Source organism: Ambystoma mexicanum, chromosome 2p (assembly GCF_040938575.1).
Source record: "Ambystoma mexicanum isolate Mex_15411 chromosome 2p, UKY_AmexF1_1, whole genome shotgun sequence".
Classification (NCBI taxonomy): domain Eukaryota; kingdom Metazoa; phylum Chordata; class Amphibia; order Caudata; family Ambystomatidae; genus Ambystoma; species Ambystoma mexicanum.
Window position 1 is genome coordinate 640,477,113 of NC_090923.1, and position 273,776 is coordinate 640,750,888.

A 273,776-nucleotide genomic window follows, 5' to 3' on the forward strand; every position below is an offset into this window, starting at 1 on the left:
TAAAGTGCAAAGAACCATGCACAGCGATCACAATCTCCTGACATGAGCATGGCAAGGAAGACAAATACAGAGACAGGAATACAAATACAATGTTGAGTCGAACAACCAACAATCAAGGCTACGTCTGTCGGAAGAAGATGTACTAAGGATAACGGAAAAATACATACTTCCAGACGCAACAACGTCTCAAGCGCCCGCAAAGCGACCAAATTACCTACCGCTACTTATCCCGTACAGAAAACCTGTGGGAGACCATCCGCCAAAAAACGCGGGTCCTAAACATGTTTACGATAGCCTGGTTGTGGAAAAAAGAAAAGTTGTCAGGAGATGGAGGAAAATCGCAAACAAAACAAATAACAAGGAAGCGTGGGAAAAATGGCGCAGGGAATCGAAGGCATATAATCAGTGGCTAAAACAACATAGGCTACAGTTGTACCAACAAGACACTGAAAAAATGTTAAGAAGTCTTAGCTCAAAAAAATCGAGCGACTTTTGGGCAACAATAAAAACAGCAAACCCGCCTAGACCAATAGAAATGGTAAATGCGGTCTCTGAGACAAAATGGAAAACATATTTAACGGCACAATTTGAGCTTCCAAAAACACAAGCGACCAAAGAAAAACCTGAAACTACAACATCTTGGGTGGACGTTGCCAACGTGGATGATATTGAAATAGCCATCAACAAATTGAAATCATCTGCCTGACTAATGTGGATTTGAAGCAGTCATCGAAAGCATGGGTCGAAATTATCAGTAAAATCTTCACCCATTGTGGCCAAACAAAAATGGTTCCTGAAACATGGTTAAACGCCATATTTGTGCCGGTGTACAAAAAAGGCGGAAGAGAAGATCCAGAAAGTTACAGGCCGGTTGCCCTCTTGGACATTGTGGGAAAAATATACGCAACGCAGCTGTTGAACCACTTTAGAATTTGGGCAAAAAATGCCCCATGTTTTGACATCTTTCAGACAGGTTTTCAGAAAAACGGAACACGGCAATAAACATATTGATGATAAATATCCTCAAAGCGAAAGTAAGAGAAGGAGCACCCAGAGTCTATTTGGCGTTTGTAGATCTATCGAAAGCATTCAATAAAATAGACAGAGCAAAACTGTGGCCCAAACTAAGCAATTGGAAATGCCCAACGTCAATCATGGGCCCGCTAAAAGCACTACACGCCCAAACGAAGATCAGGGTGAAATTGAGTAAACAAGGGTTACTGTCGGAGGAGATTCTAGTTAAGCGGGGTGTCAAACAAGGGTGCCCTTTAGCCCCAGCCCTGTTTATCGCTTTTCCTGGGGACTACCAGAATGACGAGGGGAAAATAAGAGCTTTCCCACCAAAAATTGGGACGTCTACCATCTCGCGACTTCTCTACGCAGACAACGCCATCATCATTGATCAAACCCAAATTGGCTTGCAACGGAAACTGACAAATTTGGCAAGATATACAAAAAATAATAATTTGGAAATCAATACAGCAAAAACAAAAGTTCTTGTTTTAGACAAAACTACGAAGAGGTTGTCTAAGCAGCATAAGTGGTATCTGGAGGAAACCAAGCTTGAAGTAGTCACCCAGTTTAAATATCTAGGGGTGACCATGGACGGATCTTCAGTTGACAAAGCAATGCAAGATCAGCTATGGGACAAAGTAAAAAGACTAACAGCGCAAACAAGACTGGTAGACAAGAAATTTGGGAAATTCTCCATCCTGCCGGCGATAAATTATTACAAGGCCAAAGTCGTACCATCCATTATTTATGGTATGGAAGCATCGCTCAACATGCCGAGTGTGATATGGCCGAAACTTGAAGGACATGTGTGGAAATCGGTTTTGGGCCTCCCAAAGTCGACATCCATGGCAGCAATCAGACGGGAGCTGGGCCTGGTCTCCCTTGCATCGCTGGTAGAACAGAGCAAGATGAGACTCTACAGAAAGATTGTAATGGCAGACTCTTTGCCAATCTACGCTATTATTGCAGAAGAGCTCAAAAGTGGCACCTGTAAGGCTCTCAACAAGTGGGCGAGAACAGTACAAGACAGTCTTAGCGAAGTATCGTGCTGGGAAGAAGATCTAAAATCCAACCCAGACCGAGTGAAAAGAAAAATGGAACTTATGGACTGGATTAGGACGATTGATACTGCAAGTACAAATAAGCTACTTTCGCACCTCCCACCGACCTTTAATAAAGTGAAAACGCCACTGAATTACTGCACAAAATTTCCAAACAAAAATATGCAAGGAACTTTTTGAAAGCCAGATTAAATCTGCTGAGGACTCATGAAATTCTGGCAATTAGAACTCCAAAGATGGACAATAGATGCCGTCTGTGTAAAGACAAAGAGGAAGTGGAAACACTAAAACATCTAGTGCTAAGATGTTCAAAGACAAGACAAAACAGAAATAAATACCTGCAGTCCTGCCTCCAAGGGGCGGCCACTCTAGACGAAGAGGCTGTGTGGAATAGGCTAATCTCAGGAGAAACAACGAGATGGACAATTACAATGGTGAAGTTAATAGAACTAGCCTTGGAAACAATCACCAACTCATTGAGTGAACAGGCTGAACTAAGAATAACAGCAGTGGAGGGGGTTGAGCCATCGATACCTCATTAATCAGCCTAGTAATAGATGTACGTCTACGTGATCCAAACCTGAGACCAAAGTTCGAGCTTCATCTTTTGTCCACAAAGCTAAAGAAATACGGAATTCGCGCTGATGGGTCTGAAAAGAAAAAAAAGTCCTTGTAAAAATCGTTAAAATCTTTTCGATTAAAGTCAAGTAAATAATAAAAAAATTAAAAAAAATTACCACATCAGATGCAACAGGGGGGAGCCTAGAGAATAACTAGGGGATCAACTGATTCCCTGTGATATCCTGGATCCCATGATTGTATTCAAACATAGCTAGCCAATCTAATACATCCAATTTAGGTTCATACATACCCACAATCTCTTTAGGCATCTGGGGGCTTTTTGGACTGGAAGATGTAGAGGATTCGGGGAGAGAAGCATTTTCCAAAGACAATTTCTTCATCTCAAGCTCATGATTGAGCTCCATTTCTTTGAGCCTTAGTTCTTGATGTCTCTGTTCAGTTTGGGCACTAATTCCTTTGAATTCTAGTTCAAGTCTCATTTTTTCTAGAGAGATAAATTTAGGAATTAATGTGGGACCTGTTAAAGGTCCAGTAGCCACAGGTTAAGGCATTTGAGCAAGTAGAGGGCCAGAGGGGGTGGCACTGTTATCATCCTTCCTCATCTGTTTCAACAATAAGATTTTCAACATTATCATCCTCAATGTTTGCTACATTTGCTGGAGTAGTGGGCCCTACAGCACCACTATCCAGACTTTGTTTCTCTAACAGTCTATCAATCATTTCTAATTTCCTGCCTTTGATTGGAAGACCTTTCTGACTACACAGATCCCTTAAATAATCAGCAGTATTAGTAAGGAGGGTCTCCTGGCTGTAACTTTCCATATTTTTGACTTTGTTTAAAATAAACTTTTTGTGATAGTTAGCCTTGTGGTTATTTGAACCAAGGTACTAGCAGAACTCTACAATGTAAATCCAATACTTTTATCCTCACCGCTGTACACCAGTGTTATGCAGAATCCTGTGCAGTTCCCTTAGGCAGCACTCAAGAAGATTAGGACTACAGGTGAGAGCAATAAATCCCCTTTGGTATCAGTCTGTACCACAAAGATTTAGTTGGTAACTGTGGCTGAGCAGTCAGACTTATCTCAAGAGGGAGATGAGCAGTATTCAGGGTTTACACAATAGGCCTCCAGTACTATGGCGCAAGGAAACACTGACCAAAGCTTTGTAGTAAAAAGAATATATATATTTATTTTATACACTTCTAGTTAAACACATTCATCACACTTATTAAGCAAGTTAAATTCGGTAAAAGAAAGTATACACAACTCCCTAGTTAAATTGTAGACAAGTTTGAGCAAGGGTGAAAACTGAGCAAAATGGCACAGTGAAAACCAAACACAAATGGCACTCTAGCAATTTCTCACAAGGGAGGGAAAGCACAGGTTATACAGAAATATCTTCCTACTAACCCTAGCAACACTTCCCATAAGTTTGTGAACCAGTTTAGGCAAGGCAATACATCAGTATAGGCAATACTTAAATGAAGACTGAGCAAAATGGCACTTCACAAGGTTTAAAAGTGGGAAGAGAGAGGTGGTTATAAGAAGTAGGCGCACCTACACAGTTCTAGTACAGAAGCAATCTAGTGAAAGCAGTTCTAACTAATTTAGCCAGGGTCAGTAGGCCTGTGCCAGAGTCAGTGGTACAGGACAAGGGCCCAGGAGCAAAATGTTCTTGTAGCTGCAGTCAAGTCTTTGGTTAACGATTTTGAAAAGGTGGATGCAGAAGGTGAAAGACAATGTTAAAAGAAAGGGGCGGCCAACCCAACAGGTAAATAAAGGATTTAAAACACCTTTAGCTCTACCGCGCAGAAAGGCGGCCTAGCGGAACAATGTACCTTTAAAATGAAGAAGTGGCTCCTGCGGTGGCGTTTGTTCCTGGTAGTTCCTGCAGCTCAAGGGATCCAACAGAGGAAGAGAGGCTCTCGTCGTGGAGGAAGGTTCGAGTTACTGCACTACCCAGGGATGAAACCAGCCGTGGTGCTGCCCGACGAATAAAAGGTACGCTCCTTTAAATCGCGGTCCGGGTGGCTGGTGCCTGGCTATCCGGCCTCTGAGTACAGGGTACTGGCCATTCAACCAAGGCAGGTCCGGGACAGTGATTGGCAAACTGGTTGGCCCCACCAGCTCAAGGGAAGAAGGCTCTTGCAGATGAAGATCTTCTCTCGTCGTGTGGAGAAAAGTGGTGAGACGCTGCAGCAGGGCTTCACCGGTGGTTCAGTCGTTGCAGATGTCTTTGGCTTCTCTCCTCTTCGTCTTCTTAGTTCCAGTGGCGACGTCTTGCTCTTCCAGTACTCAGGACCCTGCTTTTATGCAAAAAGATCCCCATTCATACAGCCTAGCTGTCACTCACACAGTGGAGTGGTCATCTTGGCGGGAGATCCTCCAGCCTATCAGGATAAAGTGTGACATAGGTTGCCGAGGCAACCCTGTCCAGGGGTCCTACTCCCCCTCTCACACAATGGACCCACCCCAGACTCGGTGGTGCTGAAAGGAGGGCTTCTTGGTAGAAGCCCGCCAAAAAGACGAACAAAGGATCCCCGACCTGGGTTAGGAGTTTAGGGAAAAACACAAGAAAGAATTTATATTAAACTTCTGGCAAATAAAACCTACCGGAGTAAAGTTAATATTAAAATAAACCGGCGGTATGTTAGAGGCTGTCAGAAAATGTGGTAGCCTCGAACAATGGGAAAATCCCATATGGAAATATTTGCGGTCAAATATTTACGGTAGTAACCACTGCCACCAGCCAGAAACTTTTGAGAGAGGGACTGTACGGTACCCTCCATAGTAAGATGGGTTGTACTGGTTTAGTTCATAGAAATTGACTAGTAAAGTCAATGGGGACTTTACATGCCCTGGGAGACAGTAGTCAGTCCCAGGATATGGAGTCTATGTTTGGGGGTCGATACGACACCCCTGGGTCACTGCACGTGCTGGGTGCTGTGTAACCCAGGTGAATAAAGATGGTTCCTATGGAGGTGTGAAAAACCCCATAGACATTAAACACAAAAATAGCCTACAACACATATCGCAAATATGCCTAAGAGTGGGAAAAAGAGTCTCACTCTTAGCAGGAGAAAAAAACAAACCCTTCAAATCCAGCAAAGCTGCTGGGGGACTCTATAGGTAAGGGAAATTAGCCATATAATGAGAATTCTCCCTAACACTGCATACATATACACAGACAGTTGGGCCACATATCAAGGCCTGACGCATTGGGCACCGGCATGGAGAAGAGACGGCTGGCAGATCAAAAAGACTCACATCTGGGGAGGGCCGGACATCTGGGAAGAGATGTGGCGCAAAGGTGAGAGGTGCAAAATCTGCATTGGGCATGTCGATGCACACATGCCACCTGACACCTCACTGGCTGCACTGTTTAACAACGAAGTGGATCAAAGGGCAAAGATTCGCCCAGTGACCAACACTTGAAGAAGCTGAGGTATTGCAAGGAATGGCGGACTGGGCACACCAAACTTCAGGGCATCTAGGGCAAATAGGAACCTATGAATGGGCTAAGAGGAGACAATTGCCCATTATCATGGATCATGCCAAGCAAGCTGCCTCCCAATGTTCCGTGTGCTGCGAAGTGAAGCACTATCAGCTGGAGAGGAAGCCTCAAGTCCCTTTGAGAAGAGGTGAAAGAGCTGCTAGCATATGGCAAGTTGACTACATTGGCCCTTTGCTGCCCGAAAATGGGAAGCATTATGTGTTGACCATGGTAGACACATATTCTGGACTGCTGTTAGCCTATTCAGTCCCCCATGCAGATCAACGGACTACCTTGCAAGGAATGGAATACCTCATCAGGCACTATGTCATTCCAGATGAAATCCAATCAGATCAAGACAGCCATTTTGCCGGACATAATGTGCAGAACTGGGCGCTAGAGCAAGGCATCAAATGGACACTGCACATCAGTCGATATCCCGAAGCTTCTGCTCTGGTGGAATGTAGCAACGGCTACTCAAGCAACACATTAAGAAACTGACTAAGACTCACACCCTCAAGGGGTGGTCCAAACACCTGGCACAAGCACTGTTTGAACTGAACAATCGTCCTTTGGGAAACCGGCAGACACCCTTTGTGAGACTGACAAGTGAGAAGGTGGAATCCACAAAGACTCTTATTGTGTGGAAAACAGACAAAGAAGCAAAGCTGCCTGAACAAGCTACTGCGGGCAGCATTGGACTTGATTTATCTAACTATGAAGATGATGTGATACAAGCGGGGCAAATCAAATCCATATTGCTGGGTATTGGCATCAAATTGCTGGCTGGCACTTATGGACGCATTGCAGCACGATCCAGCCTGGCGAAAAAAGGCATTGACATTTTTCGAGGTGTGATTGATCCTGATTATCGAGGGACTGTTTTGGTACTTTTACATAAAGCTGGTGCATCTGAGGTACCATTAACCAAATATGACCGAATTGCACAATTGGTTTGCGAGCAAGCAGTTGTTCCCCAAGAGATTGAAAGTAAACAAGCCCCAGACACCACGCAGAGGGGTGAGGGAGGTTTTGGTAGCACAGGGAAAAAGGTGTGGGTCCACCATCCAGACAAAAAGCCTGAGGCTGGGGAAGTGTTGAGTCAAGGTGTTGGAAGTACTTATGTTGTACTATTGCAGAATTCTGACATGCCTGTTTATATCCCTGCTACTAGGCTCACACCACGAACGTAGTGCTATATCACGGGGATGGGACTTGCCTTGCTGTGGGTACTCCTGACCTGCCAAGCAAACACTTTCTCTGTAAAGAATGGGTTGATGCAAGACGCTACATGGACTCTGAGAATCGCATGCACTACACCTGATGCTCCAGTTCTGCGTGATGATAACAATTGCACCACAACCTGTGAGAAAAGCACTACAAATGAGTATCCATATGGAACTGATAAAGTACTGGCTTGGCACATTGTTGGACGCCTTTTGTCACTGACCCATATGACTGGTGCTTATGAAATCTTAGGCCCAAATGTTTCAGTGAATGGATCCAACAATTTTTTTGATGTTTCATATTTTTTCTGCCCCAAGAACTGCAGCGAGTGTACTCGCCAAGATTTTGTGGACTATAATTTGACTAAATGCATTTCATACAATTGTGCAACTAAACAGCCACTGCCGGATGGTAGTATGGTGTTTGTATCTAAAACAAATATTGTATATGGCAGGCATGCCACTTGGAGAATGGTGTTCTTTGAATCACAAAAGGTAGAAACTGTGCAAATGCTAGATTTTCCAGTAGTAACACAACATTTAAATTGTAGGCCCGTAATGCACGCCTCTATTATTACAGAAGTACACTTAGATATAGACTTGTCACGAGGCAATGTTTCATTATTACAACCAAGCTGCTACAAATGGAGTCAAATTTTTATGGCCCATCACCAAATTGCGCGTAGCTAGGGGGCTAGATTCATTGATTGCGGGAGCAGTGAGGGTGGGAACGGGAGCTTTAAACGCCTTTGACATAGAAACTGTGCGCAATAAGTTAGCCACCATGGGTTCTGATGCCAGTGCTGCCATAAAACTTCTGGCCCAGTGGGACCCTACCTATACCTACCTATAAGCCCTACCCTGCGAAACACTGCTACAAGTATTGGCAACCATTGGAGATGGCAGAATTTTAGCTATGAAGACATCTTTTCTGGCAAAGGGCAGGTCACTAAGACTGCAAAAGACACCCGATGCATTTTATGGCAAACATTGTTAAATCAGCAGGTGTTGGCTTTTCGCTCCGAGTGGGGGCAACTATCCTCAACCCACTGGCACACAGAGCTACAGTTACCAGCAAACATATGGATTAAACCGCTTGCTTTTGATTGCATAAAAAACACATGCCACGCTTTAATGCAAGTTAGTAGAACTGCTTATGCTTTGGAAATATGGTACCCTTTCATAGTTTTACCTATGAAAATAAATGGCTCCTGGTGGGTTCAGCAAATACGCGAGGAATGCTTAGACAGTCAAAACTACACCATCCAGTGTCATACCTGCATGCCCTGGGATCAGGGGTGGGTGTGTCCCCAAACTGGGAGGATCCCGGGCCCATGCATGCATCCCATAGCAGGGGAGTGCACCTGGATGCAATGCCACGTTAATGGGACTGACATTTTCCAGATAGATCAGCATAAGGCCTGTATAGTTACTAATCATTCCTTGCTTATTATTATTATAAGTTGCTGGGGAACCCTCAAGTGTTTTGTGCAGATCAAGTTGTGACTATCTTTGGACATTGTTACTCATACCTTAAATTAATTGACCCGGTGGTCTCACACCACTCTGCATGCCGAACTCACGCAACTGCTTAACTGGACTCTACCCTATGGGGTAATTACTTCCAGGCTTCAAGCTATAAGACAATTTGCTCAAACCGCTTGGAAAGATTTCCAAACGTTAGCTACCTCAGAGTGCAAAATGATGATAGACAGGAATCAATTAATTAAAACTGCTGATCATCTGCAATCAGTTACTACTCACCACTGGTAGGATGTATTCACTGGATGGTCACCCTCCTCCACCAAGCTGCTTAATATAATGTTGCATCCCTTGCTGTGGCTGATGATTTCCCTAATGCTAATTGCTATAGTTTTCATTGGGCTCTTGCGCAGAATGACTTTCCTCTATAATAGAATGACTGCGCTACAAAAACGTTTGATCGGCCTACAGCACACCGTATATGCTTCTAGATCATGGAACAGAGTCAGCATTTTCAAGCCTCACTTTGAAAGGTGTGGAATGTCGTGAAAAGCATCTAGGCACTTGTGTTAACCTGAACTTGCGTTAACCTACTGAGCTATCTTGCATATATTTAGAGCTTATTCGAAGCATGGAGGAAAATGCTGACCAGCCAGGCCTCTCGAACTGAGTGAGCCAGCATGCTTGCGAGGGGTTAATTGTGAAAGCCCTTCTTGAAACATAAACATCTAGTTTTTCAAGAAGCCCTGCACTGCCTTTGGGAGCCAGGCACAGCCTTTCTCTTCTGCGCTCTGCGTGTCAGGTGCACTGATAACACAGGAATGTAGAAGGCGCTTCCCAAAACAACGTACACAGAGCCTGAGAGCCAAGACTGGCAGTTTCTAGTTGTAACTTTCCAGGCAAAAACATGTTTTGCTGCATAGAAGGTTGGGCCTAGAAGATTCTCGAAGAGCTGGTACGTCATAGTGATTGACATGCAGCCCCTAATAAGAGATCTTTACCTGGGCCAGTTTGAGATAAGCGTGCACGTAGAGACACAGTGCCTGGACAACCAGCCAGCACTAGAGGGCAGGGGCTCCTGCCATCACATTCCCGCTCGTGTGCAGGCTTTCGGGGTCTAGGCCAGTCCCTGAGCAGTGCCGGGCACTGAGTGGCATGGGTCCTGAGTGTGATTCTATCGTATCGGCATCAACGATTCCTAGGAACATAAGAATGATTGCATATAATTGCATATTCATCTGTGACTGATAATTTGTATTACTCAGCTTGCACTTTAATTCCCATACTATTGAAAACTGCTGCTTGATTCTAATTAGTATATGTAGTAAATAAATGTAAGCATAAAATCTTCTGAGTGAGTGGCTTTCTTCTAGACTGAGTTCATTGTGTCTCGCATAGCTTCTTACTTGTGAGGGAAGGTGATTAGGAGTTATATTGCACTAAGGGCTGGCCCCAGGGGGGTGCGGTTCCCCTTTTCAATACACGCGCCCATACACAAGTGTTTCAAGGTGTGACGGAGCAAGGAGGGGTACAAAGGGAGGACAGACTACGATCCTACTAGGCGAGGTGTCATTCAGATCGCGCAAGTGCGTGGGAAGGGGGCAGGGACAGTGCAGTACATGGGAATAGATAAAACAACTAAGAATGGATAAACCAGTAAGTAACGGCCAGCATGTGGCAAGTGCATGGTTAAGTGCAGACATCAGGTGTCAAGGGCTGGTAGGCCGACTGTAGGGATAAAGAAACAGTCCCCAAGTACGGGGGTAGCCAGGTGGGCTGTGCAGGTGTGTGACCCTGGTGGGGGAGCGACCAGGGCCTGAGATCAGAGGTTGTCCAAGTAGCCAGTGCAGTTCCGGTTACAGCCAGGGGGTCAGCAGAGCAGAGGAGGATAAAAAGCAGAAGCAAAGAGAAAGGTTTTGAGGTGCTTCCGGAACCGGAGATGGTTCTCCTCAAGTTTAAGGGAGGCAGAGAGGCTGTTCCAGAGGGAGGCATCAGCCGAAGAAAGAGATCTACCAACAACTCGTTGCTTGGAGAAGCAACTGACTCTGAGGGAGTTGGTGGCGGATGAGCAGAGAGCTCGAGAAGGAAGATATTTAGGGAGAGAGAGTTGAAGGTATTGAGATCCCAGGCCCCAGAAGGCCTTGTGGACGATGCAGATGGTTTTGAACTTAATCCTTGCAGCCACTGGGACCCAGTGCAGAGATCTCAGTCCTGGAGAGATACGATCCCTGGGCTTGAGGCCAAGGACAAGTCTCGCAGTCCTGTTCTGGATAAGTTGCAGAGGGCGGAGAGTAAAAGCAGGCAGATTTAGAAAGAGGCTGTTGCAATTGTCTAGCCTAGAGAGAACCAGAGCTCTGGAGACAGTGAGCTTCTGGGGGAAGGAGAGGAAGGGAAGGATACCTCTGAGGAGGTGCAGCTGGTAGTGTGACTTCTTAGAGACATCAGAGATGTGAGGAGAGAAGGAGAGTGTGGAGTCGAAGATGACCCCGGGGTTTTTAGCCTCACAGGTGGGAGCAGGAAGAGGGCCAAGAGAGGCCAGCCAGAGAGTGAAAGGAAAGGAGGGAGCGGGAGTGCCGATGAGGAGAACCTCAGTCTTACTGGCATTAAGGCAGAGATCATTGGCGGCACACCATTCCTGGATGGCGGACAGGCAGTCAGAGATGAGAGAGGGAGAAGAGGTGGCTGATGGTAGTCGGAAAATTAGCTGAGTGTCATCCACATAGCACTGGTAGTTAGGGCAGAGCGCGGCAATGCGGTGGGCAAGAAGTGCCAGGTATTGTTTGAAAAGCCAGGGAGAAAGGTTAGACCCCTGGGGAACACCACAGGTAGAGATAGAGATAGAGGAGAGGAAGAACCCAAGTTGAACCTGGGAGGGTCGATCAGAGAGGAAAGAAGTCAGCCACGCCAAGGCCTGACCGGTGATATCCAGGTTATCACAGAGACGGTTGAGCAGGATGGTGTGGTTGACCGTGTCGAAGGCAGAAGAGAGATCAAGTAAGATGAGGACACAGGGGGTGTTGGTATCAAGGTTGGAGAGCAGGTCTTCACAGATGTTCAGGAGAGCAGTTTCAGTGCTTCTGGCAGCTCTGAAACCAGACTGATGATCATGGAGACAGCCAACAGATTCAGTGTGGAGATTGAGCTGGGAGATGGCCAGCTTTTCCAAGAGTTTGCCCGGGAAAGGAGTGATGGAGATTGGGCGATAGTTAGCCGGGCAGGAATGGTCGGCAGACGGTTTCTTGAGAAGAGGGTGCACAAGGGAGTGCTTTAGGGGTGAAGGGAAGACTCCAGTGGCGAAGGAGTCTTTGCAGAAGTCGGCCAGGGAAGGAGCCAGGGAGCCAATGTGGTCCTTGATGGCTTTGTAGGAGCCGGGATGAACCTGTTTTGACGAGACTTTAATAGATCGGACATGTCTAGAAACCTCCTCTGGGGAGAACAAGGGAAAGGAAGAGAAGAGGACAGGATGTCCTGAGTTTTAGAGATGAAATAAAAAGCCAGAGCCGTGCAGAGGGCCTGGAAAGGGACAGCAGAGGTGGAGACTGCAGCAGGATTGGCCAGTTCCTTGCGGATTTGAAAGAGTTCAGCCGAGTTGCCCAGAGATAACCGCTGCAAGCCCACAAGGCACCATCACCCGGAACTGAACGTTCTTATGGACTTTTGAAGGCAACCGAGACCCAGCAAGTACAGAGTTGACAAGGGCAGAAGAATCATCTGACATAGACTCTGAATACAGAGAAGATACAGATGCTGATGACAGTGACTGTACAAACACAAGCGAGCATCCAGACCCAGCAAGTACAGAGTTGACAAGGGCAGAAGAATCATCTGACATAGACTCTGAATACAGAGAAGATACAGATGCTGATGACAGTGACTGTACAAACACAAGCGAGCATCCACCTGCTCGCAATCCATCGCGAAGTACTATAAGCAAGCCATCAACAGTTCCAAGTTATTTGCTAAAAAAGGGGGAGATGTTATGTCCCATTACTACTGTTACCATTACTGTAAGGAGTCTCCTATCTGTTGTTCTGTTTGTGTGGGCTGCGACAAATGTGTTACTCGGGGGGGGGGGGGGGCTACCGCCCGAGAGGTAGTTTGCGCCTGATTAAGTAAAGAGCTGCAAGCTACGAACCTGAGCTCCGTGTATCATTTACTGAATCGTCTCATCGCGTTGTCTTCCATTATGTGGTTAACATTTAACAAGACTGCATACATACCAACATTATGAGGCACATAGGAGGGAGATTTCACGAGAGAATTTGGGAGACATTAATTTCCCCATAGGCATACATTGGGGCTAGAATTATTTTAGGCGGGAGAACGTGAAAAATAGCAATATTTTTCAGTTCAAAATCGGGAGTCTCCCGTCTAAATCGGGAGGGTTGACATGTCTGATACTGTCCCAATATTTGGTGCTCTGTCCCCCTTTTTAAAGATTATGTTCCCATTGGAAACTGCAGTGGTCCTGGGTTTTTATAGTAGGTCTTCATAGCTGGCAGTGAGGAATGAATAATCTCATTTTACAATTTAAGATAGTATCAGTTTGTGATAAATGAATTACAATATGTGTTTCTTTGAACAGTAACACTTAAACCGCCTTCTCCTCCAAGAGTTAGCCCTACTTTTATGTTAGTTGTAGTGTCCTGGTTTCTCAATTTATAAATCTGGTCACCCTACATATGAATTACCAAAATACCCCGGAATACCCCCTCTTCCAGGCACGCCAAATCGCCCTCCACTAAAATAACAACCAGGTATGCGATTGCTTTTAAGACTGCCTGTAAATCAAATTCGCTTGGTAACGGGAGGAATGGCGGTGCTCATTAGCTCTTGACCACGCTGTCATAAACTCCGACCTTTCCCTCTCGGCCAAGAGGCGGAGGCGGCGATAGCTTTCCCGCTCGTGCCATGCCTTGCACTGACAACACGTTGCTGAAGTGCACATCCTGGGCACGTGACTTCCCAGACACGCCTGAACGTGCAAACCACGTGATAAAGAAGAAGTGGGAGGGTTGCTAAGGTCCTTTACTCGGATGGGAGCTGGCCACCAAATTGAATATTCCAGGAATACATAGCCTTTCCATGCAGATGGCATAAAGTGCCACAGTCGAGCAGTGCCAGTTCCTGTAGCATGTCAGGCAGAATTCGAAGAAGGTGATTTACAAGCGCGAGGCTACTACGGTACTGATCTGCATGGCACCCTTGAGTTAGTTATTGATACTCCTTGCAAAGGGTACCGTTTAGTGAAGCCCAATCAGTCTGCATGGGACCACTCAGAGCCCGAAGGAATGGCGCAAGGATAATGCCGCCACGGTAGGTTGCTTCCCAAAGCACATCAACACTGGCACTTTCTTCCAGGAAGCAACCCTGAAACTACAGCATGGCAAGCATTTGTAGCACACCCTCAAGATGAAAACCCATATGTAGAAATTAATATAAGGGGCGATGTAAATGAGCCCCAGTCTGAAAACCAGCAAATGAAAATGCAGGGAACGTTGTCGAATCAAGGTTTTGAACTTATATAAATAAGTAAAAACTATTATGCTTTTAAAAAAAGACTAGAAAACAGACATCACTGAGTTTCCACATATAGATGAGAATGGAGGCAATGGTTTCAAGCCTGCTTTTGTCTCGGGGCATCACATAAAGAAATAACTTTTAATGGGAGTAAAAGCATCTAAATGAAGACGTTCTTTTTTAATCAGACCACACCTGTTGAGGGCATTTTAGAAACCCACCCCAAAACAAGATTTGCCCAAACATGTCTTTTTAAGGACCCGAGGTTCCCCAATCTACTGGTTCCCACATACATCAATCCGACACTCACACCCTCGATCATAAACCAATTGTTTTGTCATAATTTCATTTCGCTTAAAAAAGAAACTTTAAGAAATTCGTAAAGATGTAAACGTTGCAATACCGGAATGATATATCTGAAATAATGTTGCTTTATCCCCGCTGTCACAAGAATATACTATGCAGTGCAGTCTGCTTATTTTAATCTTGTCAGTCAAAACGCATAAACAATGTAGACTAGAAATAACATCACTTACACTTTTTTTAAACACCCTCTTTTAATCAACATGTGATTGGTTATTCTTAATCTATTGTAGTAAATGTTAACTTGCCTTATGTGACAAGTTCAACCATTACAAGAGTATTTTTTGTTATTTTACAATTATTTAAAACGTGTTCACATTTAAAACTTTACAAATAAAATCACAGGTTAATCTGGATGTCATAAAATCATGTGCTTCGGAAATGAAGTATTGAGTTGAGAGAATGATTATGATGGGAGCACTTTTTAATTTTGACGATGCTTTGAGGTTCACAGCTGTTTTTATTTTATGGCATTTCATTTTGTCAGGGTAAAAAAAGGGGCAAACTGATGCAAACCACTAGTTGAGTGCTTTTGCCTCTTTGCAAGCTAGTTTTATTGTTTATTGGGATGCTTGCTAGGGACGTTTTGTTTAGACTTTCAGAAGGCGACAGATCTTGAAGTTCCATTGTCAATTTACGATGTCAAAATCGCATAGATTGCAGGAGCGCAGGTCTATCTAGATTGGCAATCGCCTGTGGTGTTCATTATTGCATCTTCATTCAGTTCTTCATTACACAACTATGGAGTGGAAGTGGGTAACATTTAACCACGACAATTATTAAAAAACTGTAAGGGAGGTGATTAAGGGACCCTCTGTGGTAAATGGAATGGTTTTAGACCAGTAGGTGGAACCCCCGAATAGCCATGTTTTTGATGGTACGGTTGCGGCAAAGAAAAGGAAAATGAGGACTAGAATAAGACAAGTTAAAAACTCTGTTGCAATGGATGAATGATTCTGATTAAAAATATTAAACAAGCCTATAAGAATTTCGTAAGACAACATTGTGCAATAGGACGTTGAGCAAATGCAAACCATTTTGAAGAGTGGAAACCTTTCTAGATTTTTGCAAGTTATTAATTCAAGCAACAAGGCTCCGGTGTTAACCCAATTCATTTCAGTGTCCGAGGTTGACTGGATAACACATTTCAAATTAATATACCCCACTCAACCTCCTAGTTCAAATTCTCCCTGATCGATTCTCGAAACTGCCAAGATCATTAAAGGTCTTAAACTCTCCAAATGCCAAGGAGATATTTGCCCGGCTACCCTCATAAAGGACTGTGCCGACGAGCTTGCCCCCTTCATCTCAACACTTATCAGCAATTCCTTTTCAACTGGCATCGTCCCTGAGAATCTAAAAGAAGCCTGGGTACTCCTCCCCCCCCCCTCAAAAACTCCACCCTAGATGACAACATCCTCGCCAACTACTGACCCATCACATCTGTTCCCTTCCTTCTTAAAATACTCGATAGAGCAGCCTATCTGCAAATTCAAAACAACCTCGGAACCCACAATCTCCTTGGTATCCGACAATCCGGCTTCTGCCCTGGCAACGGCACGGAATCTGCCCTACTGGACTTAAAGATTCAAATGGATGAAATCGAAGACCAGGGCAATATGCCCATCGTCCTCCTCCTGGACACCTCTGCAGTCTTTGATCTAGTCAATCATAATATCCTCTGCCAACACCTCTCGTCAGCTGCTCACTTCTTGCCGAAATCCACCGTTTGGATAGAGTCCTTCCTCTCCAACCGCACAATGAGAGTATTCTCCGCCTCAGCGGCAGGTCTACCCTCCCCAGTCGCACGCAGAGAGCCACAAGGCTCCTGTGTTTCACCGACCTTGTAGATTATATTCATTAAACCCCTTTTTGACTTACTGGATGCCTTGGGTGTCACTTACACCAACTACGCAGATGGCACCCAAATCATCCTACCAATATCCGCAAACTACAACTCAGACTCTGATGCGCTTAAACTGTACCTTACTAGCACAACATGGCCTATGCCTTGATGACAAAAAAACAGAACTACTCCTCATTGGCACTCGATCTCGGCTAAGCTCACTCAGTACTGCATACAAATCCTTCTCCATCAACAGGAACTCCATCACCGTCTCCAAAGAGGTAAAGACTTTAGGAGTATATCTAGACTCCACTCTATTGTTAACCAGACGTGTTAATTCTAGAGCATCAGCTACAGCAAATAATGTGAAATGGATCAATGCCTGCAGACCATTCCGGTCTACCGACAGCTGCACGACCTTTGCTAGAGCCCTCATACTATCGAGGATCAACTACTGCGGCTCCCTCTTTGCAGGCACCAATGCCCGCAACATAAAAAAAACTGCAAATCATTCAGAATAACGCAGTACGAGCAGCCCTAAACCTCTCCAAAAAATACCACATATCTGCAGCCAGACGTAACATCCACTGGCTCCCCATCTGAGAACGCATCATGTTTAAAACATTAGCACTGATCCACAAATGCATTTCAATCACTGCCCCTACCTATTTGTCCAAAAGGTTCTCTAAGGCCCAATCAACCAGGCCCATCCGGGATGCCTACTCACACTTACTCTTCACCCCTCGATGCAAGCGCCAGAAATCAGGGGGAATAGCTTCCCGGTGATCACTGCCAAATCTTGGAATGTCCTCCCCCTGGACTTACGATCTGATGACTCCTAATGGTCCTTTCACAAGAGACTCAAAACCTGGCTCTTCTCTCAAGACATCCAAAATCCCAAACGAACCCAACTCTATATCTTGCCACCCACTTCACACAAACTAGAAACACTGCTGCTCACATTATGGCTGCCTCCACCATGTCAATAACCTCCTACAGTATTTCTGCAACGTACTGTAAAAACAATGACTGTAACCCTGCTGTATATCATGTACTATCCAGACCATTAACTGTTCAGAACCTTATCTGTATTTCTTGCATTATCTATGACTTTTATGGCTAAAGACTGTTACCTTGCTGAAATTAAGATTTCTTATAACCAGTGCCCAGATGCCCCCGGGTTTGGCACGCTTCATAAATGCCAAAATATAAATAAATAAATACGCATTTTCAAGTACCTCTCGGTGGGGAATCGCCAAGTTGCAACACTTAACCTTTGTTATTGTGACGATTCACTACATGTCACTTCTCCCCAAGGTGGGGAGGCCTTTCCCATCTGGCCAGGAAGGTGAGGCCGCTACCCGATAGTCCCCTTGGGGGTGTTATAATGTGATAGGATTTTATGGGGAGGGACTTCGCTTCACGCCCCACCATGGAAGGCGGCATCTAGGATACAGCCATTGTAAGAACATCACCCCCCCACATACTCTAACCTCTCCTTCCTTTAGAAACCTCTTTGTAGACAGTAGACCTATGTACCGTTATAAGGCAAAATACATTAAGGTCCTGGAAAGTACTGAGACAAAGAATAATATCAAGAACCTAGGTAATCCAAGTACTGGCACAAGTTGGCCATGTGGAGCGATAAAGATGAAACCAGTGAAGAAGGACGACTTAAACAATGGGCCCAGGCACAGCTGGCAACAGGTTATATGTGATTCTAATGAAGAAAATAAAAAATGAAATTGATTTTCTTTTTTAAATGGGGAAGACACCCCTGTTTCCCTGAACGCTTAACACCACCCCCCATACTTTCTAACCACTTACCCCCACCTCTCATATATTTATTTTTCGGTATTGTTTCGTTATCACTGCATACCCTGGCAACATTGTATAAAAATCGACAATGGACTAAACACCTTGTCTCTGGCAGCCGTGGAGGACGGCGGATGTGCTGCGCGGGAGATCCAAACCTGCATCGCTGTTCCAGAGGGAGAGTACTCCAGGGACGCCTGCACTCCGCTGCGTCTGATTATCATAGGGGCTGTAGGAGCAGACCAATTCCCAGCATCGTTGAGAAAAAGAAGGAAAGCAGAAGGCATCCAGGAATGCTGTCAAACAGCCGGAATGAAAGCCAGATGCCGGAGAAGCCGAACAGAATGCCTGCCATCCCAGGAAGCCCCAGCAATGTGTTGAAGACACCAACAAGGTAAAGGGCGGCACTGTAGACCCGGTGGGGGCGCAGGGTGGCTTTCCAAGAGGGCACATGCAGTTCTTCCTAGGCCCCTTTGTAGCCATAACGCTTGGGTGGCATGGTAGTGGCAGCCTACAAATGTTCTCCTTCTTTCAGTGGTGAAATGAAGCCCATTGATCACCATGGAAGGGTCGAGAACCCCAAGTACCATTAAGAGAACTTGACAGGGAGAACCCTTCACGACAGTGGAGAGGATAAACTCACTGAGAGAAAAACCAGGGTCTGGAACCCAAACCAAGAGAGTCATACGAGTCATCTTCCTTGTGGCAGTATTTGGCACGGAAGTGAACCAAGTTGACCAACCTAAGAAGAAGAGAAGCGAGGGTGTGGACCCTCCTAAAAAAAAGTTTGGTGTTGTAGGTATGAAGCCTAATGAAGAGAAGACCAGGGAAATTGAGTCATTTCTCCTGGTTGTAAGAGACTGTTCTAAAATTGCCTGGAGAAGGGAGGCATTCTCCTGGCCCACCAAAGAAGCATTGTGTGGAACTTTAATCATACCTCAGGAGAAGGGAGCAATTCTCCTGGGACCAGAACAGTACTGCTTTATTATTTAGCTTCTGGTTTAAGGGACAGAAGTAAGGTTTTCTTGGCACAGGATGGTGGACATTTTTGCTTTGACAGACATCCTGACAATCACTGTAGTTCTTTAGTTGAGGCAGGGAAACCCCTCTCAGCCATAGGAACAGAGAGGTTTTCTCTTGTTTTCTGATTTTAAATACGTTTTTTGCCCCAAATGCCACCTTGCTGTCGGCCTCTGTCTTGCCTGGATTGAAATGTCTTCCAATACCAGACAGGAATATTGCTGCCTCTGCAGCGTCCCAAACGGGCAAAGGTCGCTCTGATGACCACAAGTCGGGGCTCTGATGCTCTGGGTGCACTTCTCCCTGTACCCTCCCCCCCTGCAATTCTTGCTGAGCACTTGCACAATCTCAATGACAGGAGGCCAATAAGTTTGTTGTCTTGCGCTCCCTTTGTCCCCCCCCTCCCTTGCCTTGTTGCGCCTTGAAACACTTGTGTATGGGCGCATAATAAATCAATCAAGTCCTTTTAAGAAGGTATAGGCCAGCTCCCTTCTTATACGGTTGTGAAGCTCCCTCCAGTGTCCCCGTACAGCTATGCCAGCACCTGGGATTCCCAAGTCTGTAACATTAGTACTGACAAGCCAGAGGTCATCAAATCTTTATCCACTTTGGGCCACACCCATCTAAGTGTAAGGTCCATACACTCATTCTGCACTGGCCTCGGTACTGACAGAAGCCTAATTAAAAAAAATAAGATGCACTGGCACTCTTAAAGAAATTAAGGACCAGCATTGGTCTACAGCCCCGATTCAGCTTTATGATACAGAGGTGGATCCTTGATCCTTCTGATTTCACGGTACCGCTTCACTGTCTTTTTAGTACCCCTCTGAGAGAGGTGGGTTCCCTTATACCACAGTTCTCCCCAGAGGAGGATCTGTCCTCAGCCTCTCAGTCATCGGTACTGATCTTATTAATTAACAGTCTAGTACTGAGACCTGTGCTTTTAGATGTACACAAAAACACTGTCAATATGATGACTCCTTCTTTGCCTACGGCTGAGATCTTGTCCTTGGTTTATGTCTAGAAGTCCTCTTTGGACTCATTGGAGGAACGTCTACTCGGGGACAACCCTCCACCCCCACTCACTCTGCCCTCCATGGAGTTAGTTGAATCTATTACTAGTGTTGTCATGCAATCTGTTATGTCCGATCAGTTTTTTGAAGGTTTAGCTTTAAAGATTACAGACAAGAGATTGACTACACTAGGGCCTCCTGCCCCTGTTGCCCCTTTTAACCTTTGATGGGGAGGATTAACTTGGAAGTACAAATGTTGGTACTAGAGGATTGATGATGACATTGAGATGAGACCTCTGAGGAAAAAGGCAAAATCCTGCTCCTTCAAGCCCATTTCATTTAATGATGTCCAAAGCATTACATGGCTGAGGGAACACTAGTGGCCCCATAATAAAGTTAAAGGGTTTCATTAAGCAAAAGGAAACCATAAGACTATTGCATAGAAATTATTTCAAGATGGCTGTAACATAAAGATCCTTAGGAAACCTGGTGCTTGAAAGCAGGTTAATACACAGAGACAAGTATGATAGGTTGGAAGCAGGCAATGCAGCAGACCTACACTTTCCTTAAAGCTCAAGCCTTATTTCTAATTTGTGTACAGGTGTTAGGCAGAATTGCATACAGTACCTTCTGGGACCACCACGTACAATTAGGATTACAGGTGTAAGCAAAAACCAACCTTTGGTATAAGTCTGTACTACACAGTTTTGTGGTAGCGAGCTGAGCAGCCAGGCTTATCTCAAAAGGGAATGTGAGCAGTACAAGAGGTTACACAGAGGTCTTACAATCACAGTGGTTCAAGTAGACACTTATAATCAAGGTTTCTTGGTAAAACACTTATTCATTTATTACACAATCATTTAGAAAACATTCACTAGAAGGAGGCAACTTTGTGTATAATACTAACACACTTCAATAGCAAACCAATACGTTTCTGAACAAATTAGCCTCCCCTTAAATAGGATCAAAATGGCATTTCAGTTACTTTCAATGGGAGCAAAAAGGCACAAGTTGGCAGAATAGATCGCAAATACTTTCTTATGCAGTGCAAATAGATATAGTTCACTAAAGGACTCGATTCAGTTAAATAGGCCTAGGCCAAAGTCAATGTACTAGTGTCTTGGATAGGAAAGAGCAGTTCTTGAATTAAACGGTAAAGTATTTGCCAAAGTTCTCAGAAGTAGTTTGTACGAAAAAGAATCATATGTTGGGTCACAAGCTGATTAGGCCTGCAAGTTGGGAAAGTTCCACGAACTTTCACCGCGAGAGAAGCGGTCTCTCAATCGGGTTTGCACAGTACCTTAGTATGAAGCAAAATATGCAGCTGAAGACGTTGGTTCCTGGTAGTTCCTGCAGATCTCACTGTTCCTGAGCCTCAGTCATGGGGACAAGAGGGAGGACGTTGGGGGACTCCTGCACTACACAGGATTGTCGGAAAACGCTGACAAAATGGAGTCACTACAGTTCGTGTAGCTGTTCATCAAGCACACAAGCTGGTGTCCTTCCTCCTATTTAATCCTAACCAGCTTCGATAATGGTATCCAGGTGGCTTACAAGTTGATTGGTCCCACCAACTCAAAGGAAGAAGTCGTCCTTGAAAGGGCTTCTCTGTCGAAATGAACTTGGAAATTCGGACCTGCAGCAGCGCTTCACCGGGCAAACCAACGGTCCAGGAGTTGCAGCATCCATCCTCTTCGAGCTCATCTTCGGTTCTTTCATTCCAGTGGTCGACTCTGCTTTGCAGTCCAGGAGACTCGACTTTTAAAGAGTTTCCTACCATTCATTTCAGCCTAGCTGTCACTCGCCCAGCAGAGTGGCTGCACTTGCCTGACAGTCAGCCAGCCAATCACGCCAGAGTGCATTTGGGTCTCCTAGGTGACTAAGCACAAGGAGTTTCGGGCACCTCCCTCACTTCCTGCCCACCCCAGACACTCAGACGCCAGAGGCGGTCTTCAGTCCTGAAGCCTGCCAAAGGCATGGAAACAAAGGGACCAAACCTGGTTTGGCATGCAGAGACAAACACTAGAAGGACCTTTCCAAAAATAAATGGCGAAAAAAGACGACCACGACCTGTTTAAACAAAGGGGCTTAAGGCGCCATCTTGAAAAACATGGCTCCCACGATTTTTAGCTACCGGTGTTCGCAGTCAGGAAAAATCATGGTAGTTTGTTCTAAAACCACTGCCACCAGCCATTTCGATAGGAAACTGTAGCATTTGACTGCTACATGAGTTTCTAGACACAGGGGATACTAGGTAACCCCTCCAGGACTCTATAGGAATATAGTGTGTGCTGGGTCTAGAAATTTAAAGACTAGTAAAGTCAATTTAACCTTGCAACTTCTGGGAAACCGTAGTTTTTCCTAGAGAAGTTATTTAAACCTCTGGGAAGTCTAAAAAGACATCCCTGTGTTACTGCACTGAGGGTGCTGTGTAACACACATGAAAGATGCCTATAGAGTTATCTTAAAATTCCATAATCGAAGAACACAAGAGTAAAATGTACATCAAAATACATGAGTGGGAATAAAAGGCTCGCACTCTTTCCAGGTAAAAAAAATCAAGTCCTCAAAATCCAGCAAAGTTGCTGTGGGTCTCTAAGGTGAAGGAAATTAGCACATTTATGAGAAGTCTCCCTAACAGGCATGTTATAAATGACTTGGCATATATCATATCATAACAGAGTCACAATGTGTACTGTGCAGGAGGTCAAGATGTCTCAAATTAAATAAAATCAACAGAAAACGGAACAAAGACTTTGGGGAACTACCCACGGAAAGGGATGATTGCTGGCCCGAACCCTATCCATCCTAATCATATATCCTTTCCTATGTTTATAATGGGAAAGGTCATATGATAGGTTATAATTCAAGTGATGCAGTTCTTGGCGGCTGGAATGTTATACAGGTCCTCCAGCCCAGGCGTCTTTGCTGTCCTGCCCCAACCTGGGATCCTTTTAGTCTCTCCCCACTCTGGGGCTCCTCTTTCTAATCTTACCCACTTTCGCCGACCTACACTTTCGCTGAATGGGTTTTTGCACTTTTCACCCCACAAAATGCATATGGTAAGTGGGGTAAGGTGTGTGTGTGTGTGTGTGTGTATAATATATAGGGGTGGGAGGTACGGATAGTAAGGAGGAGTGAGGTGGTCTCTGAACCCCCCCCTCCGAATCCCCAGGATTTTTGCTGCATAAATCTGTTTTAAAAAATCACTGACAGTGTAGGTCTGTGAGAAATTTGCGGCAAGCGTTCACAGAACCCTCTTCGCTCCCCGCTGTGGGTTTCCTTGAGTCTCTACCCAGTCCCCACTCAGTGGTTCTCTCTCCATGTTCTTCACTCTGGGGTTTTCCTCCTCCCTCCATAGGTGGGAGTTCTTTCAATCTCTTCCCCCTCCCCCCCCCCACCCTTTGAGGCTGCTCTCTTTCCCACTCGGGAGTTCTTTGTTTTTCCATTCTCTGGGGCTTTTCTACTTACTCCTCCTTGTCGGGTTCTTCCAGTCTCTCCCTACGCTGGCGCTTTCCTACTTCTTCTGTAGCCGGGAGCTCTTTCTGTTCCTACCCACCCTGGAGATCTTCTCCTTCTCAATGCCCACTCTGAGTCTACTCTTTCCTCTTGTTCCCGACTTTAGTGTTTCTTCTTTCATCCAACTCTGGGGTTTCAACCTTAATCACTCTCCATTCTGGGGTTTCTTCCATCTCTCCTCTCTAGGGCATTCCTTCTCAATTACCCTCCCCCCACAAGGTTCTCTTACTTTGGTCTTCCCATTCTGGAATCAAGCGGTTCCCCATCTCTGGTGCTCTCCAGCTTTGTAAAGGAACTCCTCTTCTCTGGTCCTAGCCTAGAGACACTGTCTGTGGATCTTAGCCCTACTTGTAAAGCCTTCACAGTCTGCTCCTAGCCCAGAGACACTGCCTATGGATCTTAGCCTTACTTTTAAAACCCTCACTGTCCTCCCATTGGCTGAAGCAGACTTTAGAATTGTTTGGTTAATTGGCTTCCTATTCCAAGCCAGGGGAGTGAAGTCTTCAAATGTCTTGCTGCTGTTTGGCTTTCTCATAGCTTGTTCCCAGTGCAGTAGCTAGTGTTCGTCTGATGCTGTACACGTGCTTTGCCTCCTGACTGTCCCTCTGCACAGAAGCTTGTTTTGTGGTTTTCTGGTGTTTAAAGGAAATCGTAAGGGATAGGAAAACCTCTCGTAAGTTCCCATCTGTGCAAAATCATTTTTACTTTGGTAAGGGAAAAAGTATTTCTATTAATGCTGCAGCTGCATTAGAGGGAGAAAACCATCATCAGTATTACAAGCACTGCTACTGGGAAAGAGAGGGTTGGGTAAGTTTGTTTTTTCCCGTCGAGGATCCTCATCTGTTGATTAAGGGGTATCGCTGGATGTATTACGTTTTTCCCCATAGTATATCTTTTTCTGTAGAACTGTAAGACATACCTGCATCCGCTGCAGGTTTTAGATTTCTAAACCTGATGTATTTTGATAGATGCATTCCCGCATACTGTTTCTTTGGGACCTAGTGCTTCCTAACTAATTGTTCTCTTGGTTTCGGGAATAATTCTGGACTGGTCCGCCTGACATCTGGGTCTAGTTTAGGGGGTCTCTCTGGTAGGTTATTCAGGGAGCATCCTGTGGGTTGTTCTGCAGGGGCCACCCACCTACCCTCTTGAGCATTAGTTTTTCACCTTGTGCTTGATAACGTTCTGGTTGCTTATCTATCTGGGCGGTGGGTGTATCAGGGTCCTGGCAGTCCCAGTCTCGGGAAGACACTGGGTAGGATGCAACGTTGACCCTGTGACTTTGTCACAAAGACTATGCAAGTCCTGGATTTGCTGCTTCTTGTGCAATCTTCTGCTTCAGGCCTCTTTTCCAGTCCAGATACTCCACTTCTGGCAACAGAAACCTTTATAATAGAGCAAAACGTGTAAAAGTGTCTGAGACCATAATCTCGAAGTCATTGAATTTAAAAACGAAAGCTCTTAAGAATGAGCTCTTTATACATATGGGAAACTTTCCAGCCCAGTTTGTAGTGGTGTCGTCCAAAGCAGAAGGCAAGTGTCCTATTGAGGCTCCACCTGTAGTCCTTTGACAAGGTCCCACAATCTTATCGTTGGACTCCATCAGGAAAATGGTACCAGCATTCCATGGTGGCACTTAAACCCATCTAGAACAGGGGCAGCATTAATTTGTTTTACATTCAGAACTGGGAGGCTTTAGGAAAGTTTGATTTGCCGCCTCCTGAACCTCGGGAAGAATTCTTCTTTTAGTTAGCTAAGAGCAAAGAAGTAGCCTTGCAAAAGCTGCAGGCTAATAAAGACCCCATAACACTTTGTCGAGAGCCGTTAATTCCTCAGTCTGTATGCATAGATAGGCTTACCTAAAGACCTCCTGCATCCACTCTGATTTCCAAGATAAGGTGACAGATCTTCAGTTCAGCAGGATAACCTTCTTTTCCCAACCACAGATAAGGTCCTAAACATGTCAAATCTGTCATTTCTACAACCTTTAAATCCGTGTTCAACCCTCTGCTGCATTTTAAGGCAAGGCTTGTGGCTACACATGAGAGCTTTCTTCCTTCCCAGAGGATCCAGTTTAAAAAAAAAAAGAGAGAAAAAATAAATATATATATATATATATATATATATATATATATATATATATATATATTTTTAAATTAGTTTTCACCAGTACAAAAGAGTAAACATTTCAACAACCCCTCCCCCCCACCTCCCACCCTCAACCCCTGGCTGGCGGATGTCTTCTTTGCATATGTTTGATCGTTCCCCCCACCAAATATGCTTCCAGTCCCCCTTTTGTTGGCAACCTTGCCAGCATTTCTCAGAGGAGGAGGGATATATGGCATGTAGTCTTAGGTGCCATTAGAGGAGGATTTGTTGACATGTTTCTCTCAGTTGTATGGATCTTGCACATTGTGGAAGCTTACGCCATACCTCCATCCATTGGTTTTGCGGTATCGGTTCACCCAATGTCTTCTCCCACTTTCTCATGTAGTTCCATTGCACTTCTACTCCCCGCTCATTCAGGATGTTATACAGGTTCAATATTAGCTTGCTGGTGCCTAGATATGTCGTAAGAAATGTTTCAAGTTTAGTCAGCGGCCTTGCTGTTGGCCAGCCTCGCTAACCAGTGCGTAAGTTGGAGGTGATGGTACGCTTCGGATGGGTTTAGACCCAGTTCCTGGCGGCATTCTTGGAGGGTCATGTTCGTTGTCCCCTTATACAGATCGCAATTTTTGTTGCATCCTGCTTGTTTCCAGGTTGTAAAGGCATTGCTGTCCATCCCTGGCTGGAAGTCTGGATTACCAAAGATCAGAATGAATGGTGAGGGATATGTCGTCAACTTCCCCCTCTTGATTGCCCCAAAAACTTCTTTGATTCTGACTTTGGGGTGCCTGTATCTTTTGTCTCTTCAGAAGAGATTCGAGAGGGGGCGCCCTCCACTGCCTCCTGTTTTGCTCACGTGTGTTGGGGAGTGTATGCCACCCACTCGTTTATCACTCGTAGTTGTGCAGCCTCCTAATATTTCCTAAAGTGGGGGAATGCCAGCCCCTCTTCTTGTTTCTGTGTGTGTTAGCATCGTCATTGCTATTCTCGGTTTCTTATTGGTCCACTCGAAGGCCGACACCATCATGTTGAATGCCCTGAAGAATGTTTTTTGGGAGCTTTATTGGGAGCGCCTGAAAATGATAGAGGAGCATAGGCAAGGTGGTCATTTTGACCGCTACCATCCTGCCCCGCCATGATATGCTGAGGGGGTTCCATTTCCCCAGGATAGTTTTCAGCTTATCTCGTAGGCTCTGAAAGGTTGCTGCATATAGTTGTGACACAGATTATGTCAATTTGATTACTAGATAGGTAAGGGCGTCTTTCACCGTTTTCATGCTGGCCTTGTGGGAAAGTTCTTCGAGATCCCAGGGGCTCATTGTTAAGCTCAAGATCTCTGACTTGTGTTTATTGATTTTAAGTCCAGAGATGGTGCTGAATATGTCTAGCTCATGAAGCAACGCCGGAAGAGATGGGGTTGTCATAGATATCAACCTATTGTCATGGTCATGAAGTCAGAGGCACAGGCATGCACAGGAGACCGGGGTGGACACTAAAAGTAAACAAGAACATCCATTTAACACCAAAAAGCTTTTATTATGGACATAGCACTTCATTTGCATTAACCTAGAACATTTCATCCATTAAGCAGGATGCATTAACCTTGAACATTCCATCCATTAAGCAGCCCCAAGTGTATTCTTGGGTATGGCTGCTAATGGATTGCCTTTGCGCCTTTGCACATGCTCACTCTCTAGGAGTGGCAGGGTGTGGCTGGTAAGCCGGCCCTAATGGGCGTTCCCACAATCTCAGCTATATAAGCTGCCCCGATCTTCAAGACAGACGCTTCACGTTATTCTGCACTTGCATGTAGCGTAACGCTCACTGTCGCCTGAGGTCAGACTTACCTTTGAAGATCCTGCTTCCTGGACATCCTGCTTCCTGCCAGCATACTTACCAACTGGGGGAAGCTGTTCTTATCTGTACATCTCTTCGGCGAACTAAGTATTCATCTTTACACTTTCCGGAACGCCGAAATCGTCATCTTGGCACCGCAGCACGACATGCTCCATCGTCGACAGCAGCGCCTTAAAGGTTAAACAGAAGACCAGGTTAGACATCGAAAAAACAGTCAGTTTAAGGTTGTTCTTCGCCATACTTCACGCTTTTCCTTAAACCATCACTTACCTGCTGTCGAACATTGTGGTAGCATCCATCTCCCATCCGGCCGCTTCTCGCGTCTCACAGCTGCATTGAGGCCGCATTTCCATCTAAGGGAAGAAAACAGAAGAGAGACATTATTGTGGGTATAAATAGCAGCAACATATAAAAACATTAAACAGAACAAACAGATTCACAAGAGCTCAAGAAAGACTTACCGTCATAAGGAGAAGCATAGTCGTAGGGATCAGTGAAGGAACTAGATCCCATTCGACGCGCCCCTGCCAGAAGTAGCAGGATGGAGAGCTTATCTTCCTTAATTCACAGGTGAGCTTTATGGGCCGGCGTATGCTCACAGAAACAGAAATTTGGGGTAAAGGGTTCGAGAGGTACAACAATTACAGATTGGTGCGCTCACACACTATTATCTCCACGCAGGAGCAGTATCACCATGTACCACCACTCGCAGCTTTTCTAATGAGAGAGAGGCCTGAAGGGGGTGATTCAAGCTCAGGGAGGGCTGCAACCGTGCCCCAACACCTCTGCAGAGACCAGGTGAGCCTAACACATACCATCTGCAAAGGCCATTGTTTTATGTTCCCTCCCTCCCATCTGGATGCCATGGATCTGGCTATGCAATCGTATTTTCACCAGAAGGGGTTCCAAAAAGAGAGCGTAGCGAAGGGATCTGGCTATGCAATCGTATTTTCACCAGAAGGGGTTCCAAAAAGAGAGGGTAGAGAAGGGGTGATAGCCGGTATCCTTGTTTGGTACCTCTCATTAGGGCCAGACTGGGCGATAGGTGACCATTTAATGATATCCTCATTGAGGGAGATTTATAGTTGTCCTTAACCGTCCCTAGATAAGATGGTCCGAATCCCAAGCGCTCCATCGTGGAGACGAGTTCGGATCATTTGACTCTGTCAAACGCTTTTTCTGTGTCTAGCGCAACTAATATCGCCTGTGTATTTGTGTGTTCCGCCTTTTCTATGAGGTGACAAACCCTTCTTGTGTTGTCCACTGTCTGTCTCCTCGGGATGAACCCTGCTTGATCTTGATCCACCAACGCTGGTAGGCGTGTGGAGAGTCTGTCCGCAAGTATCCTGGTGTATGTCTTAGCATCTAGATTGATTAGGGCAATTGGGCAGTATGACCCTGGTTGGGTCGGGGCTTTTCCCGATTTGGGAAATATCACTACCTTTGAAGGTGTTTTAAGGTGTTATATAGTTTTGTCAATCTAGGGACCAGTACTTCTTGGCAGATTTTTGATTGCCTGGGTGATCTCTTCTGGCTGAATATCCTCTTCTAGTGCTCGCTTGGTTTCTTCTGTTATGTGAGGCAGCACAATGCCGTCGCAGTATTTCTTCTGGTCCTCCTCATTCGGGCTCTCTGTCTGGTATAGGGTCAGGTAGAATGCCCTCATTATTTCTCCCATGTCTTCGTTTGTTGTTTTAGTTTCCCCTTGCGTTTTTTTTTTTAGTTTCATTATTTTCATTTTCCGACCCTTCTCTCGGAGTTGTTGTGCCAGTAGTCTGTCCGCTTTGTGGCCAATAAGTAATACCCCTGCTTCGTCCTCAGCAGGGCCAATTCCGCCTTCCGTGTCTGAAGCAGCCCCAGTTGGCCCTGGATGTGCTTTAAGGCCAGCTTCGTTTTCTTGGAGGGATTGTTCACTGTCTCCCTTCTTGCATCCGCCAGCTTCACCTCCAGATCTGTTCCCCATTGTGCTAATTGTTTGTCTTTTCTTGCCTTCAAAGCTATCATGTCGCCCGGATGGACCGCCTTGAATGCGTCCCACACCACCCCCTGAGGGGTCGCTCCCGTATCGTTCTCCCGGAAGTAGGTATCAATTTTCTCCCTAATCGTGTCCAGGATACCAACTGCATGTAGGATCTCTGCTGGAAATCTCAAAGACCACATCCTCCCCCTCGTGTTCCTGATGTTAAGAGAGGTTATTATCAGGGCATGATTGGACAGCGAAAGCATGCCCAATTCTATCTCTGTGATCCTCCAGTTCAGGGCTGATGATGCCTACACGTAGTCGATTCTCGATTGCGAGTTATATATGTGGGAGTAGCATGTGAATCCGTGTTGCTGTCCTTTCTTTACTCTCCACACGTCATGGAGGGACAGAGTCCCAAACGCCTTCTTCGTTGCCTTCGATGGTGTGTTTGCTTCTGTTAGTTTACCAGAGCTCCTGTCCAGTTTGGGGTTCCATGCCAAATTTAGATCCCCTCCCAAGATAATGTCCCCCATTGCGTATGCATCGAGCGCCTCTAGGGTATCTCTAAGAAATCCCTTCTGGCCTGTGTTGGTGGCATATACTGACAGCAAGGTTAGGCGTTAACCCTCCAGTGTTACATTGACGAAGATATATCTCCCCTCCTTATCGGCTCGATGGTCATGGACTTGCGCATTCAGCGTGTCGCGTATGGCAATTAAGACTCCCGCTCTTTTCCTTTCCGCTTTGGACTGAAATATTTGCGAGGCCCCTCTTATTCTGGCTTTGGTTCTTTCACTTTTTTTAATGTGGGTTTCTTGGTACATAATGATGTCCGTTTTGACTCTCCAGGCTTGTCTTTCCAGCTTAGCTATCTTTGTCGGCGTGTTCATCCCCCTAATGTTTTGCGATATCATTTTTATTGGGCCCATCTTATGCTTATCCATGTCTGATCTGAACCATCAGTCTTTCTTGTTGCATCCCGGTGAGCTTTCCTGTTCTTTCGTCTTGCTTCATTGCTCCCATTCCTTTAAACCCCGTTCCCCTTGAAGGGGGGGACTGGGATCCTGGTTGCACTGACGTACTGTCCCGTGCTCCCAGCCCCCTAAACACCTAATCACCCCAATGTGGGGACTCCTAAACCCCACTGTCGATTCCAGTGACGCCCTTCCTCCTCCCTCCGGGCCTGTGTATGACTGTTTATGAGTGTTCGGGCGAGTCCCTGTCTTGCCTTAGTTGCTTGCCAGAAGATTTGTGGTGGGGACTTAACCACTTGCGGATGCTCTCTAGTTATATCACCTAGTTGGTCTTCCCTCCTTTTCCTCGTTTTGTCACTGTCGTCCATTGTGGTGGTCTATTGGGGCCCCTTAATCTCCTTTGTGGAAGAACTTGTGTATGACCTTCCTTGCTCTTCAGCCCCAAAATGTGTTCCCCTCCTCGCTTGATGTCACCCTATGCTGATTCCCCTCCCAGGTGAAGAGGAGGCCAAACAATGTCCATTTATACTTTATTTGATTGGCTACCAGATGTTGGACCACTGGACCCATATTCCATCTCTTTTGCAGCGTTGACTGCGCTAGGTGTTGGTATAAGGCTACCTCTTGGCTGTTGACTCTAGTTGGGGTTGTGATCCTTGCTTTACGGAGAATCTGTCCTTTCTGAGCGTAGGGCGACATGGCTGCCAGGATGCCCCTTGGCCTTGTTCCAGGTTCTGCTGATCTTTTGGGGCCTACCCTGTGGACTCTATCGATTTTTCACTTGAGGCTCTGTATCGTCAAGTGTAATGTCTGTAAATAATTGGGTTACCATTCCCCGTAGATCTGTCCTCAACAGGTTCAGGTAGGTTCTTAATCCTTATGTTGGGTCTTCTAGACCTATTCTTCAAATCTTCACATTGGAGCTCTGTTAGTAGCCGCCCGGGCAAGGTGTTCCAGAGTCTGATCTGACTTGTGGGCATCTTCCTCTACCAGTTGCGTTTGCCTTTAAAGAGTTCTTTCCTCTAGCTTTGCTATATCCTGCCTGACTTCCAGAACTGATTGTTTCATATCTTCTCTTAGGGACTTGAATTGTTCTTGGACGGACAAAAGCAGCTGAAATTGCACTTCCCTGAAGCAATTCTGCATTTCCGCTTTGTTCATCGTTCCCTCTTCCATGGTGCTCAGAGGGGGGGATGCAAGTGTTGGCGATGGGTCTCGTGCCTTCGTTTTGGGTTAGTCCTGTGTGCTCCACAGTTGCCTCAGGTTCCGGCCTTGCTTACTTTGGGGTGGGGGGACTGAGCCATGGTTTTAGCTCTAGATTTGGACATCAAAGCTCGAGTCAGTATTGCTTATGGAACCCTGTTACTGGAGAGTGTGGCGACTCCTTGCTTTGGCGTATGGGTTGCAAGCTTCCTTGGCTTCCCGTGACCCTACTATCGATCACCTTCGAGGGAGGCGCTCAGTTATGACAAAATCTTGTGGGGCGATCCTTGGTAGATCACAATTTGCTGGGCCGTCAGACTCTTGAACCCTAGGTCTACGATCCCAGAACCAAGGTTGCGTGATGTTCTGGCAATATCGTGTTCCATGCTCTGTGCACCAGTCCATGATGAGTGGCCCCCTTTCTATGTCCCCTCTGCAGTTTCTCCCCCCTCCCTCTCGTGGCCTCTTGGGAGGGCTGGAGAGGTATGTCCTTTGGTCTCTGCCCCGGGACCTGTTATGTCAAAAAAGCTGCTTGCCACCCACTTATGGAGGTGCACAGCTTCTGGTTATTTTCTACTCACTGTGCCTCCCCTCGTGATGACTCCTCTCCATCCCTTGGCACCTGTTCAGCGTTCATGTAATACTGATCGCCGCGGCCACTGCTTTTCTGCCACTAGAGACCTTCAAAGCTTTGCCTGGATTCTGCCGGTTCTCGCACTGTTACATCGCTTTGCACCTTTCCGCTGTTTCCTCCTTGCAGCGAGTGTGCACCACGGTCGCGAGAGATGACTGTTCCCCTTGGTGTCAGCCGTGTGATGGGGCTGTAGGCCCAGTTATGTAGTGGGCTCGTGCTCCACAGTCCTCCCCGTGGCGCACCCCGTGGTGCTTTGCTGTACTAGTCTCCGCAAAGTATACCGCTCTCCCGGAATGGGGGGATTTGCAGGCCTCTGGCAGACTACCTGCCCCCTCCTTCCCCTGGTTGCCTACGTTGTCCTTGCAACACGTTGGTGGAGGGGGGAAGGCCGTTCCCCAGATGGGGCCTCACTGGAGATGCTGTCTGTCGGCAGGTGTCTTTGTTCCCCCGTGCGTATCGCGCACTACGGAGCCCTAGGTAGCCTCCGCCGTGTCCGGGCTGGTTTCCTTCCTGATTCGCTGCTCTACTCCCTACGGGGTCCCCTGGATCTTCTCTTGTGTGTCGGTTCCCACCCCACTCCGCCTGCCAGGGCTCCCCACCGCTCTCTGAGGGCTCTTGTTGCGATATGTGCTCAGGGGGCCAAGCCGCACCTCCAATGCCTGGCGATCCCGCCTTCCCCTGCATCACGCCGGAGACTACACTCGATACTGGACTGTTGATTTCCCACACCGCTGAGGGTGATATTAATGGAGCCTTGATGCTTTGCTTTCTTCCGAAGGCATTATTTTGCTTTTTGGAGTCGAAACTTGCCCGAACGCCTTATCTTGAAATGCTTTATTTCGCGGCCTGGCGGGAGAGACCCCTACACGCGTCCTCCACAGCTGGCTGCCATCTTGAGTCCCAGAGGATCCAGTTTATTGAGCAATCTGGACATCACTCTGGGAATATCCTTCCCTCCGTTGGACAAGATTCTGACCTTGAGACAGGCATTTCATCACTTCAACATTAGATCTCCTATAAATGCCTTCTAGGTCTTATGGTTTTGTGCATTCTGATCATGCCCCTTACCAGGTGTGAGGCAGGCACAGTATTACAAGCCAGACAAGTACACAATGATTCAAGTTTCAACACCTTTTTATTTAAGTTCTGAATGAAAGTTGGAGACTTCCTAGCTAGCCCTATCTCTATAATGGGAGTTGTCTCGGCCATTAAAGTAAAACAAAGGTAATGTCCGTAAGTCAAAATAAAGACAAGTCTATGTCAGAAACGTATGCTTGCCCTCACGCTTTTACAATAACTAAGTGTAGGGAAATGTATCAAAAGAAAGTCAGAATGGCAATGGAGCTGAACTATAACTCCCTTCCCCAAGTTGAAATACTAGGGTTTTCAAAAGTTCCTTTTGGATGACCAGTTCGCACAGTTCAAATAGTTCACACAAGACTTTCAGACTTCCCTTGTCTGATTCAGCTCAATTCCACATATCAAAGTTCTTTCAGACTTCCCTCGCCTAGTTTACCATCAGTTCAGTATATCAGTTTCCTCAGGCTTCCCTTGCCTGCTTTAGTTTCAACATAAGATAACATAGTTCTGGTACAACAGGTTTTCAGGGTAAATCTTTCACCATAGGTCTCTCAGGCTTCCCTCACCTGAGTCTGGGCATCAACTTTCGATTTGTTTTCCAACTTTAGGATTCCCTTCCCAAACCTTCTTCGTTGTCGTCTTTCACTTTCATGTTGAAGACTTTCGAAACTGCATGGATTTACTCAGGGCAATGCATGACCACTTTGACACAATGCATCTTGGTTATCAGTTTCTGTTCATCAGTTGCTCGTGCCCTTGTAGCACATTGATTTCATACAGGCTTTCTTAGCACCTTGATTTCTTTAAATGTTCACTTTATTCATAAACAAGCCCTTCGGGAATCATGCCTTATTCCTTGTCAGCCTCCCTGTCTGACTTGCTTTTCACAAACGGTTTAATTACTTTCCGCACCCTTTTGGGCTGGGGCTCTCCCTTCATTCAAGAGCTCACCGGCTGTGACTGTTTCCAGCGCCTTTCACTGTTATGACATCCGAGGTCAGGGTCTCTCCCTTTTAACCTTCATACCTTCCCGGATACTCTCGCTGCTCCAGGGAAACGAGCAACCTTCAGGCACATCAAAGAAAGCATTCAGCCAGCTTCCCTCTCGGAACCTTGGAGATGCAATTGCCTCGCCTTGCTTTCTCTTAGTCTGACTCGCAGTCGGTCCACATACCTGCTTTCCGTTCTCCTCAGCCTGGTTTCCAACCACCTTTGCTCAGCTGTTGCTTCTTGTACCCGGTCTCGTTCTTGTGTGCTTCAGGGCTCCACCTTATATACTCTGTTTGATTATCAATGTGTTTCAGGTGTGTGTGGCGGTGATTGAGTGCCTGTCCCTGCCTGGCCTCATTAGTGAGACAGAGCCATTGCAGATCACTAGCAGTAATCTTCCTAGTCTCAGTCCTCCCCTTTCTCGTCTCAGTAGTCGGGTTGAACAAGATAGGTGAATTAAGGGGGTTGTAGTATCCCATAGAGCACTGCCCACTCTGCAGTGCTCATCTGAGAAGGGCAGGAGCCCTCTCTCCCCAGCACTCGCCCATCTCATCTGGAGAAAGACGACGACTGCACCAGGCGACCACAAGGGTCACCACACATTGCAGCAGCCCCTACTGTTAGGCAACTGCTCCAGGCTTGCCCATCTGCCCCATCCCATTGTGGCTGCCTGCCAGCTCTGCCCCCATCCCCTACCACGAGATGCCGTGTTACACGGAGCCGATGACGACGAGCGGCCTCCTAAAAATGGCTGCCGCCACTTTGTTTATGGGTTGCTCGGCAACCAAGCAGCCTCCTGATTGGCTGCCATCGTCCACATCCTCAAACCAGCCCTGTTAGGGAGAATTCTCTTAGAAGGCTAACTTCCCAAACCTAGTGAGTTCTCCAGCAGCTTTGCTGGATTTTTGGGGTTTGTTTTTTTTCTACTGCTCTTAGGCATGATTTGAGGTTATGTCTTTGACTTTTTGTGTGCTTATGGGCTATGGGGTTTTTTACTCCATAGGGTATCATCTGTTTTTGTGTATGTGTTACACAGCACCCTCAGTGCAGTAACACAGGGGTGTCATAGTGACCCCCAAACATAGTCTCTATATTCTGGGACTGACTACTGTCTCCCAGGGCATGTAAAGTCACCATTGACTTTACTAGTCCAAAATTGTGAACAAAACCAGTACAATCAATCATATTGTGGAAGTACTGGAAGGGGTTAATTCCATTGCCCCTGGGTCTGTTTCCAAGAGGGCACTATCCAGTCCCCCTTTGTCGAGTTTCTGGCTGGTGCAGTGGTTACCACGCAAAATATTCCACCGGAATATTTCCTATGGGATTTTCCCATTGATTTTAAACGCACCACTGTTAGGGAGAATTCTCTCTTTAGGCTGAATTTCCTAACCTAGAGAGTCCCCCAGCAGCTTTGCTGGATTTCTGGAGTTTGTTTTTTTCTCCTGCCAAGAGTGAGACTCTTTTTCTCCCACTCTTGGACATGATTTATGGTGTTCCTTTGACTGTTAATGTGTCTTATGGGCTATGGGGTCCTTTACTCCATAGGGTCTCTTGTGTTTTTACTATGTGTGTTACACAGCACCTTCCGTGCAGTGGCACAGGGGTATCATAGTGACACCCCACCATAGACTCCATACCCTGGGACACACTACTGTCTCCCAGGGCATGTAAAGTCACCATTGGCTTTACTAGTCCCAAATTATTAACAGAAACCAGTACAAACTATCATAGTGTGGACGTACTGGTCGGGGCAATTCGATTGCCCCGGGGTCTGTTAGTCGAGGGGGCACGTCTCCGTCCCCCCTGATCGAGTTTTGGCTGGTGGCAGTGGATACTACTTTTTGTATTCGACCGCGACTATATCCCAATGGGATTTTCCCATTGTTCGAGGCTACCAACTTTAATTATTTAATTCTCATAGCCTCGAACATACCGCCGGTTTATTTAATTAATATGAATTTACCGGTTGGTATTTTTTGCCAGGACTCGATTCTAAAATGGCGTTTGTGTTCTCTTCTGTGACTCCAACCCAAGTCGAGCCCTTTGTTCCACGTTTTGACAGGCTTCTCCACAGAAGCCTTCAAAAGTGGTGCCACTCTGTCTGGGTACCACAGGAGGTGTGGGAGGGGGTTTAGGCACCCTGGACTGAGTTACCTTGGTAACTCAAGTCGCACTCTTTTGTGTGATTGGCCCAAGTGGTGACCCGGCCGGCTTACCACTTGACATGTTTGATTGACAGCTAGGCTGAGTGAATGGGGGTATGCTGCATAAAAGCGAGGCTTTTGGGACTGGAACTTCAGAAGTCGCCACAGGACCTGAGAATCCGACGAGGGAAGAAGCTGAGCCATCTGCAACGACGACACCACCGGTGGAGCCCTGCTGCAACGAACTCGCCACTTTCCCAACGACAAGAGAAGATCTTCTGCTGGACGAGTCTTCTTCCTCTGAGCTGGTGGGATCAACCAGTTCACCCCTTTCGCCTTCCAAAGACGTCTCTTGGTCGAATCTCCTGTGCCAAGCACCCTGGCGGCCGGATAGCCAAGCTTCACCACTTCGCAAGTAAAAGGAACGCACCTTTTAACCGACAAACTCCGCGGCTGGTTTCATCCCTGTACAGTGCCTCGACTCCAAGTTTCCTCCTCGACGAGATCCTATCTTCCCCTGGTCGGAACAACGAACTGCAACCACTGCCAGGAACAACTGCCACCGTTGGAGCTTCCTCTCTCTTTAAGGTACTTTGTTCTGCCTGGCCTCCCTTTCCACGGTTTGCTAAAGGTGACCCTTAAATCCTTGGCTTTCCAACTGGGTTGGCCCCAGACCTTCTAACTTTACTTCTTGAATCACCCCAACCTCTTTTGAACATTCTGCAAAGACTTTTAGTGCATTTTTAACTGTGTGATCTTGGGCACATTTTGCTTTGCTCCATTTAAAGTGGGCCTGGCCTATGAACTTTGGCTCTCCAGTGTATACTGCCTTTACTCCCTTGCTTTGAACTTCTAAAAGTGTTGGGAACTGTTTTATTTCTATGCCCTGCCTTTTCCTCTCCCTTTAACTTAACTATTGGAGTGCCATCTAGGTTACGCGCTTACATCTGTTTTAACAAATAGAGGTGTTTTAAGTCTGACTTGTCTAATAGTTATCAATGGAGGTGTGTATACTTTACCTGACTGTGTTTTAACTTGCTTTTGATTTAGAGTGCTAGTGTATTGCCTAAAGTGTGTTTTAAATAAATAATTATGTACTTTTGATACAAAGCTCTGGTCAGTGTTTGTTTGCTCTACTGTGTTTTTAGTCCTGTTGTGTATACTCTATATACTGCCCTACTCTTCTTGAGGAAACTCTGACTGCTCAGCCACAGCTACCAGGTAAATCTGGGTGGTGTGGACTGCTACCAATTGGGTTTACTGCTTCCTCCTGTGGTCTTAATCTTTTTGCAGTGTTCCCCAAGGAAACTGAACAGGATTCTGCCTAACAAGCCCCACCGGAAGGCGAGAGCCGGCCTTCCTCGGAAGGGCTGCAGAGAAAGGGTCAGGCCTGTCTGTGCCTGTCTTCGCCTAACGGAGCCAATGGGCCAGGCACCCTGCTCATCTCTACTCCTACCCGGAAAAGCGAAAGAAAGAACAGGTTAGATCACGCAAACCGCACCTGAGCTCGCGCTGGCCCCCTAGACACAAGGCAGGCCACCCTGACCCACTGGCTCAGTGTCATGATGCCCGCTCCCTGGGAGCCGGTTCAAGCCCTGCGTCCCCGAAAGCGGACATCCAGTCCCCAAGGAAGGACCCAGCAACCCCATATAGGGGCCCTTTGGACAGTGTCCTGGCGCCATAGGCGCCAGGCTCATTATGGAAGTGCTTGGGTGCACTTACCTGATGCAGACCATGCTGCAGGATCCCGGCCTCCTTGAGGCCTGAAAGGAACTACTTTACCTGTGGGACTAATTTACCATCCGGGCGTGGTCGGGGAAGGATACATACCTGATTGGAGGAAGGATACATACCTGGAACTTCCTCCAAGGCTATTTAAACCCCACCCGAACAGCCAGACGTGCTTCGCGTTGTTCTGCATCTAGCAGCTGGACGCTCACCGTGTCTGCTCCTGCATCCTGACTTCTGCCACGCCTGCCAGCATCCTGGATCACCTGCAAAGGAAGAGAAGAAGAGAACAGAAGAAGGAAAAGTCCTTACCTGCTAAATCCGCATCCCGGAGACATCTCACCGACAATCCTGAAAAGGAAGACTTTTATTTAAAAGCTCATCGCGTTGATCGCTGCAGCACCGCATTCCACTCACCTTTACAGGGCGCCTCCATGTTCAGCAGCGATCATCCGGAGTCGCAGTCACGCCCCAGCGCCTAGGGAGAAAAAGACCAGAACAAAAGGTGAGAGAGAGAAGGGAATAAGGAAAGCTAAATCTCCATGTTAAGACTTACCTGTTGATTCATTCCCTCTTCATTTCGGGTCCACGCCGCATCCTAGCATTTCCGGACCCCGGCCCCTAAGGGGAAAAAGACACTAGCATTAGTACATTAATGCATGGACACAAGGGGAACTTCTTATCAAAAAACTTACCTGGAAGCCAAGCAAGTTTGGTTCTCACCAATCCGAAAATCCAGTGAAGTAACTGGATACCAACGCGCCCCTGCATCAGAAGCAGGATGGAGAGCTCGTCCTTCCAGACCCTAAGGTGAGACGCTACGAGGAATCACAGAAGGGTTTCGAGGAGGGTGAGAGGGGAAAGTGGGAGGCTGATTGCATTACCCCGCAGACAGTTAATCCCCTATTTTCGCCTACAGAAGGATACTTCTGCGAGCGAGCCAGACAAACCAGATTTGGGGGCCCGGTCCAGTCCGTCTTCCGAACCCTGCGCATCACCTTAGAAGAGGTCACAGCAGCGCGAACCAGGCCAGCGCCTCCGTGGGAGTCAGGTGAGCGTTACACTCAGCCGCTCACATGCGTTGCACCAAACCAATGCGGTGTCCAGTCATAATGTCGAACCAATAATGTCGAATTACAAAAATGTTGAATCCAAAAAGTCGAAAACAAAAATGTCGAATTTATTTTTTTATTTATATATTTTTTTTTGGGCTCCGGGGGTAAAAAAAAAGGGGTAAAACAAAAAAAATGAAAAAAAGGTGGGTTGGAGAGGAACCCCCCCATTTAGAAAAAAAGCAACCCAAAAAAAAATTTGACATTTTTGTTTTCGACTTTTGACTTTCGACATTATTGGATTCGACTTTTTGACTATAAACCAACCAACGCACACCGAGGAGGGCTTAGTTCCACAACAGCGACACAAGTCACAACAGTGAAAGAAGCACGGACTGTGGCACGCGGCAAAGGACAACACAGATAAGTGGACATGGACAACATACAATACAACGGATTAAACCGACAATAATAAGCAGAGCAACACAAGAAACACAAGTTGCGACCACAGCAGTACTTGGTTGCCACTCGACTTCAAGGGTCAGTGAAGTAACTGGACCCTACAAGATTGCGCCCCTGCTCAGACTAAGCAGGAAGGAGAGCCCACCAACCAAATACACAAGGTGAGAGTGCCCCAGATTGGGGAACATGTGTGGAAGGAGCAGGGTGGGAGTCACAGGTGGCAGGCACAGACAGTCTCACTCACCACCGTTTCCCTTGTCGTAGGAGCTGACCCAAGGCCAGTCCAGGTAACAAAAGACATGCAGCGCCTCTAACCAGGGAAGCAGACACTCCACGCATCAGCGCCCGACGTCCCAGCAGAGACAAGGTGAGCGTAACAACGCGCTAGAGACAGCAGATCGATGCTGTCTCACTGTACCTTGCTTCGAGTACTGAAATTACATTATGTCTCTTCTCTCTAGCCCGATGCAGAGGCAGACTAATGGCAGAACTGTATTGAGTGCCACACACAGACATTTAATCCTGCTACACTTACCGGCACGTATTGAGCTAATAAGGTAGAAGCCGTTATCTTCATGTAGATGTTACCCACCGCCATAATATATGGACAGCAACCTTACAAAGGGTTCAGAGTTCATTAATAGTCGCTTTCATTTTTTAACAGGAGGGTCCCCCCAGAAACTGACTACCATTAAAGAGACAGTGAGGAGAACACCCAGGCTCTGGTGCAGCAAATAAAAACACTGAATGTTGCAATCCACTCTGTGACCATCCCAGAAGGACACTTTCACATATTGAATCTGCAGGTTGGGTACACCTGTCTTACAAACCATATGTTAGACCATAGTTTCCAATGCAGTGTCGGTAGAGCCCAGGAGCACTACAGAGGCGTTTACTAAAGCAAATGCAATGCTTTTTACAGCCACGGTCATGTTAGAGGACACAGCTAAATCCTCCCAACAACTAGAAGCAGTGTTGTGAGGCCCACAGAACCAGTACAGGTAATTGGCCTACCAACTGTTGTTCTGCATTATCAAACTAGAACATGAATATAACCTAAGCAGTAGTAGCTTACATTATTCTTTTTTACTTTGATTGGCAGGACGAGTGTACCAATCAGAACAGTGAAAGTTGATATCATTTGCATTACCACAGCAAATCTATAAATATTGGGTGATACAACTCCTAAAGAATGTTCATTAGTAATGTTTATTGAAAAGAAACATGTTGAGATCGTAACCTGTGATTGATTATACAGAATAAAAAGACTGGGAACACAAATAATTTCCACCTGCGCTTTGAGTTCTTCTGTTACAGAACATTAAGCATATCATGTTGTGAAGTAACTGCATTTATGTTTACACCACATTCATTTCACCTTCGCTGATTGTTGTATATACTTTGCACTACTCCTTAGTGTCTTGATTGTTAACACATGTATGTACTGTAATATATATATATTTGTATGAACTATTAAATTGATTTTATACATACTGTAGGGTGATTTGTTAACCTATGCAGGATCTTGAACAGTCAACATTAGTCTCTATCTTAGTTTAATGTACCTCTTTAAGTTGAGCCACATTTTTCTTCTCCTATTTTACATGTTTTAATTTCGTCTTTACTGCTTTGCAATCTATTGAACTGCCTGTGAATCTATGAAGATCTAATGTAACTACAGTTCTCCAGCATTGGATCGATCATTGTTTCACATGATGTTGAATATTCCCGGTCATCAGTCTTTGAATCCTGGGTATACAAGTAGCAGTGTTTATTGTAAAAGCAATGAACTGCGTTCGCTGTGGTGATCTAGCGGTCCTTTTTGGTTCATCTGCTCTGCCGGCAATCGAGCCTTCTCCCTCAACTCCTCCCCTGGAAACTATCTTCAGGTTTTTTTACTGCAGGTTCAGCGTTGGGAATCCTCTATACTTTTACCTACAATATTGTGTTTCATCTCGTTTTGACGAGAAATAGACGTGCGATCCTGTTTTCTAATAAGACCATAAGAGATTGCTACAGGAGACTGGCGGCCTAGCTAAATGAGGGCACCATTGCCCCTGAGACTTGTCTTCATTAGAAGTTTGGCTCCAGCCTGCCATTTCGTCATAAAGGGCCTCTTCATCAAAAAAGGCGAGATTGCACGAGGCTCCGTTCAGAGAGAAAAGGGCAAAATCCAGCTCAGACTCTTAAAGAGGATCATAAGTCATCCCTGAAAAGTCCTCTTTGTCAGGGCTAAAAGCTCAAAAGTCAGAGGACCTGCTGTTTAAATGTTTGCCCACAAGACCATTGACGGGGTTGCACCGTCCTCGAGTTATGCTTCAGCATACACATCTGCTGCGCTGTCCAGTCTTCATCAACGACTTCCAAGATAAAATCCTTCAAGACCTCATTGACGAAGAAATAGTCAACCACAATGTTAGCGGCCATTTCGTCAGTGATCTCTGGACTACGATGGTTTTGACAATGACAACGGCGTCAATGACCACAAAGTCAGCCCAGTTGGACACTATCAGCCTATGGACACCAGCCTCATCTATGTCCAGAGGCCTTTCCAAATTCATTGTGTCTATGAATCCGATTACCCTATTGTCAATACCCCCGAATAGAGTATATCTTATGTTTGTGGCCATGTCTACCGCTCTATCGGCGTCTGCGAGCTCTAGGCAAAAGCAGGTCATACTTACTCTTAGGCCATGTGTCCCATCAATGATCTCGGAACCAACAGAAATCCTTCCAGAGGAGATTCTGCAGCAGGAGATAGATTAAGATGTTAAGGATCCGGAGAGTACATTTTCAGTGGAAGAGTAGTGCCAAGTGTGTAGCAGTTGCCTACATAGCCTCCTATCTCTCTTGTAAAAACACAGTCCAGCCAGCAGATATGCCTAAGCAAATACCTCCTCCACCTCATCCAGAGACAAACTGTCAGTGGAGATTCTACACCATCTGAGGTATTTCATAATGGAGCATCATAATAGGGTACCAGACATCCTTGGGTGGCCTGAAATCCAGCTGTGAAGGCCAGAGAGACCACTCCAGCCAAGACCAAGCACCCCTGGCCCACTTCGCAGCTTGTAGGGCTAAAACACACAGGCAACGATTTGTTCAATATTCACTTAGACACTGATTCACAGGCAAATGGACGCACTGACACAGCCTCTACACACTGCACCTGTGATGATCTGGTCTTAGCTTACTATGAACCTGTGAAGCATCTGCATAGAGACTCTTTGCCTGATGAGATCTGAGCGTTCCACTTGACGAGGGCCAAGCCAGTGAAAATATTCAGCCTGCTAGCCTAGGGAAGAGAATAGGGAGAAATCCCAGAAAAGAATCCTATCCATCCCAATCCTAGAGGACATTTGGGAGGACTGTGTGGTATCCATGAGTAACCCATACACTGCACATTCTATAAGGGATAGTTTGGACAAAAGGTACAAACAACTGACAGTGCCCCTGTGTGCTTTTGTACACAGCCAAGTCAAAACTCTGTGGTCCCTGCTGCCGCCCGCAAGAGATCATCCAACACCTCTTTCCCATGTGTGGTTCCCATTAACAAGGAGGGGAATGAGCTGGACACATTTGACAAGCAAGCCATTACCACAGTGGTGACTATAATCAAAGCAACACATTCCATGCCTATTCTTGCACATTACAACAGGGAGCTATGGTACAAGTGGAATCCTTGTTGCCTCTTGGAGAAGGTAAAGCTGCCTCCGATCACCTGATTTTGGTGATGGTGGGCATTGCTGACACAGGTTTCAGGCAAATGGGTAATGGAGTGGTGCTTAATTGTAGGCCCGATGTCCAGACCAGGGTGGTGGATATTTCTTTGACTAGCAGGACCTTATTGGCAAAATGGTGGGAAATCACTGCTAGCAATAATAATACACATGATCCCGGTGTCCTCTGCGGTATTGGACCTTCTAGGCTTTTCGTTACAGTCCCTGTTTATCCATATCTGTGAGAGATTCCCATCTCATCCTACCACTCCCATTCCTACAGGGAGGGGAGCCAATTACTCCACTCGAGATGAGATGAGATGCGTATATGGCAAGGTCCCAGCCCTACCAAAGAGGCAAAAGACTGTGAGGTGCTTCTCACTGAAGGGGCCAGTCTACAAAACGGGCCTGAGTTTGTCCATCAGCTGCCCACTCACTTTAGAACCCCAGTACTGTGACGACTCACAAGATATCTCCATCAAATTACAACTGATCAATGGGTGCTTTCCATAATGACATACCTACAAATGCAAACCACCAGGAACCCTCCTCCGCTCCCACAAAACAGACTGATAAACCATCCGGATTTTCTAATGGAGGAAGCGAAAGTGCCCTTACTCGCACTAGCCACTGCGCGAGTTCCTCAAGATCAGCAAAATAAAGGAGTCTACTCCCATTGTTTGCTGATCTGCAAAAAATCTGTGGTTTGGAGGGCCTTTCCAGACCTCAATTTTTGCAACAATTTTCCCTTGTCCTGCTCATTCCGAATGATGACCATGTAAAGGATTCCAAGTCAAATTCGAAAAAGAGTGTTCCCTTATCTCTAGATCTGCAGGATGCTTTTTCCATACCCCAATCCACCTAAAGCATTGCAAGTACCTGCGCTTCTTGGTGGCAGTACAACATTATCCAATCAGGGTGCTCCCATTTGATCTGAATCGGCACCCAGCGGTTCCCCCAAATGCCTAGTTAGGGTAGCCACCGGTCTCTGGAAGGGAGACCTGCATGCCTATCCATATCTAGACGATTGGCTAGTCTGAGCACCTTCTCCTCAAGGGGCGCACCACAGCCAGCTTGCAGAGGAATGTCTGACCTGATTAGGTTTCTCCATTAAGTAATCAAGGACTGCCATCTTTCAGGGAGGTTCCGTGGACACTGCAACCTTGCATGCAAGGCCCTCATACGCGTTTTCAGAACTTGACATCCTATTTGTAACCTTACAATTAAGAACGGACTACTATCCAAGTTTTCAAATCTTTCCGGTATGGGACACACTTTTGTCATGCATCCCGCTGGTCCGCAACTACAGGATTTTCATGGGCCCACTATGGTTTTCTGGATGCAGGATCGGACCAGGACAAAACTGGGAGAACAAAATAGGCTTGACATAGTCCTTCCACAAGTGCCTCTGATGGTGGCAAATTGACACTGCTTGGCAAAAGGTGTGCAGTTTACGGAGCCATAACCCAGAAGTAACAGTGAGGAAAGATGCATCTATGGAGGATGAGGATCCCACTTGGGAGGCCTGCACGTGAAGGTGTTACCGGCATGTGAAGGTGTAATTGTCGTCTGAGAAACACTGCACATAAATGTTCTGGAACTCAAGGCAGTCTTTTGGGCACTGTGACGAATCTTGCAGCGTCATCACTGGTTCCCAGCCTAAAGTTTCCTCGCATGTGGCCTGGGGAAGGCAGCCGGTACCTGATCCTGACCCTGGGGGTGGTATTGTGAGGGTGGATCACATGGGGGGGGGGGGGTGGCTGTCATAGGGAGGGGGGCGTGGTGACTCCAGCTGGAGAGAAGCCGTATTCTTCTCTTTCTTGCGAAGAAGATCTCTTAATTCCAGAGTGTTTGATGGCATGTTATCATTATTCAAAAATATTTAAATATAAAGATCTGACAACTACTTAGTCCCAACAAAACTCTATTCATTTTTCATTTATGCATTATAAGCCTAAAACATATTCAACATCTAAAGTTTGTTGATTGTTTGAACGGTTTTATGTAGACGACAATTTAACTTGAAATCATTTTGAAACTTCCTTGGACTCCCAAATCCCAGAAAGTCTGACCTACTGAGACAAGGAAGAAGAGCAAGGAGTCCATTTGGAGGGAATGGGACACCAAGTGTAATGAGACACCAAGTGTAATGTGCAATCTAATTGTCAGGATCCAAGTCGACTGCACGGGACGTTTAAACCTCGAAATCACCTGCAGCTGACAGATCGGATGAGGAGAAGGGTTGCAGAGTGCGAGGAGTGGGAAGCGAGTCCGGAGGCGGAGGCAAACTTGCAGAGAAGAGCTGTGGGGAGAACAGGAAAAGTCTGCCGGTTGCAGATTGGTGGCTTTCTGGACCAGAGAAGAGGAACTCTGGTTAAGGTTAATGGTGCAAAGCGGGGCCAGGAGAGACGCAGGAGGGACGCAGTCTTGCAGAGTTGCACTGGTTCGGGCGGTGAAGGAGTCAGAAGCTGACGCAGGAACTTAACAAGACTCTGCCAAGAAGGAGAAGCTTGCCCAGCGACAACTCCTTGCAGCAGCTGCACAGTGAGTCAGCCTAAATGGGGCCCTGGGACATGGAAACATGTTAATGAATATTTGGTAAGCAATTCTGAACACTGACCAAATAGTATTGAAAAGAAAGGGTACATGTGGTACAATTCTCCCGATTTGAGATGTCAGTTGGGCGAAATCTGGAACAAGCATTGCCAAGAGAGATTGAAAGAAAGAAAGATTGACAAACCAAGCCTGAACAAACCCTTGCATCTCTCCAGCCCTGAAATCTCTCCATTGGCTCCCTGTGGCTGCAAGGATAAAATTCAAGACCCTCTGCATCATCCACAAGGCTGTCTGGGGCCTGGGATCCCTCTACATCCAGCTCCACCTACCAAAATACCTCCCAGACAGAGTCCTTCGGTCTTCTGGCACCAACTCTCTGCAGGCCAAACGTTTCTCCAAGCAGAGAGTGGGAGGTAGATCCCTCTCCTATGCTGGCACCCCCCCCCTGGAACAGCCACACGCCCCCCCCCCCTCAGACGTGTACCGAATTTTCCTAAATTCCAGAAACTTCTCAAGCCCTTCCTTTTCTCTTCCTTCCCTCGTATCCTCCCGTGCTAAACTCTCCATTTGCCACTGGACTGGTGCCTGTTCCCTTCAGAGTCATATAAGGGCCTGACCCCCTGCACCCCCACCATCCTCTTCCAGCACTTGTGGGGGCACTGCCACTCCTGCACTTCTCTCTTCCCCCCCCCTGCACTTATCACCTTGTCATGCACTGCATAGTAGGATTGTCACAAGACTAAAATAACAGTTCCTTTGTTGTTCTCATGATTTCCCATGTCCCTCCCACCCCACCCAATTTTGTCTTGTGGCAACTGGAAATACCTCTCTATAGACTCCATACTAATGTCCAATAAAATTAAAATATGGGATGTCAGTAAGGGGGAAATTGGTACAAGTAATAACTGAAGACAAACATTTTTGAAAAGAGATACCTGGCAGGAGAGTAAACCAGGGGATCTGTATGAGCCAAAAGGGAGATATTCCTAGCAGGAGGGTAAACCAGGATATCAAGCGTTTTCCCTTGAGAGGTTTCCTGACAGGGGTGGAAACTCACTTTGAACTTGTGTGTTGTACAATTTTGTCGTATTAAGTTTTGTTTCAATTGAACATTTTGTCAACCAGAGAATTGGAAAAAAAATGCCTTTTGCCCTACTTTAATCAACATTGGAGAAAAGACATCTGTTTAACATTTGTTTAACCATCCTGAAAAGTAGGAAAGACTGTCCTTTGCCATATTCCAACCAGTGTTTTGGAAAAGACATTTTGTTTACCATCCTGAAAGACTAGGATAGACTTCCTATTTGTATTCGAAACATGGTTGGGGAAATTTGCTAAGCTGAAGAAAGTATTCGGTAAAAAGAGGCATTTATATTGCCTTGAAACAAAACATTTTGAACACTTTTCCTGAAATAATCCAGGGGAAGGGAATCAACCCCTGGACACAAGGATTGTTTTGGTTGAAGTTATATGTTTAAATCCTTGCATGTTTTTGTTGTATTGAAATTCAGAACATTTACCTTGCACCTTTTGTATTGTGTATGTTGGTGTGATGGTCAGGTTACTCTTGTTCATTAGAGAATTGTCATAGCATTTCAGTGTGGGACTGCCCATGTGGGTGGGACAAAGACTGATATGCAAATGGGTATTTCCCTTCTGTGGAAGGACCAGTGAGCTAAAGTGTGCATACTCTCGAGTCGGTACCTTCCCAAAGAACAGGTCAATTAGCCTTTTACGTTCTCGTAGAGGGGCACCTATGACTATTTATTTTTTTACATTTATTATAGACCTTATAATCAAACCTGAATAACCACAGTAATGGAGAAACAGTTACCACACAAGCGTATCACTATGTAACATAGTTAAAATCTTTTAGCCTAATACGGTAAGGGGAAAACGCATCCACTACCTATAACAGAAGGGGGTTAACACAATTATTTCATTGGGCAGACTTCAGGATCAAAGCCCTAACTTAAGCATTCCAGCCCTACGAAGTGGGGAGCCTTGTGCTCAATGGTACAGCAGTGCATTTACAATGCGCGGTCGTGCGTAAAGAGTGAAAGCAGTACTTGTTCAAGGGGCTGTAGCAGTTCAGGAAGGGGCTTTAGGTGATGAAGAATACATTCCTAATATTCGAGGAGGGTCTGCCCTTACAGGCAGAGGGACAGTCGAGGTTCGGGAATAGCTAGGGAGTGCAGACTATCCCAGCCAAAGTGAGGATCTTAAAGGAATCCTTGTGCGTAATAGGACAAAGGATGTGCCAGAGGCCACCGTAAATTAAGTACTCAGTGCCCATTGGCACACTCCGGAACAAACTTCACCAGTTCAGTCAAGGTCGCTGGTAGGTTCAATCCCTGCCGTTGCACGCCATTCCGGCTCTCGGGGGGCTGCGAGACAGGACGGTCGTCTGTGATGGAACAGTAGCTTTCACTCCGCCCACGAAGGTCGCAACACAGAATGGCAGTGCTCCTTTGCGATTTCCCAGATTAGAGCTGGTCGGTTCAATGGACGGCCCAGGAACACTTCAGAGAAGGCTTTATTTGGCAGGAAATCACGAGGTGCCGAGAGGAGTTGTCCCCACTACTCCAATGAGCCGAAGCGTCCTTGCAGGCCTTCTAAGATCGATGATAAAGCAGGGGTCTGACATGACAGCAGCAGGATCAGGGTGCCAAACCTTCCAGTGCGTCTCTGGCAGCTCCACAGGTCTGCTTCAGTTTACAGGATACTTGGCTCCTTTCGTAGTTCGATGTGAACCACGGTAGATCGACCTGGAATGGATGTAGAGCCCCTTCTCATCCAAAAAGCCAATGCAAGATCTTCTCTCTTGCATGCACACAGACGTGGACCAATCACGGCCCACGGGGGTCTGTCCTTCAGGCACACAAGAAATACTGGCACCAGTAGTGTGGATATGGATCAGACAGTCCCAACCCTCTTCCTGGGCACTGGCACACGTGACATGCAGGAGCCTGCGAAAGATGTAGGTTTCGCGGGAGGATGCATACCCAAAGAAAGAGGTCCAGGGTCAGCTCATCCTGCGGGAAGGCTAAGGACAAGATGGCCAAAGGTCAGAACAGAAGACTTTGTGAGAGGACCAGTTTCGGCACTGGCCACCGTCTGGGACCAAACAGAATCAACGCGGTAATACCAGTAAAGTGAACTTCTGCCACCAGTTCTTCCTAGGCACACGTGTCTCACCACCAAAAATCCCTTCGAGGGAGGCCATAAAAGGAAAAGATCCCTGTGCGGGGCACAGTAACAAATGAGCAAAAGCCCAGGGGAGTGCTGCTGCAGGCTGTGTTCCTCTGGAAAAAGTCAGGTTAGGTCAGCCAAGCGAAAGCAAAATGTTTGGAGGGTTCATAATATGGACGGAAAATTGCACTTGGAGAAATCTTTCCACCGACACGCATAGTAAACATCAAGTATATCACCAGGAATGCAGCAATCTAATGGCAATCATCTCATCCAGAAGAGTTGGCGAACTATAGCGTCTCTCTGTGCTGGAACGTTCCATAGTGCTCCACAAAGATAGATCCCGAGAAATAATCTCAAGTTTATGTCCCAACTGCCCTTATCTTTCTATCTCAATAAACAGGTGCTTCCAGCTTTCTTTAAGGCACTGTCTATCTCACTGCATTAGTTAATGTCAGAAAAGCACGGGTACTTGGACTGCAGTAAGTCATTGCAGCGTCTTGGAAGCAAGACGACGTAGAGCAACGCAGGTTCGAATTCCGTGTCGCTCTTAGAAACCTCTTGGGTATTAAGCGCGTTATAAAAAAAAATTATAATAATTATACATTCGAACAGTCCAACCAGCAGTTCGGCCTAATGAGGCTGGCATCCCAAGATAGCAGTCAACCTGCATTGCTTACTGCCACATGAAGACTGGAAGACCGCTGCCTGGCAAGCAGTTGGGGTACTTCAATAGGTCTATATCTTCCACAACTGCCTTATTGGGGGTGCCACTCCACAACATTTGCAGGGTGACCATGTGGAGAATCCTGCATACTTTTACAGGCTTCTGTTCAACAGGAGCACGTCTGAGCAGTCAAGCGTCTGACAGGTGTTCATAGGCAAACTTTTGTTATGTGTGAGGTGAGACTATTTCATTTACTTCTTTTTGGCTACAATTGTGTTTCTAACTGCTTTGCAATATATTGGACAGCATGTGAATCTATGAAAGATCCAACACTGGAGAAGGAAAGGGTTACTTAAACATAACTACGGTTCTACATCATTGGTATCTTTTTTTATAGATTATCATACAACCCTCCCCCAGCCCCTCCTGAGGCTCAACATGACACGCTACCAGTGAGATAAAGTAATCTGAGGGTGGCCTCCATGGGAGGAGTTATGGGAGAGGGTGCCTATTGTGTATATAGAGCAGATTCAGCAAAAATTAATGGTCGATCACTAAAGCAAATGCAGTTGTTTATTTTATTTATATAGCGTGCCTGACCCGTGGGTATCTGAGTGCTAGTAAATAAGAGAATGGTTACATGTTACAGATCATTTAAGAAGATAGGTCACTTACTACACTTTACAATCATTTAAGTTTGTTCATGATGGACTTATTGGCGCCTAGGAAGAGAATCTTGCAGTTGTCCAGTTTGGATTGTATAAGTGCTCTCAAGCCTCCAGATAAGGTGCGTACTTGGCCTTTTTACGCATGTAAATCTTGTAAATACGACAGCTTTATTATTTTCCTGTGTACATTTACGCACAAGTTTAGAGCAGAGGGCAGTGCAAAGGTCAGGTTACTTGACAGAAATCAGAAGGCTTCTTTTGATTTTTATCTACATGGATGTTATTGCAAGCCATGGATAAAAGCCTCTGAAACAGAATGTATTTCTCTGAGGCCTTTCAAAAAAAAGAAACTGCACACTGTGATACACTGATGTGTTGCTGCTCATAGAGCAAACAGAAGCACTGTGCATATTTATTTTCCTAGCATTTTAGGATTTTAAAATTAATAAGATCGAAAACGAAGTTGCAATCGAGAATGTATATTTTGTAACAAATTATGCTTTTTTTCAAGTGAAAGCAAACTAGTATTGCACAGTTGTATTTTTCAGAGTTCCTGTGCTGTGTGCATAATCATATGGAGGCAGATAATCTTTACACTTTTACTTTTAAACTGTAATTATAAAAACAGTATGTAAAATTATGACTATGCACGGTCTAGTTTACATCCATTCAACCTTGCAGTCAATGGGGTACATTACTATAAATGGTCATTCGCAGCAGAGGTCTTGGGTATAATGACAATCATGCATCCTTGAACAATCACAGGTGTTGTAGCCTCTCAAATCTTCAAGACTACAATTAAAACATCCAAAACCTGACACTCCAGGAAGTGCAAGCTCTGTTCAAAAACAAACAAATGAAAGTTACATTTGTAATTGAAATAGAAACTCAGCAAAACCTGTCCCTGTGATAATCAAGATAGGTATTCTGCTTCATGTAGCGCTTCATACATGGTTCGTCCAACATCTAGGCACTGTGATTATTATACCTCAGTCGATACTCAGTTAATCGACCTCTGAAGGAAGTTAGCCAATAAGATAACTTAACCGGTTGAGCATTTGTTGCTGCGATCTGTGCATGGTCTGTAGGTTGCAGGTTCGAATCCCGGCAAGGCCAACTCAGCCTTTCATCCTTTTAAGGTTGATAATGGAGTACCGACTTCGGTATTGTGATAAATATGTTCTATGTACAGCACTTTGACAAAAGCGCTATATAAAATAACCATTCGACCATGAGATTAGATATAGAATTTAGCATGGAGTCCTTGATTCTCTGCACTGTTGTATCATAACATTGGCATACCATTACGTAGTAATAGCTTCAGGAAATTAGGACTTTCATTAAACATCGAAAAACAATTCTGCTATTGAACCTCAAAACACACATTACAATACATGCTTGCTTTACTATGTTATCGGTTAGGTTTTTGTGTTTTCAACATTTAAATATATACAGGAGAGAGAGAATTGCCAGACCTTAGAGAAATAATGAAAGGTGTATTCTGTCACAATGTAGAAAGCTGCCACATAGTAATGATATTCATACAGTTTTTGCACCCGTCTGCTGGATATCACATACATTTTACTCTCTTGCAAAGGAGGAAAGTCATTTTTACTCTCTTAAAATCACATTTACTCTCAAAGTTTAAAAATAGGGAGTAAAATACTCCCACCTCAAAATCTTACCTGGAGCACTGAGTGCTCTGGCTAGTATAAGACAGCTGTTAGGTGATAGTAGGGGTTTGCATGCCCTGATCAGCTTGCCTGTGTAGGCGGTAGCTGAAGCAGTCATATTTACGTGTTTAGTAAATTTGGCGTTTGCATCGAAGTAAAAACCTAGAGTTTTTACATCTTTGGCAATAGGTATGTTGTTCCCATCTACGCAAATGCTGGTAAGGTTTGGGTTGAGTTGCTGTAGCTTGGTGTGTGATCCAACCAGGAGAATCTCGGTCTTCTCATTCAGGCAGAGGCCGTGGAGGGCCATCCATGCCTGAATGATGGTATAGATTTCATTAATCCTGGCCTCATCTGTGTCATAGGTACCTGATAGGGGTAGGAGTATCTGGGTGTCGTCTGCATAATTGGTGTAGGTGACACCAAGATGGTCCAGTTTATCAAATAGGGGCTTTGTAAAGATATTATACCATGAGCCTTGTGGCACGCCACATGTGATGGGGAATAGGGTCAGCAGCTGCTTAGGGTGGGAAGACCTGCATGGTCCTATTATCAAGGAAAGATTGAATCCACTTGATAGCTGAACTCAAAGTGAGCAGCCGATGCAAGGTGGTCACAAAGTACCTTGTGGTTGACCAGGTCAAAGGCCGCCGACAAGTCAAGGAGGAGTAGGATGGCCACTCTACCTTTTTATCTTTAAGTTCGTCAATCTGGCTTTTGATGTCAACAAGGGCAGTTTCCATTGCATGTTGCGGTCTAAAGCCGGATTGTCGTGATCCAAGTAGTTTGTTAGTTTCAAGATAGTCTTGGATTTGCAAATATGCAACCCTAGCTAATATTTTTAAAAGAAAGGGAACCACTGTAATCTGTCTGAAGCAGGTAAAGCAAACCACTTACTTAGGTATGTGTGTTAGCTCTAGCCTCAATGATGCCCTCTGGCTCGAAAAAACAAAGGCCCAGTGCAAGCAACTTGCGACACAAGCCAGTATCCTGAACAAACAATTCGGGAAATTCTCGTTAAAGCCTGTCCTGAACTTTTACAAGAAGAAGGCGGACCCAGCTCTGATATATAGGTCAGAATGCACCTTTGGATGCTCTGCAGAATTTTGGTCTTCACTTGAACATTAATTTTGGACAAAGGTTCTTTGGCTGCCAAGGGGCGTACCCACATCATGCATAAGGTACGAGCTCAGTCTGCTGTCCATTAATGGAAGGATAATGTGGAACACCCTTAATGTATACCGCAAAATGATCATAGAGCAGGTGGATCTCCAATTCATGATCCTCAAAGATCCAGCAAGTGAATACTGTCTGATATAGGCACTAATTGTTCTACGCTGCAAGACAACCCAGACAAAGTCAAATTAATGTTTTGGAACCAAGATTGGATAGACACTGGGAATTCACACGGCAAACATAGAGCCATGAGCCTGATCCCAAACGAAGTAAGAAAGTACAATAAGATTCAGCCTTATTTGGAAAATTTTCCTGGAAGAGCTCGAAGGACGATATTCATGAAGTTCCGACTGAATCAAATTCAAACAAGAGAAACTCAAAGTTTCTGGAGAAAGGACGGAACTGCACTGTTGACGTGTCGCTTGTGCGGGAAGTCCTCCGAGACACTGAAACATGTAACTTTGTTATGTCCAGACTTGCGACAAGATCGAACAAGTCATTTGGGGAGATTCATGGTCGCAAGACATTGTTAGATGATGAAGACTGGTGGTGAGAACTGTACAATGACTCTGATCAAAAGTTGCATTAACTTTCTTTTTAGAAAAAGAGGTGAAAAAACTGATAGAAGCAGATACAGTACCTAAAGCATAAAAATGAGGAATTTGTAGGCTGATTGCTGTAGATAGAAAATAATGCTTTCTTTCCTGCTTCTTGTCGTTTTATGCATTTTTTTCTTTTTTTGCTTTTTTCTTCTCTTTTTCTATTTCTTTTTAACAGTGCAAATGTGACATGTTTCTTTCATAAAGGTTTGTAACAAACCAATAAAAAAAAAAGTAATAGGTCTATAGTTTGTCGGAATCAATGGATCTAGCGTTTGTTTCTTGAGTAATGGGAGCACCCAAGATTCCTTTTAAGTTTCATGGTACAGAGTTGCTGTAAAATGATGTTAATTGTCACGCATAATTACAGTTTAAACACAGACAATTTGAGAGTCAAACTAAAAATATTGACAGCAGTGTCGCAGGCTCGTCTAATTAAAATCAAATATTGTAAGTTTTCCTTACTCCCAATAATAACTTATTACAAACAGAAGTTTGTCCCAGTAATAACGTACGGTTCTGAAGCTGCCCTGGAAAAAATCATAGTTACTGGTCAGTAATTGAGGGTTGTTACTGGAAACGAGTCCAGGGCCTTCCGTTATCACAACCCATTTGTATTGTAAGACATGAATTGGGATTGTTATTTTTATACGCCATGCATAAGTGGAAAATGTGTTCCCTTTATAGAAAATGCTTGATGGCGGCCGATAAGGTCGGACTCATTAACATCATAGCGAAGTACCTCTTATCCTCTGACTTGGAGAACGAAGGCGCAGGAGATCATTAGCGAGTCAGGTATATCTACATCCCTTTTAATAGAGAATCCAATCAAAGCTAAAGCTCGCCTATGGGAGTATGATTGGATACAAACAAGAAGTGCGTGCAATCAATACCGCACATTCACTGACAATCCCTTTCATACGAAACGATATGGTACTATTGAAAAATATCTGATTTTCCCTGATTCACGTTTGCGAAATTATTTTCTGCGCTTTCGTTTGAATATTTGGCCAACACATGAAATATTGTATAAGCGTAAACTAATAACAGTTGATGAGCTCCCATGCAGGTTTTGCAAATTAGCCATTGAATCTATGAAACCTCTTTTGTACAGAATGTCCTTCATTACTTATGCAGAGAATCTTGCACTTTAAACCCCTGTTACAAGATTATGTTATAACAACCATTGAAAAATTATGGGAGTTACTGTTTCATTCTGATATACAGTCAATTAGATATGCCATTCTTAAGTATCTTTACAGTTTGAAACTCTTAGGCACAAGTCCAAACCGCAGTAAATTTGTGAGCATGTTATCTGATTTGCAAATCAGGGCTTTTGGTTGTGCTGTTAATTGCTGTACATTTTTCTTCTTTCTTATTCATGTTCATGAGTAATGATTTCTTTTTTATCATTTAACTGATTTTTGAATCATTTTACTTAAGAATTATCACTATCTTTGTAATTTTATGTGCATGTTTTCATATGTTATCTTGAAGTAATTTTCTTGTTTTAAAGCATTTGTAATGTATTTGTTGAAAAATCAAGTTTATCTTGATTAAAACAACTTGTCAATAAAAAAAAAAAAAAAGTTCATTAATTTGGTGATAAAAGGGGCCAGTTCTCTGGCCGCATCTTTTATGATCTGTGCTGGGCAACTGTCACCTTTGCAATTGGAAGGTTTCAATGAGGCTATGATTTTTTGTACCTCTGGTACTGATACATTGATGAATTTAAAGCCCGAGTCAAGGTTGATGGGGGCAGGCGTGATCGGACTGAATAGATTGCCGGTGGTTAATTGGTGCTGTTTGTTGGCTATTTTAGTCTGGAGACCAGTGATTTTATTGGCGAGTGCATTTTGGATGCTGGTGCACCAGGGTTTATCCTTGAGGCAGGAGTCTGCAGGTGGGTTAGGATTTTCCAGCTCTCTTAAACAGTTCTTTGGCACTGGAACTTGCTTGGTTTATCCTGTCATTGAAGGTTTCTTTTTTAGTTTGGATAATTTCACTTTTGTATGTTGCTGTGATATTTGCTTGGTTAGTTTTGTTCTCGGCGGAAGGGGTATTCTTCCAAAGAATTTCAAATTTCCTTTTTTCTGTGCGTAGTAGTTTAAGTCCAGGGGTGAACCAAGAGTTCAGATGTGCTCTTCGTCTCCCACTGCGCGTTTTTAGTGGGGCAATAATATCTAAGGCTTTGATCATAGATTCATTGTACAGATCTACCATCAGATACGGGTCATTTGTGGGAGGTAGGGCATTAAGTATTGGGATTACGATTCAAGCTGGCCGAGGGCAGCGACTAGACGTGCCGACGGCTGCTCCCGCACCTCGAGGCCTTCGTCCGGGACCCACCACCCCCGAGGGCACCTTGCAGCAGCGGAAGAAGGGTGCGGTATTGGGGAGACCAGGCTTCACGGGTCTTCGGGTGCTGCAGACCCTGAGTTTCGACGGCAGTGAAGGCGTGTTCTGGCAGTTTGCGGGCGGGTGCACCAGCCCGCGGAAGGAGGCGTTCGCGAAGAGGATTCGCGCTGCGAAAGGAACGGCGGGCCGGCCCGGTGGCAGATATCCCCGGAGGGGGCGGTCCGACTGCCCGAAGCGGAGGGCCGTGACAGCGTCAAGAGGATGCGGGAGGCAACGGGCTACCCAGCTTCAGAGCTGCCCCGCCGAAGTGGGTGCTGCAGGAGCCACCGGCGGATCAGCTCCGCGGCGGCGACCTGAGGAGTCGGAGAGGGCCACTGGGCCTGCGCCAGAGGAGGTGAGGAGCGGACAAGGCTCCGTGGGGGGCGAGGACTGGAGGTGACCCCCCTCTGTCCTATCTGTGTGGTGGAGGCCCCGACCCAGAGCGGGGGTTGGGGGGCCCCGGGAAGGCTGCTTGCTTACCGGGCCCTTCCCCCATCCCAACATTGGTGGAGTCCCCGAGGGGAACGGCGGATACCGCTGGAGTGCGCTGAGCCAGGGATCCCCTGGTTAAAGCTGCCACAAGGGGAGAGGGCCCCTCCCGGCATTACTTTTGGTGGTTGCCCCCCTCCGCGGGGCCAGAGGTGGAGGGCTACCCCCCGCAGCGCCAGGTGGAGGAGCGGGGGGGCGTGCTGGGAGACGCTCGGGGGTGGGTGGACCCACACCCCTATCCCAAACCTTTGGTCTTCCGGGACTTTTAGGAGTTACCATTTAAAAATTAATAAGTGGGGGGGGGGGAATTTAAATCTTAAACGAGAGACCCAATGCCCTCCAGACCCAGGGGCAAGGCGCCGCGTTCCGGACAGAGAGTGGGAGACCCACTGAGCACCCTCCCCTCCTTGTGGTCAGCAGCAATGGAAGTCGGAGGCAACGGTGAAGAAGATAACGGGCACCACAATGTGCTTATGGTGCCCGGAGAGGCCGAGGACCGGGAGCCTCTGACGAGGGGGGACCTTAAGGGCGAGATGCATGCCCTAGGAGAGAGACTAGCTAAAACCTTCCAGGATCAGTTCCAGTTGTTGAGATCTGATTTAAATATGGCCCTTGGGGAGCTGAAACAGGAGGTAGCTCAGCTAGGTGAAAGAACTGACATACTGGAAAGGGGCCTGCAGGAAGTGGAAAGAGATGGCACGGCCAATGGTGAAGCTATCTATCGCCTGGACCTAGCGACCGGTAATCTAGAAACCCAACTGGAGGACTTGGAAAATAGGTCTAGACGGGTCAATATCAGAGTGAAACTCCTTCCAGAGTCGGTAACGGATAGGGATTTGAAGGGAGAAGTTCAGAGAATTTTTATGGACTTGCTGGGAGGAGAAGACCCCGAGGCAATCGAGCTGGACAGGGTGCACAGAGTGGGCTGGCTCCTCCGCGGCCCTGGCGCTAGGCCTCGGATGTTTTGGCAGCGTTCGCACGGTACGCCCAAAAGGAGGCAGTCCTACGGGCTGCAAGGCTTCGTGAACCGGTGCAATATAGGGGTCAGGAGATCACTCTGTTTCAAGATTTGGCAAACAGCACGTTGGTGAAAAGAAGGGCAATGCGCCCTGTTCTCAGAGAACTTGCGAGGAAAAATGTTAAGTACAAGTGCACCTTTACATTTGGGATGGTGTTCGAATGGGAGGGCGTCCAAAGAAGGGCCACTACTGTGCAGGAGGCAGCTAACGTCATCCATCTGGACCCTGAGAGCAGGGGGGGGGAACTGGGGGAGCCTGGTCTGCTCAAGGAGACGGGGCCAGACCATGGGCATGGTGGACGTTGGGTGACAACGCAAGGAAGAAAACGGCTCGGAAGCGTCTACAGGAGGGGAGAGAGAAGACTGCTCGGGGACGGTAGGAGGGAGGGATCCCGATCCTGGGGTGATCCTGGTGATACGATTTGGATGGAGTCTTAAAAGGGGGTGGTGGGACGCAGGCTATCAGTGGAATCGGGTAGGGGGCGGAGATGCACTTATTGGATCACGCAAGGACAAGAGAGTCCGGGGAAAAGTGGGGGGGATTGCAGTATGCCCTCCAAGTTGGGGTTGGGAGGGCAGAGGGACGGGCAGGGGAGGGGTGCCCGGTGGGGGATAGGGGAGGAGGGGTACGAAGGGGGGGTGAGAGTGGGGGGTGGGTGGTCACAGCACTCAACGTGGAAGCGTTGCCTTGAGGGCCCAGCAAATAGAGAGCTGGCGGGTGTGGAGGAGCGGGGTAGGAATTTGGGCCCGTATTAGATAGAACGAGGGAAATTTTGACGGTGCGCCTTACTGACACCCTGGAACGCTGGCTGGTAATGGCGCGATGTGTCCAGTCGATACTTTCAAGTGGCAAACGCATAACGTGAGTGGGCTCAACTCCCCCCTCAAGCGTGCAAAGCTGGAGCAATTCGTTAGGTCCCACAAGCCGGACGTGCTGGCCCTGCAGGAGACCCATCTGAGGAAGCGGGATCAAGCCCGGTTGCGGCTTAATGGTTATCCCCTGATATGTTTCGCGTCTGGTCCCACGAAGAGGGGGGGTGTGTGGCCCTTGCCTTCGGTAGGGGTACTGATTTTCAGCTCCACAAGGTTCTCGGGGATAGCAATGGGAGGTATGTGGTGGTAAGGGGGACCATAATGGGTTCCTGCTATACCATTGGGTCTATATACGTGCCGAATGTGGGCCAAGACCAGTTTTTACGGGACGTCTTGAACACCATCGAGAATTTTGCCAGGGGTCAACTGGTACTGATGGGGGACTTTAATCTGGCCTGGGATAGGGTCAGAGACCGTTCCAGAAGTGAAGAGGGGTGGGGAGGTGCAGTGGCCTCCCCCCAGCTGAGGGAGAGATGGACAGGGGCTGGCCTCGGCGATGTTTGGCGGTCTTTGTGGGGCGCGAGGAGGGCTTCACATTCCTTTCTGATGTTCATAGGACACAATCCCGAATTGACTATATCTGGGTATCCGCCAGTCTAGTAGGAGCGGTAGAGGTGGTGGGCCCCCTGGGAGTGGCCGACCACCGGGTGGTAGAAATGGACCTGAGGCTGGGGAGGCGTAAGCCAGCGGTGTGGGGTTGGAAATTCCCCAGGGAGCTTTTGAGGGACCCCGTGATACGTAGCGAGCTGGAAGATAAGATTCAGGAATTTTTTGGGAGGAACACGGCCACGGACACAAGTTTGGGCATTAGGTGGGACGCCTTTAAGGCTACTCTGAGAGAGGACCTCATCGCCTTAAAGGCGGAGCGGAATAAACAGCTGAGGGGTTTGGAGGCCCAGCTTGAGCGGGAGGTGGAGGTAGCTAGGGCCCAACTGCGGGAAACCCCCACGAGGAAGGTCTTTAAGGCGTATAGGCTGGCAGAGGGCCAACTGGGGATTTTGAGAAATAAGAAGGCTGAAGAAGCCATGCTTAAGGTGAGGCAAACCTTTTACGCCAAGGCCAACAAAGTAGGCTCTCTTCTAGCCCGTCTCTTGAGGGGCAAAAGAGAACGGAGGGTAATTACCGCACTTAAAGACCAAGGTGGTAGATGAATGACTCGGGCTGAAGAGATAAGGGAGAGGTTTGTGGAATTATACGAGGCTCTGTATTCCTCTCAGGGTCCAGCCCCTCATTCACAGGGAGGGTTTCTGGAGAATCTACTCCTTCCGCAGGTTTCTAGGGAAGTGGCAGAGGAGTTGGGCCGTCCTATTACGGAGGACGAGGTAAGAGCAATCATTGTTGCTCTTCCCCGGAATAAGGCTCCTGGCCCCGATGGCTACCCCACCTCCTTTTTATAAAACATTCTCCCATTTTTTTGGTCCCACATCTGACACAGCTATTTAATTCGTTTTGCGTCGAAGGCGGAATTACCCAGACGATGGAGGAGGCTAAGATCACCCTTATTCACAAGGCTGGGAAGGATCCGTTGGACTGTACCTCTTATTGCCCTTATTAATACAGAGGCAAAAATATTTACAAAGATTCTGGCTAGGCGGCTAGAAAAGCATCTTCCCTCTCTGATCCACCAAGATCAGTCGGGTTTTGTAGTGGGACGGCAAACAGCTGACAATATTAGGAGGGTGGCCCATCTAGTTGAGAAGTCCCGTAAAACGGACACCCCGGCGATCCTCTTGGCGCTTGACGCCGAGAAGGCGTTCGACCGGGTGGAGTGGTCATTTCTATTTCGGGTAATGGAGAAGATGGGGCTCGAGGAGGGTTTTATTAACCTGGTAACCGCCAATTATAAAAATCCCACATCACGCATACTGATCAATGGGGAGGTGTCCAGGCCTTTTAGGCCCCAGAGGGGGATGAAACAGGGGTGTCCCCTCTCCCCTTTACTCTATGCCATTTATTTAGAACCCCTCCTGTTGGCAATTCGCCAGTCGGCGGAAATCAATGGGATCCCATTCGGTGGGGCATGCATAGCATTATTAACCTCCTTTGGCGAAGTATCGGGCCTGCGGATTAACTTCCAGAAATCGGAACTGATGAATCTTTCCCTAGGGGGGGTGGGAGGTGAGGGAGGTCAGGGAAATATCCCCATTCAAGTGGAGCCCCTCTGCGTTGCTGTACCTGGGAGTAAGGATCCACCCCCTCTTTAGCTGGTTGGTATGGGGCAAACTATAAGCCGATTCTTTTAGCAATTCAGAAAGATTTACGGAGGTGGGGGGGTGCCCTTCCTATCTCATGGCTGGGTAGGGGGGTGGTCCTCAGTTTGGTGATACAACCCCGGGTGCTCTACCTTTTCCAGGCCATCCCGTTGAGGGTTCCGGAGAGCTTCTTTAAGAGGCTGGATAGGTTGATCAGGGGCTTTGTCTGGGGGGGGAGGAGATTGCGAGTATCCAGGCAGCTGCTCACAGCCTCTAGAGAAAGAGGGGGCCTGGCCTTCCCCGATTTTCGCTGCTTTCACGGCGCGGCACAGCTCAGGATAATCAGAGAATGGTTTTCAAAAGATTACTTGAAGCATTGGGTGAGGATGGACAGGGCGGTGGCTCTGCATCATTTGGGGGAGGTTCTCTGGCTCCTGCGACAGCTGCAACCCTCACATATCTATTTGAGCGACATCACGAGAAGTGTAGCTGATAGCTGGGATCGGTCTGCAGTGAGATGGGGGACTATGGGCCTCATTACACGGACGGTGGTAAGGGTTAATGGTCACCGTTAATGGCAACGGTGACCGTTAACCCTTACCGCCGTACTACGAGGTCCCTTTGCGGGTTGGAGGATTTAACGCCTGCTTCTTGCAGGCGTTAATATCCAACCCGCTAAGGGACCTTGGAGCTAATTACGGCACCGCAAAATTGCGGTGCCGTAATTAGCGCCTTCCCCATTTCCATAGAGCCCTATGGGGCAGAAATGGGAATGGGGAAGGGCAATGGCGGAAAGGGGATTTACCGCCCCTCCAACCTTGGAATGGGGCGGTAAATCCCCTTTCCGCCAAGGCGGTGCCGGTATTTTACCGGCATGGACCAAGGTGCTAATAGCACCTTGGTCCACCGCCTACCGTGTAATGAGGCCCTATGACTTTTCCTTTGCCGTTTACCCCTATCTTCCAGAATGGGGACTTCACTCCAGGGATGGAGAGGGGAGCGTTTTTGGATTGGGAGGAGGGGGGGGATGTAGGACCTTGAGGAACATGTTCATTGGGGAGAGAGTGAAAACATTTGAGGAATGTAAAAAAGAATTCGGTTTGGGGGAAAGGGAGCGGCTTCGGTATTTTCAAATCAGGCATTGGGTGATGTCTCTGGCCATAAGGCGAGCGGCGACTAGAGATCTAACCCACTTTGAAAGGTTCTTAACAACCCATGAGGGCACAAAGGGGCTTATCTCAGACCTGTACAAACAACTAGAGAGAGGTAGTCCGTGCACTAGTTGGGCCTACATGGCAGATTAGGAGAGGCATTCAGGGGTTTGAATGGAACCGGCTGATTGGGAGAGACTGTGGGCGCCGATCCCCAAACTTGCGAAGGCTATCCAGCTTCGGGAGGTTTGGTACAAATGCATGGTGGGGTGGCATTATACTCCCGCCCGACTTCATGCAATGAACCCTGCCGTCTCGGGGGAGTGCTGGAGGGGGTGTGGGGAGAGAGACACGGCCTCACATATCTGGTGGGAATGCCCCGTCATTCAACCCTTCTGGGACGTACTTAAGCGGGATACCGCTCAGGCTTTGGGAGGGGGCGCCCTTCGGAACCCACGAAAGATCTTGCTGGGGAGGAGTGGGCTGGGGGACGGAGTGGAGGTGGAAGCGGCAGGATGCGGCCGCAGCAAAGCATCAGTGATATTCACCTTGGCGGCCTTGACCCTCATCGCGCAAAGGTGGAAGGGGCCCTCGATCCCGACAGAGCAGGACTGGCTGAGGAAAATGTGGGATATTGTGTTGTTGGAGTGGGCCTCTTATGCTGCGGATAACAAATTGGAGTCTTTCTACGCAGACTGGGGGGGAGACCCTGGAATACTTAAAAGGAGACTTCAGAGAACAATGGTGCCCGCAGAGACTTAAACTACTGGTCATATACGGTTAGGAGTATGGTTGGGGGAGGCAGGCGCAGGAGGTGGCTCTTGGGTTGCTGTACCACGGGGGGGGGGGAGGAGTTGTAAGGTATTAGTTTTATGTTGATGTTGCCGTTAGTGTTGACTCGTACTTGCTGTTTTCTCCCTTTTTTTTTTATTCTGTTAACGCAATAATAAATAAAAAGAGGTTTAAAAAAAAAAAGAAAAAAGTATTGGGATTACTAGAGGTAGGATGGCATCAGATGTGATGTTACATTTGTTTCTAGTGAGACATGGTGGTGCAACAGGGCTTTTTACCACCTCTAGATTGTTGATGTTAAGTTCAAAGGAAACGAGGTGGTGGTCTGTCCATAATGGGGGTGATTACTCCTTTATTGTGATATTGCAATTTAGGTCCGCTGCCCAACCGAGTGTCCTACCTTTCTCGTGGGTAGGTTAGGTGATTTTCTTTTTTGTTGTTGTAGGAAGCCATGTTCTGACAATGTATTAGCTACAGATATGGCAGGTAAATCATTAGGATCATTGTAACCTAGGTTAAAGTCACCTAAGATAATTTTGCGCCGTAGGTTTGGTATTGTCTGCTGCTATAGCAGAGATGTCTTCTTCAAATGATCCCAAGGGACCAGGGGGCCTGTATATAATTTGGATGGTGATAGTACTTTTAGGTGAGGTTTGGAATTTGACTGATAGTTTGCATGAGGCGACCGGAGACGATGTGGCTATTCTCATATCTAGTGTAGATCTAAAGAGGATGGCAGTGCCTCCTCTAGAGTTCAGTCTATCAGCTCCTGAGAATAGAGTAATTTTCAGGGACTGCTAGGGCAATAGACGGGCCAGCTGCTTCATGCAGCCAAGTTTCCGTTACTGCCAGGAAGTAAAGATTGTTGGACAAAATGGTGTCTGCAATCTCAGTCGCATGGGCCATAAGGGACCTGGCATTTAGTAGAGCCCCTTTTATAGGGTACTTCTGGATGAGGAGCTGGTTCTTATTGGCCGTTTTTATTGGTTTGCAGTGATGTCTTTTTTGGTTCACTTTTTGGTCAGTGTGTTCTGTGGGTGGTTTACTGGTGGTCTTGGGATTGTGATTAGCTGGTCTGCTATAGCCCATAAGGAACTTAGCTCTTAGTCTGTTATTTCTGTCACTGTTATCAGGATAGATAGTGGGTATAGCTGTAGATAGACTAGATGTAGTATTATCATTGGTCGGGATGGTAGGAGTATCGTTATTATTCCAGGATGAGGCAATGTGTAGGTTAGGAAGGAATGGTGTGGGCCTAATTCTTGAGTCCCGACTGAAGGTACTCGGTACAGGTAGGAAGGGGGTGGACTTAATCGTGGGGGTGAATGTGGAGCTAGGACTATGGTTAGTGTCCAGCGGATACTTCATCAGGGCAGTGTTCCTTGAACAAGTGTCGAGCTAGGTGATGTGGAGTAGCAATGGGAAGAGGCAGCGTGTACTAACCATGGTGTGAGGATTATCGCCGTAAGGCAGTGTTGTGTGCCAAGACACCTCCTAGATAGGTTAATTCAGCACTAGTGGAGTGGAACTATATTGTTCAAAGGCCTGTGTAGGTTTAAGAAGTGCAATGGGCTAGTTCAAGAGATGGCAACAATAGTTAGAATCGAGGAGAGGCCTATTGGGACTGGTCTGCAAAAATAGGCTAGTTCGATATATCAATAATCTCCCAGTGATCGAAGTAAATTTAGGCAACGGGATGGACTAGTACAGGAGTAACGGTAATAGTTACAATCCAACATTGTGCTATGGTAGTGCTAGGCAACCAAATGGGCTAGTTCCCTATAGCAGAAGGTGGCTACAGTTAGAAAATGACAATGGCAGTAGTCATTCAGATTAAATAATAAGGATCGTGCGACAAAATGGGGTAGTTCAGGATATCGGCAGTAGATACAGGGTAGCAGGAGGCATTAATGGGACTAGGCAGCAGAATAGGGCAAATTCAATAGCAATAGTGGGTACAATAAACAGCAGTGGAAGCCGACCAGCAGCAAGCCTTAGTAGGGCTAGGCAGTGGAAAGGGCAAATTCAAAAATCAATAGTGGGTGCAATATTCATTGATAGATCAGGAAAAGAGTGATGGGTACAGTCTGTGGAATATTAACAGTGGTTGCGAGCAAGCAAAATGTCTGGGTAAATCCTAACAAGATAGATTACATAGGTCCGTGCAGTCCAATAGCTGGGAGCAGTTGGTGGTGGGCAGTAGATATATGCATGTAGTCGGCAGACTAAGTGGGGCGTGCAGTAGTGCAGCGAGACCATTAGCGGCAGGGTTAGTTCGCTTGGTAATAGGCAAATCAATGTGCTGATAAGAGGAAGATAACTTAGGCTAGTTCAGAGAAAGAGTGCTTGCACGGCGTGCGGTAGAACACTGTACATGCACTGTGCCTTAGACATCTGCAGGGGGTTAGAAGGACGTCGGGCAAGTAGCAATGGTTGCCCCGATAATGAGCCAGTCATTTAATAGTAATCATGTAGGAAGTTACCTGAGAAATACTCCGGCTATCATAGGTGGCAGATATTTCACTGGCTCCTGCGGCGAACAGGGGCAAACGGGACCTTATAATGGCCTTGGAAATGGCCAGCTCTTCCGCCTGCCGGCGCATGTTTCGCTTAAAGAGGATTCACGTTGCCTAGCAACCAAAGCGAAGCTTAGCCTCGCTTCCATGCCGCATCGCGCCTGACATTTTGGATCAAAGCAAAGTCAGCACGTGCGGTTCCAGTCAGGAATACAAGTAAGCAAAAGTGGATTTTAGGCAAAAATAGGGGTAAACTGGAGCCCAGTCATGGCTCAACGGGTGATTCTCACCAAAGGGGCACGATGGATGATTGGATGCCTCATCGTCGCTGATGTGATGGCAGGCTGTGGATCTCGATGTGCAGCGGGCAGTTGGTGGGGGCTCCTGCCTTCTCCCACGCAGAATGTATTGGAAGTATTGGGCAAACAGGGCCTTAGAATGGCCTTGGATATTGCTGGCTCTTCCGCCTGCCGGCAGATGTTTCGCTTAAAGAGGATTCACGTTTCTTTTTACAATACAAACAGTTGTTTATATATCGAGGATTCACAGCCTGACGACCGGGAATATTCAACAGCATGTGAATCTATGAAGGGCACCAATACTGAAGGAACGGGTAAGTAACTTTTCCCTTCTTCAGCATTGGATTTGCGTTCAATCTGCTCACCAAACACTGTATGAAGGTAGTCACTGAAGTGCACTCCTGCACTTGGAAGGTCGTGGAGCGAGTTAGAGGGTTACAGGCAGTGGGTATGGATTGGGGATGGAAAGACAGACTCCTTTTCGTACTAATTTGTTGGTGAATCTGCTTCCAGCTGAAGCTGTAGTTCCATTAACATCATACAATCTGCTCTTTAAAATTACACCTACATTACTGCCTCCATGATTCCTTCCTTTGCTGACTTCTGCCTTGGTAGGTGAAGCCAACGGTGTTACTTTTTCATAGCCCCACCCCCTCCTCCAGAAGAGCCTCAAGGAGGCAAGTAATTAAGTAACTCCTCCCACATTAGTAATACCTTTTTCAAGGATAAGCCCCATAGAGAACAATGAAGAGTGGGTACTGCCTAAATATTTGATACGTAGGTACAACTTGTAATGCACTGCATTGAAACTGAATGACACTTGGGGTAGACGTAAACTAACAGAAACCAAGGGACACTATCTTGATACTGTGTGCTCGCACATGGTTGTAAATAACCATTCAATAGTCCTAAATGTTAACATCAATATATAAAGCAACAACAAAGTCCATAATTTGAGGGACATGGTTTTATTATCCAATTATTTTGCGCCTAGAAACACTTGTGTACAGGGGCATTATAAATGCCATATCATATCATTGTTCTTCATAAAGGGTGATTTTGAAGCAGGCATGAGATAGCCAATGCATTTTGGACTTCTAGTCCGTCATCGGAGCAAAGTCTGCATAGGTCATTAAGAGAAAGAATTGTAAAAAAAACAATGAGTAATTCCCATAGTGATTGTAAGTAGAAAATAAAGAAAGTTGCTAATCCACTTCAACATGTATCGGCCTTCTTTTTTAAAAAAATACACCGAATCACATCTGAAAGATAAACATCTAAGAGGATATTACACAGATCAATTAAAGATGTAAGTGACCTACAAAGTAATGTTTATGAATAGATCAACTATTTAATCATGTAGTTGATATTTTATCACTTATTGAAAATCAAATGGGGCTGAGTTGAACCACACCTGCAAGGAAAAACTGTAGAGCAATATATAATAAATACATGAACAATTATGCTAAGAGTAAAGACACATATGAATATGAAAACACAAGCAAACAAGACACCCAAAACAGGATAAATGTGCAAGCAGAACTTTCAGCTGCCCATAAAGATTACACAGAATGAATGTGATAAATCTGCGTGTCTAAACATTGAATCGTACTGTATATAAGGCGCGATGACGTCACCTCATAAAGATAGAAATGTATGATTCAGTGTATGGATCAATACTGGGACTCTTGTTAAAGACCTAAATAAATTAAAATATAGATCCATCACAGATCGCCTTAATAATTCAGTGTCCCACTCTTGTTCAAGTATTTTATTAAAGGTCACAACAAAAAGGTGTCTGAGGGCATAGCTCATTCAGTATAAATGGGCAGATGAGGACATCAAAGGCACTGGCTGGAAAAGGAGGTTGGGAAGTGGCACTAGGGCCATCCCTATGTCTCTTGTGGGATTCCTAGTTGTCTGCAATCCCCCGGTTTGTGCTACCAACCGGCAACCCCTACTGCCTAATAAGTGGTCTGACTATAGATGGCTCCCTGAATGCAGGCTATCTGACTTAATCAAGGACTTCCTGGCTGCTCCTGCACTACCAATTGATAGTTCTCAAAAGGGTGGTGTAAGTGTGTGCCGATGGATATTCAAGCCCCACTCTGTCATTACTACTCTCTTGTTCTCCCTTCTCTCCTCTGTTGAACTCCACCCACCTTCTCCACTCCATGACTCTCCCCCATTTCTCCCCGATGTTTCTATACCATCTACCACCTACCTCAACCCTTGAATGTTTATTACCTTATTTCCTACCACTCTCCACTCTAGTACTAATCTCCCTTCTCCACACTACTACTCTCTTCTCCTCATTACTACTACTCTCCCGCACTAGCACTATTCCTTTTCTCACTGTACTATTATCCCCTCACTACCCTCAATTGACTTCCACACTTCCAGCCCTCGCCTGTACCCTTGGATGTTACGCCTCCATATGCCATACTAATGCCACTTATTCCACCCTACTCCTGCTCTTCTTCCCCAAACCCGGGGACTTCCCCGTCCCTACACTAACTTCACTATTCCCACCCACTTCTCTCCTACATCGATCTTCTTGTACTCCACTCTACACCCCTCCCTACTCACCTAACACTCACTTGCTCTCACACAAACTACTACTACCACCCCACCCCACCCCACTCCTCCTATCTCCCGCACTATCTCTCGCTCTCACCCCTTCTATAGACCCTTCTCCCATTATCCACACTACACTATACTACACACAACTGGTACCACTCTCTTTTCCTAAGCTGTGCCATCAACTCTATAACACTCCACTTCACCCTGCGTTCGCTGCCTGCTCACTCAGTCCAACTTCACCTCCTTTTGTGACCTCACCCGAACAGCCAACACTGCCTTGCCTGCTGTCTGCTTTTATAGTGTGGGGCTGGTGATTATGTGTCTTCCTCCCCTTCCTATTGGCTGCTTTGCTCACCTGACACACTGCAATAACCAGTGCCTGTCCTTTCCCCCAGGACCCAGTTTTGAGGCTTTAAAAAGCTCACAAAGCCCCTCCCCCTTTCCAGCATGCTTTTTACAACAGTCCGATGACTTTTTGTCATGCTGTTTGGCTGGAAATTCGATTTTCTGAAGTTGTGACGAGTCCTGTGCTCTTTAGAGGTGACAGATGCTGTCAGGATGTGGTAAATTCTCATGGCTGGTTTAGGTTGTTGTTTTGCAATATTCCCCTTTGTTCGGACCCCGTCTAGAGCTTATTGGCAGTTCCCAGTCTATTAGGGCCAGAAATGTTTCTGAAAAAGAAAAGCGAGAACTGTGGCCAGCAACAGTATTGGGAGACGCATGATTCTGACCCTATTGATGTTAATAAATGAGGAAAACAAAAGCTACTGTATAACATTCTGCATAGGGTGCTGCACAAAATTGGAAGGGGAGGAGACGATACATTCCCTAAATTTGAAAAGGGGAATCTTTGTGTACATGGTATGGCAGTGCGACTGTATACTAATATATTGGAGGGGGGCTGTAAACGATGGCATCCGTAATAAGAGAGGCGATTGAGGCAGACTCAAAAGTGTGTCTGTTGGGGATATGCGGGGATACTGCACTTTCATCATGGGACCAAAAGCTAGCCTTGCAAAGTTGGATATAGCAAGAGTCTGGATATCAGAGGAGAACTCTTCCTTGGCGGAGCGGGAACCTAGTATGGACGGCAGTATGGAAATGGAACAACTGGTTTATAAGAATAGAGGGTTCCTGGGTGAACATGAGAGGGTTTGATGGAAATCGATGCAGTGGGGTGGGAACAAGTGCGCTAAGGTTTGCATCTGATCAGTGGTGGCATGGGTAGGGGAGATATCGGGATATCAAGAACGGTTGAGGAGATGAGTTACGGGGTGGGGCGGAGGGACAGGGGATGTTCTATTATTTCTTACTATTGGATGCTGGAACTGTTTGGCAATGTGGACTATGGATACGTTTGTCATTTGATCGATGGAGAAAATTCATAAAATGTCTTTAAAATAAAGAGGAACAAAGCAGATTTAAATGCACAATCAACTGTGCACTTAAATATTAATTATATTGTTAATACAATATATTAAAACCTGCTTCCCAGATAATCACTGCAGAAAGCGAGAGCAGATCGGCCAGAGACGGCCTCCATCCACAAACCCTCTCCTCTCCCCAATGGGCTGATTTGTGAGGTTTCAATGTGGAGGAGAAGACTGGCTGTGAGAGAGGCAGGAGGATGATAGTTGATACTTATTCCAGATGGCCCCCATCCCCTTGGTTTCACTGAGCATCTGGAACCTGATGTTGGTGGACTCACAAGTCCATGTTAAACTGGGGCTGTTGACTCATAGGCTGGGCATGAAGTAGCTCATACCCCCAGAGGAAACAGGAGATACATAAAAAAGAATGAGCTATGCTATGAGCGCAGCAGCTCCTCATGAACTTGCAATATCTATTAAATAACTGGGTGCCTTCTTGGGTAGTCCAGGTTACTGTGGGAAGTGACATCCTGCACAGAAGGGGGAACTGCTGCTTGAACCAGTGTAAGTCCCAACATTTCCAAGACCCCCATCTGTGTCATTCTTTCCAGTTTTCAGCTCACCTGGCTCCCAACTCTTGTGTTGCCATCTTTGGAACAGGTACCGATTTAAGCTTTATTCCCTTGGTTGCTGGTGAAGGACAGTTCGTACAGATTACCCCAGGGCCAAAGTGGGTCTTGAGATGCTGTAGCCTCAGGTAATGGGGGTACCAGGAGGATCTGGCTCTTTGGGATCCGATTTGAGAGTGTGTTGGGAAGAAGCTGGAAAATGTGGTTAGTGGTATGTTGGTTAAGGTGGAGTCCATCACAAGAATCCTTAGTAATTTGAATGGGTTAGTTGACAAAGAGACCAACAGAACAGCTTAGACATAATATAGATACAGGCTTCTATTTATACAAGGAGCTTTGAGTGAACCATGTAGGATTGGGAAGTCACTTAGGCTTCTGAGTTATCTATTGCTAAAGTGTCGGGAGGGCGAACCAAAGAAGTGCAAAAAACGTACCTAAGGGACTGCTTCAGAACTCTGTCTCGGGGATATAGCTACCCATATGCTACTTGGCTTCGGTTCCAGCAAGTAGACTCTTCACACAGATATTCACATCCTCCGGTCGTACCTTCTAGGCTTCTCGGTGTATTAGGTAGTGTCACGTACCTCGTGCATCTAATGATATGATAGGTTATTTATAACACGCTTACTACCCAGAGGTTTCTAAGTGCGGACCCGAGGATCGAACCTGTGTTGCTCTGTGTCGTCTTGCTTCCAAGGCGAGCACGTTGCCCCTGAGCTATCCTCCTGAGACCAAGGATTGGCAAAGGAGACTCTCCAGGAGCCAGCCTTGGAGTTGCAGACATGGAAGGCTTATGAGCCAGGAGTGACCACCTACCGGAAACCCAAAGGATGGTGCGGCAGGATGATGGAATAGATGAAGTGCAGCAGGCGAAACACCTCTAGCAACGCAGTAATCTGGATACCAGAAGAGCATGTTAAGGCATAATTAAGCAAGACACAGACAACAAATTCAATGTTTAAGGTAGTTTATTAACTTAAATGTCAGGATGGTTGAATGTCAGGATAACTTACCCTATGCTAAGGTGGGATTTCCCTACCTAAAGAAACAATGGATAGTCCTAGTCAATAAGTTCAATTTAAGTCTGTCTGTGTCCAAAACCTATACTTGCCCTCACAACTAAAGCTAAACAATATGTAGGGATGTCCGCATTAAATTAAAGTGTTCAAAACAAGGTTTTGAGCTTCTTCCAGCCTCAGGCTTACTTTCTAGCTCCCCTTCCCCAGGTTAAAGACATTTCCCCAAGAAGACAGCACAATTCCAAGAAGGGATCTCGGGGAGCCTTTCCACAAGAAGATGCCACAGTAAGAACATGCCCTCAGGATTCTCTTCTCCGAAAGCATCATCAAAAAAAAAAAGGGTCTCTGGTTTTCCTTCCCCAAGGATTCAGTTTTTTCAGCTTGCCCACTTGTTCTTGGTCTCAGTCTCTGCATATTCAAAAACCAGTTCCAGGTTAACTTTACAATCATTCTGGTTTCTTGACAGTTCATATAGATTGCGTTCTTCTGCTTCACTTCAGCAGCCTCTTTCATACACTTGGATTTGCAGTTTCTTTGACTTTCACAGATACAGGCCCTCATTCCGAGATTGGTGGTAGTCATGACGCTATTTGCCAATAACTGTATCGGCACCGGTGTAGTTCAATGGGGACTTACTGGTGTAATCCGACCTTTGCGGGACCGGTAAATCCCCTTTGAAAATGCCATTCCCCATTTCCCATAGGGCTCAATGGGAATGGGGAGGGCCCAAATAACGGGCTCGCAAATGTCAAGCCCGTTATTTGCACCCTGGTCCCTTAACGGGTCCCGTCCATAACCGCTGGTCAGACCAGTCGTTACTGGAGGGACCCGCTAAGGGACTATGTAGTAGGGCGATAAGGGATTACCGGCACTGGTCTCCTTACCGGTGCCCGGTATCCCTTACCGCCCACCTTGGAATGACCCCCACAGTATGCCTGGTTTAGAAGCAGTTGTCGGGCCACACGGGCCACCCATCAGGTCACGCAACCAGTAACCATAGGCTTGTTTGTCCACACAGGTTCTTTTGTAACTGCACCTGTGTTCTGGTTCACACTCACTTTTCCCTTCACCACATTAATATGAAATACTTGCTTTTCACTGCATTTCATAGGATTTGTTCTTTGCTTTCAGTATATTGTATGTGTACTTCACACAAATGTGTCATCTGTTCATAGGTTTATCAAAAGCTTTCATATGCTTGTCAAAAAGCTTTTTTACTTCGGTATTCAATAGTTCAAGGCACTTATCCTTTTGTTCAGTTTATTGTATTCGTATTATTCATCACAACCCTTTACTTTGGATTTACAGTACCTTGTACATCCTCTTTTGTTAATTCGGCCATCACTTTTGCCTAGTAACGGCCCCCAGGAGTACCCCAGTTAGAGTGTTCCCTTCTGTTCACTCACCGGTCCCTGGCGTCTCCTCCAGGTGGCTGCTTTCTCTTCCTCGGCTCTGCATAAAGGTTTCTGTTGGATTGCGAGCCTCGCTCGCAGTTGGCTCCTCTCTGTCAGTTACCGGCAGCTCCACTTGCTTCCCGTGGATGCAGCTGGTAGCTTGCAGCATCAGATTTCTTCCGTGAACCGCAGCTCCTGCTGCGGGCACCGACCACAGCACGCCCCGGCCTCGGTGCCACAGTTACTTCTGGATACTTGCCGGCGTCCTGGTTTCCAGACGGGACCCAACTCTGCTGCCTCCTCCTCCACAGGATTTCTCTTCCCTTTGGCCTGCAACACTCTGTTGGGCTTTTTTCCTGCTGGCCTCTCTGTTCTCCTTGTCGGCTGCACCTGCACCTGCAACTGTTTGACAGGCTGCTGGTGTGAGTCCTCAGTCCTAATTTCCTGACCATACTTAGTGGAGTACTCTGGACATGCCTGACCCTTACAACAGTCTGCAGGCCTCTTCTTCATCTCAGTACTAGAGTGGTGAAATTACATGTTGGTGTGCATTACTCCGAGTCACCTCTTCCTCGTCCCAGTACTGTAATGGTATGAATGAGGGGAAATGGTTTGCAACAGCCGATAAAGGCAGGGGGAGGTTGGTTTTCAGAAGGAAAAGGGGGATACCATGTCTCGCCTGTGGACTGCCTCTTCTTCACCCTCTTCCTAGTGTCCTAGATTGATGTCTTCTGGTGTTTTCCGAGCCAGAATGAAAAGGGTAACAATATCCCATAAATGCGGCTGAGACTTGGGGTTCATCATGGAATGGAAATGGAGGATACTGCGTCTCACCCAAGGACAACTACCCCACCCACCCCCCAATGATTCCCCGAGTCCCCCCTACCCAGGTGATCCTGCCTCGCATCTCCACCCCCAGGGTCGGGATCTAAGAGCGATGGCCATTCCCTGGCCACCTGAGCAGAGGTTATTGGGGAGAATAAAGTGAGGACTCCCTTGGGTTCCTCACAAGCCGCAGAAGAGACTGAAAGAGGCCAGAAGTACGAATAACTGAGGAATCCAATTGGAGAAGAATCCAGCAAAACCAGAGGAGCAAGAGAGCCAGGAAGGCAAGGAGCAGGAACAAGACGGCAGAACCAGGCGCGTTGGCTCACAGGAAAGATCTAGAGTGTTGGGTTACGAGGAGCTTGAAGAAGCACAGCCTCTTATACTGGAGGTAATTACAGGCTGTTCCGGGCAACGCCCCATTATGGTCAATCTTTCGAATGATGGGCACCATATTGGACGTGGCTTTGTGACATCCCGTTGGCACCATTTTGATGGAGGCAATGTGGAATCCGCCTCATGCCTCCATAGAACAGCGTGGTAACGCTGCCACCAGTGCCAGAGTTCCCATAGAAATGCCCAGACAAATTGATGAAAAATATATTTGTCCAGTTTAGCCAGTAACTTATTCTTTCTTAACCTTTCTAGCACTTCTTTTACATGTACGATGTGCTGAGATAGATCCCTTGAAAAAAAGGTCATCAAGGTAAATGATAACCGTTAGTTCAGAATAAATAGGTTCTATGACCCGCTGAAAAACCAATGATGTGTTGTCCAGTCCAAAGGGCATGACCCAGTATTCATAATGCCCAAAGGCCGTTTTCCATTTTTCCCCAGGTCGTATATGAAAAAGGTGGTAAGCTCTGTGGAGATTGAGCTGTGCAAAGATCTTTGCCACTTGCACGGCCCTCCTAGATGTCAGAGATATGTGTCAAGGGCCAACAATCTTTCCCAGTAACTTTTTGACTGTGATAATCCAGGCAGTGTCAAAGTTCTGTGGTGTCGTTCTTAGGAACAAAGAATAATGAAGCCCCTGCAGGGGATTTGCACTCTGTGATTAACCCTCTGCGAAGGCTATTTTCAAGATGATCGTACAGGGCCTCCTTCTCCGGTAAGGATAGTATATACATTCTACTGTAGGGCATCTGAGCCACAAGAAGCAAGTCTATAGTGCAGTCCCCGGGTCTATGAGGAGACAAGTCTTCAGGTAAATCCTTAGTGAAGACTTCAGAATACTTTTGGTATTGATCTGGCAGTAAATGGATGCAATCCACTGCATGCTTTCAATGTTATCTGGTTGTTGATTGTGGCTGATTCTCCAGGCAGACAATGAGACCTGCAGAACTGGAAACTGTGAAACAGTTTACCAGCAGCCCACAGTCGCTATGCCAACATAACCAGGGTAGTCCCAGCATGAGGGGAAAGTGGTCCGTTTTGATAAGGTCTAAACAGATTTCTTCATGATGGTTGGTGATTACAAGTTGCAACACACAGGTTTGTTTCCGTAATGAGCCCTGAGACTAATGGCTGGCTGTCCACTCTTGCACATGGTGGACAAGATACTTCTTCTCACTGCTTTTCCCATTGGCCTGGACCCAGGAATCGTCCATTAAATTACTGGCAGCCTGCAATCCACCAGAGCGGGGCTATAAGTAAGGAATTCAGATCCGTGATATAGGGAAACACAAAGACTAACCATCTGAATAGAGCCCTGATTAGAATTTTCTACAAGTGACGGACTGGTGCACAATTCCACATCCAAGTTCGTCATCCCTCTCACAACCCGGCACTGGTGTTTACCTAACATCTAGGTGGGACAACCTGGAATTCCCTGACATGGTATGTATTTGCCACACAGTACATGCACAATGCTTGTGCATGTTTTATACCTTGCACAACCGGATAGAGAAGACGTACCACGACCAGATGAGTCCAATTCTTCTTTTTGAGTTGTGCATCTGGTAAACAAAATTTCAATTGTAACACCATAGTCATAAGTTTGGATGGGTTGCTTCGACTGGGCATACGAGACACTTCATCCTTCAATTCTTTATTAAGGCCTTTGCGAAATAGGGTGAGTAATGCTTCGCCAGGCCAACCGGCTTTTCCTGCCAGTTAAATTGAGTAACATTTGATAACACGTCACCGTTCCCTTGTCTGAGGTCGAGCTGAGAAGGTCCATTCGGTCCGACCGAACATAGCACGCAGGCTTCTCACAAATCCACGGTAATAATTCAGGTCTTGGTTATTTGTGGTGTGACGATCTTTCTGATGGCGTCACTACTCCCCAGAGCGGAGCCCCTTTCCATGAGGCTAAGGAGGTGTGGCCACTAACCAATAGTCCCCCCTAGGGGTGGTAACATGCAGGAGGACTTCATGGGGAGGCACTACCCGTCTTGGGAAAAGGACGTGTGTCCAGGACACGGCCCCTTTAAGCCCCAGCACCCAGGGTAACTACAACCCCTAAACCCTCTTTACCTATGATGTAGTCTGAAACCATGTATTATTGTAAAGTGTCAGATAATTTCACTGTGATAAATACAGGGACGAAGAAGATCGCAAGCAAAGTGCCATCGGGTAGAAAGGGTGCTCTACCAGCGGTCAATCGATTTGTTGCGCTGGGGCAGTCCCCACTATTTGAACTAAATAGTAAAGAAGGACTTTGTGAACACCGTCGAAGCCTGCAATGTTGAAACAGGACTCTGGAGACTACAGCGAGGCAGCTTTCCAGAGTAGCAGAGACGAACAGCGGGAAACCAGAAGAAGTAAAAGGCGGAAGAACGATCCTGTGGCCCCTGGCGAAACCGGTGAAGCATTACCTGAGAGAAGGTAACGGGAATAAGAATGGAGGATAGTGAGGGATGAGGAAGAGGATCATTGTCTGGTCGGACTCTTCAGTCCATGCCACCACAGTGGTCACCAAGGGGGTTGACCATGCCAGAGCTTTCTAGGTTAAATTGGCTATCAAATATCCCACTCGTGACCGGTCTATAGGGGGAAGTAAGGGGCCTTAAAAGTGAATTGAATTGGGCAAACATCCAGAAACTCTTTCAGTGTCTAAGGGTTCCTGTCATATTTCCCAGAAGGAAGGGCCCCAGGAGGTGTTTCAGGAGGCTTGAGCTTGGCGAGTAGTCGCATTTGCCTAAGGACAGTATTTTCAGCCGTGAGGTTCTGTACCTCCGTTGTTTAAATACTGTACTGCAGCAACTAACTGCTGAATCTTCGCCATATTTTTTGCTTTTGTGTGTAACAAAATGTCACGTACTTCCATGGGTATGATGCCAGAATGGGCAAAGGAGAGCATCTCCAGGAACACAAGCCACCTCGGAGTGGAGACAAGTAAGGTTTGTGAGCCAGTAGCGACCAACTATGGAAACCCTCAAGGGTAAGAAAAGCCCCTTTAGGGTGATGCAGCCGGAGGATGGAATAGATGAAGGGCTGCATGCGGGACTTCTTCAGCAATGCAGTAACCAGGATACCAGCAGAGCAGCAGCAGCAGAAGAAGAGAGTGGAAGGGGGAAAGAATTACGGAAAGCTGGGGAAGCATTCAGGGGACGGGAACAGGAAGGCAAGGAGCAAAAACAAGTAGGTAGAACTAGGCGCGTCGGGTTAGAGGAACGAACAAGAGCGTTGACATGAGGAGCACCATGAAGCATGTAATCTTATAGTGACAGTAATTGCTGGCTGTTCCAGGTAACGCACCATATGGTACGTCATTCGAATGGCGGGTGATATCTTGGACGTGGCGCCGGGACCTCACATCGTGGTCCTCTTGATGGAGGCAATGCAGAATCCAACCTGCGCAGCGATAGGACAGTGGGTTCGATCGAGGTGAGCCAAGATCCTGGCCGGCATACTCCTAACCAGCACGTGTCTTTTCTCTTTCCTTTAGGTACCACCTTTTTAAAAGCATACATGTACCCAACCCCTTATCCTTGCTACAGAAGTTCTGTGAGATGACCAGCAAATCTTTCATCCCCCCTTTTCCAGGAGGTCATTATAAGGCTGAAGGTATTTTCCACAATCCCTCCCTCCACCCAGGGTCTTGGTTCTAGCCCCCCAGCAAGATGTCAGGTTTCTTGTTCGGCTTGCTCTCTCCCCCTCTTGGTGTACCCTTCTCGCCACGTGGGGCTTATGGCGCACAGGATTCCTTACTCTCCATACCCCTCCCTTATTCCTATCTGCTCTCCTGGTCTTTACCTTGTTTTTGGGTTCATACATCTATCACGTATGTCTGCACTCTTGATTCTCTTCTCGCAGACAGAGGAAACTGAAGCTCTTGCTTTGACCAGCTGTCTATTCCCTCATTGTCTGGGGAGTTCAGGGGATTCTCTGCAGTCATTTAACTTGGATTGGGGCTTTGTGGTTCAGAACATGGGGGGAGTTGTGGTTTATTAGGTGAGCAGCCTGTTCTCTCTTCCTAGTTGCTTCCTTAATGACAATAAAAGGGTTTAAGCCTGGGGGAGGGGCTGGTTATGGGGCCAGCTTGCTTCCCTTTTCATTTGCTTTTCACGTTGGGTGCTTCCACTGTGGTTTAAAGGCAAAGTAAGTGTTTTATATGTACAAGCCCCTCGGCTGAATCTGTTCAAAGGGAGGGTGGGAGGTGTTCTACTTCCATTGTGGTTTGGATGATCCTGAATTGAGCCACACCTATTTATTTCCTTCTGGGAACTTTAGATGTTTGTTTGCCAATGAAGATTGCAGTGCATCATAGCATTACGTCTTCATGAAGGGTGCCAATCTTTACTCCTCTACCACAGTCTAAGCATATGATCTGAGTTCCCTAAATAGAATATTTTGAATCCTAAATACTACCAGAGGTAATTAATTATAAATCATGACATTACATATCTTTGAATCAGGAATTTGCTATTCAAAAATGTTTAAATCTATTCAATGCCGTACACATCTCTTATTAGTTGGGAATTTTGATTTGGTGTGGAGCGATCTCTTGAAATGCCTTTTTTTCAGAAAAATTAAAGCCTTCCTCGTTGGACCCTACTAATGTTTCACGTGGATAAGAGTGAGTTGCCACAACTGAGAGTTCCGATTTGTCCTGAAGATTTACAGTTTGGGTCACCTTTTGTACATAACTACATAGTCCAAGATCTTACGCTCATCGTTGTCAAGTTGTGTGTTTTCTTTTTTAGTTTGGATGTTCCAGAGGGTATTCAAGATTACAGATATTTTACATGATTGCCCTGGTAGAATCTATGTTCATTTCTGCCTTAAGAGTAGCAAACAGGAACGCGTTAAGACCTGTTGTATGCTGGTTGTCTATGCACAGAGTAGTGCCTATTCTGGACTGCACCCATAAGGATAGAGTGGACATTTATTTCCCTGATCATTCTTCAAGATGTTATGTTAAATGTCCTTTCAAGGGGCGCGGCAGCAATATATGGACTGAGGGCCTTGCCCTGGACATTGAGGTGCTATGGGGTTGCGCGGCTTGTTAATGCCCTATCCTGGACTAACTACTGTAAACCTGAGAGGCTGAAGCGCAAATCTGTCCTATGGTAATCACCAATGGATACCCTGTGTGTGTGTGTGTGTGTGTGTGCGTGTGTGTTTTTTCCTCTTCCTTTTCAAGGGAGGGGGCTTGGGGGAAGAGGGGTGCAAAGAAATATGTCACAAGTTTGACTAGCATTGCCATTTATTATACTGCCCTGAGTTGTTTTGTGACTGGAAAGTTAAATAAAGCTTATTAAAAAAATGTCCTTTCAAGAATGTTATCCTACCGGTTTTCTTTTTGTTTCTACTGTGGGAAACCAAAGGGTGTCTCACTTGCTAGTCCCCAGGCATCTCACTCTCAGGTGGATAGGGCACAGCCATTGCCTTTGGATCCCAGACCCTAAAGGTGGACCAGTGTGGGAGGATCACCTGGGTGATGGATCTTAGGGGTGAGAAGTGGTATTTTCCCCCCCCCTTTCCCGTGCCCATACCCCATCATATTGTATAGTATTCTCCAACATTCTAAACCCCCCCCTTTCTACACACACTGGGAAGAGGGGGACTGAGAGTAAAGAGGCTAACCCTTGCATATATCATTGGACATGTCCCGTTAATAAGGTCATGCAAAGTCAGGCACTCAACCTTAATCATATACATATGATACCGATTTAGCTCCCCCCACACGGATAAAAGGTGGAACATAGACAAACACTGTGTGCAAGGTGAGACATGAGAAGGAGCAGATCTTCCGGTGCAAAGGTGTACCTGTTGGAGCAGGAGGACCGATCAGAGCGAAGGGTAGGGAAACCTTGAAGATCCCTGCAGGCGGTTGTTGCCTCTGAAAAACTGTGAAGCATACGCATAGAAAGCAAAATCCCTGATGAGACGAAGCCTGCATTATGTTTCAAGGAGGCTAACGACCCTCCTGGGTGAACGGCAGAGTTGGGGAGGCGAGGTCAAGACTGGTATCAACCTTGACTCATGAATCAAAGCCGCAGAGACAAGAAAGGAATGCACACAACCAGTGAGTTAGCAAAAGAGACGAAAGGTCAGTTTGTGTCAAGGAAAGATTGAAGCCGCAACAGTGTATCTCACGATTGAAGGTTGCGACCGTGCTGATGAGACGTGAAAGAAAGCAAACGAGTAGTGAACTTCGAAGTTAGTGATAACTGCGAAGCCAGTGATAGAGTAGCAGAGTGGTCCGGTGAAAGGAAATAGCCCACTCGAAAGTTTCAGCTAAATGTTTGATGTCGTGTTATAAAGCGACAAAGTGAACGAACTCTGAAATGTGCAATGGTCAAGATTAATCGTGTTGAAAGGGGAAGTTAAAAGGCAATTGCTTTAAGGGAAATAGTTCTTTGAACTTTCTGATTGTGTTATGGAACAACCAAGACCAAGAGACACTGGGGCAAATAGCATAAGGGAGAGCTAAATTGAAAGTTGACGTGGTCCTGCAGAGGTCTATTAAAAAGGTCTTGCACATTAGAAAATCTTCGACATGTCCGAGCCCGACTGGGGGAGAACGGGAACAGGAAATAAGTTGGGGCAAGGGAACCGCTAGCGAATGTGAATAAAGCTTGGGGAAGGGAACTCCTGCAAGTGCTGCGATTGCGAGGTCCGAGCCTGGCTGAGGGACATCTACGTTGAATCAGGTACTTTATGTTGAGAGGTCCGAGCCTGACTGAACGTTTTTTGAACTTTTGGTGAACTGAAAATAAGTGACTTTAATGTGGAGGGCCAAACGGGCCTCAACCCACGTTTACCTGAGCCAGAGTGTGTCATCATGTCTACGGGGGCTGCCTTACTCTGTGCTGTCCAACTTGGGGAGGAGAGCTGACTCAGCCATCTTGATTCTTTGTTATAACAATGACTTTCCTTTCCATACACATTCCCCTTTGCACAATTTTTGTATAATCGATAGGGCAGGCATTAGGTTTTGTTAGTATAGGCCATTTTGATTTGACATAGACTGACTAGGACTGTGTTTTCTTTATTATTTGGCGGCAGAGACTCCTCCCATCCTAGCGATTGGGCAAAGTAGGAGTTTTTCCAAACTCCAAGAATGTAATAAATGTTTTGAAACTTGTATCTCTTGTCATTGTCCTACTTGTGATGCCATGCCTCACTTACACTTCACAGATTCTATAAGCATTGTAAAAAGGTGAGGTAACTAGACTTGCCCCATGCAGAAATATTTGTGTTTATTCGTTTTTATAATCCCCTGCATTCCAACAGTATTTTTTAAGTTGTTTTATGTAAGCATTGCTGTATTTATTCGTAGTGGCTGAAGTTTTTAAAGAAATGGAAAGCAGTGATGAGGACCAAGTTCAGATTAAACGTAGGAAGAAAACCGCGACAAATGAGCTTGAAGAATTGGAGAAAAGAACAGATGGTCCTGCAAAATGCAGAAAGAAGAAGCGGCCTGTGATTGAAGACTGTACAATCAGTGAACATGAGGAATTTCAACTCATGCACAGGATCAAGACTACCACTGTGAAGGGAAACCTCTGCATTTTTGAGAAGGCCAACCAAGAGTTTGAGGTATGCATGGTTAACTTTCCAAACACAGGCTTGTTATTTGAATTGTTTCATGATGTGCATCCCTGATATTACATATTTTGGACAATTCTTGAATATGTCCTATTTGCTTCTTGAGCCTGTTGAGCAAAGTTTTTTTTTTTTTAAACTTGCTTTGATGAATCCCAAGGTTTTGTCACTGCTTTAGATCGGGGAGCCTCTTTCTAATACCCCAGGGAGGTGAGGCCGCTAACTAATAGTCCCGCTGGGGGGGTACTCGGCGGGAGGATTTCATTGGGAGGGAGGACCCCATTGAGAGCAGTGACCTTTTCGGGAGAATGCAGTATCCTTTTGCCCCTTCCCTCAAAAACCTTCTTTTACCCTCCCACAAGATACCCCAATGTGCTTTTGCTATACGTCTCAGAAGGAAAATGTCCATAATTTATCCATTGGCAGTACTGGGAAGGGAAAGAGGACCAGTGCAATGAAGATAAATGCTCAGAACCCTAGACCACGCGGTCTAGTAGTTCGAATCTACTGATTGACACGTTGTGATTCAGAACAGGAGAGGGAATGGAACAATGGCGTCTTCTACCTCTCGGCACGCCCCAGGTGCTCGGCAGGCTATACGAAGGAGGTCAGACCAGAGAGAAATTCCACTCGCATTGGCGTGTAGATTTTTGAAGGGGCTTGTACTATTTTTAGACTGCTCGACTGAGCAGTGAGTGCCATCAGGAAATCTTTTTTTGTATTAAATATGATGCATGTACCGTCTTTTGAATCCTTTAGATGGCAGCAATGCACTGCGCCCAGCATTTCAATGCTATAGGTCTTGGAGAACGAAGTTTAGGTGGCAGATATTTCGGCTTGGCTTGTTTCCTCCAAAAAAACAGTAAGATTGATCTTCTACCATGTTGTTTCCTAAGAAGCCTCAACTTAAATACTTTCAGTGATGAATTTTACACTGACCCAAAACAGTCACGCCCCTGACCTTGATAAGTGTTCAGATAAGAAGCGTTGGACCTCTCTGATCTATTAGCATTGGCATGGTTAAGAAATTGTATTACTATAAAAAAAATATTATTCAACTGCATCACAGGGAAGAAGTAGTAATTCAGCCTTTTAGTTCAAAGTAACTGGATACATCATGAGTCATTGTTTGCATTGTGCATTTTTACATCGGAGGCTGTTGGAATTTGCTCTGTTGTATTATTTCTCTTTTCCCATATACAGCCCTCCTCCGTCTACCGAACTCGAGTGTGTAAAATGTGTTGGCTGCCGCTTTATTCACTCTTTAAGAAATGAGTCGGTTCAGTTCTGCCAAATAAAAATGGCGTCCTGGGAGGGATGCTTTTTATCACTATCCTTCTGGAAATACTTGAAACATATTTTAACGTTTGGTGTGCAATTTAAATAAAGAAATCGGGGCCCACTTCAGGAAGTGCAAAGTCCAGAAGCTGTCCTCGGCCACCATATGATACGTTATAATCCCAACATCCCTATTGATCTCTCGTATTTCCTCACATCCTGCTTCCTCTGTATATCTTAGCGCCGACACCCTCAGTGGGGTGGCACGGTGGCAGCCCTTGTGCCCCCCCCAGCTCTCATTCCACATTCCGACTCTCACTCCTGCCCAGCTACCCTCCTCCCAAATCAGCCCAACCCCCATCCACCCAAAGGATAGGCAGAGACCAGTAGGATGAGTGGGAGAAAAAATTGCCACAGCAAACTTTATTACACATAAAGTCAGGAGTTATCTTACAGGTGTTCTGTTCACGCTCAGGATTCTGCGCTGAGAGCAAGCAACTCCCCCCCACCCCCCCCTGCCCCTTCGGGTCCTTGGGGGACCCGACGCAGGCGCCCAGTCCCTTCCTCAGCAGTCCCTCCCTACCCTTTGGCCATTTCTTTGTTTTTCAATTTTCTTCCCAGTCCCTTCCTCAGCAGTCCCTCCCTACCCTTTGGCCATTTCTTTGTTTTGCAATTTTCTTTTCATTTTTCTTTCCCCAACGCTATTTAAGTGCAATTTTATTCCGTGCTTTACTTTCTTTCCATTCTCCATTTCCGCTTAGGCTCCTTCTAAAGGATGCGTTCCAGTCTCCTTTTCCCCTTTTGCTCCCTTACCCCTGGATTCCCTCTTCCCCGGGTTGGCTTATTAATCATTGTTAATTATCTCTCCCCAAACAGGTCTTCCTTCAACCCATCCTGCGAGGGAGCCCCTCTCCCCCCTTCCGCCAAGACCCTGATCTGCCCTAGCTCTCCCCGCCGCCTTAGTTGTCCCATCCCCTCCGGCCCCCATCGCGCCCTCCTGTTCTAGAGAGCCCCATCCATCAAGCGCTACCTATCCCCAGAGCCCAACATCATTCTTGTCCCCATCCTCTTCCCCTGCCTTTTGCTAAAGAGGGGTCCTCTCCAACTATCCCCCCTGCTCCTCCTGGCCCCTACCCCCCGCACTCCAAGGCCCCCCCATCCCCCAAGTTTCTTTTTGATCTCCTTAAGCTGCCAATCACGAAGGGCCCCCCTCTCTTGAACCCCCCCCTTAACATCCCCCAAATCCCAGGGGCCCCCCTTCCCCTCAGTTACCAACGTACTTGCCGGAGCCCCGTTTACAGTGCGAACTTTCAATTAACCCCCCCTTGCTGACTTCATTGTTGCTTTCCAATTTTCAGTTTCCAACGATGCACTTCCCATTTCCCCCACCCACTTTTGGAGTTGGAAAGGTCTTCCAAGCCCCCTAACCCTCCCCATTAACGTGGGCCTCCCCTGAGTCTAATACTCCTGGGCGCCGTTCTTAATAAGCTGATGGCTGTGCAGTTCCCCTTGTGGTATCCGCCAGTACTTTCTAACGGGAACACCAGGTAACATCCGCTGGGCTTGTCTGCAAGAGACCAGTCGCTGCGACCGGTGTCACCGCCATGACTCACAGCGGGCCACCGGCCGCAGTGAGTTCCCCCTCATGCACCTGGTCGCCTTAGTGCACGAATCCCCAGTTATACTCCCAACCTGTTCTTTTTACCCCCATTCATTCCGTCCGCAACAGACACGCAGGCCCTCCGGCTAGAACCGGTGGCGTGATGAATGGTGCTGCGGCCTTCCCTACTGGTGCTCCTCCTGACAGTTTGCTGCTTGTTCCGTACTCCATTGCAGGAGGGCCCCTGACCTGGCAGCGGCGTTCCGAAATGAGGCCTTCCTTTGACCGCTCCGTTCCGTTTCCTAGCGGAGGCCCCCAAGTGTTGGGGAGGGGGCGTTTCGGGCAAACTAACAGCCTTTCTTAATGGGTAAATCTATAGCATTCCACCCCCCTTCCTTGTGGGCCCTCATTTGTAAGCCTTTTGATTACTTCTGTTGTTGCATCTGTCTAAGCAATGTCTTAATGACTATTGATTTGATAGACTGATTTACCCATGTCATATCCTTTCCGTATGCTAGGAATCCTGTCCAATTCTTCCACCCCCCCTCCCTGTGTCCGCTCTACCCTCGCCCACTCCCTCTTCCCTTGCAACCCCCCCTGTCACCGTGCGCGTAATCAGCCCCTCCTAGTGCCCCCTCCCTTTGCCCCCCTTCACACGCCCGCCAGAGCACCCCTCTCCTGCAAGAGAGAGAGGGGGATCCGGCTTGCGCACCCTACCTTCCCCCTAGCTTAACCTGCGCTGTTGGCCATCCCACTTCTAAAGCCCGTGGCGGAGGTTGCGCCTGTGCCGCTCCATCACTTGCCCCTCCCAGAACGGGGGGGGTTTGCCCTTGCACCCAGCCCAAAATGCTCTGTTTTAACCGCAGCTAGTCATGCAAAACCTTGCGCCACTACGCTCTCATGGGCATCTGTAGGCGTACCCAAGTTGCCAATTGTTCTAACCAAACGCTCTCTTCCTGTATCTGTTGTTGGTTAATCTTACTCCTTGAACCCTGTGAACATTGTAAAAACTCCCAATCTTAAGGGACACTGGTAAGTAGCAAAAAAGCGAGATTGTGCAGTGAACGTCCTTGGTGAATCCTTAGAGAGAGAAACGATTTTATATGTACAAACGCCAAACACGCACCGGCCCCTTGCGGTCTTTGGCCGGGCGTTGCCCCCAGGTTTGAATGTACATTCTATTGTAGGCAAACATCAGACTCTACATCTGCCCCACTTTCCTCCACTCTTTTATGCTTTTGTGCTTGTGGACGATCCTGGCGCAGCACAAGGGCGCTCACACTGCAGCTGGATATCTTGCCTGGCGTATCCCCGCCTACCCATGTAAAACCTTTGTGCGCCTTGCCCGACGTGCTGCTTAACCGCCCGTACAAGCCCGCACTCTCTCCGCCTAAATGTGCCACATTCCAGCCCACACTTCGACAATCCAACAGATCGAGCATTTAAAACTGTATCCAGCATTCCACCTGCGTGGTAATCCAATCCTTCCACACCTCATTTGCGCCTTGAAACACTTGTGTATATGCGCGTTATAAATTCCCCACCGCGTCAAAACATGCGGTGTTCACTAGCAACCATTGCTTCCTCCTGCCGCAGCTGGCACCTGCGAACCCCATAGCTGCCTCACCTGTATTTAATCCCCATGCCTGTTATCAACCCTCGCCTAAAACCTAATGTTACAAGCCGAGCCGGGACCCCGTCCATAACTCCATCGCGATTTATATTTAATGGCCGTGCTCCCTGATCTATGCGCTCAACAGTTTCAAACCCATTTGCGATGCGCCCGCAGTCGGTCCCCATGCAGCCCGTTTTTTGTTTTTTTTTTGCGCCCCCCCCCCGCCACATCTATAAAGATGACAAAATTGATGGCTGCGAGCTCTGCTGAAAGTGACGAAACCCAAAAGCAGCTACTATTTTTTGGCTACTAGCTGTTTGCATAATACCTTTCCTTTAAATTGCTCATTTTTACTGACCAACGCTCCACCTCTCCATGCTAAGTGCAACTGCCATGCTGCGTTTTTGACTAAGTGCTTGTTAAGTACATTGGATCTGCAATGCCAACGAAGGGTATTGGCGAATGAACACAAAGCCTACTTTGAACACCCCGCTGGACGCAAATACCCACCTTTACCCACTAAACCTTATGACATTGGTAATCTTAGCCTTGCAAATCCATATAAACAGCACGATCCCTTTGTATGAAATCCCACCCCCCCCTATGCAACAAAACATTTGAAACGCGACCATCCCACTGTAGATTGAAAGCAAATTAACCCTAATGGTCGGCGCTGTGGCCACTGCCACCATGCCCCTTGGGTATCCAAACCTCCCCCCCACTCCGGCCAGAAGCGCACCAACGGACCCCAGCGCTCAACCGTCCTGCCTTTTGCCTTGTAGCCCCTTAGCGGGCCTTATCGCTGCTGTACTACTGTTGCATGTGATGCAAAACCCCTTCCCCCACCCCATGAGGGGTGACGCATTTCCCTTTGTGTACCCCACCTATGCGCAAGTTCATCTACAGCAAAATTCACCCCTTCACCTTAGCGCGCGCCAAAACTTAACCTCCGCCCGCACTGAATTAAAACTTCGAAAACACAACCAGTGCCCAGTGCCCAGAGCACAGAAATATGACAACAATGATGACGCACCCTGCGCCATGTCACTCCTCCATTCCTGCATATTAACAGTTTACTTTTCGCACAGCAACAAGCCTACCCCACGCATTTCACTTCGTGTACCCACCTATGCGCAAGTTCATCAACATCAAATTCACCACCCCATAGCGCACGCCACAACTTAACCCACGCCCGCACTGAATTCAAACCACCCTTCAAACCTCCACCCATGCACCCCCCGTTGAGCGCGAACGCCTACTCAGGGCCAGTCTGGCAGTAAAGCGACTGCCTCCTGGTAACCGCCAACCTGGCCACCATTCTTTAATAATAACCTTGCAACCCCCCCCCCCCTCCCCTCCCCAAGAGCCAAGTATCCATCCACACCCGATGGCCACGTTACCCTCCTGAAACACTGTCTGCATGCAATATGGTTGTTACCCATCCCTTCCTTCTATGACCCCTCTGCTGGGATTTAAGTTTGCCTTCCGAGCCCCCCACCCTCCCAATCATACCTTCAAACGTAACTCCGCGATACAGTACCTGAATATGGCAACCCATTAAACATGCATTAACTCTAGTCCCAATGCCCCAAACCACTGCCTTGCCACGTGGCTAACTACTATTGTTGCACCGCCCACCCCCAGGTAAACATGCGGGCAGGCACAATATCCCTAACTCCGACCCTTCCACCAACCCAGAAAGCCCCTTCACACCGTTTCAACATGTGGCGACCCATAACCGCTCACCCAACAACCACTTGTGTTTGAATGAGTTATGCCGTGGCCGGCAAGCAAATCACTTTACCCCAAAAGCGATGCCACCCGCCCACAAAGCCATTCGCAAATGACTCATTCTGCCCACTAGATATGCAACAATCTTTAATCACAAACGCCTTGCCCCTGCGTGGACCCACTGACCAAATGCCCAACCAATGGTGTTACAAACCTGGAAAACGAGACCAGCCCGCACTCTGACTCCATTGCCACCATCTGGTATTAGAGCACGAATTAAACGCCTTCCAGGCTCGGCAAGAACGCTACTACCTCTCTTTACCCTATAAACATGCAAACATTTAATAAACCTTGCCTTGCAACCCCTTCTCCCCAGCACGATCCCAGATGTTACACTTCCTCTCCCCCCTTTTGCAATCAAACATTTCACCGCGACCAACCCGCTGCCCGTGGTTGTGTCAGCAAATTAACATTAACGAATCACTACCCAAGCATCCATTAATGCGCCTTGCAGAGTGCCTCTTTTCCCCCAGAGCGATCCAATGCGTTAAAACATCCCCCCACCATTCAATTCACCAAACCATATTCAACCTGCACTGCCCCCGAGCATGCGGCGGCAAGGGCGTCCTTCCATACAGCCCAATCCAGAATCAGAAAAGGCAGCCTTGCAACCATACGTGGGCCTACTCCTGTGTCCTACCTTACTCGAACCCCTGGAGCCCCCAGCGGCACCCTGGCGCAAACCTTTAGTCCGCAGCCCCCCGTGGCACCACAGCCATCTGGCCACTCATTTCCCGCACCATGGTTGTTCCCCTCCCCGATTGGAGCGTGGTATTACTCTTCACTGAACAACCAACCCCTCCTGCACTCTGTACCTTGCACCATAGTTCGCCCTCTATAACTTAGGAGCTTCGTGCCTGCCTATTAACCCTCTGTCCCCATTTCTATGTGCAGACCCTTGTACCCATCCTGTGCCTTCCTGATGCATCCATTATCAAATACCTGCATTTAAAAGGGACCCCCATTTCGTCTTTGCCACCCATACTCCTTCCTGCTAACGGCACCCTTAAAACCATCATGTTTCCTCCTCTCCACTTGATGGCGGCACTCCTCCATTTGTACTGCCGTACCCGTGATACCTTCCTCCTGGGCGTCGTGCCCCAGTGCGCTTGTTGGCATGCAATTGAAAACCAGCGCATCCCTACTAGGCGCTGCCTCTTAGCTGAGAATTATAGAAAACTAATTTTAAACCTCCCATGCATTTCTTTATTTATACTTGTATAACCGACACATACCTCAGTAAGACATGTTTGTTAAACAATTGTTTTCCCACAAGACCTGCCAACGACCCACACTGTCATACCCAGCCAAACATTGGAAATGCTGTGCGTGCACATTTCGAAAATAAAGCCACGTGGCGCGGCGGCCATTAACACTGTTCATTTTGTCAAATCCAAAACGGACTTATTTCCCGCATGTAATATATGCCCACCATGTCCCGTAGGACGGAGGCCGCCCATGCCCGGTAAACAATAACTTTCCCAAAAGCGCTGCCACGACCCACACAGTCTAGCACAATCCACACCTTTAAAATGCTTGAAACCCTTGTGGCTATGACCTGGCACCCGGTCGTAGTTGGAGCAACTTTTCCCCCGACAGAGTGCGCGACCGTCCGTCGGTTAAAACCTGGCCCCTCAGCCCGACTCCATTGCCCACGAGGGGTGCACCGGCCCGCGCCCTCCCCCATCCCAGACCGAACCATGTAGTTGTTTGCCCGCACTCACGTGCCTTACAATGGCCGGTATATTTTGCCAATACAACTATAGGTGTGTCCTAGCCGCGCCACCTGGATTCCCCACGCTAATAGCCACTGTATATAAGAGAAACGAGAGCCCTCCCCGCTTAAGCTTCGGGACTAAAATTAACCTGTGCGACCCTTTCCCACACAGCACCCTGCTTTGCACAAACCCCCTTCCTGGAATCCAAGGCCGTTTCGCGTGTCTGCGTTGCCTATGTTATCCCCGATACCCATACATTCCTTGGCCCCTCTGCTGGGTTAACGTTTAGCATACCGCGCACCTCCCCCTCCTAATAAAGCCTTAAAGACCCCCTGCCCTACAGTAACCGATTTGCCCCTCCCGGGCATTCCCATTAGACATCCCTTAAACTATGTGTCCTGGTGCTCCAACTCTCTACTTTGCTACGCGTGAACACCATTAGCAAGCCCATGCACAGGATTACCCCAATATTGTTCCTATTAAACCGGAGCCTTTGAAATGCGCAGCTCCCTCGCTGAGGGAATGCACCACCAATCCCCTTGGTGAACAAAACTTGGAAAACCACTATGGCATGGAAACATCATGCACTACTATCCCACCTAACTTTCCCATGCATGCCGATTTCCACACTTTCTACTGAACCTGACAATCGCTGCCCATACGAGGCTTGGCCTCTTACGTGTGTGCATAATGATGGCCTGCTGCTTTGCGAGCCGTAGTAATCGTGCAGGGATCGGAAAATGTTGCCGTGTTTGGATTATTAACCTGAATGTCCTAATACCCGGCCCGTTTTGCCGAATGGTGATGTCCTGTGCCCGTGCCCGCGAGGCCCGCGACTAGAGGTGGATTCCAACTATGGGTCGAACCATACCAAACGACCATGCTCCCTTCCTGCCCGCCTCCGGTTTCCCCCTGTGCCATGCCGTGGCCCTTTGCTCATGCGACATGCGTTTACGCCGCCGGCCCTTAACTTCATCCTCCACTTCCGGCGCACCCGACTATGCGCCCCGTCTGTAATTCAACTTCCAACCCCCAAATATTCACCACGTGGTGTGCGCGATTATAACGCCCCCCCTCCAACGCGGCCACCAGCCCCTCCTAAGCCACCATGCGCCGCCGATGCCCACCCCCTATTCTTCCTTCCTCCTGCCCGCATTTACCTTGTCTTGGCTCAAACCGAAATCCGCTTCTGTTCTACCGCCCGAGGCCTACCGCCGCCGCTCGCTCCTTTGTGCCACGCCTGGAACAACCACCGCCTGGAAAGACGACCTTCCTGGAAACCCGACCAGGCTGGAAATGGCCTGCAACTTTGGACTTGTGACTGCAACGTTGGCGAGAAGCCGGCAAAGAGAGACCCTGCAACCCTTGTCCAGGTGTTTTTATAGCGCCAATGGGCGCGCGGGAGATGCCAACCACCCCCTTCCCCCCCCCTTCTGGGTGGTGTAATGCTTGGCTCACACCCCCCCCAATCCCCTCCTGACTCCTCTTGCCCCCGTGCCGCGTGAGGCAGTCGGCACTAAGGGGTGCCCCTGCCGAGGGACCCTCCTTCGTAGGGCGCGGGAGCCCGTCGGTCCGTTTTCTATCGTCTTTCTTTTCAACACATAGCGCTTTCGCTCTGTATCTTTGTCATCTTTTCCCTCTTTCTTTCCCTCGCTTCCCTCTCTTTGCACCTTTTTACTCTTCGTCCCTGCCCCCACACATTGTTGGCTGGGGCAGTCACAGGCCACCACCCTGGCTTTGCTTCTAGCTGGGCTGCCGAGTCCGTGACTGCTGGTGTTTGGTATGCTTGCATGGCCTCCAACAGCTGGTGGTAAGTGTGAACGACCCCACTTTGAGACCCTAAACTAAACAGTGTGCTTGTGCTATTTAGGACTCAGATCTGGAGATAAAGGGGATAGAAAGTGAGGGTCCGTGCCAGGCGGGGGATCACGAAAGACAGTGAGAGCTTAGGAAAGAAGATTGCACAGACGGCTCGTGGGTGTGATGAAGACGCCGAAGGTGAGATGAAGACGCCGAAGGTGACTTGGCTGGTGTAAAAGGAGCAGGTAGATGGTGAGCTCAAGAAATGGGTAGATATAGGATCGGAGAGAGGATCGTCTGAGAAAGAAATAATTTGCCGAAGACGTGTGTGTATGTGCGATATAGAAGGGTGTGAAATGAGAAATAGAAGCAGGAGGTGAGTGAGAAAGAGAACGTCACAGAACGGAGACGGAAGGTAAAGGTAGAAGAGTGAAAGCAACAGTTATACATACAGACCGAAGAGTGGGCAGGGCGCCTTATAAAGCATTGCACAAGCAGGGGGTGAAAGGCTGACCACCCGCAGTGTAAATGTTGATAATTTTTATATCAAAGTGAGTGTGACGTTTACACAGGGAAATGACACATTTTTGGTCAGGGAACGAGCAGTTTCTATAATAGGAATGCATATCAGGTTTGAGCTATACTTTCTAGGCACTATTTACAGCACTAAATCAAAACCCAGGAAGCAACATGTGCACTGATTTCACCCACAACACCGCCAGGGGATGGGCAGGCCTTTTCCAATGCACAGATATGTGAAAGCAGCAGGCTTGTCTCCCGCAGGGTAAATCTTATTTCGCATCTTTCCGAGGGAGTCCCACTACACAATTCCCTGGGTAGGCTGCACAGTTATAAGAGAATTTAAAAGGTGGCCACAGGGACCCTCCTATGAAACTCATTTTTGAAAGCCTCGTGAAAACCGGTTAATCCTTGTTCCTCTAAAACCATCAAGGACCACATTGACACCCTCGCTCCGGCCGTTACCGATTTTTGCAACCACTCCTTTGCCTCAGGATCCTTCCCCTCTCCTCTGAAGCACTCCCTTGTGCATCCTCTTCTCAAGAAACCCACAGCTGTTCCTTCCTGACCTGCTAACTCGCCAATTTCCAATTTGCTCTTTCTGGGCAAACTCCTGGAAAAGCTAGCCATCTCTAAGCTTAGCCTTAATTCCGATTCAGTGCTAAGTGAGGCGTTTGAAATAGGGCGATTACCGGAATCTCAGAGAGGCAATCATCATCATCCCACTACCCAAAGGCAATAAGCTAGGCATAGACTGCGGATCGTTTAGACTGCTATCGATGCTGAACCAAGATAGCAAAATGCTCACGGCTGTACTAGCAAACAGAATGAAACGGATCATCAATAAGTTAATACATCATGACCAAACAGGATATGTCCCTGGCAAGAACATCTGAGATAACCTTAGAAGGCTACACCGGGTCATAGAGCATACAAAAGGAGATGAGAATGACATGGCAATTGTTTCGCTGGACGCTATAAAAGCCTTTACTCGGTCAAATGGCCCTGGCTAATAGATGCCTTGAACAAATATGGGATAGGACCGGGATACCTAAAATGGGTTAAACTACTGTACAGCGCACCGATAGCCAGAGTCAAAACTGGTGTGATTATCTCAGAAAAGTGGCAATTGAGCATGGGTACCAGACAGGGATGCCCGTGGTCCCCGATGCTGTACATTTTAGCATTGGAGCCCCTGGCGATATACCTGAGGTAGCCATATGAGATAATAGGGATAAGCATAAAAGGGGAACCACACTTGGTCTCACTATATGCCGACGATATGCTGTTCTACATACAGTATCCTGAAGAAAACCTCCAATATATTCTGGAAGTGATGGAGCAATTTGCGTCCTTATCTGGGATAGCAGTGAACTCCAAAAAATCCTGTATTTTCCCACTGGGGAGGTACATGGGAACCCTGCCGGACAAATTACCAATTTTACAAATACCATGGGTGACAAATAGTTTAAATACCTGGGGATAGACATTTATCATACGTTAGAGGCAGAACACCAGCACAACACGGAGACGGCGGTAAAGAACATAGAAAAAAGTATGGGGTTCTGGACTAAGCTCCCCCTGGCAATGATGGGAAGAGGTGCGCTGCTCAAGATGGTCATATTGCCGAGACCATTACATTTCTTTGGAAATATACCACGCTTGATACCGAGGAGATTTTTTTATTAAGCTACACAGCATATGCAGGGGCTTTTTATGGCATGGGAGCAGGAACAGAATAGCCCTCTGGAAATTACAGAATACGCATGATAAAGGGGGGGATAAAACTGCCAAACTATGAGATCTACTACTTAGCCAGCCATTTTCAGTATGTAGCCAAATGGGTATCAGAAGAACAGACCTCAGAATCGAGATTAAGACTGGGGTGCACCCCATACTTCTTGAAAGAAATAATATGGCTGCCCAAGACAGATGAAAGGGCGCTCACAGATGTTGGTACTAGGATGGAAGATGTGGCGCAGAGCTTGCCAGGTCATGGAGAACACAGCCCCTTGCTCTCCACAGGTTCCGCTAGTTACATTGACAAGGGGGGACAGACAACTAAGGCAGGTGATCGGGAAACACTGGGAGCAGGTGGGAATTGTAACTGTGGGAGACATGTGGCATGAGGGGAAGATTAAGGAATTTGGGGCGTTGGTGGAGGAAACGGGGTTGTGTGCTGGACAATATATAACGTATAACAGAATTGCAAGGTGGATCAGAGGGACATGGTCTGAAATAACATTAGAAGAGCCTCCCGAAGCCGCCATAGAAACTATATACGATATAGCAGAAGGGGGACATGAGATATCTATATTATTCGAGCTACTAATGTCCAAAGTTGGGAAAGAGGTGGCACAACTGAGGTATGACTGGGAAGAGGAAACTGGGATACCTATGAGTGATGAGATGTGGGAGAGGGCCCAAGGATATCATAAAGTGTCCAGGAATGCGAGGCTGCAGCAAGTACAACTATATATAACCCACAGGGCATATCTGACACACCAAAGGATAGCTAAATTTAAAAACGCAGAACGGCAATTATGCCCCAAATGCAGTGAAGAAAATGTGGGGATGACTCATATGTTTTGGGCATGTCCTGAAATTGCGAAATCCTGGGAAGAAGTAGCCCAACGACTAGAGGAGAAGGGGATCAAAATAGAGGTTAAATCAGTATGGGCATGCTTGATAGGAGGATTCCCAAGGCCACGCCAATTGAAACATATAAGTAAACTGAAGGACTTGGCATACATACCTGCCAAGCGTAGAATCGCCATGCGGTGGAAGGCGTGTAACAGACCTAGGGTAGAGGTTTGGTGGGCAGATCTTCAGAAATGGACTGAAGCTGAAACAGCAGCGTGGCAGGAAGCGGGTAGTAGAGGGGGGGGAGCGGGAACCTTGAGAGCTTGGAAACATCTGGTGGCCACATTATTTGGGCCCTCCCATGATGGGTCGACTGACCAAGAATCAAGTAGATCTGGAGAAGGAATCTCCCTTGGAAGAAGAGTGTTTGGACCGCGAAGTGGGGTAGGCTCGAGTGGGGGGGGGGGGAGAAAGGGAGGGTAACAAACATTGAATGACATATGCCGAAGTGGGAAATGTGAGAATATATATTGCAATGTTTGATTTTGTTGTTGGTTGGTGATTAAACTAATAAAATTGTTTAAAAAAGAAAACTTCATTCCGATTCTGTTGGCTGTCTCCATGACATCAGTCTGGCTTCACAGCTGCCAGAAGTACGGAACCTGCTCTCTTGAACATCCATGAAGATCTGCTCTCCAACCTTGACTCTTAACATTCCCTCTGTCCTCATCCTACTCGATCTCTCTTCTGTCTTCGACACAGTCAACCATACCATCCTGCTCAACCGTCTCCGTGATAACCTGGGTATCACTGATCAGGCTCTGGCCTGGCTAACCTCTTTCCTCTCTGATCGACCCTCAAATGTCCAACTTGGGTCCTTCCTATCAACTATCTTCCTCTCTACCCGTGGTGTTCCCCAAGGGTCTAACCTCTCGCCCTGGCTTTTTAACCAATACCTGGCAACTCTCGGCCACTGCATTGCCATTTTCTGCTTAAATTTCCAGTGCTATACTGATGACGCTCAACTCCTTTTCAGGCTGCCCTTGGCCACCTCCTCTCCCTCTCTCATCTCTGATTGCCTTACTTACAAGGGACTTCCTTCCCCTGGCACACCTTCACCATCCTTTCACCTCACTCTCTGGCCAGCCTCCCTTGGCCCTCCTCCTACCCACACCTGCAAGGCTAAGAATCTCGGGGTCATCTTTGACTCCACACTTTCCTTCTCTGCCCACATCTCTGAGGTCTCTAAAAAGCCAAACTTCCTACTGCACCTCCTCAGAGGTACTCTGCCTTTCCTCTCCTTCCCCCAGAAGCTCACTGTCTCCCAATCTCTGGTTCTCTCTAGGTTGGACTATTGTAACAGCCTCTTTCTAAATCTACCTGCCTCTACAATCCATCCTCTGCAACTAATCCAGAACAGGACTGCGAGACTTGTCCTTGGCCCTAAGCCCTTGGATCATATCTCTCCAGCTCTGAAATCTCTCCATTGGCTCCCAGTGGATGCAAGGATTACATTCAAAACCCTCTGCATTGTCCACAAGGCTTACTGGGGCCTGGGTCCAAAATATCTTCCACTATCCCTCTGCAAATAGCTCCCCTCGCGAGCTGTTTCCTCCTCTACCTCTAACTCCCTCAGGGTCAGTCATTTTTCAAAGAAACAAGCAGGGGGTAGATCTCTGTCCTCGGCTGGGGCCTCCCTCTGGAATAGCCATCCTGCCACTCTAAAATTCGAGGAGAACAATCTCCGGTTCCGGAAGCACCTCAAGACTCTCCTCTTTGCTTCTGCCTTCGCTCCCCTTCTCCCCTGCTGATCTGTTCTCTTGGCACTGTGCAGCATGCCACCCTCTGTCCCCAGGTACCTGCTCACCCTGCCACCCTCCTGCACTGCCTCCTGGCCACCCCTCGCTCTGGGGTCTGTATCTGTACCCATACAATCCCCCACATCCCATTTCTTCTTTTTCTGCACTTATCAGACTTAACCAGTCTGCTGCCGTGAACACAGCACTTGCCACTTGCTGGCTGCACTATCACTGTTTATTGCCTCAATTATCTATCTATTTATTTTTATTTATTATTATTTATCTGTTTCTCCTCTGCCCCGCACTCTCCACCTTCCATGCACTTTTCCCCTTTCCCTTTTCCATGCACTTGCGCATTCTCAATGTCACTGGGCCTAGTAAGATCGCTGTTGTTTTTTCCACTGTTCCCCTCCCTTGCCTTGTCGCGCTCTGAACCACGTGTATGAGCGCGATACAAATAAAATATCATATCATTACTTGCGCTATCACACAGATGAGTTGGAAGCATGCACACAAAGTCATGTGTCCAATAAACAGTGATAATTATATGGTACTGACGCCTATGAAAGCAAGTAAATGTTGGTGAACAAAGTGTGGATGGTGGGTTTTATCACTGTTCGGTTCATCTGATGCACATAGGAAGTTGCACAGCAAAGATTTTGGCGATTAGTCTTAGCACCTAGATGATTTTGGAACCATTACCTCACTGGGGGATTCTGGTATGTTTTGGATACATCAGAGTTAGGGAGGAGTTACTTTCAGATATGCAAGGGACCAACAACCTCAAGCGTACAGACTCTGAGGCCTTACACTGTAATTGAGTAACATACTAAAGGCATGTTGCAAATCCTGGAAGATTCATGGTGGTGGATGAGTGAGAACATGCATGCTTCACTGCATCATGTGCCATTCCCACTTTCAGACCTCTCTTGCGCTCCTTCTCTTGTCGCTATAGTTGCTCTGCTTTATCTTGGTGTGGGAATCTTCAGGAAGAGACCACCTGTTCAAACATAGGTTGAGTGTATTTCTCTCAGGTCGAGTAGGTGAAACAAGTTACTCGACCTGCAAGTCTAGCAGCTTTTTAAAGATTTCCCGAGGCCTGTGAAGGTAGATACCCTCTCGCAGGCCGGCATTCGACCTGTAAATCATGGCAGCTCCGGCGTCTCCAGTTTCCTTTAACTTTATCTGCAAATTGGAGTTCGATCACTCCACATCCCACCGCTGCTTTCTATGGCCTGCACCTGAGGGGGTCTTTTATACTTCCCAATCTCCCTCAGGTGTGGATTATTAGTACAATTAGACTGCAACTTGCAGTCCAGTACCTCTGCATCCCTCTTCTTCGTCCCAGTACTTTGGGCATTATGAGACTTCAAGTCCCCAATGTGCAAATTTTTCAAATGTACTACTTTCATTTCTATTCTTCACAGCATCCTCTATAGAAGTTCAGGGCTTAATGAATGGTTCTGATTTACAGGGGAATTTGAATGTTCAGAATATGAAAGGCTTATGTTTTGAAATTGGCATTTAACATTCTACAGTTAATCACAGAAGCTTTCACCTCCATAAATATGGCTCTTTGTGAAAGGGGGTCTTACTCCCAAAGAATTATTGTTTTGATGGTGGTGCAAACTGGAATGATCAATTGGTTTTAGGCAAGAAAATCTCCCTCCGACAGCAAGCCATTACATATTCTGGTATTACTGATGGGTCTTCCTCTGAGGAAGACAAATAGCGCGTCTCACCCAACTGAGTTTTCCCGTCCCCTGGGGCCATTCTCCCCCCAGGTGATCTCCTGGCTAATAGCCCCAATGCCCTCCCCCACCCTAGGGTCAGGATTAGGTAGCGACATCCTTCCCCTGGCCACCTGGGAGGAGACGTTAGGTAGGGTCTTTGTGAGGGCTCCACAGGATTCATCACAATTCCTTTTTACTATAAAAAAATACAATTAAACAAAGTTTTTTTTATGGCTGCACAGCGTCAGCAGAGCTTGAAAGTTATTTGCCTCTGAAACGCTGCCATACGTAGGGCATTTGGGCAGGAAGGACTTATCCACAGAGACACACGGAATGACATCCAGTGAGCCCATATGAATTAACCAGCCCCGTCTGAAGGCAGGCATGGCTCAGGCTGAGGGAACCTAAATGGAGGTTGTTTTTGGTCCGTAAAATTAATTTGAAACCACCGTTGAACATAATCTTGGAATCAACAGTCACTCTCGCCTCCCACCCTGACTAAGTATATTAACACCCTGAAGAAGCCTGGGCAATGAAACTGTATATGGTGTTGTAGCCGAAACTCAAGATGGCATGAGAAGAATTTTAGAACATATGAGTGCACTTGATTTGGATCTAGGTGCATTTAATGCACAGCCAATGTTTTAGAAAAAACAAGATACATGTCAAAGTAATCTGTCTCAGGTTTACATTTACATCTAACCATTGTGCTCTATTTAAGCAAGATTACCCGAGCAGGTGGAGGGGGGGCAATTACCGGGACAGGTAATGCCCGGGCCAGTTGGAATGATTGCTTGGGACATACCTGCCCCGTTAATGCCATCCCTGTGAGGGTAATATTGCTATTAACATCCAAGAATGTTGTACTGGGGTACTAAAGGCAGAAACAACATGTTGGTCGTTTCTCAACTTAAAAATAAACTACAAAATAAGATGGCCGCCATGGATTGGAGAAAGTTGCTATTCGCGTGTCGGGCACAACAGCGGAAGGTAAGTGGGGCAGGAGTTGGAGGGGGCGTCAAATATTTGGAAAAGTTAGTTGGGGACGCAGGGCTGCCGGGAAGTACTAACTAACCTGATTATCCGGCAGGGGAAGATGGTGGCCTCCAGCTCCAAGAAAGCTTGGAGCATGTGCTTTACCATATGGTAAAGCCCACTTTCTGACCCTCATCATTGGCTGGGAGGTTGAAGCCACGTCCCCGCTGGGTACTAATATGTATGCAGTGTTGTTGGTTTATGTATAATGGGTTGGTTGTGTTTGGAAGTTTGTGTAGAAGTGCAGCCACTTTCTTGTCTTTATGTAAGTCTTGGGGGTGTTTTGCTATTACTGCTTTTATTATGGCACTTAATGATTGCTTCTTGCAGTTATGGGTTTTATTTTTTTATATTTGTATTATGATGCTTTGTTTATTTAAAACCTTTCACCTATCTTTAAAAAGAAAATCTGCAATTTACATCAATCTTATAAAACACAAGGAGAAATTAATTAAAACAGCAGTGCAAATTCATCAAAGGTATCCAATTGAATGTAAAACTAAATGTTGTCACTTTTATAGCTCCTGCCTACGGGCCATTAAAACGTCCTTATCGTTAAATATAAATTCATCCGAAAACGTAAAAATGTATTACAGGAAATGTATATACATACTTAGGAGTCACGTGGTATGGCCTTACTTATTAGGACAATAACATAACTTGTTTCCCCCCGCCCCCCTTTCCTCCTGTTTTTGAATCCAGTCCAGTTGCCACAATTCCAGTTTTGCAGCTTCTGGGTTGGACACCAAGTACTCATCCGTTCTCTCTAATGCATTTACTTTAGCTCTACAATTAGATTTGCATCGGTCAAGAATCCACTCACAGTTGCCACCAAAAATGTGCTTACTTGAGTGAAAGACCAAAGGAGCATTGTCCATTATAATATAAAGTCATGGTTTTCTACGATAGCTTTGAGAGACAAAAGGCCCTATTCATGTCTAATAACCGGAATTGGGACCCCTTTGGGAAGCAACAACACTCTTCTCCAAAATATGCCTTCCAAGGCCGGACATATGTCGCACAAAATGCTGAGGGAAGCTTCCGCTTTATAAATTAACATTAGAACTACTTTCTGTTTATAAAATGTCAGGACAGGGAGAATAGTACCTGTTTCAACATTGTATTGTATTCGCCATTTATATAGCACCCTTTCCCCATTTATATGGTCTCACTGCGCTTTGTGACTGTAACGCCCTTAGTGACCGCAGTCCTTGTGTGGGAGGTTCTAAGAGTTAATTTAAAGATGCGTGTGTGCATTTTGCCAGGTTAAGACTTACGTGGGCTGGCTAGGCTCCAGCAAGCAGCCTCGAGGTCAGGCACAATGGTGGCGGCTGTTGGTGGTGCTAGTGGCAAGATTTGATGTGTTCTCAGCTAGACCGAAATATTTCATATGAAGTGCTCGTAGGCCCGAAGGCATCTTGGTGCTAAGACATCAAACCCAGCTAGACAGTCCGGGTTGCTTTCAGAAGATTCCTACATTGCAAATGTTTAGGAGTAGATCTTAGAACCGGAGGGAGCGTGTTCCAGAGTTTGGCAGCCGCCGCAGAAAAGGCGCGACTGCCCATTCGAGAGACGGATCCTAGGGACAGAGATTAAACCGGCAGAAAGTCTGCGCCCCCTGACGATAGGAGGCCCGAGGCAGAGGGCCTTAAATTCTATGCACCTGGCAACAGGGAGCCAGTAGAGGGAATGCAGAACTGGAGTGATATGGGCACCATAAGGAGTGTTAGTGGCCACCCTAGTGGCCAGATTCTGCAACAACTGCAACTGATGGATATGCTGCACTGGCTGAGCCAAAAACAAGGAGTTAAAATGGTCAAAACGGCTCAGCACCAGTGAGGCTACCACCAGAGATCTAAGATGGCATAGCAAGAAGGGTAAAACCCTGTGCAGAATCCTCAGATGAAAAAATGGCCAGCCTTGTACACTGCTCCAACCTGAGCAGCCATAGACCAAGTAGATGACAGAATAACCCCAACATTTTTGACGGTTGACACAGGGAGAGGGAAATCACCCAGTGCAGAAGGCCAAAAAGATGAGTCCAGAGAGCTGGGTTAGGGGGGTGACCCACCATTAAAACCTTGGTTTTGTCCCAGTTCAAATTCAGCCACTTCCTACCCGTCCAGTCCCTAACGGCCACCAAGCACTGACTCAGGCGCCAGGATCTGGGTGTCATCAGCATACGAATAGTACGAATAGCACCTGAAGCCGTACAGTGAAGTGAAGGGGACAGGGAGGTGCCCCAGCGGGACACCACAAAATTGGAGAACAAGAAGCAGAAGAAAGTGAGAGGGTTTGGCCCTTATCAGTCAGGAAGGAGGAAAACCAGGCTAATAAAAGACCCGCAGAGGCCAGCTGAAGCCAAGCGAGAAAGCAAGATCTGGTGGTCGACTGTGTCAAAGGCCGCCGACAGGTCTAACGATATCAATGCCGCCATTCCACCACTGTCCACCAGTCTGGTCAGGACATTGACAACAGACACTAGGACACTCTGTGCCACACCCTAGGTGAAAACCTGACTGAAAGGGGTAAAAAAGTGTCCTCCAGAAAGGAGGAAAGAGGAGGGTACACCAGAGACTCCAAATGTTTAATCGACAGAGGAAGAAGTGAAATATGTGGGGAAATTAGCAGGAAAAATAGGATCCAGTGAGGGCTTTTTAAGAAGGGGGATAACTATGGCCTGTTTTAACTCCACTAGAATAAACCCAGACTGGCAAGACAGATTGACTGACTGCCTGGGAAACCCAGGTAGTCGGACTGGGGGTCATAGCCTTGAAAACTGCCAAGGGTATGGGATCAGAGGGAGCGGCAGATTTAAGCTGAAGAACAGCCTTCCCTACCGCTTCCTCCAGAAAATATTGGGAACCAGAACCACACATGCAAAGGGCCACCCACTCCAACCTCCAGTACATTATTAATGGCGGAGCACCAATGCCGTAGGTAAATATTGGTCCGAATGGTGTCAATTTTAGAAATGAATAATTGAGCAAGAGAGACTGCGTCGGAGTCACAGTCGGTGAAAGACTTTCAGAAGATGACCAGGAATTCACAATGGCAAACGGCTCCTTAGGTTGATTAAGTGCATTGGTTACTCTCTGGGTGAAGGTCTGTTTAGCAGCAAAGCTAGATTTGTGATCAGTATCAGCTAGAAGTCTATAGACTGTCTTCTCAGCAGCACCAGGGATTTGAAAAGTGAATGGCACCAGAAAGTGATCAAACCAAATGAGAGGTTCCACAGGAAGAAAAGTAATATAGGATTCAGTGGCGAACATCAAGTCTTTTTTTTTTTTAAATCCTTTTTTGGGGGTAATTTCCGTCAAATTTAATTAAATTATATGGGAATTTGGTTAAAGTGGGGCGATGCGGGGTGTCTCCTCCCCCGCATTTTCGAACAAAAAAAGACCCAAAAACATTGGAAATGGTCAAACATTTCTGATCAAGTAGACCTAAATCTATCCACAGACGTGGTGCAAGGTATACATACTAAAAACTTGAATGGAGTTCATCTTCGATGTCGGTTTTTCTAGGTCCAATGCAATTGGTTGGTCTCGCTAGTCGTGGTTTGCCTGGAACGAAGGTCTGAGCAGTGGGAGAAGGCCCGGAAGGACTGTCGTGATGTATGTTCGTCTGTCAGGGGGAGGACAGGAATTTGTCAGCGTGTGCCGCTACAAACGCTACTGCCATCCGTGGGGGTATTGGTGGGTAGGGGTTTTGTTGTGTTTGGGTCAGTGTTTCTGTGCACCCATCGATAGAGTGCAAGAGGGGTTCAAGCGTAGGATGGAAAGAGCTGCACTCTGGGCAGATACATGTTTGGCCTTCGCTCTTAACTCTGTTTCACACGGATGGTTGTTCAAGCTAGAGTTTATACATCTGCCCAAATAAGTAAAGATGTCAACCCTTTTTAAAGTTTCCTTATTCAGGGACCAATTAAAATGAGTCTTTTGTGTACCCCTTAGTGAGTTGAGTACCATGGTATTTGTTTTTGCCACATTTGGGACAACCCATTTTGCACTACATACTCTTGAAGTGAGTTGAGCTGGTGCTGTAGACCAGTAGGTGTCTGGTCAATAAGGATCAAGTGTGCATAGAGCATCCACCTTGATGGATTTCCATTGAGTTTAGGCTCTTTAAAGTGTCAGCCAACCCCTGCTTTAAACCCTTATACGTTTTTATTTGTTTGGACAGATGTCCCGATAGATTTAATCATACTCTAAGGGTAGTTGTAGTTGCTGTATATAAAGCCTTAACTGCCTGAAGCAGTGCACCCCGAAGTGGCCATTTTGTCCCATAAGAGATCCTGGTCAACACTGTTAAACGCCTGCGGCAGATCAACAAGCGCAAGAATAGGTTTAGCCCAGTTCCTACTCCTTTCACAAATCCGGGTTGGTAGAGATCGTACTGTCTAGAGATCTTCACCCATTTTGCAAGGTGCTCCAGTATCAATGATACAATTTACCAATCATGTCCAAAACAACAATAGGGCGATAGATTTTTGGATCAGTCCTATTGCCCTTTTTAAAAATGGGGACAATAACGGCTGCCTTCCACGAGTCTGGATCCTCTCTCGCTCTCATCGCCTGTTCAAATAGTAGAACCAAAAAATCAGCTCACAGCTGTGGATCTCTTTTTGAGTATGACATTTGTCAGCCCATCGGGACCTGGGGCTTTGGAGCAGCTAGCTTTCTTAAATGTGCTAAGATCTTTCGACTGGAATGGACCACTCCCCAAGGGTACAGTCACCCTCCACTTTTATTGCTTTTTTTATTGAAGAGAAAAAGCTTTTGAAGTGTTCAGCTCATGAACCTTTAGTTACAGTATTAGCTTGAAAAGGTCAAGTCTGGAATACCTTTGCCACTTTTTTTGACTTTATTCAAGTGGTGAGGGTGTTTTGCTGTTACTGCGATTTATGATTTACCTAATGATTGCTTCTTGCAATTATGGTTTTTATGACTAGTTGTGTAATATTTCTTGAGAGAATATGTTTGAAATTAACCTTTTGCTATAACCAATTAAATGGACATTAAAACGCAAAGAGAATACATTATATGTGTACTATTTGTGATAACTTGACACCCTGTTTTTGCTTTGTGTGAGTAGGGCTTAGTTGGTCACTCACATTTACGGCACCTTAACATTGTACTAGCTACCAAGGCATAAACTAACCAGAAGTAATCATCTCCTCCAATCTTTTTTTTTTTTCACCAAACTTCTTTTTATTGGTTTTCTACAAGCAAACCGGCATTACTGCATTATATTACATGCGCCGAAAACAGCGCTCAGTTGCTTGTTATTACAAAAGACAATAAACATGAACAAAAACAACAAGACTGTAAAGTCTCAGTGGGGATGACTGTGGGGTTGAGGCGGGAGGGTAGACGATGGGTTGTATATCAGGAGTCAGAACCAGCTAACACTGTTTGCACTGCAGGATTGCATCGGGAGCGGGATGGACCTGCATGGTACTGAGTCTTCATTAGTTTGCATGTGCTCTAGCTAGCGTGAGCGGAGGGGAGGGCGGAGGTAGTTCCGGGCTGTTATGTCTTTACCACTGGCTTCCCTGGTCTGTAGCTTGTCTAGTACTTCCGGCCTTCTCTTTAATCATATTTATCCATCCATCGGAGGGGGAGGCTGTCGGGCCAGGCCTGGGTATTTCTGTGTGTAGCCCAGGAATGGGGCCCAGGTCTGGTAAAATTTGTCTGTTCCCAAACCGGAGGGCTTTTATTTTCTTGGCTGTTATGTCCCAACACTTTGTTATGTTATTTTGCATTTATATAGCGCCTTATATACCATTGGTATGGTCTGAAGGCGCTGGTAGGTTGAACGCCCTTGGGAACCGAAGTTCGGGTCAGTAGAGAGAGTCCAAAAAGTGCGTGTGCGCACCAGGTATGTGTGCAGCTGGTGCGGAATTCACAAGTGGTAGCTGCTTCTTAACGGTAGGTGCGGTGGTTGAGAGATCAGGAGTATGTGTTCGCTCTGGCCGGCTTTATCCAGATCGAGTGTGGCTGCGTTAGGCCTGAGGAGAACGCCTGGCTGGGGGGTGCGAAACCAGCAGTGTTTACTTAGAGTGATGGGGAGTGAGCGGGAGATGTTGATATGAGAACAGTTCTACCGAATGGTGTCATAATATCTCTGTGTTCTAGTTGAGTGGTGGTGTAAGGGAGAGCGTGGGGTGTGTATGAAGTATTCCCTGCATTCCAAAGCATATTATGTACGTCACGCAATTCCGTGCGGACAGGTCCGTTCTATGCATTTTTGTTCATTTCAGGCGTTCAGGATTGTCCTATACCTTCATGTCTGCTCGACATATTCACGCACTCTGGTTCACCTTGCATGCTCTAGTCTTTTCTTCATTCTCCAGTGTGCCCCACGCATGCTCTCGTGTGTTCCATACGTATGCACTCCTGCCCTTCTTGCGCATGCACTCAAGTCTACCCGGCGCACGTACTTCTGTCTGCCTATGCACTCATCCGCTCTGTATACCCATCCGTTCAGTACGGTCATTTGATCTACACACTCATCTGGTCTACACACTCATCCGGTCAACATACTATTCATCAGCTCTACAAATCCATGCGTTCATCCGCTCCACACCTTCATCTGCTCCGTACACTCATCCGCTCCACACACTCATCAGTACCACATACATTCATCCGCTCCACATACTCATTCGCTCCACATACTCATTCGCTCCACATACACTCATTCGTTCCATACACACACATCCGTTCCACACACTCGTCTGTTACACATACACTTGTCTGCTCCGCACACTTGTCTGCTCCGCATACTCGTCTGCTCCGCACACAACACTCATCTGGTCCACCCACTCATCGGCACAACATACTACTCGTCCGCTTGACAATACTACTCGTCTGCTCTGCGTGTCCATCCGTGTCCATCCATCCGTTCCACACACTCATCCGCTCTATGTATTTATCCGCTCCACACACTCATCCGCTCCACACACTCATCCGCTCCACACACTCATCCGCTCCACACACTCATCCGCTCCACACACTCATCCGCTCCGTACACTCATCCGCTCCACACACTCATCAGTACCACATACATTCATCCGCTCCACATACTCATTCGCTCCACATACTCATTCGCTCCACATACACTCATTCGTTCCATACACACACATCCGTTCCACACACTCGTCTGTTACACATACACTTGTCTGCTCCGCACACTTGTCTGCTCCGCACACTTGTCTGCTCCGCATACTCGTCTGCTCCGCACACAACACTCATCTGGTCCACCCACTCATCGGCACAACATACTACTCGTCCGCTTGACAATACTACTCGTCTGCTCTGCGTGTCCATCCGTGTCCATCCATCCGTTCCACACACTCATCCGCTCTATGTATTTATCCGCTCCACACACTCATCCGCTCCACACACTCATCCGCTCCACACACTCATCCGCTCCACACACTCATCCGCTCCACACACTCATCCGCTCCACACACTCATCCGCTCCACATACACTCATTCGTTCCACACACACACATCCGTTCCACACACTCGTCTGTTACACATACACTTGTCTGCTCCGCATACTCGTCTGCTCCGCACACTCGTCCAGTCTACGCACTCGTCCAGTCTACGCACTCGTCCAGTCCACAACACTCATCTGGTCCACCCACTCATCGGCACAACATACTACTCGTCCGCTTGACAATACTACTCGTCTGCTCTGCGTGTCCATCCGTGTCCATCCATCCGTTCCACACACTCATCCGCTCTATGTATTTATCCGCTCCACACACTCATCCGCTCCACACACTCATCCGCTCCACACACTCATCCGCTCCACACACTCATCCGCTCCACACACTCATCCGCTCCACACACTCATCCGCTCCACACACTCATCCGCTCCACACACTCATCCGCTCCACACACTCATCCGCTCCACACACTCATCCGCTCCACACACTCATCCGCTCCACACACTCATCCGCTCAACACACTCATCCGCTCCACACACTCATCCGCTCCACACACTCATCCGCTCCACACACTCATCCGCTCCACACACTCATCCGCTCCACACACTCATCCGCTCCACACACTCATCCGCTCCACACACTCATCCGCTCCACACACTCATCCGCTCCACACACTCATCCGCTCCACACTCTCATTCGTTCCACACACTCTCATTCGTTCCACACACTCTCATTCGTTCCACACTCTCATTCGTTCCACACACACACATCCGTTCCACACACTCGTCTGTTACACATACACTTGTCTGCTCCGCATACTCGTCTGCTCCGCATACTCGTCTGCTCCGCACACTCGTCCAGTCTACGCACTCGTCCAGTCCACAACACTCATCTGGTCCACCCACTCATCGGCACAACATACTACTCGTCCGCTTGACAATACTACTCGTCTGCTCTGCGTGTCCATCCGTGTCCATCCATCCGTTCCACACACTCATCCGCTCCACACACTCATCTGCTCCACACATTCATCCGCGCTACAGACTCACCTTTTCCGCACAATCATCCACTCCACCAACTCATCCGCTCCACACATACGGCCGCTCCACGTACTCGTACGCTCTACGTACTTGTCCGTTCCTCGACGCTCATCCGCGCTCATCCGATCTTACACGTTCGTCTGGCCAAACGTTCATCCAGTCTATACGTTCGTCCGTTCAGTATAGTCATCAGTTCTACGCCCTCCTGCGTTCTGTTCGCTTCTCTGTATTTGCGTACTTGTTAACTCTACACGTACTCATTAACTCTATACGATTGACCGCTCTACACACCCAACTATTCTACATACTCATTGGCTTTAGTTTGTTCATCTATTTCATCAGGTCTCCGTACTCATTTGATCTTTCTAGTCGTCTGCTCTTCCACTCATGCACGCTTCCACTTAGTGTATTCATCTGTTCTATACGCTTCATCCATTCTAACTATTTCATTTATGCCATTCACTATGTTCCCTCCTCATTCATTATGTCCATTTCATCTGTTCAGATCTCCTTAGTTTCTCAATGATTTATTCCTATTATCCGCTTCACTGTTTTGATCTACTTTACTCGTTTAGCTCTGTTTGTCTTTCTAGTTACATTTGAGTTTATTTAGCTGTCATTTCTCGCCTCAGGTTGATTGATCGGTCAGAATTATTGTGATGTTAGTTGGAAGCCACTTGGTTTTAGGGGAAGAGCCAGGTTTTCAGTAGTTTGCGGAAGGACGTTAAGTCCTCAGTTTGGCGGATGTGGGGTGGGAGTGAGTTCCACAGGGTTGGAGCTAGGGCTGAGAATGATGATCTGCCTAACCTGACTGAGTTTGTCTTAGGAATTACTAGGAGGCCGGCTGAGCTTGATCTTAGGGTGCGAGTGGGATGATAGGGTATTAGTTTGTCTTGAAGATATTGAGGTCCAGTTTTATGCAGTGCTCGATGGGAGAGGCATAAGGTTTTGAAAGCCACCCTACGGGCTACTGGAAGCCAGTGCAGTGTCTTAAGGGCTGGGGATACGTGGTCTCTCGGACCGAGCGAAAGTAGCATTTTGGCCGCCGCGTTTTGTGCTCTTTGGAGTTTATTCAGTTGGTAGGCATGGATTCTGAGATATAGGGGGTTTCCGTAGTCAGGTCTGGATATAACGATTGATTGGACCGCAGAGACTCTGTTGGGGAATGAGAGGTATGGAAAGATGCGCCTAAGGGTTTTAAGGTGGTAGTGGCAGGCCTTTGAGACATTGTTGACTTGGCGCGAGAGTGTTAGGTCGGAGTCCAGGGTGCATCCAAGATTTTTCACTGTGTTGGAGGGTGTCGGTGAGTTGCCCATGGCGGGTGGCCAGGGTAGTGGGTGCGGAAGAAGATCGGAGTTGCCGCAAACCATGATTTCTGTTTTGGAGTGGTTTAACAAGAGGTGGCTTTGGGTCATCCAGCGTTCAATGTTAAGGAGGCAGGATGCCAGGTCAGGTCGGGAGTTAGGGTTAGGGTTCGAGTTCAGGAATTTTAGCATTAGTTGATTGTCGGCGTAGTTGTAACATAGGATGTTGTGTGAACGAATTATTGGTGGGAGGGTGATCAGGTAGAGATTGAACAGGAGGGCGGATAGACATGCTCCTTGAGGGACTCCCGTGTCGACTGGTCGAGCTTGGGAAGTAAAGCTGGAGAGTGTCGTTATTTGGTGCCCGTCTTTGAGGAATGAGGCTATCCATTTAAGAGCGGTTCCACGAATTCCTAGGGAGTGGAGGCGGTCTAGGAGGATTGAGTGATTGATCGTGTCAAAGGCAGCGGATAGGTCGAGGGGGATTAGTGTGGCGCATCCAGCGGAGTCTGCTGTCATTTTAAGGTCGTCCCAGATCGAGGTTAGGGTGGTTTCGGTTCCGTGACGTGTTCTGAAACCTGATTGGGCGGGGTCTAGGAGATTGTTGGCTTCGACAAAGGCATTTAGTTGAGAGTAGACGGTTCGGTCAATGAGTTTGGCAAGGAACCTGGTGTTTGAGATTGGGTGGTAGTTTTTGGGCTCGAGAGGGTCGAGCGAAGGTTTTTTTATTAGAGGTTTGACGTGTACCATTTTGAATTCTTCGGGAAAGATACCGGAAGAAAGGGAGGCATTTATGATAGATCTTGCGTGTTCTCCTGCGCAGGTGGAGGCAAAAATGTCTTTAAGGGTTGTGGCTGGGCAAGGGTCCAGTGGTGATCCAGATGGTTTGCGGGCAGATAGAAGTTTGAGGAATTGTTCTGGTGATATTGGACTAAAGGATTCGAGCGTTGGTTGCATAGAGGTCGCAGCTGAAGGGCTAGCCGGTACGGGCGGTGGATTGTCAAGTGGCTGTAAGAGAGCCAGTTTGGTGTTTAGGGTTTTTGTCCTTTCAATAGCCGTGGTGTAAAAGTGGAGGGAGAGTGAGTCACACAGTGATTGTGACGGGGTCGGGGCGGTTGTATTACAAGCTGGATTGGTGAATTCGGAGATGATTTTGTGGAGTTCATTGCTTGGGTTTTTGCAGTTTAGGATTCGGGCGGTGTAATGGGCTTTTTTTGCTTTCTGGATTTCGGCCTTTCTACCGATACAAGTGTCGGGCCAAGGTAGTCCTGTTCTCGTGGGTTTTCTCTTTCTGCCAATTACGTTCTAGGTATTTGTAATGTCGTTTAGTGGTCTTCAACTCAGGAGTGAACCATCTGGGGGAAGGGCCACGGCGGGATGATGGTTTGCACGGGGGGTGAGTCGCGTCAGAGATGCGTTGAGCCATGAGTCAAAGGACTCAAGTGTTAGTTGGTTGTTGGGACGGCAGGTAAGTGGTGGAGATTGGAGGAGTGCCTCGGCTAGGTCCGGGGTGATTATTAGTTTTTCTCCAGCATTTGCGTAGGTTTGGAGGTTCAGATGCGAGTACGGGAAGGGGGGCCGGGTGAGTGGATGGCGAACGAGAGAATGAAGTGATCGGACCAGATGATAGGGGTGGGGGGCTTTAAATGAATCAGGGTGTTGGAGCTAAAGATGGCATCATGAGTGTTTCCTTTGAAATGAGTCGGGCCATTTATGTGGGGTTGGAGATTAATTGCATCTAGACCGTCAACCAGGGCGTGTGTCGTAGGGTTGGTGGGGATGTCGAGCCATATGTTGAAGTCTCCAAGAAGGGTGAGGTTGGGATGGTTTAGTTGGAGGGAGGCGAGAGTCGCAAAGGTTGTTTGCGAAATGTCTATCGTAGCCAGGGGGCCTGTAGATTGTTAGGAAGCTGTGTGAGAGCGACGGGGAGAGGGATAGTTTAACGAGGAGGGATTTGCAGGATGGAATGGAGGGTTGGTTGTCCATGATTGAGGCGCGGAAGACAGATTTGAAGACGAATTCTACCCCCCCTCCTCTGGACGGACGGTTCAGTGGGATGAGGCAGTAGTCAGGGGGAAAGGCTTCATTAGCGATTGGGCCGAAGTCATCAGAGAACCAGGTTTCAGTGATGAAAACTAGGTCTGGTTTGACGGAGGCGAGGAGGTCAAAGATGCAATGTCTGTTTTTTTTCTACAGATCGGGCGTTAAATAGGATACACTTCACATCTGCATGCAGGGTTGGTTTTGGTGCTGGAGCGGGATGGGGCGGTGGGGGAGAGTGTGGAGGGAGAGGGGTAAAGTTGGTGATGCTAGGGAAAAGTGGGCGAGCAGAAAAATGTGCAGGTTTCGGGCGGGGTTGGGTGGCTGCGTGTGATAGGATAATCGGGTTTGGGGTGGGGGATTTGAGGATGGGGAGTGGGCGGTTGGGAGTTTCAGTTGCAGTCTAGGAGAAATCCGGGGAGAGGGGTTTCAGGAAGGGAGAGGCCACAGGGGGAAGGAGGAGATTGTGGGAGAGAGGTGTTGGGTCGAGACAGGGGAGGCGAGGAGAGCCGAGAGGTTGAGGGGGACCAGGAACGTTTCCTCTTTAGTTTCTTTGCTGCAACTGGTGTGTGAGAGAGGGTAGAGGGTCTGAGGGGGAGAGGGAAGCGGCTTCGGTACTTGCTAGGGCTAGGCGCGCAGTTTTTAGGGAGGGGAAAGGGTGCGGTTGGGGGGGGAGGTGGCAGTGGTATGACGGCAAGGTGGGGGGGTGGGTTATTGCAGGGTGGGGTGTGCCAGGTATGATAGCGAGGGGAGCGGGTATGGGCAATGCTGGCGGTTCGGTGGTGGGGTTCAGTGGATGAGTGGTCTTAGGGTGAGTGGCTCGCCATCGTGCCCCCCTGGCTTGGTGTTTGGAGAGGGTAATGGCCGGGATTGCGGTGGAGGGTGGGGTGATATGGGAGGGGGGACAGGAGGGAAGGCAGATCGGAGAGTGGAGGTGGTCCACGGGACTCTGGTGGAGTGGGTGTGCTCATGATTGGTGCAAGCTTTGGGTTGATTTAGGATGGTTTTCTGATTGTAGTTCTAAGATCGGTGACTCACGCTTTTAGGCACACTTCCAGGTTCAACTGGTCAACGACTATTTGGTGCTTTCTAGATACAATTGTAGACAGAGATGATATTAGTTTATTAGGTATACTTCTAAGTTCACCTGTACACAGAGAAGATATTCGGTCAGCCTCTAGAATCAATTTGCATAGAGGGGGTATTAGATTATTAGTTAGTTACCGTTTTAGAATTTACATTACACAGCTATACTGTTAGTTATACTAATAGGATTGAGTAGGTCACGCTAGTGGGTGGACTTCTTTCAATTCACCTTTATACAGGGAGGGTATTAGGCATGAGTCTGAATCAACTTTGTATTCGATTATTAGTCGCCGTTTTAGCTTCTACATTAGCCTCTAGATTCAATTTATTCATACATGGAGGGTAATGGGCATGAATCTAAATTCAGCTTTCCTCAGGGAGGCTATTGGTCACAACTTCTAAATGTAATTGGGGACACGTCTAGATGCAACTTTCTCAGAGGGACTACTGGGCGCAACTTCTAAATGCAATTGGGTACACTTCTAAATGCAATTGGGTACACTTCAAAATTCAACTTTCTCAAAGAGGCTATTGGCCACAACTTCTAAATGCAATTGGGTACACTTCTAAATTCAGCTTTCTCAGAGAGGCTATTGGGCGCAACTTCTAAATGCAATTGGGTACACTTCTAAATGCAATTGGGTACACTTCTAAATTCAGTTTTCTCAGAGAGGCTATTGGGCGCAACTTCTAAATGCAATTGGGTACACTTCTAAATGCAATTGGGTACACTTCTAAATGCACTTGGGTGCACTTCTAAATTCAGCTCTCTCAAAGGCAATTGGGCGTAACTTCTAAGTGCAATTGGGTACAGATCTAAATGCAATTCGGCGTAACTTCTAAATGCAATTGGGTACACTTCTAAATGCAATTGGGTACACTTCTAAATTCAGCTTTCTCAGAGAGGCTATTGGGCGCAACTTCTAAATGCAATTGGGTACAGTTCTAAATGCAATTCGGCGCAACTTCTAAATGCAATTGGATACACTTCTAAATTTGGCTTTTCTCAGAGAGGCTATTGGTCACAACTTCTAAATGCAATTGGGTACACTTCTAAATGCACTTGGGTGCACTTCTAAATTTGGCTTTTCTCAGAGAGGCTATTGGTCACAACTTCTAAATGCAAGTGGGTAAACTTCTAAATGCAATTGGGTACACTTCTAAATGCACTTGGGTGCACTTCTAAATTCGGCTTTTCTCAGATAGGCTATTGGTCACTCTGAGAAAAGTCACAACTTCTAAATCCAATCGGGTACACTTCTAAATTCAACTTTCTCAGAGAGGCTATTGGGCGCAACTTCTAAATGCAGTTGGATACACTTCTAAATGCAATTGGGTACAGTTCTAAATGCATTTCGGCGCAACTTCTAAATACAATTGGGTACACTTCTAAATTCAGCTTTCTCAAAGGCAATTGGGCGTAGCTTCTAAATGCAATTGGGTACACTTCTAAATGCAATTGGGTACACTTCTAAATTCAACTTTCACAGAGAGGCTATTGGTCACAACTTCTAAATCCAATCGGGTACACTTCTAAATTTAACTTTCTCAGAGAGGTTATTGGGCGCAACTTCTAAATGCAATTGGGTACACTTCTAAATGCAATTGGGTACACTTCTAAATTCAGCTTTCTCAAAGGCAATTGGGCGTAACTTCTAAATGCAATTGGGTACAGTTCTAAATGCAATTCGGCGCAACTTCTAAATGCAATTGGGTACACTTCTAAATGAAATTGGGTACACTTCTAAATTCAACTTTCACAGAGAGGCTATTAGAGATTCCATCTAAGTGTGGCATATGCTAACAATCACTGGTTAACATTAGGCTGCAGGCCATTGAAAGGTAGGTTAGAGTGTCTGGAACTTTCTGGAGAAGAGTAATTGCTCTACCCCTCTCCCAAGCCAACACGTACGGTTTTGTCGGTTTCTGGTGGCTTCCTTGGCTTCCCTTGCGGACACCTGCTGACACTTCCTGGAGCCGCCTCTGTTGGAGCCGCCCTTGGCCTTGGGGCCCTTAGCCGCTTGGCGCTGCCGGGCAGGGGGCTGCCCTGGGAGGACCAGTGATGAGGGGCGGGTCGGGAGGCGGGAGGGAGCGGGACCAGGATGGGGTGGTGGGGCGGGCTGGGAGGCGGGCGGGCGAGGGATAACCAGGAAGAGGAGGCCGGGAAGCACGGGGCAACGCGGGGCCTGGGCCAGAAATCAAACACCAAAAAACAAGGAAAAGGGGTCGCGGATGGGGGGCACACTCATCTGCTCCTCAGATGGGAAATCCACCACATCTGTACTGCCGTACCCTCTGGGTTCTTCCAGAGCCTGGCTATAGAGATTTTAGCTGCCGTCAGTAAGTGGGCGCATAGTTCTGCTCTGTGGCCCGACAGAGGGAATTGGCCCTCGCCGCTTGCTCCCAGTAGGACGATGGGATTGTGAGGCCCGTGATCGTGTTGACTTGGTCTAACACTGCTTTCCAGAATTCGGTAGCCTTGGGGCACGTCCATAGTAGGTTGTCCGGGCACCCTCTCCAACACAGCGGGGGAATCGTGGGGTTACATTTATTGAACGTCTCTGGAGTTCGATACCACCTATAGCATACTTTGAATGCCCCCTCCTGGTTAGTTACACATTTGGAACTTCAGTGCGCTCTGGTCCAGATGTGGTCCCATTCCTCCGGTTCAATGGGCCTCCCTATGTCTGTCTCCCATCTGAGCATGCATGGTTCTTTGCAGGTTGGGTCAGTTCTGTCGAGGATCTTGTAGAGGGTTGATATTCTACCCTTAGGGGGCATCACTGTGAGCGTTCGCTCCAGAGCTGTCAGGTCTCTACTTCCGAGGTTTTTCATGATACTGCTTGAGAGCCCGTGTCTAAGCTGTGAATATCCGAACCTCTCTGCTTCCGGAACTTTGAATTTCGCCTTGCAGGCTTCGAAGTCCAGAGGCTTTCCATCTTCAAAGAAGACTTGCACTTTCTCTAGTCCTCCTTCTTTCCATGTCTGAAAATTATTGGGTTTGGTGCCCGGAGAGAATTCCGGGTTCATCCAGATCGGTGTGAGTGGGCCTATTCTGCTTCGGCAATTCCACCGTCGTGCCGCTTTCCTCCATTTGTCACTGTGTTTTCGGTCGCTGACTGGCTGCGTGCCAGCTCGGTCGTTGGGTCTTTTCATATGTGGCAGTGAGACTATCGGGACTGGGCTCCAGGCCTCCTCCAGCTCCAGCCAACAGGGTTTCAGGATAGCGGCAGACCAGGGGAAGGCCTGCGAGAGCTGCGCTGTCAGGATATATCTCAACGTCTGGTACTCCTAGGCCTCCCACGCCTGTCCTCGGAGCATGATTTTCCTAGGAATTCGTGGCTGTTTATCTTCCTGTATATATTTCATGATGCTCCTCTGCAACTTCTGCACCACTTGTTTCGGAATGGTGGTGGGCAAGGCTGAGCAGTGATATAGCAATCTGGGAATTAATTTCATCTTTAGAGCTGTGATTCTCCCAAACCAGGAGATTTTCTGTTTTTGCCAGTGAATTAGATCATTTTTTAGTTCTTTGAGGACTGGCGGGAAGTTTGCTTTATATATTTTGTGTGACTGGTAGCTGGACACCTAAATAGGGCAATTGCCTTTTCGCCCCAAGGAATTAGGTAGTCCTTTTCCAGCGCTATTGTCAGAGTCTGAGGGCGGTTGATAATGCTGTGGATTTGGAGAGATTGACCTGGAATCCTGATGCCTCCCCGAATTCCTTCAGTTCCGTCCACAGAGCTTTCATGGACTCCTTAGGTTGGGCCAGTGTTAAGAGGACGTTGTCGTAGTATAGGGATGCTTTATAGACTTGGCCTTTGATTTCCAGGCCCTGGATTGCTGTGTTGTGGCGAGTTCTATTCGCGATGGCTCCATTGAGAGGGCAAAGATGAGGGTAGAAGGGGGACATCACTGCCTTGTACCTCTTGATATTCCAATTATGTCGGATCTGGTCCCATTCATTGTGATTCTGGTGGATGGGTGTTGATAATTGGCTAGTGTCCATTTTGTGAAGTTAGGCCCGAATCCATGGTGCCTTAGCGTTTCTTGGATATAGCCCCAGTCTAGCATGTCAAAAGCTTTGTGCGTCGAGAGATGGGACCATCATTTCCAAGCCCTTCCTGTTGGCAGATTCGATGATGTTTATGGTTCTCCTATTATTGTTGTGGGTTCTACGGCCAGGGATGCATCTGGTCTGGTCCGGGTGGATAATGAGGGGTAGAAGGGGCGCTAGCCTGTTCGCTAGAATTTTAAGCGTCGTTGTTCAATAGGGTAATGGGCCTGTAAGAGGCTGTGGCTTCGGTCCCTGCCGGGCTTCAGTATGAGCACAGTTAGTCTCCTCCATGGAGGGGGTGGTGGTTCCCGATGATGAAAACAAGTTGAACAGGGCCGCCATCTGGGGTGCGAGAATATAGGAGAACCTCTTGTAGAATTGGGCCGTGAGCCCGTCTGGTCCTGGGGTCGAGTTTTTCAATGATGAGATGACCTCACTCAGCTCTTCCGCAGAGATAGGATCTTCCAGGGCATTCAGTTGAGGGTGCAGGAAGTTCAGCTCGACTCCTGCTAGATATTGAGGCTGCGCGGATTTTGTATTTGGGGGCCCTGTCATGATTCCTTTGTGATATGCTGTCATCATTTTCAGCTTCTCTGCGTTAGAGTGGCAAAGGGATCCTTGGCCAGGGATTCTTGGCCATCCAAGAGAGATTGGATATAGTTTCTTGCCTGCAGCTTTTTAAGTTTGTGAACCAACAGTAGGTTTGCTTTATTACTGTTCGCATAGTAAAATTGCTTGGTGTAGGTCTGTGCTCTGGCTGCCTTGTCTGCTAAGTGCATTTCTAGAGTTCTTTTTGTAGTACGCAACTCGCTTTCTTGTTGTGGCCTTGTTTGAGGATGTGTGCCGCCTCTGCTACCTCCGCTTCTAGCTTGTCTTGCTGTAACTTGTTCAACCGTCAGAGCCGGGCTCTGCAGTCGCCTGCGACACCCCTAAAGGGTGGCTTCATTGCTTCCCAGATGATGGGTTCCGGCGTGTCCCTGATGGTGTTCTCCTTGAAGTAGTTCTTGAGCGCTTCCGCAACTTCCGTTCTGATGGCTATATCTGTCAGAATGTGGTCTTGTAGCCTCCATTGTCGGTGGGGCGGGGCGGGTCGGGTAGACCTTGTACCCTTAGTTTCATTGTGACTGGTGCGTGGTCCGATGGGCCTCTATGTCCTATTTGTAATGTGTCGACACAGGGGATGAGAGCGCTAGAGAGGAGCAGCAGGTCGATACTTGAGTGCCACAGGTGGGCATGAGAGAAGAAAGTGTAATCCTTCACCCCAGCATTGGAGAGTCTCCATACGTCTATGGTGTGGGTTTCCCTCAGAAATTCTCCCATGGCGAGGGCCTTGCCGAAGTCCTCCTTCATTGGAGAGAGCGTCTTGTCCTGGTTCGGGTCTGGTGTTAGGTTGAAGTCGCCACCCATTATTAAACGGCTCTCAGTGAAGGTTATGAGGATGGGAAGGAGATTGTGAAGGAATAAGCTTTGTGCAACATTAGGGAAGTATATAGCAGCGAGGGTGATGGGGAGCTCAACCAGGAGGCATTTGAGCAGTCTGTAACGTCCCTACTGACAGTGATTTGCATTAGTGGCAGGACTCGGCTTAATAATATGGCTACCCCTCTTTTCTTTTGACCCGCGGAGGCAAAGTAGCGTCTTGGATAGCATTGAGAGGAGATGCGCTTTTCGTCTGACTCGAGGAGGTGCGTTTCCTGTAGGCAGACGATGTCGGATGCCAGCTGGGAGTCTGTGTTCCACGGATTTCCTTTTACGGGGGGCGTTTAGACCCTGGACATTCCAGGTCGTCCCTGACAGTTAGCTATCCGGTTGAGCCATTAGTGATTAGGTTGATTGGAGGAATTGTCCTGCCCCTGTTGGATTGCAAATCTTTAGGTCTCCCCCTCCCCAACGGGCTGAGCTTCCGTTGTTGGGGTAACTTTGCTCTGAGGATCCTCCTCCCTTGAGATGCGTTCCTTACTGCGTATCTCCCCTCCCTGCTCCCCCCTTGGTTCCACTTCCCCCCATCTCTCCAAACATAGTAAAACGGAAAAGAAAAAATAACATGAGCAAGAAAAAAAACAGGTATTCCGGACCAGCAAATACAGGCTTTGGGCCTCAATGTTTTCGCAGTTCTCAAACCGCCAGGCATGACTTTTTACCTGACCCAGCTTCCGAGATATGTGACCTCCTACCTCCTTGCAGACGCGTCCATTCATGCGGTGTAGTCTATTCTGGAGCAGTGCGGTCAGCCCTTCACCCATTGTCAGTATTAGGGGCCTTGTTCGGTGAGCGTTACCTCTCTCCTCCATCAGTCTTGGCTCTGTTGTGGGCTCCCATGTTTCCTAGTCTTTCCCTGTCTTTGCTTTCTTTCCGTCAACCACTCCCATGGCTTGCTAGATGGGCCTGTCATGTTGCGCCGCGGGTGAACGGCTGTATCCAGCTGGTCATCTTCCAGGTGCAGTAGTGCTAGGCCTTCCGCATAGTTGCCAATTCGCCTCTGTTTTCCTTCCCATGTAAATGAAATGCCAAACGGGTGTGTCCATCTGTATTGGATTTGTTGTGATTGAAGGGCTTTTGTGACTGGCTGCATTAGCTGTCTTTTGTGAAGGGTGACCAGCGCTAGATCTTGATACAGCTGTATGCGAGAGCCATTGATCGTAAGATCCCTGTGTGTTCTTGCTGCTCTCAAAATGTCTTCTTTTAGACTGTATGATGTAATCGCTATTAGGACATCCATAGGTCTCATCCCCAGTTCATTCCGTTTTGGGCCTACCCGATGTATTCTGTCAAATCCGATCGCCTCAGGCTAAGTATCATTTAGTAAATTGCTAAAGCAGTGTTGCATCGTATCCTTTAGATCCTTGTCAAGCACCGATTCGGCTATGCCCTTGATCCTAATGTTAGATCTTCTTGATCTGTCTTCCAGGTCTTCCGTCTGGAGTTCCAGGTTATTTGTCGCGTTAGCCAGCTGATCTAGCAGAACACTATTTTGGTTGGTTTCCTCAGCCACATTCGAAAGTCCGCTTTCAACCACGTCTACTCTTTCTCCTATCTCTGCCATTTCTTTGCTGAACTCCTGAAGGGAGGATTTCAGTTCCTCCTTAATTTGTTCCAGTTGGCTGTGAAATGTGTTTGTTAATCTGGCTTCCATTCCCTTTAGGCAATTCAGGAGTTCTTCTTTGTCTGACGCCATTGTATTTGTGGGGAGGACTTCGATTTGGCGTGTGTTCTGCATTTCTGTCTCCAGCACCTCTCTATTTGACCTTCCTGAGCTCTAACTGGGGTTCTTGCTCTTGCTGGGCCAGCCTTAGGTTTGGTTCCTGGCATCTGGGTCGCTCTGGCCAGAGTTGACTACCGTCGTTCAGGGCTGTAGGACGTACGCTGCTGGTGCTACCGGCCAACTTGCGGTGAGGCCATAGTGACCGCTGTTGATTGTTGCCAGTCGTGGTTTCTCTACTCTGGTCCGATCTGCCACTCTGGGGGACCCATTTTGTGAACTGAGCTCATCGGGCTACCCTTAATCCACACTTTCTTTCCGCTATTCCCCATAAGTGCCCCACCAATGCTGGTATCTATTTCCGGGGCTTCTAGCAGTCCCTACCTGTGTCTGTGGGCCGCATGCTGCTTCACCCTGTGGTCAGTAAAACACTCTTCTGGGGTTTTCCCGTGTACAGTGTAGGGGGCCCGCCTGACGGCGTCCTCACTATCTATGTGGGCCTCTTCTCCTCTCAGGTGTGCTCCTTAGTCTTTTGGCTGAGCTCCACCCACCACCTTCTTTCAATCTGTCCTCACACCTTCGTGGGCCTATGCCGGTCGTGTTGTGGAGATGTTGTAGTGTTTTGGGTTGATTGCTCTCCCCCCCGTGGCTTCTTCTATTCAGGGGGAGGAGGTGAGCAGACCCTCTGGGTCCCGGCGCAGCCGTTGATTTGCTATGGGTATAGCAGCAGCTGGGCTGGCGTCGGGAGTACAGAAGGATGCGTGCGCCTGGGATGGCAGAGCCTACACAGCTATGGTCTGGGGTGGTGGTTCCAACATCAAAGTGAGCAGGCCAGCGGCTCGGCAGACCTCAACAGAAGAGCGAACAGTGCCCCCCCACGCTGCGGTAGCCCTCGGGAGTGGCGGGATGTTATGGTCCCCGTGCAGTCCTCACAGAAGCTGCGCAATTCAACAGAGAGGTATGCGCGCCTCCCCCAGTGCAGCACGTTTCTTCGCCGGCAGCTTGCTTCGTCCCAGCTGCCTCCCAAGTATCTCCAGTTGTAGTCTGGTGTCGAGCATGTGCTTTGACCCTGCACGAGTGGGTTGTGTTCTCCCATGTCTCTTCGTGCTTCCTAACTTCCGTTGTCTCCACTCAATAGTAAGAAATTCATCTGCTCATGTGAGCGTTTCCTGCTTTACAGGCGTTTGTTCTGCTACGCGTGTTAATACCCTTTTCAGTGCCGCTACACAGCTGCTTGGTCGTTGTGGGTCATACGTCCCTGTGTCAGATTGTAGGCTTTGTTCCCATCAGACCCTCGCCTCAACGCTCTAACTGTCCGCGATCGGGTGTTGTCTGCTTCTCCCAATGCTGGGCTGCGAGTGCCCTGGTCCTTCCTCCTTGGGGGTGCCCACCGCACAGGCCCAATCTCATTGCCCTGATCGGGCCTCTCTGGGGCCCAGCTCCCCACCTTTTGCACGTATCTCTTTGCCCCTTTGTCAATGTGCTTCAGGCTCACTTCACTTAGCTTATATGGAGTGTCCTCCAGCCCCTCCAAGGATTAAGGATATCTCTGGGCTCTCTGTTGCCCCACGTACCTCTGGACTTCTTAATGCTGCACCATGTTCTACAGTGCCTCCCTCGGCCACAGCGCCACGCACCGCTCGCACACGGCGGGTCGCTGGGCTCGGGGATGCCCACTTCGGCTGCTTAATAGAGTCTCCGTCTCAAAGACCTCCACATTTATTGTGCCTTGTTGTCCACAGGGGCCCGTTGTTAAGGCCTAGAAACAGTCCGGGATGCCTCACTGAAGTGCCTGCACAGGAACGCACTGTAGGTGGGGGGGAGCAGCGCCTCTCGTTCGTCTACTCTGCGGATCTCCCCGCGGTTCGCCTCATTTCAATACAAGTCCTTGGGGTCACGTTTGCTTTTGGAGACTCTTTTCCTCCACGTAGCATGTAGAGCACAGCGGAGATGCTGCTTTCTTGAGACTATTCTATGTTCAAGGAACATTGGCATGATGGGGTTCCTTCGGAGTCCGACGTGAACCGCAGAGATAGTTAAACAGGTGGCAGCAACGGGGGCCCCGCCGTGAAGACTTATGTTGTTAGAGGCACCAGGGGACACTGGTGTTTTGAGGCGGGCCGCTCCGCCCCACGGGTGCAAGGTAGGTGGGGGAGCGGGCCCACCAATTGTCACAGAGAGCACGGGTGCTGCACAGAGTCCCCAGGCGGTTGCAGCAGAGGTATGTAGCTGGCTGCCGCAGGCTCGGGTGTCCTCAGGGAGATAGAGCGCTCCGCCACTATGCAGAGTTGGAAAGGCACCATGGGGAAACAGCCCAGAGTGCCCCGGGACTCAGTTCTGACTTCACTGTCACCTGCCTATTATCGGGTGCCTCACCTGGATTGGGCACTGTGATCTCGCTCCCTCCCGAAGACCCTCGGAGGGTCCGCTCCGGGATGGGATCTCAACAGCCCAGCTAATGCCTCCGCTGCTGTGTTACTCTGCTGCTTCCAGTGTTCCGAGGCAGCTTACTGGTGCGAAGCTGTCGCTGCATTCGCATTCTGGGGAGGCCTCAGATGCCGCTCCTGCCTGCACCCTTTATGCTGCTGATCCGTGCTCCATGGCAGCGAATTGGTGGGGAATGTCATGTCAATTGCATTCCAGAGGTGACCCAGACGCTGCTCCTGCTTGCCTCCTCTGTGCTGCTAACACAGGCTCTGCTAGGGCGTTCAAATTTCCTCCTGTGCCGCCAGGGCGCTCTTCCTCCTCAGCAGCCCCGGGAGCTAGTGCAGACTTGAGCAGCCGTGACAGCCCGTCTCTGGAGGTGTGTACTGGGCCACTGGCGCCCCGCTTGCTCCGTACCCACTTTGCACTGACTTGGACCCACACACACAGGGGGCCGGGTCCGCCCTCTGCAGCAGGGACCGTGTCCGAGCAGAACACTGCTTACCTTCGTGTTCGCTCTCCTGCTCCTTTCTGGGGACCCTGTCACTTCAGGACTCACCGATGGTTGGGACTGCGATACCCGCTCTCTTTAGCCGCTTCCTCCTCCTCCAGCGTGCTCTTCGCCCTGCAATGAAGCGGCGAACAGTATGGCGCCTTCGGGACCCGGGCTCTTCTCTGGTGTGCGTGGTGGGGAAGGGGTCCGTATTACCGTTTTCCTACAACTCTCCTCTCAGCAGCCCTCGTTTCTACTGCTTAACCCCATCAATCCACTGCTACCAAGTTCGCACAACCTTTCTGACCAGTATTGCTTCAGAGGAAGGATAATGACCACTTTTTTCCTCTCTTTTCATCCCTTTGGGTCGGGAGCCTCGGATCAGGCATCCATTCCTGTCCCCGCCCCGTAGTGGTCCCCATCGCTCCAATCTTAAGTTCGAAAGTCCTGTGTGGTAGTGCTAGGCAAACGTTTCTTTTTCTTTTTCAAATATTTGCAAACTAGAAGTAATCAGGGATGATACTTATAGTGATACTTTTACTAAGCTTTCTATTTCATGTCTGGCAAAGACCAGGAGTTGTTAACTTTTATATTTTTTAAAAGACAGTCATGTAGTCCCATTCCTAAAATTTAAGTTGTTCCATAATGCTTAATTACAGTATTGATACTGTAAAACAAAACACTGCATCACCTCTAGGCTTTACAGTTAAGTGCAGGTTAGAGTATCTAAATCTCATAGTGTCCACTATATTTAATTTTGGTGTGAAAGATGCATCATATTGACGAGTGAACACTTTTGAAAATGTACATGACCACACATTCCCATGCTTTTGATAGCAAACCTAGTTCTGTAACTTGCTGGTTGCATACATTTGTGCAACAGGTGCTCAACCCATGAACTATCCCATACTCCTTGACATTGTATATTATCACCCTGTTGCTTTATACCAGCAACCCTGAAAGTGAGATGACCATAAAAAACAATATTCCACAAAGTTTGCCCAGTTCTCTGCTTGCTACGCCATCCACTCTGCTTAGTCTCTTTATTTCCTCATACATAATGAATACACAAAGCTAACTAGATGTTTACGCAAAGTAATAGTGATCAGTAGTTCCATCCAGTCTGCACATTTACAGATCTACTGCACTACCATACACTGTAGTTATCCCCCACAGTTTCCTTTGCTTTATGATTGATTGCATTATATATTAGCACGTGCCGGAGACAGCTGGCCACACTGTTTTCAGAGCTTTTTTTATCATATCTATTTGTGTCCATTCATGCAGATAACCTTACATTTTACAGACACTTATCCAGGGCTTGCAAAGTCATTTCGCCCACCTGCATAGTCAAGTATATTTTATGTAGGCGGGTACCATTTGCAAGGGATGTTTGAAAAATGTATTTAACATTTACTTTGTTTGCAGTAAATGTCAAATAAACGTTTCACTGTTGCATGGCTGGCCTATGGGTGGCAGCAGTGTGCCAAACCAGTGAGCATCGAGTCCTCACCACAGGAGGAGCCGGACCTCCTCCACACTGCAGGAGCAGTACCCCCCTCAGGAGAGGAACGGGGGCTTCATCAGCCACAAGGTGTAGGCCCCTGGCCCCTTTTGGCCAAAAACATAGAAAATCGTCATCCGCCACGGAGATCGTCGCAATCTGCCACAGTGCACTGCAGAATTCCCCCAAGTGCAACCATCCAGCTAAAGCAGCGCTTTATTTCCATTTTACGCCGATTTTACAAACCATCTGAGTGCTAGCCTCCTTTGTCCACCATGAGGTCTAGTCACTCCAAGATGGCCGCCCGAAAAGTGTAATGGCTGCCTGAGCCTAACCATCCCTGCGACCAGATTGGTCATCAACAGCATTTCCTCAGCCTACCTGACACCGGCAGGCGAACGCCCACTCAACAAGGCTCGATTACTGTCTTGAGCCTGTCCTGAGCCGTACGGGCCGAGGGTCACGTCCCGCTGCCCATCTGCCTACCTACACCTGACCTAGCTTCTCCTGACAAGCCCCCAATTCACACGTGTGACACAGTTGCACCTGAAACTGCATTGTCGTATACCACTAGTGCAACTCGTGAGATGCCCACGCCCTCACTACTCGCCTCAGCATCGCGTTGTCCATTCGACTAACCTTACCGGTTAATCACAAGTTCTGGCCATCCGAACTATCTTCCAACGGCCCATACCGCGAAACGAACTCTGCGCTGCCTTAAACTCTTTGCGCCTCACGACTAAACAACATTCTGCCTACAAGGTGAGTGCCCTTGTATGCAAAGCACACTCCCTGCATTCATTGCCCTGCCCAGCGTACTCCTTGTGCCGCATTACCACACATACTATATGTCCATTCTAACCTGTACCTTGCCTAACGCGGCCCTTATGCTGCCCACTGCATATACTGTGTATTTACCTTAACATATGCCTTGCCTATTATGGCCGATGATGCATTACTGCATACACGGTGTGTTCACGTTAACTTGCTGCTCATTGTTTTTCACCTATGTGCTCATCTCTCTCAACAACTGTATCTCAACCTATTTATCCTATGCATTTTGACTATTGTGTCTCACACTACTCCGCCATTGCCCACTGCAGTTCAGTACTATTATGTTAGGCATCTTACCCATGCCCTATTGTACCCAGGTGCTGCGCTTCTGTATCTCAGCCGCACTGCTTTATCCTGAATGTAGGTGCCACCCTTGCATTTTTAGCCCAATATGATATTTCAAATCTAGATGCTACTGCCATTGTAGAACTTATGTGCTACCCTTGCATGTATAGCCCAGCATGATATCGCAAATCTAGGTGTTATCTCCATTGCATCTCAGCCCAATTACGCTACTCAGAACACTGATGCTAACCCTCGCATCTTAGCTCAACGGTGTTACTTAAAGGCTCTGTTCCTCGGCCAACACTACTCTCTATGCAGCCTGAGCCCTCTTCGACTAGGGATAACCCAACTCGGCACCGGCCCAGACCTGTGCACCGGTCCAAGCATTAAGCTAACCATCCATACATCCAATATATTTGCTTCAACCACTTAGAATGTGTCTCCTGAGCTCCAGTTTGGTTGCATGTCTCTTGCTCCTTATAAATACTACAGTACTGCTTAGCATGTCACTTCAAACACCTATCAGCATGCTCTCGACCATACCCAACACTGTCACATAGTAGTTCTCCTCCTCAAACCGATGACCCACAACCACTGTTACATACCAGTCTCCCCCGCCCTACCACTGACAGAAACTTAGGACTCGGAGCTAGATTAGCAAAAATGTATGAGCCCCTCGCCGGTTCCATGCCCATTATTCAGAGACTAAGATAACTGCCGATCTAGCCCAACTAGCGATAAATCTTCCTCATCCCAGAACTCTAACCCTATACCTCCTCACAGCCCCTCTAACCAGGACAATCCAGAACCAATAGAAGACCACCCCACAACCACAAATACCAAAACCACTGTGAGTCCCCATATCAGGGGAGCTCTAATTAACGCCAGATCGCTAGTAGCTCACACAACAGAATTTGCAGACCTAATCCTAAAAGAAGACCTCGACCTCCTTGCGATTACGGAGACCTGGTTACATCCAGCAGCAGGTCTATTGCTCATGCTTGCAGTCCCAGACAACTACTCCATCTTGAGACAAGACCGACCCAATTCCAGAGGTGGGGGTGTTGCAATTATACACAAATGTAGTCTGACCATGAGAAATGTAACCACTATTAACATCCTCTCTTGCAAACTACTCTCTGTTAAAGTCCCTCTTACCAATGCACAAACTTTCAATATTCATTTTATCTATCGTCCCCCAGGCCCAATTGGCACTTTTGACAAGGACATTAACGCTGTTTTATCTAGGAACCTCAAAAGCTCTACCCAAGTACTCACCCTAGGGGGACTACAATATGGGCTTCAACGAACCTGATGACCTAATTGCCAGTACCACTCTTAATACCCTCACTGAATTAGGATTCACCCAAAGATGTATGGAACCTACACACGCCAAGGGCAGAACTCTCGATTGGGTGGCTGACCACAACTGCCTAGCTAACATCAGACATCTCACCATTAGCCTGGACTGACCACCATGTGATATCGTTCATGCTATCGACTATCCGACCCCCCACCCTTGCCTATCAGTAGGGCCCCACCCACACTCACAAGAAACAAGAAGAGTATTACTGTGGAGAGACTTATGCCAAACTTACTCTCCACACTCAACACACTACCTGAGAACCTGAATTCTGAGACTCTGGTCGAAGAATACAATAAAATCATGTCCACCTCGTTGGATCTAATCGTCCACTCAAACTAGGACCAAGTAAACCCAAACCACACTTGAACAAATGGTACACACCATCCCTTAAAAGTCTAAGACAACAAAAAAGAAATTGCGAAGCCACTTGGAAAAAAACTCCCCTCAGCAGCTAATAAACTCAAACTCTCTAAACTAGCTGCCTTCTATAAAAAAGAAATCTACCTTGCAAAACGTTCCTCCTTCGATTCCCGCATATCCCAAGCAAAGTCAAACATGAAGGAATTATTTTCCATCCTGAAAGAAGTAGAAACCCCCATAGCTCCTCTAGATACCTGCACCAAAGACAAAAATTGGTGCTCAGAAATCCAAAATGCCCTAGACAACAAGATTGCTACTCTACAAAACAAAATATCCTGCAAAAAAGCCTCCTTGAATGACCCTCCCCCTTCCAAACTGCCTGAGAAGCTTACCTCAAGGGAAACAACCAGATTCAACTTCACTAAAGTCACCATATTGGAAGTAAAAAAAATTGATTTTGTCACTGAAACCTTCCAAATGTTAGGGCGATCTGTGCCCTGCACAGCTCATCAAAGATGCTGCCCGCGACATGTCCCCTTTCATCACAAAATAAATCAATGCCTCCTTCTCCACTGGTTCCATCCCCACCAACTTAGAACAATCCTGGGTACTCCCATTTAAAAAAAAAAAACCCTCACTTGACCCAGCCACGCCTACAAATTATAGACCCATAACGACTGTACCATTTCTCCTAAAAATATTGGATAAGGTCGCTTATGTCCAAATACAGAAGTATTTGGAAGAACACCACCTATTAGGAGTCAGACAATCAGGCTTCTGTCCGCAACACGGGACTGAGACAGCTCTCATCGACCTTAAAGTACAGATCGACAAACTCAGAGATGACGGCCAAGCCGCCCTACTCCTCCTCCTAGACCTCTCTGCAGCATTCGATCTGGTCGATCACACGGTCTTTTGTACGCACCTACACACCTCAGCTCATTTTTCAGCTGAGGCCATTACATGGGTCAGATCTTTCCTTAACGGTAGAACCATGAGGGTCTTTTCACTCACAGCTGCAGCAGACCCCATACCCATTACTTGTGGTGTGCCACAGGGCTCCTGCGCCTCCCCCACCCTGTACAATATATTTACCAAGCCCCTTTTCGATGATCTGGATCATCTCGGTATCACCTGCACTAACTACGCAGATGATACCCAGATCCTCCTTCCGCTTTCTGGAGATTATGACAAGGATTTGGCCTTGGTGAATAGAGTGTACATCATCATCCAGGCATGGATGGCCACACATGGAGTATGCCTGAATTATGATAAAACCGAACTCATTATCCTAGGTACTACCACTAGCCTAAAGAAATTAGGCCCTGCCTACTGTTCTTTTACAATTGACAGCAACATCATCAAAGTGGGACAATAGGTCAAAACCCTAGGCTTCTACCTGGATTCTATCTTCTCCCTCAATAGACAGGTGAACTCCCTAGCCTCATCCACGGCCTACACGTGTTAGCTGATCCGTGCAGCAAAGCCCGTTCTGTCTGACTCCAGTTGCTAGAGCGCTAATACTGTCCCGTTTGGACTATTGCAATGCTCTCTATCTTGGGTCTTCTAAAGCCATCACCAGCAAACTTCAAACTCTCCAGAACAACGCTCTTAGAGCAGCACCGAGCATCTCCAGAAGAGAGCATATTACAGCACACTGCCAACGGAACAATTGGCTCCCCATCAAGGACAAAATTCTCTTAAAAACTGCCTCACTCACCCACAAATCCCTCAATAACCCTACCCCTATCTATCTGATTGACAGATTTCATCGACAGACCTCCCTGAGACCTATAAGAATAGCTTAAAAAGACTGCCTCTCTGTACCCAACTTCCAACGTTCCACCATAGGGGGGGGACAGCTTCCCAGTGATAGCAGCTAAACTGTGGAACTCCCTACCGCCAACTCTCAGAATGGAGCTGCATTATCAGAACTTCTGATCTAAGTTCATTCTATGGTTGAAAACCTAGACCCACTAAATCATCTAGGCGCATAGTCTCTATACTCCTGCAATCTGTACATATTGTACGGCCCACTCTATGTACTTACTACTGCCTATATGTATATATCCTGCTTTATTTCTAATATGTGTATGTACATAATTTTTGTTTGCAATCTCATGTAAATGCTGCGCACTGTTACCCGAGGGTATGCTTGCGCATTACAAATAATAAACAAACCTAAAGCAGGTTTGCAGTGACATGCACCATTTTGCAGAAATCACATTCGAGGGGATTGGGTCCTCCGACGTATTCCATATCTATGACAGGTAATCACCGCAGCTGTGCTGCTTCGGAAACTTTTTTCTGCGTCGATGCGCCGTCGTCGAGGACCTCGTCCGACGTCATCCGATGTGATGAGTAGGACGCACGACGCCCGTAGCCTGAGTTCCATTTTTTCCGCGAACGTGTTGCTTTGTGAATCTCGGTTACGCCTCGACTCTTTGGAGTTCTGTTCTCCTCGGTTCTTTGAACCTGTTCATTTTTGTGAGAAAATCCTTTGTGTGAAGATGTCTTCTACTTCGTCTTCTACCCCGCGTCCGGGCTTCAAGAAGTGCAGGGAGTGTGGGTCCAAGATGTCGGTGACGGACTCGCACGACGCCTGCCTCTGGTGCCTCGGGGAGGCCCACGACGCAGATGACTGTATCGACTGCCAGTTGCTCACGTCCAAAGCCTTACGGGAACGTAAGAAGAGTAGGTCGGGTGTCCAAGCCCCGGAAGTCGAAGTCTGCGGGGCTTTCGACTGATGATTCGAGAGGTGACTCTCCGCTTCGTCGGAAGTCTCGTGGGTCTCCTTCTAGGAGTCGGTCTCGCCACTCCTCGGCCTCTTCGAGGCATTCTCGGAAGCGCCGACAGCGGTCGTCTTCCAGGTCCTCTTCTGAGGACTCTGCCCAGCACGTCGCTTACCCCACCAGCCGTGCGATGCCGGAGGAATGGGCTTCCTTCGGGAAGAAAATGCTGGCGATTCTCAAGTCGCAGGGTACTAAGCCGTCTGCTCCCCCGAGTGGGGTCGGCCGTGAGAGGTTGAGAGACACCGCTCGCAAGAGTGGTCGGCACGAGTCACGGGAGAGGTCCCGTTCGGACAAGGGGACTCTTTCTCGACGTACCCGTTCCAGGTCCCGGTCCTCGATGCGTTCGAGACCGTGTGCACCTGTGATGTCTTCGAGAAAGACATAGACGCCTGAGGCGTCGAGGGCGTCGACAGGCTTTCTCAAGGCTCCGGCTCCGAGGAAGTCGTCGAGGCCGTCGACGCTCAGGTTGTCTAAGGACACGCTCGGAGCTCCGGCTTCGAGGACTGTGTCGACGCCGTCGATGCTGGCGGCGCTGCATCTGACGTCGACGCCGATGCCTGTTCTCTCGGCGCCGATTCACTCGACGCCTTTCGAGGCCGGGGTGTCGGAGGTTCCCCGTGGCACGGGGGAACCCCCTAGGAAGGCTCTGGTTAAGAGCAAGCACTCTCGGGTGCCTTCTTTTCACCACCTGGAGTATATTTCGGAGGTGGATGAGGATTCTGATGGCCTGGTTCCTCGTCAGGTTCCAGATGAGATGGTCTCGGGCCATAGCCAATTTGACGATTTGAGGCAGTCACTGCATGATGCCAGTGGACTGGACACCTCTCCGGAGGTAGAGTTTTGTAGGCCTGAGCCTGGCTCTCATGCCGATTCCTCGTACCGGCGCCTTATGGCTAGGGTCTCCGAGTTCTTGGGATGGTCTGTTCCCCCAGGGGAGTTTGTGCAGGATGATCTCACGGACATCCTTGATGTTGGTCCCCCAACTGACCCGGTACTGCCGTTTCATATGGCTCTACAGAGAAGGGTGGCGGCGGCTTGGACTGCTCCGGAGAGTCTCCCGGCGGTGGGCAGGTCCTTGTCGCGAAAATACATTTGGGACAAGCTGTGACGAAACAGACTTTGTCTCGCTGGATTATTTTGGCTATCTCGGAGTGTTACCGCTTGGCGGGTAAGAACCCACCGGCTGGCTTGCGGGCCCATTCTACCAGTGGTATGGCTGCATCTACTGCCCTGCAGAGTGGTGTTCCTATTCGCAACATTCCTATCCTATTCGCAACATCTGTGATGCAACCACCTGGGCTTCAGTACATAGATTTGTACGTCACTATTCCCTCGATTCCATCCGAGGACAGGATCTGGCCTTTGGCAAGGCGGTCCTTTGCTCTGCTATTTAATTCTAAATTTTGATTCTAAATTCTTTCCCTCCTCCTTGCTCTGGTACTGCTTTGGGAGTCTGTCATAGATATGGAATACGTCGGAGGACCCAATCCCCTCGAAGAACAAGTTACTTTCTTATCTGGTAACGTTCTTTCGATGGGATGGTCCGACGACGTATTCCATATCACTCCCTCCCTACCTTCCCCGCTGCAGAATTTTTTTTCCGATTGCAGCTTACGTTCCGCAAGGCTTTGTGTCTGACTGGCAGTAGACTAATGTCACACGTTCTGGGGGAAAAAACTACAAGTGAGGCTACGGGCGTCGTGCGTCCTACTTATCACATCGGATGACGTCGGAGGAGGTCCTCGACGACGGCGCATCGACGTCATCGACGCAGACGCCGAAAAAACTTTCCGAAGCAGCACAGCTGTGGTGATTACCTGTCATAGATATGGAATACGTCGTCGGACCATCCCATCGAAAGAAGGTTACCAGGTAAGAAAGTAACTTGTTCTTTGCGTTTGTTGTTATTCATTGCTATGGGGCGTGTGCATTTCTATTGGGTCGAATAAATAAATTAAGTTACCCGACATACAGGTCTAGCTGAATTTGAAAGAATTTGTAAGGCGCAACTACTCTTACCAATGTCTTATTTCAGCGAATGCAAAACTGCTGTATTGTTGCTCATTTCATGTCTTGGGTACAAATAACCTCTGGTGACATTAATATTAGTACAACATTGCTAATCAAATTGGTCTGTTTGCTAATCAAGAAATCTTAATTGGTAAACTCTGCTAATCAGTTTTTGAAAACTAATGTATGCTTTGCATACTAAGAAGTGTGAGGGGTCAGCAATGCCAGACTCAAGACTTTGTTTATTATTCTCAAGGTTCAACATTTTATTTTAAACAAAAATAAAGAATAAACCTACTCTATCAGAAGATTCCCTACTTAGTCTAGAATCTTAGGGAAAACCTCATAACATTCACAATACTAACCCTCACACTAAACAACATGAATATTTAAATAAACATGAAAACAATGTAAATGAAAGATTACCAACAAACCGTGTCTTGGATGACTTCTACTTGTCCTGGGCAGACCTTGCTCCCCACCGAAATGGCCCAAAGTCAATTGTTCCCAGAAAACGAAAAGTCTTGATAAAGTTCCAAAGAAACAAAACTTCACACACATAGAAATCCAATGGTAGTAGTTCTTCTTCGCTGGATGAAAACATCCCCCTTTCCATGTTCACAAATAAAAAGCACTACCAATGAGATTCCTGGATAGCCTCTCTCCAGGAGAAGATGAACGAAGTTGAAGACCAGAAATACCACTTCTGCTTAACAACTCTTCTATTTGCAGCTTCTGCCGTGTCTGCTATATACAGTTTTGTCGGAATGCAAGTTAGGCAACTTCCACAAGACTTCTTTGACCTCTACAGGTTGGCAAGACACACTTCGCTCTTGTGTCACACGAAAGGGCAGCCTCTTTGCCTTTCCTTCTGCCTTGTAGTTACCAACTACAGTTATTTTGAACAAGTTTACAGTCCCCTTGCCGAGCTTCAAAGACGCAGTTTCTTCAGTGGTTATCCCAAGGTTGTAGTGCCACTCTTCCCAGCCTCTGATAACCTTTGTTACCCTTAGTGTTGAAAGTCTCTGGGGCAACACAGCTTCTACAACTCTTAAACGCTAGTGTTCAGTTCTTAAATGAGCTATATATCATGTGATAGGGTTTGGTCTATTGGCTTGGGCTATACTTGTTCTGTGCTCTGCTTATACTGCTTTTATAACTTCTGCTTCATTGTTTGTTATGTTGCAAGAGATAGTTTCAATTACAAACAAAATTAAGTACACGCAATTTTGTTTTCCTTTCAACTGGCACTTCAAAGTTACTGATGGGCTGACAAATGTCGCTCAAAAAGGTCCCACCTTTCGGTCAGCTCTTAGCCTCCAAGGTACTCGGGGAAACTATGTTGCACGCAACCTCTCAAGATGTGAAAATTGTGCTTGTTACACTTCAGAGAGTCAATTAAGATTCAGGATCTTCAACGGCAGCGTTCTCATGACAAGAGCTATGCGACTGTTCGGCATCGAGATATGCTTAACAATCGGAAAAGAAAAGGCTTTTACAACACTCGGGTGTTTCATCTTTGATATTTTCTTAATGTGTTACATTCCCCATGTTAATTGGACTTCCTAACAAGTTCATCTCACTCAAATATGCACACAAGTGATAAGAAAGTTAGCTACTGTTACCGGTAAGGTATTTTAGTTGATCTGGAGTACAGAGCTTCACTTTACCAACTCCACAATCACTGCAACTGTGGGCTACATCTGCTTTTAGTCTTGGTTTCCTCAACTTCTACCAAGACATACATTTGCTTTCAAAAATTGATTAGCAGAGTTTGCTAATTAAGTTTTCTTGATTGGCAAACGGACCCATTTGATTAGCAATGGTGTACTAATATTGTTAATGTCACCAGAAGTTAATTGTACCCAAGACATGAAATGAGCAATGATACAGCAGTTTAGCGTACCACTGAAATAAGACATTAGTAAGAGGAGTCGGGCCTTGCAAATTCTTGCAAATTTAGCTAAACCTGCAGGTCGGGTAACTTAGTTTACCTATTCAACCCAGGAAATGCACTCGACCCCTAGCGACGGATGACAATAAATGTAAATGTGATTTCTGTAAAATTGTGCATGTCACTGCAAACCCACTTTGTTTGGCACACTGCTGCCACCCATAGTACAGCCATGCAACAGTGAAACTTATTTGACATTTACTGCCAACAAGTAAATGTAAAATAAAAGTTTCAAACGTTCCTTGCAAATGGCACTCGCCTACATAAAATATACTCCACTATGTAAGTGGGCGAAAAGACTTCGCAAGCCCTGGATGAGTGTTTGTGAAATGTGAAAGGTTATCTGCATGAATGGACACAAATAAATAGATATGATTAAAAAATGCTCTGAAAACAGTTTGGCCAGCTGTCTCCTGCAGGTGCTAGTATATAAAGCAAAGCACGCTCTGGGCGATAACTACAGTGTATGGTAGTGCAGTAGATCTGTAAATGTGCAGACTGGATGGAACTACTGATTACTATTACTTTGCATAAATATCTAGTTAGCTTTGTGTATTCATTATGTAAGAGGAAAGAAAGAGCCTAAGCAGAGTGGATGGCGTATCAAGCAGAGAACTGGGCAAATCTTGTGGAATATTGTAGTTTGTGGTCATCTCACGTTCAGGGTTGCTGGTATAAAGCAACAGGGTGATAATATAGAATGTCAAGGAGTATGGGATAATTTCTGGGTTGAGCACATGCTGAACACATGTATGCAACCAGCAAAGTACAGAACTAGGTTTGCCATCAAAAGCATGTGAAAGTGTGCTCATGTACATTTTCAAAAGTGTTCACTCGTCAATATGATGCATCTTCCACAACAAAATGAAATGTAGTGAACACTATGAGATTTAGATACACTAACCTACACTTAACCGTAAAGCATAGAGGTGATGCAGTTTTACAGTATCAATACTGTAATTATGCATCATGTAACTACTTATATTATATAAATGGCATTACATGACTCTCTTTTAAAAAAATATATAAAGTTAACACCTCCTGGTCTTTTCCAGACACAAAATAGAAAGCTTAATAAAAGTATCACTAAAGGTATCATCCCGATTACTTCTGGTTTGCAATTATTTGAAAAAGAAAAAGAAATGCTTGCCTAGCACTACCACACAGGACTTTGGAACTTAAGATTGGTGGAGAGGATTACTTCTGCACTCTCTCCATTACCACTTGTAGTGAACAGAGAAAGGAGGCTAAAGGGAGCATCACGGGCAAGAAAGGAATGCAGGGTGACCTGTGCTTTATTGAACATGACAACTTGAATTGCATAGCACATTGCTGTGCGACAGTGCTTATTTTATGCCTTGTACTACTGCTGCAGGCACTCTTGGGACCCACACCACTCTGCTGCATGGGTTTCTCTGATCCAGCCTCATGAAAGGGGAGACATTCCCTCTCCAATTTCGCTCGGCTTACTTCTGCACACAGGCCTTCGGTGGATGCGCAACTTCAGTTCTGCATTCACAGCAATTAGGTGCACCTGGAAAGACTGTCTGTTTCCTCCAGTCTCTTCAAATGCTGCCACAACCCAACTGGGATAGTAAGCACAGGACCAATTCTGAGCCTGCATGTGAAATCTGCCCTGCCTCTGCTCCTGCGTCCCTTCTGTGTTCACACTTCCTTGTGAACTGCCAGCTCCTTTTACTTCTGCTTCCACTGACCTTCCAGCTAGCTTCTTTCTGTTGCTCCTTCCTGCAACAGACAACCTGTTATGCCCCTCAGGTGGGTTAATTGGTTCCAGGTACAGGCCCTTAGAGCTAACTGCCTGACCTGCCAAAAACGATTAGGCTTGTCTGCCTGACCTGAGCTCCTGCAGGTCTCTCTAGCCCTCTTCTTCACAGTACCTGAGGGATTCTAGGACATGCAGTCCTTTGTAGAAAGTTTCAATTTCGCTACATCTTTAAAAGGATTAAGTAAAGATGTCTCTCTCTTGATGTTATTATAATAAGAGTAGACATGTTTAACCTTTTTAGAAACTGATGGGGCGGAGAAAGCCACTGGTTCGCCACTCCTGTTGGCATACCTTTTGACATTGTGAAGGATGTGGAGTTCTAGGGGTATAAAGAATAGGTTCAACACTAGGTGGAAGTACCTCTCTAGATTTCACCTTTTATACCCTTAGTAGGAGGCTGAGCGATTTTAAAATGGCAGTAAGCCAATTCCTCCTAAGTTTAGGATAAACAAATTCTTCCCCCATGTTAAGTACTGTGTCTCATCCTGTGAAATCCCCCCACCTCCCTGGGCTTTGTCTCCACCCAGGTGATCCTACCGCAGTACACCACCCCAAGGATTGGGATAAGGAAGCGTCTGCCCTCTCCTGGTCCCACTGCAAGGAGACCTTAGGCAGGGTTTTAGTGGGGGATACTCTGGATTCTACACAGAAGTAAGTAATGACCATATTGACAAATTAACATGGACTCCAGTTTCAGACTAAAACCTAACCATTAATCATCTAAAATACATTTTACTTCTATGCCGACTGGTGAAATCGATTACCTAGTACTTCATCCTGTTTGGTCAGATTGCAATTGGTTAATTGTTCTAGTTTGGATGCTTTTACCTCCAGATACCAAGGAGCAAGTCTGCAGTAGACTTGCCTCTAGAATAAGTCTACCTAGGAATCACACATGTTGATGAAATCTTTCAGAATCGGCACGAAGGTGGTTAGTGCTTGATCGCAAATGAATACAAGACTTGTAGGAAATGTTTTCATGTACTGAATGCCATTGCACCTTTTTTCAATCTGATTTCGGGGCTCATTAATTGCAAGCGTGTTATATAATTGGACTGGAAAGTCTAGGTTATGCAATTAACATTTGAGCAATTTAAGGATAGTTAAACATGTTGGTAATGATTAGTTATTGTTTACCTAGCTATGAGAACATTGATTGTTTTACATAGGGTGCTGGGTTCAAAGAAAAAGATGAGCCTTTTTTTCAGAGTGAATGTAGTCATTGTAATTTTACATGCAAGTTTTGCAACTAAAACCTCCATTGTCTTTCTAGTGTGAAGATGAGACGCCCAATGTAGCTGACTTCAGCACTGCAAAGAATAGAGCATGCCATAGAATCCCAGAAGGTATATCTTCGAAACTGATACTTGAACTCAACACAAACAAATTCTGCAAGGATTCCAATGTAGCTGAATTGGAAAAGGGTACAAAGAAGAAAGAACATGGCAGTAGAAGTCCAGAACTTCCTGTTTGCCGGCGAACCCAGGGACTGAAACAGTTTGTAATGAGTGAGAATTCCAAAGTAGCTGAACTGGAAGAGGTGTCCAAGAGAAATGAACAATGCAATAGAAGCCCAGAGCCTCCGACTTGTCATCAACCTATGGGACTTAACCAGTTTGTTTTGAGTGCAGATTCTCAAGTCATTGAAAACCATACTCCAGTAGAAGCCGTTTCTTCAAGCCCGTCACCATCCCAAACTGAGGTAGAGAATGCCACAAACTCTTTTCAGAGCCTCATGAAGGAATTTGGATTAAATTTGGCAACAGTCACTCAGGCCTTTCTGAAAAACAGTGGGGAAATGGAGGCTACAAAATACTTCCTAAAGAATAGGGTGCGACCTGATGGGTATCCCATCTGGACCAGACAGGATGACCTAGACTTGATGAGTGAGGATGCTAAACTCAGAAGAAACTTGATTAACAAATTTGGTTCAGACAATGTTGCAAAGCGAATTGCTTTCTTGAGGAGTTAGCAGCCAGAGTTATAGAAAACTGAGGAACAAATAATGGTTCGTGTTTTGCGCTGGAATAAATGAGTATTGTGACTACTTGGATTAACAAGAAGTGTAACTGCCTCTCACAAAACGGGTGGATTCAATAAAAAAACAATGATTTTCAGCCAGCAAGACTAGGACATGCTAATGGAAATCCATTCAGTTTTTGCAGGTGGTGTGGGAAGGAAACAAGAAACAACAATCCCTTCTCCATGCTCCCTCTCCACCTGCAAAAATGTCCTGGATCACTAAAAGTAATATTTAAAGATGCCTCCTTTTAATACCTCTGTATGCTGGGGACTAAGGAAAAGATCAAGAAAGTGTGCACTGTAATTTTTAACGTTGACACGTGTGCTACTTCAGAAATTGACATTTCTCGATTTACAGTTTGATACAATGGTTGTGTAACAGATTAATCATGTGTCGCATTGAGGTGAAATAGGACTTACTGTCCACAGCTACTTATTGTTCAGTTTGGAAATGTTCCTGTGTTCGTTTTACTGTCTTAAATTGAATTACATTACTCATGAATGCTCTGCTATTAAAGAAAATCAATTAATAAAGTGAACAGATTACGATTACATATTTATATACATGTCCATAGCAGTCATACTATTTTATGACACATTTGTTTTTTCTTAAGTGCATGCTAGATCTTGAGGGTTATCAACCGAACAAGACTTGTAACCATGTTGGTTAACTCCCTTTCTTGCACTCTCTTTGGACGCCATATCTGAAAACCACTACATATTTTTGACCAGCACAAATAGTTACATTTGAAGGTAGAAGCCACCCATTCTCAGATGCTGCACGTGTCAGATCCCAACCCCCGTGTGTCCCACCCTGTACATACCTCCTACTGGTTCTTATTCTTGCTAGGGACTTTCTTGAAAAATGACCTTCATGCTGATTACGCGTCATGTGTGTATATATATATATATATATATATATATATATATATATATATATATATATATATATATATATATATATATATATGATTGCAATAGTCTTTGGCTGATTCTGGCGCTCCTCACTGTGTCCCAAAATAAAGTAGATGCAAAGCGGCAGAACTGGGCTCTATTGCCCTTAGACTGTAAAGGGAAACAAAGCTAAGCAATTACCTGTATAGAACTTAAGTTGTTTCGCGCTCTGCAGTGGATAGGTCTATTTACTTAGTCAGCAAGAAAAAAGGTTATTTTTGAATACTGGTTTCAAAGTTTTTTTCTCCTCCCCCGTAATGAATTGAACCAATTGGTCTTTTAACCTTGGTTTTATTCCAGACAGGGAATGAAAGGTTAAATTATAGATTACATTCAAACTAAACACTGTTGAATCACAGATTTTAACTTATCCCAAATTTCATATTCCGTTGGGATGACAATTTCATACACTTAGATACATTCGTGAGCTGAAAGAAAAGTTGTCTTCAAATATTTACTGTTGCTTTACAGTTTCAGTTATATTAAATTCAATGCTGTTGCTACATAAATAAATTACTTATGCATACTGTTTCTTCACATTTTTTGGTTCCTTTGAATTTCGTATTACACAAATGCACAATTCCATTCAGTTCAGTGCTGTTGTTACACAAGTACAATTGTTATGAGTACTGTTGCTTCACAGTTTTTGCTTCCATTCAATTCTGTGCTACTGCTACACAGATGTAGTTGTTTTTCAGACTGTACCCTTTTGATCTAAACCCAACACGTGTTTCACCGTCTGGTGTATGGCGGATCTTCAGGGGATTTTCAAATTTAAAATAGTTCAAAAGGAGGTTGCTAGTTCGCAAATATAGATTTTTGCTGGTATTATTGTCGGATGTGCAAAGGTACCTAATGCAAATAAAAAGGGAGAGGGGGAAAAAACGAAAAATTACTTTGATTGAAAAAGGGGAAGCTGTTTTCCTAATTGGCATAAAGCCTATTTGGTGTTGAATTATTTGTTAGTAATCCACTTAAAGAAATGGGTGATGGTGGTAGAAATTATTATCTAAAGTACGATTCACTGAATGCAAAGACACACTTACTTCGGCAGCCCATTTCACGTTAGTGATGAGTTTAGGTTTTTGTGTTAACAGCGTTGCTTGTGGCTGCCTGTATCGAATTCCCTATGTTAAAAATCAAAAATGTGTTCGGTGTCAATAGTACCTTATATTAAAATAGCAAAGGTTGGTATGCTATCAAGTGCGAGCACTATGCGAATGTTTTTGCTCGGCAGTCTAGTGGAGTTTCTTACCTCGGTATAGAGCGTGAAGTTGAGAGTTGCAAATGCGGGTCGAATTTCGGTACGATTGCCGTATTATCTTGATGCAAACGCTACCTATTATTATAACCCGGAAATGTAAACACGGCGGCGAATGCTAAACCGAAAAAGTCACGTGGGCGCATCCTCGAGAGTGTGTTTAAACGCACGCCATGTTGCAGTGGGGCTGCCAGTATCTAAAGTGTATTATATTATAATAGTTAGGTTTGTCACACTTGCTCATTAGTATAAGACACTGGATGGATATGGTGTCAAAAAATATGCCGTATTGTGGAGAAACAAAATAATTTAGAAAGAAACGTTAATGTTTGACATGGTGTGCTGAATCTCAAAAAGGGGCAGTGTTATAAAGATAACTTCTCGTGATGAGTGTGTCTCTTAGTAAGTATTGGCTTAAAAGCCCCAAACAAACACCCATTTTGTATTCAGTTAAATGTTGTTAAAAGGTAGTTAGGAATTCTAGGTGGAGAGATAAACATAGACGGGTTACGTATTATGTGGATCATGCTCACAGAGCGCTACACTTCGGTGTATTGCTGAAATAAAAAAAATCATTGTAATTCACTTACATACTGCCAAATAAACTAATTACATATTCTAATTATTTTGTCAGAAGAGCAAACAAAATTTGGAACATTCTCTGGTTAACATAAGCGGTATTAGCCCAGTTTGTGGCTCTTAATTAAACGAAAACAGTTAAATTCACTGTAAGAAATGGTGTAGCTCATGGTCTATGTTGAGCCCGCTTTGGATTGAGTCCATAGACCAGATCCAGTAGGCTTCTCTTTTTCGAAGGCATAATTCCAAATTGCCTCCTTTTTGGTGGTAACAAGAAAAATTACTCAAATCTGAATTATCTAGATGGTGAGAAATAAGAACACTTGAACAATATCTCAAAGTAGGACGGATACCGAGAGGGCTTAGAATTTGTATATTCCGACCATTTGATGAAGATGACATCGACATTCTGCAGGATTGGGAGGAACTGCTCACAAATACCTCAAGACAAATGTTTGAGAAGCTGATTGCTAACGCCAAAAAACACCATGAAAAGTTAATCAAAGATATTGAGACAATCAAGGAAAATATAGAACTACTGAATATACCGGATAAAACATTCAAAAATAATGAAATACTAGACAACATCATTGAAAAATGTGCACAAGAAATCAAAATTAAGAAACAACGTCAATTCTTACGAGACGAGTTAGATTCCAAGTTTAAAAGCGTCTATACCTTTAACAAACCAACAGGACGCCAACCCAGACCGCAAACACCACAAAAGGCAAAGAAAAATCAACACCGATAGTTACCCCACCATCCTGAGAATCCGAATCATTGAGTGGATCAGAACAAGTATCATTGGAATCCTTCCAGGAAGAAGAACAAGAAGTAGAAGAATCACCCAACCAAACTGCACCATACTTTTTTTTTTTTTTTTTTTGTTTTTTTTTTTTTTTTAGAGGAATGCAGACAATTCAAAAAAAACACGTTCAAATATAAAACAAAACCCAAAATGGGGGTTTACCACAACTGTCAACACTTCAAAACAAAGAGGGGGCGCAGAGGACAATGCAACCAACGAAGGAAACGAGTCAGACAAAAACAATGGCGTACAAACAAGATCAATGAACCCACCCAAGAGGAAAATCTAGTATTTAATCTCACAGATTTAAGTCTACCAAAAGACTTAACTTCCATAACTAAACAAAGGTCTCACTTTTTGCCCAACAAATACATATGACTATTTTGGAACCCTCATAGATCTTGATCGATTTTGCAGGAAACTAAAGTTGAAAAAATATTTTCTACACCACACGGGAAGAAAGACAATGACCTCTACACCTCTCTGTTCAGAACTCTCATTACAACTTGTGGAGAATACCATTAATCTCCTTAACCTATCTGAAGAAGAAGACATCCATACTGTGAGAACATTTGCACAAGAACAGGACATTACTCTAGGCTTAGCCAAATATACCAAATTCATATCCCAATCGCGCTTCACTCCAATTTTACCACCAGACAACGTCATAGATATCTTCCAAAAAGCAGTACAACGCGAGCTAAGGCAATTATATCTAACCGATCATAAAATCAAAATAAGGCACAATTTTAATTATCGACAAATGCAAGCTATCAAGGAACTGAAAGAAAATCGCATCACTGTGAGAACAGCTGACAAAGCCGGAAATATAGTCCTTCTGAAAACTGATGATTATATCCAAATAGCAATGAACCAATTGAATGACATAGAATGCTACCAACCACTTACAATGAATCCCACCAAGCAATTAGTAGCAGATTGGACGTTAATGAGCTCACACTGGCATGATAAAGGCCTATTATCAGACGAAGAATATGAATATTTGAACGTTACACATCCAGTACTCATAACAATCTACTTCATGCCCAAAATTCATAAACCATTTACCACTTTACCACAATGTAGACCTATCATTAACAGCATTGGATCAATCACTGAAAGAATTTCTGAATATATTGATTATTACTTGCAACCCTTGGCCTCCAGTCTGAGCTCCTTCATCAAAGACACCACACGTGCACTAAATCAATTGGAAAATATATTCTGGGAAGATAATTACTGGTACATAACATTTGATGTGACAGCACTATACACCAACATTGTTCATGAAAAAGGTATTACAACAATAAACAAGATCCGTCTCACTTCAAGAACAAAATATGATGATATTGGAAATGATTCACTTTACTCTTAACAATAACATATTTTGCTTTGGAGACAATATCTACAAACAAATTCAGGATACCGCAGTGGGGACAAAATTTGCCCCACCCTATGCTAATCTCTATATGGGACACTTTGAAACCCAATTCGCCTGGCAACACCCAGATTTCACGATTAACAACAGAATTGCTTTTTGGGGAAGATACATTGACGATATCATCGTTATTTGCAATGGATCGGAACAACAATTACTTGAATACTATGATTTTTTGAATAATAATGATTATAACCTAAAATTTACCATACACTATAGCCAACATGCCATCAACTTTCTTGATCTGTATCTACAAAATGGGACAATTCACAGTACACTATATACCAAAGAGACAGCTGTTAATAGCATTTTACATGCCTCAAGCAACCATCCTCGGCATATAATTCATAACATTCCATTTGGAGAATTCCTTCGCATCAAACGGAACTGTACATCAGACCTGGAATGCAACAAGCATCAATCGGCAACTATCAAAAAATTAAAAAACCGTGGATAAAGTTCAAAACATCTAAAAACAATGCTGCTAAAAACCAAAGAGAGATCCAGACCAACTTTACTACAAGAGAAAACTAAAAAGTTACCAACTTTGGGTACACCCAGGTTCATCACCACCTACAGCACCAACAACCACAGTATCAAGAAAATCTTACAAAGAAATTGGAACATTTTGACAACTGACGTGGATTTGAATACACTTCTAGACAAGCAGCCAAATGTTTTCCGTAATTGCATCAATCTGAAGAAAATAATAAGCCCATCATACTTTGACAACAAAAAATATGAGAAGTACAAAAGAGACTCCCAAACACACATGCAGTCCTGGCTGCCAACGCCCACACAAGGGAATTTCAAATGTAACAACTGCCAAATCTGCCCATATATGCTGGGCGCAAAAAAGGAATTTGTACAACCAAATGGTAAACAAACAAAAATCAAAGAACTCATAAACTGTAACAGCAATTTTGTGATATACACCACCTGTGTATGCGAGAAACCTTATATAGGAAGCACAATAAGGAAACTTAAAATCAGAATTGGCGAACATCTGAGTGCGATTAAAAAATAAAGATTTGACGTCCCCTTTAGCACTTCACTTTCATCAACATCACCAAGAATCAGATCTAGCCAAAATTCAATGGTGTGGGATTGAGAAACTGTTACCACCAAAAAGAGGAGGCAATTTGGAATTATGCCTTCGAAAAAGTGAAGCCTACTGGATCTGGTCTATGGACTCAATCCAAAGTGGGCTCAACGTGGACCATGAGCTACACCATTTCTTACAGTGAATTTAACTGTTTTCGTTTAATTAAGAGCCACAAACTGGGCTAATACTGCTTATGTTAACCAGAGAATGTGCCGAATTTTGTTTGCTCTTCTGACAAAATAATTAGAATATGTATTAGTTTATTTGGCAGTATTTGAGTGAATTACAATGATTTTTTTATTTCAGCAATACACCGGAGTGTAGCGCTCTGTGAGCATGAGCCACATAATACGTAACCCGTTTATGTTTATCTCTTCACCTAGAATTCCTAACTACCTTTTAACAACATTCTACTGAATACAAAATGGGTGTTTGTTTGGGGCTTTTAATCCAATACTTACTAAGAGACACACTCATCACGAGAAGTTATCTTTATAACACTGCCCCTTTTTGAGATTCGCCACACCATGTCAAACATTAACGTTTCTTTCTAAATGATTTTGTTTCTCCAACAATACGCCATATTTTTTGACACCATATCCATCCAGTGTCTGATACTAATGAGCAAGTGTGACAAACCTAACTGTTATAATATAATACACTTTAGATACTGGCAGCCCCACTGCAACATAGCGTGCGTTTAAACACTGTAAGGGAGAATTCTCTGTTGAGGCTAATTTCCCAAACCTAGTAAGTCCCCCAGCAGCTTTGCTGGATTTTTGGGGTTTATTTTTTTTCTCCTGCTAAGAATGAGACTCTTTTTCTCCCACTCTTAGACATGATTTGAGGTGTTCCTTTGACTTTGTATGTGTTCTATGGGCTATGGGGTCCTTTACCCCATAGGGCTTCAGGTGTTTTTGGTATGTGGGTTATACAGCACCCTCCGTGCAGTAACCCAGGGGTGTCATAGTGACACCCCACCATAGACTCCATACCCTGGGACTGACTACTATCTCCCAGGGCATGTAAAGTCACCATTGGCTTTACTAGTCTTACATTGTGAGCAGAACCAGTACAAACCATCATATTGTGGACGTACTAGTCGGGGCAATTCGATTGCCCCGGGGTCTGTTGTTCAAGGGGGCACTGTCAAGTCCCCCCCCCGACCGAGTTTTGGCTGGTGGCAGTGGATACTACTTTTTATATTCGACCGCAAATATATTCCTATTCATATTCCTATGGGATTTTTCCATTGTTCGAGGCTACCACTTTTTAATACAGCCTTGAACATACCGCTGGTTTATTAAATTAATATAAATTCACCGGTTGGTATTTTTTGCCGAAACCCGGTTCCAAAATGGCGTTTGTGTTCGCTTCTGTGACTCCAACCCAAGTCGAGCCCTTTGTTCCACTTTTTGGCTGGCTTCTCCACAGAAGCCTCCAAAAGGGGTGCCACTCTGTCTGGGTACCACAGGGGGTATGGGAGGGGGTTTAGGCACCCTGGACTGAGTTGCCTCGGCAACTCAAGTCGCACTCTGGTGTGATTGGCCCAGTGGTGAGCCTCCCGGCTCACCACTTGGCATGTTTGAGTGACAGCTAGGACTGATGAATGGGGTTTTCTGCATAAAAGCAGGGCTTTGGGGACTGGGACTTCAGACGTTGCCGAAGAGGGAGAAGCTGAGCCGATCTGCAACGACGACACCACCGGTGGAGCCCTGCTGAACCGGCTCACCACTTTTCCCGACGACAGAGGAGATCTTCAATCCGAAGAGTCTTCTTCCTTTGACTGGTGGGGATAACCAGTTTGCCCTCCTTTTTGCCTTCCCAGATCATCTTGTGGCCGCCTTCCCTGTGCCAAGCACCCCGGCAACCGGGATACCACGTTTTCTCCACTACCGCAAATAAAAGGGTAGTACCTTTTAACCAGAGAACTCCGCGGCTGGTTTCTTCCCTGGCAGTGCAACGACCTTCAGCCTTCCTCCACGTCGAGACCATCTCTTCCTCTGGACGACGTCGCGACTTGCACCCGCTGCCAGGAACAACTGCCCCCGTTGGAGGATCCTCTCTACTTTAAAGGTACTGTGTCCGCCTGGCCTCCCTCGCAACAGTCTGTGTGGGGTGACTCTTAAAGCCTCAACTTACCACTTGGGTTGGCCCTAGCTGGCTAACTGAACTTTTCTAAACTGAACTGATTCCTTCCTGAACTCTCTGCAAGACTCTCCAAGCCTTTTAAACTGTGTGATCTTGGGCGCATTGGTGTTCTACTCTCTCCAAGAGGGGAGCCTGGCCTTTGAACTTTTTGCTCACAAGTAGACTTTGACTTTCCTGCCTTGCTAAGTGCTTTTGAAGGATTGTGTTGTGTGCTGTTCCTAATTTCTGCCTTTTCCCTCCCTTTTTCTTAAAATTATTGGATTGCCATCTTTAGTTAAGCGCTCACCTCTGTCTGGAAATAAGTGGTGTTAACTAAGACTTGTCTTATAAGGAATAAGGGGTGTACATATGATAATAGTGATTGTGTTTTTGAACTTACTTATAATAATAGTGCTAGAGTGTTTCTAAGTGTGTGTTTAAATAAATAATTATATACTTGATACCAAAGCTCTGGTCAGTGTTTGCTTGTGCTACTGTATTTTGGTACCTATCTTGTATACTCTATATACTGTCTAACTCTTCTTAAGAGAAGTCTGGCTGCTCAGCCACAGCTACCAGGTAAATCTGGGTGGTACAGACTGCTACCAATTGGGTTTACTGCCAAGACCTGTAGTCTTTAAGCCTTTTGCAGTGGTCCCTAAGGGAACTGCACAGGTTTCTGCCTAACGAACACACTCTCGAGGATGCGCCCACGTGACTTTTTCGGTTTAGCATTCGCCGCCGTGTTTACATTTCCGGGTTATAATAGCTAGCGTTTGCATCAAGAAAATACGGCAATCGCACCAAAATTCGACCCGCATTCGCAACTCTCAACTTCACGCTCTATACCGAGGTAAGAAACTCCACTAGACTGCCGAGCAAAAACATTTGCGTAGTGCTCGCACTTGATAACATGCCAACCTTTGCTATTTTAATATAGGATACTATTGACACCGAACACATTTTTTGATTTTTCACATAGGGAATTCGATACAGGCAGCCACAAGCAACTCTGATAACACAAAAACCTGAACTCATCACTAACGTGAAATGGGCTGCCCAAGTAAGTGTGTCTTTGCATTCAGCGAATCGTACTTTAGATAATAATTTCTACCACCATCACCCATTTCTTTAAGTGGATTACTAACAAATAATTCAACACCAAATAGGCTTTATTTTTTTTTTTTTTTTTTTTTTATTACTTGTATTTAATCATAAAGAAAACAGATTTTTACAAGAGCGTTTTTCAGTCCAACTGAAGGGAGTCCACTCCTAGTTTTGCTAGATAGGTAGTGAGTAATGCATGCCTGCCAATTTGATTCAGTGTGGGTGAAATCATGCGCCAACCTCCGGAATCGCCTTTGTTCTTTCCAAGGCCAAGTTTAAAAGTTTTGCGACAGCCGTGTGCCATTGAGTCTTTTCGCCCGTTATCAGGCGTTTCCACCAGGTATCTTCATTCCCTGCAAAGGAGGTTGCTGTCAAGGCGGAGAAATATGCAATCCTCGCCTGATGAAGAGCTGGACAGCACATCAGCAGATGTTTTATTGATTCAATGACCTCGGGATTGGTACATAATCTACAGTTTGTTTTCTCCGACTCTGCTCTAATCGCTAAAATTTCTCCAGTCGGTAAGACGTTTAGACGGGCTTTTAGAAAAGTTCTCATCAGTAATTTATCGGGATATTTCTTGCAATACGCCATCGGTTCTTTTAATTTGTTGGTGTTCATGGGAAGGTGTTCAAGAAGTTTGCAAGAGGATACTGACTCAATGGTGTTAATCCAGTCCCAACATTCCAGTTTTGTTTTTATCCTTGTTGGGTTGTCTTTCAGTTCTGCTTCTGTACACACAATTTGATGTAATTTTTGTTTTTGGTCCTCAGCCCACTTATTCATAGTTTGATTAGAACCCTTTTCCAGTTCTGATGCCATTATTTGGTAGATTTCCAAACTTTCGGGGTGGATAATTTTCCTATATAACTGAAGAGAGCTATGGTCCACAACTGCCTTCAATGACAGAAGGCCAAGTTCACGCCTGATTGGGGCAATCGGAGTTGGGTTTGGTAGACCCAGGACGGCTCTCCATATGTAACCTTCCAATTTTTGCCAAATTAGAGGAGGAATGGAGGGTATGGCATCCATGCCATAAGTCAGTGATGGAACAATCTTTGCCTTGTAGTAGTTTATGGCCGGTTGGAGGGAGAACTTTCCGTATTTTCAGTCAACCATTCTCAGCTGTGCTGTCAGACATTTGGTTTTTGACCATAGATTGACTTGCATACTGCTCGCTTTCTTCGAGCTGTCCACGAACACTCCCAAGTATCTAAACGAATCCACCACTTCAATTTGTTTCTCGTTCAGATGCCAGTGGAACCGCTCCTTTTTTTTGATGGCCCTTTTTTGCAGAATCATTATCTTTGTTTTAGATTCGTTGATCTCCAAGTTGTTGTCTTGAATATATGATGATAAATTATCCAATTGACGTTGGAGACCAACCTGGGTCAGATCAAGTAGGATTAAATCGTCTGCATACAGCAGTCTTGGGATATGAGTCGCACCTATTTTGGGAGGAAATGATCTGATCTTATTTTGGCTGTCCTTAAAATCTCCTAGGAATGATATAAACAAAGCTGGGGCCAGGGGGCATCCTTGCTTTACCCCTCGACATGTTTGGATGTATTTCGATGTGAGGCCAGCGTTGTTTAGGCGGACTCTGATGGAGGTATCTCTATGGAGGCTGACTATGGGCTCTAAGATTGTATTCGGACAGTCCCATGTCTTCAGTTTCGCCCAGAGTTTCTGCCTATCCACTCGATCAAACGCTTGAGATAGATCAACAAAAGCAAGGAAGACTCGAGGGCCACCTGTCAGAACTTTTTCTTTAAGTATTGTCAGACACATGATGTTTGCGCTGGTACTTGCATTTTTCTGAAAGCCAGTCTGTAGAGGATCATAGCAGTTTGCTGAGATCGCCCATTTCCGAAAGTGACACAGAAGGGAAGAGGCGAAAATCTTCCCAATGACGTCCAGAAGAGCTATTGGCCTATAATTCACAGGGTCATCTCTGGAGCCTTTTTTTATAAATGGGAACGATCAACGCTTGAGACCATGATTCCGGTACTGTTTTCTTTGCCATACAGAGTTTAAAGATCGCGCTTACAAGATTTGACCACTCGACTGGATGTTGCTTTAGGTCAGTTTGCTAGGCCGTCCGGTCCAGCTGCTCTTGATGAATTTAGTTTCATTATTATGTTGTTGATATCCCTCACATCTGTCAAGTCCACCCATGAAGAGTCCTCCGCTCTGATGAAAACCTCCTTGTTTGCTTCTGGTTCTTGGAACAGATTTGAGAAGTGTGTAATCTAGTTTGCTTCCGAAACTGGATTTATCATGTGTGATTTTGAGATCTTGTTTGGTTTATTTATCACTGCCCAGAAGTCACAAGCTTTTTTGTTAGCTAGTGCTTTCAGCATTAGTTCAGCGTCAGCTTGATATAAAAGGTTCCTTGAGTTTTTCAGCCATTGTTTGTAGTCTCTGGTTTCTGTTTTTAGAGTTTCCCACAATGATGGTGAATTTGCACTTTTTGCTTTCCTTCTTAGTTTTCTTAACGTTCTGCGTTTTGTGACCACAGTTGCATTGTATTCGTGGGTATGCTCGACGAACATCATATTCGGGGTTTTTCTTGGTTTCTTAAAGGCCAAGAGGAGAGGAATGTAGCTCGATCTAGCCACTTCGTCTTGCACTATAGGATTTGAAGTTAGAGTTGTGAACTGGTCGTTAAGTTTGGAGACGTCCGAGGCAATCATTCGTAAACGGGTGTGTTGTGAGTTTGTCTCAATTTCGGACACGTAGAATTGCGAAAGAGTCTCCTGATGTTTACATTTGAGATGTAATAAATTGTGGTCACTGTGCTTTGTTTTGATGACATTGAAGGAGACAATGTTGCGGTGTAGAGAGTCAGAGACGAAAATGTAATCAAGAGTTGCCGAAGATGCGACCCGTTCCCAGGTCGGTAGCAAGGACTCCGAAATCGACACTGAAGCCGAATTGTATAGATTGCGAGATTTCATGGTTCTGTTCTAGGCCAAACCCCTGTTTAGCGCGGTTGAATTAGTAGATCGATTTCTTTCATATGAACTGGACGTTGCGCAGTTTGAGTTAAGATCGCCACAGATCATGATGTTGAAAGATTTGTAGTTGATAGAGATTTCGTCAATTGTATTAATTACTTCTTCACACATGTTCACTGTTGAAGTCTTTTGGGGGTTCCAGTACACATTTATTATTGCTACCAGCTCTTGTGATTCGGGCTTAGTCTTGGAAGTTCTTGAATTCCATGCGGTTAGCACTGCCAGAATTTCGTATGTCCTCTTTATCACCTTTATAATTGCTACCCCGGAACCAATTCTAGTCGCTGTAAGTAGACCCGATGAAGGGCGGCCAAGTGGTCCCTTGTGTGCCGGTGATATTTCAATAGAGTAGCCATCGAGTGCCGGTTTTTCGCACAGCCAAGTCTCTTGAAGGCAAATGATGTCATACTCGCTGAGATCATGGCTCTCAGAGTTGGTAAGGTGTACATGTCCCCTAGTGTTCCAAGATGCTATACTTAAAGTATTGCTTATTGGAGTTGTCACAGACGAATGGGATGCGGATAACATTGGCTTTGCATCCCTTGGTGATTGCTATTTTGCTTGCCCTGGCGTTAAAATGTTGCGGAACCAGCTCCATTTACCCTTCTTTGTTTCATTTTCTGTTTCATGGTGGGTTCGATTGGTTGCTTTTCTTCCTAATGGAGACTCAGTCCGTAGTGGTCTCCTTTCCTGGTCGCGAAAGCGTTCTAATGAGGCTTGATCTGTATCTCGAACAGACTTATGGTTTTGTCTCCTCTCTTGTCTGTAGTCAAATCTGTCGTCTCTTCTTGACTTATTCGGCCACTGGGCTGGAGTTTGTGGACTTTGTCCTCCTCTTCCAGGTCTGTATTGGTCTTCGGTTCTAGATTTGAACCTATAGTTCCTTTTTGGGGAAGTCCTGTGGGAGTATCTTGCCGAATCTTTCTGGATCGACGTCGAGATCTCGGATAAACTGAACCCTAGGTGTGTTAATTCCAAATAGGCGTCTTGAGAGAGATCTGTCAAAACTCGTTGTTTGATATGCAGGTACGCCTTTGCTAGTTTCTTACTGTGGTAAGGTTCGATTAGTACGAAATCGTCTGATTTTAAGTTTTGCAGAGTTTTAGTCTTTTTGAGTATCTTCAACACCATATTGCGGTTTAAGACCATATACTGGTCCGCTGAGGATGTTTGCTCAATCTTAAAGAGACGTGTCTTTGATAGGCAAGGACCACTCCGTCTCGCACGATCGTCTCTGGTGTTTCTCAGTGGACTCTTTTTCCGAGAAGAGTCAGGGACTGAGTCTATAGATTGTTTTGGAATGTTGCGAGTTATCGAATCTGGAACACCGATGGGGTCCATTTCTTCAGATTTTTTTTTTTCCGGTCCTTTTTCTTCTGATTTTTTTTTTTCGGGTTTTTTTTTTTTTTCCTCGGGTTTGTTTTCTTGTGTCAGAGCATTAGAAACATCAGTAGGCTTGATATTTTGAACATGAACACCTTTCGCTGTCCTAGGGTTCATTGGAATCATCTTAGATTCATCTAGGTGCTGGCTTAGGTCCATTAGTGAGCTCTGGCTTATAAATTCTTCTACCGATCTCGGAGAGGAAGACGTACAAATTACTGAGTTATTTGCGCTTTCAGTTGACTCAGGTAAAGTCGTGATTTCTTTTACTCGTTCTGTTTGTTTGTTTCTTTTTACCATCAGAGGATCCAGAGCCGAGATTGTTTGATCTCCGCTTTTTCTCGGTTCGTTTCTCTTTACAATTTTCAATAATGGTTTACTTTTAGTTACAGGTGTTACTGATTTTAGTGTTTCACTCATTTTCTGTTGGTTAGACACTGTTGTGGTGGTATGAGGAAGCTCTTCTGGTTGCCTAATAAAGCCAGGTGCCAGATCTCTAGGCACAGTTTGCCCATCAGTCTGAGATTCCTTGTCCACTGTAGCTGGGGAGGCTTGTTTTAAACGAGACAAAACGTCTTCTATCCTGCTCAGCTTTTCGTCCCAAGTATCGGTACGGTCTTTATTTTTTTTGTCTAGTGCTGTGATAAATCCTTCAACAAAAATCAGTTTACTATGCATCATTGCGGTTAAAACCGTACTGTCTTTCAATGAGTCATTAATTGCTTCATAAAGCTTACAAAAGGGGGCCAAAGCAATGGTGATAGCTGACATGATGATTGGGAGGTCTGTTTTTTTTGAAGGAGAGTCTTTATTTCCTGGAGTCGCAATTTCACTCAGTCTTCGATTTTTTGGGGGAGATCTAAGGTGAGATGTTTGTTGGGGTGGTTGGTTTATCACATACGGGGGAGCGTCGGAATTAGAAGTCTCCACATCTGAAAACCGACGATCTGGCAGAGGACAAATCTCTGGAGACATCACGTATGGACTGGATTGTCGGTCTGGGAGTTTTATAGGCGTGGACGAAGTTTGTAAGTCCTGTTCGAGGATTTTGGGGCTAGATGGTTTAGAAGCCCCTTTCGGATTAACCTCCGGCGTGCGTGGTTTATCCATAGGTGAACCAGTGACCTCCTCTGGGTTGGTGCTTTTTAGATTTTCACCTCTTTCACTGTTCGAATCAATCCTAAGTTGTTTACTTGGTTCACCCCTTTCAGCTAACCGTTCGTTTCTTGGGGGTTCCAGGACTTCTTTCTCCCCCCTCGATTGGATGCTTTCAGCTATTTGTATCTGTGCCTGATTTGGCAGACCCGGCATTTCATTGGTTAATTTCCGTGATTTGCTCATCGGCGGTAGATCCTGGATTGCCTCTAGCATTTCAGCATCTGATAGTTCTTTTGTTTGCTCTAGTTTTTTTTTAAATTGTTTATTTATAAAGTCTTTCAGGGCACTTGACAACAGAGGGGCCGGTAGGGCTAACTTCCCTGTTTTTCTGGCTCTGTGTCCTTTTACTTTGACATTTGAGGAGTATGTTCTCTTTCTCTTTTGGGTTTGTTTTGAAGGTTCCTGTGAGAGTTTAGTTTGCGGTTCCAATGCCGTGGCTTTCTCCACTTGGGTACTCGTCAAATCCAAAAGCGAGTCCATGAGCAGCACTACGCATGAATTGCTTTGATGTGTGGGCAAGTTCTTTGGGAGTCCACACACCGACACCTCCTCTGCAACCATAGTTCCCTGTGTGGGACACTTATCACCGGCTATTTCTTGGGGGATCAAGTGAGGGTTTGTTTTATTCAGAAATGTGTCTTGGGAGGCATGGTACTGGGCCGCCACCGTACTTGACGTTGAATTTGTAATGAGCGGTGTATCCTTTGTGAATCCCTTAGTGGGGCCCCTTGATACCGGCAGTGAGACGGCCTCATCCTGGGCGGGCTCTGAGCTCGCGATTTTCTCCACACTCGCGTCCTGGTTTCCCAGAGAATCCACCGCATGGATAGCGATCGTGCTGCTTCCCGCGGCCACACTCCCCCTGCCTAGGGCTGGATGCACAGGTGCCTGGGTCGCCCGTCCTCCGATGGAAGAATCCCGAGCACCACTCGTTTCGATTCCGAAACGGGAAGGCAGAGCCTGCCGGGCAGGGGGCTGATTGCGATTGCCAGCGTGAGAGGGTAGAAGAAGCTGTACTCCATCGGAAAGCGATGCGTCCTGGGGTCTCCCCCTGCAAGTCCATGTCACCGGAGAAACCGGGGATACAGGTATGTCTGGTAACATATTTTTGGTTTTGTTTGATTCAGTGATTTGACCATGTAGCTCTATTGGTCTCACTTTTGACTCCCCTTCTGAGTCTGAATTTTCCGAAGCATTTACAGACGTGTCAGTCAGGGGAGTTGATTGTGAGTCTATTGATTCAGAGGAAATGTTCGAGGTACTTGGGAGTCTTGTCTCAAATCCGGCCACAGGCCGGTGGATATATTCAGGTCTTTGTTCACTGATTCCTGTGGTCCCTGTGATCCCTGGAGCTTGGGTCGGGAAAAAATTAATATTCGCTGCATTTGTTGAAGTTTTAGTAACGGGAGAGACAACTATCGTTGCTTTAGGTGGTAGACGCTGATGTTTTTGAATAGGTAGCGTAGATTTAAGGTTTGTGATATTACTTTTGGTTGATTTCAGAGAACTTCGTAGAATTCTAGGGAATTGTTCCTGGGGAGGGAGGTTCGTAGTGTTGATATTAGTGGGTTGGTAAGACTGGTGAGACTGAGTCTCCGATATTTCAGTCTGATTAAGTGTCTCTCTCACCTCTTTCACCTCCATTGTCCTCAGCTGTCAGCAGCGGACTGCAGAAGACTGCTCTCCCTCTGCTCTCGCTCCGCTCACCGCTCCGCGAAAAATGGCAGGTTTAAGGCACTTCAGGCAGCGTAAAAAGCGTAGAAAGACTGCAGAAGACTGCTCTCCCTCTGCTCTCGCTCCGCTCACCGAAAAATGGCAGGTTTAAGGCACTTCAGGCAGCGTAAAAAGCGTAGAGAGACTGCAGAAGACTGCTCTCCCTCTGCTCTCGCTATGCCAATTAGGAAAACAGCCTCCCCTTTTTCAATCAAAGTAATTTTTCGTTCTTTTTTCCCCCTCTCCCTTTTTATTTGCATTAGGTACCTTTGCACATCCGACAATAATACCAGCAAAAATCTATATTTGCGAACTAGCAACCTCCTTTTGAACTATTTTAAATTTGAAAATCCCCTGAAGATCCGCGATACACCAGAGGGTGAAACACGTGTTGGGTTTAGATCAAAATGGTACAGGCTGAAAAACAACTACATCAGTGTAGCAATAGCACAGAATTGAATGGAAGCAAAAACTGTGAAGCAACAGTACTCGTAACAATTGTACTTGTGCAACAACAGGACTGAACTGAATGGAATTGTGCATATGTGTAATACGAAATTGAAAGGAACCAAAAACTGTGAAGAAACAGTATGCATAACTAATTTATTTATGTGGCATAAATAAAAAGAACTGAAACCTGTAAAGCAACAGTAAATATTTGAAGACCACTTTTCTTTCGTTAAAATCTGTGATTCAACAGTGTTTAGTTTGAATGTAATCTACAATTTAACCTTTCATTCCCTGTCTGGAATAAAACCAAGGTTAAAAGACCAATTGGTTCAATTCATTACGGGGGAGGAGGAAAAAAAACGTTTAAACCAGTATTAAAAAATAACCTTTTTTCTTGCTGACTAAGTAAATAGACCTACCCACTGCAGACCGCGAAACAACTTAATGTCTATACAGGTAATTGCCTTACTCGTCATGTATGTTGCATTTTCTCCATACTTTTTGGATTCTGTCCCAAAGAAAAAATTATTGGAGCAGTTATGTACAAAGTACCTTTTTGGAAATATTGCCCAAGTTGGGTTGATTTTTGAGCAGTACACCTGGGCAGGAGACAGTAACACAGTGACTCTCCAGGACCACAGGGAGCAAAAAGAGAAACCTGCATAGTATAGACAGTCTGAAGTTCCTTCAACCACGCTCACTCCACTCACATAGGGATGAAATCATTCTCTATTAAAGGAACAGATTTGTAACATTTTAAAGGCCTCACTGAGAAGGAAAATCCATTTCTTCTGCATCGATACCAACAGAGACATTACCCATTGTGACTAATACTCGTAAGGGTGCAGAAGCACAGGACTGACACACAGGTGGCATGAACGGTTCTATAGACTTTTATTGATCTGAAATGAAATGGAAAATCTATGTATCCCTATGGTTTCTCTGCCTCAACTGAACCCTGAGGGTTCTGTCAGGATGTCTGTCTAAATTAAATAGTCCACCGTCTTGTGTCAATACCGATTTACGTCCATTGCAATCTTGACTAAACTAATGAAAATGTTTCTGGTCCATAAGAATGGCTCCCTTCTTCTGGATGGGCGATGGAGTTCCAGGACTTTGGTTTTGCCTTGTTTGTACGACTGATCTCTTTTGGCCAACCTGTTAATGTTCATAACATAATGTTCACAATTATCCTTTTGAGGGATTCTTTGATGTAGAAGAAGGTAGAACAAAACACCTGGGGGAAATGCCTCCCTATGCCCTGGTTTCGGCAGCTTTTCTTGAAGCACCAATAAAGAGTGATTCGCAACACCAGGGTAATGACGCTCTCCCCTGGCCTTTATCAGGCTTTATATGGCAGTTGAACACACCAGGAGGAATGTCTCCCTTTCTCAGGCTTTATATTGCCTGTGAGGCTCTTCAGTGGCTCAGCTGGGCAGACCTGCTATACTCCCTTGCCAGGTACTGCCCCAAAGTTAATACACACTGGAGGCACTCCTCTTCTTACACTTGGGGATCCTCGACTCAGTCTTTTTCACTCTGTATTTTTCTTACTATACTTGGTTCACTCTCCTGCTGGGTATAGTACTTTGTCCAAACTTTCCTATGGTTGTCTTCAGGGTCCCAAACCCTATCAAAATGGCTTTTTTGCACAGTTTTCCTTCTGCTCGCACCTAGGGTCCCAACCCCACTCACAATGGCTTCTCTTATCCCCTCTATGGGCCTGGACAACCTTCGTACCTTCACTAGGAGCTCCTGGTCAACCGAGTTGGTCCCAGTCTTCCCTGAGACTTCCGTCTCTCTTTTCGACCGTCTCTCTTTTCGGTTTTCTCGCTGTTTCCTCCAGCTCTGCAACACTACTCTGGAGCCATATATGCTTGACTGCACTGTTCGGCGTGTCCTGTCACCACGGCTTTCTTCTTTCTCTTCCTCCACACGGCAGACCTCTGTGGCTCTGCAGCCCTGTTCGGGGTCCTGTCAGGGTGTCTTTGCACGACCCCGTGCTTTGGCATGTTCTAATGCCACAGTCACTGCCTTCTTCTGTTCTCTGGCTGCATCTACACGGCAGACCTCTTAGGAACGCTGTCTCTTCTCCCAGGATGTCCTGGTCACCAGTTTTGGCTTCTCTGGTCGTGACGTGTACTTCGCTCGCGGTGCCTTCAAAAAGGCCACTGAGTCTGTCCTTCCTCCATCTTTAGGCCAGTGCTCCTTCAAAAGCTAGAACGTTTAATCCAGTTCTGATGATGATTCATGTTGGCTCTGTGCCTCCTCCTCACCCCCCTACTTTGAAATAGGTGTTTGGTGGAGTCAGCCCTACTCTTCCTCGTCACAGTGATGGGGTCTTTGCTGATTTTACAAACCTACATCGGAGAGTATCCTTGATTAGAGGAATCTAAGGGAGGTGGGAAAGAGGTGTGTGTGAATGTTTGGACTACTGCATCTGCCCATGTCTTCCCTGTATTCCAGAGGGAGAATCCCTCCCCATGAGATCCTCCCACTGAGTTACCACCCCTAGGGGAACTAGGCCAGGGAGTCTCACCTACCTGGCCTCTTGAAAAGGGTCTCTTTGGGGAGACGGAACAACATCACAGGATTCGTTAAATTATGCATATTATTGGGGCTCCGCAGACAGTAGGGAAGAGAAAAAGAATAGCCAGACACCATTCTGACGCTCCGAGGAATGGCACGAGAGATACAGAATTGCAATATTTCGTGAAATAAAGTAACAAATGCATCAGACAGCTTTACTGGTCTACCAGAGGCTTGCCTAACTCCAGTTTTACATGCTAGGAGGCAGAGATTCAGCGGAGGGAGGCATGTGGAGAGAGCACCTGAATGTCCAGGCCAGATTAAACTCCCAGATGCTGGCAGGGCTTAATATAAGCTTAGGTCAACCGCCTTCCAGCCTACCTGATCCTAGGCCCATGACCGAATCACCTGATCTCTAAGCACCACACAAAGTAGAGACCAGGCTTTAAAATCCAGCCACTCCAGTCCCCCAGTGTTAACCATTTGTCCAGCGCACAGGAGGAGCTCAGCAGATCCTCTTAAGACCCCCCCCCCTTTACTGGAGACCCAAAGTAAAGAGAACGACGGCAGAGTCTAGAAAGGAGGAGATGCTGTTGTGCTGTAAGGAGAGGGAGCAGAGTAGAGAGATCTTGAAGGGGGGTCGTTTATGGTTTGGAGAAGGGAATAGGAGTAAAATATTAGTGCAGGGAGAGAGAGTGTCACCTTAGCTGGAAACAGGGGGAGATATTGCTGGAGGAAGAGATTTTGAGTTGCTAGGGAGAAGGAGATTGTTTGAGAGCAGAGGAAAGCAACGACTGTCACCTGGGAAGGAAGGAGAAGTTGGCAAAGAGAGAGGCATCACATCAGAGCGATAGAACCGAAGAGAGAGATTTGCTAGCAGGATGAGCTTGTTAGAGAAAGGCGGGAGATACCATGTTGGAGAATTAAATGGATATTTACTTGTAGAGGAAGGAGAGAAATGCCTCTTTGGGAATAAAAAGGGAGGTGTTCTGCTGGCGGTGTCTTTTCAGGTGGAGGTGGTGTGGAGGAGAGAATTGGAACAAAGAATAGAGAAGGGCAGGCATAGAAAATAATTGTATTGTTAATGGTAGATCACATCAGAGAAGAGAGTGATGTCAGGAAGAAAAGAAAAGGAATACCATCAGGAGTGATGGGAAGAGACTGGGACCCTGAAGAAAGGAATTAAGATGGACAGTCCTAGGCAGCAGTGAGAGGGAGAGTGTGCCCAGGGAGGTACTAGAGGACCCTGTTGGTCCAGGGTAGACTGTAGAGGAGGCCGAGATGGCACCACTATCCTGGAGAGCATTAAGGACCGCTGGGGATTAGACGAGTGAGCAGAAAGGGCATTCAGGGGAAAAGAAAGTGGAAGGACAAATTGGGACACTCTGCCACCGTGTATCCCACAGATGCCTAATTTGCACCCAGAATCTCCCAACACACAACCCTGTGAGGCAGATGTAGGCAGCATGGCTCAGGAGGACCCACAAACCACTATTTGCTCAAGAACTGTAGGTTGGCAGCCCAGTCAAGCCCACAACCCAAAGAAAGTGTTAGCGAATAAGACAACCCTTTTTTTAAAAAAAAAACAGAAACCTGGTAGGGAGAGTGAAGAGATTTACTTCCAGTGTATAAAATTGGAGAACAGAGTTTATGACTACTGCACTGTGGCTTTTGTTATGCAGTAGTTCCACAGTTATCTTTTAAGAAAAAAGATAATTTTCCCTTTCTCTTCAATTTCATTCTACATAAACATGAAAGATTAATCTTGGATATTTGGCTATCAGTGCTCCATGCAAATATAGTTGGGCTATAATTAACATTATTACCAACGTCTTTCAACAACATTTCTGTCAAATATCCTGGTCTATTTGTAAAAGTGCTTATTTATAAACAGCTGAAAGAGTCAAGTATTCCTCAGGAGTAATCTCTCTCATCACAGTAGTGACGTGAAAAACCATACATCTCAAGAGTGCCTTGGGAGTGAACTCCCTCGTCACAGTTGGAAAACCAACACATGTGAAAGATATAAAAAGGACAAAGAACTGTTGGGGAGTAATCTCCCTAATATTCAAGATATTAAAGGTTGTGACAACAGAGTGCCAGTAAGAAGAAGAGTTTATAAAGCCGTAACTCTGTTTTTTGCAAATCCTTGGGAGAAAATAGACTTCTAAAAACTAGTACAAACGACTATAAAACAGTCTTCAAAACTGTTCCAGATAGACCAGGAGAATGTTTCCCTTCTCCTGGTCTAAGTATAGTTGGTAAATCAGACCCTATTGTAAGAGACTGCTGTTAAATCAGCTTAAGACTGGATTGTTTCAAAAGGAAAAGGAAGCCATTCTCCTAGTGGCTTCGATAAGATAATAGCATCCTTTTTGGTTTATTTCTTAGTGGTAGGGATAGAGTATTTGGTTTGGACAGAGGATGGTATTTTAATTTTTGACTTGCATCCTGACGAGCACCCAAGTTGAGGGTCTGAGGTAGGGAACCCCCTCTAGGAATAGGGAGAGACGGGTTACTTTTTTATTTGAATACACCTCTTTATCCAAAATAACCTCATCAGCCTCCCTGCTCAATCACAACACAACACTCATTGCAGATCAGAAAGGGGGGTGTGGGGAGCTTACATGTCCACGGTGCCTGGAGTCAACGGTGCAAACGTTGTACATCAATATCCCAGAGCAGAAGGCAGTTAATTACGTTTTTAAACTTCCCTCCTAGCCCTGTGAGGTTCGAGGCTACTTGTACAAATAGACAAATGGATAATGTGACAGCTGTGTTCTGCGTCAACAAAAAGGAGTGACCAAATCAATGAGCTATACAGACTGGCAAAATAAATGATGGATTTGAACTATGGAAATTGTTCCCATTACCTTGGTGCTTCTGCAAATGTAAAATGATTGAATATTTATACTGGTCTCATTACCACCGAGTGGTCTTATGAGATGGATATCTTGTCAGAAAGTTTGGTCTATTGTGCACTTGGCAGGAATGGGCCAGGCTGTGCACTGTGGAGAAATGGCATAGTGAGTAAAGAAAAGGGGCAGACAAAAACATACAACAAAGATAGAAAGGGTACAGTGAGAATATGGCTGTGCAAGTAGAAGTTCTTGATTTATTTTATTTTTATTTGTTGGGTATTTATACATATAAATAAAGTAAATCGTGATTGATCATTTTTAAGAGGATTGAATGCATGGGTGATCAGAAAATAGCACTTATTCTCTGCTCACAAAGTTGAGCACTGTCAGTGAATGAATAATACATTACATTGCAGCATGGTAGCAGATAAACTCTGATGCTCTGTCCCCATTGTTTGAAAATGTCATAAATGCTATTGAAGGCTACGAATGAGGACTAGCCTCCAATATCATTATGGACATGTTCAAGCATTGGGATTTTCTCTTGATGAATCTAAAACCCAGAACAACAATAATTGTACTCAGTGTGTTTCTTGGAGAGGTCTAGGAATGGTGTCTAGTGGTACCTGTTCCTTCTTCCTTGGGGTGGTGAAGTGTTCAAGATCCTTGTCCTTCTGAAACTGAAATGCACAGAGAATTTAAGGATGATTTTGGTGTTATGGATGTGCTCTAAAAGGGTGTGGTATAGATCATCTTTAGACTGCACTACAATTTTGAAATCATTCACTCAAGATATAAATAGGTTATTAAAGAATATTGCAACATTGTAGATAGTCTACCAGTATAAATGTGTATCGCTAATAAATCATTGAAATGTTTCAAATCACTCCTGTGGATGACCTGTGGAATCGTAAGGAACTACCAAAAATGTTAATATAAGCAAAAGAAATGGTCATAAACTATAAATGTTTCAAACAGATTGGTTATCTTTAAAATGGCCGGCCTGGGACTTTGGACATTTTTGAATCACGCTCATATGACGCGCCTCATGGCCTGCACCAAAAGCGACAGTCCAAGGTATAAGTGCGCCACCTTCTCCAGACCCACTAGTCCATTTCATGACGCTACTGGTTACGAAACATAGGAGCACGCTGTTAGGATCTGGTATTGGGATCTGTCTTCCCTTGTTAGGATCTGACTTTTCCTCTTGCTTCCTGATGTTTCCCTGTCCCTTATGGTGTATGTCAGTGTGAGGTTGTCAGTCATGTGAAAATGGTTAACTGCACCCACTTCCACCATGCTTGCTGTGCGGATCTGTGGAAGGGTGTTTGATGTTCCGACACCAGGTCTGAGGAACTAAATACTATGGTTGTTGACCTGTGTGGCAGGTATACCCCTATCAACTCCCCTGTGGAATTTAATGCAGCACTGCAAGATGGCAACTGGGAACTGCAAGCAGCAAATTTAATTGGTAGCATTGGAGCTTAGGACTGTTGTGTAGAGAGGACATCTGACGTTTACATCGTGGAATGGGAGGAGCATTACTCCCTGGCCGTTAGGAATTTGGAGAAGGGTCTGAGGATGTGGTAAAAAAGGTCTTGAACAACCTGCACAATACAATGCCAGTTGGTTGGACATGCCACCTTAGGTTGTGCCCAAATAGTGTCCTATGGGCCATAAGGCATAGTTAGTGTTCTGTTATGCCACTTGTGCTGAGAGCTGTTAAATCTTTGGACATCTGGGTGTCGCACACAGTGGCTCAGGAAGAGAAGGACCAGCTGTCTGAATTCCTACACACGTATCCTACAACAGTATATACCCTATCGGAGTTCTTTATGGATTGAATTATTAACATTTGGCTGAAACCACTGTCTGTCCAGGCACTCAGCTGGAATATTTTGAAACTTCCTAGTGGTTCATTCTGTGAATTCAAGAGAGTGCCCCAATGCTTTCCCCTCTCCGTCCCTTGACAGTAATTCAGAGGATTAAAAGCTTGGTCAAGATGGTATTCACATGTGGATCTCTAGACTTGTGGTTTAACAATACAGCCACCACTCCGGATAGCTATCAGCTTGCCTTGCATCAGTTTGTGGAGAAATTGATCTTCTACTTGCCGGTGGAGTGCTAGGATGCTATGAAAGCGGGGTTGCAGACTGGTTTGAGACCTCCAGACATATCTCATTCCAGTTTAGACACTACAGATACAGTGGCTCGAGGCATAGTGACCTCAGCGAGTTTGACTCCAAGGATGGTTACACCTATGTCACATATGACCTTAACAACACTGAGACTTCAGAGTTTGACTCAAGGATTTTTATTTCCTTAAACAACAATAATATAAACCAATTGTTGCGTGTTCTGCACCAGAACCAGGTAGTGGGTGTGTACACTATGGGCGTCCCTCTCCCTTGTCTTTCCGTGGGCTTCCACCTTCCTAGCACAGGTGTCCCTAAATCCCAGGTTAGTTATGCTAGTGATCGGTAACCACTACTATGTAGGAATCTGTAACTTACTGCCTCTGGGACTTACTGTGGGTAACTTAACTCCGCAAAGGTCTTTCCCATTTTTTAAAGGCTGATAGTGCCAAAACAGATGCCTTGGTCTTTGCAGTCTCTTACCCAGTCCCTCCCTCTGTCTTGTCCCTGGTCTTGTCCCACCTTTCTTTCTCTCACCGTCTTCTCTCCCTTGTTACTCCCTCCAGCCTACTGTCACGCCTGTCAACCCTGTTTCACTCGCACCCAAGGCTACCAACTTTCAAGGTAATAATAATTTTGCACATAGAACGACTAGACCTTTTTACACAAAGTGGAAATTGTCTGACTCCTTACCTGGAAAGCGGCGGTTTCTATATTCTCGCCGTTAGGATCACGTGATCTTGAGAATTATGCTTGTTGTTTCTGATTGAGTCGCTATGGCATCGCTCTGCTTCCTGAAGCTTCATTCCTTACCTGAAACCTGCAGATCGTCTCCTTACGTCTGCCTCTCCGGATTCCATTTGGACGTCCCTGCTATTTTCCAAGCGGTTCCTCTCAAAGCTGCCTTTCAGCCTTCACAGCCGCACTGATACGGCGGCTGCTACTCTCAGCATTCAGCCGCGCTGATTCGTCGGCTGCCTCATCGTATTCGTGTATTCTCAAGACCAGGAGACTGCCCTCATCATTGTATACTTTACAGTGGTCATTGACCTGTATCCTTTCACTTTTTCTTGTACTGTGGAAAAGTGTTAAGTTCATGACGGAATCAGAAGCCATGGAGGGTACAGATCCTTTGGTCATCCTAATTCAGCTGATTGCTGACTTGAGGAATGAGATGATAATGGCTCAGGATACCTTAACCGCATGGACGTTTTACAGGACGCCATGCGTTCATCCCCACATGGGAGCGAACTTCCGGCTGCATCCGCATCTGGTTCAGAGCTCCCAACACCACAACGGGACTCCGTTCAGGTGGTAATGCCACCCCAATTTCCACTGGCTCCACCAGAGAGGTTCACAGGAGATCCCAAGGCTTATCGTACATTTGTCAATCAGTGTCACCTTCATTTTCTTTGTCGGCCTAATTCATTTCCTGATTTGACGACCAAAGCCGCTTTCGTGCTCTCACATTTAGGGGGTACTGCTGCTACTTGGGCAAATCCATTTTTGGAAACAAACAGCCCTTTGCTTTACAATTGCGATGCCTTACTAGCAGCAATGAGCAAGGTCTTTGATATGTGAACTACAACCCAAGCTACTGATTTGGAATTATTGAACCTACAACAGGGCTCTCAGTCATTATTGGCTCATATTGCCAAATTCAATCAGTTAACTGCCGAGACACAATGGCCAGAGAATAAGAAAGCAGCTGTTTTCTATAAAGGCTTGTCTGAAGAACTGAAAGACGCATTGTCTACAGTTCCGGTGGTTCCCGCTGGGTTCACTGAGCTTTTGGATCTCGTCCTCCAGCTAGAGGCAGGAAAAGCCACCAGAAAAGGCGAGCGAAGACTCAACATGCAAGCACCCATTCAGAATGATTCTCCTGTTGCTTCTTCCAACGATCCTGAACCTATGCAGATCGGAGCTATTCAAACCCGTCTGTACACTGCAGAAAGGGAGAATCGAAGAAAGAATGACTTATGCATGTATTGTGGCTCGTCTGACCATTTATTGGTTTTGTGTCCCAAAAAACCTGTCAAACGTTCGGGAAACGCCAAAGCTCGGCAGGAGCAGGAGTCCCTGTGTCGGGTTCTCAACTGGACTCCAGTAAGATGCCCCCATCAGCACCTCTAGCAATCTCAGGGACTTTGGCAAGAATACTGTGTATTTGTTTATTCCATGGCTATGGTGGATTCCGGTGCCACCAACAATTACATTGATGTCACTTTTGCTAAGACGTCTTCTATACCAACTGTAGCGAAGGCTAAACCGGAAACAGTTAATACCGTTGCCGGTTCAGTGTTGATTTCTGGTATGGTGACTGAAGAGACTGTCCCCATACGGTTGGTGTTGCCAAATGGCCATACTTGTCATGCCCCGCATTCCTGCATACAGACGTCCGGGGGGGTCTGTCTCCATGTGGAAGCTGTCCTGGCGACTGCACTCGGTCCGCGAGATGCACCTCACTACAATTCCCAGCAATCCCTCTGTTAGCGGTCACGTGAAGCGCACGTAACGTGTCCTGCGTCTTCCAGTGATTCCAGTACTTAGTTCGGCGAATCTCAGCAACGGGTGCTCCTAAAACTAAGCAATTCGTTTGAGTGCCCGATTCTTTGATATTCTGAATCCTGCTTTCCCGGACCCAGCTCGTGCATTAAAGGATTATTCTTTAGCTTTCCCCTTTATGATTTCTGGCGCCAATTCCCTCGGCTGTTTCCCTCGGTTAATGAACATACGGCTACTCAATCGGACTCTCGTTCTGCCCTTGTTTATTGTGACGCTTTCTAAATCCGCTTACCTCACATCCAGCGCAGTCTAAACATTAGGAAACTTTGAGCTGGACTCCTGTTCCCAAGTTTCTTTTCTCCGCACTGGCTGCTGTTTCCACTGGCTTTTTGGGAGCCCTCACCTCTCACAAGCTGTTATGCACCAACCATGGAAGATATGGTATCGATGGAAATACACCTAACATGAATGCCATTAGTTCGTGTTAACGGTCTAGTCTTCTACCAAGATGGCGTCCAAAACATATATGCATCACACGCACCGTAACATTGGTGCGTTGTATCATCATTTACTCAGAACTTTGGTCGCTGCCTTGTTGCTCGTATTTTTCTGTGTTACAGAAGCCTTAACTTTAAACCTTATCCTACGCTTTTTCCTTCTGCAGTCACTCGCGGTGCTGTCTTCTTACAGGTCATTCTTTGTTTAGCGGTGTCTTTCTGGTAAGATCACAGAGGTATTTGCTCATCTTCTTCTTCGGTACCTTTCCTTCCTCTTTCTGTTCTAACTAGTGTCTTTTTCTGTCTTTTGGGTCTACGCCCTTTAAACCTCTTCTCGTTACGTAATTCAAATCCTGACATCCAACTTCTCTATAGATTTTACGTTTTTTTCTCTGTCTTCCGTTTGTCTGAAGCACTTACCTTCTGTTAAGGCCCTCCGACCAGTATTCCTTCTGGTTGTCATCCTGCCGAACCTTCGGTACGGACTTCCTTCAGTACTGCCAGCCTTACGGTGTCGCAGAATCTACCGCCTGTTCCTGTGGTGCATGCTGGATCTTGCAGTCCCCACCAATACCACTAAGATTGTTCTTGTCATCGTATCTACATCGTACCTTTTCCAGTATAACTACAGCTCCCAGATTCCTTTTCATCACAAGCTGGAACCATTAATTCACAAACGGAACTACGTTTATTAGACTGATACCTACTGGTACATACTCCCAAGGTACCATCTGGCAGTATCAAGAACCACAGCTGCTACACAAGGTTTTTTCAGCCTACGTCTTTTTCCCTGGAGTTTGGGACTGGCTCCTGGGAGATCCCCGGATTTGGTACCCATCTGGACACCGTGGCCTCCGAGGAGCCACATCCTTATTTATGTCAAGAGAAATCCAAAAAGAAGGAATCAAAGAAATACCAAAGGAGACAAGATTGGGCAACTTCTACAAGCTCAACGGGAGATTCAGGTGAGGAGGAGTTGGGCGAAGTTAAAGGGGAAGTTGTGAGTTTTGACACAAGCCCACAGAACACTCCACTTTCCGGATGGACCAAAGACACTGTTTTGTTTATCACAAGGAACTTTTTTCTACACACCAAAGTGACCACTGTCACGCTCTCCTGATTTGAAGGTCACAACTTGGATTGGTTATTTTCATTTTGGGACGCTCTGCTGATTTCATTGGGATTATTCTTGGACTATTTAGTTGCGCCCTTGTGCCGTTCGGGTTAGGTGGTTTTACACAGACTTCCTAGAACTGGGACTTCCTTTTCCGTCTGCACTTTATCACCAGTTTGCTGATTCCAAGTAGTTTACTGGAATTCTTCTTGGCTCAGCAGGTAAGAGGGGGTAATTCTGGGTGGTGATTGCTGCATTTTGGCATCCCTGGCTGCTCTTCTGAACTGCTATATTTTGCTTTGTTCCCTTAGCTCTGTTGTCGCTGCTCCTGCCTTTTCACTCAAGCCTCTGGCCTGTTAGTCATATTACATTTCTACAGGCTGTGCTCTTGGGGGGGAGGGGGGGGAGTCTTGTTAACATCGCGTTCAAGACCTCTGAGATTGAAGGGACCCCCCTAAACTGGAGGTTAATCCTGTATCCTTTTCAAAAGTATGTATCCTTTTCAAGGTGTGCTACAAACCCCCAAAGAGGGTGTTTACTTGTATCCTTTTGAAAGCGTGACAATACTGAAGAGGTGGTTTTTGACATAATAGCAGCACCTCAATACAGGTTGTTATTCGGGCTCACATGGCTTGCTTTGCACAATTCAATCATCGACTGGGTTATAGGACAGATTCAATACCCATCTACTTTTTGCAATGAACATTGTTTTCCTAATCAGGAAGTGACCACACCCACGCAGGTCCTGGCCTTTTTGGAGGGATCCTCAACCATTAGTGCTGTGCTTCCTAATACTGCATGTGTTCCTTGCGAATACTCAGAATTTGCAGATGTCTTCGACGAAAGGCAAGGCAAAACTACTGCCGCCCCATAGGCAATACGACTGCCCTATCGAGTTGCTACCGGGGGCCAAGATACAACGGGTTGTGTTTACTCTTTGACACAACAAGTGGACGTCGTATTGAAGGAGTATATCAACAAGGCCCTTGATGGGTTTCATACGTCCTTCACAGTCTCCTGCTGAGTCACCATTGTTTTTTGTCCCGAAAAAAGAAGGGGACCTTAGACTATAAGGCACTCTCCTGTATAGACTATAAGGCACTCAACGAGATTACCATAAAAAATCAGTACCCCTTAACGTTGATCAATGTTTTACTCGATCGACTGGGTAAGTCAGTGTTCTTTACTAAACTGGATTTGCGTGGGGCGTATAATCTCATCCGTATTCGCGAAGGCGACGAGTGGAAAACCACTTTCCAGAAGCGGTATGGCCTTATACCTTGTGATGCCTTTTGGCCTTTGTAACACCTCTGCCACTTTCCAGTTCTTTATGAATTACATATTCAGTGACATACTAGATCAGTTTGTCGTTATTTATTTGGACAACATTTTGATCTATTCCTCCATGTACCAAGAACATGTCAGGCATGTGTCCAGGGTCCTACAAAGATTACGGGAAAACCGGCTCTTTGTTAAAGCCGAAAAGTGTGCATTCCACACACAAGAAGTGGAGTTTTTGGGCTACGATATAACCAGTCAAGGCGTTCGGATGAGTCATTCTAAGGTTAAAGCCGTATTGAACTGGCCTACCCCTCATAGCGTCAAGACACAGCAGTCATTCCTAGGCTTTGCAAATTTCTACCGTCGATTCATCCGATCGTTCTCTAGGACGATAGCTCCTCTCACGGCCTTAACCAGTTGTAAAGTGCTGTTTCATTGGAACCATGGTGCACAGAGATCATTTGATGCTTTAAAAGAAACATTTACCACGGCGCCCGTTTTGCAACATCCTGATGCCGATTCTCCATTCATAGTAGAAGCTGATGCCTCTGGGGTTGCAATTGGAGCCATACTGTCACAGGAATGCATGGACACTAAAGAAGAACATCCTATTGCTTTTTACTCTTGCAAGCTAATCCCTTACGAACGGAAGTATACCATTACTGAAAGGGAACTGCTTGCAGTCAAGGATGCGTTCATGGAATGGAGGCATCTTCTGGGAGCCAAACATCAAGTAGTTGTTTACTCGGATCACCACAATTTACAAGCATTCAAAACCATGAAGTGCCTCACTCCACGTCAGGCCCGGTGGCATGTTTTTTTTTGTTGCACAATTTAACTTCCATATCACCTACCGTCCTTCAAAGCAACATGCTAAAGCTGACGCTTTATCCTGCATCAACGGCGACATCAGAGATTCACGTTAGGATCACTGTCCAGTCCTGGCTGATCATGTAATCTGCAGCTGTTCAGCACAACCATCACTTAAACATGAAATCCAGAGTTGGGTTTTGCAGAATCCACGTGAACTACAAGACCTAAATCTGGACGTACAAAACGGGCTTCCTTTCATACAAGGTGTTCTATACTTGCCCACCGAACATACCCAGAAGTGAGCTCTACAGTGTGGACACGATTCCATGGTGGCAGCGCATCCAGGACAAAGAAAGACCATTGAATTAATGGTGTTGGTAGCCGTCTATGACACGGGATGTGATTGATTACCTGTCTACCTGTTCTGTGTGTATACAGTGCAAAAACAGTCCAGGCAAACCCATGGGTTTGTTACGTCCTCTTCCAATACAACATAAACCATGGTATATGATATCGATGGATTTTGTGGTGGAATTACCACGGATCCATGATTACGACACCATATGGGTCGTGGTGGACTATTTCTCTAAATTTGCCCTTTTTGTTCCTTGTATGGGGGTCCCCACTGCACCTGTATTGGCAGAATTGTTCATGCGGAATGTATTCCGGTTGTTTGGCCTACCTTCCATTGTAATAACCGACAGGGGTTCACAGTTTGCCTCTCGTTTTTGGAAGGTGCTGAGCACTGCTTTACTTATGGATGACAGAATGTCCAGTTCATATCATCCGCAGACAGATGAGCAGACTGAAAGGGTTAACAGTACCATGGAGCAATACTTAAGGTGTTTGTGTCTTCAATTTCAATCCACTTGGTTATCGATGCTACCATCTGCTGAATTCATTTACAACAATTATTTGCACTCATCGACTGGTACTACACCCTTTTATGCACTATATGGGCAGCATCCCCGATCCATTCCTTTGGACCCTGAGCTGTCTGTGGACAATCCAGTTGCAGCTAGTAACATCAGGGACCTAACTGTTCTGCATGCCAAAGTTAAACAGCAACTTACAAGAGCGCAACAGCGCTCAAAATACTATGCACACGTGCATAGAGCACCAGCCCCTACCTATTGTACGGGTAGGAAAGTCTGGCTGTCTACCAAACATCTAAAGATATCCGGGAAGAAAAAGTTATTGCCCAGATATGTTGGGCCGTACCTGGTGACCCATGTAATTAACCCTGCGGCAGTCCGCCTGGAACTACCACAACGCTGGCGTGTACATCCTGTTTTTCACATTTCACTCATTACACTGTGCACTTCCTCCACTCGCTTGCCCTTCTGCCCTTTTGGCAGTTTCTGTGCGTGGCTCCGATGAGTTTGAGGTAAGAGACATACTTGACATGAAGTTGCGCTTTAGTAAGCCTTACTACGTTGTCGATTGGAAGGGTTATGGCCAAGAGGACCGGTCTTGGGAGCCTTTGTCCAACATTCATGCCCATGCTTTGCTGCGCAGATTACATGCTAAGAGGGGTGTGGCGGTCCCTTTGGGGGGTGGCACTGTCATGCCTGTCAACCCTGTTTCACTCGCACCCAAGGCTACCCACTTTCAAGGTAATAATAATTTTGCACATAGAACGGCTAGACCGTTTTATATGAAGTAGAAATTGTCTGACTCCTTACCTGGAAAGCGGCGGTTTCTATATTCTGGCCGTTAGGATCACGTGATCTGGTCCTAATCACGTGATCCGTTGCAACCTTTTAAGCAGCGTTGAGAATTACGCTCGCTGCTTCTGATTGAGTCGCTACGGCATCACTCTGCTTCCTGAAGCTTCGTTCCTTACCTGAATCCTGCGGATCGTCTCCTTAGGTCTGCCTCTCCGGATTCCATTTGGACGTCCCCGCTAGTTTCCAAGCGGTTCCTCTCAAGGCTGCCTTTCAGCCTTCACAGCCACGCTGATCTGGCAGCTGCTACTCTCAGCATTTCCAGCTGTGCTGACACGGCAGCTGACCCATTGCAGTATACTTGGCCGTGCTGACACGGCGGCTGGCCCATTGCAGTATACTCAGCCACACTGACACAGCGGCTGCTACTCTCAGCATTCCCAGCCGCGCTGACACGGAGGTTGACCCATTGCAGTATACTCAGCCACACTGACACCTCGGCTGCTCCTCTCAGCATTCAGCCACGCTGATTCGTCGGCTGCCTCATGACCGCAACTACATCCATGCTGACATCGAGGCTACATTGACTAATTAAGGTAATCCTGTACACCTATCCTTGTGTTTGGTGCCATTCTCCCTGGTGAACTAATTACTTCCTGGGAGTTGGATTACTTCCTGGGAACTGTTCAATTCCTGTTTCAAGGGCATTGAAATTTGCTACAGTCAAGAACTTCTTTACACCATTATTTCTCTCCTACTTATCTGTGTTACTTGTGCACTAGACTTCATGGACGCTATCCAGTTGTGCACCAACCCTGTACTAGCGTGACCCTCGTGCCGTTCGGGATTAGTTCCTATACTAACCTCCCTTTCCCTGCCGTTGTTTCCACTGGGGTTTTTATGGTGTTTCTGTGACGGACTTATCATGAAGTTTCATAGGCCAACAGGTTAGTGGTTACCTTGAGCCTACACTATAGTAGAAGACACAGTCTGGTATTATACTGATGTATTCTTTCTTGCTCTCACAGCCTGGCGATTGTTTTGTGTTTCCTGCCCTTTCCATTGATTCCTCCCTCTGACTGTGGTATCAATACGGTCATAGAGTGTCATCAATTGGAAGGTCTCTTGTTGACCATTGTCGAGTCGTATTTGTGTATTCTCAAGACCAGGAGACTGCCCTCATCATTGTATCCTTTACAGTGGTCATTGACCTGTATCCTTTCACTTATACTTATACTGTGCAGAAGTGTTCATGACACCTTCTTACTCTCCTCTCTATTTCCATCTTCTCCCCTTCCCATCCTCGTATCTCTCTCCCCTCGTATGTCCCTCCGGTCTTCACACTATACTTCTCCTTTCACCTTTCTCCTACCCATCTCCTTTTCGCTGTACCACCCTCTCCTTACCCCTCTTATCTCTACAACTGACAACCCTCCTCTCAGACCCAACCAAGTGATATGGTGCCCCTCTCACCCTCGCAGAGATGTAATGCCCTGCTCATTTGCCTAATGCACTCACCCTCACTATTCTGACCCCCCTCACTTCTCCCTCCTCCTCGCATCCCACTACTAGACCCCTCTCTGCTATCCTTACGCTCTCCCCACACCCACTCCCTCATCCTACTACCCTCACTCTCCTCTCACAAACACTCTCATTCGCTGCTCTTCGTTCGCAAACCAGTACCACTCTCACTATCAGCCCTCACATGCACTCTGCCACCAACTCCTCAACACTCCACTCAGCCGTCTATCCTCCCTCTGGTATCTCCACCACCTTCAAGCCTCCTGACCGCACCCGAACAACTATCACTGTGTCTTCCATTCATTTCGCCTCTATACTGTGTTCTTCCTGGTTCTGACTCTCCTCCCACCCACCCCTTTCCATTGGGTCCATCATGCACCTGAATGGGGCTAATCTATGCCTACCTTTTCCCCACGGGTAAGGTTACACAGGGGAAAAGCTTTAAAAAATATATATGTTAAGCCCTTCTCTTTTTCCAGCATGGTTTTGTTGGCAGTCTGATGGTTTCCCCAATGTTTCTCTAGAGTGCTGTGGGTCTAGAAGTTCTTTTTTCTGTTGCTGTGAGTTATTTGATGTGCTGGATGCTGTTGGGTTGTGGTCAATGCACATTGTCTGTATTAGTTGCAGTGTGTGTTTCCCCATCAATTTATTTCTGTTCCAGGTTTTCTTGATTGCTCACAGATGAACTGTCGGAGTTGCGGTTCTGAAAAAGAAAGAAAAAGCTGGCCGGATACAGTACTTGGAGGTACGTTGTGGTAGAAGGTGGTACTGACCTGCCCATTCATGGCACATTTAAGGACTGAACCCCATTCTCTAAGCCCCCCTCCCTGCTTCTGAGACAGGGCTGGTTCTTTCTTGCACCCAGGTAACCCCATTGTCCCAGGTTGGGAGGGGTCATATAATCCCTGACCCTGTCACACCCATCTGGTTTCTCTGATGCTGTGCAAGCATACATTATGGATATGCCCTTTCAGGGTATTAACGTTTTTGGGGAAATGGTAGATTACACCCTTGAGAAATGTAAAGATTTCAGTGAAATGGCTGGGTCTTTGCGCTTATTTGCTACTCCAAAGCAGTTCTTCGAGGCTCAGCAATATTGAGTTATTTTCATTCATTTATTTTTGAATATTTGTAAGGCGCCTATACAACAAATGGTATTTCAAGGTCCACAAGGCAAAAAAAGGGAGGGAACAAGGGAGAAAGAGAACAATAAGGGTCCTACTAAGCCTTGTGACATTCTGATCATGCAAGTCAGTAACAAGAAGTGCGAGGGAGTGGTGAGATGGGCGTGCTGGGGTGCGTGAATGCAAAGTGCTAGAGTGGGAAGGGAAAATCAGGGCAAACAGGAGGGAGTGCAAGTGAAAAGGAGGAGGTGCAAGAGGGGGAGAAGAGGGTAGCGGGCTAAGCAAGTGCTGAGCGGAGGCCAGGTTGGCAAGTCCAGAAAATGCATGGGATGAGGGTCCACATGTTGAGTGCGAGGAAGGGGGAGGACTGGGCGGGGGGGCCTGGTGCCCTGTAGAGCTCAGAGGGAACCAGGCAGCCAGTCACTGCAGCAGATGGGGGCGTTGGCAGGGGATGGGGAGAGGAAAGAAAACGGGACGGTCTTGAGGAGCTTCTGGAATTTAAGGAGATCTGGCTCAAGTCTGAGAGGGGCAGCGAGACCATTCCAGAGTGAGTCTCCTGCGGAGGAGAGATCTAGCCCCCACTCTCTGCTTAGAGAAGCATCTGATCTGCGGAGAGTTGGAGCTAGAAGACTGATGGGATCTAGCAGGGAGGTACTTAGGCAGAGAGAGTTGGATGTAGCGGGAACCCAGACCCCAGAAAGCCTTGTGGATGATGTAGAGGGTCTTCAACTTGATCCTAGCAGCAACCTGGAACCAGTGGAGCGATTTTAGGGCTGGAGAGATGCAGTCCATGGGCTTAAGGCCAAGGATATTTCTTGCAGTCCTATTCTGGATAAATTGAAGGGGGCGAAGGGAGGATGAAGGAAGATTTAGGAAGAGACTGTTGCAGTAGTGTCATGATCCCTAACAGAACGCCATGTATTCATTCATATTCTCACCAGAGACGTTTGGGCAACACCGGTCAACAATGGACAAAGAGGGTGGCTGGTTGGTACAAGCACCTATTTGCACGTAGTGACTGCCCTAGCCAAAATGGCCACCAAGTCAGGACTCTGCCTGAGAATCAAGATGGCCCCCAAGCAGCACATACTGCCAACATCTTTGGTGGTTTAGTGGCAAGTTGCAGCCCAGGTCTATAAAAAAACCCACCCAGTGTTTAGTGTTCCTTCCAGCAAATTGTAAGTGGTTTAACGCTTGCCGTGCTTCTGGCTCCACGTGCCAGAGGATTTGTGTCCACAGCTCCGTTCAGTTTAGCTCTCCCGGGCACCGCTGGCTTCAACACTAACCCGGAACTAGCGCTCCTGATATCAACTGAAGCGGCGCCGGCTTTGCAGCAACCCTGGCTCTGATACTTAAAAATATACGCGTCGAAGTAGAACGCCCACTGGACCTACTGCAGCGTTCCTCTGCACCTACAATGAAAAGACAAAACGCTAAGTCCTGAGACCGCCGTGTCCCACGCCCCGGATTCCCTGCAAAGCTGCTTACCTGGAATCCGCATTCCACTTCTGCACAGCTGACGGCTACTGCATTCCACTTCTGCACAGCTGACGGCTGTCTTCAGCATCGCGGCAGCTGAAAGAGAAACCATTAAGAGGGATCAGTTTACAGCAATTCATACCTTTCTAAAGAAATTAAGAAACTCTGCCTTTTTCGCCGAGGAGCAAAAGACATTAAGTTGATACTTACAGAAGCATCTTATACGCCGCAGCAGGACTGGGCCATAGCCATTCCGTGAAAGACCTGGACCAGATGTTTTCCTGACCATTTTCAACTACATTTGCAAATACTAAAAGGTGAGCCCTGGCTATCCCCTGTTACTCAACCGAAGAGGCAGGTAGGGGGCAAAAGGTGTAGTCAGCAGTCAATAACGCACTCACTTGTTTGCCCTTAGGCTCCACCAGCAGTCCCATCATTCTTCCTCATTTCATTGAGATATCTAACCAAACCACTCCCAACTGCACTCCACGCTGGGCAATAGCCTTGTCAGTGAAACCAGTTGGGATGGAGTGGCTTGGGATTGCATCCCGTTCCTGAGACCACACCACCTCCTCCTCAGACACACGCCCGGCGATCCGGACATGGCACTCCTACAGGGCACCAGGGGTATGTGTTACAAGTAGTCCAGCTTGAAGAGGACCAGAGCTCTAGAGACAGTGAGTTTTTGGGGGAAGGTGAGGAAAGGGAGAATGCCTCTGAGGAGGTGTAGCTGATAGTGGACCTTCTTGGCAAGGTCTGCGATGTGAGGAGAGAAGAAGAGCGAGGAGTCAAAGATGACACCAAGGTTTTTTACATTACAAGAGGTTGAGGGGAGGGGACCCATAGAGGGCGGCCAGAGGGAAGGAGGGAGCCATGGGTCCCAATGAGAGAAGGATCTGACTGCCACGCAGCAGAAGCAGCCATTCAGCAAAGGTATTCCAGTGAGAATCCAATCATTTGGGAAGCCTTTGTGAAGCAGGGGCCAGAGAAAAGTGGTCAGGCAGCCTGCAGCATCTCAGGTGGCAGCCGCCCCAGAGAAGCTACTTTGATGTGTCTATGGTTCACACAATGCTAGTAGGGGGACAGGCTGGGAGACTTTATTGAGGTGTGGCTGTGAACATGGACCACTTTCTTCTGCAAACATTGGAAAAAGATTACAGCCCTCCCTTTGCTTTCCCCCCATACAGCCCTCCGAAGCAGCAAAGGAAGCTATACTAAACAGAACTGCTTCTAGAAGGGAATCACATAGACCAGAAAAAAGGGCGGTAGAAAAGGTACCCCATATTGTGGTTGCAGTTTATAGGGGCTCATTTGGCTACAACACTTGTAAGGGCCTTTTCACCATCTGAAGGTTTTCAGGGCATAAAGGTGACACTGGACAAGTTCATTTGGGGGATTAGGCTTGTGTCTTAGATGTTTCTGAGGCTAGTGGATCCAATGGCCCCATGCGCATGTCCCTCAGAGAAGCTTTCACCGAAGAAGGCTCCAGTGGGAGCTCCGGTCCCATTGGAACCAGTTGACTATGTCCCTGGAGAATAATCTTCCAGTACGTGCCTGCTTGTAACGGTACTTGAGTTGTTTGTACACAGAGGAAAGCATCATACCACTTGTACTCCCAGTTCTTTAAGCACAAGTAGTCATTAATACTCTAATTTCCTAAACTCACATTCCTTAAATGTGAAAAGGGGAATCTTTATGCACATGGTGTGGCAGTGCGAATGTATAGAAAGATATTGGAGGGGGGACTGTAAAAGATGGCGTCCCTAATAGCAGAGGTGATCGAAGCAGACTCAAAAGTGTGTCTGTTGGGGGATATGGGGCGATACTGCGCTTTCATCATGGAACCAAAATCTATTTGGATTGGCATTCAACCTTGCAAAGCGGGATATAACAAGAGTCTGGATATCGGAGGAGAACACTTCCTTGGCTGAATGTGAACATAGTATGGACGGCAGTATGGAAATGAAACAACTGGTTTATAAGAATAGAGGGTGCCTGGGTAAACATGAGCAGGTTTGATGGAAATGGATGCAGTGGGGTGGGAACAAGTGAGATACATTGAGCATCTAATCAGTGGTGGCATGGGGAGGGGAGGTATCATCAGGATGTCAAGGGGGTGGAGGAGTTGCAGGGTGGGAGGAGAGATGGGATGTTCTGTTCTTTCTTACTATTTGATGCTGGAACTGTTTAACAGTGTGGAATATGGATACATTTGTCATTTGATTGATGGAGAAAGTTAATAAAATGTGTTAAAAAAGAAGCAGATTTAAATGCACAATCAAGTGTCCACTTAATATTGTTAATACATATTAAAACCTGCTTCCTAGATAATCACTGCAGAAAGAGAGTGGAGATCGTCCAGAAAGGGCTTTCATGCACAAACCTTCCCCTCTCCCCAATTGGCTGATTGGTGAGGTATAAATGTGTAGCAGAAGGCTGGCTGTGAGGAAAGCAGAAGGATGAGACTTGATATTTATTCCAGATGGCTCCCTCCCCTTTGGTTTCACTGAGCGTCTGGACCCTGATATTGGTGGACTCACCAGTCCATGTTAAATTGGGGCTGTTGAATCATAGGCTATACATGGAGTAGCTCATGCCCCCAGAGGAAACAAGATACATAAAAAAGAAAGAGCTATGCTATGAGCAGAGCGGCTCCTCTTGAACTTGCAATATCTGTTATATAACTCACCAAGGTGCCTCCTTGGGTAGTCCAGGGTACTGTGGGAAGTGACATCCTGCACAGAAGGGGGAACTGCTGCTTCAACAAGTGTATTTCCCAACATTGCCAAGACTCCATCCGTGGCAGTCTTTTTCTTCTTGTATCGTTGCCACCAGAAGTGGTGTCATTCTTTCCAATTTTGAGCCCACCTGGCTCCCAACTCTTATGTTGCCATCTTTGGAACAGGCACTGGTTAAAGCTTTATTCCCTTAGCTGCCCGTGAAGCACGGTTCCTACAGATGGCCCCAGGTCCCAAGTGGGTCTTGAGATGCTGTAGTCTCAGGTAATGGGGTTCCCATGGGGATCTGGCTCTTTGGGATCTGGTTTGAGAGTGCCTTGTGTAGAAGCTGGAAAATGTAGTTAGTGGTATGTTGGTTAAGGTGGAGTCCATACACTGACATTCTCCATCACAAGAATCCTTGGTAATTTGAATGAGTTAGTTGACGAAGAGACCAACAGAACAGATTAGACCTAATATAGATACAGGCTTCTATTTCTAAAACAAGGAGCACCTATTCCTAAAATGTCAGGAGGGAGAACCAAAGAAGTGCAAAAACATACCTAAGGGACTCCCTGCCCTTATCTGTAGCCACTAATCTCAATCATTTGGATATAGTGACTGCTTCAGAACTCTTTCTCTGGGATATATCTACCCATATGCTACTTGGCTTCGGTTCCAGCAAGTAGATTCTTCACACAGATATTCACACCCTCCTATCATATCTTCTAGGCTTATTTCTGTGTTAGGTAGTGTCACGTACCTTGTGCATGTTATTTAATAGGTTATTTATAACTTGCTTGGTACGCAGAGGTTTCGAAGCGCGGACCCTGGGATCAAACCTGTGTTGCTTCTTGGTGTGTTAGGTATTGTCACATACCTCGTGCATGTGATGCCAGGATGGGCAAAGGAGAGCCACTCTAGGAGCCAGCCTTGGAGTGGAGACAAGGAAGGCTTGTGAGCCAGGAGTGACCACCTACGGAAACCTTTGAGGGGAAGATAACCCAGAAGAGAAGGGTGGTGCTGTAGGAGGATGGAATAGATGAAGTGCGGCAGGCAAACACCTCCAGCAACGCAGGAATCTGGATATCAGAAGAGCATGTGAAGGCATGAAGCAAGACACAGACAACAAATTCAAGTTTAAACAAAAGTAGTTTACTAATTTAAATTTCAGGATGGTTGAACGCCTAACTTGCCCTAAGCTAAGGTGGGATTTCCCTACCTAAAGAATCTAAGGATAGTCTGAGTCAGTAAGTTCAACATAAAAGTCTGTCTGTGTCCAAAACCTATACTTGCCCTCACAACTAAAGCTAAGCGATGTGTAGGGATGTCAGCAATAAAAGAAACCGTGTTCAAAATAAGGTTTTGAGCTTCTTCCAGCTCCTGGCTTACTTTCAAGCTCCCACTCCCCAAGTTCAAGACATGGTCACTTTGGCACCAGCGCCGTGTTTTGGGACTACGATTGGGTCCTCACAAGATAGCGTTGGATTTCCAGAGCAGCGGTTCATGCATCCCCAAGGAATCAGCAGGGGTGGCTCCACCCTGTCTTCCAGTTGCAGTACTTCAGGAACCTATTCGTGAGCAACAGTGCGTTGCTACTCTTACAGTTGCCACGCTACGTGGGTTTCGCCTCTAACCATAGGATTACTGATCTTAGTAAACATAATTATTCTCATCTCTTCTTCTGTTTTCCCTCATATGTCCGTCTCCTCTACCTTAGGCACGGATCTTCATACGCTCCCGACTCACACATTTCCGACCTCCAGAACCCTCTACTCTTGGAGCTGTCACTGGCCAGAGAAGTACGTCCTCAAACATAATTCCCAAATTACTTTTTTTCTGTATTCTTCTGCGATTTTTATTCACCATCTCTTTCCTGTCTATAGCATACGTCTATAGCATACGCGGCTTTGCACACATCCGGACTACATTACCCAACATCCTTTGCTTCAGTACGTCTTCAACAAACACACTTTACTTCTTTGGGCTAGAAAGGCATTCTGTTTCTGGTAGGTTTAAAACATATTCTTGGACACAGTGTTTCCTTCTCACTACTCTTTATTCTTATCTGAAGCTGTCCCCTCTTCTCTGTCTCCGTCAGAGAGGGGAGACCAGGTAGATTCTTCTCGCTTCTAGCCGAGCCAATGGGACAGGTTGGTGATTTATCAGTTACCTTGACTGTTGATGTTTTGTGTGGAACGTCATTTAGTCATACGAGTATTACAACACAATTCCAAGAAGGGTTATCGTGGTTCCTGTCCCCAAGAACACAATATAGTTCAAAAAGTGTTCTCGGGGTTCCTTTCCCCAAGAAGCCACCACAGTTCAAAAATGGCCTCAGTATTCTCTTCTCCTAAGGCCTCACCAAAACTTACAGAGCCTCTGATTTTCCTTCCCCAAGGCTTCAGCTTGCCCACTTTTACTTGGTCTCAGTCTCTCCATATTCAAACAACAGTTCCAGGTTAGCTTTACACTCATTCTGGTTCTTTGACAGTTCCTATGGATTGCTTTCTTCTGCTTCACTTCATTAATCTCTTTCATACACTTGAATTTGCTCTCTGCATGTTTCTTTGGCTTTCATAGATAGGGTATGCCGGGTCCAGGCGTAGTTGTCAGGCCACGTGGTCCACCCATTACAGGTCACGCAACTGACAATCCTGGGCTTGTTTGTCCACACAAGTTCTTTTGTAACTGCACCTGCGTTCTGGTTCACACTCACTTGGCTTTCTCCTTGCCAGTCTTCTGGCTTTGCCACAACATGTTTTCCTTGCCAGTCTCTTGACTTTGCCACAATTAGTTCTTTCATACAGTTCACTTTGTGATGCTCTTTTCCCTTTTCAAAAAAGTTGTCATATATGCTCCAAGTAATCCATTCAGAGATCAGATAAAAATCTGGACGAGGTTTATAGACGATATTCTTATTGTCTGGGAAGGTACATCAGAAAAGGTGAACTATTTTTTCAAATCGCTCAACATTCAAAATCGCCACCTTAAATTCACAATGAATATTAAGAACTCATTTTCCAACTTTCTGGATATAACTATCTTCCATGAAAATGGACAGTTACTGGTGAAACCCAATCATAAAACCACAGATTGTAATTCACTATTAGACTACAGCAGCCACCACATAAAACACTTATGAGACAATTTACCATACAGACAGTTTTTACATCTAAAAAGGAATAGCAGCGGGGTGAGGAGACGCATCTGAGTCGCGCTCCGCCCAGGCCGCCGAAAATTAGCACAAGCACAATACATACAGAATAATTAAGCAGAGCAGTTGGTACACCCTCCCCGCATCCTCAAGCCCCCCCCAGCGAGATCATCACGGCTCCGGGTCTCCGAACACAACCAGGCGGGAACGAGGAACGGGCCGCCCCTCACCCCATCGCGGGGGATCGAGGAGTTCCCAGGGTTCGGAGATGAACGAAGGGGCCGGCGGAGGATGTAGAACCCAGCAAACTGAACAGAGGAGCCCAGCAACCCCCCCTCCCAGGACGAAGAACCGAAATCCCAAGTCTTGGAGCGGTGGAGGTGCGGGCGGAGTGGGGCTGCCCCTCCTCAATCAGCGGCAATCCGAACAGTGCCGGAGGACGTGACCGCCCCTGGGCAGAAGCAGTCGGGAGGAGAACCCACGACAAACAGCGTGGAGCCATCCCACCGACAGCACTCACCAGCGCCCCGGTGGAGAGGTGAGCCCACGGAGGAACGCTAACGCGGACTGCAGTGCCAAGGGTGAACCCTCCGATCGACAGAGCGGGGACCACTCCGGAGGTCCAGCACGGCGGTGCGCCCACAGAGGTGGGGCCCGCCAAGGGAGGAGGCCGTGGCTGCAGCTGGGGACACGGACAGGTGAGAGGAGAGACGCACACAACAGAGAGGGACCCCCAATACACTCCCACACACTCCAACTGGAGGGTGACACTCCAGGGGAGATGCGCCCGGCACACAGGGTCCCCACAGGAAGGCGCCACTAGCAAGGGGGAAGGAGAGATAACATATCGGAAAGAACAGAGAAGAGGGGTTGGAACTCCACACCCCACGGGAAGCCATAAGAAGCTGGGGTACGGAGTAACAGCCCCCGCAACAAGGGGGCCGCTAAGAAGAACACCAAGCAGGTAAAAAGGAGGAAGTGAGAGTATCCCCCCTGGCCAAGATACCACAGCCGGGGCTTGGCCTCCCCACCAACCCACTAAACTAAAGCTGCAAAAACATATGGGTGGCCCCCACAAAGTCACTAAAGCACATACAGAGGAACCCTGGAACAGCGGAAAGGGAAAAGAAGAGGAGCACCCCCGCGGGGAACTCAGCCAAGCAAAAGTGGGAAGAGGAGTCCCGGTCCAGGCCTGCAAATTCAAGCCTGCAGGAAGAGGGACACAACAAGGGGTACGTGAAAATAGGAACACATAAGCCCAGATCCGGCCCTGGACAAAATCCCACCTGGAACTCAGGAGAACAAAGCGGTGGAGTAACTATCCGACAACACCCAGACCACAGGATAATATTAAAGAGCCCAAGGGCACCCCAGAAAGACTATATAACATGTCAAGAGCCAAAGGGAAAGGCAACGCCACACAACAGACCCCTCAGACCACAAAACAAGACGCAAACATCCTGCAAATGTGGTCGACAGATAACTCTTCGCAATCTAGAGGAAAGACCCAGGAAGACCCCCAAGGTGAAGATAACACCCCTACTCACCACCAACAACCACCCTCGAGAGAGGACATGCAAACTTGGTTTCAGGACTTGCAAGAAAAATTCATGTCAACGGTGCAGGAACAATTCACAACTATGAAAAACGACATGAAACAGACCTGAAAGTGGATATGGCCAAACTGGGGGAGAGAACGGACATAATTGAAAGATCAATCCAAAGTGTCGAAGAGGAAACACAACAGGTCAGCGAAAAACAAGAACACCTGGTGAGACTCACCCATAACCTGGAAATTCAATGCGAAGACCTGGAGAACCGCTCCAGACGGTCCAACATCCGCATTAAAAACATGGCGGAATCCATCCTCGACAAAGACCTTAAGATGACGGTGAAGGAAGTGTTCAGAGATATCCTGGACGCCCAAGAGACGGAAGTAATTGGGGTGGACAGAGTACACAGGGTGGGACCGAAGAGATCTGGGGCACCGGGAGAAAGACCACGGGATGTCCTGGTAGCTCTCTCCTCATACCCACAAAAAGAGCAGATCCTGAGGAGGGCAAGAGAAATGGAGCATATCAGAATGAACGGACAAGAAATACAATTATATCAGGATTTAGCTGTCATGGTTCGCACTAAAAGCCCCATGGATCTGATGCCCCCCCCCCAGTCATCGACTCCCATAAGGGCGCTTCAAGCCCCCAGAGACTCTTGGACTCAGTCCTGGCGCCGTTGGCGCCAGGCTCATAATATTGGATAAATCATGTGGAACTACTTGCCCAGTCTAGTCAGGCTGAGCCTTTCTGTTTCCTCAGGGTGTGGCTGAGGGACTATTTTATTCAAAGAACAGAGTGTGGTAAATGGACTACTTTACCTGGGACTACTTGCAAGGCTATTTAAGCCATGCCCTGCATACAGAACACGCTTCGTGTTATTCTGCACTCCTGCAGCGTAACGCTCACCGTGTCTGCCCTGTCCTTGAACTCCTACAGCCACGCCGTCCAGAACTTCATCCATCGGTACCTGGAAAGGAAAAAGACAGAGGAAAAACAAGTCAGTACAACGGCTAAGCCTTACCTGCATCATCCTTCCATCGGTTGCTTCTTCAGCTTCTTCAGCTGCTCCCAGGCCTTCGCACTAGCTGAAGGGGACGGTCTTCGTTCTGGCTGTAAGGGTCCTCTCGGGTTCAGCATCCTTCCGGAGCATTTTCGGAGCGGTTCCTCCATTCTTCATTCCAGCGCCGCACCGCCTCTGCAAAAGAAGAAGAGTGACAGGTTAGTCACGCACGGAAGGGAAAACAGTACTTCAGACGTACAGCGCTTCATTCTTGCGCTTCCACTCACCTGTAGGACATCTGCTCAGCGTCCTAAATCCACTTGAACCTTCATGCAAAATCCATTCAAAGCCGCGTCTGAAAGTGAAGACACAGATTAAAAGGAGTTGGGGCAAAATAAAGACTCAAAGACTTTATACCAAGCAGTCATTGGCATAGAGACTTACCTGTTTGACCAAGCTCTCCAAGACTCGGCAATCACTCATCGGATCAGTGAAGTAACTCGATCCTGGAAAGACTGTGTTATTCGCGCCCCTGCTAGATTGCAGGACGGAGAGTCTACCTTACAAAACTTCAAGGTGAGAGCAAGTGGAGAAGGGCATCAGGTGGTGGAGGAGGTGGTTCCAACTCAACTCCCCCCTCAGTAGCTAATACCTTATTTCAATCTTGCAGACAAAAGCCTCGGGAGGGTGATAAAAAGGGAGAAGTCGCAGCAACATCACCAATCGCGCAGTACCACGCCAGCGCAGACATCATTCGTGCAACCACGTGCTACGCCCCCGTGGAGACCAGGTGAGCGTGACAGAACGCAAAGCCTTATACAAAAACCTCTACCTGGGCGTCATGGAAACTTCTGAGACAGATCAACTAGCTCAGCTTTTGGGGGAACTCAGGGCTGAGGTACATTCAGCTCGGCAGGAAACCAAGTCTTGAGGAGAGAACTGATCATGGCCAAGGATCGTACTGATGACCTTGCTAGACAATTGCTTCAGTCACAGGCAGGGCAAACACTGTTACCTGTATTGGGGTCAACGGTTCCAACAACGCCAAGTAATCCAGTCCAAGCGGTCTTTCAAGGGGCCGTACCTTTGGCACCTCCGGAATGCTTTGCGGGAGACCCAAAAAGGTATGCAGTCTTTATCAATCAGTGCCGATTGCATTTTCTTTGTAGGCCAGGAGCCTTTCCGAATGACCAAGCTAAGGTGGCCTTTGTGTTGTCATACCTCAGTGGCAGCGCGGCGGACTGGTCAGTGCCACTAGTAAGTCGGGATGATCCTATTTTGCGTGACTTTCAGAGGTTCCAATTGAACACGGAGAAGCTTTTTGCCCGCCATTCCCAGGGCCAGGCATTGGATAACGAACTCTTGTCTCTACGCCAAGGCAATCAAGATCTGTTAACCTACATCGCCACTGTTAATCGGCTGGTAGTGGAAACCGACTGGCCAGACGACAAAAGAACAACACTGTTTCACCGAGCGTTAAGGGGTGAATTAAAGGATGTTTTAGCTCAAGTGGTCAACCCTCCCAGAGACTGTGCTGAATATATAGACTTGGTGGTTCAGCTTGATCATAGACTACAGAACCGTAAGGCGGACCGAGCAAGAATGGACACTCAGGTATTTGTACGCCCAAAGGAAAGTGCATCTAGAACCACCGACTTGGCCGAACCCATGAAGATTGGAGGGGTGCGCGGGCCACTATCCAAGGCTGAAAGAGATCGGAGACGGCATCAGCAACTGTGTTTATATTGTGGGTGAACCGGCCATTTTCTCCGATAGTGCGCCGTGAAGCCCCCGAAGAAAGCAGTTGGGGTTGCCTGCAAAAAGGAAGCAGAGCCAGAGTCGGAAAACTACCCCGCCCGACAAGCGTAGAGGTCCGCTTGTCAAGCGAAAAGGACTTTCAGACCTCGCACCTAGCCTTGCCAATGATCCTTATAAATCACCAACAGCCGTCTTGAATGCATGCAGTTCAAGCTTATATTGACAGCGGAGCCATTGGAAATTATATGGACCAAGAATTGGCTAAAAGGATGAATCTTCCTCTCTGTGAAAAGGCAACAACAGATCTAGTCACCACTGTCGACGGAACAGAGATCGCTTCGGGTCCTGTAACGCACTTAACGACTGAGATGACACTTCTGTGCCAAGACGGCCATCGGGAAGCCATTGTGTTCGATATAATTAAGGCCCCACAATTCCAAGTCATTCTGGGAATGCCTTGGCTAGTATTACACAATCCTTGCATCGACTGGCGTGCTAAGAGTCTGACCTTCTCAGGCGAATGTACTCGTACCTGCTATCAGGTAAAAGAACCCCTGGTCAAGGAAGCGACAACGATCATGAGCCTAGCTAATCCACTGCCCCCGGAGTATCGAGATTACCAGGATGTTTTCCAGAAGGATCAAGCTAACACTCTGCCTCCTCATAGATCGTATGACTGACAAATCGATCTACCTGGCGCACAGATTCCATGCAGTCCAATCTATGCACTCACCGAACCCGAAAACCTGCATCTAAGGAAATATCTAGACCAGTACCTGGCTAACGGTTTTATTCGCCCGTCCAAGTCCTCTGCAGCCTCCCCCTTATTCTTTGTGCCTGAAAAGGAAGGTGACCTTAGAACTTGCATTGATTACCGCGCATTGAACCAGATCAAAGTTAAAAACCGTTAACCCTTGCCTCTAATTCCTGAACTTTTGGACCAAGTTATAGACGCACGAATTTACACCAAGTTGGATCTCCGTGGGGCATACCACCTAGTATGAATCAAGAAAGGGGACGAATGGAAGACCGCCTTCCGCACCAAATACAGGCTGTTTGAATACCAGGTGATGCCCTTTGGCCTTTGCAACGCCCCAGCTGCGTTTCAGTATTTTATGAATGACGCCCTGCAAGAACTAATCGATGTGTATGTCGTAGTGTACATGGACGACATTTTGGTGAACTCCCCATCTGAACAAGAACATGTGAAACACGTCCGTGCTGTTCTGGACAAACTCCGTCAACACAAACTATTTGCAAAACTGGAGAAATGCTTCTTCCACGTCACATAGGTTGAGTTTCTTGGATTTGTCCTAACCCCTTAAGGTGTACGAATGGATACGCGGAAGGTGGACGCTATCTTCAATTGGCCCTCCCCGACCTCAATTAAGGGAGTTCAGAGTATGCTTGGGTTCGCGAACTTCTATTGTCGTTTCATTCCAGGTTTTTCACAGTTGGTGCACCGTATTACCTCGTTGCTGAGAAAGAACAGGCGTTTTCAATGGTCAGAGGAAGCAGAGAAGGCATTTCAAAACAAAAATTCATCTCAGCCCCAATCCTGAAACATCCCCGCCCAGACCTACCGTACGTGGTTGAGACCGAAGCTTCCAGCTTGGCAATGGGAGCGGTACTCTCGCAAAAGGACCCTGAATCCGGTCAGCTTCACCCTGTGGCCATTTGGTCGCGGAAATTCACGGCCCCAGAACTGAATTATGCCATTACGGACAAAGAACTCTTGGCAATCAAGGCCGCCTTTAAGGATTGGCGGCATTATCTCTTAGGAGCAAGGCACACGATCACAGTAATCACTGATCACCGCAATCTACAGTACCTAAAGGTGGCAAAAGCTCAATCATCTCGCCAACTTTGATGGGCACTATTTTTTGCTGAATTTGACTTTGTGATTACTTATCGCCCTGGTTGTCGAAATGGTAAAGAGGATGCTTTATCTCGTATAGGAGTAGACGAGGAGACCGTCAATCCAGACCCGGTGCCAATCATCCCTGGAGCATAAATCTTGGGAATTACAATGTCTCTCACCTTAGATGACATCCAGGAGGAAATCACTCATCTCATAGATACCAACACTCTGAAGGCTTGGCCTACCAAAAGTGCTCACCGTTCAATCTCAGACCAATTACCATACTGTAACGCTCACCTGATTCCCACGGAGGCGCGGGTCTTGGCAGGAAGGTGTCTGTAACACGAAACGTGATGTGCAGGATTCGGTTGGCTTCTGGGGTCGAACCTCTCCGCACTGTGTGTCGGACTCGAAGGGTGAGGTTTCTGCAGGTGAAATAATATGAGGGTTAAAGGTCTGGGTTGTGAATGTCTCTATCTCTCTCCTCCCAGCCTGACTGTTGAGCCCCCCTCCCAGGTCAACGTGCTCACCTTAGATAGGTGAATGCTGGGCTCTCCATCTGCGTCTAGTGCAGGGTGCCGTTGCCGGTTCCTTCACTGGTGAAACGTTGGCCTCTTGACTTCAGAGGATGGGTACCGTCGTTGTCTGCACGACCGGTAAGTTTCTGGACACCTTTAGTCTTTATAGTCTTTTTATGCGTGGCGGTGAAGCGCCTGGAATTGCGTAAGTATGGCAAGCGCTCTTGCTGTCTCTTTCTTTGTCTTTGCAGGCGACGATGCAGAATGAAGAAATCAGGATTTCGCTGCGTGCCGGTAAGTGTAACACTGCTGTTGTCTATAAAGATGCAGCGTGTAGAATCCGGAATGCACAGCGTGCCAGTAAGTAGAATAATGCTGTTTATCTTTGCAGGTGAAGATGCAGCGTGAAGAAGCCGGAATGCACAGCGTGCCAGTGAGTATGATAATGCTGTTTATCTTTGCAGGTGAAGATGCAGCGTGAAGAAGCCGGAATGCACAGCGTGCCAGTGAGTATGGAAATGCTGTTTATCTTTGCCAGCGAAGGTGCAGCGTGAGACACGGCCGCTGCCGATGGATCAGGTAAGTAAGCACTGCGAGTTAAAGTTCGTTCTGCTAACCTGTTGTTTCTGGTCTTTTGCAGGTGCTGATGTTGATCGGGTACAGGAATGGTAAGTATAATTCTTGCAGGTTCAGGATCCAAAGAAGAAAGGCTGGAACAGACTCGGTGAGCGTTCTGCTGCAGATGCAGAATAACGCGAAGTACGTTTCATCAATCGGGTGTGGTTTAAATAGCCTAGGAGTGATGAGGTGTCTCCTTCCACGGCCCCGCCTAGGTAAGAAAAGAGTTCCTGCTTCCAGAAGAGTTCCAGTGCTGTATCCAGGGAGTGGAGCTGCCCCACCCAGGTAAGAAAGTAGTCCCAGTTCACTGAGGACTTCTAAGAGTCTGGTAAGTCAGCAGCATTGTCTGCCGCAGGTAAGTCCACCCAAGCACCTTCACACCAATGATGAGCCCAGCGCTTCCAGTGCCGGGACCGATGCTTCTGATGAGCCTGGTGCCACCGGCGCCAGGACAAGGTCCAAAAGGTCCCTGTGGGGACCGGCTGGTGCCTAGGATCAGGGTTAGGGGCTTGCTTCCAAGGACGTTGGGCTGGTCCTGACTCCTTGGAAGCAGTGATCATGACAGTATCCCCCCTCAAGGCCCCTCCTAAGTGTGTCTTTCCCGGGGGCTTTGGCTTGTCGGGGTGATTCAGATGGAATCTCTTGACCAGACGAGGTGCGTGGACATGTTCTGAGGGTTCCCAAGACCTTTCCTGGGGACCGTATCCTTTCCAATCAACCAGATAGTATAATTTAGACCTGGAAATTTTGGAGTCTAGGATGTTCTTCACTTCGAATTCGAGTTCTCCGTCTACCAAAACGGGTTCTGGGAGTTCAGTCAATCGGGTTTCTGGTTGTACTGGTTTTAATAAGGAGACATGGAATACTGGATGTATTTTCATATGCGTAGGTAATTCCAATTTGGCAGCCACCGGATTAATTATGGCAGATATGAGGTAGGGCCCAAGGTATCTCGGGATGAAAGTGCGGGGTCCTTTTAAAGGCAGGTGCTTAGTGGATAACCAGACTTGATCTCCTACAGCGTAGTGAGGGGCCTCTTTACGGTGCCGATCGGCTGCCTTTTTGAATTGAGCTTTAGCTCTTTGCAGATGGGCAGTGGCTTCCTTAAAGGCACATGTGATCTCCGAATGCAAGTGATGCACAGCAGGTGCTTCAATTTCTTGGGGAGGATCCAGGTTGGAGGTTCTAGGATGGTGTCCATATAATAGGAAAAAAGGAGTCTTCCCGGTTCCAGAATGAGTCGAATTGTTGTAAGCGTATTCAGCGATCCAAAGAATGTCCTTCCAGGGTTTTTCTGTTTGTTGGAGCATGCAGCGTAGATATTGTTCTAATGTCTGGTTTGTCCTTTCGGTTTGTCCGTCAGTTTGGGGATGGTGACTGGTCGAAAGTCTTACATCAACTTGGGCTAGACGACAGCAACTGCACCAGAAGTGGGAGATGAATTGACTTCCCCTATCGGAGACAAAAACGAAGGAAAACCGTGTAAGCGAACGATGTTTGCCAAGAATTCCCGGGCCAATACTGAGGCTGAAGGCAGACCCTTCAAGGGTATGAAGTGAGCCATTTTCGAGAATAGATCCACGACTACTAAGATGGTAGTATATCCCAAGCATGGAGGTAAGTCCGTGATAAAATCCATGGACAGGGTATGCCATGGACAGGGAGGAATGTCAAGTGGCTGTAATAGGCCGTCTGGTTTTTGCTTTTGACTTTTATTCTGGGCACACACACCGCAGGAGATTACAAAGTCTCTAATATCCCTTTTCCACGATGGCCACCAGAAATGTCTTTTAATCTTTTCCATGGTTTTGGTAATGCCAGGGTGCCCCTCCATTAGAGAATCATGATAACCGGAGATTACTTGTTTTTGTAGTTTCTCACAGGGCAAGTGCAATCGTCCTCGGAAATATGGTAGGTCTTGATCTACTGAGAATTCTTTTCCCTTTAATTGCCAGTCCTGCAAATCGGTCGGAGTTAGGAGCGATTTCACCGTGGTCTTGATGTCTTCAAAAGATTGAGTGCTGACCAAACCCAAAATCCTTTGTTCTGGGATTATGGGTATTGGATCTGGATTGATCAAATGGTCATCTACTCCCATCCGGGAGAGGGCATCCGCCTTTCCGTTCTTACTACCTGGTCGATAAGTAATTATAAAGTCAAATTCTGCTAGGAACAGAGCCCAGCGAAGCTGTCTGGAAGACTGAGCTTTGGCTGTCTTTAGATATTGTAAATTGCGGTGGTCAGTCATTACGGTGACTGTGTGTCTGACTCCAAGAAGATAATGCCGCCAGGCTTTAAAGGCCGATCTGATGGCCAAAAGTTCCTTGTCTGTAATTGAATAGTTGAGCTCAGGAGGCGAAAACTTGCGGGACCAAAAGGCAACCGGATGTAGTTGGTTTGTGACCGAATCTCTTTGTGATAACACTGCTCCCATAGCAAGACTAGAAGCATCCGTTTCCATGATGTAAGGAAGTTCTGGGCGAGGATGTTTTAAAACAGGTGCAGAAATGAATTGAGCTTTTAAGTCTTGAAAAGCTTGTTCCGCTTCAGAAGACCACTCAAAACGTTTGTTCTTTTTCAACAGAGCGGTGATGGGCTGGACTATCCGGGAAAATTCAGGAATGAATCTGCGGTAAAAGTTAGCGAATCCTAACATGTTTTGAACTCCCTTTACAGAGGTTGGTGATGGCCACTTGATAATTGCATCAACTTTCTTTGAATCCATATGGACTCCGTTAGATGACAATATGAATCCCAGGAACTCGACTTCCGTTGCGTTGAAAACGCATTTCTCAAGCTTAGCAAAAAGACTATGTTGACGCAATCTCTCGAGAACCTTTTTAACGTGTCTCTGATGTTCTTCTTCAGATGTTGAATATACGAGGATGTCGTCAATGTAGACAACAACACACACGTCAATGAGCTCTCTAAGGACATCGTTCATAAAATATTGGAAAGCAGCAGGAGCATTACACAGTCCAAAGGGCATCACTTGATATTCGAATAGCCCGTACTTGGTGCGGAAGGCCGTTTTCCATTCATCGCCCTCTTTGATCCGTACCAAGTGGTAGGCTCCTCTGAGATCCAGCTTTGTGTATATACATGCATCTTTGACTTGGTCCAGGAGTTCAGGGATCAAAGGTAACGGGTATCTGTTTTTAACAGTGATCTGATTCAGGGCGCGGTAATCTATGCAAGTCCTAAGGTCTCCTTCCTTTTTCGGAACGAAGAACAAAGCCGATGAAGCTGGAGATTTTGAAGGACGGATAAACCCGTTAGCTAGGTATTGGTCCAGGTACTGTCTGAGGTGAAGGTTCTCTGGCTCGGTAAGGGCATAGATCCTGCTGCAAGGAGGAGTTGTTCCAGGTATCAGATCTATTTGACAGTCGTAAGACCTATGAGGAGGTAGGGTGTTAGCTTGATCCTTCTGGAAGACGTCTTGGAACTCCTGGTATTCGGGAGGTAATTTGAGAATCTCCTCAGAAAAGATCGCCGCTAGTAAAACATCAGGTCGAGGATAACAAGTGGTAGAACACTCTGGAAACTGAACCGTCTTTGCTCGCCAATCAATCTGAGGATTGTGCTTCTCTAACCAAGGGATTCCCAGAATGATCTGGACTGAGGGGCCTTGATTACATCGAACACTATTCTCTCCCGGTGTCCATTGTGACTCAACAACGTCACTTCTTGGGTGGCATGCGTTACTGGTCCGGAGGCTATCTCCGTGCCATCCACAGTAGTGATGACGTCTTTTACTGCCTTAGGGACAAGGGGTAGATTCATCCTTGATACCATTTCACGGTCCACATAGTTACCGATTGCTCCGCTGTCAATGTAAGCTTCAATTGCATGCAAACGATCCGGACGTTCAGGACTAATGAGGACCATGGGTATCACGAAATGCGAGGTCACGGGACAGATCTTAACGCTCGGCAAGAGGACCTCTACTCTTGTCGGGCGAGGTCGTTTCCCTGCTCAGAATTTGTGGTACAGGTATCCGCGGCTCCTACAGTCTTCTTAGCTGGTTTCACGGGACAGTCCCGAAGAAAGTGTCCTGAATTACCGCAATAGAGGCATAATTGCAGCTGCCTTCTTCTTTCCCGCTCTTTCTGGGTTAAAGGTCCTCTCATGCCCCCTATTTGCATGGGTTCCACAGTGTCAGCTCCCTTATTCGAGGTCTGTGGTTTAGAAAACACTCGGGTATCAAATCTGGAACGATCTGCCTTCCTGTTCTGTAGTCTATGGTCCAGCAGTTGGACAACTAAGTCAATATAGTCCGAACATTCTTGTGGAGGATTCACAACTTGCGCTAGCACATCCTTGAGCTCTCCACGCAGGCCTCTGTAGAAAAGCGTTATTCTCTTGTCCTCGGGCCATTGTGTTTCCACTATGAGTCTATTGAAAGAGGCTATATAAGTCAAGAGGTCTTGGTTACCCTGTCGTAATGAGAGAAGTTCATTGTCCAAGGCCTGCCCTTGTGCATGTCTTGCGAACAGTTTCTCCATGCTGGACTGGAAGGCTTGAAAATCGTGTAAAACCGGATCATCCTGGGTGACTAAAGGGATCGACCAATCTGCAGCGCTGCCACTGAGATAAGAAAGCACGAAAGCCACCTTGGCCTGGTCTGTTGGGAATGCAGCTGGTCGACATAAGAAGTGCAGGCGGCACTGGTTGATGAACACTGTGAATTTCTTTGGATCACCAGCAAAGCGTTCGGGCGGAGCCAAGGGCACTTTACCGGGCAGATTGATTTGCACTGGATTTGAAGCTGATGCAGAAGGATAACTCCCTCCTGAAACGGGCAAAGGTGTCTGTCCTGCCTGCGTTTGTAACAACTGCCTAGCAAGGTCCTCTGTTCGCTCCTTAGAAATTATCAGTTCTCTTCTTAGAGAGCTCGTTTCCTGGCGAGCTGCATGTACTTCTGCTCTTAATTCCCCAAGCAACTGGGCTAGTTGATCAGTATCTGAGGTTACCATTGCGCCTGGGTAGAAGGTTTGTGGTGGGCTTCGCGTTCTGTAACGCTCACCTGATTCCCACGGAGGCGCGGGTCTTGGCAGGAAGGTGTCTGTAACACGAAACGTGATGTGCAGGATTCGGTTGGCTTCTGGGGTCGAACCTCTCCGCACTGTGTGTCGGACTCGAAGGGTGAGGTTTCTGCAGGTGAAATAATATGAGGGTTAAAGGTCTGGGTTGTGAATGTCTCTATCTCTCTCCTCCCAGCCTGACTGTTGAGCCCCCCTCCCAGGTCAACGTGCTCACCTTAGATAGGTGACTGCTGGGCTCTCAATCTGCGTCTAGTGCAGGGTGCCGTTGCCAGTTCCTTCACTGGTGAAACGTTGGCCTCTTGACTTCAGAGGATGGGTACCGTCGTTGTCTGCACGACCGGTAAGTTTCTGGACACCTTTAGTCTTTATAGTCTTTTTATGCGTGGCGGTGAAGCGCCTGGAATTGCGTAAGTATGGCAAGCGCTCTTACTGTCTCTTTCTTTGTCTTTGCAGGCGACGATGCAGAATGAAGAAATCCGGAATTCGCCGCGTGCCGGTAAGTGTAACACTGCTGTTGTCTATAAAGATGCAGCGTGTAGAATCCGGAATGCACAGCGTGCCAGTAAGTAGAATAATGCTGTTTATCTTTGCAGGTGAAGATGCAGCGTGAAGAAGCCGGAATGCACAGCGTGCCAGTGAGTATGATAATGCTGTTTATCTTTGCAGGTGAAGATGCAGCGTGAAGAAGCCGGAATGCACAGCGTGCCAGTGAGTATGGAAATGCTGTTTATCTTTGCCAGCGAAGGTGCAGCGTGAGACACGGCCGCTGCCGATGGATCAGGTAAGTAAGCACTGCGAGTTAAAGTTCGTTCTGCTAACCTGTTGTTTCTGGTCTTTTGCAGGTGCTGATGTTGATCGGGTACAGGAATGGTAAGTATAATTCTTGCAGGTTCAGGATCCAAAGAAGAAAGGCTGGAACAGACTCGGTGAGCGTTCTGCTGCAGATGCAGAATAACGCGAAGCACGTTTCATCAATCGGGTGTGGTTTAAATAGCCTAGGAGTGATGAGGAATCTCCTTCCACGGCCCCGCCGAGGTAAGAAAAGAGTTCCTGCTTCCAGAAGAGTTCCAGTGCTGTAACCAGGGAGTGGAGCTGCCCCACCCAGGTAAGAAAGTAGTCCCAGTTCACTGAGGACTTCTAAGAGTCTGGTAAGTCAGCAGCATGGTCTGCCGCAGGTAAGTCCACCCAAGCACCTTCACACCAATGATGAGCCCGGTGCTTCCAGTGCCGGGACCGATGCTTCTGATTAGCCTGGTGCCACCGGCGCCAGGACAAGGTCCAAAAGGTACCTGTGGGGACTGGCTGGTGCCTAGGATCAGGGTTAGGGGCCTGCTTCCAAGGACGTTGGGCTGGTCCTGACTCCTTGGAAGCAGTGATCATGACACATACTTTCAGGGTCGTCTTTATCTGCCCAGCAAGGAACTTCAAGAAAAGGTCATCTCAAACTATCACAAATCAGTGATTGAAGGTCAGCCTGGAATCGCTAAGAATGCAGCCAAGATAAAGCAACACTTTTGGTGGCCAACATGGTGTAAAGACATCAAACAGTTCGTGTTATCCTGTGGGGTCTGCACACAAAACAAGGCCCTAAAGAAGAAATCACCAGGCCAATTGCAACCTCTGGATATTCCACCTACACCTTGGCATACATTGTCACTTGATTTCATAACTGATCTTCCTCCTTGTAATGGCTACAACACAATTTTGGTGGTAGTGGACTTGTTTTCCAAGATGGCTCATTTTATCCCACTGAAGGGGTTATCCTCGGCTGCGATCCTGGCAAGGGAATTCTTAGAACAAATAGTCCGGATAAATGGATTTCCTTCTATCCTGATTTCTGACCTTGGCAGTCAATTTGTATCACGTTTCTAGAGAAAATGCTGCGAGTCTGCTCAAATCGATGTAAGACTTTCCACCAGTCACCATCCCCAGACTGATGGGCAGACTGAAAGAACCAATCAGACCTTAGAACAATACCTCAGGTGTATGTTACACCAAACAGAAGACAATTGGAAAGACGTTTTATGGATAACGGAATACGCCTACAACAACTCCCTACACTCCAGCATTGGACAAAGTCCGTTCTATACTATCTACAGGCTGCATCCACGAACCTCTAATCTTGACCCACTTCAACCCCTAGAAATGCCAACAGTAAGAAGTTTGCACACGACTATCACTCAAGCCTTCAGACAAGCAACTGACCATCTGAGACGAGCAAAAGAAAGATACAAGAAATCAGCAGATATGCATAGGAGTGAAGCTCCCAAATACTGAGTGGGGGATGAAGTCTGGCTGGCGTCAAAGCATATCCCCATTAAAGGAACTCGCACCTTCACTCCCAGATACATAGGCCCATACACCAAGGTCATCATCAATCCAGTAGCTGTAAAGCTAGACTTACCTTCACACATGAAAATCCATCCCGTATTCCATGTTTCACTTTTGAAGCCAGTGCAACCCGGAACCCGAATACTGAAACCACCAAAACCAATCATAGTTGACGGGGAACCTGAATTTGAGGTTAAGGATATCCTGGACTCAAAAATCGTCAAATCAAAACTATTTTACCTAATAGACTGGAAAGGATACGGACCACACGAAAGATCGTGGGAACCTAGCAAACACATTCATGCCCCTCGGTTGTTGAAAAGGTTTCATCATAACCACGCGAACAAACCAGGCCCATTGGGAGAACCCACCGTTAGGGGGGACTTGGAGGGAGTGCTGTCATGGTTCGCAGTAAAAGCCCCGTGGATCTGATGCCCCCCCCCCCCAGTCATCGACTCCCATAAGGGCTTTTCAAGCCCCCAGAGCCTCTTGGACTCAGTCCTGGCGGAAGGGGAAAGACCATATGCAAATCAGGCTTGGCCCACCCCAAAAAGGGCAGTCCAGCCCGAACTGCTAGGTCACATCCCTTCTGCACGAGACCACAAGCATCCCCAAACATGTTTCGCCCTTTTTGGGGCTCATCAGTGAGGAGTAGCTTGGGTCTCTAGGCCCAGCAGGCACGGGACCCACGTCTGGGCATACCCGTCCCACTCGGGGTGACAAAGCAAAAACAAAGAGGTGATGGCTGGAAGGTTTAGAATGAATCTTAACCACTGGTGTTGCTCAGGGCAACCCTCCAGACCACCGTTCTTCACCTGCCAAGCCATTACAGAAGGGGAAAGACCATATGCAAATCAGGCTTGGCCCCACCCCAAAAGGGGCAGTCCAGCCCAAACTGCTAGGTCACATCCCTTCTGCACGAGACCACAAGCATCCCCAAACATGTTTCGCCCTTGTTGGGGCTCATCAGTGAGGAGTAGCTTGGGTCTCTAGGCCCAGTAGGCACGGGACCCACGTCTGGGCATACCCGGCCCACTCGGGGTGACAAATCAAAAACAAAGAGGTGATGGCTGGGCTGCACTGCCCCTTTTGGGGTGGGGCCAAGCCTGATTTGCATATGGTCTTTCCCCTTCTGTAATGGCTTGGCAGGCGAAGAACGGTGGTCTGGAGGGTTGCCCAGAGCATTGCCAGTGGTTAAGATTCATTCTAAACCTTCCAGCCATCACCTCTTTGTTTTTGCTTTGTCACCCTGAGTGGGACGGGTATGCAACCTGGGCAAAACAAGATAGGGCAGTAGCTAGAACCCCGCTAGTGGAACTACTCTGGAAACAGAGACATCATAGACACCCCAACATGGGGATAAGTGAAATTATGAAGACCACAATGGAGGCGTGGGACAACCAAACACGTAAAGGTATAATGACCACTATTCTAGGCCCTTTCACACCCATCTGTCGGAATCCCCAATTTCCACCAGGGATGGAGCAAGGGGCATATGAAAGATGGGAGGAGGCAGGAATTATGAAAATAGGGGAAAGGTTTGCAGACAATGAAATCAGGTCACATGAATCCTGCTGCCCATGTACAACACTCTCCAAACGTGATAAATATAGATACGAACAACTCAAACATTGGATAAAATCCCCGGAAATAACCAAAGCAGCAACGAGAAACCTCACACCGTTTGAGAAATATGTCATCTCTAACACAGGGGAGAAAAAATGGGTATCGACACTCTATTCCTTCATAAACTCTCAGAAGGAAGAAATCAAATGGACATACATGATCAAATGGGGCAGAACGTTGGGGGGGGGGACCAAGAAGAAAACAGTTGGAGGACCTATGGGCACAGATCCCCAAGATGAGGCGCTCAGCACAAACAAGGGAAATGTGGATCAAAATAGTAACACAATGGCATTATACCCCAGAAAGACTACATACAATGTTCCCCAAAACTTCAAACCAATGCTGGAGAGGATGTGATGAGGTGGGAACGTGGAAGCATACCTGGTGGGATTGCAAAAAGATTAAACCTTTTTGGGAAGAGGTGAAGGGAGAGATGGGGAAGATGTTTCCAGAAGTGGGGCAAATGGGGGAAGGAGTATGGCTGTGTGGAATAAGAGACGAAATAGCTAGGAAATACAAAAAGACATAATGGAGAAGCTTTATAGGACTGCTCATAGCGGCATGGTCAACAATTGCCCAGAATTGGAAAAAGAAAGATACCCCACTGACATTCACATGGCTACAAAAGGTTTGGGCCCAACTGTCACCCACACAATCCAAGGAACGAGGTACATGTTTGCAAAGGAATGGGGAAGGGTCCAAGAATATCTTCAGTCAGACTTTATGGAGCAAATGTGCCCCCATAACATCAAAGTGACGGATATCTTCAGTGCATAAAGGGATCCCCGAAAGACGGACACACACGCCCCAAGGAGAGGGAGGAGGTAGTTGGGGGGGGGGGAGTTGCAACTGTTTGATGTTATGTTGATATATGAAAATTAATAAAGACAAGTTTAAAAAAAAATATATAAGATCTATGTAAAGGCATAACATTGGCACACAAGGATATAAAAAAGACAAAAGTAAAAAAAGCACACGTTTTTAATGCTACTATCTTAACAAGAGAATTAGAGATCTCTAATAAGTCAATGAGATTAACTACCTGAACAGCATACCCAAAGTTAAGCGAACCATCACACTAGAATAGTTTTGCGATACTGATCCAAGATGGTGCTCGGCCTATACAGATCTCCATAGACACCAACCAGATCGGATGGAACATATCAATCCTCGAGGGTGACCCTAACCCACCTATGATAGATAGCCTATACATAATTATTTAACCAAACTATTAATTTAGGAACCAAGCATAGTTACAAAACTGTCAAACATAATGACATGACAGAGACATTATTTAAATGAATGCATAACCAACTGGTAAGAACCTCTAGATAGTTAGCGAGATAATACAGTGAATCAGTATAGAAACAGACGGGAGAGCATAGAGACAAGCGTAATCTCGGGAGACCAACCGAAGGTGGCGCCGAGCATTTACATATACCCAGAAGACCTGACTGCTGACCGCCAACCCAAGATGGAGTCCGTTTTCCACAGACACTCAGGAAATCTCCTATAAACAGGTAACCACTGCTACCAAGATGACTAGTAAAACGAGGGCTGTATACCAACGACAGAACGCAGACGCAGAGGATTTGCACCAGCGAGGTAAGTGAGTAATACAGTGACCTAAACCATCGAACACCCTCCGTAGAAATGGTCAAATCCCTCACGTTCACTTAGAAATGAAAGCTTTATAGTTAAAACATAGTAAGGAAAGCCTCATAGCATAATAGATATCTGTGTAGAGTACATACAAACCGCCCAAGAGAGAGGGAAGGTTTATAATTTTGCTTGACTTTTTCACTTTACAAAGAAACCTACCATCTAAAAGCGATGGACCTAACCACCTGAAAGAGTGTGCAAAACGCGGCAACAACATTACTAATGCACCTAGATGCCGGTCTAACAGGCACAACTTCACCATGAAAAACTGAGGCAAGAATCCACTAAAATAAACAGGTTGGTAAATGCTATATATATCACCCTAACAAGGGATGGTCAAGGGCCGTCGAAAAGGGGGAGAAGAAACAAACAATGGTTAATAGATAGCATTTAAGCATATACTACTGCTTTTTCAGAGTTTCGCATGGACTAATTTTGAGACGAACACTGCGTAAACTGGATAAACTGCGTAAACTGGCGCATGTGGAAGTGCTCGAAGTGTACTGTTGTGCAGAGGACGCTGACCGAATTGGCTCTCTCCCTGCTTTTATACTGCAGGACGTGTAAGGACAAGAGGAAGAGCTGCGGTTTCTCAAAGGCGAAGCGCCTGACTTTGGACACAGACTCCAAGAACAGAGTAAATACACCATGTGACCTTTATGAACTAAACTTACATGGTCTCCCTGATACGAGCTGGGACTGGGTCTGTACTGGGTTTCCTGTGTGGGCTGGGTTTCCCTAATGTGGGTTGGGTCTGAGTTCACACAATTGTGCTAACACCAACACATTGCGAACGTGCTATACGCTAACATCCACGTTTCTTACTTGCAGATTCTTAGTGTGAACTGATTCCGCCCCCAAGCTCCCAGGATTCCTACTTAGATTAGTGTGCTTGCGCATTGCGCACGCGGAATTGCTCGAAGTGTACTGTTGTGCTGAGAGGGTGAGCAGGAGCTCCCTTTCTATTTTCTGATTGACTCTACTTTCTGAAAATTCTTTGTATATTTTGCTTTATAATATATGCAAATTCTTTACTGTGTCTATATTACCCCTTCACCCGCATAGTGAAATGGCCAGCGGCTTACGCAGCGGACGTTGCATTGAATCTGTCCCACCGGGCTTCACATGTACTACTATTGATTCAACGGTCTGCTCAGGCAACTCCTCTTATGTTGACCCCCTGTCTTTTGAAGCGTCAAAACTCACAACAACCCTCCCGTGGCACTACCTGTCCACATGGCACAAGTGCATGCTCCCCTGAATGGGGACAGGCTAGGGCCCCACCACGATCTGGCTTCTCAGATTGTTACTGCGCGAGGTGAAAATGTATTGCTCACGAATACATCTGAACATGGAATTGTCAATAAGCCACGATTGAAATCCCCAATAACATGTCCCTCTGCGAATGACCTGTATCAATCAGGGCTTGAGACTATGTCAAATTTAGATAGGCAGGTTTGCCGTTCTATAGGAATGTTAACCCCCCTAATAGCACGGGTTCATGAGAGGGTTCCGTATTCAATGATGCCCTCCACTACTGGCCCCTCTTCACCTTGTCGGCAACCACTATCTCGCGACAAAGTTAATAATTGCTCAATGTTTGATGATATTAAAAAAGAAAATATTCCCGAACAACTTATGTATTCGCCGGAACTAACCCAGCCCTTGATGAACTACAGTTTACAAGAGTCCTCAAAGAATCTGTCCACTGATAACCTTGAAGGTTCCCAACCTCCTACTTACTTTTCCAGTGATAATTAGGATTCTGGTCCTTCTCGATAAGGGTCATGATTTATCGCAGCTTGAATTAAGGGAAATTAAATATTCTATGAAGCAAATCTGATTGAAAATTGACAGAATAGAAGGATTCATACTAGGATGGGAATCACTTATGATACTAAAGCACTTGCTGCCCAAAGACCCTACTATTCTGCAAACAATGGTGCTTCGTGAAAAAAGCATGCAAAGTGGTACAGAGGAGCAGCAAAGTATCATTGTTCCACCTCCTTTCAGCAACAATATAGAACCTACTGCTAAAGATACTAGAACTTGCACATGCTGCATTAATAACGAATTAAAAGCCCTGAGGCTTACTATAGATGAACTAAAACACCCCTCGCCATCTCCTGAACCTGTGAATACGATGGCTATTAGTGAATCAGATCACCCAGACAGTCCATCTACGCTTCTAAAGGTTATGAATCAGATGGAACAAAACCAGACTCTAGATGACGATAGCCACGGGTCAGATGGTTTTATGTCCCGTTGCTCAAAAAAACTGCACTTACGTACTCTCAAACACAAACCAAACGACAAAAGGAAGCCTTACTTCTGTCAAAGAAGCGTAAAGATCTCAATAATGCTGACATAGTTAACCCAGTAAGGGAGAATGAGCTTCCCACGGTGCAGACATCTGAAATCAGTGAAGATGACCATATAGATGTAGCTCAATTATCTAGTGAAAGTCAAGCATTCTTACTGGTCCCTATCACTAAACAGACAGACTCTTCCTCACTATCTGAGAGCTCAAAGAAAAACATCCTTCCTGTCCCTAAAACCCAGAACGCTGTGTTGACTACCTCCCCACTTAATAAGGGACCTAAAGGTCCGCTTGAATTCACAAAGCCAACTCCAGTCCTACCTATATCAATGGGGAAACTACCAAAAGATAACCTAAAGGCATATTTCCCAATTAGTGGAAGGCGTTGTACTACAGCTACCTCGACATTGTTGATGAAGGTATCCCCTGACAAGCCTACCCTACCTGCAATCCCACAACCTCAAGCTCTGACCAAGAACAAGAAATCCTACCTTGAAGTATGTTCAGACACTCAACATACTTATAACGCCTCAACCCTTGCCAATAATGAGAATTTTATCATAGTCAATGGCGGCAGTAAAGTACGGACATTAGCTGAGAATATCTTGCTGGCCTTTGGTATGGACTCTAATGCTAAACAAGGGAAATCTATGACAATTGCCTCTATACCCAGTGATCGCCACAATCTTTATTCCAATGGGATTGGACCCTCAAAACACTGTATGAACACCTAAGCGATCCAATTAACATCGATAATCGTGCTCAAATTCTGGGCACTCTTAGAAAGGCCCTTGAAGAGGGTTTCATCACATCTGAAACAATAACTAAGGAACTGGCAGGCAAATTTCACGCCCAATCTCCTTTGCCCTCTTTAGTAGACATAATTCCTCCAAAGGTGGACTGTAGCAGTGGTAATACATGCTATTGACACAAAATGCATGCCCGCCGATGCTGGTATCAATTTACAATTGAGTGTTAATGAAGCTAACATCATAGGGCTAGAAGGAACTCCTGCCTTTCTTGGTGAGGCCTGCATTAACCGAGCATTCTTTCTTGCGGTACTAGCTCGTGTTCCGCAATTAAGGAATCTTACAAGTGAGTAACTCACAAGTATTTCCTTGGCAAGAACTAATAACCACCGAATTATATGTTATCTTCCATCTGAAACAATTTTGAAATTTGTGTGGTCACATCGGGTGGAACTAAAGGAACAAGGCCTCTCCCTATCTACCTTTGATAAAGAAGAGAGTGCCCTTGAATTCTTATCATACTCTCACCAAGAATCTGATACCGGTCTGGCCCAAACCTTGGATTCCAATCCTATTTCCAACAAACAACTTCAAACATTTGCTCAATTGTTAAAACTAGCTGGAAACACTAAGGATATAGTATGGTTGGAACCGATGTTGAACATGATTGTGAATTTTAAGACTGTTCCATCATCTGCCCCCTAGCCATCAATAGTAAGGAAATTAGCAATCAGTTCCCGGAATTCGTGTGGCTTCCACAACTTTCATCATTGGTTTCACTCTCTAACTCCTAGTTCGCTCCCTTGTATTATGATGGTACAAGAAACAATGAAAATGGATCTGCTTATTGTTGCAGGCTATAGAACTTATTGTACTTCTTCTACTAGAGATAATGGTGGTTGTCCATCTGGTGGACTAGCGCTTGCAGTGAACAACAACATCTCATGTCACACGCAACTTGTCTGGGAATCAAGCAATATTCTGTGTATAATTCTGAGTCTGTCAAATAAGAATATCAAATCTATTCTATTAATGAACCTATATTGGAACCCTGTGGTTACTCCAATTGAATCTATATTTGATGAAATAGACAACTGCCTTGAAAATATTTTTTTACAAAAATGTGATTATGATATTATAATTGGTGGGGACCGTAACTCTGAATGTCACAAGAATCGGCTTGATTCCCAGGCTGGTAATGTCTCTATTTCAGCAGAGAGGGGCTATGTGGAAGGTTTACTTTCACGATTGGGACATTAATATGGTCAAATGTGATGATAGTGGACCTCAATTCACTGGTGGTGTAAAACCTCTATGATTGATTATATATGTCTATCTCATACCATCATCCCCTTAGCAAGTGCCTTAACAATACACCCAATAATACATGGTCATCATGCTCCTCTATCAATTTGTTTGCAATTAGACCATTCATCCTTAGACGTCGCTCATGTACTATCTTTTCCTGATGTACATCGCGACAATATATTTCTTCGTTGGAATCCGGGTCTATGCAAACAATTTGCATCATATGTATTTACTATCATGACAAAAAACAGAATAGACCATCAACAGAATAGACCATCATATGTCTCTTGCAGAAAAGGAAGCCATCATCGCGATCAACAAGGTACTACGACACGTTCGGGCAAAATATGCTAGTGCTACAACCCAACCTCATCATTTTGATCCAGTATGTAAAATTCTAAAAAGACAAAAAAACAAGGAGCTGAGGAACCTGAAACTCAATATACTTTGTACTCCTAACTACCACATATTGCGCAAAAGCGTACTGATGAAATATAAAAATAAGATGAGGAATGTGCATATATCGAATTACAACAACATAAACTACACATTGATCAAAGCTATATGTAAACACGATACAAGGCACATATGGTAGACTATTAAAGGTGCAAACAGTAAAAATAAAACTCCTTCTCTTAATCTCATCCCTGCAAAGACCTGGTGAGAAAACATCCTAGCCAAATTCACCCTATCAGATAGATTCGCAAATCACATTTTTCTTCACAAATGTTATAAGCACCTGGGAAGGCTCCGTCTCTGGATGACATAAAATGGGCAATTAGCAAATTGACATTTTCTAAATCTGCTGGCCCTGATGGGCTTCTGCCCTGTCTCTATAAGTTTGACCCCAAATTTTGGGCAAATATTCTGAAATCTAAATTTTATTCAATAATTCATACTGGACATGTACCACAGTCTTGGGCAACTTCTAATATCATTCGAATTTATAAAAAGGGCGATCCAACTTTACCAGAGAACTATCGGCCCATTTTTCTATTAAATACGGAAGCCAAAATGTTTGCTATTTTGCTTAGATCTAGTGTGTGACTTAGAACATTATGTCGAAAAACATAGTATATATTCTAAATTCCAAACCGGCTTTAGGAAAACTATGAACACCACTTTGAATGGCACTGTGATGTCACACATATTATTTGGTGCAAATTGTAAAAACTCATGTCAAGTGTATATAGCCATGATCGACATGTCTGCAGCCTTTGATTCCGTCATCCGAAACATCTTGTGGTCCAAATTGGTGAAATTAGATTTCCCCCCCACTATTGATTTATTGGCTTGTTCAATTGCATATGCATACAGCATATAGAATAAGGATTACTGGTGAAGGTGGTCTCACCGATCCGATACCAACTCTTCTCAGCCTTAAACAAGGCTGCAGTCTAGCCGCTATCCTTTTCAACCTCTACATCACAGACACAGATCACTCTTGGGCGGAAGCAAATCTTTTCTCAACCAAACTTGGCTCACTCCACCATCAATGGCTAGCTTTCGCTGACGATATTATTATTTTCGACCCTAGTCCAGCAGGACTTCAATTAAAACTGAACTTATTTGAAAAGTTTGCAAGCGATCATAATTTGAGTCCAAATCCGTATAAAACAGTGATTATGACATTTGGTTTAAAGAATAAGAAAAAACAATACCAATGGCAAATCGTTAATACTGCTATCCCTTTGATTACTAATACCATCTATCTGGGATACTATCTTTCTGATAAATACTCGATTAAGTTATGGGTTGAGGGGCGGCGTGGCTACAGGGCCATGTGAGGAGACGTAACTCTGGGAGAGCTCTGTTCGATCCATCTTTGATCCGAGTAAAAAGTGGACATGGAGGTGCCCACAACAGAGGAAAATACACATACCGGCAGATGAATAATAGAGGCATTAATGGAACAAGTTTGCAGCTCGCGGAATGAAGGGGTCCTACAGTTCAGGAAGGAACTGAAGTTGCAGTGGCTGAGGACGCAAAGACTCAAAATGGCCGACCAGTGAGAACAAAGGGGCCAGAGCCATAAGTCGATCCCCAGGTGCACTGAAGGTGGGCGGAATATCAGATCCCCACCGCGGCCCAGCGATACACCGGACAGCGGTGACAGCAACACACAACACCCAAGAAGGTCCGTGGTCATGGCTGCCCAGTGTCCAAGTGCTCTCTGAACGTGAGCAGGACGGGGGGCTGCTAGACCCCTGGAGCACAAGAGCCGAAGGAGGCTGACAGCAGCACACGGAAAGCGTATTGCGCTGCCTGCAACAGACAACTGGAGGATGACAGCCCGCTTCCGAATATGCTGCGGAAGGAGGCATAGACAAAAATATACATTGAAGCTGCAGATTAAGGCCCAGAGGCCGGGTGCAGAGCCCGACTGCAGCGGAGCGTGAAACCGGCGCAACATTTTGGCCCTATCCTCTGTGGCCGACGAACGGGAGGGGCCAGCTCACTAGAAGAGCACCCGAGCTTCGTTCCGCATAGATTAGAGTAGAGGAACCGGCAATGACACACACTGAGGCCCATGAAAGGAGCAGCAACATGCTGTAAAACGAAGCGCGGACCAGGAAGGGAGGGTGAAGACCTCGGCACACGGCCCCACTTCTTGAAGTGCCTTCGCTGCCATGACCCACAAATATATCCCCCTTCGGCATTGGTCGAATTGAAAGGCACAACCACATTGCATTGCAGCTTACTACGGAGGGGACCGGAATGAGAGGAAGAGTGGCCCAAACAGGACCCCCAAACACAGAGCTGCTGCTCCCACTTTATTGCGCCCATCACAGGAGGCGAGTCGCCCCAGGCGCACCAAATATATTTTCACCAAGCAATACGAGTGGCGCATGCTGCCGGGGGCCAGAACGGGTGATGAGTCTGAGCAACCGAGCATAAGGAGACAGATCCGCTACACTTCCCGGAAACCGTGGAGTAAGAGAAGAAGTGGAAGACACACAAGCCCAGAAAAGGGACATGTAGACGAGAGGGCGGCACAGTCTTGCACACAGGCAGTGGCGCCAATACTAAGAAGACAGGGAAAACGATATCCTGAAGCTAATACCAGACCTGAGGGACTTCACCCGGCCGGACACCCTGAAACTTGGGCCGTTGCTACCACTGCTACCTCCTGACACACCTGCTGCGCCTATACGGGGGGGACGCTGCGCATAAACCAGACTTTACCCGCAGGCACGCTCAGTCAGACCCCCGTGGAGAAGCGCTGGCAGAGCTCAGACCGTGGGATGGCGAACAAGGCGGCCAAATCGAAAGGAAAGCAGTCTTCGCTGGACATTTTCACCAGGCCAAACCACACGGGAGAAGGAACAGGCCTGCCTGGACATGTAACGCCAGGGAAATGTGGCCCATCAGGAGGGCACCAACAGATCTTGGATGCTATTGCCGAGCTGAAAACGGCATGGGATTCCAGACTAGGTGCCCTACAGACCTCACTGGAATCCAAGATCGATGCGGTCAGTGTGGACTTCAACCTCCTGAGGCAGGACGTCAGCGCCCTGACAGACCGCACAGGTACGGTGGAGAAGGAAGTGAAAGTGTATGCGGAGACCTGCACAGCAAACGCCAAAGAGATCCACACCTTACAACAAAGGTTAAGCAATTTAGAGTGCCGAGTTGAGGAAGCGGAAGGGAGAGCTCGGAGAAATAACATCTGTATCGTGGGGCTTCCTGAAGGCGAGGAGAAACCCGATCCTATGAACTATATTGAGAACAGGCTTCTGCAGGAGATCGGAGCCGGGGCACTCTCCCAAGGGTTCATGGTAGAGAGGGCGCGCAGGGCCCAGATGAGGAAGCCTCTTCCCGGCGCTCCGCCACGACCGATCATAGCAAAGATTCTGAGTTATAAAGACAGAGAGAAGATCCTTGAATATTTTCGGAAAGGGGGAACGATCAGCAGGGCCTCTGTGACTATTTCCGCGTACCCAGACTATACGTTCCTGGTGCAGAGGCAGCGCTTAAGCTACATAGCAGTGAAAAGAAGGCTGCAAGCCTCCGGTCTGAAATACAGGCTACTCTACCTGGCAAAACTGAAAGTCCTCTACAAGGACAGGGCTCTCTTTTTTGAATCCCCGGAGGAAGCAGCAGACTAGATGGACAGAACTAACTGCCCTGACGCCACAGAGGACCGAACGGCGGCTGCAGATGACAAATAAGTGGGTGTTTCTTTGAGGAGGGAGGCGAGTCTGTGGAATAAAGATTAACAGCTGACCCTCAGAGCAACACATACAGAGGGCCCGACGGGAGCATCATCGACTTCGGCGGCATGAATAATGATACGGTAACAGGGGCGGTGCAATAGTGGGAAGTCAGTCATCCTTGTTAAATGTTAGAGGCAGTAAAATTGACTGTCAGAAGCGAAACCAAGGAGCGCGGCTCTACCCCCATTAGGTAGTTTAGTTTAGGATATTAGTAACATAGTATCCACCTGCTGCGACCCTTGTGCCAGCATTAGCCGGACGGGGGCAAAGATGCGGGGAAGTCTGAGATCCAGGGATGGAGCTGGGCATAAGTTGAGTGGGGCTTGGGTTAGAGGGTGGGTAGTCAAAGGGGGAGTTCATTTGTTGGGTGAGAAGGGGGTGTAACGCAAAACCTGGTATCCACAGGGAAGCCACCCAATCTGGCTGGACTGCTTCCAACCTGGACCCACTCCCTCAGGTTCTTGTTCAGCCGAGGACCTAGTCTGGAATACAGGAGTACTGGTTTTAGCTTATAGTCTATTTTCCCTTGAGCCCACCTCCCTTGTGGACCCAACAAACCCCTTAGTGTTTTCCTCACCTTGGTTTTCGATATAGTGCGCTCTCCGTCCTGCTGTTCTGTGCAGGGGTGCGTTGTGAATGGGCACGCCGCAACCGAGTTGATTCACCGGTGCAGGCCCTGTGAGTCCAGCCCTGCTGCGACTCAGTTTCTCAGGTAAGTATGCTGTTTTGACAGCTTGCCCTTAATTACAATTGCCCCTGTTAATGTCTTTCTGTGGAAGGAGTTCTGAGGAAGCCGTACTTGCTGGGGCTGTTCTCTAGATGGTAAGTGAAAGCGCGGAGCGCGGCGCTGTGTACTTTTCTTGCTGTGTGCTGACCTGTGTTGTCCCTCTTGCAGGCCGCCATGATGTCCCGCATGATAACTGCTGAGAGGATGCGGAGCGGTGAGTAGATGTTGTTCGAATTGCCTCCGAGTAATTATGCTTGTTAGTCAGTCTTGCCCTTTTCTCTTGCAGGTAGACGGAAGACCGAAATGGCCTTGAACCAGAAGCAAGTTCAACTCAGGTAAGCGTGAGACTGTAGATGGTTGTATAAATGTGAAGAATAAACGCTTACTAATGCTGCTTTTCTATCTTTCTCTCAGGTTGCGGTTTCCAAGGAAGAGAGCGAGCGTTCGCCGAGAAGCTGGATGTTCTGCACACTGGAGCGGATGACAGGAGCTGGCTCGCAAACAGGTAAGAGTATTAATGATGTTCTTCTTCTTGTTGTTGCAGTTGTCGGCCCGGAATGCTGAAGAAGATCCGACAGGTTGTGGTGAACGTGATGCTGCGAGAGCAGAGCAACGCGAAGTGTGGTCTCCAGCTTTGGCATGGCTTAAATAGTCTGCAGGTATCCCAGGTGCCTTCAGGCCAGCCCACACCCTAGATGCTAGACCGCATGGATGCTAGACCGCATGGTTCAGTTCTGGAACTGAACCATGTGTGGGCATCCATTTTGTGACACGGCCATTGAGAGCTCCAGCTCCCCTTGCTGCCATATGAGCCTGGCGCCAAAGGCGCCAGGACTGAATCCAAGAGAGTTTTAGGGGACATGACTGGGCCCTTGGGGCCATGATGAGACACTGTGGTGCGGCCCAGAGGGCCTGACTGCCAGGGTGAGGGGTAGTGGTCATGACAGGGGGCTGGGGAGTGGGTGGCTGCGGGTAGGGCAGGGTTTGGGGGCGGGAGTGGAGGGGGTAGGGGAAGAATCAGGATGATGCTAGGAAGCAACACGAAATGTACACAAGCACAATTTAATCCACACTGGAGGAGGGCGAGGAGGAGGTTGGGGGGAGTGGGTTATGGTTAACATGGGTGACCTTAGAATAGTGACCTGGAATGTGCACGGGCTAAACACCTACATCAAGCGCAATAAAATTATGATGTACTTGAAGAGGCAGAAAATATACATAGCAATGTTGCAGGAAACTCACTTGACTAGAGAGAAACCTGAGCTGGTAAAGAGGAAATGGAAAGGGACCTTGATAGGAGCCACATATTCAGTATATGCTAGGGGGATCCTTACTTGGATAGCACCCAATGTCCCTTTCAAACTGTTACAACAAGAAGTGGAAGCAGATGGGAGAATGGTGCTGGTAAAAGGGTTGGTGGGCAACAGAGTGGCCAACATGATTAATGTCTATGCCCCGAACAATGATACTGCAAGTTAGTTTAAGAATTTATACACCACTGTCAGCCAATACGTGGACGGGGCAGTCATTATTGGGGGGACTTTAATTGCACAATAAACCCAGTGCTGGACAGGTCAGATACTAAAATTGCCAGACCTAACCCAGCGGCAAAAGCCCTGGCTAGTTTGATAGAGGATTTTCAGCTGGCTGAGATCTGGAGGAAGCTTCACCCGCAGCACAGAGGGTGTTCACATTACTCAGCTCCACATGACTTACACACTAGGCTGGATTACATAGTCGTAAATAGTTCCTTAGCAGAGGAAATCACAGACGCAGAGTACAAACCGGCAGTCCTGTCGTACCATGCGCCTTTGTATGTAACTTGGCAGATTTCACCGCCCAGACCGAGGATTCTGGGTTGGAGGCTTCGAGCAGAGGCGCTTAAGGATACTATTTTCAGAGAAGACTTAAGAAAGGTGATACGGGATTACTTAGAACTAAATACAGGAAGTGTGGAGTCCGCTGGCACGCTTTGGGAGGCTTTCAAAGTGGTGGTGAAGGGGGGAAGCGATTTCGAAGTCGTCTGCCCTGTTAGGGGGGGTACTATTGGATTTGAAAGCAGCAGAAAGCAAGATTGAGGACATAATGCATGAGACACCAGGTACCCCAGAAAGAGCAGAGAACATACGACACCTGGTAGAAAAGTGTAAATCCCACTGGGAGAGACTATGTAATTTAAATTAGAGAAAATATATAGAGAGACAACATGCTGAAGGAGACAAACCAGGCAGACTGCTTGCCTGGTTGTATAAAAGCGAGACCCCAAGACAGGTGATACGAGAGACGAGCCGAGAGGACGGCACAATGGAAGACACACGAGAAGGGGTGAATGACTGCTTCTATGAATATTATCGTAAACAGTATACCGATGAGATTGGGGAAGAGGGACTTGATATAGATGAGGCACTAGAAGAGATTATCCTGCCCAGACTGGAGGGAGCGGACAGGGAAAGGTTGGAGGCACCAATGGAGTTGGAGGAATTGGAACATGTAATACGCCCTCTACCCACCAGTAAAGCCCCAGGGGCTGATGGCCTCCCAAGTGAATTTTACAAAGTATATATGGCAGAACTACTCCCATCACTGTTGGCTATGTTGAATGAAGCATTTGAAGAGAGGGGAGGCTACCAGACACCTTGAGGGAAGCAATCATTGTCCCACTCCTTAATCCAGGTAAAAAAGACACCGATTGCGGCTCCTACAGACCGCTGTCAATGCTGAATCAGGATAGTAAGATCCTCACAGCAGTGACGGTGAATAGATTGAGACCATTGATCAGTACACTGATACACCATGACCAAACGGGATATGTTACCCGGCGGTGCATTTCTGACAACCTAAGAAGATTGCATCACATTATTGATAAGACTGCGGGGAGCTCTCAAGAATTAGCAATAGTCTCATTGGACGCGGTCAAGGCTTTTGACTCTGTCAAGTGGCCATGGCTGCTAGCAGTCCTAGAGAAGTATGGGATGGGACCTGTGTACCTGCAGTGGGTGAAATTAGGGTATAGTGAGCCAACCACCAGAGTCCGGACAGGGACGATGGCTTCAGAACGCTGGTCGCTGAGCAGAGGCACCAGACATGGGTGCCCTTGGTCGCCAGTGCTATTTATATTGGCGTTGGAACCACTGGCAGCATACCTTAGGTACCAATATGGCGAAGTGGGTATTAAAACAAAAGGTGGGCAGCATTTGATATCGCTGTACGTAGATGACATGTTGTTATATCTCCACTACCCCGAAGAAAATCTGCAGTACATACTAGAAGTACTATAAAGATATCCGATACTATCGCATATGATGGTAAACCCACGTAAAACCATAGTATTTCCTTTCGGTAGGTACAGCGGCGTGCCTAAGTGTGCACTTCCAGTGTTACAGGTGGAGTGGGCAGTGGACACGTTTAGATATTTGGGGATTAATGTATATCACAAGATTGCCAATGAACATGAAAAGAATACGGTGAAGGCTGTGCAGGGAATTCAAAGGAGCATGGCCTTCTGGACCAGGTTGCCGCTGAACATGAAGGGGAAGGCAGCCCTGCTTAAGAGGGTAGTACTGCCCAGGTTATTGCATAGCTTTGTAAATGTCCCTTACTTAATACCTAAACGCTTCTTCTCCAATCTGCACAGTATATGCAGAGGGTTCCTTTGGCATAATACCAGAAATCGAATAGCCCTGTGGAAATTGCAGAACCCATACGATTGGGCAGGGATTAAACTGCCCAATTTCGAAGTGTATTATCTAGCGGGCCAACTTCAATACATAGCCAGATGGCTGTCCGAGGACACCACATCGGAGTCCAGGCTATTGAGGACTGAGTGCGCACCCTTTTTCCTGAATGAGTGGTTATGGGTGTGTCTTAAAAAGGGGTGTTTCTTCCTCAGGACCAGCCCTTATTAGCATACATCACCCAATTCAGCCCAAAATACAGGTCCTATCGCGCCAAGCAGTGAACTCATGCTAGCGAAATGACACCGTCAGTATAAATGTAGCATTTATTAGAAAAAAGCATAATATAACAGAACAATACATTTAGCAGCACTGTGGTAGAAGAGTACAAAACTCATTTGAGGAATCACAAAACTTAGAGAAACACAAAACTTAGAGAAACACAGTTTTACGCCCCTTGAGATGGTATCATTAATCAGCGCTGGAGTCCCTGGTTAAATTATGCTAACTGCTGCCAGCCCCGCTCAGATGACAGCGCTGCAGGGGGCCGCAGAAGCCTGTTCCGGGCACTCGCTCTTGCTTGAACCAAGTCCGTGGATCGATCTCCCACCCAGTTCTGGGTGTGTGCACCTTTTGTGCTCTCGTGCCGTCAATCAACATAACGTACAGTTCCAGAACCTTCATCGTGCAAAAATATGTTTGCCAATGGAAAAACCCAACTCTCTCTGAGATGCTCCCTGCTCCTACCCCTCCCTACTTGGAGCCCATCTGTGAAAGCACAGGAATTTCTTATCAGTGTGTGTGCAAGGCCGTACCAGGCCTTCTCAGAGAAATAGGATTTGTTTACGAAGCACGGCAGAGCCCCGGCTAAGAGAAGACAGAATATTCTAGGAGAAGCTGAAATGAATTAACCCCATGTGAGCAAGCTCTACCAGGCCTGCACTAATAGCTTAGTGTCCATAGCGCTTCAGAGATTGCCTATCTAAGCGCTATATAGGTGCTATAATGCTCCAAACCCTCCAATAATGTCTCTATTAGCTACTGAACTGGGGCCTCCGCCCTGCCTGACTATGCACAATGCATAATGTGACCTACCACCCCTACTAGGCCTGCATATTCCCTGTAGCTTACTAATGCCTAATGGAGGCGCTACCGCACATTACTTTCAGCATTTAGCACATACTTTGAATAAACTATTGGTTTTCAGCTGCTAATGCAGTAATCTAAAGCCCTAATTGGCAAATTTGGCACTTTGTATTTCACGACATTCCACCCCTTTTTCAAAGTGTGGGCAACAATGCTGGCTAATACCCATCAACATGGTATGTAGTGCAGTGATAAGTGAGGTAGTTAAAGACCTTGGGGCTTTGCAAAAGGTTTAAGCAAACTATCTTCTAGTGGTTAGTCAGCGTGGCATGCAAGGTTAATAAAAACCCTACTTAAACAAAAAATTTATAAAAAGTGAGGAGTGACATTTACCCTAAATACCTAAAAAATTATCATATAACTGATCATCAGTTAACAAGCAGCATGCGGTTAAAATATCAAGGCAATCAGGTGTAGTCTAATCTACAATGCACTATTGCATTTATGTATGGTTACCAACTCTTAACCTGGCATCCTTTTACTCAAAGGGTCTACCCACCCCCCCTGATCCCAGGGCATACAAACGTGACTATGGATTGTGTGATTAGACACTTCCCCCATGTTAGTGGAACCCAACCTAAAACCATCTAATTTCATGAGCAAGATGAACACATGGGCACCAGGTTTTCTAAATAAAAACAATTCGACTGATTTGCATCAAAACTTAATATTGCACTAGCAATCAAAAGAACAAATGAATTACTCTAAATGTCTACAATCAAAATGTGACTCTTTGCATCAGTGTGCTGGAGACAGCCGTCCCCACAGAAACATGAAACTTGTTGGTTTAACAAAAACCGTGTCATAAAATGTGTCACAAGTCAGTCATTGTTTAATTTACCTGCCTTAAGGCTGTAAAAGTATCCTCGTGTCTCAAATGTTATCATTTCTAATTAGAACTCATACACTTGGCAGCATTTCTTCGAATCAAGAACCTTAACATACGCACACCTAACTTTGGTGTGTGCACTCATTGTATCTCAAAATATATCATGCTCCTACTCGCATAACCCTGCTGCCCCCACAATTTATAAACACTCTCTCGGCTACGTGCAACGTAGTAATTTTCACACAAAAAAAAAACTTAATCTCAAAATGCATTTAAAGCCATTTTATAACATGTTGGTATTCAAATGCTGTTTCACACAGCGGTTTGTGGTGTATGATGTCACAGTCCACAACCCATTGTCCACAGTCCTTTAAACAAAAAGGCATAACAAATCAAACAGGTTATTTAAAACCATCAACTGAATCATTTGAATGTGCAGCATCAAGTGTCTGACAATATGCCAAGTCCGCACCGTGAAAGTTCTGGAAAAGTTATTACTTTGTTGGACACTTCTCGCAGGTTGCAGAACAAATGTCCTCACGCGTCACGCACGTTAGCAGCATTGAGTGCGGTGCAGGATAGGTTCAAAGTTCACATAGCAACCCGCAGTGACCCGGTTTCTCTGAGAATGCGTCTGCTTGACTGATCAGTAGTACCCGAAAATTGCACAAACGTCTACCGCCAATCCTGGCACGCTACTTTTCTTGGTTTTTTTGCCTAGGCAAAACACAAACAGAAATGTTAGGATTTCACAAAGGTAGAATATCGGTGTTATCCACCCCTTCCCTTAACACTTCCCCGCCATCAGAAGTCTCATCATGTACCTACACACTTTATCATTGCTACCACAATTATTTGTCACCCTTCTGTGTGTTACTGGGGGCTTATTTGCACTCAAACATACGGGGTGTAACTGCCTAATCACAAACTCATTTGTGCAATGCGATCATAGTTGGTCAGTGGTACCTCAAATTGATCTGTGATTTGCAAAAGTCGTACAATAAGTACCCAGATCACACTTCTCAATGGATCAACGCTTTTCTTTGTCACCAAAGCGATCACGAATGCCAGGCGCCAACCACCAACTTGCTGCTAGTGTCTCATGATCTCGATTCGGTTGTGCTGCTGGCATCACTCCATTTTCAAACGTAAAGTCTTTCAGTCCAATACCACAATACCACCTGCAGTTGCACAAGCAGCTTTGTTTATTATTTCCCAGTTCTCCATACAGCCAGTGTCTTTAAAGCCTCTGGTTTTCCACTTGTCAGTTTCCCAAAGGGTGTTTGCTGATTTCTTGGGCCACCCCTTTGAGAACGATAGTCTGAGTCAGTTTCTTTATTTGCTTCAACACATCATTCATTCTTGCACTAAGCCGTGAGGCTTCTGGATCATGGCTAATGTGCAGTGTTCATGTTATACGCCAAAGCCCAGTTCTGCATGTTGTCTCTTGCAAAACGGCTACCGTTGTCAGTTGTGCTTCCATCTGGAACGCCATAATGTCTTTGTCAGTTTCTCCAGCCCTGGCAATGTAGCTTGCATTTAGCTGGCTGTGTTTATTTTTTCACTTCTCAAAGCGCCTAGAGGTTTCTTCTCCAGTGCACAGCGCTTTACTTCACTTCACATCACATGGGGCACTGGGATTCAGCTTGCATGGCAATGTCTCTTGAAATGGGCAGCTGTCTTTTCTTAGCGCATTCACAGGTTCACAGTTTCCCCAAATGTTCAGATGCGTGATGCACCCAGCCTGCCATTTGCATGCAGCATTTCCTTTTCTTCCAGTGTTGATACTGGGCGAATTCCTTGCCTCTGATCAGTTCTGTTATTGTATGCCAGTGTCAGAAAGCATGCGTACATCGGCATGTGTAAGGTAAAATGGTGCTCTTTTTTCATCTTCTCACTCACGGCAGTTACCTTTCAGTTCAGCATTCTGGCTTGCACCCCCACCTCTTTCTTTGCTCATTGACAGTGTCTCTCACTGGGGATGGAATGCAACCGCTGGCCACGCGGCAAGCTTGTCTCTTTACTCTTCGGCCTATAACTCATAAGCTGGGGCGGCTTCAAAGGGAGGCACTCATTTCAGACAGTTCATCCAGATTAACTGTTTTCAGTGCTGCTCCAGCAACTCAGAAAAACTCCCATATCTGCCATCTTCTGTAAACACCATTTTACTGAACAGGAGCTCGACATTCTGTGCTTTTCTGCTTTCCTCCCACAGCCATTTCACGCACCCAGCCCATGACAGGAATGTCTGTGCAATTGGTCACCAAGCGACAAGTTGCCGCCACAAACTTTCATTTTCAAAAGAGGCACCTTTTTTGTCATTAGCTTCAACTCCATGTAATTCTGCAAATCTGCAAAGCGTCTTTTAGCCTGTTTAAAAACAGGCTGCTGATCAATGTCCCATTCAAAAGCATATTTTTCCTCGTAACCTTGTAGTTTGGCTTCACAAACTCACTTCAATGCAATGTGAAATCTTTCAGGAGAACCCTGAACCCACTGAATCTTTGTGCTACCTTATCACGCACATATTTTTCAATATGTTGTACCATTGCCAAACCCAGACATATCATTGCACTTAGAAATGTCACTTTTAGTGCAGCTCCCTGCACGATTTCTGTGTGAATAACCCACACTCTGTTTGGCTTGTGGGCTATCAATGTGTCAACACATTTTTCATATATCACAGTCAACATGTCACTATAATTTCCAAAACATACATCACTTAATAGCAACTTTTCTTTGTCTTTAGCAGCAAATCCATGGCATAGAGGGGGCACATTCAAATACTCTTGGGGCAATTTAGAAAATATAAATTGTCTTTCCCCCTAACCATTGCAAACTGATTCTGCAATTTCAAATCAATGTACAAATGCCATTCACTCACTTTTTTTCCCCTAGTGAGTCTCTCACCCCTTGGTAAGCAAGGCACATCTGAATTCAATGACGCCAATTTTAGTGTGTCCCATTAACAGAATGCACCACCAGCACATGGAATTACAGTTGCCAAAAAACAAATCTCTTCAGACTCTCAACACAGATGTTATTCTTTCTGCTAAACTCGGCTCATTCCCACCTTATCTTCAGGAATGTCAACACTCAAAAGCATAAATTTAAAAAAGGCGAACCTTCGCCTCCTTACAGTACAGCCCCCCACTCGCTAGCACCCTGGGGCTCAGTCGCAATGTTTAAATCACTATTCATAATTTGCATGTCAAATATTCGCTACTTTTTTCTGCCCTCATGCCAAAATAGAGCGAGAACCTCGTCTCACTTTGCAAGCCAAATTACTACTTTTTCAAGGGAAACCGCATGAAAAACTATTTCCTAATTGAACATAAATCTTTCTTCACCATTCATCAGAGCGCTTTGAACATAGCCATTTCCCGCTTTGCTCATTGCATTCTGCTCCCTGGTATCATTCCCAAGCAGTAAGTCAGCCACGACTGATTTACTGAAGGGGAAAATCTTAACCACACAAGCAGTCGGCCGTGGCGAACGGACACACAATTGCTGTCATTTTGTTGTCTAAGAGCTGCAGTGAGACGACCAAGGAAATGTGACAGCCTGCTCCTCAGTCTGCACTGCGTTCTCTCATACAATTGTCATTTCCCCAGCAAAGCACGGCTCTGCACGATCCCACCAAAGCTTGCCACCAAATGTCTTGAAAAGGGGTGTTTCTTCCTCGGGACCAGCCCTTATTAGCATAAATCACCAAATTCAGCCCAAAATACAGGTCCTATCGTGCCAAGCAGTGAACTCATGCTAGTGAAATGACACCGTCAGTATAAATGTAGTAATTATTAGACAAAAAGCATAATATAACAGAACAGTAAATTTAGCAGCACTGTGGTAGAAAAGTACAAAACTCATTAGAGGAATCACAAAACTTAGAGAAACACAAAACTTAGAGAAACACAGTCTTACGTCGCTTGAGATGGTATCATTAAGCAGCGCTGGAGACCCTGGTCATCTTAAGCTAACTGCTGCCAGCCCCGCTCAGATGACAGCGCTGCAGAGGGCCACAGAAGCCTGTTCCGGGCACTCGCTATTGCTTGAACCAAGTCCGCGGATCGATCTCCTGCCCAGATCTGGATGTGTGCACCTTTTGTGCTCTCGTGCCGTCAATCAACATGACATACAGTTCCAGAACATTCATCGTGCAAAAATATGTTTGCCAATGGAAAAACGCAATTCTCTCTGAGATGCTCCCTGCTCCTACCCCTCCCTACTTGCAGCCCATCTGCAAAAGCACAGGAATTTCTTATCAGTGTGTGTGCAAGGCCGTACCTTACAGTGAATATTCTAAATTTACAAAAAAAAGAACTCTGCAACACAACTATCTGGAATTCTTTCCATGTAACCTCACTAGGAATTACTATATGAGGATTAAATTCAACCAATTTCACACAAGGGAAAGGTCCGGATATTGGTACAAGAATAAAGGTGAAGTAGTTAACTTGAAATGTCGTTTCCAAGCCTGTGAAGATCACATAGAAACACTGAAGCATCTAGTGCTATTGTGTCCTCACTTTAACATTCAGCGAACTAATTTATTAATGAAATTTGCTAATCCTGCTTTTGAAGATTCCCTTGAAGCCCTGTGGGCCAGAATGATGAATGGTTCCCACCGGCCACTGATTTTTGCCCTAGTTTGGTTCTTGAAGTACATTGAAAATGAACTGGCAAAGACTATGCAGTGTGAATGAACTGAAAATCTAAGAATTGTAATTGGGATTTACAGGTTTGGTTAGAATTGCCTTTTTTCTCTTTTGAGCTTTATTAATTAACCATTAATTGTTTTGTGTGTATTAAATGATAGAACTGTTTTATTTAATCTGTATTGAATGAAAGAATTGTTTTATTTAATATGTATGAGTTTACATTTTTTACCTATGGAACTGTTTATATATTGATGATATGTGTTTTGTAAAGGTTCTTTTTGGAACCGTGGACAAATAAAAGATCAAAATAAATAAATACATAAAAACTGGCTATCCCCACAGACCAACACAGGTAATTAAACCCTCTGTATGGTAAAGGGTCTACTTTTAGAACCAAAATAGGAAGAGAGCATTAAAAGCCATTTTCAATGTTTTTATTTGACAGCCCAAGAAGTGAAAAAGTGAGGGGAAGTGATGAATACAAAAGGGACAACTGACTGATTCCTTGACTGCAATAGTAACTCACCCGTTGTAATCACCTGATTAATGTTCCGCGCTAATAGAAAAAGAAAAGACACATGTTGACTTCCAACCTATGCCATTTAACATAGGAATAATAGTGCCAATACAGACACAGGGAAATAACATCAAACACCCTAAGGAGGTTGAAATTAACATCTATCCCAATAAACAGAAAATAACTTTATTGAAAAGAGTTAATCTAGTTGGATAAGAGATAGTCACTATTTTAGATTATGGTCAGCGATGGGCCAGAACAATAGATTTGTGCCCTATGTTCTCCTGCATAGAAACGGTTTCATATTATATTGGATTATTCTGTATGAATATGTATGCAATGTATTTTCATCAATATATGTTTAAAGAGTGATTTTGTAATAATAAATGCTATATTTTTCTAAGCAATGGACTTGAATTGTTCACTGCACCAATTGTTGGACTGTCATTCTATCTTAAAGTTTAAAGTATAGATATGCATCCCGGATAAAGATAGAGATCGCACGTTTAAATAATTTTAAACAAATGCACACCAGGGACCTCCCCCTTCTTTTTTTTTAACAACTTTATTTAAAAAACGGTTGTAGCAGATTACATGCATGACTTTTGAGCGTGGCAGGAATGATAATGTATATTTTGACACAATATCCCCCGTCCCCTTCTCCCATTAACGTTTGTGGATTTCGGCTCCTATCTGTCCTACTTGCCTCATAAGGGTCAAAGAGGGTGCTATTAGGGTCGTAGGGTGAATCCTGCTTGTTGTGGCTGGAAGGTCAGTGCAGGGAAGCCTTATCGTATTCCACGACTGGGGTTCAACAATCTGTTAAGCTATGGAGCACTCCTTTGGCTGCCATGACTATCTCAGCTACCAAGATGTCCCAGGCCTTGATCCACCATAGCGGTAGTAGAGGGCCTTCCCGAGATTTCCATTCACGGGCAAGGGGGATCTTTGCCGCTAGCAGGAGTTGAGTGATCAGTTTTGCAGTCGATCCTGATCTTCGGTAGCATTCGGGAAGTGGAGTTCCTAGTAGGATTACTCCTGGTGTCAGAGGAAGTCTGCAGTGGGTAATAGCTTCTATGGTTTGGAGCACCCTTTCCCAGATGGATTATGCCACCTGGCATTCCCACCACATGTGGAAGTATGTTCCTCGGGCCCGCATTGTCTCCAGCAATTAGGGTCAAGAGAGTTACTGAAGTGATGCAAGCGCTCCGGTGTATAGTACCAGCGATAAAGCAGTTTGAGCGCACCTTCTTTATTGGTGATACATCTAGTAGCAGAGTTGTTTCTAGTCAAGATGTCGACCCGTGTCTGGTCGTATATGTGCTGCCTTAGGTCTGCTTCCCAACGGGACATATAGGAGGGTCTAACAGTTAGCATGTCGTCTTGTAGGAGTTTGTATAGTCTTGTGATGTGACCTCTTTGAGGGCCTTCTTGCAGTGTGAGTTCCAGGGGGTGGAGCCCCCTAGTGGCTTTCTGTTTGATCAATGGCTGGGTGATCCAGAGATGTATTTGCGCGTAGGTGAATCCATCAGTTTCCGATAGGATGAAGCAGGTTTTACATTCCACAAATGTTAGGGGGATCTGTTCTCAAATAGCTGGGAGAGAGTCCGTAGGCCTCCTCGGTTCCAATTTCGGATGTTTGCAATTTATAGGCCTGGGGCAAAGTCTGGATAACGGAGAACTGGCGCGAGTGGGCCCAAACCCTTGGGGGCTCTTTTCCTGTGTAATGCGCTGTCCCAAATTCTTGGGTATTTCTGGTGGAAGGAAGAATCGATGGGCAATGTCTGCGTGCTGACGCTGCGGTATATAGCAGGGCGCTTAGCAGTAATGGGCTTCTGGCTTGTTCGATGCATGTCCATTTTGAGGGGCATGTGGATTTGGCCCATGCAATGGAGCTCATCAGTTGGGCCGCTACGTAGTTGCAGAAGTTGGGTACCCCCATTCTGCCCCATTTGGTTGCTCCTGTCATCACTTTCTGCGGGATTCGCGCCTTGCCCTTTTCCATATTAATCAGGAGATCTGTTTTTGCAGTTGGAGGAGAGGTTTTATGGGGTTTCCACTGGAAGGGTTGTGCACAGATATGGAAATCTTGGTAAAACATTCCTTTTGTATGCGGTGACTCTCCCCAGGAGTGAGATTCCCTGTCCCTCCCATCTTTTAAGGTCAGGCTCCAGGTCACTGAATAGGCGGGGGAAGTTCGCTGCATACAGGTTTCTGGGGTTTGCTGCAACATGCACTCCCAAGTATTTTGTTGTTGCCATGCTCCATTACAGTGGGCAGGTCGGTCGCAGGTAGTTTATTGACTCGTTTGCCAAGTTCACTCCTAATGCTTCTTACTAAGTGTAGTTAATGGTGAAGCCTGCCACTCGTTCGAAAACTTCACGTTCTGCTAGGGCTGCTGGCAGCGATGTTTGGCTGTTACTGAGGAACACCATCATGTCGTCAGCATACAGGGACACCTTATATTGTTTGCCTTTTAATTCCATTCCTTCTATGGTGGTGTTGTTGCGGATTCTTTGGGTGAATGGTTCCATGATTAGGGAGAAGATATCCTTTCCTCATCCCGCAGGCGAGTCGGACAGGGGGCAATCGTTTCTGCTTTAACCTCAGGGATGTTCTTGGGGCTTTGCAGTTGGCTAACAGCATTGTGCGAAACATAGGGCCAAATTGAAATGCTTCAAGTGTTAACCGCATGAATGACCAATCGACCCAGTCAAAGCCTTGGTTGCGTCTAGGGTAAGTAGGGCCAGTTCTTCATGTTCCACTGTAGCCACTTCTATGAGGTTTAGGGCCCAGCAGATGTTGTCCCCGGTGCTTCTTCCTGCAATGAATCTTGTTTGGTCAGTGTTAAATGAGTTTAGGGCGTATCCCCACCACTCTGTTTGCCAATACTTTGGAGTAGATATTCGCATCTATGTTTAGAAGCGAGATGGGCCTGTATGAGGCACACTCCCTCCGGTCTTTTCCAGGCTTTAGCAGCATGATAGTGGTGGATTCTTGCACTGAGGGGGTCACTGTACCTGTTTCTCGAAAAGAGTTCAGGAGCTCCATCAGTGGTCCCGTGAGCGTACTTTTGAAGAGTTTGTAAAATGTGGGTGAAAATCCGTCCGGACCTGGGGCTCTGGTCTTCAAGACTTTTTGCACTTCCTCACTGGTGATAGGGAGATCCAACGTCTTTTGGTCTGTCTCCGATAGATGCGGCAGGGCAGCTTCCGCAATATATTGTTCCTGTAGCTTCGGATGTCATGTGGTGGCAGTCATGGTGTTGATCAGGGGTGTAGTTGCCAGTTGTAGCTTTTTCTTCCGCGTATTGGGTAGAGCCCCCTGGGTCTTTTAGGCCTGTGATCTGGTTCTGGCTCTGTTTCCATGCGCATAGTAACTCTGCTTAGTTTTTATAAGAGATTGGTCTGTCTGCTCCGTGTAGTGTGCTTCTGGTTTGTTGGGGGCGATTCGCAAAGTGCAAGCAGCTTTTGGCGACCAGCCTTTCTGGTGGTTCATCTCTCCTATGGCTATTTCTTTTTCCAGTTGTTCTTTCAGCTTTGCCTACCGTTTCTTTTATGCTGCTGCGTGGGCTATTATCTCCCCTCTGATGAATGCCTTCATCGCTTCCCTTCTTGTAGGTATTGAGGTGGGGCTGACCGTGTTTTCCTTGAAGTAATTATGGATGGCTTTGGTCAGAGCATCTTGCCTTGTCGTGTTATATCGGGTCATGGAGGGCCCATTGTGGTCTTGAGTGGGGTCTGGGTTATGGCTACGAGCTGTCAAGATCACCGGGACATGGTCCGAGAGCACCCTCGTGCCTATTAGCACTTCGTCTGTAAAGGAGAGGAGTTGGGGGCTTGGAAGCAGTAGGTCAATGCGGGAGGAATTGCGGTGCGCAAGTCTTTAGTTGTTGGGTCAAGGATCCTCCATGTGTCTACCACCCGTAGGGATTTGACAAGTTGACACAGGCCAAAGGCAGTTTTGAAGTCCCTTGGTGCAAGAGACTGTGCTCCTGCAGGCAGCTGCTTAAATACAGCCCTGCCCTGTACTGAGGCAGGCTAATTGGCAGCACCTGGAGCAACACACCTGAAGGTAATCTGCCTCCTCCCTCTCTGGTCCTGAGAAGGTGGAAACAGCACTGATCGCTAGGGTTTATGGGGATTGTGGTTCCAATACTGATGAATGGGAATAGCCAGGAAATTATAACTGTAGCAAGGTGCATTATGGTACATGTAGTTAGCTGAATTAAATAAGAAAGTACCAAAGTCGTGCAAATGGAAATTAAGGACCAAAGTGTGAATAAGGGTTGTTCAAGGAGTATTATGAAGATAAATGAGTTCCAAATAGTCCATGATGGTTGGCAATTTGTGCGCCAGAGGCACAGGCATGACAACCCTTCTCAAATAGCAGCCTCCCTCTGTCAGGTTCACATGCGGCTTTTCCTGGAAACAATTTCACCTGTGGCTTTCACAAATCTTAATGGGTTTTTAAACAGTTCACTGTGGACATCCCTCTGTCGAGTTTCACTCGTGTCATCACACTGTTCATTGGGACATCAGGCTTCGTCCAGTTTCATCAGCATCCCTCCGTCGGGTTCACTCTTGCCAACTATTGCCAATCACAGTTCCTTCTACTTTCACCCTATGCGGGATTCACTCCCTTTGTCTTCAGCTTACTTGTCGGTCAAAGACTTTTCGACTGTATAGGGGGATTTTGCGAGACCTCTGTATGACAAATTTGACCTTTTCCTTCCGGCTCTCGTAAGGCCTTCTGGTATCGATAGTTTCAACAGTAGGGGAATGGAGCAGAGTCTCTCGAGTGAGCACCCACGTGGTGCAGGACCCCTCTGCAGCTGGTCTTCCCGTAAAACGTTAACAGTTCTTTGAACTTTCCTTTTTTTATCATGCCACTTTCGTTTAACACAGTTCGGTTTCTTATCGGTTTCTCCCCTCGACTCATCTTTTGATGAACCGCTTGGCTTTTCTTGTTTATGGAGTCAAAGATGATACCACGGTAGCAAGCGTCCCTCCCTGTCCTGCTTATCAGTGTACAAGGGCTTTGTGTACCATGGACATCTGCTTCAACTCATGCTGGCTATTGTTCGTGGTCCTATGTTTCCTTCCACTGAGGTTTCACATGTCTGGGTCGGAAAGGACAGGGTCGGTTCTCTGCTTGTCTCCCTTCAGTTCTCGCTGCCTTTCTCCTCCTCTTGAACTGCCATGCTTGCATAGCTCTCTCGTTGTGCGGTCTGCCTTGCTCGTCTTGTGCGCCACCTTTTTATCCCTGTGGGGAAGGGAAAGGGCCGTCGGGTGTTTGTGATTCTGGTCAATTGCCTGACTTTGCCTGACCCTTGTGTTGGGGACATGTCAGGTAAACGGCTCTGGTGTTAGTCCGTTGTCTTTCGTAGTGTGCTAAAGTGTTTGTGTCGGAAAAGGGGCGGGGGTGGTTAGAGTTTCTGAATATCCTAGGTGGTAGGATGGTAAAAAGGTGTTACAAGAAAGGGGATACCGGGTCTCACCCGTCGGTGCCCCACTTCCACTTCCTGAAGACCCTCCATCCAGGTGATCCTCCCGCACTGGTCCCACCCCAGTAAGGGATCCAATAGCGATGGCTGTGTCCTGGACACCTGGATGACAGATCCCCAGGGACTAGTCAGGGAAACACCTTAGGGTTTCTCACACAGCATATTGCTACTGATGAAAATGAATAAGTAGCACAGCAGCACTGACTGGGGCTCATCAGGTCTATGATTAACAATGAGCTTGCCTGAGATGCAGAGGCACCTGGCACATGCATGCACACTGTTGTTGCTTGTTGTGCAACTATGATTGTTTCACAGGTAACATAGCAAATTTGCCAAGAAACTGCATCATAATAAAAAAAACAGTGCCTGTGCTAAGAAATAAGTGCAGTAGCTCAGCCCTGACAAGCAACTCCTCAAAAGAAATCAGGCCCCCGAATCTTTACTGATACCCAGATCTCATGAACTCATATACATTTTTTGTTCCCATTTCCCCTGATCACTTACACATTTATTTGTACCGAGGTATCTAGGCTTTTCCTCAATGTATTTGTTCCTGCATGTCTCGTGACCTTTTATCCTTTACTTAACATTCGCCTTATGTCCCTTGCCCGCTCTGAGGTCTTGTACCCCAGAGTGCCACTACTTTACTTGTGGCTGCACAGCACTCTTGTGGTCCCAGGCAGCACTTTGCACAATGTAACTCTGCTGTGACGACTCTTTGGGGAATAAGACAAAAGACACAAAATACAACTATTAACATCCTGTTTGTTTAAACATCTTTGAGGTTTCGGGTGTGTGGATGATCGAATCTTCTCCCCTCTGCACAAACAAAAGTATATGTAGAGTGCACTTACTGCTTTTAAATAGATGCTGCTCTGCCCTTTCCAGAATCCCAGCCCTTTAGCTTCCTCTTGCAGCCCTCCTTCCTCTGAGGAGGTTGGTGGTTAGGACCTCCTGGGCAAGTGTGCCAAGCCACTAAGAACAGCAGCCACCTATGCCCCCATTGACTGGTGTGAAGTCCATCATTTTTAAACAGAATATGTTTATTGTGGTTCTAGCTGAAATCTGGCAACCTTACACAAAATCCATACTATCTTATCAATGCACATAAATAGATCATAAACATTAAAACATCCGCATAAGATTAGAAGATAAAACACACATTACACTTTTTTATTAATAAGCAAAACCAGGATAAAACAGTGATCTTGATCTTTCCTAATAAAACATTGATTAATTTCATAATAACAAATACTATAATAAAGTGACTAGTGCTGTGCAAAACCTTAATTTCTGTGCAAGGAGGCAGATACTGTACAAAATAGACACATTTCTTGAGGGGGTTTCTCTAATGATCTATGAAATACTAATCTCACCCGCTAACCTGAGCAATTTTAGTGATGGTATCGTTAGCAGGATTTCCTCACCACTTGCAAGTCTATAAACCATATCAATTGAATAAACAGAATTTGAATTATTTGCAAACCTATTCAGCAAGGTTAAGCAAGCTTCTTGCAGTGAGCTACAATCATTCATGATATGCTCCCTAGATTGCACCACATTAGGGGTATTATAGAGTCACCTCAGGTTTAGTCTTTTATATGTTTTTAATTATGCTGCACAAAAGTGTGTCGCTTGATGTAATTGTTTTATGTTGAATGTGTTTCTTATGTATGGTTTTGTATATACAATGCCGTATGGCTATGACAATATTAATAAATCAAATCAAATTATAGAGTGTACTGTGATGAATCGTTGGAGTAATCACCGATTCCCCGGCGGTAACCTCCTCCTATGAGGCCAGGGGACGGCAGCCGCAACCTGATCCTAACCCCTGGGGCGGCTATTTGATGGAGGATCACACAGGAGGAGACAGCCTCTGTGGAGATGACATGGCTTCAATGGATGGGATATGGTATCCCCCCATTTGCCCAGGAAGATGACCCCTTAATACCAATACCCTCATGGCCTATTGCCACACATCTACACCCCCGTGTTAGGGAAACTAGAGAAACCTTTTCCCAAAACTTTGTAGATCAAACTCCCATCTAACATGTGAAAGCTCCAAGACCTCCTTTTCCAGTTCTAATTATTTACCACATAGAACTGACTTATCATCTAGAATTGTTGAAAGTAATTTTCAAAGTAATCTACATCACCCGATAACAATGGACTTCTTTTCTCACAATCAACCAAATACTGGGACGAGGAAGAGAGAAAGAGCAATACAGAACAAAAGGAGCCATAAGCTCAAAGAGCGTTTTAGTTGTTTTCAAAGTGCACCTGTATGTGGGAGATTTAAAGACCAGAGACCAAGTCATAGAGGCTACTGCTGTCTGGAAGAGAATGTCTCGTTCAACCGCAAAGCTTGTGAAGGTTGAAGCACGAATCAGTGTGGCGGAGCCGAGCGGCCCACCAACAGGGGAGAAGTGAAATGCTACGAAGACAGGTCGAGCCACAGTCATGCCAGGATCGAGTGGAAAACTCCTGGGCGTGCTCCAAATGCAAACAGCAGCATTCTACCTACCAGGACCTGGATGGAGACAGTCGTGCTGAGGTGAGGCTGCGAGAGACACCAGAGCGAAGCAAAAGCAGTCCAGCGAGGAAAGCAGGCGGGAGACGCTGCAGCGCGAATGGGACCCGGAACGCCAACAGGAGCCAGTGTGTCAAACCAAACACAGTGGGGATCCCGGGCGTTTCAATGACTGCACCAAAAATGAATTATGATAATTAAAGCCACAGAAAAGGGGTGAAAGTAAAGAGACTGAATGAGAAACGAGAAAGCATACGGCAAATAAGGTCCCTAGCAAGGTCCCTAACAAGATATCATTGTATGGAATGCAAATGTGTGGGGAATGTAGATTACCCCTGCTATCTGCGCAGGGAGTATTAATTCTATTAAAGACTAGGAGGCGAGCATTATGCTTCATCTTCCTTTATTTCTACTCTTCAGCAGTTCAACAAACATGTACAACAAAATCCTGAAAAGTGTCTTAAAACTAACAACTTTTTTTTTTTTTTTTCCAAAACTACAAAATCCATGATCCTCTGTAGTCCATGCCCCTCCACCAGTCACAATCCACTTCCTGTGCCTGGACTCCTCCTCTGCTTTTACTCGCTCTGAAAGTCTCTAACTGATCCTTGGCAACTGTGCGAAGGCTCTCTTGGACTTTTAACTTAATCGCTGCAAATGCTCTGGGCTCCTGACTCTCTCTGCTCTGTCTTCACCATCAGTTATTCTTCTGATCCTCTCCTATGAAAAAGAGCAACAAAAGATTATGATAGGGTGGTGCCAACGTCTCGTACTGATACATAATAAATCATCGCCATTGTATACTTAGTACCAGACTCGGGTGGGAATTTAATGCTCGCCTCCTAGTCTTTAATAGAATTAATACTCCCTGCGCAGATAGCAGGGGTAATCTACATTCTATGACAAGACTGGAGGCGAGCATTATGCTTGTTCAAAGCTTACCCAACACCATATTTGCTAAACTTTCCGCTGGCTTAAAATAAAATTCTTTAAACGTCCTCTCGCTTGACCAATCTGCTGCCAGCATTATCTCACTCAAAGGCACTCCTGCTCTCACGGCGGACGAGGCCATGGCCCCCCTCACCGAATGAGCTCCATACGTGCTCACATTCAAACCTGCTGCTTGCATAACCTCCTTGACCCATCTTGCGATGGTAGCCGATGCAACTGCGTGATAGGGCTTCCTACGTGCTATTAATAACTGAGTATTATTCGCTGCTCTATGCTCTGCCGTTCTATTCTCGTACTCCTTAATGCATCGTGCCACGCACCATTTCGAATTACTCGGGAAATACGGATAATGTACCGTAGACGTCCCTGTCTTGGTCCTTCTGACTATGGAGAATGTAACTCCCTCCGGCCCGAAGGATCGTCTGTTAACTTCTAGTGCTCTCACGTCCGATACTCTTTTGCAGGAGATCAAGCATAGCAGCATCGCTAGCTTTCCAGATAATTGCTTAAGCGAGAGATATTTATTGGTCGGCCAACTCGCTAGAAGACGCAGTACTGTAGACACCTCCCATGTCGTGGTATACCTGGGTTCCGGTGGCGCTTTGAATCTAGCTCCTCTGATGAGCCTCACCACCGCCGGATGTTCCCCTGCCGGGGCGCCCTCTAATGGCATGTGACCCGCAGAAATCGCCGATCTGTACACTCCTATAGTACGGAAGGCTCTCCCGCTCTGTAATAAGTTCGCTAGAAAGTTCAGAATCTCCACTACAGGTGCTGAAACGGGATGAACACCTCTGTTCTTGCACCAGCTTGTCCATTTTGCCCAAGCTGAGTCATAGCTCCTCCTAGTGGATGGGGCCCAGGATTCCGCGATAAGCTGCGCAGCCTGCGCCGAAATTCCTGGCAAGGCCCACCGTTTCCGGATATCCTGCACGCGACTAGCGGGAGTGTCCCTCTCACTCTCAGAGGATGACACGACCCAGCTGGGTCCATGAGTAGTCGCTCCTCGTCGGGGAGGACTCTCGGAATGTCCGACACTAGTTCCATTAAGGTGGGGAACCACACCTGAGACTTCCATAATGGTGCTACTAATACCAATTCTGCTTTCTCCCTCCGACATTTCGCCAATACTCTGCTCAACATCGCGAAGGGGGGAAAAGCGTAATGCGGACCTCCTATCCACTCTTGTAGGAACGCGTCTGTCCCCAGCGCTCCCGGATCCAGCCTCCAGCTGAAATATTTGCTCCTCTGCGTATTGAGCCGGGAAGCAAACAGGTCTACTTGTAATGGTCCCCCTCTCGTGTCCAGTCTCTGAAACACTGCTGGATCCAGTCTCCAATCGCTGGAATCCGTCAGGTACCGAGAGTTCCAATCTGCTACTACGTTCAGTGTTCCTGGCAGGTACTCTGCTGTCACTGACGTCCCTGATTGTAGGCAGAAATGCCACAGGTCCTTCGCTAACTCTGCGAGCATCTTGGATCTCGTACCCCCCAAATGATTGATGTAGCGCACTGCTGATATGTTGTCCATCTTCAGCAGGACACAAGATTTCACTCTTTCTTTCGTAAAGGCTTTGATCGCGAATGATCCTGCCAGGAGCTCTAGGCAGTTTATGTGTAGACGAAGCTCCTCTTCGCTCCACTTGCCTCCGGTCTGTAAAGACCCACATCTGGCTCCCCAGCCTTTCCGACTGGCATCTGATTCTATTATCAAATCCGGTCTGTCTCCGAATATGGCTCGCCCATTCCAAGCGTCCATATTCTTTAACCACCATTCTAGTTCTGTAATCGAGTCCTGGTCCAGCGGCACTTGTTGATGGTACCTCAGACCTAGCTGCAGATGCTTTATTTTCAATCTCTGCAGTGCACGGTAGTGCAGTGGCCCCGGAAAAATGGCCTGGATAGATGCTGCTAGAAGCCCAACTATTCTCGCTAATGTCCTGAGGGATACTTGTTGCTTCTCTAAGCATACTCTGATCTCTCTCTTGATGTCTCTCATCTTCCGAGCTGGAAGCTCTAAGGTCGCCTTCTTGGTGTCTAGAATGAATCCCAGGAAGTCTAACCTCTGTGCTGGTACGGTATCTGACTTTTCCGTGTTCACTAGAAATCCTAGTGAGGTCAGAAGGTCCTGCACCCATCTCGTTTGGTATACTAATACCTCCCGGTCTTCTGCCAGCAGCAGGAGATCGTCCAGGTAAATAATAAGCCTTATTCCTTTCTCCCTGATCGCTGCCGATACTGGCTTCATTAGCTTTGTAAATGCCCATGGTGCCGAAGCAAGACCGAATGGCATCGATTTGAATTGCCAGAAACGACTTCGCCAGCGAAAAGCTAGAAATGGTCTGTACTCCTCTAGAACGGGTACCGTGAAGTAAGCGTCCTTTAGATCTAGACGCGTCAACCAATCTCCTTCTCTTAGGGAGTCTCTGAGCTGATGGACGCCTTCCATCTTGAAGTGTCGATATATGATCCAGCCATTCAGCTCCTTGAGATTTATCACCGGGCGTACTTTCTCCTTCCTGTGCACTAGGAACATATTGCTCACAAACTTCGGGGCTGTCTCGCATTTCTCTATCGCCTGCTTGGTCACTAGCTGTGCTATCTCGCTGTCTAGCCATGCTTGTTCCGCTTGCGCTAATCTCTGGCTCCGCGGTTCGTATCGCTGCACTGGGGTCTCTATAAAATCTAGATGCAGACCGCTGACGGTCTGCAGTATCCAGGAATCGCTTGAAAGCTTGCGCCAATTCTCTAAATATCTGCGCGTCCTCCCCCCTACTGGGGGATACATAATCGCTCTCACCTGGCGTAAATCCTTGACCTCTTCCCGATCCTCTGGACCTTCGGCCTCTTGGGAATCTCCCCCTGGATGGGAAAAAGGTGTCTTGGCTCTTGTTCTCCCAGTATTGTGCCCTGGTGTTCTGAGGTCTTCTCCCTCCTTGGTAGCGACCGGCAGCGCGACCTCTGTAGCGGCCGGTCCCTCCAAAAACTCTGCTGGGGAATATCTTGCGAATAGATGCTTGGGCTTTCTCTAGTGATGCGAATGTTCCTACGAACCGGCCCATCTCCTTCCCGAAGGTCTCTCCGAATAGGAGGCCTTGTGCGCCTTCCCCTGCTTCATATGACGATAAGTCGCTCAATTTTGAGTCTATCTTGAGCAATAGGCCCTTCCTTCTCTCAGCCGCGATGGCACAATTCGCGTTCCCAAGCAGGCAGACGGCTCTCTGAGCCCACCCTGCGAGGGCTTCCGGATCAACCTCTTCACCCGTGTCCTTCGCCCTCTCTGCGAGGTCCATGATTTTTGCTAGCGGACCAGCTAAATCTAGTAACTTCTCCTGACAGGACTTCCAGGATCTATCAATCCCCTTCCGGGGATCCTTACTGGCCTTGGCTACAAAAGTCAGCATTTTTGGGTCGAGCTCCGGTGCTTCCGCCACCTTTCCTGGCAAATCTGGGCGCGGGCACTCTGCCCGTAGGCGCTGTCTCACTTCCTTGTCTAGTGGCTTGCGTAATCTTGCCGCCATATACTGGGTCACTCGGGGGGATGGTTGCCACTCGGTGGACCTCGGATTATGAATGCTGTCTGGGTCGAACATATCCTCCTCGTTTTCTACGAGGTGTTTCTCCTTCCTCGCTTTCTTGCCCCCACTGGGTCTAGGCCAGTCAACTTCCTCGCCTTCTTCATCTCCTAACAAGCCTTGCTCATCTACTAGCTCTTCCTCCGAGCTAAGGTCCTCTCCCATATTGTCTTCCCCTGGAGCGGGGGTTGTGAGGTTCGGCACTGCCTGCTTTTGTAGGTACGCTTCTTTAAGCTTAGCAAAAGCGTCAGGCACCTCCGAGGCCTTTTCTATCGCCTCCTCATATGAGCCTCGGGGGTCGTCAGAGGATTTTCTCTTTAGGGCTTGTTTACTCCCCTTCTGCCCTTCATTCAAGGGTTCTGTGGGCGTGCGTTTATCCGCTTTGGTGCTGGTCTTTGGCTGGGAGAGTATAGCCTCTAACGTCTCCAGCCTCTCTTGTAGGGGTCTCACCCCTTCCGCCACTGCATCTATAAGAGAGCTACCCAGCACTTGCTTGAAGCTGGCAGCGAGGTCCTGGGATTGCTCCTCCTCACTCCACTCAAAGTCTGACATGTTCCTTTGTGCTGTGTGCCTAAAATACCTGGGACAGGTGTCTTAGCACGCCCACTCTCTCTTATGATGTTATTGTTTTTTTTTTTTTTTTTTTTATATATGTGGCTGCACCTTTGTCTTTTTTCAGCCCTCCGGCTTCCAATCCACTTTCAACTCTCCAACTGCCTCTTGGCAGCGTAGGGCTCCAATGCCCGAGTCTTCCAGCTCTTGCTGTTAAGTTCTATACACGGTGCTGAGGTCCGTGTCCCAGCTGATCGAGCTGCGCGCGATCGTCCGTTCGCTAGACTCCTTTCTCCTACTAGTTGGAGTCGGGAGGAAAAACTCCGTGTCCACGAACGCTGGGGAAGGTAATAAGCTTTCGCCGCTTCGCGATGACGTTACGCGCCTCAGCGCGTGTAGGCTCCGCCCACCCGCGGGTGGGGGCTATGTTGTTGGAGCGAGCCGCTCCGCGCTTCACGCGCTAGCTCCGCCCACCCGCGGGTGGGGGCTATGCTGATGAGGCGATCCGCCTCACGCTTTGCGCTCTGACTCCGTGCGCGACCTGCCTATTGCTCGTGAGGCTGACCGAGCCCCTGAAGTGTCGGGTATACGGCACGGGGCCGTCAGCCTCACGGCGGTCCCTATAGATCAAGGGAATTCCCTGGGGCCCCGCCGATACCCACTCGGCGACTGCTCCTGTATTAGGGAGAATTTCAAGCTTGACGCGCTCGCGCGTAGTGTGACATTTGCGGTGAAAAAACGTCTCTAAACTAATTATCTCACGTTCCCCTTGCAAACCACACTCAACATCTGATCTTTCCATCTACAGTTCCTCTCTTCAGTCAGCCCATATATCCACAGACATTCGGAGAGGAAAGGAAATAGTACTTATCTGCTTGAAGAGCAGTAAAAGAAGAGGAGGAGTCCAGGCACAGGAAGTGGATTGTGACTGGTGGAGGGGCATGGACTACAGAGGATCATGGATTTTGTAGTTTTGAAGAAAAAAAAAAAAAGTTGTTAGTTTTAAGACACTTTTCAGGATTTTGTTGTACATGTTTGTTGAACTGCTGAAGAGTAGAAATAAAGGAAGATGAAGCATAATGCTCGCCTCCAGTCTTGTCATAGAATTCAAATCGAATGATGGCAGACGGAAGGGGAAGAAGTGGTTATTGTGGTGGAGATTATCTCTGCTGTGTCTACTGAAGAAGTGGAGCTTACTGCCACCGAATCCTGCTGACTGCTATATTAATTCCATTCCGACACGGGGCGTGGCGCAGACGGAAGTGGAAGAAGTGGTTACTGTGGTCACTGTGGGACCCCTGTGGAACAAGGCGAACAACTACAAGCAGGTTGGTTTCTATCGCTATCGCGAGTGACTGCCGGCAAGTGGAGCTTCACTAACGTGTCCTCGCTACCATCCCCTGCTATATTGATTGGAGAAGCGACCGCAGGGTTTAGTAACCTTGGAGCCTCCATAATATATAGTATCAATATATGACTTCCTCTACAATATATAGTATAGATATATGATTGCCAGCAAGTGGAGCTATATTAACGTATTCTCGCTACTGTTCCCTGCTATAGTGACTGGAGAGGCGACCGCTGGGTTTAGTAACCTTGGTGCCTCCACAATATATGCTATCAGTGCTTGCATGCGCATTGTGAACAAAATACCACAGCTACATTCATATTCACTTCCTACTAACCTGATTGGAGAGGTGACCACAGGGTTACGTAATCATTGGAGCCTCAATAAAATACGCCATCTGTGCATGCATATACACTGGGAATATTGGAGCAACACAGCCACGTTCACATAGCCATTCCCTGATATCTCTGATTAGAGAAGGTGACCGCAGGGTTTCGTGTACCTTGGAGCCTTAACAAAATGTGATATTTCTGCATGCATCCTTATTGGGAATATTAGAACATATTTGTTTAAACGGAAATGCCTGCAGTCACTAGGAACCGTCCACTACCTCCCGGTGACCGCACAGCAGGTATTGGAAGACTAAATGTTGCTCGTAGTCTAAAAAAGCAAGCAACTAAGAGACTTTTAAAGCAGGCGAAGACTACCATGGCGGGTATTACTAATTCTATCTACGACCTGAATGGCATCGATGAATGTCAACGAGGGAAAATAACACCCTTTTTAAAACCTAAATGCAATTCTACCAGCAAGATTAACTCTCCCCCCAAAACAGCTGCCGTCTAAGAATCCACTGCAAACCAAGTTAATTCACCCCTTCAAGATAACTTGGTGATGGCCATAGCCATGAGCTTAGAGGCTGAATCGAACATGGATTTTGTTATGCCTTATAATCCTTGTCAAGCCACGGCCTCTAACTATATCACTACTACTGAATGTCACGCTCTCCTAATTTAACGGCGATTGCCATGAATGCATATGCATCACCGATGCAAAACCATGAGAGCTCTCTCTCTCTCTGGACTCTCCTGGTTCAGGAAATATTAGCATGGAGACAGAATTTTCAATTAATCATGCTGAATTATTTACTTGATTTGTGTACAAACATATACAAATAACAAACGTTTTCAAAGTTTGAACTTGCTAAGGCAGTAAATTCAACCTTTGGTGTACAAGAATCTGGGAAACAAATATCGGGTGGAGAGAAGATATTTGGTCCTATTATAACTTTTCAGAATACACAGCACCCAATACGTTCCCTCCCACACACTATTGACATGGTAAATCAGCCCATGACAGATATAAATAGTGGGTTAAAAACATAGGTTTTGGCAGGAAATGCCCTAACCATGAAAGATGGCAAAAGTGTATCTTCAGTACCTGGCAGGAAGCATACTAAGAAGACTAAGCATGGTGTACCGACTGCCAATATTGGCACCAGTTGTGATATTAACACAAAGTCGGCATCCCAGGCCTTGTCTTCTGTTGTCCCCAAGAGTATGTCATGTATAGAAACCTCTAATGGGTTTGAAACAGTGGGAAATGCCAAATCGAAAAAAGCCCAGGGATTTATCCCTGCTCTAAAGCTAGTTTCAGACAAATCCTCTGGCAATGATTTATTAGGTGGAAACGCTCACATTGAGAGTACTTTTTTCAGTCATTTCATAACACTAGATCCCAAAATGATGACGAGTGCTGCTCTAGTAGAATTGTACACAGGGAAATGGGTAGTCTTCTACCAAAGCATGCCTTGAGAGATCGGGGATGAAAACATGATGCATACCTTGGGGAAATCTGTACAATTGAAAAGCACTATGGTGGATCTTGATGATGTTTTGAAGACTATGGGCCTCATTACACGTAGTGCGGTAAGGGTTTACCGCTACCGGTAAGGGCACCGGTAAACCCTTACCGCCTTACTACGAGGTCCCTTTGCGGGTTGGTACTTTAACGCCTGCTGTTGAGCAGGCGTTAAAAACCAACCCGCAAAGGGACCAGGGTGCTAATTACGGTACCGCAATTTGCGGCACCGTAATTAGTGCCTTCCCCATTCCCATAGAGCTCTTTGGGGCAAAAATGGGAATGGGGAAGGGCAATGGGGGAAGGGGGAATTACCGCCCCGGCAACCTTGGAATAGGGCGGTAATTCCCCTTTCCGCCAAGGCGGTGCCGGTATTTTACCGGCATGGACCAAGGTGCTAATAGCACCTTGGTCCTCCGCCTACCGTGTAATGAGGCCCTATGAGTTCTGACAAAATCATGGTCACTGACCTCCACGCAATCATTGCTAGTCCTTTTTTAAATCATTTAAATATTTTAGAATTGCTACATCAACTCCCGGCATTAAGTAAGATTTCCTCTTGTGAGCTGAAGAGAGTTGAGATTCCTCAATTACATTGGGGAGCTAACTGGGCTGTTCTACATTGGGTATCTCCTATTATCGTTGAGTTTATCATGACACAGGCATCCTTCTTCCATGACCTTGGTCATGAATGTGCAAGGGTACCGGCTCCTAAGGTACCTTTGGACAATCGATATCCTCTGGTGGGGACGAGCTCCCATCCACCAGATAACATGATAAAAGACATAGTGCCTCATTATGAGTGTGGCCGTCAGGAAACAAGGGTGTTGGTAAGCTCCCTGGCATCCTTGTTTCCGGACCGCCACTCTACGAGTTTGCTGGCGGGGGCGCAAGATAGGTCTGACCCTGCCAGACGCAACGCCCCGGTAGGCAGACTCATCACAGAAGCAACGGTGCCGATGGTTCCGTGAACCCATTCCCATGGAGTCGGACTCCCCGGCAATGGGGACTAACATTTTCCCAGCGCCCAGCTTCGTGGTCTGCCGGGACTTGTAATGTCCCGGTGGCACGGGAAGCTAGGTGCCGGTAAAATGTTACAAGTCTGGCAGCAACCCGCCAGAAGCACCTGCAGGGTTATCGCCAGACTCGTAATGCGCCCCATAAATCATATCACGACCCTCGCCCAAAACCCCCTCTGGCAAACCCATTGGCCAGGTGGAGTCAGGACTGGGGCCTCTAGAGCCTGGCATCCTCTTCAAAAGCCCTCATAGCGCCAGGCTCATACACCATGAAAAACAATGTGCTTGGGAACTACTTTATTATATTGTCAGCCAACATGGAGGCATCCACATAGCTTGGTTCCTTAGAACCAAGCTATACGGTCTAGTGTTTTGGGTGTGGTAGTCTAGGGACTACTTTTCCTGCACTATTTTGTTGGGGCTATTTAAACCACACCCGAGCAAGACAACACGCTTCGCGTTACTTTGCAGCTTGCAACGTGACGCTCACCGTGTCCAGCTATTCCCTCGAACTTCGGAGAAACAGAACCTGCAAGGAGACAAAAGGAACATCATTAGCAGCAGCATCCTACCTGCAATCTTCTCTTCATCTTTAAACACTCGCAGCTACTGAGAACAGCTTCCTCGAATCTGCACGCCTCCCGGACAGAACGACCTGAAAGAGGAAGATAGAGGCAACATTAAAGAAAGCAGTAGAGACATTTACAAATTACGAACTGCTCAAAAGGCTTACCAGGCTGGTCGCTTCTCGGCTGGCACCACTCCGGACATTCCACTCGCGCTGAAGAACACTGCGACCTACAAGGAAGGAAAACACAGGTTAGCAAAGGCAAGACTTTGCAGCGCTGCGCATAACGCTTACTTACTGCATCATAGCGCTTTTAATGCGCCATCATTTACCAGCGGGGCTCAACCAAGCCAGTTTGCCGCGCTGAAGCTCTGCATACCTAAGGGAGAAAAAAAGAGACATTTTAAACAAAGAAAGGCATGCAGGATAGCAACAAAACTAAAGAACAGCAATAAGACCTAGCTGAACAATATCAAACAGGCCGGCGTCAGTGAAGTAAATGGACCGCACTCGCCCATGAAAGACAACACGCCCCTGCAAAGAAGGCAGGAACGAGAGCATGCCTAATTCTACCACAAGGTGAGGAGAGGGCGCCAGAGGGACTGAAATCATACGGGGGTGGAGGGAGGATACTTACCCCAGTCGGTCAGTCTTGAATACAGTCCTCCTGTATTTTCAGGCAGAACCTTCCCTGCAGACCACATCAGGGCAAAGCTGAGAAGCATACCAGCGTGTAACCCGGCTGGGTGACATCCCTGTGGATACCAGGTGAGTGTAACAAGTCACTACGGTATGCCTTCAGCTACAATTAAAAGGTAGCTCATTAGCGAGACGAAACAATTAACCCTTGAAAGTTAAGAACTGGGAAGAAGTGGATTGATCAGTCCCTAGAAGAAATCACATAAAAATCAGCTCCTGGAACACTAGGGGATATCGTTCTTTTAAGTCCAACTCTGAAGGTATTCAATTATTACTTGCGGCTGACATCATTCTATTGCAAGAGACCTGGTTGAGGGAAAACCTCACTATAGATGGATACACAACCTACCAGATTGCTGCTAAAAAAAAATAAGGTAGGCAGGCCTTTTGGGGGTCTTATTACAGTAGTGTCAAATTATTGGAAGGTATCAATACATGTATTGGATAGTAGATCTGACTATGTCTTAGCCATAACGGTAGATATCCCACGGATGATGCAGAATTATGAAATCTTATTGATAAATATATATAATCCACCAGGAAACGGCTGTCCTGACCCTTACCCCTGACCCTCACTGGCAAGTCGGCTTCGCAGCTAAGGCCAGGTTTCGGGCCTCCATTATGGCTTCAAAGCTCTTTGCACTTCATCCAAGACTCTCTTGGAGTCAGTCCTGGCGCCTTTGGCGCCAGGCTCATAATCATTATGGAGACAAACATTAGGATGGGACTATTTACATGGGACTACTTTATTCAGGGACATCAACTAACATGGAAGCACTCACATAGCTCAGGTGCAAAGAACTGAGCTATGCGGTATAGTGTTTAGGGTGTGGTTGGGCCTGGGACTACTTTATCTGGACTACTTTACCTGAGACTATTTAAACCACACCCAAACAGCAGAACACGCTTTGCGCTATTCTGCTGTTTGCAACGTAACGCTCACCGTGTCTAGATCGGGTCTCCAGTGTTCCTTGATGCCCACTTATCCTGACACCACGAGACTGAAGAGAAAGAGAACATCGTTAACCTGAAGATACTCTACCCAGTGAACTCCATTATTCCAGCGTCGCATGTCTTCTGAATACAACAACCTGGAAAGAAGAGAGAGAAAGGCAGCATTAGAGAGCGTTTAATCACATTTCCTCCCGAACAACGAAAGCCACAAGATCCTTACCTGGTTAGTCGTCTCTTGGTCAGCATTATTTCGGGAACCTCACGGCGCTCGATGATGACCACAGCGGCCTACAAAGAAGGTAGAAAAACACAGGTTAGCAAAAAAAGGGCAAAACAGCGCTGCGCACCGCGCATTACTCACCGGGCAGCATCGCGCTCATCGCGCCTTCACTTGCTCGCTCGTGCTCATCACCAATCTGCATGACAACGCTGAAACAGCTTTTCATACCTAAGGGGAAGAGAAAAAACAGACATTATTCTTTAAATACAGAAGGACAAGAAAGAAAGAACTAAATACAAAGACTGTAAAGCAGCAAACCTACCTTGTCAAAATGGAGTCGCAGCAGGCCTGGACTCCAGCAGGGCTCGCACCAGCGAAGCAACTTGGTCACTGCACGCACTCCACAACTACGCGCCCCTGCCACAAGGAGCAGGACGGACAACGCACCTTATAAAGAATCAAGGTGAGGAGAAGGCCCCGGGGAGGCTTCAAATCCAAGGGAAGTGGGAAGACACACTACAGGAGACAGTCAAGTCTTGAACCCAGTTCTCCTGTATTTCAGGCCTCACCTTCATCTGAGGCATTACCCAGGGATCGGGGAGAGGGTTTGGGGTGCAAGTCATCCAACCAGGGCTGAGTGGCGTCCCGTGGATACCAGGTGAGCGTAACAGAAGGCGAAGCCTAAACAAATAACATCCACCCGGGCGTCATGGAGACATCAGAGATTGACCAATTGGCCCAGTTGTTGGGACAGTTACTTGGCGAAGTACATTCAGCCAGGCAAGAAACCAACGCTCTCAGGAGAGATTTAATTGTTACTAAAGAAAGTACCGAGGAATTAAGTAGACAATTACTCCAATCACAGGCAGGACAGACCTCATTGGAAATATTCCATCAGTACCAGCACCAACTAGCCCAGTACAAATAACCCTTCCTGGGGCAATTCCTTTGGTTCCACCTCAACGATTTACAGGGGATCCCAGGAAGTACGCAACGTTCATGAACCAGTGTCGTCTTCATTTCCTTTGCGGACCAGGGGCCTTCCCTAATCATATCTGAGTGGCAGCGCTGCGGATTGGTCGGTGCCATTAGTAAGTCAGGATGAACCGTTGTTACATGACTTTGGGGGTTTCCAGATGGAAATGGAGAAACTCTTTGCTCGCATACCCAAGGACAAGCAATAGACAACAAACTTTTGTCACTCCGTCAAGGAAGACAAGACTTGTTAACATACATAGCAACCTTTAAAAGATTAGTCGTTGAATCTGGGTGGCCTGAAGATAAAAGAACCACGCTATTTTATCGGGGTCTACGAGGTGAATTAAAGGACGTCCTTGCTCAGGTGGTCAATCCACCTAAACACTGTGCAGAATTCATCAACCTCGTGGTGCAACTAGATCACAGATTACAGGACCGACAAGCAGATTGGATAAGAATGGACACTTGTGCTATGTATGTCCGGTCAAAGGATAGTGTCTCACGGGCATGGGAGAACACAGTAGAGCCTATGCAAATTGGAAGTGTACGGCCCGAAACACGCCGCCAACAACACATGGCCTACCGTCCTGCGTTCCCACCCTACCGTCCTGCGTTCCCACAGGTGTCCCGGTGAAAACTGTGCCTCACATTGTGTGGTTGCACCTACATGGGCACCAAGGGGAAAGCCTAAAACACCCATAACCCCAAGCCTTTTCCTACAGCTGAATTTCACGATTTTTCCCGACGGGCACACCATACAGTTATGGGCATAGGGTGTCCAAGCCACCAAGGAAAACAGGGAACCCCATTGTTAGGGCGAATTCTCTGTTTAGGCTGAATTCCTAACCTAGTGAGTCCCCCAGCAGCTTTGCTGGATTTCTGGACCACCAGACGCGACCCCCTCTTTTTGAAGACTCACTTCCCTGACCAAAACCTTAGGGGCCATCTCCTGGGACAACCCAGGACATGACATGACCACATCACCACTAATCCTCAGAGTCTTAGATACACACACCACCTCCTTTGGATTGAATAGGGCAGCTCACTGTACAGCTTTGGCTGCTTTATTACTCCGGTCGTCCGTCTGCATACCCATATCTGCAGTTACCTTAGTTATAACCAATTTGTCCTGACTTGAATGGGAGTCGAGCACACCCACCACACTGACACTAGTGACCCCCTGTGGGACCTACTCTTCCTCCCGCTCCCAATTCCTATTCTCAACCCTGACCGGAGACACTGCTTCCTTGGACAAATGTAGATTCCTTAGGAATTTTCTTGAGTCTGAGTTTCTACTTTTTTTCATTAAACTCCGATTTGAGCCCTCCCCTGAGGTATCTGTCAGTAGAACACCTCCCACCTTGCTATAGCCAGCAGCTGAACTAGGGATACACCCCTCCTGAGGTACAGTATTTATAGATAGCTGATGTAATTCCTCTACAACGGTTATACCAGCAGTAGTTGCAGCAGTGATGGGGTTGATGGGCACCTCCAACAACTTTTTACTATCCACCTGTAAACTTTCAAGACCTAGTTTTATTTCATTCAACTGCAAAGTGTGGGTAGTCAGCTCTGATTTTATGTTATCGTATAAGGAAGCAAATAAACTGAATAGAATGTTCAGGGTGGAGATCCAGGAGCAGTTGACCTCACGTGTTCATTCAAGGTATAATGTAGTCCTTGAGGTGATCAAATTGCCCCAGGCACAGACAGAGCTGATTTGTCTGCATCCAGACTCGAATAACTAATCCGATGCTCTGTAAGAATTGACAACATCAGATCCTCCGCCATTGTGACGTTCAAATCTATATGTCCCTCCCCGTCTGTTAGATCCATTATGGGAATGTTGTGAGCCTCCAATAGATACATTGCAATCAGGCTGTGCTCACTAATGAAATTACTGTTCTCATTTGGCTGAACTCTAACTCTACCAGTAGGCCTGATTTCAGTATTGTACACAGAAGTGGCAGGTCACCCCTGCTCCGAATAAAATGTTCCATCCTTTTTTGAGATGCTATGGCTTTGCAGATGTTGAGTGATGGGTCAGTTCTACCCTTTTTTTTTACTTTAGCTGAGGTTTTCTTCGGAATTACACTGAGGAAATGGTAATGATGGGAGATTGGAAACAGTTAGAAACACAGCCCCTGTGTCTGCATCAACAGGGCGACAAGTAATCGGTGTTGTAACCTTCAATGGTCCCAATAACGATATTTCAGTCAAAACACACTTTGAGGGTTGGCCTAGGGCGAGGAGCCATGACCAAGCGCTCTTCCATGACTCCCCTGCACCTTGCCAGTTCGGAGTGTCCATGATGGGCCTGGTCGGACCACCAGCCATTCCAACTCTCTTCCCACCTTGAACTGCCACATCAGTGGTGTCCATAGTGTCTATGGAGGGTTCCGGTGTCCAGTCAAATGGTCGAATATATTTGATCGAATGACAAATTGGTCGAATCAATTTGGTCGAAAAAAAAAAAGGTCGAATTTTTTTTTAAAAGTATATATTTTTTTTTGCTCTAGTATAGGTAAAAATAGGTAAAAAAAAGTTGTTTTAACACCAAAAACGGGGGTTGGCGGGGGCCCCCCAAAAAAAAAAAAAAAAAAAAAATAAATTCGACCATTTTTTCGACCAAATTGATTCGACCATATTGTAATTTGACCAAATGTTTTCGACCAAATGTCTGGCACCCGGGAACTACTGAGGTTGCACATAGTTATACTGGGGGACCCCGATTGGACCTTGGTTCGTGCAGTTCTTAATGCAGCTCTGTATGGATCCTAGTAGGTGAGTGGTCAACGGTCGTAGGGGTGATGATAGGTGATGATAGGGGGCAGTTAGAGGCAATTAGAGGCAGTTAGATCCCGACACACTCAGTAAAGAGAAGAAAAGGCGCCACTCGCAAGTAGCAACTAGCCGGCGCACCTCATCAGCGGGCTGGCTGGGGTTGTGCTATGTTGTGCAAATAATCTGCTGGGCTGCGCTGCAAGTGCTTGGAAGTTTCACAGTTTCAGTGTTTGAATGCACTTGGTCCACACTGCCATTCGTACTCCTGTGACTTTTCAAGCAGACTCACTGTAGCTGCAGTGTTCTGGTAAAACACTGTTTCGTAATTTAAGGCCTCAACTCCCCAGCTAACACAGCAGACCATGGCATACTACTTCCTGCTACTTCTATGCGCCGCGCTACATGCGGTGTCTGACTGATCCTTTATTTGATTTTGCAGGCAAGCCTCTCAATCCAGCTCCGCCTTCAACAATAGAGGTGGTAAAAAATACTATCCACCACGGCAGACCCCTTCCTGCCACTTCTCTGCCATCAATTTTACAACTGTCTCACCACCTACTTGTTCACTGGTTTCGGCAACCTTTGAGTGACAAAGATTGCCTCATCTCCAGCATGTGTATTGGCTTTAGTGTATATAGGTTTTGGCTGCCATTGAGTTATGAAGTAATTACCCGACATAGAGCCATTGTTATTAAATCACAAATTTGGATGCTGAAATGCAACCCAACCAAGGAGGGGAAAACACATGTTACAGGATGTTTTAACTTGAAGGCAATGTTGGGTAATATCACATGTGCACCGCTATCAATGGCATTGCAAATTAAACTGTGGTTAGTAAAGTTGGGAGGGGGAATGAACTGCCGCTTTCTAGGGGCAGTTGGGTGTAAGAGGCACGGGCAGTCTGTTAGATCTTCCACCTGGGAGAGCAGGGAGCCTTTGAATTTAACATGATTGAGCACTAAACGGATAGAGGCAGGGGACAAAAGCCTGCCAAGACCATATCCACCTACCTCCCATGATGCAGCCAATCAATGCTTTATAGTCTGCTGAGAGATGTGTGAAGAAAGCTTCCACCTTCTAAATTAGCCTCTCTTTGTTTAACGAATCATTTTTAAAGAGTGTGGTAATTTCTGCATAGTACTGGCATGCCGTAATGGATGGGTGTTTATGGTGGACGGAAAGGGCTGTTTTCTGCAGGCTTAATCAAAAGGGCCAGAGATAGCCTGTAGGCAGTTGTGGGGGCAGGAGTGGGGGGACCAAAGTAAATGGCCAAAAGAAGCTGTAATATAACGAGGGGAGGAATCGGCATGGTGTGGTATTTTAGCAGGTGACTATGCTAATTTTCCTGTTTTTAGGATGTTTTAGGACAATCAAATGAGTGACAGTGTCATCTGAACACCAATGTTTTTTTTGTTAAATCATTGTTTTCTGGTATGTTAATCCAGTTGATACAAAAGACTACAACTCCCAGAATGCATTGATCTGTTACACGAAAGCCCAGCACTGTAAATACTTGCCAAACTATGCTCTACACTGGGAGGCAAAACCAGTTTGGGTAAGTACGGATAAAACAATATTTGTACACACTATTTTTGTTGCTGCCCTTTACATTTTTGCAAAGGCGTCAGAAGTTGGAAACATTGAAGGGTTGAAGGCTGAGGGGTTTGCACTTAAGGAGATTACTCCCTTTGTTTGGTGCCGTGTGTTTGAGAGAGTGTGTTTTTATTAATGTGAACACATTTTTCTACAAAAGGTAGAAAACAATTATTGTAGCAAGAATTAATGACAAAGTCTACCATTTTTATATGTCTCTAGCGAACATATTTCCTTTCTTGCTACTGTAGGTATTGAGATCACATGCTCCTGTACATTGATGGCTTGCCTAATTACAATTACATTTGTAAGTTACCATCAACTGATAGGTTTTTACAGGATATTTTAATATAATGCCTACTATTAAAGCGATTGTCATCATACAGTAAAGAACCTGCATCATTGCCAGGTATTCACACAAATTGCCAGCTTTTCCCATCAGCAACTAGCACACTTTACTAGGCATTTTAATATGCTGGCATTGTAAATACACCATATAATTTTCATTTGGTGATATTGCTTAATGCAGGTGGATCACTTCTAAGCTCTGTATTAAAGATAGTGTTATTATTTCCCACTGTTGGTACTCGATTCAACGCCCTCAGAAGGAAGATTGGCCTAGTTGGTGCCTTTTCAGACATAGCATTGACCTATTCCCAAAATGAACACGTTGCATATCAACGATCCTGCAGTGATGCAACTATTTGCCAGATGTTGACCTTGGGCCTCATTATAAGTTTGCCGGTCTGGGAACTACAGTACCGGTAACCATGCCGGTACTGTAGTTCCTGGACTGGCAAACTACGAGTTCTGCTCACGGATGCCATTGCGGTCACAAGGTCTGACCTGGCGGCGTACCGGCACCCACGAGCATAGCATGCCGGATGCACCGGCACCGTTACTAACCGTGCCGTTGCACCTGGCTTCCCCATTCCCATTGAGCCCGATTGGGCTCAAATAGGAATGGGGAAGAATATTTTCTGGCGCCCAGGAATGGGCAGTTACCGGGTCCAGCAAGGCCGTAATGACCCGGTAATTGCCCATTCCTGCGCACCGGAAAAAAATAAATACCGGCGGCAGCCGTGCCTGTATTACATGCACGGCTACAGCCAGCCTCGTAATGAGTCCCACTGTATGCTGTGAGTACCAGCACGTACTTGAGGGACAGCACCTACGTCATTGATCTATTAAAAGGCAAGGCTTTTGACCCTACAACCAACACTCTGGTCACTATGGACATCAGAGCTTTTGTATACTAGCATCCCAAGGGATGAAGCTATTAAATCGATAAGGGATTCTCTTCTACAGACTACGCAACCATTCAAAGCGCCAGTGGAATTTATTGTAGAGCTTCTCTCGCTGGCCCTACATAAAAACATTTTCAAGTACAAGGATCAATTCTTTCAGCAAACTCAGGGTACTGCTATGGGAGCAGCTTTTGCTCCCAGTCTTGCTATCATCTTTGTGGCCACATTTGAAAAAAGCTTCATTCTGACTGACACAAACCCATTTAGGCAATACATTGACATCTGCGTCGATATATCGATGAAATCATCCTGATTTGGAATGGGTCAGCTGAGCTCCTCAATGAGTTTTAACAGTGGCCTAACCAATGTCATGCCAATATCGAATGCACTATGACAGCTAGTCACCAAGAAATACATTTCCTTGACCTCACTATGAAGCACCATCAGAATAAACCTATCTGTACACAATATAAAAAACCCACCGACAGAAATATGCTGCTGCATTTTTTGAGTTTTCATCCGTGCAGTCTGAAGGAGTGCCTTCCATATGACCAATTTCTTAGGCTCCGACGTAACTGCACCCTCCTGTCAGACTATGATCAGAATGCTGAGCAGCTAGGCTTCGTGCGTAAGGCTACCCTAAAAAAACTGGTTACCCACTACTGAAGCGAGCTAGGTTTACTCCACGAGATACCTTTTTCCAAACTAGACCCAATACAGACAGGATAAATTGGTCTGTGTGCTTACCTATAGCCCAGACACTTTTTCAGTCAAAAAGCTGATTTGTAAATTCTGGCCTCTTGTGCAACTAAACTTGACTAATGAATCTCCTCCCATGTTCGCTTTCAAGCATCAGAAAACCATGAGAGACCAGCTAGTCCATGCAACCCCCAGAGTTAATAGGTCTACCACCACCAGATGGGACATCAGACCACTTACAGGTCATTTTCCATGCAGCACATGTTCGATCTGTAAATTCTGTAAAAAAACTAAAACATTTGATGTGACGGGGAAAATGTGGCAACTCCGCCAAAATACTAACCGCAGGACACCCTGGGCCATATACTGTATCCAATGCCGCTGTGGCCTCGGGTATGTTGGCAAGACATCACAACCAGCATACACTAGACTTATTGAACACCGGTCAGCATAAGGTGTAGAAATGCCACAGCCCGTATGGTATGCCACTACATGGAGCATGGCCACTCAGGAGATGATATAGTTTGGTGGGGGGTTGATACTGTAAAAAATGCTTCCAACCCCCACACACTTCTGACAAACAAAGAGGCCAGATGGATATTCATGCTGAATACCATTGAACATGGCGTCAATGATGCAATGCCGCTTTGGTAATAATACTCCCAGCATCGCCCTGACTCTTTTTCCTTGTATTTATTTTTAACTTCATTTCTCTCACTTGACTTGGTGAGCTGAGCTGGCACCAGCCCGCTCCTGCCTTGTAATTTTGCGCTCTGACTCAGGCTTTTGTTATGCTCCTGTATTTGGATTTCCATTTCTTAAGTGTAGCTCATTCAGCGTTTTCCTTGTCCAACATGGCGCCCAAATTAGACACTTATCAGCATAGTCCTTGTTCCTACAGTCCTCTTTCACTTTCGAGTTTGGGTCCCATGCGGTCTCCCACAGCGTTCTATGCTCCATATTTACAGCCCTGCTGGCTAGCGGTGACCTGATTACCCTGACAGGACTCGTGCACAGAACCCTACGCACTCTATCCAGGCCACATCGTCAGCGACTTCTCCGACACGGCCGCAGTTTAGTACTGCTTCGCTACTATGATCTACATCGATTGCACTCCACTTACCAGTGCGGTCCACTTGGGGACCCCTGGATTACTGCCACACTTCTTTACTTTTTTCGGGCATCATTATTCATTTTTTCATAAACCAGTGGCCCCTTGTTTTGTTGTTTCCTTTGCAGTCCCATTCATCGGCTGTACCTCCTGCAGCCATACTCGAAGGAGCATGTACCGCTTTAACTCCAGTGTGCTTTTCTGACGCCTGCCTCTCCTGTTCCTATTCAATAGGCTTACATGAATTACGCTTGGCAGTAATCCCTGAGGTTGGCCTCATTTCATTTTCTTTCCTTCTCGCACCCCACGCTTGACTCGTGGCACTTTTCCTCTGATACTTCTACCAGTTCTTAGTTTCTCATTTGCAGCCCTTTCTAATTATCCACTGTTGCATTCCTTGTACTTCTTGTAGCTTTAGGCTGGACATATTTTCAGACACTCGCTGTTTTCTGCACCATTGCAGTTAGTTCATTCGTAGCGGGCACCACATGCTACTGTACAGTGGTAAGCATACAGTCCCTGACATGATGTGGTATTCACAGGCGTACATTCACTGGGCCGTTCCTTCTTTCCCTTCCTTGACAGCAACCTCGGCTGCACCTTCTTTCTTCACCTACTCTATTTGTAGGTGACTACTTTGAATTTTCACATAGCTCAAAGTGCACAGGGTAAATTTGAGAGAGGTCACAATATGTGATACTCACCGCTCTCTGGTGAGTCATCCCTTCTTGGTTGCATGTGCTATGTTGTACTGGGTAAACAATTGCCTTTGTATGTATGCTACTCTCACATCAGACTGAGACAATGTTTAAATCATGTTCTTTAGGGTCCAGTAGTGGTTTTCAGTCCTGAAGAAGGCGGCCTGAACTCGTCCATCCCGCCGAAACGCAATTGTGTTTTTTCGTTCCGCCTTGGTTACTATGCACACAATTGCAATTCTCTCTCTTGTGGCATATGGCGTTGACCCTAACCATCACAACTGATTAACTTTGTTTTTGTGCATTGCCAACTTGATTCATGTTATGATTAAACCAACCTGGTGTATGTTTTTGGAATTAATTAAAATTCAGGTATTTTGTTTGACATCTATTTGCCTAGGTTATGAATATATTATTGTTTTTTTGTCTTTTTGTTCTCTGTCTGCCTGCATGTCTAATTTTGGTTCATTGAACGTTTTGTAATCAATTTGCTCAGATCATGAATATATCTATGGCTTTTTCATCTTTACTCGCTCACTTTTATTTTTGAATAAATCATTGCATTTTTTACAAATCATTGGTTGTATGCTCACATTTCCTAGTCTCTAAGAATTCATATACATGTATACCTTAAATAATGTGATTGGGAGGCCACCAGGCGGTGCAGGCAAGCCTGAGTTGACAGCTCCGTTCCCTGTCCCGTATGATTGAGAGCTGAAGGCGTACAACAAGCCCCGGGACCACCATCAATGAGGTCCCCGGAAAGATTAGAAACTGCGGCATGCTCTGACCAAAGGAGGTAGCATCGCACCCCGAGGTAAAGGAGATACACACACTCGAAGTGAAAGCCCACCAATTTAAAGAGGGAGAGAGGCCGAGTGTAGGCCCCTGCAGTGACGTGGCGACTTGCAGCCGCGGAGAGGAAACCAACTGCTGGGTGGAGCCGTTAAGGACAGGAGGAGACCGAGTGGTTAAGGGAAGGCACCAATGATCTGCCAGCACTGCGGGAGCTGGGAAGTGCCGCCCGGGTCCACAGACAACCGACCGAGAGAGACCTGGACATAGCACCTGCTGGCCGAGAGGTGCTGGAAAGGCAGTGAGGCAGTGAGGAGCGCCCGTACTCCGGAGAAGATGCCAGAAGCCTCCCGACACAGTCTGATGGACAAGCAAGCCCAGGAGCGAGCATCGGAAAAGCCCCCAGAACAGACGAGGTACCAGGAGTTGGCAAGGTGAGGAGAGGGAGCCCCAGGCCGGGTGGAGAAGGAGAGAGAAGACACCAAAGTGAAGCCCCGACGTAGCGCAGAGAAAGAGAGGGAAGCGAGGGAGCAGGGTTGGAGTGGCTGCCCGCTGAGGAGACGGTGAGTCCCCCTCCCACAGTGATTAGGAAAGGAGAGAGAAACGGGCCACACTAGGCTGATAGCTCTGGTGACCCGGCAGAGGAGGAGGAGCAAGCACCCCCGTAGCAGGCCACCCACAGAGCAGCCAGGGCACATCGAGGAGACAGGGAGTGGGAGTGGAGAGGAGACAGCCCCCCCGCAAGCACCAGGAAGGCTAGAAGGCCCAAGAGGGGGAGTGGACCCCTCCTAAAAGAGTGAAAGAGGGAGTAGCACATAAACCAGGCGCAGACCCCTAACTGGACAGGAGGACTATAGGGAGTCCCAGTAACGTGTTGGGGCAAATGCAGTGCCCGCCGCCCACGGACATTGAGAAGTAGCCACAGAACAGAGTGGAGTGGCGACAAAACATAAAAGGGATCTGCACAAGGAGGGAGGCACAGAGAACCAAGTGAGAAGGGGTTTACCCCAGAACACCTGGTGGGACGGCGCTCTCAAAGGGTGCAGGCGCACATTGGGGAAGGCACGAGAAGGGCACAAGGGCCTACCACAGGAATGCCAGAACCATAATAGGGCAGGTAAATATATACGACCTGGCAGCACCCGGCAGCATGCCAGTGGGGACAAAAGGGAGTGGGACGGCCAAACCCCTAGCCCCCAAGAGACGCAGGCACCGTCAACCACGATGATGGCAGAGTGGTCGGCACAGTGAGGTCCCTACAGAGCAATAGCCAGCAAAAAAAGGTCTGGAGGAAGACACGGGTCTCAGAGAGCAGGGAGTAGGCCCTACCAAGCCCCGCCGCAACCCAGGGGGCGGGGGAAAGGAAGCGACAAGGGACCCATTGAAGGGAGAACGAAAAGAAAAAGGGAGGACGCAGTGGAGCGAAGCCAGCTACCCCAGGTCTGCAACGAGTGAATTAGTTCGAAGGCAGCTCTCTCAAAGTTCCACTACCTAGACGAGAGGGCAATGGCGGCAGCAAAAGCGGAAGGGGGATCGCACCACGTGCCACGGAAATTGCAACCATAAAGAGCAACATCCAAATAATTAGGGAGGAAATCCACGGAATGCAGACAGACATTGGGGCGAAGGTGGCGGACCTATCCGCAAAGGTGGTCACCTTAGAAGAACGTTTGGAAGGAGTTGAAGCGAACCAGGCTTCTGCAGGGGTGTTAGAATCCCAAATAGAGGTCCGCCTTCATGACATTGAAAGAAAGGAACATGATCTAGGGCTCAAAGTGGGCGATATTGAGAATCGCGAGAGACGCAACAACCTCTGCTTCTTTGGACAAGCAGAAAAAGAGGGGGAATCAGGGGCCAGACTTGAAAGAAAACTACAAGAAATAATGGGAATGGTACTGGGGTCAAAGAAGGGAACGAGTGGCATTAGACCGGGTCCATAGGGCATGAGACGGTGGCAAGGGACAAGGCCGACATCCTGGAGAAAGCCAGAAAGATGGGGTGATCGAATAAGAAAATTCTAAGGTGACCATTTTCCAAGATCTGTCAACACAGATTCTCTTGAGGCGCAAAAAATGTGGTCCCTTAACAAGATGGCTTCAGGAACAGGGGATCCAATAAAGATGGGGATATCCTTTCGCACTCATATTTGAACTGGAGGGAGAGCGATACCACTTGGTACACGAGGAAGCTATCAAGAAGGCCACGGAGGACTTGATATGTCAGTCCCGAGACCAACCAGGGGAAGGAGGAGTAGCAGAGCTGTCCAAAGGACAGGAACCCAGAGGCCCAAGGAAGGACTCCGGCAGACGCAAAACACAAGGGGCCAGAAAATATCAAAAGCTCAGTACCCTCCCTCCCAGGGAAGGGATGACCTGAAGGAGGAGGGCACGCCCAGAAGCCATTGACTCAAATCAGGAAGCCCAGGGAGACCATGTTACAGGGGCCCACATAAATGTCTTAAAGTTGTACTTTCTAAGGAAGCCTGGGAGCTACCCATGAGAGGGGTCAGTGAGCACAGGTGAGAGGATAAGGTTATGGGCAGTTGCCATGTTACTGTTTTGAACTGTTCAATGGGTGTTATTTGGAACGTGCGCAGGAAGGGGGGTATTGCTAACTGGGGCACACGTCAGGGGAATAAAAGGGGGTGGGAGAAAAAGGGCTAGGAGAGGATATCAAAGCCGCAAAAGAGGCGCAACAAGGGCAACTGAAAAGTACGAACTAAGAAAGAACAGGACAGGGACCGGCACCATGGTGGTTCGGTCATAATTCACGGGTATGGGACAACGGGAGGCTGAACGCCACAATGGGGAGAGGGAAGGGGGTGGGGGGAAGGAGGGGAAGGGAGAAGGAGGGAAGGTGACACAGGAGGGAAATAGAAACGCAAAGGGAACTGAGGCTGGAATAGGGGAAGGGAGGGGGAAGTAGGGGGAGGGAATGGGGGAACGCAGTACACCTACACATTCACACCAGGGGAAATGCCTATGCATGGGTTGGCACGTATAGAGAAAACGAAGAAGGGGAGATGCTTAACAGAAAAGTAGCAACACTAAACATAAAGGGTCTAAACTTGCTGAATAAGAGGTCACTTACATCAAACATGCTCCATAAAGCCAACATAGCAGTACTGTTCCTACAGGAAACACACTATAAGCAGGGGCAGGAGCATCCCCTTAAGGGACCGGCGGTGGGACAGACCTTCTGGGCCTCACACAAGACAAGTAAAAAAGAGGGGGTGGGGACTGTCCTGTGTAGATTCATACAACTAAGGGACGCACAGGTAAAGAGGGGTTTTGGCAGCAGATTGGTGGCAGTCAAGGGGCGGGTTGAGGGACGCCTAACCACCCTAGCATCCTTGTATGCGCCCAATACATATCAACTGGCATTTCTACAAACAGTATTCCGGGTATTGGAGGAATGGGGGGAGGGCATGACAATGGTGGGAGGGACTTCAATCTAATAGCGGACCATGTAGTGGATTGATGGTCAGCAAAGGGGAACAAAACTAAAACAAAGGGTAAGGACAATGAAGCATTCGCCCAACTGTTGGAGGATCACTTCTGGGTGGATGTATGGAGGTCCAGGTTCCCCCAAGCGGGAGGCTGCACATTGTTCTCACCCCCGCACAACACATACACCAGGATAGACCTCTTACTGGTCCCAAACGAACAGGAAGCCACAGTGTCCTCGCTGAGGGTGGAAACTGTGATCTGGTCAGACCACGAGATGGTCACAACGGATTGGTGGTTGAAGGAAGGGAGGAGGGGACGCCTGTGCTTGAGGTGTAACAATGGCCTTCTTAAAGACCCAGTATTTAGGGACTTCCTCCAGACGGAAATTACACAGTATTTCATAACCAATCATACAGGGGAGACAAGCCCAAAGGAGCTATGGGAGGCGGCTAAGGCGATGGTAAGGGGCCTACTCATAGCAGAAGGGGCACGAAAAAAGAGGGATCAACTGAGGCACATGAAGGCAAAGCTTATGCCACAGGGAGGAGATAGAGGGGCCCTTCTGGAAACAATGAGGGACAAGAGACAAGAGCTGCACTCACTCCTGATAAGGGAAGTGGTAAAAAAGCTGAGATATGCCAAACAGAGGTTCTGCGAAGGAGGTGACAAGGCAGGGACTCTGTTCAAAACCGAATTAGGGAAAGCAGGGGAGACAGAAGAGTCCAACGGTTAAGAGATGAGAATGGGACGATACTCAGGACTGAGGACCACATCCCAGACCATTTTGCAAACGTCTATCAAGCACTTTACTCCCAACAGACCAGACTGCATGGAAAGGAGATTGGGGAATATCTGGGTAGGCTCCCAATCCCCAGCCTCACCACAGAGGGGAAATCCATGTTGGAAGCAGAAATAATACGGGACGTGGTCAAGAGGGCGATATGCCAGTTGAAAACAGGAAAAGCACCAGGGGAGGATGGCTATACAGCAGGCTTTTATAAGCAGTTTCAGGACTCCATAGCCGGGCCCCTAGCAAAGGTTCTCAAGTCCATCAGGGGGGCAGAAGATGTGCCCCCAACCTTCTGGGAGGCATTGATAACGGTGATCCCTAAGCAGGGCAAGTATAAGATGGACTGCGCCTCATATAGACCCATCTCATTGCTTAATGTTGATGCAAAGATCTTCACGAGGATCTTGGCGCCGCGCCTGGAAGTCCACCTCCCCGGCCTTATACACTCAGACCAGACAGGGTTTATCCAAAACAGGCAAGGATCTGATAACCTGAGAAAGACCCTACATATCCTATACAACCCTAAAACACAGTTGGAGGGTGCCCTGATTCTCTCGCTTGATGCCGAAAAGACCTTTGACAGGGTGAACTGGTCATTCATGGAAGGGGTGCTGGAAAAGATAGGAATGTGAGAGGGTTGGATGGGTTGGATTAAAGCCCTGTATCACACCCCACGGGCTAAAGTATCAGTTAACAGGAACGTATCCAGGATTATAGGGATGTGTAGGGGAACAAGACAGGGGTGGCCCTCGTCCCCATTGTTATACACGCTGGTGATGGAGCCCTGGGTGATAAGCCTACGACAGGAGACATAACCGGAGTCCACAAAGGTGGAAAAGAATATAAAGCGAGTCTCTTTGCAGATGACATGCTGCAATACCTCACTAATCCACGGGTGTCAGTACCGGCTCTCCTACAGGGGCTACAGGAATATGGGGAACTATCGTGGTTCAAGGTTAATCTCTCCAAATCAGTGGTTTCCTGATGGAAAACTGGGAGAAAGCAGACATAAACCAGGTTGGCAAATGGGGATTCCAGATATAGCTAAAAGGCTTCGGCTACCTGGGGATAGAAGTAGCCAGAGAGCCCAAAAACCTATTTGAGAGGAACTACCCCCTGCCCCCCTTTTGGGAGAAGATAAAGGGAGACCTGCAGCGGTGGGATAGAATAGGCCTGTCATGGATGGCACGACTGAACTGCATTAAGATGACGGTTCTCTCCAAGTTGTTGTTCCTATTCCAAATGCTCCCCACTAGGGTGCCGGCACTCTTCCTAACCACAATCCAGTAAGCTCTCCTGCGTTTCCCTTGGGCGGGAGCGAAACCTACGGTTGTCATGAACTACAGAACACGTCCCTTTTGGACTTCCTGGTCCTTGTCACAACGGGGCGTGCACTCCATAATACTCCCAACATGGTCGTCCAGTGTGAAACCCCTTTCTCGCTTCACGCGCTGGACGTAACGTATTCTATTAATAGACCACGCCTTCCGCGGCTCCGCGCGTCTCAATGCTATTGCAAAGTAGCAATCCGACGTGTGTCCCGTAGCTCGCGGTATTGTTTCCTTGTACCTGTCTATCTACCCGTTCCTTGCCCCTTACTTTCCTCCTATTTCCTGGACTCGTCTGCTAGTTGCACCTTTCCTAGTTCCCCGGATTCTTGGATCTGCGTCCCGGAAACTGAACACACTCTGGAGTTGGAAGAGACTCGAGCAGCCTTGTTCAAAACCAGGTCTGTCCGCAAGAAGGCAGCGACCAAGGACTCCAGCAAAGAACGGACCCAGGTGAGAAGGGGGGAACTCCTTGACAACGGTGGCATACAAGATGCTGGGGTTGGCAAAAGAGGAGGGTGGAGTAGGTTTCCCAGACCTAGGGGCATATTATAAGGTGGTCCAGCTGCGGATCATAGTGGACCACCTGGACCCCAGCACAAAAAAGCAGTGGGTTCGCATGGACAATGCCGTCCTAAGCCCGGTAACCTTAGGAGAATGGATGTGGGTCCCACAACGTGAAACCCCCAGACGAGTACTAACAAACCCCATCTTGGAAGTGTTCTGGTCAATCTGGCATGAGGAAAGTGCCACCCGCTGGCTGATAACCTGGCATTCCCCCCTTAGCTGCATCTGGGCACCGTTGATACAGAACCACATCTCAGACCTGCTGCGGTTCCAACAGTGGTACGAAGCAAGCCTCTCCAGGGCAGGGAAACTGTGGAGAGAGGGAGAATTCATGTCATTAGCTAGACCGGAGGAGTGCCTGGGAATGAAGGGACTCTCACCCTTCAAGTACCTACAGTTAAAGGGTGTCCTGACGAAACCCATATGGGGGGACAATCCTTTGAAAAAGTACTACTGCAAGAGACCGATACCAAGGGAAGAATATCCAGGCTGTACAGGGAACTGAAGAGGGAGGAACTCATAGACAATGTGCCAGCGCGGGGAGATGGAAGATTTAGGGATCGAAATGACTGACCAGCTCTGGGGTAAAATGTGCAGAGGGGTGTAAAAATCCACACTATCCCTGCAATACAGAATGCAGGTTCTTAAGCTACTGCATAGATGGCACTACCCGCCTATAACACTAGCGAAAATGTACCCAGGGTTAGATGCCCATTGTTTTACCGCTGTAGCGCTGTAGGGGTGGGGGGGCAGACTACTGTCACGTGGTGGAGATGCGCACCAATTCAGACATTCTGGAAGGAAGTGCTGGGGTGGTTAAAGGGACTGGACGGAATAGAGAGGCCTAGATACCCCATCCTGCTGCTATTTGGAGTGGCAGAGAAGGGAGAGGAAGGGGTAGAGGAGGGCCACATGATCCGAACCCTGCTGGTAGTGGCGAGATGTTGTATAGCCCAACACTGGAAGAGGGATACCGTGCCCACAGTGAAAGAGTGGGTCCAAAAGGCAAGGTCCATCTACGACATGGAGTACCTGACACATCTCTTTATTCAATAAATATGGTCGATAACCGGCCCATGGAGATTGGAACACTGATATATACATGGTAGACTGCCAAGGGTGGATAAGTGGTGGAGGAATATGATGAAAATGCGTACGGGGGGAGGGAGGGAAGAGGGGTGGAGGGGAAAAAATGCAGTGTTCACATGTAGAATCAGTTGGTGTTACTGTTGATGGTTTAAAATTGCACAAATGACAATAAAAATGTGATTCTTTAAAAGAAATAATGTGATTTATTGACATCAAGCATCTTTTGATGTCGAATTAACTGTGATCTTTTCATTGTAAACCATGTCTAACGAAAACACCCCCATTTGTGTGTATATTGTATGCTGTGAAGGCATCATGAAGTAAGACACAGAAAAAAGTTTCACCTTTCTCAACAAAAGGATTTATTTTAAATGGCACAATGGAGTAATGCTTATCGTGCCCTATACTAAGGTGGGATTTCCCTACCTAAAGTAACTAAGGACAGTCTGTGTCAGTAAGTTCAACTTAAAAGTCTGTCTGTGTCCAAAACCTATACTTGCCCTCACAACTAAAGATAGACAATGTGTAGGGTTGTCAGCACTAAAAGAAAGTGTTCAACATAAAGTTCTGCGGTTCTTCCAGCTCTGGCTTGGTTTTCAGTTTCCCTTACCCAAGTTCAACACAGTTCCAGGATATCTCGGGGTTCCCTTCCCCAAGTTCAATACAGTTCCACGTCTCTTGACTTCCAATAATGCTTCCAGTTTCACTTTGTAATCCTTTAAACTCTGTTACAGTTCAAACAGATGATTTCTCTCACTTCAGCACACAGTCTTTTTTTATCTTGGCTTCTCTTAGCTCTTTCCCAAGTCTGGCTACTCGGTCTAGGCTTAGTTTCTGGACCACAAGCCTTATAGATCATGCAAACAAAAATGCTTGGCACTCTGTGATGCTCTTGAGTTTCGGCCAACACAGGTTTTCCACCCTGTACCTGTGTCAGTAATCAACATATGCTGTAGTTTTCTCTTTGGCAGTCTTTTAGCTTTGCCACAACTTGCATTCACTTTATTCTGTGGTGTATATCTTCTTCCACTACATTGCTTTCACATTTTCTATTCAAATTCAGCAACTTTCCTTTCATACTTAGTTTTCACTTAATTCAAAAGTATTCATTACGAGCGTATAACAGAGTATATGGCATCTCACAAATAGTATACATACATAACAATCATAATGACATCTTATACCAGTTTATATCACATATAGGAATTAACAACTACATTGTCATCGAATCAGTCATAAGGTAGAGTTGTTCTTAACTCATCGCTAGATGCATTTCGAGCCAGGTAAGAACGGTAGTCCGCCCAAAGGTCACGAGGTCTGGCTGTAGCGGGGAGTGTGTAAGCATATTGCTCCTCGTTCTCCTGGGCCCAGGTCAGTGCAAGCAGCCATTCTTTCACTCTTGGGGGATTTCCATTCCTCCAGTTTGGAAGTATGGCCCTTTGGCAATCATGCAATCCATGTTCACAAATGCTCTGTTGCTTTTGCTCTGAATATTAGACCACAACCCAAATAATGCTCCGAGTGGGTTCTTTTCCACCGGAGAGCCCACCACGTCAGACATGATGTCGAGAGTTTTATTCCAGAAATCTTCCAATTGAGGGCTTCCCAAGAACATGTGTAGGTGATCTGCTGATGTGGAATGGCACATGGGACAGTACTGCTCTGGAGGTGGGGACATTTTGGAAAGCCTAGCAGGGGCATAGTAAAGCCTGTGTAGTATCTTAAATTGCATGAATTTAAACCTGACATTGTGACCCTCCTAGTGTGAGTGCACACGTGCGACCATTGGGCATCAGTGAGGTCCATGTCCATTTCTTTGGACCATCGAGCCCGTGCTCACGAGGTAGGGGGAAGTCATTTTTTCCAGTATCATTTTTTATAAAGTAGATTAGAGGTGTCTACAATCACCCGAGTTTGCTATGTATGCCAGAATAGGTATCTCAGCACATTCACAGGGATAATCTGGCCATTTAGCCACCACAGCTGAGCGGATTCTATAGTATTGCAATCTTTCTCCTCCTGTATCCACATGTCTGAGCCTCCAGGTCTCAGGCGTGATGAATTTCCCATTCGGAAATAGGTCTGCCAGAGCATTGTATCCCAACCCCTCCCACCTCACTTGGATTGTCTTATCCCACAGTGGTTTTAGCCCGGGAAAATTCAAGATTGGAAACCACTGGTAGTATGGGTGGTCAGCTCCTGTAAGGGTAAAAGTTAAGCACCATGCTCTCAGCGTAGAGGAGACCAGGTCCAGTGGGGAGTCATCCTTATACTGTCGGTCAAGCAGTAGTGTCTTAAGATCAGTGCACCAAGCCGCTAATGATTCTAATTTGACATGTGGAGGAGGTCGGTCTGTAATATACCAGAAGCTTGGGAAGCCGCCCAGTAGAGTTCCAGGTGGGGTGCTGAGGACCCTCCGGTCTCATATGGAAGTGTCATGTCCACTAATTTCTTTCGGACCGCACTGGAGTGCCACAAGAATTGTGAGTGTAACTTGGCAAAGTAGGGTTTCCCGGGCCATACTGGGACATTAGTGAAATTGTAGAGCAATTTGGGCAGTATCATCATTTCTATTAGGGAAAGATTGGCAACAGTGGAGAGCGGGAGACATCGCCACCTCTGTATTTTGGTATCAGCGATTGCTGTGGCTGTTTCGTAGTTGTCTCGCAGTAATGCGGTACCTGTCCTGGATATCATCACCCTCAAGTATTTTATGTGGTATGGGGACCACCGCAAAGGGAAGAGTCCATGATAATCGTGGGTGTTATCCGTAAGTGGAAATATTTCGGATTAAGAAAAATGTATTGTAGAACTGGAGAATTCACCAATTTATTTAATGTCCTGTAGAATGGGGTCCAGATTTAAGGGTGGGTCCCTGACGTATAGAAATATGTCATCCGTATATAGGGATATTATCTCTGGTGGGCCAATCAAGCGGATTCCACGTTGTTTGTGACGCTCTCTGTGAAGTCAGCCATGGGCTCGATGGCCAGAGCGAACAGGATAGGGGTGAGGTGGCAGCCCTGACGAGGGCCTCTGGCCAACTGAAATTTGTCAGACACACAAGTTAACGAACACTCTACCTAATGGTTGTGTGTACAATAATTTGATATATCGTATCATGTTCTGACCTATCCCCAACTTTTCCGGTGCCACCCACAAGAATTCCCACAACACCATACTGAAAGCTTTTTGAGCATCTATAGTGACCGCCACTGCCCGTGCCAAGTGGTCCATTCTGGCCATAACATTGAATTGTCACCTAATATTAAGCGACGTGGATCTTCCGGGGACGGACCCGGCATGGTCGGGGTGGACCAAGTGCGGCATCAGGGGAAGTAGGCGGTTAGCAAGAACCTTAGCAAATATTTTTGGATCACAATTCATTAGTGATTGAGGTCTGTAGACCTGCACTGATTACTAGGCTTGTCTTGTTTGAGGAGTACTGTGATCACAGCCTTCCACAGTGACTCTGGGAGCAGCAAATCCCTTAGAGATTCATCCCATACACTAAGGAGAATAGGGGCTAACGCTGCCGCATATTCTCAGTAAAACGGCGCAGTGAGGCCATCTGGTCCAGGAGACTTCCCTTTGGGTAGTTGGAAATGACCGCTGTAATTTCTTCAAGCGTGATGGGGTTGTCGAGTGCCTCCCTGGCTTGGGAATTAAGGCGTGATAATGGGATGCCCTCTAATAGTGCATGTATGTGTCAGGATCCACCCATGGAAGCTATGGCAGAAGTGGAAGATTACGCCGCGGAGAACCTTCTGCTAGCGGGCCAGCCCTCATCCAACATGGCCGCCTTCATTATTTAAGCAAGCCACGCCCCCTCTCGGCGCGTTGTATCTGTGTTATTCCTTCGTGATACCAGCGCTCGACTAACTCTGTTTATCCACCTCCTGTGCCTTCTGCAGTTCTCTCCCTCGCCCGCGTACCCTTGCGCTTGCTGGCTTTGCTTTCAACCCCTTTCCCTTTCACGGCGCTCGTCCGTTTCACTTTCTTTAACTTTTCTTCGCTCTGCGTCTTGTCATTCACGCTAGCGGCTAGCCGCCATTCTCGCGTTTCTACGCGTTCCTCCCTGTGCATTTCGTGGATCTTTCCGTATCTGGTAAGTGGGGACTTTTCAGCTTTCTTCCTATCCGTACCATTTCTTCTGGGTTCGGAACGTTTCCCCGTTCCGGGGTTACCCCTCTTCTCTTTTCTCACGAAGCTCCTCTCATTATCTGCTTACCTTACGTCCTGCCTATTATCCCACGGATCGGATCCTGCCTCCTTTCCTCAAGCCGTATCCATATTGAAGGACGATCAGTCTTACCTGATCCACGGTTTCCTGGTTCACTCCGGATCGCGAACAGCCACATCCACCATTGGAGAGCATAATATTCGTCACGATCTCCGGAAGACTACACAGGGTTTTTTACTGTCCATCAGTCTTTTCCCTGTTGCGGGACCTTGGCTCCTCGGGGCCCCCCGAGACAGGTCCCACTCCCTGTCTAGGTGGCCTCCGAGGGAGCCAGGCCCTACTTGCACGACAGGAAGTCCAGAGACAAGCCCGCAAAGGAAGACACCAGGAGTCCCCGAAGGCCTTCCAAGCACTCCAAGGATAAACAAGAGGAAGCCACAGGTGAGGAGAAGGGTGGTGAGGTTCAACATTCTGACAGAATACAACGCCCAGACAGACACATGGCTTCCCTTGAGCAGTATCAAGAGCTGGTTGCAGCATTACAGGGACTAACCCTAGAAGTCCAATCCTTGAAGACCGAAAACGCAGCTTTGCGCCAGCAAGTGGTCCTGCACAGGGACGACCAAGGAGACCTACCACCCATGCCTCTATCCTTTGGAAAATATGATGGCTACCCGGGCGGACTAAAGGAGTATTTAGACGCCTGCCACGTATATTTCGCCTTTCGCCCTCACGCCTTCGAAACTGCCAGAGCCAAGGTGGGGTTCCTCATAGCCAATCTCACAGGGAATGCCTTGGCCTGGGCCACCCCATTGGTGACAAGAAACGATCCAGCACTGGCTAATTATGACTTATTTGTGGACCTTTTCAAGAGCAGATTCGATCGACCTGAAGTTCTGTACACCTCTTTTGAAGCAATACTAGACGTCAAACAAGGAAACACAGATGTACAGACCTATATATCACGCTTCCTAAGACTAGCGGCGAAGACCGACTGGCCGGAATCTGCGAAACAGACGATATTCCGGAGGGGACTTCAGGATGAATTGAAGGACGAATTAGCCAGGGTTGCTCGACCTTCGTCATTTCAGGATCTCATGTCTCTCACTTTACAGTTAGAATACCGTCTCAACGAGCGTCGCCAGGAAAGGAGAAGACCTCGTCCCAGTCAACCCTCATCCAGCCGGACTCCTCACCCTACCAAGGAACATTCCACCCAAGAGGAACCAATGCAGATTGGGGCAGCCCGAGGTCCTCTCACGCCTGCGGAACGCAAAAGACGCAGGGATTCGGGTCTCTGCATGTATTGCGGCTCTTCAAAACACCTCCTCAGAGACTGCCCTGAAGTTCCTCCAAGAAGGAAGGAAAACTTCCACCCTCGGTCCTTTGCAAGGGAGGTCTCGGGGGAACAAGACACAGTCCTTGCAACCTTACCAGACCAACAGAACTAAAAGAAGATAACAGCTTGATGGTGCGGACTAAAGGAGTATTTAGACGCCTGCCACGTATATTTCGCCTTTCGCCCTCACGCCTTCGAAACTGCCAGAGCCAAGGTGGGGTTCCTCATAGCCAATCTCACAGGGAATGCCTTGGCCTGGGCCACCCCATTGGTGACAAGAAACGATCCAGCACTGGCTAATTATGACTTATTTGTGGACCTTTTCAAGAGCAGATTCGATCGACCTGAAGTTCTGTACACCTCTTTTGAAGCAATACTAGACGTCAAACAAGGAAACACAGATGTACAGACCTATATATCTCGCTTCCTAAGACTAGCGGCGAAGACCGACTGGCCGGAATCTGCGAAACAGACGATATTCCGGAGGGGACTTCAGGATGAATTGAAGGACGAATTAGCCAGGGTTGCTCGACCTTCGTCATTTCAGGATCTCATGTCTCTCACTTTACAGTTAGAATACCGTCTCAACGAGCGTCGCCAGGAAAGGAGAAGACCTCGTCCCAGTCAACCCTCATCCAGCCGGACTCCTCACCCTACCAAGGAACATTCCACCCAAGAGGAACCAATGCAGATTGGGGCAGCCCGAGGCCCTCTCACGCCTGCGGAACGCAAAAGACGCAGGGATTCGGGTCTCTGCATGTATTGCGGCTCTTCAAAACACCTCCTCAGAGACTGCTCTGAAGTTCCTCCAAGAATGAAGGGAAACTTCCACCCTCGGTCCTTTGCAAGGGAGGTCTCGGGGGAACAAGTCACAGTCCTTGCAACCTTACCAGACCAACAGAACTAAAAGAAGATAACAGCTTGATGGTGTTTAGAGTCAAACTTTGGACGACTGGAACCTCATGTGTAGAGGTGTTTGCCATGCTGGATTGCGGTGCCGCAGGGAACTTTATGGATGAAGGATGGGCTCGAGAGCAACAGATCCCTTTTAGGCGAAAGGAAAGGCCCATTCCGGTTGAAGGAGTCGATGGTACCCCCCTGTCCTCAGGCCCGATCCTATCTGAAACGTTGCCCGTACGTTTGGATCTGGGAGAACATCAGGAACTACTGGTATTCGACCTCATAAGAGCAGCCCACGTTCCCTTGGTGATAGGGATACCCTGGCTTAGAAGACACAATCCGCAGATAAACTGGTCTACCAACTGCGTGCATTTTGATTCTCCCTACTGTGAACAACATTGCAGATCGACCCATCAAGTCAAAGAAGACAAGGACAAAGGAACCCCCCTCCTCAAGGTGCTCTCGTCGGTTCCCCGTCAGTACCAAGAATATGCCGAGGTCTTCGAAGACACTACACCCAAACTCCTGCCTCCTCATCGACCAGAGGATTGCGCCATAGAACTGACCCCAGAGTCCACTGTTCCATTTGGCAGGATGTTTCCTCTGTCCCTTTCTGAAAGACAGGCCTTGAGAAGATATCTGGATGACAACCTGCAGAATGGTCTTATACAGGAATCAAGGTCTTCAGGGGGGGCTTCTCTGTTTTTCATTCCAAAAAAGGACACCACTGAGCTACGTCCTTGTATAGACTACAGAGGACTAAATCGGATTACTGTCCGCGATCGCTACCCCATGCCACTCATAAGGGACATCCTAGAAGCCGTCAGATGGGCTTCTTATTTCACTAAACTGGACCTTAGAGGGGCCTACCATCTCCTCAGGGTGAGGAGGGTAGACGAGTGGAAGACCGCATTTCGGACCCCCTTCGGCTTGTACGAATACAGGGTTATGCCCTTCGGCCTGGTAAACGCTCCTGCTGTCTTTCAAAGGTTCATTGACAAAATCTTCTCAGACATGCTGTTTGTTTCAGTGGTCGTTTACCTAGACGACATATTGACCTATTCTCAAGAGCTACGGGACCATTGTGAACAAGTCAAAAGAGTATTACATCGACTCCGAGCAAATCATCTCCTGGTAAAACCAGAGAAATGCCAATTCGAAGTGACCTCAGTCTCTTATCTAGGTTATGTCCTCTCGAAGGAAGGGATCAAGATGGAACCAGGAAAGATAAAGGCTATTCTGGACTGGAAGGAGCCAAGAAGTGTTAAAGAGGTCCAGTCTTTCCTCGGGCTGGCTAACTTCTATCGCCAGTTCATCCCCAACTTCTCTAACTTGATGTTACCCATCACAGGTCTCATTAAGAAGGGGGTTCAGTACTCCTTTGGTCCGGAACAAAGAAGAGCCTTCTTACAGCTCAAGGAACTGTTTACTTCCGCTCCCATATTGGTACAGCCGGATCAAGCTAAGCCATTCCTTATGGAAACGGATGCCTCAGGGCGAGCAGTGGGAGCCATTCTTTTGCAAGAAGCAGAAGATGGTCTCACACATCCCGTGGCGTATTATTCCAAAACCCTGACCAAAAGCGAGCGGAATTACTCCGTTCTTGAAAGAGAACTACTAGCCATCAAATTGGCATGTCAAGAGTGGAGACACTTGTTACAAGGAGCAGCACACCCATTTCAGGTACGAACGGATCACCGCAACCTTAGAGTGTTACAACAGATGGAGTGTACCAACGCCCGACATGCCAGATGGGCATACTTCTTCTCTCAATATGAATTTCACATCTCTTATATACCAGGATCAGAGAACAGGATGGCAGATGCTCTCTCCAGATGTCAAGGAGAAGAAGTCAACCATAATCCAGATCACGATCTCTTGTTTCCCAACCTTAAGATCATGGCAGGTGTCTCACTCTTTTTACAAGAACTCACCACCCAATACGGTTCGCTATCTACCGTACCACCCACAGTCAATCTGGCCAATGATGGTTTGTACTACCATGGTACTGGGTTGTTTCTCCCGTCTAAAGGACTTCAGGAACAGATCCTCTCCTGGTGTCATGATGCCCCCCTCGCTGGACACCCCGGTATCAAGAAGACACAGGACCTAATAAGCCGAAGATTCTGGTGGCCAGAACTCCACAAGGACGTTAAGAGATATGTTTCAGCCTGTCAGATTTGTGCCACCAACAAATACCAAACAGGCAAACCATTAGGTAAATTACAACAACCCATCCTACCCACCCAGCCTTGGGAACACGTGTCCACAGATTTCACTGTTGACCTACCGAAGTCAGAGGGAATGACCGCAATCATGGTAACCATTGATTCACATAGTAAACTGGCCCCTTTCTCTGCATTGGAGGGACTTCCGTCAGCTCCAAAAACGGCTTCTGTCTTCCTCCGGGATATAGTACGCTTGCATGGACTGCCTCGAACTATAGTTTCTGACAGAGATACCCAATTTACCTCCAGGTTCTGGACTTCGTTGTGTCAACAGTTGGGAATACATCGAGCACTGTCGTCCGGCTTTCACCCCCAAAGCAACGGTCAGACAGAGAGACTCAATGCCGGTCTTGAGCAGTACTTAAGATGTTTTTGCAGCAACAGACAAGAGAGCTGGTCTTCCTATCTCGCACAGGCTGAATTCGCCTACAACAACAACTACCACACCTCCACGAGAATGAGTCCTTTCTATTGCACTTATGGGTACCATCCTCAGCAGATGCCTTGGTCCGGAATACAACCCACCAAATCCCCCGCCATAGATGACCGGTTATCGGAACTAAAGAAGGTACATAAGTTGGCGAGAGAAGCATTAGAGGACAGCCAACGTTCACAAAAGAAGTGGGCCGACAGGTGTAGAAGACCCAATCCCGAATGGAAGCCCGGACAAAGGGTCTGGCTATCCACAAGATATTTACCCAAATGGATACACACCGGCAAGTTTGCACCACGATATCTGGGTCCTTACCCTATCCTAAGACAAATAAACCCAGTGGCCTACGAAATTCGCCTGCCTAAGCACCTCCACAGGGTTCACCCAGTTTTTCACACCTCACTACTAAAAGAGTATAAGGAGGATCCCTTCTCACGGAAGCTCCGGAAGACCAAGACTCCGACCACGGTAGAACCACAGGAGTATGAGGTGGAATACCTGGTGGATTCCCGATATCGCCAGGGCAGTCTACAGTATCTCGTCCATTGGAGGGGTTTCTCCCCTGAAGAAAGAACCTAGGAACCCAGGCACCATCTGCATGCCCCAAGATTACTGAGAGAATTCCACCTGAGATATCCGGGAAAACCAGGGGGTTTTCGGAGAGAGAAGGGTTATACTGTCAGGATCCACCCATGGAAGCTATGGCAGAAGTGGAAGATTACGCCGCGGAGAACCTTCTGCTAGCGGGCCAGCCCTCATCCAACATGGCCGCCTTCATTATTTAAGCAAGCCACGCCCCCCTCTCGGCGCGTTGTATCTGTGTTATTCCTTCGTGATACCAGCGCTCGACTAACTCTGTTTATCCACCTCCTGTGCCTTCTGCAGTTCTCTCCCTCGCCCGCGTACCCTTGCGCTTGCTGGCTTTGCTTTCAACCCCTTTCCCTTTCACGGCGCTCGTCCGTTTCACTTACTTTAACTTTTCTTCGCTCGGCGTCTTGTCATTCACACTAGCGGCTAGCCGCCATTCTCGCGTTTCTACGCATTCCTCCCTGTGCATTTCGTGGATCTTGCCGTATCTGGTAAGTGGGGACTTTTCAGCTTTCTTCCTATCCGTACCATTTCTTCTGGGTTCGGAACGTTTCCCCGTTCCGGGGTTACCCCTCTTTTCTTTTCTCACGAAGCTCCTCTCATCTGCTTACCTTACGTCCTGCCTATTATCCCACGGATCGGATCCTGCCTCCTTTCCTCAAGCCGTATCCATATTGGAGGACGATCAGTCTTACCTGATCCACGGTTTCCTGGTTCACTCCGGATCACGAACAGCCACATCCACCATTGGAGAGCATAATATTCGTCACGATCTCCGGAAGACTACACAGGGTTTTTTACTGTCCATCAGTCTTTTCCCTGTTGCGGGACCTTGGCTCCTCGGGGCCCACCGAGACAGGTCCCACTCCCTGTCGAGGTGGCCTCCAAGGAAGCCAGGCCCTACTTGCACGACAGGAAGTCCAGAGACAAGCCCGCAAAGGAAGACACCAGGAGTCCCCGAAGGCCTTCCAAGCACTCCAAGGATAAACAAGAGGAAGCCACAGGTGAGGAGAAGGGTGGTGAGGTTCAACATTCTGACAGTATGGCTTGATTAACACAGGGCGGCTCTGCGGTGTATAGGTCGCAGTATAAATCACAAAAAACTCCCACCACTTCTGCATCTGTCCACTTGATGTTGCCCTCCTGATCAGGAATGGAGTCTACCTGGGATTGTCCTCTTTCTGTCTGCACCAGTCTTGACAATGTTTTTCCCGGTCTATCTCCTTTTCCGTACTTCCTGGTCAACTGCAGTTGGGAGAAGTAGCAGACTTTCCATGTTGCATCTGCCTCAAATGCTTCGAGTTCCGTGAGTATTTGCAACAGTGTCTGAGGGTAAGGGGACCGGGAATATTCTGTTGCGAGTCTCTTCAGGGTCAGTTCAGATTTCTTTAGATCCCTCTGTATGCTCTTAATTACTCCCGCTTCCCTGGATATCGCCATCCCTCTAATATAGACCATAAAGGCTTGCCATCTGATGCCCTGGGAGGTGGATCCTACCTCATTGCAAGCAAAGACGGTGTCAATATCGGTCTTGATCTCCACCGGGAACACTATATCCTCTTGTGCGGCTGACTTGAACCTCCATGTGCAGTTTTTATGTCTGCCCCTGATCTGTAGCGTCAAGGACACCGGGGAGCAGGGTATGACTGGGACAAGAAATAGAGCCGGTCACCCAAAATAAAGTGGCCCACCCCTTGCCTCATGTCCTTGACCTCTGATGACATCACCGGAAGTGATGTAATTTGACCCCACCCCAAAGTGACATCCCGGGAAGCGATGAAACACAATCTTTCACCCCTTGACAAAACAGGAAGTGGCATCAAATAGCATTGTTCCTAAGTACACTAAATTACTGTGAATCCAAGCAGCCGTCCAAGGCCAAATGATAATATGTTTTTGTATAGCACTTACGCTTAAGCTCTTTTTTATAGAATAACATACAATATATAGCATACACTATTACCCAACCTGTGTTGGTACTCATTTATCAATCTAAGAAGGATGAAGGCTTTTTAGAAAAGAAAAAAAAAAATGTTGGAAAAAAAAATATATATTTTTTCAATGTCTTTTTCCAAACCGGCCCAAGCATAGCCAGAAACTGGCCCCCACTCCCCAGGGACGATTTCGGCCCGGCCAAGGGACAAAAGGCCGAGGGGCGAATCCGACCCTGCTGGAGAGTGATCTCACAGCATACGCAGTCTAATATCTGCGTCTGTAACCTTTCCCCCCCCATCAATGAGCTGGTTATCAAGAACATGTCTATATGAGATGACATATCATGAACTGAAGAGTAAAACGTGTAGTCCCTCGTCTGGGGATGCGCTGTATGCCATGCATCACATAAGCCCACTGTCTGTATGAGGGAGTGCAGTCGACGATCGGCTCTGGGTTGGGGTGTAGGTGTTGAGTTTGTTCTATCGAGCGAACGATCTAGCATCAGGTTCATGTCCCCCCCTAAAAATCAAAGGTATCCCATTGTATGCAGATACTAGCCTCTCAAAGGAATCAAAGAACTCTGGGGAGTCAATGTTGGGACAGTATGTGTTAGCAAGGATCTGTTCAGTACCTTCTAGTATGCAATGGATGACCACGTACCTCCCTTCAGGGTCGATGTGTACCTTTTTCTCCACAAATCTTAGGTTCTTATGTACAAGTGTCATAATTCCTCTGGACTGGGAAGAGTAGGAGGTAAAGTATCTGTTCTTACCCCATGTAGGGGCCATACTCTGACACACACCTTCCCTGGAGTGTGTTTCTTGTCGGAACAGCTCATTTGCTTTGTGTCAGTGTACATAGGACATGATCTTGTGCGTTTTAATGAACTTACCAAGAGCCTGGACATTCCAGCTCTGTATTTTTAGCTGCTGTGCCATAACTCATGCATTATTGTGTCGTGTACACAATGTCATATCTTAGACCAGTATGTTATGTAATGTGAAGTCAACCTCTCAGAGTACTCAATTGCCAATCTTTTTGAAATGTTCTCCCTCGTGCTCCCCACAAGTGCGCAAAAGGCACACAATCTCTTTTCGGGCCACATCCTAATAACAGTGCCCTGTCCACCTTCCTCCCTCCCCCACTGGCACCCCCAACTTAGCAGTACATTTACCCCTCCCACTCTCACCCCAAACTACTCCCTCGGTCGAACTTGGATCAGAGGCATATTTAACCCTTAATACACACATAGCAGCTGCAAAGGGGTGCACTGTTGCCGCACGGTATCAAACTTTGTAATTGAGGTGTATTCCCTGCATGTATAGTGCAAAGAGACGGCTGTTACATAATAGGTGCTTCTATCAGCTCATGTTAAGTCAAGGGTCGTTGATCACAGACAAAGACATACAAACCATGCGCCACCAGTCCGGTAGGTCCCCTTCAGCTGGATCAGCGGCTGGCTTGTCCAATGGTATCTGTGCTTCTATAAACTTCACAGCCTCACTTGGACCGGGAAGAAGTAAAGTTTGCCTCGGAACTGGAGCTTTAGACGTGCCAGGAACAGCATAGCATATTGGATGTTCCGCTCCCTGAGCATCTTCTTCACACCTATAAATTGTCGCGCTCCTGCTGCACCGAGGTAGAAAAATCGGGGAAAATCTGGATGATTTGGGAGCTCAGCCTCATTTCTTTCTTTTCTCGGGCTAGCCGAAGCAGTTGATTCCTGTCCCGGTAGCTTAGTATTTTCGCTATTATAGGCCTAGGAAAGTCTCCTGGTTTGGGCCGGGGGCCAGAGCACAGGGGGCCGGTTCCACTGCAAAGAAGGGGGATAGATCTGGGCTCCCTGAGTAAGTTCTCGATGGCCAATTCCATTCTTCCAATAAGTGCATCTTCAGGGACCCCGACAATGTGAATATTATTCCTTCGGGAGCGCGACTCGAGGTTATCGCATTTGTTTTTGACAAATTTCATATATCTGGTCAGGATGGCAACAGTGTCTTGGAGAGCGTGCAAGCTGTCCTCGTTGGCCCCTATCCTGGTCTTGGCCTCCATAACCTGGGCACCCTCGTGGTCCAGTTGGGATCTCATTTTTTATTTTTTTTATTTGTTAAACACCCAAACCCTCAGGTATCACGGCGTTGTTACAGACATCTTATAATACAATAAACATACTTCCGAGTGCATAGAAAAACAACGATATGAGAGTTACATGGAAAAGTACATTGATGCCACATTTGCGGTAATGTCATTGAGTTTCTCGTGTACTGCCACAAATCCTTTCGCCACAGCCTACATCATACTGGTCAGATCTGGGGGGGGGGACCCCGGCTTAATGTGGGAGGTTCCAATTGAGCCTGGCTCAAATACCCCTGTTTGGCCCTGGGTGCAGATCTCGTGAATGTATCCATTGCTCCGGACTCCCCCCCGCACCCTCCACCCGGCTCCCTTGGCCTGTTGATAGTATGGGGAGGGCCCAAGTCGGTGCATGGGCTGCAGTCCATCAACCCCTGGCTCACGCAAGCAGATGGCGGCCATTGGCGCTGGGCAGAGAAGAACGTCTCTTGAGATCAGAGGTAAATCTCCATGAGCCCAGTTGTACACAACCGGGATGGCTCCTGCCTTCCTGTCTCCCGGGTCAAGCGTATGCTTAGCAGCCTTATAATGTATCTGGGGGGGGCCCAAATAAATCATCCGCCGGCCGCAGGGTCTCCGGGGTTTTAGTGTGTGTGGTTATGGGCTTCACCCTGATGATCAATTCTCTATGCCCGAGCCATTGGAGCCCAGTGCGCAGGGGCAGCAGTGCCAGGATCAGCTCCCAGGTCTTCAGGCGGTGGGGATTCAATGGCCTCAAGGTCCGCCTCACTTGCACCCGTCAGCATGTTATTTCTACCTGGGATATTACAGTGGGGATGGAACAGAGCAGGTTCCCTAGGTGCAGGGACCCGCTGTGCCCACTGAGTGTCCTCAATGTCAGGCCTGGGCCAGGGGGGACCGACAAGGGCCCGCAGTCACCTAAGTGCCCAAAAATGTGGCATGGGGTGGAGCGCTCATCACCTCAGTTAAGACCGTATGGGGCCCCTCTCCGACCTCCGTTGTCAAGACAGGTCACCCGTGGCCCAGGCAGACTCATCAAATCCAGTCCCCCTCCCGTTGGGGGACTGCTGTAGCGCGAACACATGACCCGCTGCAGGTTTCTATCGCGGTGTGGGGGTAGGGCCAGCTGGCCAGCAAGGATCACCTTGAGGAAGTTGGGGATGAAGGAACTCCAGTGGGAAGCGGGAGACCGGGTCCGCACAGTGAGGAGCCAGCACCGGCTCGTTGTTGGATTCTTCCTGTGCGGGCCACATCTGCACCGGAATTGGCTGCTCCTGCAGCACGGCCCGACAACACCAGCGGGGAGCAAGAGATTAGGTGGACACAGCGAGGAGCCGGCACTCGCCAGTCGCTGGGTTTTTTGTGTGCAGGCCGCACCAGCAACAGTGTTGGCTGCCCCGGCAGCTCGGCCCCAACAACTCCAGCAGTCGGCAAGAACCTATTCTGCACAGCGAGTAGCCAGCACTCGCTCGCTGCTCGTTTCTCTATGTGTAGACAGCCGCAGTTTTGGCTGCTCCTGCAGCGCGGGCCCGACAGGGTGCGGGCCGCCAACGTTCCGCCCACATCTGCCAGACACAGCCCGCAAGTGATGGTTCTCAGCAACCCGGCCCCCTCCCGGCACGGCACTTCGACCGGACACGCACCAGAGGTTTATAGTTCTTACACTGCAGTCGTAGTGCACTGCAGTGCTGAATTTCGCCGCCTTATCACCAGATGTCTGCGCTGTGGTGCGGAGCACAGAAGCTAGGGAGCCATTCCTCACGGCTCCTGAACAGCGCCCCCTTCTGAGTGTTTTTTATTCCTTTCACGACAGCACATCATTCCCCTTCCACTTGTGCTGTACTTTCACATCATTTCCATATGTTCTCTTTAGTTCGGTATTCAATATAGGTTGTTGTATTTCACAAAATACTTGGTAACTTGTTTGTGATTCAATATTTTTGTATTTGGGTTCCAAACTCCATTCTTAACAGTTTCGGTTTGATCGCTAATAGCAAATGTCCAATTCCTGCCCTTGGAGCGCCCCGGTATGAGTGTTCCCTGTCTTACACTCATCAGGGCTTGTCGCCTCCTCCGGGCGTCTTCCTTTTGTTTTTCCGGCTTCCACTTGCTTCCTGAATATGCACTGAGTGCTCCAGCGAGCAGCGCTCACCACTTGTAAACCTTGCGGCAGCGGCCCACAGAAATTCTGAGCCTTCTGTTTTCCCCAGCTTCAGCTGGAAACATGCGGCATAGGGGACTGCAGGGGCTCCAACCTCCTCACTGCCTGCTCAGGTCGTAGTGCCTCTCTCACCCCTCTGCAAAACATGGCTTCCTCTCCACCGGCCCCTCTCCAGCCTGCTCCTCGCCTCGCAGCTGTGTCCTTCTCCCCAGGCAGGTTCTCCCCTCCTTGCTGCCGGTCTATCCATTTATGCACCTGTGACCTCTCAATAAGCTCCAAGTGCAAGTCCTTTGCCTGACCACAGCTACACCTATTAATGGGACATGCCTGGCCCTTGCGATGACTTTCCTCCATAGTCCTCTTTCTCGTCTCAGTACCAAAGTGGTGAAATTGACTAAAAGTGTGCATCACTCCTAGTTGCCTCTTCCTCGTCCCAGTCTTAAAGGCATACGGTTTTGGAGCAATTGGTGTGTATGGAAGGGATAAAGACGGACAATAACCCACAAAGGCAGGTGGAGGGTAAGACTCATTCTCATACGGGAAAGGGTGATACTATCTATGTCTCACCTGAAGACATCCTCTTCCCACTCCCAAGGTCCCTCCATCCAGGTGATCCTACCTCGCATGTCCACCATCAGGGTCAGAATCCTGGCCACCTGAGAGGAAGATCCCAGGGGAGTAGATGGGAGGATGCCCTCAGCGTCCTCACAGTGCCCATCAACCTCACCCCATTAGGTAGATATTACATCACATGCCCAAGTATTCATGCCATGTTCTAGATATTGCCATGCACTCACACCATTCGGCTAATATTTTTGTACTTTGTCTAGAAATATAGATCATATGGCAACCGGACTGCTTCAACTCATCGCCTATCTACTTCTCTGACCTTGCCCTATAGTGCTTTGAAGTAGTTTCAAGGCATTATTTATAACCTAACTCCCTTAATATAGCTGGGAACTGCTTTCCTTTTCACCACTGCCTAGCCGGTAAGCTAGCTGAGCGAATTGAGCACTTGCTGCTGTGATCTGTGAGTGATCTACAGGTCGCAGGTTTGAATCCCGGCAAGGTCAACTCAGGCATTCATCATAATGTAATAAAAATGCAAGTTCTGTGTGGTGAAAAGGTATGCACTTATCAATTACGAGTAGCACTGTAAAAGGGGAGGGGGCTACTTTTAATCGTTATACAAGTCAAGCCCAAAATAAAAGTAACTTACATATAAACGAAATGCAGGGGCACAGGTAAGTATAACTAAATTTAGGAGTACACTGAAAAATGATAAATAGGCCTTACAGCATGCTTTTGCAGGACATGTGTGCTAGCTTTTTATCAATCTGCAACAAAAACCAAAGTGGCTGGTAACACATTGCAGGTCCCACGATCCCAGGCTGGTATGGTAAGAAGCAAACAATTATTATTTTTTCGAGGTGACAGATTAAAACCCATGGGTCCTGCCGACAGGTAAGGAGGGCATAACCATTTTATAATTCAAAATGATTTGCAAAACTTGATTTAAATGGTATCAAAAGAACCACAGCAGTTTCAAATTGCCCCTTAGTATGTTTCTCCTGGGAAGAAAGTCAAAGAGTTCCTAATATGCAACATTTGTACAGCAGTATGTCCGTGGTTCAAGGCTCCGACAGTTCCATGGTAGAAAGCCTTTCTCATGCGAACGTAGATGAGGTGACTGGGACAGATGAATAAAGTTCTTCTGGTCATCTCAAATGTTTCAATGAATTGTCATTATACATTATAATGTGTGAAGTGGGGGTTGGATTGTGATGTCACAAATTATAATTAAGGGCGGTGTGGGAACGTTTATGGACCCAATTAGAGAACATAATGTATGTTTTTCTATAAGGGTACAATGTGCGAGCACCAATCAGCTTGGTGTGGGGAGATTTTTTCATGTTGCGTAAAATAACTAATGTTAATTAGCTTGATTGTTATGAACGTTTTGGCTTTAGGGGTGTTTCTTTGACAGCGCCTTTTCACACAGTTCTGTTCCGCAATCTGTTTGAATATAGCTTTCCGAGCTGTGTCTGGGCCCTGAATAAACCTGCATTACTTCTTGCCTGCATACACTTCTGTAATTTTTTATTGGCGAGTCGTGAGGCGTCCCCTGACACACTACCGAGGTTGATAAATGGGTACCAATTTCAGTTGGGTGATTACTGCATGTAAATAAGTTCTACGTACATCGTTTTGGCGAATGCGCTACATAAGTAACAAATTGCTATTTTTCCCTTTATTTCACACCCTTCTTATATTCTTTCTCCAGAGCATTTGGAACGCTTCTGAACACAGTACTAAAGAGAGGTATTGTCGCTTACTACACTTTCAATTTAGAATAAATTGTTGGGAAAATAGATTATAGCAGCAGGAATAGATGCTTTCCCGGAAGCATAATCTAGCAGAGTGCCCTTCATTTATTCAACTAACAAAAACATGATCTAGAAAATTAATTCCTGTTTAAAATATTGTTTTTTACGTTTTCTGCTTATTAAGTAGAAGTAAAAGTGGGCGGTGGGGCGTGTGTATTCAGTTGTTTTGCAATAGTGTTCAGAAACTGCCCTCGGAACGAAGTTATGAGATCGGAAAAAAAATGTTGGTGGACACATGAAAGGAACACGGTAAAAAAAATGTTTTATAAGAAAATAGATTGTTATTTTTTTGTTGCCTTTTATAGGAACACAGCACATTTAGTAGCAGGAACGGTAGGGACTAGAACGTTGTATACACAATCTCTAAAAAGAGTTGAGTTGACCAGTGAGACAGCTGGCGGGGTCAGATAGCAGTGTCCCTACGACATGCAACGTCTGCACGCTGGATATCGACATGTCAGTGGGATTTAGCATCAGTGCCAACACGAACAACTTCAGTAAACATATCGAGGGTGCGCGTGAAACGGAATGACGTTCAGAATGGTTGTGAGAGT

General features: G+C 46.8%; 1 protein-coding gene across 3 annotated transcripts; it reads left to right on the forward strand.

Annotated features, from left to right (window-relative positions):
* Positions 1–13,872: 13,872 nt before the first annotated feature.
* Positions 13,873–138,916, forward strand: TERF2IP (TERF2 interacting protein). Of its 3 annotated transcripts, none has more exons than XM_069644180.1 (3): positions 13,873–14,044; positions 81,682–81,941; positions 136,685–138,916. In XM_069644180.1, exons 2-3 carry the CDS (start codon positions 81,702–81,704, stop codon positions 137,381–137,383), a joined length of 939 nt encoding a protein of 312 aa, XP_069500281.1. In that variant the 5' UTR covers positions 13,873–14,044; positions 81,682–81,701; the 3' UTR covers positions 137,384–138,916. The 3 variants fall into 3 exon arrangements, with proteins under 3 accessions (XP_069500281.1, XP_069500279.1, XP_069500282.1); XM_069644178.1 differs by having other exon boundaries at positions 13,874–14,176; XM_069644181.1 differs by having other exon boundaries at positions 13,874–14,017.
* The last annotated feature ends 134,860 nt before the right edge of the window (positions 138,917–273,776 follow it).

Bases quoted from the DNA above. Each gene is read 5' to 3' on its own strand.
- TERF2IP (XM_069644180.1), top strand. From the start codon at position 81,702: ATGGAAAGCAGTGATGAGGACCAAGTTCAGATTAAACGTAGGAAGAAA. The intron at 81,942-136,684 runs GTATGCATGGTT...TTGTCTTTCTAG, and splicing joins AGGCCAACCAAGAGTTTGAG to TGTGAAGATGAGACGCCCAA.